At 46.5% G+C, this 242,809-nt stretch overlaps 2 protein-coding genes across 2 annotated transcripts; both read right to left on the bottom strand.

The window, feature by feature from the left end:
- Positions 1 to 2,055: 2,055 nt before the first annotated feature.
- On the bottom strand, positions 2,056 to 16,978 carry ASPHD2 (aspartate beta-hydroxylase domain containing 2). The gene is given in 5 exon segments (XM_047761187.1): positions 2,056 to 5,722; positions 6,309 to 6,422; positions 12,168 to 12,982; positions 12,984 to 13,262; positions 16,799 to 16,978. Coding segments are annotated over 4 exon segments (1,107 nt in total). The 5' UTR covers positions 13,052 to 13,262; positions 16,799 to 16,978; the 3' UTR covers positions 2,056 to 5,612.
- Positions 16,979 to 47,917: 30,939 nt separating this feature from the next.
- SEZ6L (seizure related 6 homolog like) lies at positions 47,918 to 242,534 on the bottom strand. The gene is made up of 17 exons (XM_047762107.1): positions 242,279 to 242,534; positions 124,847 to 125,614; positions 123,479 to 123,612; positions 121,036 to 121,228; positions 118,703 to 118,888; positions 114,732 to 114,897; positions 110,958 to 111,124; positions 110,371 to 110,565; positions 108,164 to 108,302; positions 85,729 to 85,925; positions 78,801 to 78,995; positions 75,234 to 75,425; positions 58,903 to 59,097; positions 55,810 to 55,842; positions 53,892 to 54,006; positions 51,600 to 51,702; positions 47,918 to 49,257 (listed from the first exon to the last, which is right to left on the bottom strand). The coding sequence occupies exons 1-17, from the start codon at positions 242,370 to 242,372 to the stop codon at positions 49,228 to 49,230; spliced, it is 3,102 nt and encodes a 1,033-aa protein (XP_047618063.1). The 5' UTR covers positions 242,373 to 242,534; the 3' UTR covers positions 47,918 to 49,227.
- Between the last annotated feature and the right edge of the window lie 275 nt (positions 242,535 to 242,809).

Raw genomic sequence — 242,809 nt, 5'->3', positions numbered from 1 at the left:
GTGCAGTGCCCTGGAGCACAGGCAGGGAGTGAGGGCAGCTGGGGTTGCACAAGGGCCTTGCAGGCTTGCCGAGGCACCTGGCTAAAGGAAGTTTTTAAACAGGGGGAGTGACTCCATTGGGTTCATCACTGGCTCCTGGATGGGTGAGCAGCACGGCAGGAGCAGAAACCATCAGGAGGCTGGAGTTGTCTGGGTGGGAGGGGTTAGTGGCCCAGAGCAGGGAGGCAACAAGGCAACAAGATGATGGAGAGAATCAGGCACATTTGAGGAATACTTGGGAGACGGGAGGAGCCTGCACTTTGGATGGGTCGAGGGACATGCCTGCTTCATGACGGGCACTTGTCCTCAGGTGGCGAGATGGGGGGAGATTCCTACTCTGAAGGAGCCCGAGGAGTGAGCAGACAACCAACGGCTCTCAAACCTCCAGCAACATCAAAGTCTGCCACCCCCGCCCCCCACAAGCCTGGCCCACCCCTTCCCTGTGGGCTTGTCCTGGGGAAAGAGCGGCAGGAGGGGAGGTCAGGGGGTAAGACCCACACTAGCACAGGAAAAAACACCCTGGATCTTTTCTCAACATGTTCACTGAATTTGGGAAGCTTAAGGTGAAGATTCTCAGGGCTTCAAGGCTAAAAAAGGACACTTTCTCTGTTTATTTTAAAAGTCTGAACCTGAAGCCAGCTGTATTTCTCTGGAGAACAAAACCCAGAGTGGCTTTTGAATGCAGTCAAGAGCCAAGAAGAGGCCATTTCACGATGGCCCGAGTGTGCTCAGGTCCCAGCTGAGTGGCGGGTCCCAGCTGAGTGGCGGGTCCCAGCTGAGTGGCGGCCCTTCTCTGCCCTGCCTCCCCCGCTCAGCGGGGCTGAGTGCTCCCAGGAAGTGGGTGGGGCGGGGAGGACGAGCCGAGCCATCTCCCGCCTCCATCTCCCATGGGCTGGTGAAGAGGCATGGGGTGTGTTCTTACTCTCCAAACAGCCCCCGCTGGTTCCTGTGGCAGCAGGAGCACAAGGCTTTGGCATCAAGAGACCTGGGTTCAAACCCCCAGCTCTAATAAGACTTAGTGTTGTGGAAATGGGGCCAAGTTAATGTATTTCTCTGAACCTGAACCTGCAGTGGTGAAAGTGTGAGTCCTGACCACTAGACCACCAGAGAACAGCCCTCAGTGTCTTTAAAACAGAGGGGAAAGTCAAGGTATGTGAAAGTGTGCATGCTATGGATCCAGAGAAAGTGGGGTTCGGTGTGTGTGTCCTGAGAAGGCAAATGGCCTTTCCGTGGAGAGAGACTTGAATGCATGACCAGAGTTCAAAAGCCTGGGGATGCTGAGCTGCGAGCTGGGACACCTGGCTTCTATTTCCAGCTTGTCCTCCAGCCGGCACAACGACCTTGATCATGTCCACTGCCCTCTGAGCTCTGAGTCTAGCTTTTCTCCTGTTAAGCGTGCATAATTCTCCCTGCCCCCGCCCCATGAGGCCACAAATATTATAACAATTTATGCGAACAATCTCCCAGAGGGCGCAGTGCTCTCTGCACTTGAGGGGGAAACACACACACCTTGAATCTGGGTGGCTAATGTGGCAGAAGTGGGAAATATGGGGAAGGGTAGGTAATCCAAAGTTAGGACCAACGTGTGTGCCTGGGAAGGAGGCGGAAAGTCAGTCAATCTGTGTGTGTTGCCTCCTGCAGCCTAATGCTACAATCTGTTTGAGTATTTTCCCTGCCATCTGTCAGCAGCTCTAAAATACATGGCCTTATTCTGTCCTGTTCCCTGTGTCTACATCTGGTTAGCAAGATTCAGCTGGGGATGTACATGTCATGGGGAGGCTGCTGGCAGCAGGGCACCATGGTCCTTAAAAACAGCATTTTGTACTTAGCCTTCTTTTCTCATATTTACACATCTAAAGCCTGTAAGGGGCACTTCCCACCCAAACACAACCTGACGTAACACCACCTTATTCAAACTTAAGCCTATAACAGGAGGCATTAGGCCCTTTTATAGATGAAGCTCATGGAGTGGATTTGGACATTGGGTAGCAACGAACAGAAACCACAACTCAAACCTGAGTTCAAAGGGAGTTTATTGGCTCATGTAACGCAAAAGTCCAGAGGTAGGGCTGGTTCCAGGCAAAGCTATATTCAGGATTCAGATGATCTCCACAGGATGAGACAAGTTTCACTCTCAAGCTTTCTTTACACTGGATCCCCAACCTCCATCCTATGAAAAGTAGCCTCTTTTTGTCAACAGTCCCAGAAAAGAACTTGCCCAACTCTGACCCAACCTCTGAGTACTCAGGAGTTTGGAAGGCTCTGATTGGTCAGGCATGGGTCATATGCCCAGCTCTGACCCCAACCCCTGAGTACCCAGGAATCTGGAAGGCTCTGATTGGTCAGGTGTGGGTCATGTGCCCAGCCTGGCAGCTGGAGTTGGGTCAGGTCCTGGAAGATCCAAGGACTGAAGTGGGAATGTTATGGTCTTGGAGGAGGCTCATCAAAGTACAGGTGGAGGAGAGTTAAAAGCACAGACAACGGTTAGGTGCCTGCCCACTGTTACACAGGGACCCAGCCTCTAACCTCCAGCTGGCTGGTTTCAAAGGCCTGCCCACTGTTATGCAGGGGCACAGTCCAGCCTCTAAGCTCCAGCTGGTTGGTTTCAAAGGCTTTACCACTCTTGCAACTCAGGGCCAGCTACACCCCCAGCCCCAGCTACACATTATAGAGTCAGGCCAGGAAACAAGGTGAAACAAATACCAAGACCTGGGCAAAGAAATGAGATGCCTTGGGAGCGGATCATGGGTATCAGCATTTCTCAGAAGCTCCCCAGGTGATTGCAAGTGTGCAGCCAAAGTCTAGAACCAAGAGGTGCGGGCTGCCCTTCCCCTCCCCCACCACATGCTACAGGGTACTAGATGCTACAAGTATGGCCACTGTCACTAAAGGAGGGCTCAGAATCCAGACAAGTTAGCTGATTTCGGGGGATGATGAGCAGGTGCCTGGGAGACCTGGGATGTGAAACTGAGTAACAGTCTGGCCTTGTAGCTGAGGCAGGCTGTTTGTGGGGGGAAGGCAGGGCTTCCCATTTGCAGCTGGGAGGGCATGCCGGCTCCCGTCTCTCACCCTGGGCGTCCTCAGCTGCAACTTGGAAATTACTTTAGCAGTTGCCTAGCTGGCAATGCACACTTCAGGAGAGTGAGAACTGTCACGGCCCTGCGTGCCTGGTGTTCCTCCCTCCTGCTTGCTGTGGCGGCCCTGCCACAGCTTCAGGCTGGAGTGCACTTGCTACAAAAACACCCAACAGCCAGGCAGCCCCTGGGGCTCCAGGCCACCAGAGTCCCCATCCCCCTTCTAAGATAAGGGGAAATTCCAAATGCAGCTGTTGAGGGCCCTGCTCCCCTCCCCCCCCCCAACCCCCGAGGTTAGATACAGACAACTGAAAGAAGCCTTGGCTCCCTGGCCACGCCTATGACTGCTCCAGTGTGTCCATCCCTTTCTTTCTCACCGGACCATCCTCCTCACCTGTTTCTCTACAACTGCTTAGAACCACTGCTATGTCGGGAAGGGAACCAACATCGCTGCTTCGCATGCCAGGTGCTGTCTCCACCGTAAAGGAGACCGAGGCTGCCGGAGGCTCCACGACTTGCCCAAGCTCACATCAGAGTGAGTGACCACATTCCTGGCCCTGAGTCTGAATCCTTGGCTTTTCCGAAGCACAGTCCTTGTTCTGTGCCCAGAGTGACATCTGCAGTTCCTGCACATTCCATGGATCTGCTCCCTCCCCCCCAACACACACGCCCATTACTTAGAACCACGTTTTGATTCATTCACAGACAAGATGACATTTCAGGGCCCCCCTGTCTCTGTGACATGATCCGGAAACCAAGAGCCTCACACGCAGCCCCTCTCGGAGCTTCTGCCCCAGTCAAGTCTCCTCTCCACCAGACCACGGGAGCACTTCACTCTGGGTTTCAGCGAGATTTTTTATTTACCTCCTGGTCCCCAGCCGCGTCACATGAGCACAGGCAGCCAGGTAACTGGGTGGGCTGTTGGCTTCGTAAACGTAGAGCAGTCGGGATGTATAGAAATCATGCACCTCAGTGATTCTTTAACAAGAAACGTAACGAGTAAAAAGACTTCAGGTGTGTTTGAAATTTCTGCCCTTTCCTGCATTCTAATCCCTGAAAAATATGTGTAGAAATTTTACTCAAATGTAGACACGCTTTCTTTGCACACTCGCTAGTAACTACCTAGTACGTTTCAGATCATGTTTACTTCTGATGGTTGTTCCTCCCAGAAGCTGCTGGTTTCTGTTCGGATAGGAACATTGGACCTGGACACGTGACAAGCGGTATGTTCCGTACCGCTCCATGGCTTTATGAACCTGACTCTGCCATAATTCATTATTCAAAAAAGGCATCTCTAGTATGGCCGGAGGCGACTCCACACACTGGCTACATGGGGCCTCGTCCTTCACAGAAGACCACAGAGCCAGCGCTGAGACCATGCTGGGTCTACAGGTTCCCCCAGCGTTCTCACGCGCACACACTGGCTTAGGTGGCCCTCACCCGGCACACACCCTTGTGCAGTGACAGAGACCCAGGACTGACTCTGCCATGCTCTCCAAGCCCAGCGTTGAACACATATGTACAGACAAATAAACCAAAAATCATAGGCAACAGAACTTCAAAGCAAAACAGACACTTTGGTTGGATCTACGATTCCAGTTTTGCCAGAGAAAAGGCTTTCCCAGAACGTCGCTAGCCGACTGAGGGCTTATCCCACCTCAGGGCCCATCAGCCAGCCTGGTGGTCTGAACACTCATCGCCGTGGACTCCAAACAGCTCAAACAGGGAATTCTCCAGGCCCGGTTTGGCAGTAGGGCTTCTGTAGGCAGTGAGGTAAGCGTATCGCACATTCTGCGGCTGATCCATGGGAGCCCCAGCCTCAGCTTTGTGGGAAAGCAACATTCACAGGAAAGCTTCCAGTCCCACCAGCCTGATGCGCTCTGTCATCAGGGACCTGATGGGGCCTGGGGTGAGGTGAGCGACAGTGGGTCTGGCCCACCCTGACGGGCGCCCTGCCAAGGAACCTGGCAGGGATGGTGACCGCAGACGCCTCCCTGAAGGGGCCCCCCCAAGTGACGGTGACATCAGCAGAGGCCAAGTTCTCCAGCTCTCTGGTTTGCAGTTTTTTGTTTTTTGTTTCTTTTAAGATGGCCACAAGAAGATTTATGCTATTACATTCAGACAAGTAACCATTTGGCGACTCTATTTCAGAGCACTGACAAAACCAGGTAGCAGCGTGACACAGACAACAGGGACACCGAGCCTCTGGTCACAGAGCAAAGTAATGCACTACTAGGCAGAAAGGAATTGCAGAAGCAAATGACTGGAAGGGAAAAAAAAAAATCTAAGGAAAAACAAGCTGAAATTTTCCCATTTTCAAGAACCAAAGGAAAGAGGGATCCAACGTGAGCTTAAAAAAAAAAAAAAAATCCCAAGTAAGAGCTTTCTGCTGAGGCAGGTTTCTGAGCAGAAATGGTAACCCGGGCAGGGCTGGGCCGCACCCCAGTCTGCCCAGCTGACCCACAGCCACTCTCGCCGACTCCAGCACGGGCAATGTTCTCATCGTCCCGGAGCAAAGATGAAATCCAGGGCCTGCCGTTCGGCCGCGGCGACGTTTGGATGCCACAAATCCACCATGAAAACCACCCGCGGGCCATCCTCCGCTGAACCTGGGGGAGGGCGGCGAGAGAAGAGAGGTTCAAACCGCCAGGAGCCAAGACCCACACAGAGCTGACCCCTCACAGCCAGCCCCCTCCTGCCCCTTGGCACAGATCGCAAGATCGCCTCCTCTCTCCTCAACAATGTTATCAGAAGGTTCCAGAAGGTTCTGGCCAGAGGGCATGAAAGGAAATAGGTAGAGGAAGCGGAGGGAGAGGTGAAAAAGTGGTAGGTAGAGCACGGAGGATTTTTAGGGCAGGAAAACTCTTCCATATGATCCTGTCACAGCAGGTACACGACACACACGTTTGTCCAAACCCGTAGAATGTATACCACAGCAAGAGCGAAGCCTCATGTAAACTACGGACCTTAGTTGATAAGAATGCGTCAAAGTTGGCTCATCCGCTAGAACAAATGTACCACAGAAGGCCAGGTGTTATTAAAAGGGGAAATTGTGTGGGGGGGGGAGGACACGTCAAGGGGCAGACTCTGTACATTCTGCTCAATTTTTCTGGAGACCAGAGACCGCTCTAAAAAGTAACGTTTGTGTATATATATTTCTTTCAAGAGACGGCCACGGAGCAGGCGGCCACTCACCTTCGTGGAACGCAGTGTGCAGGAAGGAGTCGTCGAACAGGAGACAGCGGCCTTCTGCCCAGCACTGGGGCTCCCCGCCCACCACCAGCTCACAGCCACCTGGGGTTTTCAGACCTGGGGTCGGGGGAAAGGAGAGAAAAGAGAATGAAGGCAGGCAGGGTCAGAGACGTTGCAAATCAGGGGTGACTGGCTTTGGAGAGAGCTCTCAACTTTCCAAACCCTGACCTTCCACCTCACCCCTTGGGAGCCACGTTTTGAGGGGGCGAGGCTCCACAGGACAGATCCAGGCTGTGCACTGGGATCCTCACGGTGCTCCCTGGAAAAGCTCATTCCTCCACTGGCTTACTCTGTTCTGGGCCAGGGACTCCTCCGATCCTCCGATTAAAGCCCCAACCGAGGCTTGCACTACACGTTCGGACTCCTGAAGCCCAGCCACGGGACCCCCGGAAATTGAGAGAGGCAGGTTCAGAACCCTACCTGCCTAACTAACAGTCAAGGGCTGTTGAGCTGAGATTAAAGATGCAGAGACCCAGTGCCTGCTTCCTGGGCACTTTAAATCCATGTGAGGCCCAAGAAGGGCATGTTCACAGTCTTAAGTTTCCAGCCTCCTTCTGGGAAACTGGACACATCCCTAAGGAAACAGCTACCTGAGTAGGGAGCCATATATTCATGATGCAAGTGGGGGCTCCTGAACATAACCCAGAAAGGAGGTCTGGATGAAATACTGCCATACATGCACTCTCATGCCCCCATCTCCCATCCCAGGGACAGAAGGAATGCTTGTCCCCTGGCACCACCAGGCCATCTATAAATGAAGGCACCAGCGTAGCTGTCTAACCAGTTCAGAAGAGGTTCGTCAGCACTGACCCGGGAGGAAATGGAACCCTGGAAGAGGGACGGCGATGGTAGCGTTCTCATCGGTCTTCAGCGATTCACTCTGATGACCATGACCCTGGGCCGCCAGTAGGCATCCCCCTATGATGTAATGTCCTTTTTGACACACATGAAACAGTTTTTCTCTAACAGCCAGAGTATTTAAGGCACTTTTTTTTCCCTTTTTTCGCTTTTTTTCCTTTTTAGGGCCGCATCCACAGCATAAGGAAGTTCCCAGGCTAGGGGTCGATTCGGAACTACAGGTCCGGCCTACACCACAGCCACGGCAATGCTGGATCCCTAACCCACTGAGCGAGTTCAGGGATGGAACCTGCATCCTCATGGATCCTAGTCACGTTTGTCAACCACTGAGCCACAAAGAGAATTCCCTAAGGCACACTTTGAACCAGAAATGGATGGCTCCAGGAAGTGCGTCTTGAGTTAGAATTCAAAGAGGCCATGTGGAGGAGTGGGTAGGACTCAGGACTTGAGGTCAGACGACTGCCCCTGACCTTACATGCTGTGGACTTTGAGCAAGTCACTCAACCTCTCTGAGCCATAGCCTCCTTGTCTGTAAAGAGAGGCCATGAGCATAGCTGGCTTCCTGGCTGTGAGACCACTGTCCTTCCTACAATAACTGAAGACTTACCTCTGAGCAGGTTTGTATTAAATAAACACTTTACAGACATCATTTCACATGCTTTCCAGATGGAGAAACTGAACTTTAGAGAAGTTAAATGACCAGCTGGAAGTTGCTATTCAGTCCTGCAGGAACTGAGATTTGAACCCAAATCTGTCTGACTCCACAGAACAGGCTCTTACTACACTGGACAATGTGATATAAATGCTTGTTGTTATATCGGTAGTATGATACTAAAGGACTGTCAATTTTTCTGGAGCTAATATGTTTCAACTATCAAGAGTCAAAGCACTGTCAGCTGACACTGTCCATTCTGCCTCTAGAACCATGATCTCTCCCCCTCCTGTTAACAACTGCCAGGGTCAGGTAGAGGGAGGTTAGTGCTGTAAACGGGTTCAGCCTGCAGCTCACTGGCCTGTACAGAGAGCCCACAGGCCACATCTTTCCACACGTGCCCTCACTGTTGGTTCAGGTGGAGAAGGTCTTCCAGAATAGGTAGTTCTCTGCAGGGACAGTTCACCCCAGGGTTTCCAAAAGAAGCTTCCCTTCCTCTGGGCCACGAGATGAATCACTGCCGCGCACTGTGATCCAACAGAAACAAGGCCTGACTTGCTGGCTTCCCAGGCCGCCGCTTATTCTCCACCGCCTTCCCTTCACTGGGCTCCAGCCTTCCCGTGGCCACCACCCCTGCCCATTGCCGCAAACCAGCCTGGCTGGCAGAAACGATCAGCACTCCTCCAAACAGAATTCAGCCAGCTTAGGGCAGGCTGCTTTGGCCCCACTACCCACTGAAAGCAAGACAGGTAGAGAAAGGGCTCTGCCCACTGGCAGCGGCCTTGCTTCAGACAGCTGGCAGGTGGCATTCAGGGTGGGAAGGCAGGCCTGAGCTGACCCTTTTGCACCACCCAGCCAGGCAGCCGAGAAATCCAACAATATACTCACGAAAGGAAAATGAGAGCCTAATTGTGCTGATTTAGCAAGAATTTGAATACACTCATCTTTCCATCTACCCTTCCCTGAGGTTAGCCTTTCAGACGGGCATCTGCCTCCCCTCTAACAACTGGCTAGCTAGTTTCAGAGGTTGTTCCACAGAGGTTTGTGGCAGTGGGTGGTGACATCACAGCCCTGGCCATGATGCTGGGTGAAGGCTGAGCCAGAGCCATCCTGTGGTCCCGCAGCGAGTGGGGGCTAAGCGATGCCACCTCTGGAGTTAGCTCAGAGCAGTTCTGGCAAACATGTGCCATCCTGAGAGACCAACGTCAGAAGAGCAGTGGCTGGGGCTCTGGTTTTACAGAGGGAGGATGTCCCCGGTCACAACTCAGTCAGAGGGCAGAAAAGGAGGCTGGACTGGCATTTCAAGGGCACGGTTCTGGAACCGCAGGTGCCTCCCCACGTTGGCCAGGTAACATCAGAGTTGTGGCCACCAGCATATGGCAGGCCCTCCCTGCCTCTGACCTCATCCTCCAGACTCCCCTTCTGTCAACACACAAGGTCACATGCGTCTCACATGCCTATTTCCTTTGTGGGTGGAGACATCTGGGCACACAGAGGAGAGAAGGAAATGGGGCAAACCCAGCCCTGGCACTGTCCCTAGTCACCGGGACAGCCCCATGATGGTGGGACACCTTCCAACACCTCCTGCTGTCCAGGGTGACACAGATGACCCAGATTTTCTGGTGGCAAATAACCCTCTGGGCTGGGAGGGGAATGACAGGTCATAAAGAGGCCTGAGCAGGGCATGTTTTACACACACACACACACGGGGCTGCAGATATACAACAGCTATTAACACCCCGAAGGGAGATCCTGGGTGTTCTTACCACCAGCCCTTCCTACTCCACACACCTGCCCAGAATTCTACCACATCAGCCTCCAATGCCCTTCCCTACCTATCGTTATAAAGCTTTTAAAAAGCCCACAAGGAAAACCTTTAAAAAGAACAGCAATGGTCCCTGTCGCCCACAGCCTTGATTCCTCGGCCTGGCAAGGGGCCCTCTGCAGCTTGCTCAGTTCCCACCAGTGGTTCCCCAGGGATTCCAGGCATAGCACCCCAGTCCTGGAGGAAGGCTTCCCCTCTGCTCCACCCTGGAGGTACCAGGGTTCCCTCCGGGTCAGATCCACCCCCACAGAGCAGTCCACCGCAGCCCCCCGCAGCCTTTGAGCTCAGAGTGTGCCCCGGTGACTCGCACAGAGATTTTATTGGCCACGATCATCACTTAGACAGACATCTCAACTCTTAGATTAACCAGAGCCCCCTCTGGCAGACTGCATGAGCTGCCAAGAACTTTACACATAGTCCATACTTCTCACCTTCCAAGCAGCCCCTAGGCAGCTATAGCACCCATTTTAGAGTGTCTCAGAGCCTGCCCAAGGTCACTGGGCCAATGGCACTAAGCCAACACCTGAGTCCAGGTGTGTTTGCGTCCAGAGTCTGTTCATATTCCACTGTTTCCTGGAGACAGAGATTACGCTTATGGGTCATTTTTCACACTGCCCAACACAGGGTTGAATCATAAAAGCTATTAGCTATCATTTTCTGAATGGCACATGCCAGGCACCATGTCTAGTAGCCATGGAAGACATTACTTTGTTTAAGCCTCTCTCCTGCATCATTTCCTCATTTTACAGATGTGGAAACTGATACCCAGAGAGAAAAGGTTACTGCCCAAAGGTTCATGGCTGGCCATAAAGCCAGGCCACCTCCTCCAGAGCCCCTACCTTGTCCTGCTTTTTTTTTGTTGTTGTTGTTGTTATTGTTGTTGTTGTTGCTATTTCTTGGGCCGCTCCCGCGGCATATGGAGGTTCCCAGGCTAGGGGTCGAATCGGAGCTGTAGCCACCGGCCTACACCAGAGCCACAGCAACGCAGGATCCGAGCCGCGTCTGCAACCTACACCACAGCTCACGGCAACGCCGGATCGTTAACCCACTGAGCAAGGGCAGGGACCGAACCCGCAACCTCATGGTTCCTAGTCGGATTCGTTAACCACTGCGCCACGACGAGAACTCCCCTTGTCCTGCTTTTGCTCACAGAATCAAACCGCTTGAGTCAAGTTCCTTTGTCTCATAAGGCCCTCTGTCCAATCCCTACCACAGAGAGAACAGGAACAGCAGAAGGCTCTGGGTGTCCAGCTCAGGTCCCCCTGAGCTGCCTTTGCCAAGCGTAGCCATGAACCTCTTGGCCACTCTACTGGGGCTCCTGAGTGTGTTTCTCCTCCCTCTGTTCCAAAGCTGGGCAGCCACCCTGCAAACTTCCAAAGCTGGACCTTGGGAAGCTCTCAGCAGCTCCTCTGGCCTGGGATGCTAACCAGTGATGCTGCTGCCCTAGTAACCAACAAGTTATCATGACTCACTAGGAAGGAGGCATCCTGGAGAACTAATATCCCTCTTTACTGAATTGTTTTCCAGCCTACTTTTATCTAAAAACTCTCTATCAGGCTCTGCAGGAACAAATGCTTTACAACACACTTTATCTTACCAGATTCTCAACGCAACTCCGAAAAGGTAATCTTTTTACCTCCGCTCTCCAAATGAGGCAATTGAGGCCCAGAGAGGTGAAGTGACTTCCCCAGAGTAACACAGCCAGCTCATGGTGGGGCCAGGACGCAAATACAGGCGGTGTGCCTCCAGGTGCTGTTCTCAAAACCACTGCTACACACACTACACATATTATCAACTTCCCCAGAAGCCAAATCAACTTCACACCAAGCATCACTTCCTTGTTGGTGATTCAGAAGGGAGGTCTCTTTCAGCCTCCTAGACGTCATGAACCTCAGTAACTATCCCAACAGTCTTTGGCTCTAGAGCCACTCTGTCTGATAGGGAGCCGCCTGACATAGGCGGCTATTTAAACTTGGATTAAGGTAAAAATCAAACTGCTTAGCTGCATCAGCCACGTTTCAAGCACTCAACAGTTCCACGGGGTTGGTGGCTGTCATACTACAGTGCAGATGGAGACCCACCACAGCAGAGAGTTCCTTTGGGCCAAGCTTCTGTCACAAATTAGGTTTACACTGATCAAGTCAAAAAAGAAATGAGCTTATTTTTTAATTTTTTTTTTTTTAAGCTGTGCCCACAGCCTGCGGAAGTTCCCAGGCCAGGGACTGAACCGAGCCACAGCAGGAACCCAAGCCTCAGCAGTGATAACACTGGATCCTTAATTGCTAGGCTACCAGGGAATCCCAGAAGATATGAGTTTACATGTGACTCATCAATTTTTGGTCCAAGGATAGTGAAGCATGTGAAAAAGCACAATCTGGGCCACCATTCGTGGTATCTAGACTCCCATCCGTTAGACGGGCGCTACTTGGAACAGCGCGTGCCTGGAGACCCCGCCCCTGCGACATACCTAAATGGCATCGGATGCGGATGTTGGTGGGTCCGTAGTGCTCCGTTATCACGGTGCCGGGGCTCAGCACAGAGATGCACGCGTTCCCAAAAACATTGTTCCCAATACAGGTCCGAAGGCTTCCCAGCAAGCGGTACGTCCGTGGGCACTTCCTGCAGTTCCGGGGGACGCAAACCCCCTGATTGACCAAGTAAAAGGTGACCCACTCCCCACTGGGGGTGCTGTTCATTTTCCATCCCTGCGGGAGGCTGCAGTTTGAGAAGGCTTTGTACAGGGTCTCAAACTCGCACAGGATGGTCTGGAAGTTGCGCTCCAGCAGCTCCACGTCGTGCTTCTGTGCATCCCGGGAGAAGTAGGGCGTGGTGGGGAGGTCGGGGAGGAAGAAGACCTCGGGCTTCTGGATGGAGGGCCGGCTGTTGAGGTAGCGGCCCTGCTCGCGGATGCCCTTGTGGATGCGGCCCATGCCAGACCAGGAATAGCGCTTGGCATACTCCTGCAGGTTGTGGTAGAGCTTCTGGTTGAGGCCCCCATTGTGGCTGCAACGCACGCACTCGGGGGACTGGCAGTACACGAAGCCATTCTGCAGCCCATTGGCATCAGGGCCCTGCATCAGGGCGTTGACCGAGACGTAGGGCCGGGGCTGTTCCCTGCCCACGTGGTAACAGTACCACACGAACAGGACCAGCAGGCAGGCCACAGTGACCACAGCCGTGGTGTCGCAGTCCCGCACAGACTGGATGCCGGTGGCGATGCAGTCCCTCAGGCCATCCAGTGACCAGCCCCAGGCCACCAGCCACTCGAGCGACATCTTGGGGGGAGCTGTTGGGGGTCCGAAGCCGGGTCAGCCAGTCAGTCTTTTGTGGTCCCCAGGGCATCCACACCATGCAGGTCAGCGTGGGGGACGAGGGGTGGCTGGGGCGGGGGGGGGCATGGCTGCCACTGTTCCTCAGATCCCGGCAAGGGCAGCATTGACAGACGACTGTACCCACCCCTCCACTCCTGGTTAAAGTCACTGAGGACAGGGGCGAAGGAGCAGCTTTAGGTCACGTTAGCAAGGAGGGCTGGTCACTATGAAATGTTTCAGGCAGTCCAGACCTGGGGTGGAAAAAAAAAATAAACTGGCATAAATTTTTACAGCTGGACAAGTCCTCAACTAAAATGCAAAGCCCCAGATCATTCTGTAAGGGCCTTGTTGGAAGGGGACACACTTTTCAACCCCATTCCCCAAAAGGCCAGGAGTGCTATTTAATCTGCACCAAGTATCATTCGATCATGACAGTAGTCCCATCTGCTTTGTGTCATCCTTAGGAGGTGCTATTATTCCCACTGTACCAATGAGGAAACTGAGGCTCTGAGAGGTTCTATAACCCACCCTAGTTCATGCAGCTGGGGCAGGGACACAGACACCGCTTTGAAGCAATGTCTATCCAATCTGCTATACTCTTTCACAGTCAGTATGTAATAAAGGCTTATTCTCCTTCAACCTCTGTACCTTTCAGTAAAGAGAAATCTGGACTCAAAAGAATCTTACAAATGGCGAAGGAACTTGAAACTGCATGTTCTCCATTTTACTTTCTCTTTTCATAGCACTCCATCACTCTTATTTAATCTCTCTTGCCCTTCTGACATAGGTCAGGCTTAAATCAAGCTGGGAAAGGAAGTGGGCTTCCTGGGGTCACATCTATGGCAGACACCGGACATTTTCTGTCTACTCGCTTGGGAGACTAACCTACTGGCCTCACCCACGGGGTTATGAAAATGAAATGATGGCTAGAATGAAAATAGAAAAACAGACAGGAGGGCTTTGCCACATATCTCACTGATGGTTTCAGGCCAGTGTCAGGCACGCTGATTATCCTAATACCCAAAAGATGACTGGAGCCCAGCTGTCTTGCTGCCTGCATCTATAAAACCCTGGCTGTGTTTCCCAGCTGAATCTTTGTCCATTCTGCTCTTTCTAATCCAATGAGAACAGCCAAGTCTGTGGTCTGCTACAGGCGTAATACAGTCCCTCTCTTCAAGGAGCAGAATAATTCAGAAATCTTGTGTTGTATTCTACCCTCTCTCTTCTCTCTCAGGAATACAAGAAGGCACTAAACAAATCAGGAAAGCTGTACCTTCCCCTTTCTCCAGGGATTAAATTTGGCCTGAACATTCCTACAACATGGCAGAGAGTTTTAAGAACCCAACAGGGTAGGTTACTGCTGTAAGCCTCAGTTTCCTCATCTATAAGATGGGGGTAACACTCCTCTCACCGGATGAAGGGGAATGACTGGATGGCACTTATGATGTGCTGTCACATCATTCAGTGTGTGCTGGTGACCGCAGTGGCATCCTATCTCCACGTGCCAGCCAACCAAAGCTGGGGCATCAGGAAAAGTTATCTCAGGACTGAGAATTCCAACAGCCAAAGGTAAACTCTGGACACTCCTGTGGCTCCATATTGCAAGGGATTTTTTTTTCCCCAAAAGGCTTGCAAAGCTATTAAAATGAAGGGAAACCTTCGGTGCTCCATAACTCCCTACTTACATCTTCCCAGCTTAGGTTGAATAAAGAATGGCTTGACTATAATATTTAGTAAGTCAAAAACACACATGCTGAATATTCATGGATTTTTTTATGTTTCTAGGAAAGATACAAGACTGAGAAGGTTAGAAGCTAATTTTTTTCCTCACACGTTCTCCATTTCTTCACAGATTCAGGAAGAGGGGAAAAGGCTGGGCCCCACTGGATGGAAACAGACCCTCCACCCCCACTCTGTGGCCCTGGTTCTCTCCTGGCTCTACCAGAACTGGCAGCTGTTTCCTCTTGACAGAAAGAGAAGAAAAATGGTGTTTTGTTTGCAAGCCTCCTCCCAAACAGAACCCCAGGTTCTTGAAATTCAGTGTGAAACTATCATCTGCGTGATAACAAGTATTTTTACTAAAAGGATTTCCCCCATCACTGAGCTAAAGCCCTAATTGGAACTCTTCAACTGAGTCTCTCAGGAGGGGAGGTTTTCTTTCAATGTTCTAAGAGTGAGATGATGATAATTTAACAAACACCTGTTAAGTGTTAGTTTCCATCAGCCCTGCTTAAAGTTTAAGTCAATCAAAATGAAGACATGGAGGACCAGGTAGAAGATGAGGGAATCTTTCCACCGGACACCCCGCCCCCCTCACGTGAGGAAGCCTCATTCTGTACAATGCCAGCCATGAAGGCTAGCTAGGCTGAGCTATAAACAAAAGGGAGCAGGACATCCTGATGCCTTGAACCCCAGCTTTGAACTCTGCTCACAAGAACACAAACAGCACTGAGAGCTCAAGGAAAGGCTTTTCCTACCTGTCATTTACTTTTTGCCAAACCATGCTTGGCAGGTGCCTGAGCTCAGAGGTGGATTAACAAGCTCACAGCTGAAATGTGACACTAAATTAAACCTTTCCCTTTGCAGGGTGATTGGCAGTTTATCAAATGCCAGTTCAAACATCTGACCCTCATAGAGCCTCGTGAGGAGCCCCCCTTCCAGCTGGGAGGGCATGAATTCTCCGCCACCCCTACCGCATCTCAGTGACCACAGTAACTTCCAGCTCCCTTTACACATCTGCTCCGTTTTGTCCTCATTAGGGATGGGGACACCTCCATGTAGTTCTGCACTTTAATAGTACGCAACTCCAGATTTTAAGAGACAGCTGGCTCTGGGGAATAAGGTCTGAATTCATGGCCACTGTTTGGTGAGCAAGTCCAATCAAACATAACTTCTGAACGCGTGGGGGACAGACTCATCACTCTAACCTAGTTAATCCAGTTCACGTTACCAGTCCAGGAGGCTGCCCAGCGCTAAAGAGCTTCTGGTCACTCTTAGGGTACTACTTGCCAGGCCACCCTAGAAGCCCCCCAGGGAGCAAAGGCAAGGGAGTGTGACGCCACGTGAGGCCACCCAGGAGCCTGAGAGCTGCCCTGGGGCCAGCCCTCCACTGCGGGGAACCGGAGACCTTTCCTCCTCACTTTCTTGGCAAGGTTTTTCAGTATCCACCCACTCAGGAGAGTGGGGGGAAGGGGGAGGGCACAGGGTGGTTGACACAGATGGTGACCGCCGGGAGGTGGCGGGGGGGGGGGGGGGGGGGGGGGGATGGGACGATAGAAAGGTGAGCTGTGACTGGAAAAGTGGGCAATCAGGGAAGGGAAGGAGATTTATGGTGATAACTCATGGGACAGGCGAGGAGGGTCAGCACGGGAAATAGGGGAAGTGGGTGATGCACAGAGATGGGGGGGATGAGAGCAAAGGAAGGGACTAAGGAGGTGGTCACCGAGGAGCAGAGTGGTAAGAGTAGGTGGTGTTAACGCGGTGGAGAGGGTCGCGATGGGGCAAGGGGAGGAGGTGGGTGATGCCTGACCCGGGCCGCGACTGCCCGCGGCGGCGGCGGCACTCAGCACGCAGCGCGCGCTGGGCGGCTGGGGCCCCTCGGGCCCCTCGGCCCGCTCGGCGGAGAGCTGAGCATCCTCAGCAGCCGCGCCGCCGGGCGTAGGGACCGCGGGCCTGCAGCCGCCCGGCCCCCGCCTCCTCCTCCTCCTCCTCCTCCTCCTCCTCCTCACGCGGGGTCGGCCCGGCCGCGCCGCCCTCCCGCCCCGCAGCCCCGGGAGACAACACTTACCTGTGCCCAGGCTTGCGGGCGGCGGGGACCGCCGCTCGGGCCGGGGCGACGCTGCCGCCCGAGGGCGCGGACGCCCCCTGCCCGCACCGCGGAGCCACCGCCTGGCCGCTGCCCGGCCCACGCCGCCGGAGCCCGAGCCGGAGTCGAGCCGGTCCCCCGCGGGTGCCGACGCCGCGCTGCGCTCCGTGGGGCCGCGGGGACCACAACTCCCACAATGCCGCGCGCCGCTGGGCGGTGCGGGGAGGGGGCGCGGGAGGGGAGGGGCCGGCGCCGGGCGGCCCGCAGGGCGGGGCCGAGACCCCCAGAGACCAGCGGCGCTCTTCCTCCGCCGGAAGACCAGGGGCTGGGGTCCCATCACTCGCGCGCGTGGCTTTTGCGGCGCGGCCTTGGCAGGGAGCTGGGAGACTCACTGCCCGCCCAGTCCGAGGGCGCGCGCAGGCAGGCGGGCGTTAATTCATCCGCTCCTGGTTCTTCCTCCCTCGGTCTCTCTGTTATGTTTCCTCCTTTCCTTCTCTTTCACTTTCCTTCCCTCTTCTTTCCTGCCTCACTTCATCTTGCCTTGACACCCTTCTTTCCTTTATTGATTCATCATACACTTATAAGGCCTCCTGGGAACTTGGAAGGAAACCACACATCAAACTGGGTCCTTGTCTCATGGGAAATTCATTCGTTTGATACAAATGATTATCAGGCACCCTCTCTGGGTCTGGCTTCGTGCTCTGCGGCGAGCAGTTCAGACAGGACCCCGGCCTGCAGGGAATCAGCGGTAAGCCAGTAGACAAAGTGAAAGTAATCACAGGTACAAATCTATAATCAATCACCTGCCAGGCAGAGTTGTACCAAGAGAAGTACAGGACAGGTCAAGAGTAACAGGGGTGCCCGATGCGCAAGTGTAGGCAGGCCCCAGGGAGCAACTGATGTTTGAGCTAAGGCCTGTGGGAGACAAGCTAACAGGGTCCAAGGGTCCTGTTAAGGGCTCCAGAGGAATGACGCATGGGTGGTTTCTGGGAACTCCGTTCTGTCCCAGAATGTACTTGTGGCCTTGTAGCTGTCCCAGAACCCACCTGGTCTATGTCCCAGAACACGCCTCTACCATATCGCAGAACCGACCTCACCCCCACCCCCCTCCCAGGATCCACCTCACCTTTGTTCTGGAACCTTCCCATAAACTGTCCCAGAATCCCACCTTACTGTGTCTCAGAACCTACCTCTACCAAGTCCCAGAATCAACCTCATCTCTGTCCCAGAACCCATCATTATTGCAGCTCAGAATTCACATGTACTGTGGCCCAGATTCTACCTTTACCATGTCTTAAAATCCACTCCATCCCTGTCATCTCTCCTCTCAAGCCCAAAAGAGGAAGAACTTTTTTCCCCCTCTTTTATTCTTCTAAAATAAACCAAAATGCATACATCAGGAAACCATAAAACACATCCAGATTTGCTCCAAGTGTGGGTAATCGACAGAGGCATCAGATTTAGAAACATTAAACATGTTGTATCTTTTCCCTGCCAGCCTCAGAATGGTTGAGCCTGGGTAGGGTGGAGGAGATGGGGGGGGGGGGCATTTGGTACACCTCACATTCAGAGAGTTGCTCAAATTTAGATTTCTCCAAAGGCACTTGTATATTCAGTTACTGCATCACACTGACAGGGATGAAAAAGAAAAATATTTCCTCATACAGTTGTAAATGTGTGTTCCCTTGCTAGACCATACCATCTGTAGTACATTATGAATTAATATTGTCTATAAATCTCATAATTATCTTTGACCAGTGCAATTGTGTCATTCTGTATTTGTTAAGAGCATTTATTTGTTCATGAGTAATATTATCACACCCACATTTTGTTAACCCTGCTTGCCATTCCTTCCTCTGGGAGACCCTGGGAGGTGAATTCCCCCCCGGAAAAGGGTATCCAGGCCTTCCAGAGGGGGCTTTTGGGTGAAAGCTCCAGAAATTGTCACTGCGCTAATGGAGGAGTTGAGATAAGGGCCAAGTGCATATAAATTGCCTGTCTTCAGCTTGGCTGCCACCCGCATCCTCCTCCTCTCCCTGTCTTCTCTAGGGCAGTCGTTCCCGACCCACTCTGAGGCTGTACAACCTATCATTATGCCATCTCATACACTTGTGGGGTCCACCCAACTCCCTCCTCCTACAGATGGAGTCACTTGGGGTCCAGGGAGAAAAGATGCCTTGCTCAATCAAGGTCACAGCCAGTCACGCAAGGAATGTAGACCCTGGAGAAAATACTTGATTAGTGCATGAAAAAAAACTGGTATGGTCGCTTAATAGGGCACTTCGGTAGTATCTGTTAAAACAACAACAAAGATGTACACACTAAGATCTAACCATTGTACTCTTCTATATGTACCCTAGATAAATTGTAGGGTAGATAAAGTAATAGTTATGTTTTTGTGTTATATAATATGGGGCAGCTATTAGGAAGGAAGAGCTAGATGTATATATAGCAATATAAAGTTCCTAAGCAAATAACAGAACAAAAAAAAACAGAATTATACTTGCAGTATAATTTTATTTACATAATACACACTTATACAACACAAAACATTACTCTGTGGTTTCTGTGGATATATCCATGTATTTATGTTAAAGCAGAAGAAAAGCACTAAAAGAATACCCTAGTCTAGTCACTTTCTCTCTCTCTCTCTTTTTTCTTTTTAGGGCTGCACTTGCAGCGTATGGAAGTTCCCAGGCTGGGGTCAAATTTGAGTTACAGCTGCTGGCCATAGCCACAGCCACAACAACATGGGGTCTGAGCCACGTCTGCAGCCTCCACCATGGCTGATGGCAACACTGGATCCCCCACCCAGTGAGAGTCAGATTCCACTGTGTCACAACAGGAACTGGCCCTAGTCTCCTTTTTAAAACTTCAAATATTACAATGTTTATAAATAATATTTGTAAACATTACAATGTTTCTAAAGACTGTCCCTCAGAGGAAGCAAATTCAGGGGCCCCCTGGAGAAGGAATGAGAAGTGAATACAGTGGACAAAAGGAATGCCAGCATTTTCTGTAATGTTTTTAATTTCATTTAATATTTTCAAAAGGATTCAAATGCTCCTGGAACAAAAAGCACAAAGATCAAATGACTTATTAGGACTATCACTTCTCTTGTTCTTCAACCACCCAGTTCCATTTTGTTGAGAAAGTCATTATAATCAATTTCTTATCAATTTTTCCAGGAAAATGCTATGCACTTGCAAATGTACAGAAGTATATTAACTTTTAAGAAAGACAAGATGGAGTTCCCATTGTGACTCAGGAGGTTAAGAATCCAACTAGTAACCATGAGGATGCAGGTTCAATCCCTGGCCTAACTCAGTGGGTAAAGGATCTGGCATTGCCATCAGCTATAGTATAAGTTGCAGACTCGGCTTGGATCTGGTGTTTCTGTGGCTGTGGTGTAGGCTGGCAGCTGCAGCTCTGATTTGACCCCTAGCCTGGGAACTTCCATATGCCACAGGGTGGCCATAAAAAAAGCAAAGAAACAAAAAGAAAGAAAGAAAGAAAAAAACAAGACAAGGACATTCACTCTACTCCTACCCAACATTGTACTGAGACATCTCACCAGTACAGTCAGGCAAGAAAAAGAAATAGGCATTTGGAAGATCAATTAAAAAAAAAAAACTATTCATAGTAGGAACAAAACTGTAGAGAACTCAGGAATTAATTCAACTAAAATGGGGAAGATGAAAAAAAGTGAAATAAAAATATTGAAGGACACAGAATAAATTGTGAGGAATGAAAATTTATCAAAAACTCACGGATACAGAAGTGACAACATCATAAAAATGTCAGTTTCCCTGAATGATCTATAACATTTCAATCAATCTTTATGAAAATCCCCATGTTTTTTGTGCAACAGGATAAATTGAGCATAAAATTTATGGAGAAAAGCAAAGGACCCAGAAAGCTCAAGACAAAATGAAATTACCTAATAGAAAACAAGCAAAGGATTTGAGCAAGCAAGTCACACAAGAGGAAACACAAATGGCCGATAAACACCTGGGAAGATGCCATGCCTATTGCTCATCATGCACACAAAAAATAAAACCACAATGAGACACTATATTGCTTTCACATGTTGGCAAAAATTAAAAGGCCAGTTGGCGCCAAGTGTTGGTGAGGCTGTGGAGTAACAGGGGCTCTTGTACGCTGCTGTACAAGAGTGTAAATTTGCACAACCACTTTGGCCCTCTTCCGTAAAGTTTGAAGGGGTGCACACACCCCAATCCTGCAATTCCACTTCCTGGTATATGCTCTAGGGCATTGATTTGCAAACTGAGGATTCCACTGATGATTGTAGAACTGATAGAGTGAGTTACAATTACGATTTAAAACAGTGCAAGAGAACACATTACAGTCAAAATTACGAGTGTTTCTGAAAGGGTCATAAGCATACTCTGTGTTTGTGTGTGTGGGTGTTGCATGGGTCCCAGTGTAAAATGCATTTCTGACAGTGGGTGACCGTCAGGTGAGTTTAAAGCCTTTGCCCTAGAGAAGTTTTCAAAGCGGGACACATACAAGTATGTACATTGCAACATTTAGTGAGAAATTGGAGGCCACAAACATTCAGCAAGAGGAAAATGCACACATAAATTCATAGAAAGGAATATGATACAGTAGTTAAATTGCTTGAGACAGAGCTCAATGTTTCAACATGGATAAATCTCCAAAATATAATGTTGAGTTGGAAAAAGAAAGTGCAGATTGGTATGTATAGTTTAATATTGATATAAAATGTGAACGCATGCAAACAATAAAATTTACTCTCTAGGGAATACATACACACATATGGTATTATATGTTTTACATATGCACGCATATATATACATACATATATTTATTCAGGAAAAAATGTGTATATTAATATGTGTATTGATAGTAAGTTCTTGCATGGGGAAAATTAATGCAAATTCAGGACAGTGCTTATTTCCGGGGAGGGAGTATGGAGGAGAGGGGAATGGGATTGGAGAAGGGCACCTGTGAGGTGGGACTACAGCAATATTTTGCATATTTTGTTCCTTTACAAAAACCAAAGCAACAAAGCCAAATGTTAGGATTTGATAAAAATGAGTGGTAGATTCATACATGTTTTCCTATTATTCTCTATGAATGTTTGAAATATAAATGATAAGGAGGCAATTTGATCAAGTAAAAGGAACTTTGTCTTTAAATGTTTGGGTTGCAAGTTTCCACGATGAATTGAGCCATGTGGAGATTTTCAGGACAGCTGTTTCACCTGTGTAACAATTTTGAAGTTCCTAGTGGCCCTGGTAGAGGTGACAAGAGAACGGGGCTGAGGGGAGTGAGGTGACAGGCACACACTCAGGGTCTCTTAGTTGCTTCCCTCTGGGTAGCTGGCTTTGCATTAGCTTTATAGATTGGCCTTCTGTATTGGGGCATAAAAGAGCCCAAGACTAAAATAATCTTATAAGCCACTGCCCTAGGTGACCCCAAATGAAAGCAGGTGCTCTGGGCAATGGCAGAATAAGCCTGAGTCAGAAGTCCTAGGGAATGAGTTTGCATCTCTCTCCAAATGGCTTTATCACACTGGATGGCACACTTGGGTTGGTTAGCATATACAGATGAATAATTCTATTTGTCCAGAAAGCAGAGCCACACTTCCACGTTATCAAATGCTTAATGGGTTCCAGAACAAATCTTGATCACCTTGAGCTGACCCAGTAAAGTGCTGCTAACATCTATTTTGAGTCTGCACAGACCATGGACTTCTTGCTTATAGTGCAAAGAGACAGAACCAGATGTGAGCCTGCTGCTTGTGGATAGCTTGCTTTAGACACTGGAGTAAGCGAATGCATTAGAACTTCTTCCCAAAGCCATCACCTGTTTCCGCCACTGTCTTCCACTGGGTCACCCCACACTTGATCTGGCTCACTGCCTTCATCTGGACCACTCCAGTCATTCCACAGTCTCTAGAAGCTTTGGAATAGCTTGGGCTAGGCATGGAAGGTAGTCAGGAGAACCTATCAGTCTCTGTGTTGGCAAAACAGACATTAGAAGCATGACCGGGTTCATAAAACTTTTTTTTCTTGCTTTTTAGGGCACCCACAGCATATGGAAGTTCCCAGACTAGGGGTCAAATCGAAACTATAAGCTACAGCTGCCGGTCTATGCCACAGCCACAATAACCCTGGATCCTTAACCCACTGAGAAGGGCCAGGGATCAAACCCGCATCCTCATGGATACTAGTCGGATTGGTTTCTGCTATGCCACAATGAGAACTCCCAGGTTCATAAACTCTTTAAGAGAATCAGCCTCTACCAAACCGGGAATAGACTTCAACTCCTAAATGCACTAGATTGATTTTGACAGCATGCTTCATTTCCCACCTTGAAGAGCCATTCTTGGTGGTCACAGACTGTGACCGATATAGGCTTCCATTTTTTGCACCCAGTGGGAGTTGATGTTAAAATTATTTAGCAAGCGGTATGCCATGGCACTGACCATCAGAAAGGATGCAGACAATAAAAAACAGGCACGGCCATATCAGTGCCAACGGATCCCCATCAGCCTCAGACCAAGTGTTGTAGAAGTCTCCATGGAATTCAGACAGGCTGCCTCTGAGCTCAGGAGCAGACGTATCTTACAGCTCCCAGCTAGAACGGAGAAGCTTCTTCTCATTCTAAACCCACTTTTTCTACATTCCCAACAGAGGGAAGCTGTACTCTTGTCAGCTACTTTTAAACTCCGAGAAATCACCTGACAAGACTATTTATTCAACACAGAATTGTTGAACATTTACTCTGTGCTATGCCCACTGAACACAGGGCAGTGATTGAATACTGGCAGCCTCTGCATTAAATCCCACACGAAGATCCCTGTGGCCTGCATAGAGCTTTTAAAAATTTGTCAGCCTTGGAGTTCTCACTATGGCACAGTGGGTTAAGAATCTTGCTGCAGAAGCTTGGGTCAATGCAGAGGCGTGGGTTCGATCCCAGACTGGCGCAGTGGGTTAAAGGATCCAGTGTTGCCGCACCTGTGGCATAGGTCGCAGCTATGGCCCAGATTCAGTCCCTGGCTTGGGAACTTCCATAAGCCACCAGAGCAGCCATTAAAAAAAATTGTCAGCCTTAAGGCAGAAGACCTAAATAGACATTTCTCCAAAGAAGACGTAGAGGTGGCCAACAGGCACATGAAAAGATGCTCAACGTTGCTCACTATTAGAGAAATTCAAATCAAAACCACAACAAGGTATTACCACACACCAGTCAGAATGGCCATCATCAAAGAGTAAATAATGTTGGAGAAGGTGTGGAACTAAGGGAACCCTCCTACACTGTTGGTGGGAATGTAAATTGGTGTGGCCACTACAGAGAATAGGATGGAGGCTCCTTCGAAAACTAAAACTAGAGTTACAACATGATCCAGCAATCCCACTCCTGGGTGTATATATGGAGAAAACACTAATTTAAAAAAATACATATGCCCCAATGTTTGTTGCAGCATGATTTACAACAGTCAAGACATGGAAGCAACCTAAATGCCCAGTGACAGAGAAATGGATAAAGATGTGGTATACATACATATATAATGGAATATTACTCAGCCATCAAAGGAATGCAATAATGTCATTTGCAGCAATGTGGATGGACCTAGAGATTATCATACTAAGTGAAGCAAGACAGTAAAAGACAAAAAGCATATGATATCACATATATGTGGAATCTAAAACTATGATACACTCATAGACATCGAAAGCAAACTTATGGTTACCAAAGGGAAAAAGGAGGGGAAGGATAAATTAGGAATCTGGGATTAGCAGATAAATACTACTCTACATAAAAATAGATAAACTGTATAACACAGGGACCTGTATTCAATATCCTGTAATAACCTATAATGAAAAAGAATCTGAAAAAGAACAGATATATAATGGAATCACTTTGCCACACGCCTGAAACTAACATACCATTGTAAATCAACCAGACTTCAATTTTGTAAAATAATTGTCAAACTTAAAAAATTGGGAGACACCACATACAAATCTGGATTTCCAGCTTCTCTTTAAAAATGGTAATTTCTGGCCACGCTGGGCCAGATTTCTGCAAAACAGCAAACTGGCTGGTAGGAGGTGTGCCACAGTCACCACCCACAGTCTACTGCTCCCCAACCAAGGATGAGTGTCACTTGCCCCCATCACTGACTGTACTGTGTGTGCATTTTTATAGTAAGAACTATGCCTCTGCTTTCATGTCTCTGTCAAAAGTGAGAAAGCAAAAGCCAGACCAAGAGAGCTGAATGATCTTTATTAGCCTTGGCCACTTCTCTTGTTTATGCTACCTGACATGTTCTGTAGACACTTGAGTTCGTAGCTCCCGGAACAGAACAATGCAAAAAAAAAAAAAAAAGAATGTCTGCTTCTGGGAACTTGCAAGAGTTGAGGATTAAACTTGACAACCTCAGGACCTGGAAACAGGCAGAGGGGAGGAAGGAACAGTGAGTGCAAAAGCTTACAGTGTGAACCATCTTGGCCTGTTTAAGAAATGGCAGGAAGCCCATGAGGCGGGGGAGGGCAGAGGGAGTGTCGGGAGAGGCATCTGGACAGCGGGCTTGGGCCTTTTAAGCCTTGGAAAGGAGCTTGAGCTTGGGGTTTATTCTAAGTGGCCTGGCACGGCTTGACACCCACAAAGGCTCTTCAACAAGGCTCAGCTGTTGATAGTCCTTGGCGATAGGGGTGGGTTAGAGTGGCAGCAACAGCTTAGAAGAGAGGTGGGTAAAGTTGGCTTTGACCTCAATGACTGGTATCACTCAGATGCCCAGAAGTGGGGAGAGGGCACCCTCCCACTGGGTCACTAGAGGAGGGTTTAATAAAGGGAGTGGGAAGGGCTTAAGGAGACCTCAGGGATTGTGCAGTACCCAGAGCTAGTAACAGTGGGGGCTGTTATCAGCTTAGGCCGGAAAAGAGCGGGGAGAGTGGTTACCAGCATGTGGAAATGATATTATTTATTTTAGTTATTTATTTTTGTCTTTTTTAGGGCCTTAGGGTGGCATATGGAAGTTCCCAGGCTAGGGGTGGAATCGGAGCTACAGCTGCCAGCCTACGCCACAGCCAGAGCAATGCAGGATTCAAGCCACGTCTTTAACCTAGGCAACCTAAGTTAAGGACCAGACTGGTATCCATGAAGATGTGGGCTTAATCCCTGGCCTTGCTCAGTGGGTTAAGGATCCAGTGTTGCTGGAAGCTTTGGAATAGGTTGCAGATGTGCCTTGGATCTGGCATTGCTGTTGCTGTGGCTGTGGTATAGGCTGGAAGTTGCAGCTCTAGTTCAACCACTAGCCTAGGCTGCAGCCCTAAAAAACAAAAAATAAAAAAATAAAAATAAAAGAGAAAAATCTCATCCCTCTGTGGTTGAGGGGCCAGACTCAGATGCAGCATCTATCACCCAACATCTCCAACTAACTTTGGGGCAGAATAACCTCCTGGTTTCCGGAAGCCCAGGGACCCAAGCAAGGGACGGCTTCAGGATCTGGTTTTGAAGATAAGCTATTCAGATGTGGACTCGGATCTGCCAAGAGGGAGCAAGAGGCACCTTCGATTAGTTAGGACTCCCTCGAGAGGTGTCCCTGATCTGCTGTTACTGGAATTTGCAACTCCTGTAAAAAGCTGCCCGGGGCATGACTCACCGAGTTGATGTCCAAACCACTGCCTCCAAGGCTCTCCACTCCATCCTGTCCCTCTTCTTTCCTCCCTCTTTCTGCAGCTGCAACCCGAGAGGCCTTTGCTCCCTCCAGGGAGGGGCCCTGGGACCTGGCGCCAGCTTCCTTGCCTGGCCAGCTGCCTTTGCACACTGCAGGTGGCCAGAATTTCCTGGATCCCCAGGGGAAAAGGAGCGTGTTGGAAGAGACCATGCAGTAGAAGTCTCCTCATCACAGGTCACATTCCTAGAGGGAGGAGGTGAGCGCTGCCGAGCTGCAACCTGAAATTACCTGGATCACTGTTAGAAGCTCCTTCTCAGGAAATGAAACTCAGGACAGCTCCACTGAGCTCAGGCATTTTTGTATTCATTTCTTATTAACTAATTTGGTCCTCATGCAGCTGGGAATTTGCAAGAGCCTGCACCAGATGCATTAGGGTTCAGTCTCAGGTTTTTTTGCTTTCGTTTTTGCAAGCTTCTTTTTTTGCTGTCTTTTGGCCTGCATTTCCCCCTTGCTTCCACCTGTCTAAGGTAGCAATTTATCAGCCCTGCCAGATTCTATCTAGCTGATTTGGTGGGGGTGTGGGAGGGTGGTTGGGTCACGAAGTGATTGTTATCAACTCAGCCTGCTGGTTGACACCTATGCCCTACCTAAAACTGAAGGGCTGGGTACTCAAGACTTTGAGCCTTGAGCTGGCAGAGCTGGCATGATTTCTCCGAACCTGAGATGCACTGTTGAGAATTTTTCCCTTTCCAAACTCACATTTCACTTGGTGGAAGATAGGAGGAGATTTATTTTTATTTATTTTTGGATGTACCTGTGGCTTGTAGAAATTCCCAGGCCAGGGATCGAACCCGAGCCACAGCAGTGACGATACCATATCCTTCACCCACTGAGCCATAGGCAAACTCTGCAACAGGTTTTGGGCTCAGACCCAGGTTTGAAGCCCATTTCCATCCATCACTACCAGTGTGGCCTTAGACACAGGTTACCTAAGCTCTCTCAGCCCCAGTTATCCACCTGTCAAAATGGGCATCATACCAACCTCATAGTATTGCAGTGAGAAGTCAATGGAATGAGATGAATCACTTACACAATCTGCTTTAGAAGGGGTCAAAAATATCAGTGTCCTCTGGTTCCCAGCCTCCTCATTCGAACATTTTAACCTTTTTCATCCAGGCTGCTGACCTCAGGATTTTGCTTAACCATGAGAGGTGCTGGTGTGATCATGACGTTTAGTGATGTTCACAGGCTCGACTACTCCTTGGAGCTCCAAGGTCATAGGGCCCTTGCCGAGCCTTCTGCAGGTTGTGTCCTACAGAGTTCATGTCTAAAGCACCATGAAGTTGGAGATTTGGAGCAATGAACTGGAAGTGCTGGGGGTTGGTGGGTGGAGGGTCATGGAGTACTTGGGGGATCAGGAGGGGCTATGAAAAACTGTGGGGCTGCTGAGAATGGCGAGGACCCAAATGAAGCAACCCTATGAGGCTGGGCAGCGGGTATGGGAGAGCTTTGCCTGGCACACCAGAAGCCCTCAGTATTGGTGAATGAATGAATCTGAGGATGAGGAAGAACTCTGGGAATGTGCAAACCAGCCCACAGCCTTAGGGCACTTAGGAGTGGGTTTCTGCTCAAATGCCTCTTATTGGAGAGGACCTCCGTGACCTCTGATGTACAGTAGCACTTGACCTGGCTTCTTGAGCCACTGTCCTGCCTGGCTCCCCCGTAGTGCTTATCACCAGACTGCATGGTTATGGTACATTCATTTCTTTGTTATCTGGCTCCTTCGGTCAGATATAACCTCCAGAAGGGCAGGGACTTGAACTCTTTTGTTCTCTCCTGAACCTCTGGGACTCAGAACACAGCTTAGCACTCAGCAGAGACTCAGTCCACATATATGAACATATATGAATTGAATACATGAGAGCGATTACAGGGATAGCTGGGGGATTCGAGGACCCAGGAGAAAGATTTGCTGTGGTTCTCAAACTTAGGATGCTGCAGGACCACCTGGGGCTGGGTTAAAATGCAAATTGTCTGGCCCCACTCCTGACCAGCTGAATCAGTCTCTGGCCAGAGGTGTGTGTGGGGGCACTTGAGGGTCTGTATTTACCAGCTGCTCAGGCGGTTCTGGTGCAGATGTTTTGTTTGTTTTTTAGGGCCGCATCCCCAGCATATGTAAGTTCCCAGGCTAGGGATCCGATTGGAGCTACAGCTATCAGCCTGTACCACAGCCACAGCAGCCTGGGATCCAAGCCGCATCTGTGACCTACACCACAGCTCATGGCAACACTGGATCCTTAACCCACTAAGTGAGGCCAGGGATGGAACCTGAGTCCTCATGGATACTAGTCGGGTTTGTAACCCACTGATGGGAACTCCGTTGCAGATGTTTTAAGGACCAAACTGAGAAACACTGGCCTTGCCTCAGAAGCATCTGGTTTCCTCCAATCACTCTCCATCCTTGGAACAGCCTTCCCTTCACTTAGCTCCCTCCAATCACTCTCCATCCTGGAACAGCCTTCCCTTCACTTTGTAAAATCCAAGCCCTTGACTGACCGAATAACTCTTCACATCTGCATGTATCACCTCAGTAAAAGCTCACCCAGAGTAACATGATGAAAAAGAAGAGAGAACTTTCTCCAAACTGCTCCATCCCAAGATGATGCTCATGGGCCCCCCAGACACGTCTCCCTAAGGATTCCACTTGCTGGCATGCTATGAAAATACAAAATTTTTACCCTCAGCCATTTACTGTTCAGTACTTAATAGCCTCTTGTCTCTATTTCTAAATGAACTTCCGTATTTGAACTGCCCACATTAGAGAGTGCCTGCAGAGGACCAGGATTGCAACTTTTATTTTCCATCTTTCCCTTAGTTCCAGCTACCCGTCCTTAACGTCCTTAACTCCATTAACGTCCTTAACTCACTGACCAATGAACAACCACAGCTGGGCACTGCACAGATGCTAGAAACGTGAAAATGAGGATGAGGGCAATGGCAGTAACAGCCTCCAAGTGTCTTCCTTCTAGAAGACTGATGACTTGGTAAAAGGAAAGAGGAATTTTCCTGTTACATAAGTTCCACTTTTTCTTCCCTACTCTTTGTTTTTCACACGTATATATTATATTTATATATAATTATATATAACTATATTTGATATATAATTTATATTTGATATATTTATAATTATATGTAATTATATTTGATATATATTTGATATTTATATCTATAAATTTAAATATACATCAAATATATATATTTATAATTTGTACATGATATATATGATTTATATATGATATATAATATATAAATACATAAAATATTTTCTTTATAATTATATAATATAAATATATATAACATACACATATATAAACATATGTATGAAATATATTTTTTCTCTTTGGCTTTCTTTCCTGCCCACTAACATGATCTGTCCCTAAAGGAATTTATTCATTTAGCCTCAAGAAGTATGTGCCCCCAGCATGAATATTCAGGTGAACATGGAGAAATGGGGCTTTGTGGAGACATTAAAGGGGAAGCTAATACTTTCACCTCTGCTGACTCACCTTACATTGAAAGCACAAATTGCCAGGACAGATGGCTTTTGCCCTCTAAATTGGCGGAAATGTTATTTTACTCCTGTGCCCATTGCTCATGATAAAAGCAGTAGCGAAAAAAGTTAAAGACCCACCATGCCTGGCTGGTTGTCAGCTGTTGCTAGTGGTGGTGATGTGTGTGCGTTGCAGCAAACAGGCTGCACTCCAGGCCAGAAATTAAACCTGCACCACAGAAGTAATCCATGCCACAGCAGTGACAACACCAGATCCTTTTCCCACTGAGCCACACGGTAACTCCTTCACCTTCTATGAAAATGCTCTGACACACTCTCAGTCCTTCTTCCCAGCCCCAAGCCAAAAAATCCTCCTGTTTTGACAACTTCCCCTTGCTGGCCCCACCGTTCTCCCAGAGCCCTTGTTTTGAATTGCAGAAGCCAAGGGCTTGCTGCATCCAGTTGACTCCACCTCCACCGTCTCTCCCACAAGCATCTCTCTCCTATTCTCTCAGCTACCAAAGCAATTCCAATCTGCATGCTTCCCCAGTCAGTACCCCCTCCCCCCATTCATCCCACACATTACTGACAGTTTAAGCTTTCTAAAGCAAATCCCTGGTTTCAGAGGCTTCCTAATGACCCACTGAAAAGATTCATTGGCTTGGTCATCAAGACCTTCCAAGAGAGCCCCAACCTACCTGACCATGCTTATCTCCTCTCCTCTGGTATCCAGGTGTTTTTGCAGGCTGCCTCTGTTCACAAGGGCTTCCCTTGGGCATCCTGTCTGCTCAGCTTGTTTGCTTTTTCAGGCTTCATGAAGTGACCACCATGGGGCTATTCAGTTTAGCAAATCCTGCGTGCTCCAGGCACAGTGCTGGGTGTGGGGGATTACAGAAATAGATAGAGCCTGGCCTGGCTCTCAGTGGACTCACCTGTCTGGTAAGGTCTAGTCAGGAAGAGGGGTGGGGGCCATTAATAAAGCTAAGGGTTTCAATAATTCAGATTTCTGTGGAAGTATGGCGAAGGGGTACCTGACTCGGACCTGGTTTGTGGGGCAGGGATGGTGGGCAGGTAGGGAAGCTGATGTGGAGGAAGTGATATGTGGGCTTGTTAGGTGAAGTTGGGAGCCCAGTGCATGTGCCAAAGAAGGAGATGAAACAAGTACGAGGGGCTGTGGAGAAGCACAGCCAGGGGCTCCATTACATTGGCTATCTGTGCACAGACTATACAGAAATCCTGGGCCTCAGACCCATTCACTAAAGAGAGGAAGAGAGGGGAATTTTTTTCCAGTCTTTTTTTGGGGGGGCCGCACACCAGTTCTGAGCCATGTCTGCATCCAACACACAGCTCATGGCAATGCCAGATCCTTAACCCACTGAGCAGGGCCAGGGATCGAACCTGCATCCTCATGGATACTGTAGGAATCTTAACTCGCTGAGCCACAACGGGAGAGGAATTTTTCTCCTGGCTCTTGATGCTCACTGGTCAAAATTTATCCCATGGGGCCCTGCGTCCCCACACTCACCCAGGCCTTTGGGAAGCTGCAGGGGAGGTCAGGTCCAGATCATCCTACCTGGAGCTGCCTCCAAGCCTAGATGTGATGGGAGGAGCAGAGTCTCCATAAGTCTGGTGTGCTTGTGGAGCTGGATGCCAGAGCTGCCACGGCTCCCACCATGGCAAGCACAGTGGAGGCTATACCTGATCCCAGGCTCACTCCAGTGGAGGCAGGGAAGCCACAGTGGGGGCAGTGGAGGCTTTGGCTGTGGTGAGGGAGGCTGAGCTCTCCCAAAAAGCAGAGCATCAGTTGTGAGTGGTACAACCCTTTCAACCTTCTCAGATATACTTACGCCGTCCCACAATATCTGGTCACCAGACTATAATATCCGGCTTCAATTTTTGGAAAAACAAAGCTACTATGTGGAGGGTATATTTGAAGAGGTCAAGTTTGGGAGCTTAGAGATTAGCTAGGAGGCTACGGCAATTGCCTTAGCAGGAGATGACAATCTCAACCATTATAGTGGTGGTGGTGCTGGACAGGAGGAAAATGAATGTGGTAGATATTTGAGAGAGAAAATAAACAAGATTTGGTGGTTGATGGATATGGAGATGCTATTGATCACATCATGTCCCCCAATTGGAGATGGGGGTCTTTGGGAGGCAGTTAGATTTGGATGAGGTCATGAGGGTGGGGCCCTTGTGATGGGATTAATGCCCTTATAGGAAGAGACATCAGAGAACTCTCTCATGCATGTGCTCTGTCTCTACCTCTCTGTGCCATGTGAGAACTGAGCAAGAAGGTAGCCACCTGTAAGTCAGGAAGAGAACTCTCACCAGAGCCGGACCAAGCCTCCACTCTCTGATCTGAAACCTCCAGACTTCAGAACCAACAGAAAATGAATTTCTGTCGCTTAAGCCACCCAGTCTATGGTACTTTGTTATGGCAGCCTGAGCTGACTGATGCATGGCGGTTGAAGGAGAAGAAGGAATCAAAGTTGATTCCAAGGTTCCCACCTTGGGTCACTAGAAGGGAAGATGGCAATTCAACATGTGGACTGGAGAAGGCTGGAGCTTTTCACTATTTGAATCATGGGAAAAACCAAGAGACCATGGCTACGGTTTTTGAATGGCCCAAACAAAACCCCAAGGCCAGAAAAGGAGGATGTAGTTGACACATTTTTATACCATAACAGAGAAATTGCAAAAATTCTGATTTGTCTATTTTTGGATTCTATTTCTTTTTCTTTCTTTTTGTCTTTTGTCTTTTTAGGGCCACACTCGTGGCATATGGAGGTTTCCAGGCTAGGGTTTGAATCAGAGCTGTAGCCGCCGGCCTATAACAGAGCCACAGCAACTCAGGATCCGAGCTGCACATGCGACCTACACCACAGCCCCCGGCAACACTGGGATCCTTAACCCACTGAGCGAGGACAGGGATTGAACCCGCAACCTCATGGTTCCTAGTCAGATTCATTTCTGCTGCGCCAAGACAGGAACTCTGGATGCTCTTTCTTAAAAAAGTAATTAGGAGTTTCCACTGTGGTGCAACAGGATCAACAGTGTCTCTGCAGTGGCAGGGACGAGAGTTTGATCCCAGGCCCAGTGCAGTGGGTTAAGCATCCAGCATTGCTGCAGCTGTGGCGTAGGTCACAGCTCCAGCTAGAATTCGATCCCTGGTCGGGGAACTCCATAAGCCACAGGGTGGCCAACAAAAAAATTTAATTAAATATCTTCTTGAGGAGTTTAAAAGAAAATCTCACCTTCTGGTATGCCAATCTGACAACAGTTAAAGGAAGCTATTATCTTTCATTTCACGTTCCCGCCTTACAGAGTGGATTGAAAAAATAGGTATATAATCATCCGAGTTGCAGAGCTCTTTTTTAGCTCAGAGAGTAGGAGGTAGATTGGCATGCAAGAGGTTCATTTAGCAAGTGTATTCAGAGTCATGTTGCTGCATAAGCCTGTCAAGATTTAAACCCTGTGAACAGCAGATAGGCTCGTGTCCATAACAAAGCCATGTCTGAAGTCAGGGGCCTGTGGGTCAGTGGTGCTTCTTCACCCAATATCTCCCTGGACCTGATTTTGAAAAGGACAGCACCGCGACCGGATGTTGGGATCTAGACATGGTGCCAAGCCGTTTTTAATTATCATTTATCTTCCTTTGTCTTCTTTGCCAAGTTGCACTATTGTTTCTCTTTCAAATCAGGTCTTAGAAAAATATATCACAGGGACAGTTTTGGACATCTTGACTCGAAATTTCCAGCAGCTCTTTCAGTAAGTGCTTTTTTGTTTCCATGGAAACCAGCAATGTTTTGAAGAGGCGGTGACAGGTTCAGCACACACCAGCTACCGCGGGGAATGAGTGTCAGTCTAGCTGTTAAAGTCAATGGCAAAATGACCACCTTCTGAGGCTTTCTCTGACATGGCCAACTTGACCTTTTAAAGAAAGAAACTGAATGATGACAATGAAGTGATCCCCCACCTCCACCCCCGCAGCAGTCCGGGTCTCTATTCTGTTCCTCTCAGCATCACCAAGTCTTTCTGACTTGCCTTCAGCACTCCCACTTTGAAGCCACCAGCAGAGCAGATGCGGTGACTGCTGTCTGTGAAACATGTGTGATCACAGTGCGTAAGCGAGGCTCTGGCCAGGGGACATGACTTGCTCATTGGCTGGCATTTCCTTCCTTGTGGAATTCATTCCCAGGAACCCTAGCACGTCTTGCTGGGAACTTTCAGGTTGGGTTAGTTGCTTTAAGAATTCATGGCTTTTACATATTTGCATAGAGGCTAGAGAAGGGCATGTATTTTTCACAGACCCTGGGATTCTGCTGGATTTGGGGAGACAGTCCTAATAGGTGTGTGACTTACCTGCCCAAGTCCAATTACAGGTGAGCTTCTGTCAGCAGAAGAGCTGGTAACCTTCCTCTCCAGCTTCCCAATGAGCTAGGTATGGAACGTGTTTAAGAGAAGAAAGAGTGAACCTATCTATGAAGCAAAACAGACTCACAGAGAACAGACTTGTGGTTGCCAAGGGGGAGGGCACTGGGGGAGGGATGGAGTGGCATGTTGGGGGTAGCAGATGTAAGCTATTATACACAGAATGGATGAACAACAAGGTCCTGCTGTACAGCACAGGGAACTGTATTCAATAGCCTATGATAAACCACAAAGGAGGGGAGTCCCCGTCATGGCTCAGGGGAAACAAATCTGACTGGCATCCATGAGAACGCAGGTTCAATTCCTGGCCTCGCTCAGTGGGTCAAGGATCTGGTGTTGCCGTGAGCTGTGGTGTAGGCCAGCAGCTATAGCTCAGATTTGACCCCTAGCCTGGGCACCTCCATGTGCCACAGGTGTGGCCCTAAAAAGAAAAAAAAAAAACTTAAAGGAAAAGAATATGAAAAAGACTGTATAACTGAATCCTTTGCCCTGTAGCTGAAGTGAACACAACATTGCAAATCAACTATACTTCAGTTAAAAAAAAAAAAAAAAAGAAAGAAATCCTCCATGAGATTCAGCAAACACTTCACCACTCTCACAGCTGCAAAAGGAGAAACTATATTTTGCTCTGGGTTTTACCAGCCACTGAAGAAAGACCTCTGTTTGCCTTGTCATATAGGTTTGTCTTAGAATCCTCGGGAGATGCCATGTATCCTTATGGCCTTACCATTTCCCTGCACCTGTGTTCCTTGCCCTGTAGGTTTTCTCCGGGGAGCCCCATCTGTTGGTACAGGTGACAGGCGGGCAGTTTCAGGGACTCAGCACCCTCTGAGAGCAGCCGTCACCCAATGACAGATGGGGATGAAGGACACTTAGTCCCTGTTCTCTGGCTGCCTGGAATGGAGGCTGGGGTGTGTGTCCCCACTGACCCCCAGGGCTCCCAGAACAGAGCTGCATTAGGCAAAGTATGCATTTATTTACTGCATTTCTTACTGACCACCTCTCTCTTCCTGACTCATTTCCCTACCTATCTGTGGGTAGTTCCTAGGAGGGCTTTTTTTTTTTTTTCTTTTTCAGCCACACATGTGGCATAAGGAAATTCCTGGCCTGAGATCAAATCCCAGCCAGAGCAGCGACCTATGCCACAGCTATGGCAATGCCAGATCCTTAACCTGCTGTGCCACAGCAGGAACTCCTGGGAGGGCCTTTTACGTATTTATTTTTCTTTTCCCACCAAGTTAACAGTGAGACGAAATTCATATCATAACATAAAATTAACCACTTTTTTTGTTTTTCTGTTTTTTTGTTTTTTAGGGCTGTACCTTCAGCATATGGAAGTTCCCAGGCTAGGGGTCGAATTGAAGCTACAGCTGCTGGCCTACACCACAGCCATAGCAACACAGGATCTGAGCTATGTCTATGACCTACAACGCCAGATCCATAACCCACTGAGAGAGGCCAAGGATTGAACCGGCATCCTCATGGATATTAGTTGGATTCGTTTCCACTGAGCCACGAGGGTAACTCCCAAAATTAACCACTTTAAAGTGAGTGATTCAGGAGTTCCCACTGTGGCACAGTGGGTTAAGAACCCAACTGCAGTAGCTTGGGTCAGCTGCGGAGGCATGGATTTAGACCCTGGCTTGATGCAGTGAGTTAAAGATCTGGTGTTGCCACAGCTATTGTGTAGGCCACAGTTGCAGCTTGGGTTCAGTACCTGGCCAGGGACCTTCCACATGCTGTGGGTGCGGCCATAAAAAAAACAAAGTGAGTGATTCATTGGCATTTAGTACATTCACAGTCTTGTGCAACCCCACCTCTACCTAATTCCAAATCATTCTCATGAGTGCAAAAGAAAACCCACACCCATTAAACTGTGACTCCCCTCCTCTCACCCCCTGCATTCGGTTTCTATGTATTCATCTATTCTGGATATCTCACAGAATAGAATCATACAATATATGACTTTTTTCACTTAGAATAATATTTTTGAGGTTTATTTACTTTGTAGTGTGTGTCGGTACTTCGTTCCTTTTTACTGTGAACAATATTCCATTGTAGGGATGCACCCAATTTTGTTTCCTCATTTGTCTGTGAAGAGACATTTGGGTTGTTTCCACCTGTTAGGCTGTTGTAAATAGTGCTGCTGTGAACATCCATGTACGAATGTGGGTTTGGGTCCCTGGTTTCAATTCACCTGGGCCTATACTACCAGGAAGTGCATTTGCTGTATCTTATCTAAATCACTGTCTAACTTCTTGAAATACTTTGACAGTGGTTACACAGGGGTTCCAATTTCCCCATATCCTCACCAACACTTACTACTCTCTGTTCTTTAAAACTTGGTCTATCCTAGAGGGTGTGAAATAACTTGCTAAATACCTTTTTCAAGTAAATACTTTTTTCAAGTCCCCCAAACATGGAAAAGTTAAAAAAGAACACAGAACACCTGGGTACCCTCTACTTGGCTTCAACAATTTGGATTTGCTCTTGCCTAAGTAGTTCCCGGTGGTCTCATTTAACCTGTCCTTCCATTTTGGGTATTTTCTGTAAACTGGGAATTTTGTCTAGAGGCCTGAATAGGTACAGGTGAAACATTTCAACTTAACCTTTTTTTTGGTCACATGCGCAGTATACAGAAGTTCCTGGACCAGGGATAGAACCGCGCCAAGGCAGTAACTAGAGCCACGGCAGTGACAACGCTGGATGCTTAACCCACTGAGCCACCCGAATATTATTAGCATTTTAAATAATAATAGCAGACAGGAGTACTGAGCGTGTAGTAGGAGATCTGTTGTTTCACACACGTATTCTTACCGAATTCCGGAATGACTCTGAGCAGAGGAGGCAGCAGTTGTTTCTGCCTGCCGGGAATCCACAGCCATCTCTCCGGGGAGGTGGGGGGGCAGTGACACTTTGATTTTCCTCTCAGAAACTGTCATTCCTCTGTCGCTCCCTTTGCTTAGGTGATGCTGACTCCAACCAGTTAACACCAGAGATGAGCCTACGGCTTCCCAACCAGGGTTGCAGTGATTGGCCGGTGAGAGACACGTGATGCACTTGGGCCAATGAGAGCTACTGCAGTTTGCGGACTAGAAAGCTTGTCTTTGACGTGTAGGACCCACAGTTCTTTCATACAGACTTGAGAAAGTACTGCTAAGTATTTATGAAGGGGCATCACTTGAAGATATGCCTTGATTTCAGAAATGTTCAAATATGAAAAGGAAAAATGTCTTAGATTGCTGGCCATCTCTCACCCTCCCTGGAGCAAAGGCTGTCTAAAGAATGGGGCTGTGTTTCCTGCAGATAGTTGCTCTTTCCTCTTCTCTAGGCCCAGCTGCATTGGGCAGTTGCTGGCTGAAACTCTGGATGTTCAGGAAACAGATCCGGTCTCCTCCAACACTTGCTGGAAATGCCCTATTCTCACTCATCCATCTTCCCTGACAACCAGGGCCTTTTGGGTCCCCCAATTTACAGAAACTGGATGGACTCCATTCCAGAGATGGGGGTGGGGGTAGTTCTAGAAGCAGCTACCCAGTTCCCAGATGTGGGTCTGAGATGGCTGAGACATTCTTGTGGGGGCTGTGGGGGTAGTCAGTGCACTGGGAAGGAGGTCTCAGGAACCACCATCCCCCAAAGATCTCCAGGCACTAGGATCAGAAATCAGTGGTCTGAAGGGTGACCACTTAGCTGTGTGACATTGGCAAGTTACCCAGTCTCTCTGATCTCAGCTTCCTTATCTATACTGGTTTGTCATTTACAATGTGGCTGGGATGATTAAGTAGGATCCTCTCTATAGAGCCCCTCATGATGCCAGACATATTGTGAGTGCTTACCGCTCGCTGCTGTCACTCTGCCCAAGGTTAGCCAGACCTTATGTGTCCACCCAACCTTGACCTCAGGGATGTCTGCCTCTCCTGCTGGGTTCTTAACACTGCCCCATGATCCTTTCCCAGCCTGGTTCCTCCTTCCCTTCTCCCCCACGCTTGTCACGCTCTTAAACTCACAGCTAAATTGTGACAAAAGAGGGATTTGTGGCAAATGGCTCAGCAGGATTAAGAAGCAACTGCTGGGCACATCTGCTGCACAGGTTGACACACTCCAGAGAACAAAACTGTCATCAGCTCACTTGTAGCGTCTATGGTGGGGGTGAGGGTGGGGGGCAACGCCCACCAGGACCTCCAGGGGTCTCCACACCCTCCCACTGTGTCTTTCAAAATCACAAGCTTAGGAGTGAGGGTTTTATAAGTGTTCTTTTTGTTGGAATCTCAAAAGTCAAAAGATATTTTTAACAGAGGTGGACACAGGAAAAATCCAGCCATGGTTGTGAGGCCGGTTTCCAGGCAGCCCAAGATGTGCGCAGCCTGACAATCGGGTCCCTGAGAGAGGAGCTGGTGATGTGGGGTGGGGGGGGGGCGGTGGGAGCGGGGTACACACAGAGACCAAGAGAGATACCGAGACAGAGAAAAATGGAGAGACGGATACAAAGAGAGAAACAGAGATAGAGGCAGAGGGAAACAGATAACAGTGAAACAGGGAGACAGACGATGCGAAAAGAGACAGAAAAACAGAAAGAAAAGCAGAGAGACAGAGAGACGAAGGGTGAAAGAATCAGAAGGAGAGAGAGAGGACAAAAAAGAGGAGCGAAAAGGATATTTGTTAACTTCAAGAGAAAGAAAAGGGAAAGCCAAGAAAACCGAGGGGAAAAAAAGGGGAGGGGGGACCTGATGAGAGAAAGAGACAAAGATGAGAAAAAGGAAACAGGTGAGAAAGGCTGAGAGGAGCAGAGAAAGGAGGCAGTGAGGGGGTGGCAGGGATCAGCTTAGCCAGAGAGGCCCTTTCCCCATTTTTCTTTCCTGTATTTTTCCTCCCTCAGAAGGAGGGCCAAGTTAGCAAAAATCTTATGGCCGTGGAAGCTGCCAACCCCAGCCTAGTATCCAGGCTAAGTTAGAGGTTTATGGATTGGTTCCATACAAGCTTTCTTCCCCGACCAGGTTCCGCCCCAGAGTAAACCCCTGTCCTAGGCGCTCACTGCTTTCCCACAGGACATGACTTTGGCAGACCCCACCTTCCTTTGGGAATGCCTACAGCTGGAACCAGGCACATAACTTGCAAAATGAAAATAAAGGGCCCCTTGTTCAAAAATTATTAAGAATGTTAAGAGACTGATAGTCGGGCATGAAACCAAGGATGGAGGTCTTCCAAGCAAGTGAGTGGGGGAGGCTGGACCCCAGGTCCTCTGGGAATGGCAGGACTCTTCCAGTGCATGTCTATTCCACTTCTGCATGGGACAGGAGACAGGAAGAGAGGCTCAGTAGGTGGGGAAGGAGGATCTGCTTCACGACTTGTGGTGAGCAGGGAGATTAGAGGGATGGAAAGGGGCGTGGACTTCAAACAGTAGGGGCTGTTCCACATCATCGAACGTGGGGTTAGGAGCAGTGGGTAGGAAGCATAGCCTGCCTGTGCCTTAGGGACACGGGAATGAGAAGAGTTGTAAATTTCAGCCTCTTATGTGCACTTAAAGCTGCAGGTGCAAGGAATTACAAGTGTGTCAGCAACACACCATGTCAGGCTCCCGTGCAGTGAGCACTGCCTGGTGGATGTGCCAAGTCCTCTGGAGCAGGGCTGGGAGTGGGAGTGCAGACCTTGAGTCAAGATGCCACTATATGACTTGGTCACTTTGCTGTACAGCAGAAATTGGCACAACATTGTAAATCAATCATATATTTTTTTAAATGTGGGGAAAAAAGAAAGGAGGGACTGTGGGGGAAGGGAATTGAGGAGGCAGAGTGAGTAGATATCCATGGTAGAGAAGAGATCAGGGTTGGAAGCGTCTCCCTCCAGGCAGGATCCCGCAGTACCACAGGCTAGAGCCCGACTGATAAGAAAAGAGGGATTCTAGGACTGCCAGCAAAGCCTTTCGGATAAATAGGCACAATGGTTCCCTCCTGATTGTCCTTCACATTCTTTTTAGCTTTTGACACAACACAGTCTGCTGCAGTAAACAACCTTGTACAAAAATCCTCATCCTGGTGCCTTGTATTTCTGTGGGATAAGTGGAATAAATTATGATGCAGCATGCCATGGGCTGTAACTCAGCTTTAGAAAAAATGAGTTGGAGCTTTGTGGAATGACTTGGTGTCATGTCTGGATACATATGTCCTCCCTCCCTCCCTCTCTCTCAATCTATCAAGGGATGAAAAATACTTTTTTTTAGGAAAACTAAATCTCTCCTATGTGTTTTAAGGACAAAGGGAATGGTGTGGAAGGATGTGTACCACATAGCGAATACTAATATTTTAAGGATGTGGGACTAGAGGGCTTGAGAAAGGTTATTAGCTTGCTTACTAGTCCAGCGGGTTGTTTGAATTGTTGTAATCAGCCTGGACTATTTTTATACATGTAGAAATTTCACATGCAACCCAAGAGAGATGTAAAGAGGCAAATAAATAGGTTGCATTTGGAACAACCTCAAAATAAGAAACTCAACCCTTTCTGATAGCTCTGCCATCTAAGAAGGTTGAGGACCAAGGAAGGTCCTGCAGGTTGGGGATTAGAAAAATGAAAAGGCATATCTTGCTTTTATAGGAGAGAGGAGTAGGGTTGGTACATAAAATGTCCCATTATATTTGTATTTCGCATAAAGGATGGATACATTTTAGCACAAGTGTATCCCAAATACTGCACTTTCCTACTGGCCCAGGTTGGGTCACATGAACATCTCTGAACTAATCATGGAAATTCTCATTGGCCAGAGGGTACTCAAGTGCCCAGAGTCAGACCTTATAAGATTTATATGTTGTTGTTTTTAATCTAATTTTCTTTCTTTCTTTTTTGTCTTTTTGCCATTTCTGGGGCTGCTCCCGTGGCATATGGAGGTTCCCAGGCTAGGAGTCGAATCGGAGCTGTAGCCACCAGCCTACGCCAGAGCCACAGCAACGCAGGATACGAGCCACGTCTGCAACCTACACCACAGCTCACGGCAACGCCGGATCCTTAACCCACTGAGCAAGGGCAGGCACCGAACCCGCAACCTCATGGTTCCTAGTCGGATTCGTTAACCACTGCGCCACGACGGGAACTCAATCTAATTTTCAAATTTAACTGTTTTTTTTTTTTTTTGTCTTTTGTCTTTTTAGGGCTGCACCCACAGCATATGGAGGCTCCCAGGTTAGGGGTCTAATCGGAGCTATAGCTGCCAGCCTACACTACAGCCACAGCAACGCAGGATCCGAGCCCCGTCTGTGACCTACACCACAGCTCAAGGCAATGCTGGATCCTTAACCCATTGAATGAGGCCAGGGATCAAACCCGCAACCTCATGGTTCCTAGTCAGATTGGTTTCCTCTGCGCCATGATGGGAACTCCTGAGTGTCCTATGTTTTTATTTTCTAAATTTGGCAACTCTATGTGGAAAGCATTAAGATGTCTGGGCAGGGGTAGGTGGTGATTGAGTGGTGGGGGGGCAGCTCTGTAAGTGGGAGAGCAATGGCATTTGGGGAGGGAGAAGGATTAGAATAGGTCCCCAGGAATGTGAGACTCTTGGGGATAGAATTGGGGACAGAGAATTTTAAAGAAATTTCTGGAGAGCTCGTTGTGGCGTAGTGGTTAATGAATCTGATTAGGAACCATGAGGTTGTGGGTTCAATCCCTGCCCTTGCTCAGTGGGTTAAGGATCCGGCATTGCCATGAGCTATGGTGTAGGTTGCATACGCGGCTCAGATCCCGAGTTGCTGTGGCTGTGGTGTAGGCTGGTGGCTACAGCTCAGATTAGACCCCTAGCCTGGGAACATCTATATACCACAGGAGTAGCCCTAGGAAAAAAAAAACAAAACAAAAAAAACAAAGAAAGAAATTTCCTTGGGGGGAATGCCTTGTGATATGACTGTCACCCAGTTTCCTTGAGAGACCAGCAGTCAGAGTTACATTCTTTTGTCTTTTGTGCAGTTAGAGTGGTTGAAGGTGACACTATAGAAGCCCTGGGTCCAAGATGAGCCCATTTTTTTTACCTGTTAACACCTTCTGCCTGGTTTGTTTCATAGGCAAGGAGGAGGTACCAATGGCATGAGTTTCTCTTTCTCTGTCGAGTCAAGGGCAGCCCACTAATCCTCCAAACTGAAAACTGTTGTATCGGAAAAAATCCACTGCATCAGATGACTTTGTCCAAAGAGAGTAACTGTTGTGAGGCAGTGAAGTGTGACTGTTTCTTTAGCATAAGATCTTTGACTAAAGCCATGCTGAGGGTGCCATCTGGTGGCTGAAAGAGACCAGCACGCTCCCACCCCTAGCCATACCTTGGGCTTCTCTGTTGGTTGATATTTATTTCTTCACAAATGTTTAAGAATGCCTATATGTGCCAGGCAACAATAGAGCAAGCAGTAGTATTTTTTTAAAGTTTTTTTTTCTTTTAGGGCCATACCCATATGGCCAGGAGTCGAACCTTCGTCCTCATGGACACCAGTCAGATTCATTTCAGCTGAGCAACGATGGGAACTCGAACAAACGGTAGGATTAATAGCATTGTTTTATAACAGTCATTTCTTGGTTGGGTGCAAATAAAAACTTATACTGGAAATGGAAGGAAATAACAAGCAGGTCTTTAAACTTATAAGGCATGAAATTCAGGTTGAAGCTCCTTTTTCTATCTTATGCCACTTTTTAGGGCAGAGGGTTAGTCAATCTTGGACAGAGTCATAATCGTGGAGAGAGTAAGGAGGGGGAACAGAGGGGGAAGGAGGGAGGGAGGGCGAGAAACTTGGAATGGGAGGTTGTGGGGGCACAAGAGCTGAAAGGTTGATAGAACTTTCCAGAAAGTGACATTCATACCTTATCTTTGTTTTTAGATTCCCCTTTGGCGAAATGTTTTCTCTGTTTATACCATTGCTGAACGAACGGAACCTTACACTGTATTTATGCATTATTACGCTTGCGTCAGGTAGGATGATGCTGGCGCCATCAGAGGTCCAGGGTTTTCTATTCACTTGAGGTCCAGTCTTAGTGTCTTTCTTTTGTCCTCATGCTGGACTCTTCCATTGCAAGATGGACACTCAAGTTCATGAAACATCCTGACTGGGTTCAGATGGGAGGGAAGGTGGAAAGGGGGCTGGTGCTGTAGCAGCTGTGTCTGTCCCTTTTTATCAGGAGAGCACTTTCCTAGAGCAACCCTCCCTCTCCCCCAATGCACCACGCACGCACATACGCCCGACTTCAGCTAGTGCTCATTGACCCGGGTCAGAGGATCAACTCTAACACCAAGGGAAGCTGGGGAAGTGGGTAACAGGATTGTCATGATTGAAACTGACCGTGACCCACGATTTGAAGATGGGTTCATTGCTGCCCTGAACAAAATTGGGGTTCTGTTAGCAGAGAGAAGAAAAACAGATAGGGGATGAGGTACCTTTCAGTGTCTGCCCCAACACTCTATCACATTTTGGACAATTAGGGACTTTTCCTCCCTTGTTTATGGAGGGATATAGAAGCTCTGTTTTGGGGAGCCTCACAGTGCTGTAGGGAGACCTCTCCTCCCTGCCCTCAATAAGCTGCTAATTGTTGATCAAGTCAAGGTTCAAACCCAGAGTTCCAGCTCTTACCCCCTGCTGAACCCAGCACTCAGGGCGTCCTTGGGGTACAAGCCTGCTTTGGTGCCCTGGGAGGGGCAGCACTGCTCAGGCTGGCCTTCAGGCCTTCCTGCCCTGGACATCGACCAGGAGTCAGACCTCCTGGGTCCCATTCCCTCATGGACGAGCTGTGCGGACTTGGGCAAATGACTTAGCCTCTCTCAGCCTCAGACACCACATTATTTCACAAGAATAAATGAGATATGAAAGTGCATCAAAGAGCTAGGAAATCTAAACCTATTCTAGAAGAAAAAGTGTACTTAACATGCAGAAAAGAAAATAAAATCAACTAGCAAGCAGCCAACAAACTCCAGCTACTGTTACTATTACTGTGGCTATATTGGTGATTATTACCGTATTTACCCTGACAGATGGCTCTGTGGTCTCTGCTTTATGGCCCTCTCTCCTGGCCCTGGGCTGTCCATTCCGCTCAGTTTGTCTGAGGCACATCTTCTAGTGCAGGTGAATTCAAGGAAAGGTCCCAAGGGCGGCACTGTCTCTCCACCGTTGCCGTTCTAAACTTGTAGGCAGCCAGGCCTGGGAAACAGAAGCTTGATTTCTGAAGACATCCCGGGCAAACTCCACTTTTCCGTCCTCTGTCTTCACCCACTCTGACCTTCCTCGGTTCCAGAACTGAAGAGTGACATGCCCAGAAGAATTCAGCCCCACCCCGATCAGCAGGCACCCCCACACCCATGGATGCACCTTCTGGGGGTTACTTTTCCGAGGCCCCACCCCCCTGGCTTTATACTGGAAGATGATTGGATAGCTGTAGGGAAGCAGCACTGAGAGGCTGCCCCCCACCCCTCCCCCCACCCCCTTCTCCATTTGTTGTGAGCTGTCCCTGAGATAAAGGTATAACTTGGAGCTCCCTTCCCCCTAATCCTTGAGAATTACCTAAACTTTGGATGGGATTCCCTATGTGGTCGCCAGAGGGGGCGTTAAACATAGAGTCCAGTCCTGTCCCTTCCCAGCCTGCCTGAGGGAGTGTCTGCCGAGCTCCTGTCAAGCAACCCCCTCTCTCCAACCTCCAGCCACACTGGCTGTCCCTCAAAGGGGACAAACTCCCATCGTCGTCCTCCCTTTGCCCGAAGCTTCCCCAGCATCCCTGTAGGGCTCTATTCATCCTGTAGGTCTTAGCTTAAAATCACCTCCTTGACTGTTTAGTCCCCATCACAACCGCACCTGGCTCATTCTGGCACTTGTAACTCTTGCTATGTGCCATTGCTTGAAGTCACCTATCAGGATTTTTCTTCTGGGTGCCACCAAGAGGATTGCTTTGTCAAACGGAGACAGGTTTGTGATGGGTAATTTTATGTGTCAATTGGACTGAGCTGCAGACGCTCAGAGAGCTGGGTGTGTCCAAAGAGATTAGAATTTGAATTGGGAGAATGAATAAAGAAGATCAACCTCCCTGAGGCAGGTGGGTGTCTTCCCATCTCCTGGGGGCCTGAAGAAAACAAAAGGCAGAGGATTGGAGAAAAGGCTGTCTGCTGGAACTGGCGTGTTCATCCGTTTCTGCCCTCCAATTCCCTGCTGTGTCCTGGCTGGAGGTGTGTCTCTGAATGGCAGTGGATATAGCTTGTCGCAAACCTTCCCCCAACTCCAATTCCTGAGTTGGCAGTCCTGACTGGACAAAGTATCAGTCGGTGGTGTTACCCCAACTATACCCCAGGAAATTGGAAACATCTGGCTCAGTGCCATCCTGGAGCACTGGTAACAAAACCCCTGTAGATCTGACTCTTTTTCATTTGTTTTATTACCATCAATATATACAAAGTGGAAAATGACTTAATTTCATAATTTTAGCTTAGAAAGTTTATTTTGCATTTTATTCTGTTTGGGCATAAAATGGAAATGAAAACTTCCCAGGAGAAATCCTACCTTTGGGGGTTCTGAACGAGCCCATGAAACCTGACCTCAGATGACCCAGTCACCACTTGAGAGCACAGGAAAGTCATACCTTTTGGACTGACCCCAAAGAAAGGTCCTTTTTTTTTTTTTTGCCCAAGTCTCACGTTCAGCCTAAATCTACCCACATATTTGCCAAGTCCCTTCTGCTTATGTAACCATCCCGATTACATAGCCGCTTTGCTTCCTGCTGGGTTGTTTGGCAGTTGGCAAAGCTCTCAGCCTGAAGTTCCCTAGGCTCTCCGAGGAGCTGGCCACAAAGATCATTTTTAAAGCAAGTCTATGGAACTAAGTAAAGACTGCCATCAAGTAGCAGCCAGAATACTCATGTTGGATAAATAATTCTACCCCTGACCCCCTCTGAAAAGCAGAAGGATGCGCTCCAAGCTAGAGAGTTGAGTGTGTGCATTTTTAAAGCACAGGGTGGTAGCTGGCAGATACAGCTTATACGAATTAGCATGTAATACACATCATCACATGCATCCTTTGAAGCTCAGAATCTCTGTAAACGTATTTCCTCAATGTTTTAAAAACAATGAGTAACCTATAGGAAGGCGCAGTCCACTCTCGAGTTTCTCAAGATTGTATCCTCTTCAAAAATATTTAATCCCAGTGGGTTTTAACACTGATCTTATAAAAACAGATGGGTATGAGCTGAAATGAGATGCTTGGTAAATTTTTGGCACTATCATTATTATGTGTTTTACCTTTACATATTACAAAGACACATTCAGATATTTTAAAAAGAAAAATAGACACCAACCTGTCTTTTCAACCACACTGTACATTGTCAAGCTTGCACGACCATCTTTAGGCTAAAACAAACTTTGAAAACATGGTTACAGGTGCTGTACTACTAAGACAGAACTAAGACATTGGTATCCTGAAAAAAAAAGAAATCAACCCCTTTCTACCCCTCCAACAGCCAATAACAATTCCTGGGCTATGGGTCTGGCCAGGTTAGGGAACAGGGTTAGAATATTTTGTCAGTCTTTATGAAAGGCAAATGTTTAGTGTTCACATAACCGTAGTATGTTCTAAAATTAAATTATCATTAATAGAGTTTTTCATTCCTGATGACCCAGGGTTAGGGTTAGAATAAGCATCAAATAGAAATAAAAGCAAAGATTGGATTCTGCCTTAAAAAAAAAAAGTTTGCATTATTTGCATGGCTGGTCTTTCTCCAAACATGACATTGCTCACTAATTGTCTGGAACATTTCTCCTTTTTTTTTTTTTTTTTCCTTCTTTCTTTCAAAAAATGGAGTGGGCTTTGGGCAGCTGGAAAGCAGCCTTTTATGATCTCTTGCTGTGCATTCACAAATGAGTGCTTGAAAGAGCACGTGTTCAGGGCTCTTTTCTGGCAGAAGGAAAATATCTGGGCCTCAGATCCCACAAGATTAAGGTCCATGCTCCTGGCTGGGAGGAGAGTGTGTGCGTGTGTACAAAGCCCACTGCTGTCTCTGTTCCAGATGCTTCCTAAGAGAGCTCCCCAGACGTGGACTCCCAGCCATTCTCCCAAAGGCAGGGCAGCCAGAAAGGTTTTTTGTTGTTTGAAAAATCAGCTGATTGAAAACAATTCTAGAGAGCATGGGAAGGCACCCAAGAGGGCCCCCAAACCACTGGGCCAGTTTGCCTCTTCGACCTCTGGGCTGTCACTAGGGAGATGAATCAGCCTCGCACATGCTAGTCCATCCCTGCATCCTCACCCCCGCACCTGAATTTAGAAGATAATCTTCCAGATCATCACACAACCCACCAGTCCCACTGGGCTGGGGCTAAATGACCCTGATAAAAGACAAGGATGCTTGGAGTTCTCTGGAGGCTCAGCTGATTATAGATCTGGAGCTGTCAATACTGTGGCTTGGGTCACTGCTGTGGAGTGGGTTCGATCCCTGGCCCTGGCCCAGGAACTTCTGCATGCCACAGACATGGCAAAACAAAACAAAACAAAACAAAAACCAACAAGGATGCTCTTGAGAGTCACAAGATGCTATGAATTCCTTTCTGGCCAGAAATCCCGCCTTCTCTTCTCATTGGAGTTTGAGTTGTGTGAGTGGGTGCTGGTCATGGCTTTAAACCTCCTATGCCTGTTCCCCGGCACCTCCATGATTAAGCATTCATACCACCACCCAATATCTAAGCAGAGCTTCAGAGAATAGAAAAGTAGTTTCTTCTTTTAGGACCCACCTTCCCTCCAAAATATGTGATTGCAGGTATGTTCTGAAGGTGCCCCCTTTTAAAGGGACAGTGCACTTGAGGCTCCCGTATTTTGAGGGCTCTGGCATTCCAGGGAAACAGAGCTCAGCCCTGGATTTATCCCCTGTAACCCAAAGGCTTTTAACCATATGGGTGATGATGCTCATGCCTCCAAAGCCCATGGATCTACGATCACGGCTCAAGGGTGGCCTTGCTGAACACAGTGATCCACTCGGCACCTGGAGCACAAATGACCAGCTCTTTCATTGCTGAAAGAGTGTCACAGAAAAGAACATTTTATTAACTCGATTCCCTTACCCAGCATTCTCCCTCATCCGGTTCTTCACTGAAACTCTCACATCTCTCTTCTCTGAAAATTTGCCTTTGTCACTTGTCACCATTTTAGAAAGAAAACACTTTCTTAATTTGCCAGCATCCAGCGAGGCCAGGGTGGTGAAAGAGAAGGTTTCTGTAACACCCCTGCAGCTTTCAGGGGGACTGCAGGGGGGTGGGGAGGGGATAGGGCAAGACCTTCCAGAAGCTCGGAAAATTAGAAGGGAGGACACAGCTTGGTTTGGGAGCAGAGGTGTTTAAGTATCCATGCTAAATTCCAACCTAATCTTGGGACTCAGACTTGGACAAAGAACTCCATGAGCATGGATCTCGAAGATGCATGCAATCTGATGCAGCCATAGCAGGGCACTGCTGATGGGAGAAACAGCCTTTGGTTGTGTTTTTTATCTTCCCTCTGCTGCTGTGTTTGCTATTTTACTGATCCTCCACCCGCCTTCAGAGTGAGGCTGTGCCACGAGTTTGGCTGCAGCGGCAGTACATCTAACCACACCTATTTTTGATTTTAAATATAATAAATACAGCGAAGAAAACAGTAAATCATCAATAAAGTGTCCAAAGAAAAGACAGCTGACACGCTGGGGTTTTCCATCAAATGCCACGTAGTCTCTGGATGAAGTTCTCGAGGAGGTTGTAGTTGAGTTCATATGTGAAAGTTCCCATCTCAAGCGCAGCCTTCTCTAGATGGAAACCTCATATTCTCTGGTTTCCTGTGTGAGAGAGAGAGAAGCACAAATCTGATGACCCCTTGTGTGGCAGAGTGATTCATGATGGTTCTGGATCTTTACCCCTCTCTGTACCTAAGACACAGATTGGAATGTGACCTTGTAGTGCTCTTTACTCTGACCTTGAATTGCTTTAGCCCAGTGAGTTATGGAAAAATGGGATAGCAGGGAGGCTTGAAAAGGGCATGTGTGTTTCTGCTTGGGCCCTGCCCTCAGGCTATCATCATGAACAGAGCATGCCTTGATGGCCCTCAGCACCAGCAAGAGGATGAAGGGTGTGGACAGCAGAGCTGAGCCACCAGCCAACAATTAGCTAGTTTCAGATGTGTGAGTGAATACTAACATACCAGGACTACCACCCAGCTGAAATTCGCTGAAAACCTTGTCCTGGGGGCTGGTGAGCCAATGACTCTTTGTGGCTTTGAGTGACTAAGTTTTGGGATTGTTTGTTACTCAGTGTTATCATAGTGCTAGGTGACTGATACATATGCTAACACATATTAATAAGGTCTGGTTTCTAAAGTGCTATTTTTCATCAGCTTGACCTTCTTTTAGGATTCAGAAACAAGCTATACAGAATGTATAAATAACATATGACCTTGTCTTTCCAGTGCCATATCCAAAATGACTATGACATGTAGGCAGCAACCAGTTCAACTTCTCCAACATTCATAGAGTGTTTGTAATATACTCCAGGCCCGCAGGGCAGAGGAACAGGGAAACAGAAGTCTATGGCAGATGACAGTGTGGTGGGCAGACTGCAAGGTGGGCCTCATGATCCCTACCCTCCTGGTGTTCGGTTCTTGTCTGATCCCTTCCCCATAACAGTGGCAGGACCTCTGATTTGCTTCTAACCAACTGAATACAGCAAAGGTGCTAGGATGTCACTTCCATGTTTACATTATGTAGGATCATGACTTCTGTCTTGCTGGGAGACTCTCTCCCTCTCTCTTGCTGACTCTGAAAAAGCAAGCTGGCATGTCATGAGCTGTTCTCTGGGGATGGACAGACACATGGAAAGGAAGGGAGCTTGACAGCCTGCAAAAAACTGAGCCCCTGGATCCAACAACCTGCCAGGAACTGGATGCCACTGATGGCCATGTGGGCTTGGACATGAGATGAGCCTCAGATGAGAATGCAGCCCTGATTGACCCTGTGATGGTAGCCTCTAAGTCCTGGACAGGACACCCTCAGACGCTATGCCCAGACGCCTGACTTAAAGAATCTATGATAAGTGTGTGTCCCTGTAGTCTCCTAAATTTACCATATTATTGTTACATATCAACTGAAAACCCACCCAGGAGGTCAGAGTAAGGAGGAGTGAGGGAAGGTTAGCGGGGACAAGGAACACGTCAAGTTTAGGCCCCCCAGTATTGGGAGAGGATTGTATTATCATTCACAGTGAATGTGAAGGTTTGCGGTTTTGCAAAGGCACAACCAGCCTTCTGGCTCTTCACACGTGCCTCTGGGCCTCTACATGTAATCTTCCGTCTTCCTGGCATCTTCTTTACCTTGTATGTCTCAGCGTTCTCAAAGATGCCTTCTCCCGCCCCCTCCAAGTGTCCTCTGTCACACACTCAGAGCACTCTGTTCTTAAAAATGGCCCTTAAAAATCCTGGTTTGTTGCCATCAAGATCTTCAAGGGCATAGTTGGTTGTTTGAGGGTCAAGGGGAGGCAGGGGAGTATCATGATGAATGGAATCAGGTCGAGTTTGCATCCTGGCTCTTGGCTGTGTGTTCTGGCTGTATGCAACCTTGACCAACTCCTTCTTCCTCTCCTTGAACCTCAACGTCCTCATCAGTCAACCCGAAATAACTGGAGAACCTATCAAAAACAGTTGCGAGGATTCAAGTAGACTGTGCATTTAAGGTGCCTGGTCCATATCGCCTATATGGGCCAGAGTCTCCTCTGCAAGACTATAAACGCAGCAATGGAAGCACTGTGTCTGTTCAGCTCAGCTGTGTCCCTAGGACCCAACACAGATGTGGAGAATAATGCACATCGCCATTCACGAAGGAGTGGGGTTCAGGAAGACGTGTGGGAATACTAACGACAGCCCCCAGGCCACTGGTGGGCTCTGACCCATCTCAGCTGTCCCTCCATGGGTCTCTGGAGCAGCCCTTTCTTTCTGGGACCCTTCTGCTAAGAACCCATAGAGTGATAGGCTTGTTACCAGCTCACAAAAAGCCCTGGGTTCTCCAGCAGTTATCTCACTGCCTTTCTGGCAGCGGCGTGGCGAGCAGGAGGAAGTGAAACCTTTGGTTTCGATGTGTTCCAGCTCAGAGCAGACAAAGAGGGAAGTGGCAGGGAAAAGAGGCCCCCTTACCCCTGTCTCATAGATGGGGTTGTCGAACTCGGTTTCCACGGTGATCTGGCTGTAGGGGTGGGAGTAGACCAGGGGCAGGCGGAGGCTGGAGTAGTAGCGACATCTGGTGGAGAGATGGTTGAGGGAAGAGACGTTATTTTCCTGGACTAGGAGATGCCCCTACCACCACGAAGGGGCACAGTTGGCATCACTTCCTGAGCACCAGCACCTCCCCGAGTGACAAGGTGCGTGTGTAGAAACAGCCTCTTGCAGGTGAGAATACAAGTGGGGTGAAAGTGGAAATCATCACTGCTCCCAGCCTCTAACCCCCTCGGGGAGCCCCAAAGCCCTGTTCCTCCCCTTCCTGGGGAGGGGGTGGGGCTTAATGTATTTTCGCCTGTACACTGTTACCAGTTCCTCTTTAAGGCAGAGGGGGAAGAAAAGGGAGTTCCTGTTGTGGCTTAGTGGTTTAAGACCTGACTAACATCCATGAGGATGTGGGTTCAATCCCTGGCCTCACTTGGTGGGTTAGGATCTGGCGTTGCCCCAAGCTGCAGTGAAGGTCGCTGATGTGGTTCAGATCCCACATGGCTGGCTGTGGCTATGGCATAGGCTGGCAGCTGTAGCTCTGATTCGACACCTAGCCTGGGAACTTCCATATGTTGTGGGTTTGGCCCTAAAAAACAACAACAAAAGGCAAAGTGCAACAGCAATGATGATGAGCATTTATTAAGTATATCCTGTGTTGCCTCCAAGCAGCCCTCCCTGGGTATCTATTTGGAGCTGGTCTCTGTTCCCACACCCTCTTTCCTTTATTGTGTTTATCAGAGTGTGTTACAATTTATTTATTTCTCCTTTCCCCCTTCCAGACTGTGAGCTTCACACGGCAGGGACCATCTATATAGGCAAATGCCTGCCTCAGGGCCTTTGCATATGCTGCTTCTCTACTGGGAATCCTCCTCTCCCAGATATCTGCATAATTTACTGGTTACTTTTGAGTTCTTACTCAAATGTCATTTCTTGGTGGGGCCTCCTCTACCTCCCCCATTTATTTTTATTTTATTTTACTTTATTTTAGTCACAGGAATGCCAGATCTGAGCCATGCCTGCAACCTACATCACAGCTCACAGCAACACCGGATCCTTAACCCACTGAGAGAGGCCAGGGATGGAATCTGCAACCTCATGGTTCCTAGTCGGATTCGTTTCTGCTGCGCCATCATGGGAACTCTTACTTCCTCTGTTTAAAAAACAACCACTGGGGAGTTTCCATCATGGCGCAGTGGAAACGAATCTGACTAGGAACCATGAGGTTGTGGGTTTGATCCCTGGCCTCGCTCAGTGGCTTAAGGATGTGGTGAAGGTTGCAGATGCGGCTCGGATCTGGCATTGCTGTGGTGTCGGCCGGCGGCTACAGCTCCAATTAGACCCCTAGCCTGGGACCCTCCATATGCCATGGGTGCGGCCCTAAAAGTACAAAAAGACAAAAAAAAAAGACAAAAAAAAAGCAACCACTGCTCACTGCCCAGATCCCTTTTTCTCTCTTCCAAGCTTTCTTTTTCTTCCCGCATTTATCACTTTCTATTGTACTACTTACTTTTTCTTTTCTTTTTTTCTTTTCTTTTCTTTTTTTTTTGCCACACTGACAGCATGTGGAAGTTCCTGGGCCAGGGATTATAGCAGTGACCTGAGCCATCATAGTGAAAATGCCAGATCCTTAACTGCTAGGCCACCAGGGAACTCCCTACTTACTTTTATTGTATAATGTATTGTCTGTCTTTCCTCATAGAACCTCATTAAAACCATTTGTTTTGTTTACAATGATGGTCTTAGAGCCCAGAAAATAGCCCAGCGCATAGCAGGTGCTCAATAATTGTGAAATTGAATGAATTGGTGAATATAATATCCTAGCCATGGCTGAATACCTTCCTCATTAAAGATAGGTTCTAAGATCCCCAACACCTGGGGTGATGACATTAGATGGCCAATACATATTTTTTGAATAAGAGAATGAATGAATGACAGGATAGATGAGTCCATGTGCCTGGCAATAGGAAATGTCTCCCTCCCCCTAAACCCCCGTTCCACGAGATCTGGGACAGTGTCTGCGTGATCTGCTACAGAGGGCTGATCTAAAGATTTCCCCCAGAGTTGAACTGAATCACGCCATCCCTACAACCACACCAATGCCATTGTCCCCAAAGCTATGGGCAGAGACCCCGAGGCTCAGAGACGGGACACGCGCTGTCTCCTAGCGTGCTGGTGGTTCAGTGGATGGCAGCCCCCACCCCCACCCACAGCCCTGCCCTGTACCTGGTGATGTAAATGTAGGCGCCTCCCAGAAGTAAGGAGATGATGAGGACCGGGATGAAGATGGCCAGCGCCATGTTTCCCCCTTCCAGAGATGTCTCGGCTGCCGCTTCTGCTACTAAACACACAGCCAGTGAGGGCACCTGGCTGCCAGGCGAGCCCCTGCCCTCCCAGGCCTGCACCCACCCAGAGAGCTGATGCCACTGAGCCATGGCCACTGGAGAACCCTCTCCAGAAGGGAGGAGAGGCAGAGACGAGAGGAGACGATGCTGGCTCTTTGCAACAGAGCCCAGACCCTCCCTTGGCTGGGGGGGGGGGTCAAGATGCTACCAAGAATGACACTCTTTTAACCCATGTTCTTGGGGGGGATGGTTACCAGTTGAAATATGGTTAAAATTCAGTTCAAGGGACGATTTGGAGAAAATCCCAAACGTGCTCACTGGAACAGCAGACTGGCTAGACATTCCATGGAAAAGAGGGAGCTTGTTGTGTCTAGACTGGCAGGTCCTTCCCAGAGCTGCTTAATCAGACTCTCCAGCAGAGGGCGCTGGGCAGCCAGGTCAGTTCTCAGCGCCGCACAGTGTGATACCTTGGAGGCCATGGGCTGCACACTCTCAGGTAACCCCACCTGGCGCTTCCTGCTACCTCCCAATGGTGTATGGAAATCACATGAACTGTGATGATTACTGTGGAGGTGGGAGGTGGGGATGGGGGCGTTTTCCCAGCGAGGCTTGAAGGAAGACCCCACATCCCTTCTGGACACGTGGCCTCTATCCCTTTGCATTCTCCAAGGCCACGTCTAACAGAGCCTGGCTGTACGCCCATCTATAATCCATTAGCCACCACTCTTTGGGTCTGAAAAATCAATCCTAATATCCATGATAAAAGCGTGAGCACAGAGCTTTACTCTGGTCTCATCCTTTCTGAGCAACCCAGGCCTTTGAGAGTTTCTCATGGTTCATCGGTCAGCAGAGCAGAAGGAAGGGCCCAAAGCAAAGGAAGGACCTGAAGAGAGCCTAGCATCATAAATGCCTTTCCAGGGGAGTGACTAAGATGTTCCCCCCTCCACCCCCACATATATTGAACCCTAGCTCTGTCTGCTTGGATTAAAATGTCATCTGCTGCAAAAAAGACCAAAGACATGTAATTCCCATCTCCCCAGCTTCTGGGTGAACTACTTATTGTCAGAAAGATAAGTGGCTCCAAAAGAATTTTTAAAAATGTCAAATTTGTCAAAACCCTATTTTTTAAAAGAATGAAACAAAATAATTTTTTTCCTTATTTTTTTTTAAGCAAAGTGAGTAGTTTTGTACTACACTGAATGAAGGTTATATTGAATGCAGAACATTTTATGTATGAGAGGGGTTGAAAAGGGAAGGAACCACAAGAACAAAATCTTGGGTCCCCTTTAGCATCTGTTCCACATTAATAAATCTCACTTGGTAATTTCTAGCAAAAGAACAGAAAGCAAGGGGAGGGGATCCAGGGCCAGCTATGCTGGGGAAGAGAAGACAGAGGGGAAAACAGACCACTGAGCATCCCCTGGGGAGGACCGTTCCTCCCCAAACCAGGAAGATGCGAGCATGGAAGCTGAGCATCTTTGGACTTAGTTCCTCAAATAGCACCACGTGGCTGAAAATGCTACAAGAGGGCTATGCCTTTCTCAGGCACATGTTGTTCTCAGATGTTTTGACCTTGTCCTTATGAAAAACTGGCACCAGATCTCTTTTGGGTCATAAGTTGCCAATTCAAAGATTTTTTTTTTCTTTATGATAACATTTATTTTAAAATTAACTCCAGCAGTGGGAAGGCCGAATTTTTGCTTATTTTTTTTTAAGCACCTGGATAAGGATATTGAAAGACCTGCCCTTGCTCTCTGCTCTCAGCTTGGCTTATTAGATTTTTCCATCGTGGGACTCACCTTCTAAAGCGTGTTCAAAGCTGTCCTGATTAACTGAAAGAGAAGCCAGAAGCATTGGTCAATGTCGGGTGAATGCACCCTGTCTGCATGAAATGAAACCCCCAGAATGTCTGTGTCATGCTTTTAAAAACCTTGGGCTACCGGAATTAGTGCAAATGCCTGAGTTCCTGCCTAAGTTCCTGAGAGAAGATGAGATAGATACCAAAGAAACAGGGCAATAATTACTGCATATTCACCAATAGTCAGATACTGTGTGTGGAGAGCTTTATGTATATTTCATTTGCACATGGAACGCTCATGACATTCTCATGAGGTAGATGCTAGTACCGTCCCCATTTAACAGATGAGCAAACACAGGTTCAGAGAAACCAAGTAACTGGAACTCTCTGGAGTTCATTCACTTCCCCACCTTCTCTGGACAACTTCTTGCAAGTTCAGGATAACAGGGGCTGGCATCTTCGTGCTTTGGTCTCAAACTCATCCAGATAGCTGAACACAAGAACATACCCACATGGACAGGGTTCAAGGATGCCAAGCCCCAGAGTGAAGGGCTTTGATGAAAAGACTATAGGATAAGGTCATGGGAAGGGGTGGCCCCCAAAGGCCCAGCTGTCGTCATGTCCTAATCCAGAGACTTCCTAAACAGTGCCTTGGTCAAAGTGACTCGCTGACTGTCGTCATTGCCATGTGATGGTAAACACATCAGTCTTACTAAAAACTAGCTTACTAACTATCTGAGTACAGACAGCTCTGGACCCAGGCCATTAAGAAAAAGGGCAGATGTTCTCCATTCAAGGCGTGAATTGGACCTTGACTGTCTGTCTGGGAGGGCACGAGCTCCCGTGGAATGTTAGAAATGGGAGGAAATGTTGAACCTCTGATTGTGATCAGTGGGCCCTCGGTGACAGGTGCTAAAATGCAGCTTCCTGGGCCCTTTCCTGGATCTGCCAGGGAGGCATCTTTGGGGGTGGACACCTGCAGCTCTCGCCAACTCCCCAATAATTCTGGTGCTGCTGAACCAGCCACCGACTCTCCTTTAGAAACCCTGATCTGAACTCACCCAGTTATTTCATACTAGGGGAAACCAAGGTCAGAGACCACTGCCTCAAATGGGCCTCAAATTCAAAGTGCATGTGATCAACCCAGAGCCTGTTAAAAATGCTTATTCTAGGAGTCCTACCCCCACTGATTCTGATTTTATAGATATGGGACTAATGAACGGCCTGGGTGATTCAGATGCTCGGGTGACTGGTAGGTGGGAGGCTCATGGCAGCCTGCTGAAGAAGAGGCAGGGAAATTATAATTAGGAGAGGGAGTTCCCATTGTGGCTTAGTGGGTTAAGAACCTGATGTAGTGTCCATGAGGATGCGGGTTCCATCCCTGACCTCACTTGGTGTTAAGGATCCAGTGTGAGTGCAAGCTGTGGTGTAGGTTGCAGATGTGGCTCGGATCTGGCGTTGCTGTGGTTGTGGCATAGGCTGGCAGCTGGAGCTCCAATTCAACCCCTGGCCTGGGAATTTCCATATGCCACAGAGGCGTCTGTAAAAAGGAAAAAACAATTAGGAGAAGTGGGTTCAAATCCTAGCTTTGTCTCGTACCAGCTGTGTGGTTTTGGGAAAGTCACTGAGCTTCTCTGAGCCTCTTTGTCCAATATGTGTGAAACAGGTAAGCTGACTCACCTATCTCAGAGTATAGTCATGAAGCTTCAATGAAGTGACTCAGGGACTATGTTTTTTATATAGGTAAAATTCACATAACACAAAAGTAACCATTTTCATATTCAATGTACAATTCAGCAACCTTTAGTACATCCACCAGTTGTGCCACTGCTACCTCTCTCCAGTTCTAAAACATTTTCCTCATCTCAGAAGGAAACTCTGTATCAGTAACTCCTTCCTTTCCCTAGCCCCTGGGAAGTCTTGAGTCCCGTCTCTATGGATCCACCTATTCTGGGTATTACATTCAAATGGAATCATACAATATGTGACCTTTTGTGTCTGGCTTCTTCTACTGAGCATAGCCTTTTCAAGGGTCATCCATGTCATAGCAGGGTTTAGTACTTCATGTCTTTCTATGGCTGAACCACATTCCCTTGTATGAATATACCACATTCTGCTTATCCATTTCATCATTGATAGACATTTGGGTTATTTCCATCTTTTGTGAATAATGCTGCCATGAACATTCATGTACAAGCATTGGTTTGAATCCCTGTTTTTCAGTTTTCAATTACTTTGTGCCTATACCTAGGAGTAGAAATTCTGGCCGGGAAAGTATTTTTAAGCCCTAATGCTGAACTTCATGAATAGGAGGCATCTGGGGATCCCTTGAAATTATGGGTTGCAAGGATAAACATAAACACTGCACATTTCTGTTCTCCCTGGTGAGAGAATTCAGAGCTTCCTGCCTGATTCCCAAAAGGGTATTATTACCATAAAAGGTTAAATCCACTCGAACATATTGAGGCTATGATTATGAATTTCACACTTCCAAGACATAGACAAATGGATCCAAGTCTCGCCAGGTGTGTAATAACTTAATTTCAACGATAACTATTTCACTGATTCTGAAATACATTTTCCCCCTTTTTACATCTCTGAGATGGAGCGGGGCCAGTGTGTTACAATCAACGGGGTGTTAAAATTGCTGCCACCAGGTGGCGCTCACGATGCCCGTGCATGCACAAACTTCCCCATCCTCTGCCTTGGAGGATGGGTGGGAGCAGCTCGGGACCACGCCCCAGGGGCCACAGGGGAACAGCTGTGGAACCAAGTGGTTGGGGGAAGGGGTACAGGAGACAGGAAACGTTTAAGCCCACGCTCTCCAAGCGGGAGTCAAAAGATTTTTTTATGATAAAAATCTAAGCCCTCGTAGTAAGTAAAAACAAAGATGCTAAGCCAGGAGAAGGCACAGTGTCATAGTTTAATTGGCAGCTATTTCCTCCTTTCTCAGCGGTGCAGGAAAGAGTGGTGGCATCTTAGACCTAGTGCAACACAGGAGCTCGCCTTTTTAGAGCAGATTTAGAATTGCTGCAAGTCAGTCCTGACTTCTCTGTATCCCTTAGTCCCTGAGGAATTGGGTCCGTTTCCTTACCTTTACAGACGGGCAGTGGCCCGTTCCAGTGGGATGGCTGTCCCAGGATGCAGCGGATGGTCACTTCGCCCATGAGCTCGAAGCCCTCATAGCACATGAAGGTGAGGGACTCTCCTGGCAGGTAGAGCCGCTTGTATAGGATTTGGTACCCGTTTTCAGGTAACCCTGGGTTGTCACATGCCAGGGACTCCTCCGCTGAAATGCAAGCCAAAAAGAGCTCTGATGAGATGATGCACATCTCTGCAGACTCCTCAGAGCCTGTGCAATCTGAGGCCAGTCTCTCTGGCATCATTTCTCAGTGCTCCTGCCTCACATTGAACTGTTTCCAGCACCTCAAACTCACCTTTCCCTCTCCTGCCTCTGGGCATGGGGTACACATGGGTACAGTAGAATGTCCTGTGCTGTGGCATCTGGGTTAAAATCTGGGTTCTGCTACTTACTAGCTGTGTGACATCCAGCAAGAGCCACGACCTCTCTGAGCCTCAGTTTCCTCATCAGTAAAATGGGAGTAAGAGCAGTACCTACCTCCTAGGCACTTGGAAGATTAAATAAGATAATGTGTGCAAATGCAGGTACTCAGTAAATGATGGGCAGCAGTGTTGCTAAATTATGAACTATTCTTCTTGCCTCTTACCTTATACCTCACCTGCCCACCCAGTCTGGGTAAGTTTTACCTTTTGATACTCAGTCCTTATGTCTCCTCCGCCAGGAAACCTTTCCTGATGCCCCCACCCCTAACCGAGTCATTAATCTTTTTGGTTCTTCCTCCACCACAGCATCGCATATACTGTATTGTATTTAATTATTTAGTATCAGTTTCCCTCACGGGAGATGAGCCTCTTATGGCATACTGGAAGCCCAGGGCCTAGTATACAGTAGGAACATCATAAATGACCCCAAATACACAGTAGGAGCACCATAAATGACACCCAGTAGCTTAAGACTTATTGCCGAGTTGAACCTGCTGCCTTAACCCATTCCAGGGCCAGTGGGTGATCTAGTTCCTTTTCAGCACCTGGATGAAATGGATGGACAATAAAACTGCTTTGCACACAATACTACACATCCTATAACATTAAAAAAATTATAGTCTCCCAAGGCTACAGAAATAAAAACAAAAATAAACCAATGGGACCTAATCAAGCTGACAAGCTTTTGCACAGCAAAGGAAACCATAAGAAAACCAAAAAGACAACCTACAGAATGGGAGAAAATAGTTTCAAACGATGCAACTGACAAGGGCTTAATTTCTAAAATATACAAACAACTTATACAACTCAACAGAAAAAAAAAAAAAAACAACAACTCAATTGAAAAATGGGCAGAAGACCTGAATAGACATTTCTCCAAAGAGGATACACAGATAGCCAACAGGCACATGAAAAAATGCTCAACATCACAAATTATTAGAGAACTGCCAATCAAAATTACAATGAGGTACCACCTCACACCGGTCAGAATGGCCATCATTAATAAGTCCACAAATAACAAATGCTGGAGAGGGTGTGGAGAAAAGGGAACCCTCTTGCACTGTTGCTGGGAATGTAAACTGGTACAACACTATGGAAAACAGTATGGAGGTACCTCAGAAAACTAAATATAGAACTACCATATGATCCAGCAATCCCACTCCTGGGTATATATCCAGACAAAGCTTTCACTGAAAAAGACACATGCACCCATCCCTATGCTCATAGCAGCATTATTCACACTAGCCAAGCCATGGAAACAACCTAAATGTCCATCGACAGATGAATGGATTAAGAAAATGTGATATATATAAACACAATGGAATACTACTCAGCCATAAAAAGAACCAAATAGGGAGTACCCATTGTGGCACAGTGGTGAACGAATCCGACTAGGAACCATTAGGTTGTGGGTTCGATCCCTGGCCTTGCTCAGTGGGGTCAAGGATCTGGCGTTGCCGTGAGCTGTGGTGTATGTCACAGACGCGGCTTGGATCCCGCGTTGCTGTGGCTCTGGCATAGGCTGGCAGCTACAGCTCTGATTAGACCCCTAGCCTGGGAACTTCCATATGTCATGGAAAGTGGCCTTAGAAAAGGCAAAAAGACAAAAAAAAAAAAAGAAAAAAATAATGCCGTTTGCAGCAACATGGATGGAATTAGAGACTCTCATACTAAGTGAAGTCAAAAAAAGAAAGACAAATACCATATGATACCATTTATACCTGGAATCTAATATATAGCACAAATTAACCTATCTACAGAAAAGAAACAAATTCATGGACTTGGAGAACAGATTTGTGGTTGCCAAGGGGGAAGCGGAGGGAGTGGTATAGACTGGGGGTCTGGGGTTAATAGATGGAAGCTATTGCATTGGGAGTGGATAAGCAATGAGATCTTGCTCTGTAGGACAGGGAACTATACCTAGCCACTTATGATGGAACATGATGGAGAATAATGTGAGAAAAAGAATGTATATATATGTATGGGTGGGTCACTTTGTTGTACAGCAGAAATTGACAGCACATTGTAAATCAACTACAATAAAAATTTAAAAATTGTATTATTAAAAAATGTAAACTGTGGTAACATCTACACAGTATAAAATTTACCATCTTGGAGTTCCCGTCATGGCTCAGTGTTTAACGAATCTGACTAGGAACCATAACATTATGGGTTTGATCCCTGGCCTTGCTCAGTGAATTAAGGATCTGGCATTGCTGTGAGCTGTGGTGTAGGTCGCAGATGAGGCTCGGATCTGGTGTTGCTGGGGCTCTGATGTAGGCCGGCGGCTACAGCTCTGATTAGACCCCTAGCCTGGGAACTTCCATATGCCCTAGAAAAGACCAAAAAAAAATTGTTTTTTTTACCCATCTTAACCATTTTAACTGTACAGTTCAGTAGTGTTAAGTACCTTCCCACTGTTGTGCAATCCATTTCCAAAATTCTTTTCATCTTCCCCAAGTGGAAACTCTGTACCACAAAACACTAACTTCCCATCCCTCTTCCTAACCAACCCTTGGCAACCGTCATCCTGCTTTCTGTCTCTATGAATGTGACTATTCTAGGAACCTCATAGAAGTGGAATCATACAGGATTTGTCCTTCTGTGTCTGGGTTATTTCACTTTAACATGTCCTCAAGGTTCACTCATGTTATAGCAGGGGTCAGAATTTCCTCCCCCTTTTTTTAAGGCTGAACCATATTCCATTGTATGGATAGACCACATTTTGTGTCTTCATTCATCCACTGACTGACACTTGAATTGCTTCGCCCTTTGGCTCTGATGAGTAATGCTGCTACCAACATGGATGTGCAATACCTCTTTGAGACCCGGCTTCAATTCTTTGGGTACATACCCGGAAGTGCAATTTTTGAGGAACCTCCATACCATTTTCTGCAGCGGCAGCACAATTTTACATACTCACAGAGAACAAGAGTTTCTTTTTTTATTTTTATTTTTTGCTTTTCGGGGCTTCACCCACGGCACATGGAGGTTTCCAGGCTAGGGGTCGAATGGGACCTACAGCTGCCGGCCTATGCCACAGCCACAACAATTCCGGATCTGAGCTGCGTCTGCGACTGACACCACAGCTCACAGCAATGCCGGATCCTTAACCCACTGAGCGAGGCCAGGGATTGAACCCACAACCTCTTGGTTCCTAATCGGATTCATTTCTGCTGAGTCACAATGGGAACTCTGTGAACAAGGGTTTCAATTTCTCCACACCCAACCTAAAACACTTTTTTTTTTTTCTGGATCTTGCTTTGCTGTATGAAGACCCAAGTCTTTACCTATCACAGCTGCACCTGCCATCAGCGTTTCAGAGAAACAAGCTTCTGTCAATAGCTTACAATACTTGATTAGTGAAACTCTCGGAAGAAATGACATGCTGTCTTTTTCACCTGAAGGATTCCTGTAATATATGAGTGATTCTTACAACTTACTTGTGTAATTCCCCAGCTTGTCATCATCCCAACTCTGCAGATCCTCAGTTCAGAACACGGAACAGGTGGGTCTTTTATTATTTCCTACCAGATGATTCAGATGCACAGGAAAAGAAGCAGGGTCTCCTGGCTGGGCTTTGTCCATCTGCATCTTGCCTCCTCTGGTGGTTTTACATTTTACATTGAACTGGTCACACTTGGCCAGATGGGTTACACCATTTTACCCCTTTGCACGTTGCTCATGCTGATACTACTGTCTGAAATGCCCTTCCTCTTCCTGTCAGAGGAGAGTACAGAGGAAAGATGTGGCCCTTAATCTTCATCTGCTGGCATCAGGGGTCTTTGCAGCTCTTTATGGCAGGACCCATGACTCACTTTAATTAATTAATTAATTAATTAATTAATTAATTTTTGTCTTTTTAGGGCTGCACCTGCGGCATATGGAGGTTCTCAGGCTAGGGGTTGAATCAGAGCTGCAGCTGCTGGCCTACACCACAGACACAGCAACATGGGATCCGAGCCGCATCTGTGACCTACACCACAGCTCACGGCAATGCCGGATCCTTAACCCACTGAGCGAGGCCAGGGATTGAACCTGTGTCCTCATGGATGCTAGTCAGATTCGTTTCCACTGAGCCACGATGGGAACTCCCCATGACTCACTTTTAAATGATAAAGTTCAGCGAAGATGAAGGGATTGTCACCTTTGTAAGGATGTCACACCAGACTGTGATTCTGTCTTGGCAGCAGACATTCTTACTGCCTTTGGAGGAAAGACTGGCCATGCTGGGAGCTGCCCTATGGAGAGGCCCATGTCGCAAGGAACTGAGGGTGACCTCTGGCCAACAGCCTGCAAGGAACTGAGACATCAACCAAACATGCTCAGAAGTGGCGCCTTCCCCTGTTGAATCTTCACATGAGACCCCAGCCCCAGGGTCTCTCTTGTGAGAGGTTCTGAACCAGAGGACCCAGTTAAGCTGTTCCCAGGCTCCTGACTCATAGAAACTGTAAAATAATACACACATGCTGTTTTAAGCATCTTATTTTGCAAGATGGATCTTAAGAATCCCCCCAAGGATCCAGATCTGCCCCCAACAGCATGAATTCCCCTGTCATTGGAAGCTATCTATAACCTTCACAGACTTCCATCCTGGCCTCAGAATCTTTTACAGCACTGTTTGATTCTCACCTTGGCCACTGTCTCCCAGTTTGGAATCTCATCTAGTGTTCATGCCAGGAATTCCAGTGCCCAGCACAATGCCTGGCCCACAGGAAGCATTCATTCATTTATTGGGTTAACAAATGTTCATTAAGCACCTATTATGTGCCAATATGTAGGCAGCACTGAGGACACAGAGGTGAATAAAACAGATATAACTCCTGGCCTCATGGAGCTTGTGGGTAGGAGGCACAGTGTATAATAGAAGTTCCCATCTAGACTCTGTGAGTTTGACCTACATGTGGGCTCTACTTAATCTGTCCAAAGCAGGGTATTTCTGGCTTCTTTGGAAACCTTGGAAGATGGAGCAATACTGGGTTCACAAAGCTACACAGCAATAATTATGACATGGCACTCAAACACTCAAGTCACATGGGGTTGAGTAGAAGCTGTCCCCCTTAGATATGTAATGTGTTCCCCAGTTGATCACAATCCCTACCACTCTCTATTATCCTACACATAGTATCTGCCTGACATTTAGAAAGGCATTTAACTAGATCACCCCTTCAATGAACACATGGATGAATGGCTATGTTTTTGTGACAGTAATCACCACTAATGAAGAATCTGGGCTTTGATTTCTTTGACTGGGTGGTTGGGTAGGGACTTTCCTAGAAGGTTCTTAAGGTCCCTGGGGCTCCAACCTCTTGAGGAGGAAAGACTTTTAATCTTTGTATTTTAACAGCAGTCTTCAGCAGGGGTTAAGAACTGTTTTCTTCCCATGCCTGCAATCCAGGCAGCTCAGAAGCCAGCTTGTGGAAGGGACTTGCTGGGTCCCTTTGCAGCTGGGAGTGCATCTTGTATGACAGTGTGGATATGTCTTGGCAGGCATGAGTACTTGTATTCGGAAAACACTAAATGAGTGTTTACTGCACGCCAGGCAATGCACCCAGTAGTGGGGCCCGAAGGCGAATCAGACAACTTTCCTGCCCTCTGGAGACCTGGTCTTGAGGCTTTCAGTGGGTGGGAAAATAAATGTAAATAGACATGTTAACAAAAACTGGAAAGAACACCTCCACCCCTCTAACAAACAAACAAACAAAAACAAAAACAAAACAAAGACAAAAAAACCCCAAAGCAGTTGCTGTCAGAGAGAAAAATGCAGAAGAGTAAGGCACACCTGGAGGAGACCCCTAATCAGCTGGGGGGAGGGCTACAGAACCTCTGAGGGAAGGAGGCGGAGGTATTGACTAGAGTTCCCTTTAGTGCAGATGCCCAGAAACGAGGCACCAGATGGTTCTGCTGATGCCTGACCAAAGCTCATCCTTACACTAATCCAAGGTCATCCCTATGCTTGAAGTTCACGCACGGCCGCTTCAGAGCACCCTGGACACATAGCCAATGTTTCTGTGTCTGGGCTCCAATCAAACCATGATCCCCTCCGTCAACTAATCGTGGGAAACTTTAAAGACAGCACTGTATTATGTGTCCATGGAAGACACCTAGATAGATCGGTAAGATATTCATGAACCTTGCAGAGTGTGACTGGGGTATGAGCTGTAGGAAGGGAAATTTTTCCTTTTCCTTTTTAGAGTCTTAAATAACATAGTGATGTATCATTTGAAAAACAGGCAGGGGATGCATTACTTTCACTTTTGAAATTTATTTCATTTTTGGGGCCATGCCAGTGGCATGCAAAAGTTCCCCGGGCAGGGATTAAACCTGCGCCACAGCAGCAACCTGAGCCACAGCAGTGACAATGCAGGATCCTTTATCCACCAAGCCACCAGGAACTCCTGCATCACTCTTCTAATAAACACAAAGAGCTTCACGATCAAAACCCTACACTCATGTTCTAATGACTCTTTTGAAAACACGCTGAAATTTGGTCTTCGGCTTGGCTGGGCTTTGACTCACTGCTGTATCTTCAGCAGCCTGGGACACAGCAGGTGCCCAAAATGTTTCTGGAAAGAATTTACATCAATTCAGTTAAAAGAAGATTACAGAATAGAAGTGCTTGGACTCAAGGGCTTGATGGCCCGGGATTTGGATCCTAGTTACGTACCCCTGAGGGTACGAGATTTGACCCCTGTGAGCCTCAACTTCCTCATCTGTGAAATGGGATATCTTACTGGATGAGCACATGCACGTGAGGTACCCAGCAGAGAGTGAACATACAATGAACAGCGGTTATTTTTATGGTCTTGACAATTTTGGTCTTCCTTTTTTTTTTTTTTTTCCTTTTTTGCTTTTTAGGGCCGTACCCACGGCATATAGAAGTTCCCAGGCTAGGGGTCGAATCAGAGCTGTAGCTGCCGGCCTACACCACAGCCACAGCAACACAGGATCCAAGCCACATCTTTGACTTACACCACAGCTCATGGCAATGTCGGATCCCCAACCCACTGAGCGAGGCCAGGGACCCAACCTGCATCCTCATAGATACTGGTTGGATTCGTTTTCGCTGTGCCACAATGGGAACTCCCAACAATTTTGGTCATATTTTCATCCCAACTGTACTATTGTTCACTTAAGCATTAAACAATTTTTTTTTCTACAGACTTATTTTCCCCTTTAAACAGTGCTATATAATTTAGGCTCACCCTGAACAGTAATATTCCTATAGTCACAGGTTTCAAATATCAGTTTTAATTTTTAAAATATCCTTAACAAAACATTGAAAAGTTAATCTGGGTGCCATCCAAAGCCACACTGGTACCACCAATGGTGTATAACAATACTCTGTGGGAAATGTAGCCCTATGCAGTGCACTTTACAGTTTATAACTCCCAGAGTCTTGAATTCACTCTTTGGGAGTATAAAAAATTTTTAGGTCCAGCAGACATCTGCTCTGTCCCTATGTTCCAGGAGCTGGTATAGAATGGGGCGCTAGAGAAGCAGGGTTCCTGTTTTCCCAGGACTCAAGTCTAGTCTGAGAGAGGAATGGTTATCAGGTAATTGTGACCCAGTGCTCAGTAACAGCTATGATAGGAGAAGCACAGAGCAGAAACCTCACTGACCTGGCAGAGGTGGGAAGGTCCGGGAAGGTTTCTAGAGGAAACCTGGAAATGCAGTGCTTTACTGGGAGAGAATGAGGACTCAGGCCCTGGGTAAATGCTAATCTGACTCCTCTGCTTCTCACCCTCCTAGGAGGAGGGGAAATAAGTGATCCTTAAGAGAAGATAATCTTAAGAGAAGATAGGTGTTCCCTTGTGGTGCAGCAGATTAAGGATCCAGCATTGTCACTGCCACGGCTTGGGTTGCTGTTATGGCGTGGGTTTGATCCCTGGCCAGGGAACTTCCGCATGCCTTGGACAAGGTCAGAACAAAACAAAACAAACAAACCTTAAGAGGAGACCAAGGAGTTCCCTTCGTGGCTCAGCAGTTAATGAACCCAACTAGGATCCATGAGGATGCAGGTTTGATCCGTGATCTTGCTCAGTGGGTTGGTGATCTGGTGTTGCTGTGAGCTGTGCTATAGGTCATCAGATGCGGCTCGGATCCCGCATTGTGGTGTGTGGCTGTGGCGTAGGGCGGCAGCTACAGCTCTGATTCGACCCCTGGCCTGGGAACCTGAAAAGAAAAAAAAAAAAAAAAAGTCTTTTACCTGCAGTGTAACAAAGTGGCCAGCAGGTGGCAGTCACAACCCAGAAGGATTTCCCCATATACTTCCCCTGGATTTTTCTTTCATAAATTAGAAGATTAACAAGTACAATAAATATTTATTGAGCACCTTCTGTTTGCCAGGCACTGTTCTGTTCTTGGCCCTGGAATACAATGGCGAGCAAGATAGACATGGTCCCTGCCTTCATGTAACTTAACATTCACGTAACCCACAAATATTTCCTGTCTCAGGCACTATCCTGGCCCTGGGGGGGATAGAAAGTTAAAAATTTAGGACAAATTCTTACATCTGGAGGTAAAGGAAGATACTGACAGCAGGTCTAGCAAGAAAAGGGGGATTATCTCACCTGGATTCAGACTAGCATCACCCTATTCAGTGAGTTGGCTCCGCCCTCAAGCCCCCCCCCCTTTTTTTAGGGCGGCACCCACAGCATATGGAAGTTCCTCGGCTAGGGATCAAATGGGAGGTGTAGCTGCTGGCCTATACCACAGCCACAGCAACTCAGGGATTAGAGTCAGGTTTGTGACCTACACCACAGCTTTTGGCAATGCTGGATCCTTAACCCACTGGGATGGAACCAGAGTCCTCAGAGATCTTAGTTGGATTTGTTACCACTAAACTACAATGGGAACGCCACCCTAAGGTATTTTAACTTTACTAATCCCTCAAAGTTTTCTTTTTAAAGTTCCCCAGGTGATTTCAGCCAGCAAAGAAGCCATACTGATGGGCAACAGGCACATGAAAAGATGTTCAACCTCACTAGTTATTAGAGAAATGCAAATCAAAACTACAATGGAGTATCACCTCACACCAGTGAGAATGGCCATTATCAAAAGGTCTACAAACAATAAACGCTGGAGGAGGCATCGAGAAAAGGGAGCCCTCCTACACTGTTTGTGGGAATGTAAATTGATGCAGCTGCTACAGAGAACAGTATCGGGGTTACTTTAAAAACTAAAAGTAGAGTTACATATAATCCAGCAATCCCACTCCTGGACACATATCTGTAGAAAACTCTAATTTGAAAGGATACATGCACCCCAGTGTTCACAGCAGCACCATTCACAATAGCCAAGACATGGAAGCAACCTAAATGCCCATCGACAGAGAAAGGGGTGGCATATATACATATACAATGGAATATTACTCAGCCATAAAAAGAATGAAATAATGCCATTTGCAACAACATGGATGGACCCAGAGATTATCTATCATATTAAGTGAAGCCAGTGATACACAGAAAGACAAATATCATATGATATCACTTGTATGTGGAATCTAAAAAGGTGATGCAAACAGAAATAGACTCTTAAAGTCCAGGCAGAACTCTAGGGCTAAAGGGTTTAGGGCTCAGAACTGCTGCTCTGGTGTCTTGGCATGGTTGATAAATTAATTAATCATTTTCTTAATTAATTTCCAAAATACTCAAATACCTATTGTGTACCAGATGATTTACAACCGTTATTTCTAATCCCCCTCCTTAAAGATGTAACAGTTCTGACTGGAATAGCCAAGATTTACTGAGTGCATCCTATAAGCCAGGCACTATTTGGGGTTTTTATATCTACAAGCTCATTTAATTATTGTAACAGTCCCAAGACCCAGACATTGTTATGACTGTTCCTATTTAATATCTGACAAGTGAAGCACAGAGCTGCTGGGTATCCCGCTGGGCAATCTGTCAAGCTAGTTAGTGGCAGAGATAGGATTCAAATGTAAATGGTCCAAGTCTGCTGGCAATCACCACATTTACACCCATTTTACAGATGAGGAGACTGAGGCTGGGGGGGAAGGTCTCTCATGAAAGGTCCGACAAGAAGAGAGTGGCTGAGCTGTGAGTTGATTCTCTGGCTTTAAAGTCTGTCCAATTCAATTGGGACCCATCTGTCTGGAAGAGTCTGGGAATTCCCTGTGGGATTCTGCCCCTGGCAGAAACCAGCAGTCTTCAAAGGCATCTGTGTTTACCATCAACTCTCAGAAGATGGCAGGAATGTGATGTGGAAAGTGACTTGAATTTGAAACTGGAAGCCTGTATCTGCTGTGCGACCTTGGGTGAATCGCCTTATGTCTCTGGGCTTCATTTTTTTTCCTGCCTATTAAGTAAATGGACTGGACTAAGACCTTATTCTTAGCTGGGATATGGCTGGGCAATGAAATTCTCGCTCCGAGGATGTACCCACACTTTGAAATGAGATTGTCTAAGGTAGGTTTTCTCAACCTAGAGGTTACTGACATTCTGGGCTGGGTAATTCTTTGCGACGCTGCTGTCCTGTGCCTCATAGGATATTGGGCAGCATCCCTGGCCTCTGCCCACTAGAGGCCAGCAGCACTCCCCTCCCTACGCTATGACAAGCAAAAATGTCTCTGGAAATTGTCATTGACAATTGTCCCTGGGGGAGCAAATTCACCCCTGGTTGAGAATCACTTGTCTAAGGTTTAAGCCATTCTGATCGCAACCCATGTGACTTCATCCCGTTCTCTCCAGGAATTCAAGTGAGTTGGATTGATGGTCTTAGAAACATAAGCACAAACCTACTCCCCACCCCCTTTAAGTATAGGGGAAAATGTACATTTTTGGAGCACATTTGAGCAAGACACAATCAGGTTCCTTGGTTATTGCTATGAATGGTTTGTAATATACTCTACAAGTAGTGAAACATTGAAACTGAGTGGTAATTAGAAACTAATTTTTTTTCTTGGCTGTGCCCATGGCATGTGGAAGGTGTTGGGCCAGGGATTGAACTCGCAACACAGCAGTGACAGCACCAGATTTTAACCTGCTGGGCCACCAGGGAACTTCCTATTAATCAATGTTAACTGAGCACTTATGCCAGATACATTGTTTTGAACATCTATATTTGTGGTTGGCATGATCACCCTGTTTGATGAGGGCACCAGCTTCAGCTTATTCAAAAAAACTTCCCCTGGGAGCTGAGATTGCTAGGAAGATGAAACTTTGGGGGTTAGTCAGGCTTGGGCTTGAATCCTGGGTTCTCCCTTCTCTGCTGTGTGACCTCAGGAAATCTGCTCACTCTCTCTGGGCTCTTCTTTGCCTGCCTTTAGGTAGACTCCTAAACCATTCGTGTAGTTTTGTGAGGGCTAATGTTGGGGAAGGGCTGGGCACAGCCAAAGTGTCCATCAAATTGGGGCTGTTTCCTCAGTTCAACAGAGGAAAAATCTTAAAAGCTGTTTTACGTCCAACAACTTTGTCCTTGCTGCCAAGGTACGAGATCCGCCTTAGTCCAGGCACCTTACTGCTGGAATCTGGCCACTCTCCTGCCTCCTGTGTCATCTCCTACCGACCTCACCTGCCTGGCACGATGCTGGCAGGATCCAAGCCAGGCTCCTCTCCAGGCGTCTGGGAGGAGGGTGGTGTGTCTCCTGACACCCAGTTTGACTTGGGAACTCATTAGCCTGGGTGTCAGGAATGCCTTCTCACCAGAGCTGCAATCAGATCTCAGGGAGAGGTGGGCCTGGGGGGTGGGAGGTTGCTTCGTGGGAGCCCAGCGGCAGCTGCCACAGCCCAGAGGGTCTTTGGAGGCTGTGCTTCATTAGTGAGGTGCTTTTTCTTTCTTTTTAAACATATCTCCACCTTTCAGTATTTTTAAAGCAGCTTCTATTTTTAGCTTTTCATCTCTGGGTCTCAGCAGCTTGAATTACTCAAGATGCTTCTGATCACCTTCACCGTCATGGGAGGGAAAGGAACTGCCTTTGCTTCTCGGGCTGCTGTAAAGGAAGTGCCACGAACCAAGGGGATTAGGGCCACAGTCAGGCCTTGCCTCACAGCTCTGGAGGCTAGAAGCCTTGAGCAAGGAGGCAGCAGGGCCCTCATTCCCTGGAAACATCCAGAAGGAAGATTCCTCTGTCTCCCCCCAGTTTCCCGTGGTCGTTGGCAATTTTGGGTGCCCCTGACTTGCAGGTACAACACTCCCATCACACGGCATCTCCCAATGGGTCCAGATTTCCCTCTTCCTTTGGTTGTAAGGACACCAGTCACCAACTCAGCGCCCACCTTCATCCAACGTGACCGCACCTTAACTTGATTATATCTGCAAAGACCCTATTTCCAAAAAAAAGCTCACATTTACAAGTACTGGGGGTAGGACTTCAGCGTAGCTTTTGGGGGGAACACAATTCAGGCCACAAGAGGAACCAACCAGTCAGTGTGAACTCAGCCCAAAGGTCTGGGGACCGGGAAGGGAATGTGGTTGTGGTTAAGGGGTTAGGACTGTCGGCTTTAGGTCCACTGGGACAGCCCTGCATGCATTGGTGTCCTGCCATCCACGGTGAAATGATGGTGGAGGCAAGGCTGGTGGAAGGGATGCTGGCCTTGGAGATCCGAGTCATCAATCTGAATCCAAGCTCTTCCCTGGAGAAGTTTTATGACTGCAATCATATTTCCCTTTGAGTCTCAGTTTCCTTTACACAGCACCCCCAAGAGCACACAATTATATAAGTGCATGAGAATGCACATATATATACACACTTATATATATACATACATATACACACATATATCCAAGTCTGGTTAGTAATGTGTTTTAAATATGTTAACTATTGTTATCTATATATCCTCTGAGCTTTGGTTTCCTTAATGTATAGGCACATATATGTACATACTGTATATAAAGATACATATACATTCACAGATATGTGTAATGGGCTTAGCAAAATGTCTTACATAGTCAATAGATAACAACTACCATTGCTACCTATAAAATGGGGGCAGTGGTGTTTTATCTCAAAGGTTATCCTCAATAGCATTTTACCTGCCAGATCGATTCAGCTCTTAAATTCTAGGACTCAGGCTAAACACAGGGCTGCATGGTCCAAGATTCCCTGTTATTTGTGCAAATAATAAAGCCTCTCCTTTTCAGTGCAGAGATTTTTATTTTGATGAGCTCCCACTTGTCTACATTTGCTTTTGTTGCCTGTGGTTTTGGTGTCATATCCGTGAAATCACTGCCAAGATCAATGTCATGAAGCTTTCTCCCCTATGTATTCTTCTAGAATTTTTACAGTTTCAGGTCTTCCGTTTAAGCCTTTAATCCTTTGCTTTTGAGTCGATTTTTGTGTATGGTATCAGAAAAGGATCCTGTTTCAAAGAAAACAACTGGCAAGAGAAATCTCCAATTTATTGAATGGGAGAACATACTTGCAAACCATATATCTGATAAGGGGTTTACTTCCAAAACTGATAACTCCTATAATTCTGTAACCAAAGATCAAATAACCCAATTAAAAAAATGGGCAAAGGACCTGAATAGACATTTCTCCAAAGAAGACATACAAATGGCCGGCAGGCCCTTAAAGATACTCAGTGTCACTAGTCACCGAGGAAATAAATGCAAATCAAAACCACAATGAGATATCCCCAACCTGTTAGGGTGGCTATTATCCAAAAAGCAAAACACAACCAGAGCTGGTGAAGATGAGAAGAGGGAAACCTTGGTGGGAATGTAAAATGGTGCAGTTGCTGTGGAGACCAGCGTGAACGTTCCTCAAACAGTTAAAAGTAGGACAACTAGATGATCCGCAATCCCACTTCTAGCTCTTTACCCCAAAGAACTGAAACCAGGATCTTAAAGAGATATTAGCACTCCCACGTTCACTGCAGCACTATTCACAACAGCCAAGAAGTGGAGACGAATGTCACTGATGGATGAAAGGATGTAGAAAACGTGTATATACACACAACAGAATGTCACTCCACTTTAAAAAAGAAGGAAATTCCGCCACAGATGACAACATGGATGGACCTTGAGGATATTATTATGAGCGAAATAAGCCAGTCACAGAAGAACAATTACGCTATGATTCCACTTATAGGTGGCTCTAAAATAGTCAAATTCATAGAACCAGAGAGTGAGTTTGAATTTGACCGTGCTCTGCTCTCTGCCAAAAGCAACAGATGTCGTTTTATTTTCTTGCCAGTAATGAAAGAATTAATGCACGTGACATGCTTGGAATGGTGCCTGGCATACAGTAAGTGCTCATTAAGTAAGGCATACCTCATTTTATTGCGATTTGCTTTATTGAGCTTGGCAGATATTGCAATTTTTAAAAAATACAAATTGAAGGGTTATAGCAACTCTGCATTTGTCAGATGATGGTTAGCATTTTTAGCAATAAAATATTTTAAAATTAAGGTATGTCCATTGTTTTTGTTTGATGTCATGCTATCACTCACTTAATAGGATGAACTATAATAGGGTATACCACAGTACAGGGTAAACATGACTTTCATATGCACTGCTTTACTGCAATATTTGCTTTATTGCAGTGGTCTGGAACTGAACCAGCAATATCTCCAAAGGCTGCCTGTATCTGCTTATCCAAAGGAAGAGGACAAGGATTTTCTTGCTTTCCAGTTGTCTTCCAACAGTGATTTGCTTTTTGTCCACCTAAATTGCAGGGCTGCTTGTTTGTGTGGCCATGAAAAGTCCACGAAGCCTGTTTTGATACTTGTGAGAAGTGATAAAACACGGCTACCACAGGAAAGAGCCACGTCCTTAAATTACACTCTGTTCATCACATCAGATGCAGATGAGTTTACAAAAACCACATAATCTACATCTCTCTCTCTCTTTTTTTTTTTGGGGGGGGGGTCTAAAGTTAAACTCTTGATTCCCCAACACTATCAAAACCTGCATTTGTTAGATGATGGTCAGCATTTTTAGCAATGCTCTGGGACACCGGCTGGCTGCACCCCTAAGGGAGCCGTTTCAAAACACATTCACATAAAACAGCAGTGCTGCTGACATCTCTGAGCCCCAGATATTATGTGAGGCTCTGTTCCTTCTGCAGAGCCTCACGTGCCCCTTAAGCAATGGTTCTAGACCCTGAGGGCACATCGGAATCCCTGGGGAGCTTTTGAAACTCCTCCACTGCTGTTCAGGCTACAGCCCAGACCAATTGCAACCAGCTCTCCAGGGAGTTTTAAAATGTCCTAGCTGATTTCTAAGCACCAGTGAGGCTGAGCCCCCACACTCCTGCCCGGTAGGAATGTATAGTCACTCCTCCATTCTTAGAGTCACCTTGGGAGCTGTTTTGGAGTTTCTACGGTAGAAACCTCCTCAAAAGTATTTTTTTGTAACCAAATGTTTACTTTGATGGCTCCAAGAGGAGGTCAAAGAGAGTTTAAATCCACCCTGTTACCCTGTGGACCGCTTAGGGTTTTTGGTGGGGGTGCTGTGCTTGAGGTGGGATCTCAGTTCCCAGACTAGGAACTGAACTTGGGCTGCAGTGGTGAAAGCGCAAGGGTCCCAACCACTGGACCCCCAGGGAACTCCTATCAATTTTAAGCAGTTAGAGTCAGGCAGGTATGGTTTTGCCTTTGGCTGGCCTCCTTCTTAACTCGCTGTGTGAGCTGGGGCCGCGATTTCACCTCTCTGAGCCTAGTATCCTCTTTGTAAGATGGTGACAGTCATGCCATGCTCATAAGGCCACTTGAAGCAGCAGAGGGTAAATGTGGTAAAGGACTGTGCAGAGGACCTGATAAACTTACCGTAAATATTATAGTAGCTACACCCTCAAGCTGTTAGCTATTGTGACAGTGATAATAACAAAAGCCCTCCACCCTGAATAAGAGAAAGCCAACCCACCAGGAGCTCAAGTCTATAAAGAGGACTCACAAACGCAGTGGGGCAGGCGAGATGTCCAGATGGGTGTGCCGGTTTCGCGGCTGTAGCAGGTCAGGAGCGAGCTGCCTTCCAGCACGAAGCCCGGGTTGCAGGTGTACTGGATGGTGGTGCCCACCAGCAGCACGGGGTCCGAAATCAGGCGGGTTGAGTGGTCCACTTCGCCGGGGTCGGTGCAGTACATAACTGCGCGGGATGAAATCAGACCGGTGGGCATTAGGGCCTGACGACCATCGGTTTGCTGAGAACTACAGAATAATCCAGAACATTTCCTTACTTAGTTCTTTTCCCCGATTGAAAGCCAATGCATGTGGCTGGAGAACAGGCCAGGACAAAACAGACGTGAATTTAATTTCACTTTTAGGAATTTGCCCAAAGAAACATTCACATCAGGGTCCAAAGACCCATATGCAAGGCTACACACTGCACAATTATTTGCAACAGTTTAAAAAAAAAAAAAACCTCACAAATCCTTTAACAGAGGATGAGTTAACAATCATGGAACAACCAGGAGTTCCTGTTGTGGCTCAGCAGGTTAAGGACCCAATACTGTCTCCACAAAGACGTGGGTTTGATCCCTGGCCTCGCTCAGTGGGTTAATATCCAAGGTTGCCACAAGTTGCAGCATAAGTCGCAGACACAGCTCAGATCTGGTGTTGCTGTGGCTGTGGTGTAGGCCAGCAGCTGAAGCTCTGATTCGACCCCTAGCCTGGGAACTTCCACATGCCACAGGTGTGACCCTAAAAAGAGGAGTTTCCATTGTGGTGCAGCGGAAATGAATTTGACTAGTAACCCTGAGGTTATGGGTTTGATCCCTGGCCTCGCTCAGTGGGTTAAGGATCTGGCGTTGCTGTGAGCTGTGGTGTAGGCCCGTGGCTACAGCTCTGATTCAAGCCCTAGCCTGGGAACCTACATATGCTGAAGGTATGGCCCTAAAAAGCAAAAAATAAATAAATAAATAAGTAAAAGAAAGAAAGAGAAAAAAGAAGAAAAAACCCCATAGAACAACCATTCCTTGAAATCTTGATCAACTACCAAAGAGAAAAAAGTGAGGAGCCCATCATGGCTTCTTTGTGGGGTCTGACGATAGTAAAACAAGCATCTATTACCTTTTAATTAAAAAAATCAATATGATCAAAGGAAATCATAAACCAATGAAAAAGGAAGGGAGTCTGGAAAAGAGAGAAACAATTGAGTTTTAAACTGACAACTGTCACATAAAATTTTGCAGTGTTACTCATGATACACCATTGCTAATATTTACATGGAAAGGAAACATTCTGAGACTCAACGAAGCTTGTTTCTCATTGTGTTGCAAAAAAATGATAAAAAAAAAAAGGAATGACATTGAGTGTGTCTGAGTTGAACAAAAGGCTGTTGTGAGGTGTTTCTAGAAACTGATGCCTATTATGGTAAAATATCTATACCTACATGTATATCTGTGTGTCTACATTCACGGCACAGACACACTTACATGTGTATCTGTGTAACAGACACATACTTACATATGCAATTGGACCAATAACAGAATAAACTTTTGAGAGTGGTTCCATGGCCAGAGAGCAGATCATAAAAGATTTTCACATTTTACCTCATTATGCTATGACTACTTGATTACGGTAGGTATTTGTTTCTTGTGCAATTTTAAGATATGGTTATACACATCTTTCAGTGTTAAGCGTGGAGCTGAACTGGAAGTTGCCTGATGGCCTAGTGGCTAAGGCTCTGGTATTGTCACAGCTACCATGCAGGTTCCAACCCCAGCCTGGGACTTTCTACATGCCTTGGGTGAGGGGAAAAAACAAAAAAGAGTGGAGATGAACCTATGAAAGGTGGTAACAGCGTGCAGGGATTTCTAGGTGGGACCCTGTTGTTCTAGGAGGTCCTTCTGCCCTGATTTCAGGAGAAAAGAAAGCAAGTGAGGCACGTTGGTGAGTCTGTGTCTTGACGGGAGGGTGAGTGAGGCACCCAGGATTGGAAGATAAACATGCAAGTGCAGAAGGGGCCCAGTAGTACTATTTATTTGCTCCTCTTTGGGCCTTTTCTTGGCAAAAATGAGGCATGTGAGGGGACTTTCCCATGGAAAGCTAGTTTATTTTTTGATTACCGTACAAAATGTTTACATGTTTTTTAAAAAGTGATAATGTAGGAGTTTCCGCTGTGGCTCAGCAGGTTATGAAGTCGACTAGTATCCATGAGGATGTGGTTCGATCCCTGACCTCGCTCAGCGTGTTAAGGATCTGGCGTTGCCATGAGCTGCGGTATAGGTCACAGATGTGGCTCGGATCCCATGTTGCTGTGGCTGTGGCATAGGCTGGTAGCTGAGGCTTTGATTCTACCCCTAGCCTGGGAACCTCCATATGCCACAGGTGCGGCCCTAAAAAGCAAAAAAATGATGATGTAAATTGTATTAATGAGTTTGGGATGGGTCTTTATTTATTTATTTTTTGGCCATGCCCGTGGCATGCAGAAGTTCCTGGGCCAGGGATCGAACCTGAGCCACAGAAGAGACAACATTGAATCCTTAACTGCTAGGCCACCAGGGAACTCCCAGGATGGGGCACTCTAATTGCCACCACTTGGCACTTCTTGCTGTCCCACTTTTATTTTCTGTCATGATATAAACACATATCCACGTTCTGCCTTCTGCTGCAGAACAAACAGATGTGTTTGTGTAGCTGGTTTTGTGAATCTTTTGTAAGTTCTTTCATGTTTCCCACAATTGTACTTAATTTGCCTTGATGTTGGGATGTACAGGAATTGTACGTAACCCCCCACACTTCCCTTCCGATACCCTCTTTCTCAGCTCACACTTAATATTTCTTATCATGCAATCAGTGATTTAGGTCAGCTGACCAGATCTACCAAAGTGTCACCAAGGATCCAAGGGGTCCCAGCAAGAAGGTTACAGATGAGAGCTTTCTGTAGGAGGTGGGAAGCAAATGGCTGCGGGGAGAGGCCACCTCCAAATTTAGCTTCCACTCCACTTTGCTACTAAGACGTCAGTGCAGAAACCAGAGGCACTTCCTTCCACTACCCCTCTTTATGATGCTAGACTCAGCTATCATCAGACTTGGCTGGCCTGCCCTTCTGAGGAGAGCAGGCAGGAGGGACTGGGAGATGGGGCTGGATGCTGTCTGCATGAAATCAGCTACCTTCCATAGGCACCATCAGCTACCCACCATCAAACTAGGGCTTCAACGGCCAACCTAGCTTTGTTTTGCTTGGCAGCTGCAGGTATTTTAAAGACTTGAATCTGAATGATGTTTTTACCCAGGCTATATATATTCTGGTTTATACAGTCCACACCACTACCTAATGTCTCACACTCAGCCTGTTTGACTCACATTATCTGCCAGGATTCTGAAAGCACCCGAATCTGAGATCCCTGCCCTTGGGCTACAAAATGACAATTGTAAGCAGCACCAGTGTGTTGGTAGAGTCAGAGAAGGGGTCAGATTCTACATGAAGACGCTCCATTGCCTCTACACAAAAAATACTCCATGGGAGGGACTTACCATCCAATGACCTAGAAGGGTAAAAACACAAGGCTATTCTTACTTTTCTCACAAAATGGGGGGTCGCTGCTCCAGCTGAGGTCCCACTGGCAGGTGAGAGTGTCACTCCCCACGATGTCATAGCCGGGGTCACACTGGTAGGTGATTCTGGCTCCCCTCACAAGCTCCGTATGAGAAGTGGTTTTCCAGCCATTCTGGATCTCAGGCAAATCTGAGCAGGAGTCGTTCCTTGACACCTCTTTAAAACAAAACATCATCCTTAGATGGGCAGTTGGCCTCGGTGTTTGGCGATTCTTTTAGGAATGTCAGAGGAAAGAGCAAATAGAAAAAAAAAAAAAAAAGCCTCTGGAAAGAAGCAGCACAATTTCTGAAATCCCTTAATCTGCAAGCGTTCTTCTACAGCAAGACTGTACAATGACTTCTTCTCATTTTGGATGTGGAGTCTCTGGCCCCAGTCAAGCCTTCAGATAACTGCAGCCCCAGTTGGCATCTTGACTACAACTTCATGAGAGATCCCAAGTCAGAACTAGCCAGCACTAACTCCTGAATTACTGACTCACAGAAGTGGGGAGACAGTATATGCTGACTGCTAATTTTTGGGGGGAGGTCATTACAGGGGTAGCGGGAAATAGATTGCTACAACATTCAGCTTCATCCTAAGAATGCTCATAAGTCACAAAACAAAAAGGCAACCCACAGAATGGGAGAAAATATTTGCAAATGAAGCAACTGACAAGGGATTAATCTCCAAAATATACAAACACATCCTGCAGTTCAATATCAAAAAAACCAAACAACCAGAGTTCCTGTCATGGCTCAAGGGTTAACGAATCTGACTAGGAACCATGAGGTTGCAGGTTCAGTCCCTGGCCTTGCTCAGTGGGTTAAGGATCTGGCATTGCGGTAAGCTGTGGTGTAGATCGCAGACATGGCTCCGATCCTGCATTGCTGTGGCTCTGGTGTAGGCTGATGGCTACAGCTCCGGTTAGACCCCTAGCCTGGGAACCTCCATATGCCATGGGTGTGGCCCTGAAAAGACAAAAAGACAAAAAAAAAAAACCAAATCAATAAAAAATGGGCAGAAGATCTAAATAGGCTTTTCTCCAAAGAAGACATATAGATGGCCAGTGGGCACATGAAAAGATGCTAAACATCACTAATTATTAGAGCAATGCAAGTCAAAACTACTATGAGGTACCATCTTACACCAGCCAGAATGGCCATCATCAAAAAGTCTACAAAATAAATGCTGGAGAGGGTGTGGAGAAAAGGGAACCTTCCTATACAGTTGGTGGGAATGTAAACTGGTATAATCACGACGGAAAACAGTAAGGAGGTGCCTCTAAAAACGAAAAATACAACTACCATATGATCCAACAATCCCACTCCTGGGCATCTATCCAGAGAAGACCATAATATGAAAAGATACAGGTACCCCCATGTTCATTGCAGCACTATTTACAATAGTCAAGACATGGAAGCAACCTAAAGGTCCATCAACAGAGGAGCAGATAAAGAAGATGTGATACATACACACAATGGAATACTACTCAGGCATAAAAAAGAATGAAATAATTTTTTTTGCAGCCACATGGATGGGCCTAGAAACTATCATACTAAGTGATTCGCTATCAGATAGATATATGTGGAATCTATAAAAGAAGGATACAAATGAACTTTTTTGCAGAACAGAAACAGACTCACAGATTTTGAAAAGCTTATGGTTCCCAAAGGGGACAGGTGTGTGTGTGGTGGAGGGTGGGAGGAATGAACTGAAGGTTTGGGATTGGCATATGTATACTGAGGTTATGGAACCCGCTAAAGGGGACCTGCGGTAGGGCACAGAGAACTCTACCCAGTATTCTGTGATAATCTAGGTGGGAAAGGAATCAGAGAGAAGGGATATGTATATATGTATGACTGGTTCACTTTGTTGTACAGCAGAAATTATCACAACTTTGCAAATTAACTACACTGCAATAAAAGTTAAAAAAAGGATGTCCATAAATCTATGAGTTTGGTGGATTAGGCATATATATTTTTTGTAACTCACATTAAGAGAAATGCTTAACTATTAAAAGAGAAATAGGGAGTTCCAGTTGTGGTGCAGTGGAAACGAACCGAATTAGTATTCATGAGGATGCAGGTTCAATCCCTGTCCTTGCTCAGTGGGTCAGAGATCTGGCATTGCTGTGAGCTGTGGTGTAAGTTGCAGATGCAGCTTGGATCCTGTGTGGCTGTGGCCGGCAGCTACAGCTCTGATTTGACCCCTAGCCTGGGAACTTCCATATATCGTGGTGAGGCTCTAAAAAAAAAAAAAAAAAAAAAAAAAAAAAGAAAGAAATAATTATTGGTTGCATTCTTCAAGTCATATTGCATCAGTGAACATTAACTCTCCAGAAAATGCTACACCCAGCTTATCATCACAGGGTCCTCTCGACTAATTCTGTTTTCTGTTTTCCTTCTGCAAACCTTTGTTACGAAGGTAGCAATCCAAAGCCCATTACTATTGTTCTCGCTTCAAAGTGCCCACTGCACAGATTTTGAGAAGAGAGCTAATTACACCATATAATTAATTTGCAGCTCTTATGTGCTTCTGGGGAAAGCAAAGCACCTCCACTGTCTGCAGGAAAGTCATTCTGAGAAACCAGCAATGGCTTTTCCCGGGATTTTATCATGATTTTATTTGGGGAAGGGAGATCTCCTGGGTGTCTGCGAGAAGAAGGGGAGCGGGAAATGGCTTCTAGAATTGCTTGGTGGGGAACAGGAGCCTCTATTTTTAGGCCTGTGAAAAATTGGCAGAGCCCTGGACTGGGGACACAGCTGCAAATGTTTAAACTCTGGATGAAAGAGGAGAAATGGGGGCAAATGCTGGATCTGTGGTCTGCTTTGTACCAAATGCTTTGAGACCGAAAAAAAGGTTTGCTGGTCTGACTTTCCAGGGGGAGTTGAGATTGCTACACATTTCTGTGGGACCTCCTGTCTCCTTTGTGGTGTTCATCACCCTTGCCATGACTCAGGGGTTGTCAGCATGCAGCAGAGTTTTCACTCAAATCTTGGCCCCACTGCTTACTAACTGGGTGGCTGTGGCTAAGCCACTTAACCTCTGTTCTCTAGTTCCCAGACTCCACCCCCAGAGACCCTGATTCAGGAATCTGCATGTTCACCAAGCACACCAGGCAGAGGTTCTGGAATTATCTTTTCCTATGAACCCTTGTTAACTTCGCTCAGAATGAGAAAACTAGCCTAGGAGTCAGCAAACTTGCCTTATCTTCCTTATTTTAGAAGCTGTGGGACTCTAGTCACATCAATAAATGGCTCTGAGCCTCACTGACCTCAATCACAGAGTGGAGACAAGAACCATGATTTTGTCTATTCTTAGGGGAAAGGTAACAACAAATTAATGTGCAATTGATGACTGAGCTGAGTTATATGGATTCATTGCTTTGTTTGACTAAGGTGCTGTGAGTGTCTACTATGTGTCAGGCACCAGTATGTAGGGATCTGAAGTCGTGGTTCCATTCTCATGGTCAAGATGAGCACCATGGTCCAACTTTGGGGCAAAAGAAATATCCACATGCACTGAATACATGCCATGACTTCCCAGTCTTACGTTCATGGCAAGCATCACTAATCAAACATAGCAATCTCTTTCCTTGAATCAGGCTGCAATCTCCCAATCTTTCTCAACACAACACTCCAGGGGGCCACCACCATTTGACTGGAGTTGACCTACAATATGGAGCTTATTTAGTATCCTGGGATTAGAGGAATAAACATACAAATAAACATTGCTTACTCATATCTGCTTTTTAATTCCCTTCTCTCCCATGCACTTGGCCATAGACAACAGCAAAACACAGGAAACCAGTGAGGAGAGTGGGTCTTTGCTTCTGTCTGTGCAGAGGAGAATTATGGGAAATCAGAACCACATAGGCCTAGAGTGTTCCTGTGGAAGGTTCTGAAAGCAGCCCGGGAAGATAAGCCTCAGCCAGCTTCCAGAGCTGGGGTCAGGTCTTGATGTCAATCCAGGAGCTTCAGAATTCTTGAGATGACAACAGAAACCCATAACTCTTCCACCTGATTCCTCTACTGGATGGGAGTTGAATCTATGTCTGGTTAAATCCAGACCCAGGGTAACAAATGCCTCTCTTGTGCCCATGAAGACATCACTAATCAATCATGGCCTTCTTTTCCACCGTCTTCAGGCACAGCCTCCTCTAAAGTCAGCATGGTCTTCACCATAGGTAGTCACAGGCAACTGCTTGACATCAACATTAAATACAGAGGCCTACTTCCTTTCTCAGTGAAATTAACTATGTGATTTCTTTAACGGAAATAAAAAAGTTGAACTGTTCTTTTTGTGTTACCTATATTAGCCAGTCTGGGTACTCCCAGGGAACTAACTCTGAAATCCCATGGCATCAGCATAAGATCCTGATATTGTCTGTTAATCAGACCGCCTCTCCCATTTTTGCTACCTGGCTCAAGGGCAGGGAGAGAATTCCATTCATTCCTGTATCCTGATGCCTAGCATGGGGCCTGGCGCATCAGTTTTTGAGCCACATTCTCTGGGAAATGGAGATAATGCGTTTGAAAGATGAAATAGAATAATATATGTAAGAGTGCTTGCCAGCTTCAAATTGTCACATGAATCTAAGTTTCAGCTTCAATTACCAAGAGTACCTCCTCTTCAAGATGTTGCCAAACTGAACACTGGCCAGGCTTTCTGGTCAACCTTGGGCAGCCTTGGATAGAGTCAGATTTCTGTCATCAAGCTGAATGCAGCTTTGGAAGATGGACGCAGGCATCAGAGGAGACAAAGGAGCAACACTATGACCTCATATTCCAGGAGGGAGGAAGACAAGGAGGAAAAGTCCAAGGAGACAGATGGAAGCCAAGTCACCAGAAACTCTCCCTCCAAAGGCAGGTGACTCTGGAGGGCACCTCACCTGAACAGCTTCTGCCCAGGGCACCACCCAATAAAGAACGCATGGAGAGTGGCAGCAATAACACTCAGAAAATACTGAGCATCACAATCAAGGGTAAAAAGGCCCCTGAGAAACATAAAAAAGAAGATCAACACTTTTGATCGCCTCTCTGAGAGGTGCCCACAGAGCAGGCAGGCTTAGCAAGTGTCTACCAGCTGTAAATTAAAAAAAAAAAAAAGCAAGGGACTCATTTCTACATACATGAGGCTCCTTGAGACAGCCGAAGGTCGGGGAAGTAGCTTGTATTTCAGAGGCAAGAGGAGGTGCAGAGAGAACATGTTGTATTAGCTAGAGATGGGCACACTTCTTTGGGAAGGAAAAACCAAAGACATGGACTCCTGCTCAAGCCAGAAGGTCTTTGGTGGCTGGGGTGGGGAATCAATCCTTCTTTTTCCCTGTCCCATCTTAGAAGTCAAGATGTCTACCTCCTCCCTGGGAGGGGCAAGCCAGTCCCCTAACTGCTGGTTGAATCTCGACCCTTGAAATCTCCAGGAGGCAAATGCCCACCACCTTGGATGCCTTAAAAAGTTAGGTCCTGACCCCCAGTTTGCGTCTCCCAGATTCTCTGCTGTTGCCAAAAATATGGGGAGTGGAGAAACCCTTAGAGGTGTGAGCAAGTCCCTTACCCTTGCTGGTCCAGGGCTGCTTCTGCTGTGACACCACAGGGCTGGATCAAAGGCTCTGTTAGTTCAAGTCCCTCCCAGGGCTGGGATTGGTGGGACTTCACAGTGTTCTGGTCCCCTGACTGCTCAGGATGATGGTGGCCTGGACTAGGGTGGTGGCCGCAGAAAGGTGGAGAGAAGTGTCTGAATTTGAGATACACTGTGGAAGTGGAGTTGAGAGGATGGGTTGGATACATGGGCAAGGAAAGAGGATGCGTCTTGAGAAACCAGGAGAGTGTTGGCTCCACCTCCTGGGATGGGCAGACAGCAGGAGAAGCAGCTGGGTGGTGGCCAGGGTGGGGAGGCACAGAAATAGTTCTGTTTCTGGCCATGCTCAATTTGAGATGCCAATTTGACATAAAAGAGGGTAGCTGGCAGGGAGTTGGATGGATCTGGAGTTCACAGGAGAGGTCAAGGTTGGAGGTACAAATTAGCAGTCAATGGAATAAAGATAAATATTGTTTAAAACCGTGGGACTGGATGAGAAGACATGGACAGAGAAGAGGAACTGGTCCAGGATGTAGCTTGGGACCCCCCAGGGATAAGCGATTGAGCAGAGAAGAGTGATGAAGCAGGGAACGAATAAGAGGGAATTACAGGGTGGACAGTGAGGAGGGAAGGGTGTGGGTGAGTGAAACAAAAAGAAGAGGATATTGGATGCTCAAGTGTGAACTTAGTTTGAACTTTATGGCAGGTTTGTTTGTTTTTTGTTTTTTGTTTTTTGTTTTTTGTTTTTAAGATGAGGGGGAGAGAAAAAACTTGGAAGCCACATTGAGCATCAAGAAAGACATCTCTCGCATCTACAGGTCCTAAAGTACGGGAGGTGGGAGAGAAAGGGCTGCTTTGGTTGGATGGGGCTGCAGGGGAAGAAGCATCCTTAAGGGAGAGTAAAGCTTCGGTTCAGGCGAGATGGTGTAGATAATGCTTTGAGAAGCTGCAAATAGAGGAGCATGTGTGGACTATATAAAATCCCAGGTAACTGCAAATGAAGAAACGGGGAATCTTAAAGTTATGAGACATTATCTACTAAGTCCTGATATCAACTGGAGAAGGGATCAACATTCCCATTTTACAGAGGATAAAAAGGAAGCTCAGAGAGGTTGACTTAAGGTCACAAATTCATCGATGACAGTGCTAGGACTTAAACCCTGGTCCTTTGGACTAGAGAGCCCAGCCTCTTAAAAAAAACACCTACATATATTTACTGTGCCAATACATTAAAAAGCCCCTGTAGCAACAACACTGTCCAAAAGTCATGGAAGAAATTCCTTAACTTGCATCTAAACCCAAAGAAAAAGCAACTGTCTAGAACACTTACCTATATAGTTTATGATGAAACCTTGGCCCTTCCCAAAGATGAGGCCAGCAGGGTCCGAGTGGAACTGGATGGTGAGGTCCGGCGTGGATGAGTACAGCTTCTGGGGGCCGCTGTTTCCAAGGTACTGTCCCAAGATGTGGGGCATGACCTCGTCACCGTCGTAGACGGTGAGGATGTCACTGTTGCTCAGGTTCAAGCTTGAAGGGCAGAGAGAAGAGGAGGGGTCTTGTGAAACAAAGTTACAGGTATTCAACAAGCCTTTGATTTCTTTCTTCAGGCAACCTACTCTTTCTTTTCTTTTTAAAAGTCTTTTTAGGGCCATGCCCATGGCATATGGAAGTTCCCAGGCTAGTGGTTAAATTGGAGCTTCAGCTGCCAGCCTACACCACAGCCACAGCAACACGGGGTCTGAGCCGCATCCATGACCCACACTGCAGCTTGTGGTAATGGTGGATCCTTTAACCCACTGAGCGAGGCCAGGGATTGAACATGCATCCTCATGGATACTAGTCAGATTGTCAACCCATTAAGCCACAACAGGAACTCCAACCCGCTCTTTCTTGAGACATACCATGGGTCAGGCCCCAGGCTAGGAACTGGGGACAAGGTTGGCATAGACTGGAGATGAGAAAAGGACGTGCTGGTCTTTCCTCCAAGCACAGCACACAGATCTGTGGGTGGGCTGGGCTTCTGAAGACTCATTCATGAAGGGTCTTCCCTGCGTGGAGCTCACTGCAGCCAAGTGCTGCACTGTCAGTAGAACTGCCTTCAATACCCTTGTCATGAACAACCTTTTCCCGGGTGAAACTAAGTGCTGGGTCACCTGCTGGGGGCGTGACATGGGTCTTCCATCCCTCTTTGGTACAGAACAAGTTGCTTCCTAATGAAAACTTGCATTATCATATAAGGTGCAACGTTCCTTCCATTTATTAGGCAGCAAATGCCTCAAAATCAACCAGGTCATCTCTTATGTTTAGTGGGTGGGGCAGAGAGTGGGATTGAGGCACCTTATTCATGAAATATGCTTAAACCTGCGATCACTCTTCACAGCATTACACGATGACACATTTTAAAAGACTCAATTGCCAGGGAGTCCCTTGACACCAAATATTTGGACAGTGATGGACAGTTAATAATCTAGAAAGCATTTCAATATGCCACAGAAACATGTGCTGTGTTAGGTGTGCTGATGTAAGGAATGTCAGATAATTCAGCGCTGGCTGAGTCAATCATGGGCAGATAGTAACTCATGCGTCTTTCCTTCTTTTCTCCTTCTCTCCTTCTTTCTTTCTTTCTTCTCTCTCATGCCTTTTTCCTTTGTGTCTCCTCCCTCATATTTTCAGGCACCTACTATGTGCCAGGCACTGTGCTGTGCTCAGAGGACATGAGGTCTGTTTCAACTAGAAAGCCAGGGAGTGTGGTAGGAGTTATAATCAAGGTAAGTGCAGAGAAGGGTGTCTAATGCAGCTTAAGGGCATCATGGAGGCCTCCTTGGAGGAGGTGATGCATGCTTCGGATCCTCAAGAAAGAGTGGGGGACCACAAGGGAGATAAACAGGAAGTAGAGAGAAGGCAGTGGCAGAGGGAGGGAGGGAGAGGGGTCATGGCTTCGGAAGGAATGCGCCTTGTGGTCAGTGTGCCCCTGTTTGGGTATAGACATCGGAGCAGGAACTGGACCATGAAGGGCTTAGAGAGCCAAGTTTAGGTTATTTGGATATCATGCTGCTGGGGATGAAAGACCATAAGGATTTTAAACAGGAGCATCCTGACCGACTGAGCCGTTCCCTGCCAGAGGAGAGGTGTTCCAGGAAATGGCCCTGAGTGAAGTTCCCGGGACTGATACAGAATGATGATAGCATCCACCCCCACCTCCTGCAGCCTCCCCCCTCCCCAGCTTCATCCAATGCCCAAGGGCGGTGTTCACTGCCACCCTGGGAGGGGGGAGAAGATGTAACCACTATTGTTGGTGCTTCAAGTAGTAAGAACAAAACATCAGAAGCCTAAGGCACACTGCTGAAGGTCTGTTCCAGAGGGCAAGGGATATATTTTATTCACCACAGTATCTTCCACAGCGTCTCTCACAATTCCTCATGTCAAGTTGTCCAAAAGGGGGGCTTAGGGAGATTTTAATTGCTCCCAATTAAGCTCCATCAGCTTCTCCTGCATCACCCCAAAACCTCCTCTCCTGACACTGTGCACTTGCTTTGCGCGCATGGCTTCAAGGTGAAGCTCCTAGATGCTGCCTACCCAAGGCCAGCTTCCAGCTAGGTTACAGCCTCTAAACCCCCATGACACTGACATTCTGGAGTTTCCATCTTCTCTTGCCACAGTAGGTGCTCAGTAAATGCTTTGGTATGAAAGAGCCTGCCAGAGAGTCTCTTTGAAAACAGAAATGGGGGGGGGGGTTGATGACAGTTCTTAAACCATGGTAGGGAAGAGCCTCGTAACTCTAAGTACCATGAAAATATCAATGGCTCATGAAAGTGCTGTATTAGGCTGGGGAGAAACATGGTAGATGGCAGATATTTATTCCTTAAGCCGACTTCACAGCCCATCCGTTGGTAACAGTAGGTTCCAGGCAGTGCACAACTTGGCTTTTTTCTACCATTCATTTCAATGATTTCAATGCAATAGAAGGCTCCTGAAGGGTGCAAAGAGCTTTCATTTTAAAACCCTAGAACAACTCTCTGTTCTTTCTAAAATAGGAAGGAACAGTGCATGGGAAAGAACACACAGTCTTAAAAATCAGAAAGCTCTGGTTTGATTCTTATTTTGACACGTTCATGGAGGGTATGTGCTTTTTCTGAAGTACCCTATCTGTGAATTGGGCTTAATTATTTACAGACTATGTCATGGGTTTTCAGAGTGAGGTGAGGCATGCAGAAGACTGGGGATCAGATTCCAGGTTTGCAGATAGTACCTGAGCCAGTCTGGCCAAGTCATTTGAATGTTATGTCATGTTTTAATGTCATTATGGGTATCATCCTCATCTCCATGCCCATCACCACCATCACCACCATCCTCATCCTCATCATCACAATCATCATCATCACCATCAACACCATCCCCATCCTCACCGTCATCTCCATCCCCAACGTCCCCATCATCATCCATGTCCTCATCATCCTCATCTCCATGCCCATCACCACCATCCTCATCCTCACCATCATCCCTAACCCCACCATCATCATTATCACCAATACCCCATCCCCAAACCCATCCCATCACCCCAGCACTGCCACCGTCATCAGTTTCTTTCTGGATTGCCATTTACACCAAATGACATCAGATGATTTATGTCAGTGATTCTCAACTAGAGGTGGTTTTGCGCCTTGGAGACATTTGGCAATGTCTAGAGACACAGTTGTCTAGCCCAACTAGGGGGGCTGCCAATGGTGAGGAGATGTCAGGGGAACTGTTAAACATTTTACAGTGTATGAGATAGCCTCCCCCTACAACAAAAAAAAAATTTGGATCATAATTATCTGGTCCAAAATGTCAATAGTGCTAAGGCTGAGAAACCCTTACTTAATGTCAATGAATTTTGTAGAGTGTGCAACAAAACGATTAAATGTACCTTCTCCTGTTGTCCTGGAATTTCAGACAAAGTCCCCTAAGCTAAGACTAAGCCAACACTGAGTATTCCTACTTTCTAAATGGATATACATGGCCACTGATTAAGATTGGGTTCTCCAGAATCAGAGCTTGAGCAAGGATGTGAGTGTCTTTTGGGTCTGGCTTATCTGGTAGGTCATCCCAGGCAGCATTAGGGAAGTGACACAGGAGGAAGGGAAGGAGTCAAATGCGTGGTGCATCAATGGTCCAGTTCCACTGTGGGCATTAGGCTCCATCTGCAGGAACTATGAGACAGGGTACAGAACACACCTTGAGGGGAAAGGGAGCTGGGGTATTTGTCCTCCAACTCCCATCCCTCATTGGGTGAGAGCTGCAACTTTAGCCCTTCTGACTTGCATGCCTGGTGTCAGAGAAGGCCTTTAGGAAAAGAGCGCTGCAGTCTGGAGCCATGGTAGGTACATAGTGGCAAGTGCTGTAGGGCTTGGATATGACACCAGTGGTATCTGTGGTCACCATCTATGCAGCTCTTCCAATCTGAGCCCTTCCCCCACCTCTAGCTTACAGAGTGCAAAGAATTCATTGGGCCATCAAAGAGGCTTGAAGGAATGACTGCCTGAAGGGGCAGGTCACCGAGGGAGGGGAACCATGGGGAAGGGCGGTGTATCATTCTAATCAGTGAAGAGGGCTTCAAAGAAACTCTTGGTAGCTTGGCAGGTGTTTTTCTGGGGGGTGGGATGTGAAACAGTGACTACATTTGATGCTCACCAGGAAGAGTAATGATTAAAATTGGCCTGCAGCTGCCTGCCTATCTGGGTGCAGAGCGAAGAGAGCAAGGGGGGTACTGATGAGTGAGTATGCTCATCCCTGATGAGAATGGGGATGTTCCGAGGTCTAGATGTGAACCCTGATGAAGGCAGCCACCGTCCATCTCCTTAAAAGTGTTCCCACTCTGAACTGGAGATGGGACCCAGCCAAGGGGAAGGTCAAGAGCAGCCAGGCTTGGCACACTCTGCCCACATCAAGTATGCCCCAAGAGAGAGGACCTCATGGATTTTCGACACCTTCCATAACGTAACAGTGCAGTCACATCAGGTTGTCCTATGAGAAAAAAGCAGCCCACAAGGCCCTTTCTCATTATGGAATTCCCAGCCTGAGAAGCACTGCTGAGGGAGGGGTGAGGTTTTAAAATGGATAAAGTTTTCAGCTGTATGATTATCAGATTGAACTGCACTTGTTACAAAGAGAAGATCCATGAAAACGAAGCTTTCACCCCAAGAAGCCAAAAATGGAGGTGGTTCGTGAAGGGGAGGTGAGGGAAAGAATAAAGTTACTCTCTGCTGTGGCCTTCTGGATCCTTTTTTTTTTTTTTTTTTTTTTTGAGAGACTGGTTCCAGTGATATATACAAAGGCTTGTAGTTAATTTTCTCCCCAATCCAAAGACAAGCCTGCGTTGTGGCTGGCCCACCCCGCTGTGTGTAATACACCATTACACCAAGGGCAGCCCGGGTCCCTGCTGCTGGGCCATCCTCAGCACTGAGAGGAAAATGCAGAGACTTAATGGCCCAGAGATTGGCCCTGGGGCAGAGCATGGCTTTCTGCTGAGGACAGAAGAGAGACGTCAGCCAAATACAACCTGTGGAGGTGCCAAGAAATCAGGATGGTGGTTTGACTCCAGAACAAACAGGAGATGGGGAGGTGCCAGCGAGTGAGGGGCTTTGATGAAACTGGAATTGGGTGTAGGAGGTCCTCTGGAGGGAGAATTCTTCGGGAAGACAGAGCTCCCCAAAGCCAGCCCCTGCCTGCGCCAGCCCTTCTTGGATGCCGTAGGGAAAGGCTTTCCTTGGGCACAGAAGACCCCAGCCTGTGTCTCCTTCTAGGTAACAAGCTGCCCCTTTTCCCTCTGTCTATACTACTGGCTCTTCTCTATCTTTCCTCTGGACTGTTGGCAGCACATCATGGCCCACTGACTCCATCCTTCTCTGGCCTCAATCCCTCTTCCATCAGGTGAATCCTTCTAAAACACAAACCCAGACTCTCCCCTCAACAGATCTAGAGACGAGCAAACATGGTGGTCTGTCCATATGATGGAATATTATTCAGTCATGAACAGGCATGAAGTACCGACACAGGCTACCACATGGATGAACCTTACAGACTTTACCTGAGTGAAAAAAACCCACTCACAAAAGGCCACATATTGTATGATTCCACATCTAAGAAACATCCAAACAAGTAAATCCACAGAGACAGAATGCAACTTGATGATTGCCAAGGGCCAGGGAGCTGCAAGGGGAGGAGTGGAGAGCAATTGGCTAATAGATATGGGTCTGTTTTGGGGATGATGCAAATATTTTGGAAATAGTTATGGGGGGATGTTGCACAACATTATGAATGTACTAAATACCACTGAATTGTGTATGATAAAATGGTGTATGTTATGTGAATTTCACTTCCATGAAAAAAAAAAGACTCCAGTTCCTCTTAAAGTGCAAGCTTTTGATCCCAATGGTAAGGCTCTGTGCATCTGTTTTTTTTGCTCCCTCCCCTCCCCACAGCCTCACCTCTCCAACCAATGTTCCAACCCAAATATTTCACACTCCAGCCAGACTGAATTACTTGCCAATGTTGCCAAAGAATTGCACACATCTGGGACTTTCTACATGCTGTTCCCTGGGCCCTGAATCCTTCCTTAGCCTCCCCGCTCTAGACCTGGGTAACCCCTTACCCCCCATCTTTTAGTCTCATTCTCCAGAGATGGATTCACTCACATGTGGAGTACCCACCACCCCCTAGTGTCTGGGCTGGGAGCCCCTCTGCTCACTCCTATGAGCTCAGCACTCGCACCCCAATGGTCTGGGTCTGTCTGGGCAGGGTGGGGGGAGACTGGAGGCTCGCTGAGCAGCCAGCCTGCTCATGACTGTGTCCCCAGGTCTCGGCAGGGTGCTGAGTGTGCGCTGGGGGACTCAGCACCAGCCCTGGGTGGATAACTGCCTCTCAGGCTCAGCTCCCACCCAAGGTGGCTGGTGGTTCTGATCCCATCTCTGCCTGGGACTCCGACCCCCAAATGGACTCTCACCTGTGCCAGCTCTGGGGACTGGACTCCTCTGGTCTCAGCTGCTCTTAGCACTTGCTCCAGGGGTTAATTTGAAAGCCCGAAATGATGGGAGCTGCCCTATGTGATATTAGCCCCACCTGCCTCCTGGACACTTCTTGTCTGTGCCCTCCATTCTTCTTAGATATGCAGGTCACCAGAATCAAGCCTGATACCACGATGCCCCTACATACCTGATGGGTCACTCCAATGCCAACCCATGACCTTGACCAGCTGGGTTCTAGCTTCCTCCCCTCCCCCATCTTGGTCCTGCTCCAGGAACATCCTGAGCCCTGTCTGGTGGCTGACCGGCCATTTGCACAGCAGCATTGGTTCTACTTCCAGCATCCTCTTTCAACCTTCCGCCCCCCACTGTGTCAGGGCCATAAAAATGCTGGTCCCATGCTGCTTTGGGAGAAAAGATCTCCCAAAGTCTCATTTAGCTTTCAAATAACACTGCCTACTGAATATTAACAACCCCACAACAATCCTATAAACCAAGACATTCTGCTACTCCCATGTTACAGGTAAGGAAACTGAGGCTCAGCCAGGAGAAGATACCTGCCTAACGTTAGGGAGGAATCAGACTCAGGACTTAAACCTAAGTCTGTCTGAGCCAAAGCCTGAAATATGAGCCACTATTTCATACGATGTCCCATGAAGTCACCCAGACGTGTCTCCAAAAAGTGTGTCCAGGTTCAGTTTTATTTCAGAAAATGTGAATTAAAAATTACAAATAAAATCCGTAGGATGAGGAAGCCCTGTTTCATTGCCCTGCCCCCTCCCCAACCTGACATGGCTTATGATGTCATTGCTAGAGTTCATTTGATTAGAATCATGATTTCCAAGTTTTTTTTCCTCCAAAGATATTTCTTCTCTCTATAGACTCTCTGTTGTAAATAATATTTTGTCTCCTAAACATTTTGCATTTCTTGGTAACAAATTTCATTCATTTTGTTGCTGTTATCCATCCTGGTATATCCATCCTGTATGTGATAAAATCTGTGTAAAACTGTAAAATTGGTTACTTAGTCTGGGTGGCTTTATTTTAGTGGAATGAGATTTCTATTATGGTTTTCTAAGTATTTAAGAAGAGTCTGGGGGGAGTTCCCATTGTGGCTCAGTGGGTTACAAACCCGAGTAGTATCCATGGGGATGCAGGTCCTGTCCCCGGCCTTGCTCAGTGGGTTAAGGATCTGGCATTGCCATGAGCTGTGGTGTAGGTCACAGACGTGGCTCAGATCTGGCGTTGCTGCAGCTGTGGCGTAGACCAGCAGCTACAGCTCCAATTCGACCCTGAGCCTGGGAATTTCCATACGCTGTGGTGCAGCCCTAAAAAAAGAATCCCCCCCCCAAAAAAAGAGTCTGGGAAGGATGCATAAGAAACTGGTACAGTGTTTGCCTCGAGGAAGGGGGTTGTTTGCTGGGAAAGGATGGAAAACTTGACTTTCACAGTAGACCCTGTTGTACCTTTGGATTTTGAATCATGTGACTGTATTACCTTTTCAAAATAGATAAAAAACAGCCCTAGGGACCCTCATTATGGCTTTCACTAGGGTCTAGAGAGCCAAAGAGGTGAGGCTGGAATACAAATTTGAATCTGACACACATCAGCAAATCCTTCTCTGGTAAAGTAATTTTTCTTTTGGTCAGCAGAGGGCAATGTACATCAAAGCAAGGTACAGGCTGCTTTTCCCCTGCAGGCCCCCCCCCCCACCCCCCGCCGATCCTTACCCCAACCAACCCGGACCTTGGATGTGGAGAGAGGGAGAGAGGTGAGTTTTGAAGTTGTTGAGCTGAGGTTAATATTCTACAGAAGGCATAGAAAGAAATGGCGTCAGCTACCTTGCTTTTCTCTATTCCTTTCCAAACAAACATCTGACCCTTGCTTAGAAATCTTGCCTTTAAAAGTCCTTCTGGAGTACCCTTCACAAGACAATTTTGTTGGGTAGACAAACATTTGAAAACGTCTAATGGCTACACAGTTATTTAAATGTGAATTAGAAAAATATATAAATGTGTGGTTTGCACATCAAACTTCTAATTTCATGGACATTATTTTGCTTAGAGTTAGCCAAGTGAAAAAGGCAGGCCAATTTAGATGCAGTTTAAGTGGGAAAATAAAAAGCAGCTGGTAAATAGAATTGGACTGTGGAAATAGTGAAAAATAGCCCACAGAAAAAAATCTCAGTTTCTCAGCCTTCTGGGACTTCAGTGAGGTCCACAGGTGGCCCCCGGCTCACCTCTGCTGCCTCAAACATCTCTGGATATACCAGGCCCTCTGTAGCCCCTAGACCTGCCTTAGCCAGGCTGGTCCCCTATAATCTGGAATGCCTCTCGTCTCCTCTCTGCCTGACAGCATTTTATAGGTTCTTCTGTGCTCCCTATACTTCTACAGCTATATAATAACGAGCCAAGGCTTTCAGAAGGCTTCCTCAGTGCCAGGAGCTGTTGTGAGCAATTTACACGCACCATTTCATTTCATCCTCAGATGAACCTGCTAAGCACGTCTCATCTCACCCATTTCACAGAGAAGCAAACCAAGGCACCCGGAGCTGAAGAACCATGCTGAAGCTCAAACCTGGTCATAGAGGAGAGCGAGTCCACGCCTATGTAGGAGGAAGGCAAAATCCGTAGCAATGAACCACGGAACTCGACTGGCCCATGTCAGCTTCCATGCAGGGCAGCACGCTTACTGAAGGCACCTGTTCTTTAACCACTTTCCACTCACAACCTCATCATCCCTGGAGGCCAGCTTAAAGCTTGGCACAGGTGAAATAAATGTCATTTCCATGGATGAATTATAGTGAATGTATCTCTATTTTTTCCAGATGAGCAAACTGAGGCTCAGAGGGATTAAATGACTTTCCCAAAAAAGCACCATCTTGCAAGAATGGCAGGACCTACACGGGATGGTGGAGATGGTGAGGAAATGTACCGTAGGGTTTAAATAAGGGAAAAAAGAGAAGCAGAATGCATAAATGCAGTTGTAAGTGCAATAAAAATCCTATAAAATACTCACATTTCTCCTGAAGGCCTTAAAAATAGACCTGTATTTTAGACCTGTATTGGAATGCCTTTGTAGCCATTTTCCCATCCCATACTCTCGACTACATGGTGAGGTGGTCCGAGAAAATGCCACTAATCCCATTTCACGGAGGAGTAAACTGAGCCCAGAAGGCCCAGATCCCAAGGCCTCTGCTCCTTCATGAAGCCGCATGGCCAGCTCCAGGTGCTCCTCGGCACCGTGGAATTGCTGAGGGACCTTTTGGCCCAGTGCTAATTTGGTTTCAATTTAACTCAATCAAATGGCAGTCAGGACAAGAAACCATGTCACCTCCAGGGAGGACAGAAAAAAACCAATCTCTTCGGCTCCCTAAAAGAACCCATTAAGGCATAAAAAAAGGACAGTTTTCTCATTTCCTTCGTCGTCCTTCTCTCTTTTCTTCCTCCCTCCTCTACCAGCTCCTTGCCCAGCGCTCATCTGTGTCCAGCTTACACCCAGTCCAGGCTGCCCATGAGACTCTCTGGGGAGCTTAAGTCCCCCCATATGATGTCCAGGCTGCAGCCCGGTGCAATCAGACTCTCAGCATTTCTGGGGGTGGGTCCTGGGCATCAGTGTCACTGAAATTCCCCAGGAGGTGGTGCCAGCTGCAGGACTTTGCCCTAGACGAGACCCAGTCTCCTTTCTTTTCTCCTTTTCCTCTACTTTTCTCTCCACCCCACCCCCCGCCCCCAACCAGTTCTCCTCTTATCCCCAAAGAGAAAGAGGAGAAGGAGAGCCATCCCTGGACATGCCTTTCCTCTGGGACCACCCCATGGGCCCAGCTGCCACGATCCCTAGACTGGGCCATCTCAGAATATGGTGGGCAAAGCTTCAGCAAGGCCAAGAACAAGACCATTTCACACCCAGCATGGCAAACCCAACAGCTCCTGGCTGCTTTGCCAGGGAAGTGGAGAGAAATCTGTCCCCAGCCACCCTCTCCATCTTGAGAGGTCATGCTCAGAGAAAGAACTCAGGGTTCAGACCTTATGTATGCTGGTTTCTAGCTAGGTGACCTTGAGAAAGCAGCTTAACCTCTCTGATCCTCGGTGTCCTCAGCTAAAAAGTGGGGATAATTTAGATGAGAGCTGCAAATGACATGTAGGTGCCAGGAATCTAAAGAACAGAGCATCTTATCTTTGAGAAAATAGTTACAATGTACAACATAGCCTGCTAAGGGGAGAGTGGGTGTGGAGTTGAGAGACCTCACTGGAAGGCACCCCCTCTGCCCATTCTCTGCTCTGTGACTGTGGACAAGTCACTTGCCCAGCCTGGGCCTCAGTTTCCCCAGATGAAAATCTCAGAATCCGCAAATTGTAAAAAAAGCTAACAGTGGCTGTGGCTTCCTTCTGCTTTATGCTTTCCTTCCGCTCAGAAGCCCAGACCCCAAACCCTCATTCGACAGCAGATTAAGGCATGGATATGGGAATTCTGGAACTCGGACACAGGCTGATGGAGCTGGGGGGTCCAGACCTAAGGGTCTGGGGCCCTTCCCTGACTTTCCTGTGGGGAGAGGTGTCCACATATCTCCCTCTTTCTGGAAGTGTGTTTTCCCAAACTTAGACAATCAGTGGGTGGGACCAGAGGCCTTCATCATCTTAGGACCTCTAGGTTGGGGTCAAAGAGCTGAACTAGAGAGAGTAAAATTTTTTTTTTTTTTGTCTTTTTGCCTTTTCTAGGGCCGCTCCAGCGGCATATGGAGATTCCCAGGCTAGGGGTCTAATTGGAGGTGTAGCCACCAGCCTACACCAGAGCCACAGCAACGTGGGATCCTTAACCCACTGAGCAAGGCCAGGGACTGAACCTGCAACCTCATGGTTCCTAGTCAGATTCGTTAACCACTGTGCCACGATGGGAACTCCGAGAGTAAAATTAAGCATAATTAAATTAGTGCTCAATTAAGGGTGGATGGGGGTTTGTTATGTGTATGTGTGATGTGCCTGGTGTGTATGCGGAGTGTGATGTGTGTGGTGTGTGTATAGTGTGTGTGTGTTGTGCATGGGGTGTGGGATGTGTGTGGATGGTGTGGTGTGTATATGGTATGTGTGTGACATGAGCGGTATTTATGTGTGTGTGACGTGTGATGTGTATGGTGCGCAGTGTGTGATCTGTGTGTGTGCCTGAGCATGCATGTGCACATGCCCACGTACACACATGCAGAAGGAGGTGGGCCCAGGACTCTGCATTCCTGGAGGAAGATGTTCCTGAACTGTCGCCAGCAGGAGCTGCCAGCTGCCGGCTGTGTGTTTCATGTCACTCTGAATCCCCATCATGACGTGCACCCTGAAGGCATCACCTTGCACAGCCTGGTGTGGCTTGTCTGAGTTGCCAAGATGCTCCCTGTGCAACCCAGCGCGGGCTCTGCACATGACCTGTACTTCAGGAAAACATGAACTTTCTTGAACCTGGAGGCCTCACCCGAGCTCTCCCCAGAGGGAGGCGTGCAGTGGGCAGGCAGGGCTCCCCGGGGCCAGCTCAGGATCATGGTCACGGCCACGGCCTCCACCCCACCTGGCCACCTAATTCCTCCCTCCACCTTCTGCCTCTGGCCAGGTGCACTGCCTACACCACAGGTCTGACATGCCACTGGCCCGTTCAGAATCTCAAGGGAGGCTGGCTGCCATCAGGATGATGTGGTTCCACTGTGTGAGGCAGGGCTGGGAGGTGATGGGGAAGGTGGGCACAGTGTCAGCCAGCCAGGTCTGAAGCCTGGCACCCCCATGTCCATAGGCAGCCATTGAGCCACCCAAGCATTCGTGTCCTCAGCTGTGACACAGGAACATCACTGTGTAAGCTCATTGGCTGTTGAGAGAATTACATACATTGACAGAAGTGAGGCATGCAGAAGAGAGCCATGACTAATTGTGATTTCTGGCCTCAGATGACCTTGTACAGGGCCAGCTGCTTGGCAGACCCCCAGTGAGCATTTGCCAAAGAGTAAGGGCCGGGGCCACTGGATATCAGGGGCACGTGAGATACGCAGCCACGGCTCCCAAGAGGTCAGATCTAACTGCATCTGAATGCCTTGGGCTCCTGGGAGTGCATGAGCCAGGCAGTGTCCCAGCTCGAGACGAGGGGCAGTCCCCCTCTCCCGACTGCAGACATGGAGGCTGGGAAGAGCCTGGCCTGGCTGAAGGGCAGAAAACAGGAGCAATCTGGGGGATACCTGCCCTAGAGCTTGTGTTTCCAACTGACCATGAAAATCCCTTGCAAATTGGGAAGTGTGTGTGCATGTGTGTGTGTGTGTATGTGTGTACAATGCAGCTCAGTCTGTGCACATGTCACAGGTCATGGAAGGAATTCATCATCATTGTCATAGCTGCAAATTAAATGTGTGCACTGATTAGGTCCTTGACACATGTTCCATCCTCTCAGGAGCTTGACGAGGTAGGTACCACATTATTCTCCTCCCTTTGAAGACAGGAAATAGGTTCAGAGCAGTGAAGTGCCTTATTGAAGGTCACAAAGCCAATAAGTAGAAAAGTTGGGACCAGAACTCAAGTATACTAGCACAGGCAAAGGCCTTTTCTTCTTCCTGGAAAAACTCAGGATCTGTCTGTCATGCTTCCCACATGTTGGAAGCACCAGGTAGAGAAGAAAACATTTTCTGAGGCTTCTTTATGCCAGGCACCAAGCCCTGGGTAGAAATCCTGTCTCTTTCACTTTCTAGCTGTGGGATAGGAGGCAAATGACTTCCCCTCTCTGAGCCTCTGTTTCCTCATCTGTAAAATGGGGATGATGATGGCCACCTGCTAGGGTCAGCTGTGCAGAGGTGCTCTGGACTGGGACTAGGAGACTTGAGTTCTGACCCTGACTCTTCACTGGCAGTAGTAGCTTGAATGCAAAAAGGATTTCAAGGCTTTTCCCCCTCTGTGTACATATCCTTGGTAGTGAAGCTTCCAAGCATCTGCCCTCAAGAGCAGGACTCTGTTTCTCTACTCCTTGAACCTGGTCAGACCTTGCTGTGTGACTCACCATAGAGCATGGCAGATGATGCCCAGCCAGTTCATAGTCTAGGCTCCTCAAGAGGCCTTAAATATGTCTGCCCATGATCTTGCAACCCTGGCCAGTTGCCATGGGAAGCAGCCAGAGCTGGCTGTTGGAGGACAAGAGATACATGGAGTAGAGGTGAACCACCCCAGGCTAGGCCTGCCTAGACCAGCTGACTGACAGCCAACCCACCCTAAACATGTTAAGAAAGGCCAGCCATAATCCACAGAACCGCACACCCAACCCACAGCTGCCCACAGACACAGGCCTGGGCCAGCTGAGCCCAGAAGAACCACCCTGCTGACCTCTAGACACATGAGAAATGAAACTAGCTTGCTGTTTTATGCTTTTGTGTTTGGGGTACTTTGTTACGCAGCAGTAGCTGACTGATAGAGTGGTCTTGGGACAATCTTTTCCCATCTCCAGGCCACAGTTTTCTCACCTGCAACAGGTTGGAATTTGGACTCTATGAACCGTGCTCTTCCTACTCAGATTCCATAGAACTTTTGGCTCTGGGGAAACCCCAGCTACATCCACTAATGGAATGGAAGGCTTTCATTTCTATTGCGGCCATTTCTCTTGTGATTTCTGCTGGTATCTGGAAATCAGTGCTGCTGGAGCCAGTGCTGCCTTCAACTCTTAACTCTCCCTTCTCGCCTGGCTCTCAAGCTGAGTTCTTACTGCCCAGAGCAGTTATATCTCTGCTTGATGGAAGGAAGTGCCTCTGGTCAAGGCACTTAATTTTTAGGGCTTGGAATTAACTTAGCACAGAACAGATTGGCAGCAGTTGAAGAGAAATATTCCATGGCTATCAATCATATGGTTACTCGGGTTTGTTATTAGGTCCTTTAATTCCTGGTTAGAGGACAGTGCTGGGGCCCATAAACAGGGAGGGATTTGGGTCTGTGCCCCATAGTGGAGCCAAGAAAGGCAATCTGGAGCTTGGATGAAACTTTGTTCTTCCAGAAACATATGCATATTTGCAGTAGGTGTCCAGAAAACGGGAAGAGGCCTCAATTTCTCCTTCTGTAAGATGGGGCAAGGGACTTCTCCTTGTGAAGCATCTCACTACCAGTTATGGTGTGGTTATAACACTGGGTTTGGTCCCAGAGACCTAGGTTCAAGTCCTGACTTGGCTTCCTTTCAGCTGTGTGACCTGGGGCAAGTGACTCCCCCTCTCTGAGCCTCAGTCTCCCCATCTGTAAAATGGGGGTAAATCACAATGTTATCACCTAGGTTTCTTAGGGAGCATTAAATGACTTACTTAACATGGAGAAAGTACTTAGTGGCTGGCATAGAGTAAGCACTCAGTGATTGTTAGACATTGATTTTGACCATGATGATGACGATGATGAATGATGACATCATCATCTATGAAATCATTCATGCCAAGTGTTTAGCCTAAAATCTAGCCTGTAGCAGGGGTGATTATTTGTCTATTTTGTGCCAGAAACCTTGCCAAGAACTTGATAGGTTGTTTAATTAATGTATACACTCACCATCTCTCTCTCTCTTTTATTCTACAGATATTTATTGAGCACTTACTATATGCCAGGCCCTAGGGATAAAGAAAATGAAATGTCCCATTATGAGGCAGGGGTCACTACCTTTGGTCACCTGCTTGAGGCTGCAGAGCCAGGGAGCAGCAGAGGCAGGCTTTAAAGACAACTCTTTTTGATCTCACCCCTGTGCTCAGCTCTTGCAGCCACACTCAGGTGGTCTGACTGGTCCTAACTCTGACTTGCTGTGTGATGCCAGGCAAGTTACCTCTCCTCTCTGGGCCCCTGCCAGCACATCCATTCTAAGATGTCTTCTCCAACAATTCCTTATTTTTTTTCCCCTCCTTTCTGTTTTTTAAATTGTGAGACAGCAAGAGTGAGAGAGAAGAGAGATTTAAGAAATCCTTAAGGATTTAAAAGGTTCATACTTGGTTGTGATTGAGGGTAAGAGGCAATTTCCTGGTGGAGCTGGGAGGTAAGTGGTGGCTTAGGGACTAGGCATTTGGGGTGTGAAGAAGGTTTAACCTGGGGGCTCCTGACTTATTTCAAGATTATGCAACCACTGCTTCTTACCTGCAATAATAACAGTGCCAGGCAGATGGTTCTAATTGAGGCTGCAATTCAGGACACCCGCTGGGTGTCTACTGGTCACTTAAGCCACTGCAAGTCCTTTGCTCACAAGGGCCCTCGGAGAATGCCCTTCCCCCATTACAGTTTGACCCAGTGACACTCTTCAAAATCCTGCTTGGATGTCACCCTCTCTGTGACACTTTTAGAACCTGCAGAGATAAACCCAGTGCCCCACTATCCCCCCGGCCACAGCACTCAGCCTGCATCTCGCCAGGTTGTCTGTTTATGGCCCTACTTCCCTCCCTGATCTTGGAGTTGCCAGAGGCCTGGGAGTCTCCTTGCCTTATCATTGAGACGCAGAGCTGGGCCCCCCAAAGGCTGTTCAAGTCCATGAAAGCGGAGGCTATGGTCTGTGCACAAACCCTAACTCTGTCCTTCATTAGCTGTGTGGCCAGAGGAAGCTGCTTCACCTCTCTGGGCTGTCATTTACAAATCCATAGAGTGGTGATGATAACGGCTGCCTCACGAGGATTCCTGGCCATTGTCGTTTTCATTTATGAAGTGCCAACTACGTGCCAGACCCCACATGATATGCTTTGCATATGTTATCTCTAAATTTGGGTAATTACGCCCCTATAATTATCACTACTCACATTAGCTCTAATCCATCTAATTATTATCTCTATGTAATAATGTTCATGTTCATTATTGCTCACAGATATAAACCATGCAGCTCAGGGTTTAGCTCACAGTAGGTTCTTCATAAAGGAATACTAATTAGAATTGTTATCCTAATGCCCACGGCATCAAAAGACGTGCCCAGCGGATAAAGGGGAGAAAGTTCTCCTCTCATCAGGCACATGTGCCATGGTCTCATGGCTTAGCGAACACTGCCCAGCACCTACTGTGGGCCACCTACCCACCTCAGTCCATGGTGCCAACTCCTCCCCCCTCGCTGATGTGATAAATAACAATTGCAAACATTTAGGCCACGTGAGGGACCCCAAGGACGAAATTATTTTTACTATTAAACCCAAATTGGTTTACTAAAACTGTCAGCGGAAACCAAGCAAGATAAATTAAACCCAGCAGCTCCTGGGCCTCACGTATTCCTCGCTGGTGAGATGCTATTTTCATTCCCTCTGTGGGAGGAAAGGGGTGCCAAGTCCAGATGCCACTCTGCCAAACGTGTGCCCAAGTTTGCTGGAGAGAGAATCTTGGGCTGGTGGCCTGAGGGCTCAGCTTCCTTCCACAAAGCTTTAGTCCCATTAACTGCTCAAAACTCTTCACCTGCTACCCAGTCTGGGCAAGTCCAGGCTCCCTCATGTGGCCTCCGGGGCTCTGCCCGACTCCCTGCCTCCTCACGGATACAGCGACTCTTGCATCTCTGAGCTCCTCTGACATGCAGGGCTTCCTCCAGCTCCGCTTGCAGATTGATGAAGACCCCAGACCCTGGAGACATCACGAGCAGGGTTCAAATCTCTGCAGTTCCCAGCTGTGTGATCTGAGTCACTCTTCTACCTCTATGGCCTCTGTTTACCCATCAGTAAAATGGGGATAATCTGAGGGCCCACTGCCTGTGCCTGCAGTGAAGGTGCCTGGGATGTGAATTTTCAGGATGCACGAAGTACTCCGCATATATTCCATGTTATGGACAAATAAGAAAACAGTTGTATTTTCCTGCTTCTGGACCTTAGTACATGCTGTTCCTTTTGGCTGAAACACTGTTCTTTCCATCATTACCCATTTTCCATCTGTACCCCAGTCTCAGCTAAGCATACACCAGGGCTTCTCTACTTCCGCACTATGGACATTGTGGGTCGGCTAATTCTTTGCGGAGGGGGCTGTGCTGTGCATTGCAGGATGGCCAGCAGCACCCTTGGGCTCTTTCCACTAGAAGCCAGTAGCACCCATGCCCCCAGCTGTGACAACAGGAAATGCCTTCAGACATTGCTAAGTGTCCAGACATTGCAAAATTGCCCCTGGTTGAGAAGTGCTCACTTAGAAAGGTTACTTTCTCAGGAAAGCTTTTCCTTCCTGTCCCTCTAGTTTAGATAAGGGTGTTAGGGACATTTCAGCGGAGGCGCTATAGGAGCTGAGACCTGCAGGGAGCTAGTGGGTGAGCTATGCAGATATTCAGGGCTGAGCATCTTGGGGCGGGGTGGAGGGGGGGTGTCAGGAGACAGAGAGAGCCAGTGCAAAAGCCCTGAGGCATGTTTACAGAACAGCAAGGAGGCCAGTGTGGCCAAAAGGAAAGAGCCAGGAGGAGAATGGAAAGAAGGGCAGCAGGAGCGGTAACCTGGGCCAGATCAGACAAGGCTTTTGTAAGAGCTTTGGCTTTAACCCTGAATAGAATGAGGAACTGAACAGAATGAACAACATTAGGTTTGGAGCATGATGTGATCACTCAGGGTACTGGGTTAAAAACAGCCCCCCCTGGGGGCAAAACAGGAGCAGGGAGATTGGTGAGGACAAGACAGTGGCAGTTTAGACCACTGTGGTGGCAGTGGGGGTGTGAGAGGTGCCTGCACTCTGGGCAGATTTTGCCTCTTGTGTAGAACCAACAGGATGCATACTGAGGACTTGGGGACAGGGGGTAGGAGAAAGGGAAGTGAGCTGGTTGTTAAATGTCTAGGCATTTGGTGAGCCTGTTGGCATTGTGCTGGTTGCTTGATATTGGCCACAGCAGGAGTATCTGCATGGAAATTGGCAAAGGCTGCAAAACCGGGTGCTGCTCCCCATCCCACTTGCTAAGAAAAGCCACTGCTGAACCTTGATCAGCACCTAACTGCTCTGGAACAACTCCACATCTTTTGGGTCTGAGCAGCTGGCAGGATGGATGACTCTTTACCAAGATGGGGAAGATTTGCAGAAAGGTTTGGAAAAGGAGACTCAAGCGTTCAACTTTGGGGACACTTCATTGATGTCACTTAGACATCCAAGTAAGAGGTAAGAAATCAGATGGCTATAAGTTGAATATAATAGCTCTCCCTTCCTCCTAGGATGACTCTAAGGGGCAAATTAATTAACGTTTGGAAAGAACCTTGCAAACATGAAGTACTCAATGATGCAAATGGCTTTCTTCATCACCTTCATGAGAAAGTATCCTCAAGTCTGAATCTAGGATCCAGTAGATGCTTTTCTGGAGGGGGGGGCACTTTAAAAAATTGGATTTAAATGATGTTATGTAGGGATGTAGTTCCTAATTCATCACAGCTCCCTCTCCTCATGTTTTATTTCACACCAGCCTCAATTCTCATTTTATGTTACTTGCCTGGCCCTGCTGGAGTCAGCATTTGCACCCTCTCTGTTCAAGGCAACCCATCACTTTGCAGAGGAGAAATGTGAAGCCCAGAGAGGCCAGGTGACCAGTCCAGCGTTGCTCAAGGATTACTGCCAGGGAACAATGGAGGGAAGCCAGGGGTCCTCCCTCCCAGCCAACACTCACATTTATGGTTGCCAGGACAACTGGAAGAAAGTCTGTCCCCTGCAAGGGTTCCTTTACTGATGCTAATGCTGGTAGGGCCTGGCTTTGGGAAGGATTTCTGCTTTAACTGTTCCAGGTTCCTGGATTGGCTGCCCCACTGCATGCTTTGCAGTGGAAATAAAACCCCATCCGGTGTCAAGCTGAAGGTTAATTGAATATTTGATGCCTAAAGGGGATGAAAGCAGCGTTTCCACATTCCTGTTTCCTTCTCCAGCCCTCTGACACCAAGGGGAGATGTGGGCCAATCTTGGTGAAGCAAAATCGCCCATAAGGGATGCATGCCATAAGGAGAGGATGGCTGAGCCATGCAGAAGGAAGGGGACTACAGACTGTGGCTTGGGGTGTGGAGCTGGGAGACCTGCCACAAGAGAAGCCAGGATATCAGGAGCTGATTTCCTCTTCACTTGGCTGAAGACTGAGGGGGTTTGCCAGGAACTTCTGGTGGTGGGGTATTCATCAACCGGGACCATAAATTTATATTTATTATGAAGGCAATGGGGAGCCACAGAAGGCTTCCTAGAGGAAGCACTTTTAGAATGGATCCTACTACCAGAAAACTACTAGAGCTCATTAAAGAATTTGGTCAAGTAGCAGGATACAAAATTAATATACGGAAATCTGTTTGCATTTCTATACACTAATAAAACATCAGAAAGAGAAATTAAGGAAACAATTCCATTTACCATGGCATCAAAAAGAATAAAATATCTATGAATAGATCCACCTAAAGAGGCAAAAGACCTGTACTCTGAAAACTATAAGATACTGATGAAAGAAACTGAAGGTGGCACAAAGAGATGGAAAGAAATACCATGTCATTGGGTTGGAAGAATCAATATTGTTAAAATGACCATATTACCTAAGGCAATCTAAAGATTTGGTGCAATACTCATCAAAACACAAATGGTATTTTCATGGAACTAGAATAAAATATTTTAAAATTCATATGGAAATATAAAAGACCCCAAATAACCAAACAATCTTGAGAAAGAATAATGGAGCTGGGGGAATCAGGCTCCCTAACTTCAGACTATACTATAAAGCTACAGTCATCAAAATGATATGGTATTAGCACAAAACCAGACACATAAATCAATGAAATAGGATAGAAAGCCCATAAATAAACTCACACATTTACAGTCAATTACTCTATGACAAAGGAGGCATGCATATATAATGGAGAAAAGATAATCTCTTCAATAAGCAGTGCTGGGAAAACTGGACAGCTACATGCAGAAGAATGAAATTAGAAATTCTCTAACACCATATAAAAAATAAACTCAAAATGGATTAAAGACTTAAATGTAAGACTGGATACTAGAATGGAGTTTCCTAGTTGAAGCTTCAGCTCAGAGGACCCCAGGACTTCCCTCTGTAACCCTACCCAACCTCCATGCTCCAGCCACATTAAACTTCTTTTAAGTCACTAAGTGGACTGCCTTCTCTCTCATTTCCACATGCTGTTCACACCATCTGGACACTCTTCCTTTACCTTCAACACATGCCTACCCTCTTTCACCCCAGCTTGGAAGTCACTTCCTCCTGAAGCCCTCTATGATTTCACTCAGGCTACTTCAGCTGCCTGCCGTCCTCATAACTGTTGTTATCATACTACATATAGTTTCTTGTTCTCATCTACTAGACAGTGAGGGTGGCGACTGTTACACTTCTCTCACAACTGTACCTCTAGTGCCTAGCCTAGTGCCCACACACAGTAGGTGCACAGCTTTTTTCCACATCCAGAGAACAGCCAATCCACTCTCTTCCAATATAAGCCTTACTGATGAGGGCCTTTTCAGTGCCTAAAACTGTGCTTGACTCATAGTACTCACAAAATATATCTTGAATGAATAAGTGCTTTGTTCCAGACTTCTAAAAGTCTGAGAGATAAGAATGAGAGAAAGGGTGTGAATTCTCATGAAGCAGTGAGGGAGGCAATGGGCAAGGTATGCTTAAAGCATGCTTCCAGTAGCCATGAGATGCCAATGTTCCAGGAACCTCGTTACAGATGAGAAAAACCAAGGGTTGGAGAAAAGCCCAGAGTCACATAGCTGTAGGTGGAGGGGATGGAATTCTGACCCAGGCTGACCCAACCCCAAGACCATAAAGGGCAACTGTGCAAGGTCTGCCAATACATGATTCAGGATAGCTTCTGAGGACACTTTCAGTGCCTCCAAGGGTCAGCTTCAAAGGCAGTCACTCATAATCTTATAAACAACTTCCCTCTTGCAAGGCTCCTCTACAGAGCCAGGGTGGTCCAGCAAGTAGATTTCTACTCCAGGACTGAGGGGAGAGCTGACTCTCAGGGGCTTTGGCTGCATCTAGAGAGGCTCCTCTGAACTTGGCATCTCCCCACTGTCCTGGCCACATGTCTGGGTCTGCAGGAAAGCCCTTTCTTCTATTTTTCTAGCACCACTGCCTGACTGTGTTCCCTTCTCCTGATCCCTGGGGAGTCAGAGAGGAAAAGTTCTGGATGGAAGATCTAATAGGCATCCCTAGTGAGTATCAGAAATACCCCCACTGCCAGGTAAGTCTGTTCATCACAGCATTTCTTCATTAAGCAACATTCCCTCAGCATCTACTGTGTGTCAGGCTCTGTGTTACACCCTGGAATAGAGATAAACCAGACCAGGTCCTGACCACAAGGACCTTCTGATCTGGTTGAGAGAGACAGAGAGGAAAATAAGCCACTGCAGTGCAGAGTGTACCTGTTATCTTCTATTCTTTTCTCCTCCTACTGACCATTCTGGCTATTCAGTCCTTTGAAAATTCTGTGCTCACTCTTGCCACAGGGCCTTTACACATTCTGTTCCTTTTGGATGAATTAACATGAAACCATCCTTTAGTTCTGAGCTTTATCAGATCCCCAGGAAAGGCTTTTCTGACCCTCTTCTTTACATCAAATCCCCATTATGGGATCTCATAGCACCAGGCCTCTTTCCTTACATCACTTATCAAAGTTACAGTATACAATTACTGATACTGCTCCCTATCCCTGAGGAGAGGGACTATTTCTGGGTGTGTATGATGTTGTTGTCTCCTGCCATTGGGACCCCAATTCTTTGCACAGTCCCTGACACACAGTAAATGCTTAATTAATATTGTCTGAAAGAATAAAGCAGGAGAAATTTCTTCCCCAGTCTGGCTGGACTTAGGGGTCCACCCATCATAAACACTCACAATTGGATATCTAAGAAGATCCGTTTCTCCTCCCCTACGTGGATCTTCCAGATACAATCTTCACCTTCCACGTAGGGCTCTGGCCAGTTTGGGGACAGTACTACCCCAGCCACAGCAGAGAGCTCCCCACCACACATGGCTGTAAAAGACACAGACAGACAGACATACCCACATTATTCATAGAGAAGCAGATATGACATTGCAGTTGAGAGTGTGGGCTATGAAGTCAGACAGTCCACACATGTGTAGAATGATTAAATTAGGACAGGCCACCTGCCTCCTTCAGCTGAAGGTTGGCCGAGGTGGGGCAAAGACATTACATTGGGGGTTTGCATTCACAGATTCAACCAAGTGTGAGTCAAAATACTTGAAAAAAAATTCCAGGGGTTCCTGTCGTGGCACAGTGGAAACAAATCTGACTACGAACCATGAACTTGGGGTTTCGATCCCTGGCCTCGCTCAGTGGGTTAAGGATCCAGTGCTTCTGTGAGCTGTGATGTAGGTCACAGATGTGGCTCAGATCTTGCATTGCTGTGGCTGTGGCGAAGGCTGGCAGCTGTAGCTCTGATTAGACCCCTAGCCTGGGAACCTCCATATGCCACGGGTACGGCCATAAAAAGCACACATACACACACACACACACACATTCCAGAAAGCTTCCAAAAGCAAAACTTGAACTTGCTACTCACTATTCATGTAGTGCTTACATTGTATTTACAACTATTCACATATTAACACTGTATTTACACTGTATTTTGAACATTCCCACAGCATCCCCATCGTATTTACAACTATTTACATAGTATTTACATTGGATTAGGGATTATAAGTAATCTAGAGATGACATAAAGTATATAAGAGGATGTGCATAGGTTGTATGAAAACACTATGCCATTTTACATAAGCGACTTGAACATCCTTGAATTTTGGTGTGGTGTTGGGGAGGTCCTGGAACCAGATTCCAAGGGATGGCAGTAGTTCTCTCAGGACCAAGGATAGCGCTCAATGTTTCAAGTGATTCCTCAACAGTCCTCCCCTTGAACCCGGTGAGCAGTGACTGAGAGATGGTACATTCAAGTCACGTGGCCCTGGGTTTGGGTCTTGCCTCTGCGGCCAACAGGCTCTGTGATAAGGCAGAGGCTCTGTGATAAGTCCTCCCTTCGTACTTCAGGGAGAAATACCAGTGCTGACCTCACAGGGTTTTCCTGAGGCTTAACTGAGCTCATGGATGTCAAATTCAGTACAGTGCCTGGCACAAGGTAAGCATTCAGTAATTCTTATTTAATGGTCCTGTGAAAGCCCTGGCTCTGAACCGGAAGCAGAGACGTGGCTGCACCTGGCTCCTGGCCCTTTAAATTTCACTCTGTGTTTACCACTTTGGAAAGTTCTCAATGTGGCAGAGGCCAGAGCACCAATAAATTCCGCTCTGTTAAACCAGCACATTTAATACCGGGATCAATCCCTCACCAGGGCAAGGCTATGATTTCACGCCAACTGCCATCTGGGCAGCGGCTGCCAGGAGTGAGAGCTCTCTTCATTACTCCTCATTCCCCATAAGAGTCCAGGCTGGGGGCAGTTCAGTGGCCTTGAATATGGAGAAATGGAGAGGGCAGGGCGCTGGGAGCCCATGTAGATGAGGGTTCCACACAGTCAACATTGTGCAGAGGGGCTCAGAGCACAGGTATCTGAGACTAGAGAGACCTGAGGTCCATTCCTGCCTCTGCCAATTACCCTCAGCGTGTTCTCAGGCAGGTCACTTCACAGCTTCCATTTCTTCATCTGTAAATGGGGTCAATAACAATATGCACTTCACAGGGTTATAGTGAGGATTAAATCGAATAATGTACAGACAGAGTGCCTGCAAGACAGCTTTTGCAGTCCTGTTGACAATTATGATTATCATGATCATCACTATTATTCATTATACTCAGGGCTGCCATGTGTTGTTGGGTGGGTTGCGCACTGCACAAGAGTGTGTAGCACCTGTAGGAGCCGAAATTCATGCAACAACCTGCTCACCAAGATGTGCGCAATGGGGCCTTGTGCCTGGATTTTCCATTTTGTGATTTTCTCAAGGACCAGCAGCAAATCCAACCCAAAGGAGAGTGAGCCCTGGAAAGGGTTCTAATCCTAAAATTGGTATATAAGCTGGGCCTCTTCATCTGAAGGGCTGGAGGGCCCTGGGAGAAGGGCTGTGACCCACTCACCTCTGCACAGGGGCTCAGTGTCATTCCAGTAGGGGTCCCGCATGTTGATGCACTCGATGATGGCTGGGCCCTGCTCCAGAGAGTGGCCGGGGTCACAGGTGAACTCCACGATGGTCCCGATGTTATAGGTAGGGTCAGACGTGGTGAAGTTCCCATTCTGAATGTAGGGCTCATAGCAATGACCTTTCTCAAAGGCTGGGGTGGGGACACAAAAGAGGGTAGCTGCTCAAATGAGTCAGGGGCCACTCATAGGGCTGTGCCTTAGAAGCAGGGGCCCCTCTCGCGGCTCAGGGAATCCCCAAGGAAAATGGGTACCAGACCCCATGTTCCAGTTCCAGCTGACCTGCTGAGGGCCCCTGGGCCATGCATTTGGCTTCTCTCGTCTCCCTATTTTCGTATCTAAAGTGGGAACAAGAACCTCTGCTTTCCCAACACCACAGAGGTGGCCGGTGGAAGTCCAAAGGGCCATCTAGACACTGCCTCTTCCCCATCCTTAGCAGGTCAGGCTTCCACCTCCCAGGGCCAGCCTCTGCCCTGCTCCCACACTGCCCACTCCATGAGACGGGGTGGCCCCCCGGGATCCTCACCCTCAAACCGGATGTTAAAGGCTGAGACTGCCCGCGCCTGGTCAGACATGAATTCGATGCGGATAGTGTGGCCATCACTCAGCAGGCCCTCGAAGGGGACGCTCTCGGTTTGCAGGGAGTCATAGAGAAGAGCGGACTTGTTGGTCAGCCCACTGTAGACCATCATCCTGGCAGTGGGAAAGGAGACAAGGGCCACAGAGGTCTTGGGTCACTGACACGCAGCCGTGGGAGGTGTGTGCCTGGGGCACCCTCTCTGGAGCCCCCGCATTCCCAGACGCACATCCCGATGTCACCCCATACTCGCCCACAAGCTCTGCTCCATCTTTGGGACTTTGTTTCCCTGTCTGCACAATGCTTGTCCTAGATTCATGGACAGATTCTGAGCTCATAGGAAGAGTGATGTGTGTGACATAATGACCAGACTAATTAATTGATACTAATTATTATTACTAATTGAGAAGTTAGGGTGATTGGATCAACCTCATTCCTGAAACACTGTTATATACGATCATACAGAGTCTTGACTTCAACTTCTGAGCTGTGTGACTTTGGGCAAGAACACATCAACTCACTGAGCCTGTTTCCTCATCTGTAAAATGAGTACAAACACACCTCCAGCAGGGTGTGGGGACTGGAGACCATGGGTATAAAGTGCCCAGGACAGGGCAAATCAAATTACCAAGCATTGGACCCTACCAGGCTCTGTCCCTGATTCTTATCTCCAAAGAGTACTGAGTGTGGAGTCAGAAGTCCTGATTTCCAGGTGCCAATTCCCCACCCACTGAGGTCACACAAGTCACAACATATCTTGGGCCTCAGTTTTCACAAGTGTGAAAAGAGGGTTTATAATGGATTTCCTACTTATCTCACAGGGGCTTTGAGAATATGACAGGATAAAGTGCCCTGAAAAATGAAAGGTATTAGGAAAAATGCTGGTACTCATTTTCGTTCATTATTAGAACCCGGTGACATGACTTTTTGCCAGCCTTGGTATTTTTAAAGAAGTTATGCAAAAATGGGAAAGAAAGTGTACAAATAGGCTAACTTACTTTTATGGAGTCATAAACAGGCATTTTAAATTCTTTTATTTTTACTGTGACCCATAAAAAGGGTTTATATTATGTTGCCCAGATGAATTTACAATGTTACCAAAATGCATAAATGTTGGAGCCAGTTTGCTCATTTTGTCATGTGTCCACTGTTGGCTGGGGTGAGGAGGGGGCCAGGGTAGAGGCCAAGGGCCATCCCAAGAGTGGGGAGAGGTCTCTTCCCAACCCTCTGATCCCACTGACTTTGTTCTATCTTAGAGGCTGTGCCTCAGGACTCCTCTTTTAGAGAACCAGAGACTTTGTCGCAAAGGGTTGCTCTGGAGGAACCCCCAAGACCTCAAAATCCCTACAATCAATCTTCCAAAAATGGCAATTTTCTAGCTATATTCTCTAGAATGTCTGAACTAGTAATTAGTTTTACCTCAAATTTATAATAGCCTGGTCAAAATGGGTGTGGAAAATGCCAGGTTAAATAAAAATTAAACATTTTTTCCCCTTGAAGGACTGGTCAGTGCTTTTGCCAGCCAATGTGTATTAGTAGCTTCGTAGACAGAAATGGAGCATACAGTGTCTCCTAAACGTGTCTGACCAGAGACCCCACCTTTTACACTGCATATTATGGGACTGGAGCTTAGAATGACTTCATTTTTTTTGAGGGGGGGGCATGGAAATCATCTTAAATTCTTTCTCCATGTCTCTCCTCTACTCAAAATCCTTCCCAGCTCTCTATAGCTTACAGAAGCAGCCTAGCACACAAAGCTCTTGGGGGCAAATATGACCCCAATTTAACTCTAAATCTTTGCTCACCCCTGACTCCTATTCTCCTTGCTTGGGATACTCCACCCACCCACCATATTTTTGGGTTCCTGGATTAAATTTCTTGCCAAGATTTAGATTAAGGTTCCATTTCTTATGTGGAGGCTTATTTAGCTCTAAGCTCTTGCAACGGTGGTATTTTAGCTGTTCTTCCTCAATAAAGTTCACAGACAGATAAAGTTAATTTCTCTTTTCTTCTTAGCACAGCAAGTGTCTTCACAGGGTTTGTGTGTATGTGTGAGGGGTATGTGTGCATGCTGACCTTTAACCTTGATGAACTCCTCCAAACTTTGTTCCCTGTGGACACACATGAGAACTGGTTTTCCCTGGTGGCTGTCAACCCCTTTCAGAAACCCTTGCAGGGCTCCACAGAAACTACTAGGGAAACTACTGTATCCATGTGTCTGTTAGTCTCATTTATCAGGATTTCATAAACTTTGAGAAAATACTCATTTGGGTTAATTTTTTTCTCTCTTGGCACACTCTCATCATCTGGTATAAATGTAAACTTGGTTTATTCCCAGAACAATTCAGATGAGGCAGACCAGAGGTCTAAGTGTCAGGAAGAGTCCATCACTGAGGGTACCCAGCTCCTGCTTCCCAATTAGTCTCCAGGGGGAAAGACTGGGCCTCTGTTTCTTGTCGGGTCCCTGAGGTCATTCTGATGCTGCCAAGAAACCATGTTCTGAAGCTCCTGTGATTTATTGATAGGAGCTGTTTGGAATAAAGTGACTACGTGGAGGGAAGTGGACCCCAGAGTTGGGTAAATTCCTCAGTTGTCTGGCATTTTCTCTCAGAATCCTTTCCTAGAGGGTAAGGGCCTAGGTTTGCAGCTTCAAAGAAGCCAGGACACTGTAATTCTAAGATCAGAGTTCTACAGTGCTGGCATTCTGGCCCTACCCATACCTCGTGAGCACTCGTTACTCACATATTTTCTGCTGGCTTTGGGTCTCTGAGGATCAGCCAGCTTCAAGAGCCCAAGGGGTGGCAAACAATGTAGGGGAGTCTGTGTCCAGGAGCACCTCTCATCCAGTGATGGAGGGGGTGGATAAATACCCCAGCTTCCTTTCCCTCCCATAGGAACACTCAGAGTCATGCTCACCACAGCTTCCTGGAGGCCCCCAGTAGACAGAGGCCAGTTGCCTCTGCAGTCACCTGCCTATTAACACGTACTGTATCTAGCCCCTTCCCATCTCTGCTCACTTTCCTCATGCTTTCTAGCATCAGTTCCCGAATAAACCACTTTCTTTCACATCCTTGTCAGCAGGTCTGTTTCTAAGGGAACCCACCCTAAGTCAGCAGGTATAAATGGCTAAGGTTCTAGTTTTCTAGAACATTCCAGAGTGTTCTAGAATAAGTTCTCAAATGATTGTTCTCAGATTCTGGATTCTGTGCACATTATTTAGCATCTACAGACATGCTCTTGGTTAGATGTTGTCTTGTATCTTCTCAAGTGCCCTCATGTGCAGAAATCTGGTTTTTCCATTTCAGCTTCCTATCATACCAGGAACTAATGCCCCCTACTCCCTTCCTGTTCTCCTTGGAGCCTAAAACATGACTAGGCACAGAGCAGGTGCTCAATAAACATCCCATCCTTGTTCAACTGCGAAGAGGGATGAGCAGGAGAAAGGATGAGGCTGTGCAGTGTGGGGGAACTGGATCCCCTTCTCACCTCTGCCCTACCCTGCTGTGTGACTGTGTATGTCCCTTTCCCTCTGTATGCCCTAGTTTCCTTTTGTGTAAATGGAAGAGATTGAAGCTGATGGTCTCCAACATCCTTGCCACCCTCCCTGGCTCTTCCTTTCTTGACTTCCACGAGTCAACGTTTTTTAGCCACTTCAAGACTCCAAATCCCTATTCTACTACTCTGGGAGGGAATGAGGCTGGCTGGGGACACTCAGAGGTTTACCTGTCCTTCTCGTGCAGCGACAGCCTCTCAAAGTGCAGATGCAGCTTCTGGCCCTCTGGGGCCTCAATTGTCCACACACAGAACTGGCTCCCACTGGCATTTCCAGAGTGACTTGGAGAGAGGACGCGGCCAATGGTGGCGTTGTGCACAGCCCCTCCACACGGGGCTAGGGGCAGGGAGTAGGGGTAGGTGGGCGATGAGGGGAGAGCAGAGAGAGAGAGACAGAGAGAGAGGGAGGAAGTGAGTGCTTCATCCTTCCCTGGTCGTCCCCACGCCTTCGTGGGAGGAAACAATCTCGGAAGAGAGGAGTAACAGGAAATGCCTGTCCTCCTGAGATGGGTTCATCCTATTTGGTAGGAGATCTAATTCCACGACTGGAACTGTTGCCACATGCAGTCCACGGGTAGGGGAAGAAATGTCTGCGATTTAAGGATTCTCTCATGGTGCTGCCCATGCCCTGATTCTTAATTACAAAACGGTAATCAGGAAGGACATAAAGAGGCAGTTCACAAAAGAAGAAATATACTTTTAGTACTTAGTAAGCACTAAACTGTTCAGCCTCACTGATAATAAAGGAAATGCAAACCAAAACTGTATTCTCTATTCATCCACCTAATTGGTCAAGATAAAGAGCAGCAATAAACAGGAGATGATACAGGTGATGGGAAATGATACACTCTCATTCAGGACCAGTTAGAATGCAAACTGCTATGACCTTTCAGGAGGGCAATTTGGTGAGGAATCGAGAAAATATGTCCAAATGCTTTGGCCTAGTAATTAAGGTTCTGGGAATTCACCTTAAGATTTAGGGTGTTTCACAAAAATGTATGAATGGGAATGTTCACTAGGCATCTGGATTGCTAGATTGCTTCTAAGAGCAAAAAATGAGAATGAACATGAATGTCCACTTATAGATGCTTGGTGAAATAAACACATTTCATTCATATATATAAACTATGTCCTCGAAGAATACTTGAGAATATAGGAAAATTAAATTATCACTATACTTTAAGTGGGGAAAAAAGAGTTAGAAAATGGTCCACCATAACTATTTCAATGAGCTATATGCAAGGATCAGTTGAGACCAAGAATATAAAAGTGATTTGCTATAATCTTCAACACTTTTAAGTTTCCTGGAAATTTTTTTCCAGCAGAGTCATATATTACTTTTATCATAAAGATCTAATAAATATTAGGAAGTGATTTGTGAAATGGGAAGAGTTATAGAAATGTGGGGAAGGAGTCTTATTCTTAGCAGCTATTTGATGCTCATTAAACGTTTGTTGAATGACTGCATGACTGATAAGGACTTGGATAGATGAGAAAGGCAGATAGCCCCCTTCTCTGCTCTGGCCTCTACTGTGACCTGCAGCACAGACATTGCCAAGAAGTCTTGCACTTCTTTTGGAATCATGAACAGAATAGCAGATAGCTTTCTTTCTGGCCTGCCTTCCTTCTGATGCGGCAATCCTGCATCATGGGAACCATTACCTCCCCCCGACCCCACTTCTACCCCATTTTAACCAGCCAGTGCCACTTAGCTGCTGTGAATCTAGGACAAGTTGCTAAAGCTCTCTGAACCTCTAGGTCACTATAAAATGTTAACAATAATTCTACCCTCCAAGAAACGGCTTGGAGACATCCTCGGCACAAAGTAGGTACTCAAAATGTAGCCAGCATCACTACCCTATAGCTCAGGAGCTGAGGTGATGGAGGACGCTGTCCCTGGTGGGGGGCCCTAGCCATCTGTCGTCCGCGAGCTGCTGCTCCTCTACGAGCTGCTGCTCCTTTGCCTCCTCTCTGCCCCCCTTTCCTTGCCTTATTAAGCCAACTGATGACTCTGTTTGGCTTCAATTTGCCAGCCATGGCTCCCCATCCATCTTGCTTAACAAAAATTGAGGCTTAATTCTTCTCTGATTTCATACATAGATAAAAATTAATGCGAGGGAGGCATGGAGACCAACTGCCCTACAGTTTGGATTTTTTCTTTGTTTAAAAAAAAAAAGGAAAATTCTAAAGGGCCTTGGGGGAACAATACTGCAACAATTAAATCTCAGAATTTATCATCGGCTCTCATTTGCATTTTGAATTCCGTTGACTATGAATGCCTGGAGGGTGGGAATGACATCTTTTTATATCCAGTATTCTCCTCTTCATGGCTCACGGCCTAGCACACAGTAGGTGCTCAGTAAATATGGGCAGCCTAGAGTCTTCTGGCTGTGGTCAGGAGTTTTAAGAATCAAACAGGGTTTTGATCTCTTGATAACTGATGATGGTCAAGGTTGTGACCAGTGGAGCAGGGACAGTGTGGTACATATAGCCCAGAACTTCTCAATCTATAATGGGCATATAAAACACAAAAGGAACATGTTAAATGTAGATTTTGATTTGCTAGGTTTTGTATAGGGCTCAGGATTGTGTATTTTTAAAAATCTCATAGGTAGGCCGACTGCACTTCTGCCTGGGTGTGAGGGAAAGGGCTCAGGAGAAAAGGATTCTGGACTCGATTCAACTTCTCTCTGGTGATTCTGAGGAAGAAACCTCACCTCCATGAACCTCAGTTTCCTCATCTATAGAATGAGGTGATGGTTCCAACCACGTAGGATTGCCATGTGGATTTACTAGAGCCCCGGCACACTGACTGGACTCAGAGTATCATAGCTGTCACATCAAAAGCACAAGCAGTAAACAAACAAAATACATGAGTTAGACTTGGTCAAAATTTAAAAAATTTTTGCAGCAAAGGACACTATCAAGAAGTAAAAAGATGGTGTTCCCTGGTGGCCTAGTGGTTGGGGACTCTGCATTGTCACTGCTGTGGCTTGGGTTGCTGCTATGGCTTGGGTTTGAACCCTGGCCTGGGAACTCCCACATGCCATGAGCATGGGGAAAAAAAAAAAGGAAAAAGAAAAGAAAAAGAGAACCCGTTGAGTAGGAGAAAACATCTGCAAATCATATATCTGATAAGGGCCTAGTATCTAAAATATATAAAGAACTCTTACAGCTCAAGAAAAAGACAAATACCCAAATTTTAAAATGGGCAAAGGACTTCAATAGACATTTCTTCTAGAAGATGTACAAATGGCCAACCAACATTCTGAAAAGATACACAAAATCATTAACCATTAGGAAAATGAAAATCAAAACCACAGTAGGAGACTTTCACACCCACTAAGATGGCCATAGTAATAAAAAGAAGAAAATAACAGTGCTGGTGAGAATGTGGAGAAACTGGTACTTTCATCCATGAAAGGCGGGAGAGGAAAATGGTACAGCCACTGTGGAAAATCGTTTGACAGTTCCTTCCAAAGTTAAATATGGAAGTACCATATGACTCAGCAATTCCACTTCTGGGTGTATGTATATCCAAGAGAAATGAAAACATGTCCACACTAAAACTTGTACCCAAACATTCATAGCAGTATTATTCCCAGTGCCCCCAAAATGGAAATGACTCAAATGTCCATCAACGAACAGATAAAATGTGGTCTCTCTATATAATGGAACATTATTCAACCATAAAAGAAGGAAGGCCTGATACATGCTACAACACGGATGAACCTTGAAAACATGATGCTACGTGAAAGAAGCCAGACGCAAAAGATCACATATTGTAGGATTCCACTTATATGAAATGTCCAGAATAGGCTTTAGAGACACGACATACACTGATGGTTGCCAGGGGCTGGAGGCAGGGAAAGGTGAGGAGTGATTGCTGATGGGTACACGGTGTCCTTTTGGGGGTGATGAAGATGGTGGTGAAGGTTGCACAGATTGTGAATGTACCAAATGTCACTAATGGTCAGTTTTATGTCACGTGTATTTTACCTTATAACAAAACTTTAAATGGCAGCACCCATCTGCATTTGGAGCAGTCTCCTCCCCTGAAGTCAATCATAACACCTAGGGGGTTGGGCTCGTCCCTCCTAGCACACACATCTGTGATTGGTCTGGCTGAGGCTGGCACGTACCTGAGCAGATGGGCTCCTGGCTGCTCCAATGGGGCTTGGAGGCATTGATGCACGTCAGCGTCTTGGCACCCTGGAGCTCATAGCCCAGGTGGCAGTGGAAGTGGGCCACCCCGCCAGAGTGCAGGTCCATCACTGTGACATCTCCATAGTCCGGCCGGCGGGGAAAGTTGCAACTCAGCATGAAGGCTGGGAAGAAACGCAGAGGCAGACGGTCATCTTGTGGGAAGAACGTGACTCACATCCTGGGAGCCAATTTGGGCCGAGGAGAAAAGACGAGGCCCCTGGGGACTCTGGAGCACTGGGGGAGGGTATTTTTGTGACTTGAGTTGATCACGTGGTGCTGAGGCTGCCAGATTAGCACTTTTTTTCTAGGCTCAAAGCTCCCCATCCTGCCTAACCAGAGACAGCAGGTTTGAGGTGAAAAATGTATTCCCATCCCTCACTGGAGCCTCTGTTCACGTGGACACAGAAAGGCTTCCTCGAGCACAGGAGGGATGGGATCACCCAGGTAGGTCAGTCGCACCTGCGTGAATATCTCTTAGGTGACTGTTTAAAACTCGGGCTCTTGGACCAGAGTTAGAATAATGAGTTCTTCAGGAAATGCCGAGGTTATGAAAGCTTGGAGACAACTGACCTAGGAGGTAAGGGCTGGGCTCTGGAGGGAGACCAATGTGAGCTTATTATTATTATTTTTCCTTCTTTCTTTTCTTTTTTTTTCCCTCCTGTGGCATATGGAAGTTCTCCAGTTAAAGGTTGAATTGGAGCTGTGGCTTCACCCTATGCCACAGTTTACAGATCCTTAACCCACTAAGCCAAGGCCAGGGATGGAACCCGTATCCTCCCAGAGACAACATTGGGTCCTCCACCCACTGAGCCACAATGGGAACTCTGCAGTGTTCTTATTCTATCACTTAGAAACTGTGTGACCTTGAGAAAGTGACAGAGCACATTGAACTTCACCTTTCTCCTCTTTTTGGAGGAGTTGATGATGTTCCCTACCTCATGGGGGGAGGTACGAATTAAATGGGAAATACTGAAAAAGAGCCAGTCTCCTTAGCCCAATGTCTGGTGCACAGTGCTCACTTAGGGGTGGTGGAAGGGCGTGTGTGGTCACATTTTGAGCTCAAGTCTCATTTCATGAGATGATGCTGAATCCATCCTGGCTCCACCCCCAAACTGTGGTCTGATCTTTCCTGCCGTCTAGGCTGTCTGCGTTTCCAGGACTCATTAGAAGGACAAAATTCAAGTTCATGGCTCAACAAGCTATTTTTCCAACAAAGACAACAGAGGATAGCCAGCATATTGAGTAGGTGTGATGAAATGGACACTTCTTTATACTCTCAGCCATCTGTTTCAGAAATATTCAAGGGCAAATTTTTAAATGAATTGTTTTTCCAGAGGCTTGGTCAATGCAATGCAAACCTGGATGGCTTTCAACACCTTGAGTGTGGCTAAGGGCTCCTGTCCCTGTCCCTGTCCCTGTCCCATAAGTGGCAAGTAATGGGGTGGGGGAGGGGGAGTTCCTGGTAAGGGAAGTAACCCAAGGTCACGGGAACCACTGAGGAGGTGGGAAAAATGGGATGACATTCAAGGAGAGGGAGAAGGGAGAGAGAAGGAGGGGTGGGAATGAAGAGAAGGAGAGGAGGAAAGAAAGAAGAAGCAAGAAAAGAGGGAGGAGAAGAGATGAGAAAGGTGAACAGAAAGCAAAAGAGAGGAGACTTGAAACAGACAAAAAGGGAAGAAAGAAACAGAGGAGAAGAAAAAAGTGAGAGGGATGCTGGTGGGGTCCCAGAAGCCCATGGACTCTCACGGGACTCCTGTGTAAGATCCAGGAGCCATGAACTTGAATGGGAAGAAGGGGCTTGCTTGTTCTTCATTAACCTTTAACTGAACGGTGGTATTTTCTTCCATCATGAAGATACAACACACTGCAACAGAGTCAGAACCTGTGACTTTGTCACCAAGAGAAATCACTGATATTTTCATATAGAAATGAATATCTTGACATATTTCTTATGCTCCTCAATCCTCTGAAATTATAGCAATTATCAGAGCCACTGAGAAATATTATTTAATGTGTAAATAAAGAAGCACATCGATTATGCTATCATAGATGAAAACAATATTTTGACAACTGCTATTCAACAGGACTGGCTTCCTTTTGAATTGTATGTCTTTCACTTTGTGTTCTTAAAAACATGAATCTAAGGCGGGCTCCAGAGATGGTACCAAACTGCCAGAGGGATGACAGGCACTGAAAGGGTGAGAATCCTTGGCTGCAGATGGAACCTGAGGCAAAACCTGCATCTGCAACAGCCTTGGCTGGCTCCTACCCTGGTAGTGCAGCTGGAAGGTCCCAAGGCCGTCGTCCTGGAAGGTCCGGAAGTAGACAGAGATGCTGTTGGTGGGGCTTCGGATTACCTGCCCCTCTACCAGGAGCGTGTGGTTGGCCAGGATGGTCAGGGAGGAGCCATCCACTCCACGGATGGAAAGCAGTTCTCCCTCGGAAAGGTTCACGCTCTTTACCTGTAGACGGGCAGGGGCAGACAGAATCTGAGCTGTGTTTGAGATGGGGCCCTCCCTGGCAGGCTCTGAGGCTGCCAACACAGCACCCCCCCAGCTGGCCCTGAGCCCCAAGCCCCAGCCCTGGGAACATCTGGAGCCCTGGGAACACCCCAAAAGGCTGAGGGGACAGAGTAGAACCAAGCTACAGGGTGGAGTCACTGCAAACATCTGTGAGCCCCCTGAGCTGGGTCCCTCCAGAGCCCAGATAGATTCTCCTGGAGCTGGCAGGTGGACAGGGCTTTGATCAGCTTGTGCTTGAAGCTCAATCTCCAGGGAGACAGAAGAAGGCATTTCAGCAGAAGGTAAGCTCCAGGGAGGTAGGAAAAGTTCCATGCTGCTCAGAGTCTCTAGTGCCTAAAATAGTGCCTGGCACATAATAGGTGCTCAATAAATATTTATAGAATATCCTGCCCTTCTGCATAAACTGCTGAAGGAGTTGGGGGGGTGGATCCTCATCTCTATAGGGCTTTCTAAGGCCCCTATTCTTATCTTCCCAAATGATAGCTTTAATGGCAGAGCCTCCTCAAAGAACTGTGTACTTTATTTGCCGAGTCCACTTTCCAGGCTTAGGAATGAAAGAAGGGAGATACTTATAGGCAAGGACACCAAACAAATGGTGTAAGGGCTGGGGTAGGGACTTTAGTCAGTCCCCAGTGCCCAATTTGAATATTTCTGCTTCTCCTTAGCAGGGCCTGGAACCCCAGACCCTGTGCCTCTTATCTAAGCAAGGCGAGATGCCCCACAAGCCTTTCTTCTTTTAGGCCTTACATCTTATTCTTTTTTCTCTTTTGGCAACTCCAACTCATCTGCCAAAACCCCACTAAAATTGCCCTCCTTTGTGAGACCTACCCTGACTGCCAAAGAGCTTGCCTGCCCTTCCATTGTGATGCTACAATATCCACTCTGAACATCTACCAGAGACTTTTTCAAGTGGCACTTCAATGTCTTCCATGTGTGTATATCTCAATCACAAAACAGTGAACTCCCTTGAGGCAGGCACTGGATCAGTTTTGCCTATCACCTGTCCCCCAGTGCTGTGATAGGTACATAGTAGGTGCTTGGTGAAGGAATTCTACTATGCCTAAAAAAGTTCCACATAGTATTAGACATAGAGGGGGTCTCTGAGTGGAGGAAAGTGTTCATTAAGTGACCAAATCAGATAGACTGAAACTTTCCTCCAGTTTAATTCCATGAAAGTAGCAAGGTACCTACTATGTGTCACGTGCTGGGCTAAGACCTGGGGGCTGTAGCGACCACAAGTTCTGCTGTTTGGCTTACCTTTTATCCTCCCAATACAATCAGAAAACCTTCCTAAAGGAAACTTCTGGTTAGATCATACAACTGACTCTGCTTAAAAACTTTTAGTGGTTCTTTAGTGCCCACTAGAAAAAGGTACATGTCTAGCCCTCTAACCTTGGCCTGGAAGGGCCTGCCACCATGTGGTTCTGGCCTCCACTTCTGGCTTCACTTTTGTCCTTTCCTCAATGAACTGGACAGTTTGTGATTCCCTGGCATGATGCCTAGGTTCATATCAAAAAGGACTTCTGAAGATGGGGTGGTCGGGTGGGGATGGTCCAGAACTAGGGTGGGGATAACTGGTAATATGCATTGAGCACCCTCTCTCTCCTAGGCTCTGGCTGAATGCTCTCTGTGCACTGCTGTATTTATCCTTCTCTGAGGCTCTGTAAAGTAGCTTTCCTTTCCATTTTACCAACAGGAAAAACGAGGCTCAGAAAGGTGAAGTCTTTTGCCCAAAGTCATGCAGCATTTACTGGTAGAGCTGGGACTTAAAGCTCAGATGTTTGAACACTATGCTACCCTGCTTTTCCATTCTTAGTTTGCAGCCAAAAGTTTATGAGTCAAATGAACCAGGTGGGACTTCCATGAGTGAGTGTGAGTGTGTATGTGTGTGTGTGTGTGTGTGTGTGTGTGTGTATGTTTTGATAAGGAGGATAGCAGAGGACTTTCCTTCTGGGTGTAATGCCTCACAATTTATCAACACATCCCCTTCCCTTCATGTGTGCTAAGCTATTTCACCTGTGCACTGGGTTGAGAACTCCTATTCCATCTAAGCCCAGCTCAAATTGCCCCAGTTAGGCCAAAGGGAGAACCAAACTGGTTAGGATGATAGCAATGAGTCTGACTGAGACAATCCTTCAGACAATTCCTGCTGGAAGAGGCAGTCACTGGAGGGCACCTTTTTGGTATTACCTGGAGCTCCACCCCATAGCCAGTGTAGACTGTCACGTTGTATGTGCATTCCAGGAAGTTGTTGAGGGGCAGTGGTGGGTAATCATTGGAGTCGATGTACCCTTCAGGATCAGAGAAACTCACACTGCAGAGAGCTGGAGGAAAGCACTGTAATTAGGACATGGAACACAGCTCAGATGTCATCTCTCAGACAGGCAGTGGGCTGGAACAGGGCCTCTGGGGGCACCTGTGCTCTCCTGTCCCCACTCCTCTCACTGCTGTCTTTAGCTCCAGAATCAACATGAAAATCAAATAGTAACAGCTGACATGGATGTTGACCTACTACCTGCTGCTAGGCGTCTCATCGGTCTACGGGGTGACCCCATTCATCCTCAGGGGGACTGGTATTTTATTCTCATCTTAGAGATAAGTAAAGCAAAGCTCAGAGAGGGAGCACATCTGGGCCAAGCTCACACAGACAGCAGGAGTCAAACCCAGAGCTCATGCTCTTCAACAAGTAGCCACATTGGATTTGTCCAAAATTGATGCACGATTGACAGCTGATGTCTCTCTTCTGTGTTTGAAGATGGTAAAAAGAGAAAGAAGAAAGACTGGAACACAGAAGTGCATGCTATCAAATTCACATAATGATAAAAGCGAAAGCATCACATTTTTTTTTTTTTTTTGATGGCTGTGCCAGAACATATAGAAGTTCCCAGGCCAGGGATAAAACTCACGCCACAGCAGTGACTCAAGCCACAGCAGTGGCAACACCGTAGCTTTAACCTGCTGAGCCACCAGGGAACTCCAAAGTAAAAGTACCTTGAAAGGCTGGGGATTTTAAGGCAGGCAAAGGATTCCGTTTCAAGATGAAAAAAATTTTTTTTTTTTTTTTTTGGTCTTTTTGCCATTTCTAGGGCTGCTCCAGCGGCATATGGAGGTTCCCAGGCTAGGGGTCGAATCGGAGCTGTAGCCACCAGCCTATGCCAGAGCCACAGCAACACTGGATCTGAGCCACGTCTGCCATCTACACCACAGCTCACGGCAACGCCGGATCGTTAACCTACTGAGCAAGGGCAGGGAACGAACCTGCAACCTCATGGTTCCTAGTTGGATTCATTAACCACTGAGCCACGACAGGAACTCCCAAGATGAAAGATTTCAAGCTACATGGCCTTGGGCAGGTTGCCTCACATCTTAGGGTCTCTGATGTCTCATCTTTAAAATGGGGATATTAATTTTGAGCCACAGGGTAACGCTCATAGTCTGTGCTTCAAAGATGGTAACTGAGGGTGGGGCTGGACCTCCCTGGGCCCTCCCTTCATGCCAGTGTACTGGGAGGGCCTCAGCCTGGTTGCCAGAGGGCTGTGGGAGCTGGGGGTTGCATACCTGGGGCCTGCTCGGTGGTGATGACTGTGGTGGTAATGATGGTGGAAGTTGTGGTTTCCTGGCTCTCCTCTGAGGCCGACCCGGTCAGCTCGTTCTCACCTTTGTCCATCAGGGTCATGGGGCTGGCATCCTCGTGGGGAGCGTCCGGGGCCTCCTCGGCCATGGCGGGCTCCCCGGGATCCGGGCCCTGGGGGAGCGTGTGGGCCACCAGCGGCTGCGAGGTGAAGGGGGCAATCTGCAGGGGTGCGGGAGTCGTGGGGACTGAACCTTCCTTCCGTTCCAGCCAGAGGGGCTCCTCCGAAGACAGTGACAGTGGGCGGGTCTCCTCCCCTGCAGAGGCCACTGGGTCCTGGTCTCCTTGGGGGCGAGGCTTCTCCGTGGCGGAGGAGAGGAGACCCAGGCCTGGGGATGCTGGCTGGGACCCCGCTCTCTGGACAGCTGCAGAGGTGGCCTTTGGCCTCAGCTGCTTCCTGGCGGAGTTCACCTGCTTGAGTGAAGGCAGCTTTTTCCTGGAGGGGAAGGCGTGCCTGCTACCCGGCTCCTCCTGAAGCGGAAGCAGCGTGGATGTGGCTGCAGGGTTTTGAGGCACAGAGGGGACTGTTCCCTCTGACTCGGGTTCACTGAACTCCTCCTCCGACTGCACTGGATTCAGAGGGGCAGTGGTCACTCTTTCTTCAGGGGTCTCTTTGCTCAGATTGCTGCTCTCCAGGGCTCCCGAGGGTAGAAGGTAGGTACCTGAAGGGCCAGCATCTCCTTCCAGGGGCACATCTTAGAAAGAGAAGAGACACCAATTAGCTTGGGGCAGGGAGGCTTTAGGTCCTCCATCTGTTAGATTCTGAGGGAGGCCCTCCTAAAGAGGTACCCAAGACTTGCCAGGATGCTGGCACAGCCTGATCAACTGATGCAGGGGCTACCTCCTTTCCTCCTTTCCCTCTCTCCCTTCTTTCCTTTCCTGACCATGGAGACTAAGGTTGATCATGCCAAGCATTAGAGTTACAGAAACCGAGATAACAAGAATCTCACAGTCCAGTTATATATGTTCTGGGAAAGGGATAAGAAAGTACAAGTAATCATATCCGATGTGATAAATGCTCAGAAAGAGAGAAGTCTCAAGTGCTAAGAGAACAGAGAGGACAGGCCCCTAACCCAGTCCGTGGGGCAGAATCACTATGCACAGTTGGACAGGTTGCTGACTGCACAAGGCCATCTCACTAAGAGGATGAAGAGGCTTTAACCAACCCATAGTCTCTTCTCCCAGCTGAGTGCCCTGATTCAGGGCTATATTGTCCTGGGATTGGGGAGTTTGCTCATTTTTTTTTGTTGTTGTTTGTTTTTTTTCTGGGGGGGTACACCTGTGGCATATGGAGGTTCCTAAGCTAGGGGTCTAATCAGAGCTACAGCTGCCAGCCTATGCCACAGCCACAGCAATGCCAGATCCTTAACCCACTGAGCGAGGCCAGGGATCGAACCTGCAACCTCATGGTTCCCAGTCGGACTTGTTTAAGCTGTGCCACGACGGGAACTCCACTGGGGGTTTTTGTTTGTTTGTTTGTTTTTTACTAAATAATATAAAAGTGACCTTGTGAGAGACCTAGGAAGATTTGAGGATCCAGAATCCTGAGGCAGGTTCAGAACAGAGGGACATGAGAAGACCATAGGGGCCTGGCTGAAGGGAGTGCGAGGGAGGAATGCGAGAGAACAGGGGGCAGAGGTGGAGGGTGATTAGAGAGAAAGCTGGTGAGGTAGGGAGTTCAGGATCCAGCTCTGGTGGGCCTTGTATATCCTGCTGACTCCTTGTGATTTATTTTTATCTCGAAAGCAAAATCACCTAATCATTTCAAATAATGGCTGGCCCAGGCAGCTGTTTGGCAGAATCAGGACTGAAATCAGCTTCATTCACCTATATGAGGCCCAGTTCTGGCAACTGCAAGCTGGTAAAGGGCTTTACCTCTCTGGGCCTCAGTTTTCTCAGCTGTAAAATGGGGCTATGGTCCCTGTTTCCTAAGGTAATTGTTCAAGAGGTTGATGTATGGAAAGCCTACATACATGTATGCACATATGGGTCCCTTGCCCCCAGTGAGGGCCTCGTATGTGCCCACTGCCCTCATCGTTTTTATTATCATCATTGAAACTGCGCCCTCAGCAGGAAGCTGGCGCAGTCAGAGCACTCCTGATGATGAGCTCAAGACAGAGAGGAATTACGTCCTGGGGATAAAGGCACTCGGATTGATAGCACTCCTTGTCAATTTTCCACAGAAAGACACTCACTCAGCCACAGTCATGGGGCCCTTCAGCACTGTCATTTAAACTTATTTCCACAGCAGTTGGAAAGGCTCATTTACTTTCATGGAGTCGGTGGCAGTGGCTTAATCCATATAGACTGCAACTGTTTGAAACTGGCATCAACAAATGCTCCTGTTGTGTACCATTCATTACCAGCCAGGGTGCTTTCTAGGCCAATAGCACCACTGGGGCAGAAGCGGGCATTGGGGAGGAGAGGGTGTGTGCATGATCTAAGGACAGACCAAGGACATTCTGGTGCCAGGCAGGGTTCTTGGTCCAAAGTGGGAAGCATCAAGGTTTTGGAGTTAGACTTGGGTTGAAATCCTGCCTTTGACAGTTACTAGCAGTTATCTGAGCAGGTACATTAAGCCTCTTTTGGGTAATAAAGATGCTCTGTCTGCTTCATAGGATCAGATCAAATGTGGGTCTGCTCGAAAGCTATGACTGTTATGGTCACCATCACTTTTATCAAATGATTGATGCTGACCATCTTTATAGACTATCAAGTGAGGAGGTGAGGGTTCAGGATACCTGGCCCCCACGACCCAGCTGTGGTTCAATGCATACAACTTGGATGCAACCAAGATGGTGGTCCTATCTTGGCTACCGCACCCCAGCATAGCTGGGTGGGTTTCCTCTTCTCTCTGTGTCAAATGGGCAGCCAGCTAAGGATCCTTCCAGCTCTGATACTTCCAGCCTGTTGGTAATCTTGCTAAAAAGGGCCACATGACAGCCTTGGTCCTGACACTGGCTTGTGAGTTCGGTTGGGTCCTTGTGTCTATGTTAGTTCCAACCAGTTTTTTCACAGAATTGTCACCTTGATCACAAGGGGCCACAGGAGAAAGAGGAAGGGAGTGGGAGATAGAGCTACTGAGAAAACAAGTTGCGTCAGAGGTGATAACCCCAGCTTGAATCGGCCTCTCCCTCCATCACCCTTCTCTCTGAACCCTTGCTCTGTTTGTGTTTCTGCTGGGTGGGCTGTGTTTTTCTCCCTAACCCCCAATGCGTACCTTGTTATATACAAATTTTGGGTCTCCCCTGCCACACCCATCACAAATGAATCTCCTCCTGGCCTATTGAGATCCAACACAGCCAATAAAAGCAGAAGGAAATGCAAGAGAAAGGACCCTGTAATCAGCTTCCCCCCCCCCCAATCACTGGTCCCACCTCTGGGGTCCTTAGGTTAATACCAGGGTCCATCACAGCAGCTATAAAGCATTTTAGGAAGTAAGTACACTGAACACCTGACTCCCCAGAAGAGTTGCCTATCCACCGTGTAAATTCACCTCCCTGACTCCAGTGCCCCTTACTCCCCAGAGCTCACATACCCTGGGGTCTTGCTGGCTGGCTCCAAACTTAAGGCCATGTTCAAGACAGCTGAGTGCATATCTGCGGTCTGCAATGCAATGCAATGCAGCCTGTGAGACCCGGCTGTTGTCCTCAGCTGGGATGCTGGCCAGATGAGTGTCATGTGAAACCAGGTCCTAGTGGGAATTAGTAAAAACTGGATTTCATGGCCCAAGGGATCCAGAGACTTAACTTGCTTGAATAGGCTGGATTTTCCTGGGGCTCCAAAGACCACCAGGTTAAATTAACTCCTCTTAGAACACTTAACTTTTTCAATCATCGTAGTCACATTTGGCTGATTCTCCCTTTGTTGTGTGCACTCGGTGCCCCGCTTGGATGCTCTTGATCGAATAATGAGTGAAAGTGTTGGGTGCTGACTCTTCCTTCTGGTTGACCCTCCTCACAAGGGAGTCAATACTTTAGGACATAGTCCCTGCCTTCAAGAAGTTAGGAAGGCAGATGTCCAATGATAACCCCAAACTTGTATCAAATAGAAGAGACAGAGTTTAATTACATCCTGATGTTGCTTTCCTCGTTGGAGACAGAATAGAATCACATCAAAGGCAACAGAGCATTTGTTCTGCCATCTAAGCTGGGGCAGCGGTTGGGGGGACCTTTCTCTCGCTCTTTTTTGTAACATTGATGGGAAGATGGAAGATTAGACTGGGAAGCATCCCATTAAAGTTGAAAAAGCACATGTTCTGAAGCTATGAAGCTGAAGATTTGTATCTTAAATGCCCAGCGGCAGCAGAAGGGCTACAAATGGCCTGGATTCCAAGCAACAGCATGTCGTCATGAAGGCACAAAGGGAAAGAATGAGAAGAGGAGGAAACAGAAGCTGGATAATGCTTCTGCTATAATGTTTCGTGGAAAGAGTGAGATATAAAATTCTAGGGTTCAGTTGCAAATGACTAGACCTACACAACCAACCCAAACAATTTGCAAGGCAGAGTCATTTTTTTGACTTGGAGGAATGGCCCCCAAGTGGTGATCCTGGCTGCCTCTGGGTGGTGAGGCTTTTGGTGGTATGTTTTCTTCCTTCAACGTTCTGGCATTTTCTAAAATGGACATAATAAGTATCAGTACTTTCTTAAGTGAAAAATTATGAAAAGAGCAAGGTTAAATGCTGCCTCAAACACTGTGTGATGGAGAGGAGGAGGGAAAAGAGACACACATTTGTGATCACAAAGGTGCTTCATTCACTGAGTGACCAAATCCCTTTGGGACTATTCATGGTGAGAACTTTAGGAGGTATGGATGGCACATGGATCAATGGATATCTTTTTGCTAAATGGCAGTACAAAAATGTTAGTCACTCTTCCCATCATGAATATTAATACCTGATTAAGGGGTGGTTTCTTGTACCTTCATCCTCCCCAATAAGGACTTGCCCAGCCTGCCTTGGTTGGTTTGCTTGGCCCCAACAGGGACCAAGCCAAAAATGAAATGTCACCTCTTATTGACAGAAAGTCTCCTAGAGTTCCTGGTTACAAAATGCTCAGAGGAAGGACTTGAGATCCAGAGAGGGAACATGGGCTGCCCAGGGTCGCACAGCATGTTAGCATTAGTAACAAAAAAAGGCTATTTGAGGCTTGGAAAAAAACACAGCAAAGCACATCAAACAAAAGCAGAAATGAACCCATGAACATTTGGACCACTCTGAGGAATGTCGGTCAATCCCATGCCTTCTGCATCTGGGCAGGATAATTCTATGCTGGAAAGCAAAGGACTGTCCTGTTCATTGCAGAATGCTGGACAGCATCCCTGGCCTCCACTCCCTAGAGACCAGTAGTAACCTCCCCTCACCCACAGCATGACAATCAAAAGGATTCCAGACATTGTCAGATATTCCTTGGTGGGAGGACCAAAATTGCCTCTAATTAGTGGCCACTGGTACTGCCCCCAGAACTGAATAGACCTTCCTTCCCATTCCAGGAGTAACCTGCTTTGTTTTGCTTATCTCATTGAATTTTAGAATGGAATTTTAGCATAACCCCCATTTTACACATAAGGACATTGAAATGAGTGAGTGTTGCACTTCTTTCTCTCACTTGCATTTGGTCATTCATTCATTTGTTCATTCAGTGAGCACCTACTATGTGCCAGACATCGTAACAGGTGCAGGCACCTGAAGTCCACCTTGGATAGCAAAATAGCCCGAGCTGATGAATATAACTCATTCCTTCAACCAGAGAGGACCCAGCTCACCAGCTCACTTACTTCTGTGGGAATGAGGGCCCTTGGGACTTTGAGGAGACTCTCTGGGGCAGAAAGGGCAGAGATGGGGGTGGGTTTAGGGGGATAATAGGGGTTTTGTCTAGTGGCTCAGTTGCAGCCCTCGCCCAGTGCCCTGGTTAGCAAAACTGACATTCAGAGGATGATTTACATGCTGCAAAGTGCATTTCCAGCTGTAATCTCATTCCAACCCTCAAATATTTCTGTGAGATTGGCATTTTTTTTTTCTGTTTTATAAATGGAAAAAAAAAATCAAGGCTCAGAAGGAGGAAGTGACTTGTCCAAGATCATAGAGCAGATTGGGGTAGGACTAGAAACATTTTACAGATAAAATGTCCTTATCTGTAAAATGTTCCCGTGCCCGTTCCTCTTTCCTACACCTGCAAATATTCCCCCCCCGCATAAAAATGCAAGAATACAGCCCTGCCTTGCCTCTGCCCTACCCACCAGTCTTGCCTTCCAAAGGGAACTTGTGTTAATAGAATCTGGTTTAATCTCCAAATAAAATGTACTGATATAAAAACAATAAGGTATTTTTACCTTGTAAGGTGTGACAACACATAAGGGTGTGGGGTTGGAGTCAGAATTGCTTGGGTTCCAGATTCAGCCTGCTGCTAACTGCCTACAAAACCCTGGACAGTTCCTTTCCTTCTCTAGGCCTCCCTGTTCTCATCTGTAAGATGGGATCATACCAGCCTTATTGCTCAGGGCTGTTAGAGAGTAAGATGAAACCACGTGTGTATAGCACAGCTTGCATAGTGGCTGTCAGCCTTCAGGAGCACTATTGTCACTTTTTTTTCCTGTTGATATGAATATTAACAGAGTTATGACACTGTATATATTGCTCTGTCACTTACTAAGAAATGAGTTTTGAAATATTTCAGTCATTCAAAAAAAGTTAAAGACTAAGGAAACAAATGCCCATGTGCATAAGCCTTTAGTGTAAGAAACAGAACACAAACAAGTACAGTCAAAGCCCCTGTTTTTTCCTCCTTAACACACACTTCTTCTTCTCTACCTGCTGGGAGTAACTACTGTCTTGAATTTGGCCTTCGGCATTCTCATTTATTATGTGCATTATGTATATTTTTACTATTATTATTATTCATTGTGTGCACTTATTTATTACACATGTCAGTATCTCTGAATATATGTCATTGTGCAAACTTTACATATAAACACTTCCACAACCTGCTCCTGTCTTTTCTTTCCTTGCCTTTTCTTTTATTCAATACTTTAAGACATTCATCTGTGTTGCAAATTATTGCCTTTGGAATGGATAAGCAATGAGATCCTGCTGTATAGCACTGGGAACTATATCTAGTCACTTTTGATGGAGCATGATGGAGGATAATGTGAGAAAAAGAATGTGTATATGTATGTGTGACTGGGTTACCTTGCTGTACAATAGAAAATTGACAGAACACTGTATACCAGCTATGATGGAAAAAATAAAAACCATTTAAAAAAAATACAATAGAGAACCCAGTATAAATTCAGACACCTGTGATCAATTAATTTTCAAAAAGGAGGCAAGAATATAAAACAAAAAAAAGACAGTCTTTTCAGCAAATGATACTAGGAAAACTGGACAACCATATGAAAATCAATGAAACTGGAACACACCCCCACACCATGCACAAAAATAAACTCAACATGGCTTAAAGACTTAAACATAAGATAAGATGCCATCAAAACCCCTAGAAGAAAACATAGGCAAAACAGTCTCTGACATCAACCTTACAAATGTAAGTCTCCCAAGGCAACACAAATAAAAGCAAAAATAAACCAATGGGACCTAATCAAATTGACAAGCTTTTGCACAGCAAAGGAAACCATAAAAAAACCAAAAAGATAACTTATAGAATGGGAGAAAATATTTTCAAATGATGCAACTGACAAGGGCTTAATACCTAAAATATACAAACAACTTATACAGCTCAACAGCAAAACAGCCAACAACCCAATGGAAAAATGGGTGAAAGACCTGAATAGACATTTCTCCAGAGAAGATATACAGATGGCCAACAAGCACATGAAAAAATGCTCAACATCACTGATTATAAGAGAAATGCAAATCAAAACTATGAGATAGCACTTCACACCAGTCAGAATGGCCATCATTAATAAGTCCACAAATAATAAATGCTGGAGAGGGTGTGGAGAAAAGGGAACCCTCCTACACTGCTGGTAGGAATGTAAAGTGGTACAACCACTATGGAAAACAGTAATGGAGGTACCTTAGAAAACTATATATAGAACTACCATATGACCCAGCAATCCTACTCTTGGGTATATATCCAGACAAAACTTTCCTTGAAAAAGACGCATGCACCCGTATGTTCACTACAGCACTATTCACAATAGCCAAGACATGGAAACAACCCAAATGTCTGTCAACAGATATTGGATTAGGAAGATGTGGTATATATACACAATGGAATACTACTCAGCCATAAAAAAGAACAAAATAATGCCATTTGCAGCAACATGGATGGAACTAGAGACCCTCATACTAAGTGAGAGCAGAAAGAGAAAGACAAATACCATATGCTATCACTTATATCTGGAATCTAATAAATGGCACAAATGAACCTTCCCACAGAAAAGAAAATCATGGACTTGGAGAACAGACTCGTGGTTGCCTAGGGGGAGGGGCAGGGAGTGGGATGGACTGGGAATTTGGGGTCAATAGATGCAAACTATTGCCTTTGGAATGGATAAGCAATGAGATCTGCTGTATAGCACTGGGAACTATATCTAGTCATTTATGATGGAGCATGATAATGTGAGATATAGTTATGTATATATGTATGTGTGACTGGGTCACCTTGCTGTACAGTAGAAAATTGACAGAACACTGTAAACCAGCTATGACAGAAAAAATAAAAATCATTTAAAAAAAGACATTCACCTGTGTTGATAAGTGTAGTGATTACCAATTCATTTTCACTGTATAGTATTCCATCACGCTAGCATTATACCACCCATTTTTCACTTAAAATCTATCATGGATATCTTTTTGTCAGCACCTATGTGACCATTTCATTCTTTCTGAATGACTACTTTAAAACAGACACTAATGTTACTGAACCAGACTCAACTGATTACTACCTAGGTTGTTGCCATTCTCAACCCTGTCTTCTCATATAACACTGCAATAAATACATATTTTTGGTGAACATGTCCAGGTAATTCTTCAGGAGCTTGTCTTAGAAGTTGCATTGCTCATACAAAAGACTTATATATTTAAAATTTTGATTGACACTGAAAAAGTACCTTCTAGAATAACCTGAACCTGTTTGTTTACACTGCCACCTACTCTACTCAAGAGTGCTGCTGCCCTCCAGTTCCATCTATGCTTAATTTCTGTTGACTTTTAACTCAACCATCTGAATTGGAATCTGGGGCAGTTGGGTCCAGGCACAGTGGGCTTCTAGAACAACCCCTGTCCCACCAGGTGATTCTGAGGTGCTCTCTCACTTTCTCTAGTTTATTCTGAAGCTGTGCCCAAAGTTTGGTCCCTACCCTTTACCTGTCCACCACGCTTTTACTCTAGAGTGTCCAGGAAGCCCGTTTTAGGCACTTTGAGAGTCCACCCCACCAGCAGACTATATGTCACAGATCAGGCTGGGGATCGGTGGTAAGTGAGGACTAGGAAGAGAGTATGGATGTAAAGGTTTGAGAGCAAGTTAGGGTCCATCTAAACAGCAGTAGATTTCTAGGTAGATGAGCTACTTGGTCATGTCCCCATTAATGGTCCTGATACCCACCTGGATGGTACAAAGTGTTCACAGTATTGTTTGTATTAGCAAAAATCTGGAAACAATTTACCTGTCCATTTATAGGGTGGACTAGTTAAATGATTGTAGAAACACACACAGAACACATGCAGGGTTCAAAGGGATGAGATAAAGTCACTTATGAATGACATGGTAAGTAACCTGGCAAGAACGTTCAGAATTACATCTCCCTTTTGACTCAACAAGTCCACTTCTGGGCATTTACCCTGCAGAGAGATGTCTGCCCTTGTGCAAAATGACCAGGGAACTCCCCTGTGTGCTAAGTTCTGATATACTCTATATCTTCTCTAAAAGCTAAGTGAATGTAGTGTGGAGTGCAAAGTAAAATTATATAAACTTTATTTTATTCACTGGTATATATCCTCCATCATGTCTTTCATGTAGAAGACACCCAGTAACTACTGAATTCATCCAAGAAGGGAGGCAGTGGAGAGGGAAGAGTGAGGAAGGTAGGGAGGGATGGGGAGAAGAAAGCGAAGTTGGGGTAGGCAATGCATCTTGCAAAGCTCAGCATACAGTAGGCATCTGATGAAGGTATCAGATGAAGAAGAGAAAGGGTGTTTTGGGGGCATTTAGCAAGTGTTTAGGAGATGATGAAGTTCCCTTAAAATCCAGAAACTCCAGAAACTCCAGAATTCTGAATGTGGCCATGCATGGGTGGGGAGGAGCAGGGTGTGGACATTACTAACACAAGACCAAGTGCCCTGGCCTCATCATGGTAAAAGCTACCATGGTCCAGTTTTCAACCTTCTCATAGATCCACTGTTCTAACCTCCTTCCTTTTCAACCAGTTTTCTCTTCAGGACTGAAATGGACAGATTGCTATTCCATGTCCTCCCTCCACCTGGAGATGAGTTAACTGGCAGGGAAATGAGTGCCAGGAAAGAGGGATGAGGCTTGGATCATTGACTGACTATTCATGACTCAATGCCTCCATGGTGGGGGCATTGAGTATCCCTCAATACGAATCGGCATGATCTAGATCATCAAGCCATCCTCTTCCCCCAGCTCAGAGATTCATCACTGCAAAAAAGTCCTGTAAGGAGATTACTTCCAGAGGCACTGAGCAGTTGCAGACAGAGCATAAGAAACCTCCAGGGAGGCCAGACCCCATGGGCAGCCAAGGCACCAGCATTCCATCCAACACAGTCAAGTGGGGAGTTGGATGAGCTGAGCATTTCATTTTTACAAGGCACCAAAGAACCACTCTCACCAAGAAAGAAGCAAAGACGGCAGGTTGTATCTTAAAAAGATATTTTTAAGATTTGCCATTGTGGCTAAGTGGTTAACGAATCCAGCTAGTATCCATGAGGATGCAAGTTTGATCCCTGGCCTTGCTCAGTAGGTTAAGGATCCGCCGTTGCTCTGGCTGCGGTGTAGGCTGGCAGCTGCAGCTTCAATTTGAGCCCTAGCCTGGGAACTTCCATATGCTGCGGGTGTGGCCCTAAAAAGACAAAAAGAAAAAAAAATAGAGAGAGATGTTTTTAGACATCATCTATTTCCCATAACATGGTAATGAAAACCCTGCTTCTCTTCTAGACTTTGCTCTGTAACTCCAGCCCATTCCACCCAGAGCAGCCAGAGGGACCTTTCTAAACCCCTCCCACTAGCTAGTGGTTACTCCTGGATTTTCTGTCCTTCCCTTAATGCCTAACACTACAGAAAAGATACTCCTGGATTTTCTCACTTTGCCTTAACTCCCGCCAAAACGCTAAGCCACAGCATTCATCACATTTGTCTGGCGTCTTTCCTGCTCTCCCTTCCTAGGAGTAAACTTCCCCAGGGCAGCAATCATGGTCTGCCCTATTCATCACTGTTACCCTAGAACCTGCTTCATGACCATGAGCCTGACACATAGTAGGGCCCTCATAAATATCTGTTTAATGAGTCATGGTTATGCCGGCAGCACTGCAGAGAACAAGGCTGGAGGTCTTAGATCAAGCCCATCTCTTCGAGTGAGGGATTACAGGCCAGCAGGCAGTTAACACTGCAGGCTACCTTACCGGGGCGTCCTTAGTAAACAAAGAGACTTTGGTTTAGGGGATTGTGGGTGGAGAGTTGTTCCAGGTGAAGGCACATACTTGCTCGTTCTAATTACAAAACACAATACATCACGAGCCCAAGCAGAGAACATGAAGGGAGCCCCTTCCCATCAATCACACAGTTTGCTTTAGCAGTGGGAGGGCACATGGAAACCCAACTGGTGAATCTGCTTGTTGATCTCTTCATTTTCCTGGCACGGCCCGACTTGCCAGAGTCATATGGACAGAGGGGAGATTTGGGTGTGATATTCATATGACCCAAAAGAGGATACTAACTGCATCTGTGAGCAGACACCTCCTTGGGCCCACTCCCCCATTTCTGCTGCAGAAACCCAGGGGGCTTTAGGGGACTTGCGGCAGGTGTTAAAAGAACAAGCTTGTACAGGCAAGAAAAGGCTCAGTGTTTGGGCTACAAGAGTAATTATCCGATAATTGTCCTCTGCGAGAGTCAGCTTCTCCCTCACAAATGGGCCGCCTTTGTAATTCATGTTGGGTTCAGAAAGCCTTGAACGTTCTTTTATGTCCAGTTATGTCTCATCAGAGTGATGGCCGGCGGTGCATCTATCTTCTCCGTGAATGAGCCCAGAGAGCTGCTGGCACAGGGGTGTGATCCTGCCTTTGTATCCTTAACAATCTGATTAACTGTGGCTAACATCAATGCCAGCTGATTAGCATTTAAACACTCCTTTCCTTTCCCACCTCCATCCCCCCAGCCCCCACTCCATTCACATCTCATGGTGCAACTTTGTGATTTCTTGCCCTGTGCGAGGAAGGGGGAGAGGAACACAGTGTGATTTATTTGTGTACATGAAATGCAGTGAGTCACTGAGGGAAGGCTGGGAGACAGACACACAAGACAGCACAGAGACGAAACTCATGGTGGGAAATCTATCTAGATTCAATTACCTACATTCTTGCATAGACAGATATAATACCTGGGAATGGATCCAGGTGGTCTGTGAGTGAGTTTAAAAGACATCATGAGTGAGCTCACCATTTCTCTTCACCTGTTTGCTCAGAAGCACAGACAAGAATAAAAAATAGATCACCCATTCTAGGATGCTTCTAAGACGTTCTCAAAGTGGAGAATATCCAGAGAATAGTGAGACCTGGTTTCCGGCACTGGTTTTACCACCAATTTGCTAGATACCTTAGGCGAATTCCATCTTTCAAGGCCTTGGTTTTTCGCTTTGTAAAGTTAAGACTTCGTGTAGCATGTGCGTGTGCGCGCATGTGCGCGCGCGCACACACACACACACACACACACACACACAATGAAATACTACTCAGCCATTAAAAAAATGAAATAATGCCACTTGCAGCAACATGGATGGACCTAGACATTATCAGACTAAGGGAAGTCAGTCAGAAAGAGAAAGAGAAATACCATATGATATCACTTATACATGAGGTCTAGAATATGATACAAATGAATTTATCTACAAAACAGAAACAGACTCATAGACCTAGAGAACAGACTTGTGGTTGCCAATGGGTGGGTGAGGGAGGGATGGATTGGGAGTTTGGGATTAGCAGATGCAAACTATTACATACAGGATGGATAAAAAACAGTAGGGCTATATAGCTCATGGAACTATATCCAACATCTTGTAATAAACCATAATAGAAAAGAATATGCAAAAGAATATATATTTGTATAACTGAATCACTTTGCTGTACAGCCGAAATTAACACAACATTGTTAATCAACTATATTTTGACTAAATGAATTTTTAAAAAAGACAGTCATCTTTGCCTGGTCAATCTTAAAGAAATAAAATTTGGGGGATGGGGAGCAGTAATGTGTCAAACTGAGTTTTATAACTGTGAGGCTTACTATGTTTCATTAAAGAGCTGAGGGCAGGCCTCTCTTCCAACAGAACATGGACAGCAATGCTGGGGACAAACAAAACATTTTCATGGCTTGACCTGCAGCACTGAAATGCTTTTCTTCCCTTTTCCTGAAATTAGCTATTGTTATCTCCATTTTAATGAGGAGGAAATGTGCGTTGCTGGCAAAGAGCTAGGATTTGAGCTGGGGCTGTCTGGCCCCCAAACCATACCTATATTTGTTTCATTTCTCTCCTCCAAGATAACCCCTGATCCTGGCCTGGCTGCTTCCAGAGTGGATGCCAAGTGCTACCTACTACAACAAATTAGGATCTGCTCTAGCTAAGAGGTCCCCAGAGACAGAGTAGGACGTTACTGTGCCTCAAGGGTAGCAGACCCTGGTTGCTCTTTCTGAGGCCTGAACTACAGAGAAAAGTGGGAGAACAGCTTCTACAAAGGCAGAACCTAAAGGGGTGGGGGAGCTGGTCTAGAATCCCCATTTCACAGGTGGGCAAACTGAGGCCTGTGATACAAAGGACAAAGCTCTGGATTAGCAAAGTCAGGGTGCCTTGTTAACTCTCCTTATGCCCCATTCTCATCTCTGGGCCTCCATTTTATCCTAAGTTTAATGGAATCATCTTCAAATAAAACCTTAAGAGGAATGAGAATGAGTAACTGTGCAGTGAAGGATTAACTCAGCAGGTCTGGGTTGTCCACACTTCGGACATTCCAAAAAAAGGTTTGGCCCTTGCTCCTAACTCCTGGGGTATCACCTTTAAGTCCTTGGAATATCCTGTCTGATAAGAGCATCTTTGTTTAGTTGGGGGCATTGGGCCCCACTATATACTCTCCTGGACTCTGCCCTATGTGCCTTTTCCCTGTGCTGATTCCAGTCTGTATCCTTTCACTGTAATCAACCAAAACTCTGGACATGATGGCTTTTTTGAGTGTCATGAGTCCTTCTAGCAAATTACTAAACCCGAGAGTCATCCTGGGAACCACAGAACTGCCATAATCAGCCAAAAATGGGTTGAATCAGGAGTAGGGGTTGGAGTCGGAGAGCTGCCCCCTAAACTTTTTCCTTGTTCAAGCCACCTTTGATGATGGTAATGATCATGGCAGTGGTGGTGGTCGAGATGGAAGCTAATGGTGATAAATACTTGCTACATGCCAGGGCCTTTAGTTCATGCTTCTACCTGGATTATGTCATTTCCTTGTCTCGACACCCCTAGAGGCAGGTAATATAATTACCCCCCTTTTATAGATGAGAAAACAAATACAAAGAGGTGTGGTTTACTTTCTGAAAGCAACACAACTAGAGTTGGTGGGGTTGCAATCTGACCATAATGTGTAAAGCACTTGGAAGGATAGTCTCTCACACCTCTTTCAGATCTGATGTCCTAAAAGATAGGTGATTCTAAGGGAAAATTTATCTTTTGGGGCCATGGCTCAAAATTCTGTGGCTCAGAGTAAGAAATAGTTTCTACTTATCTCTCACTTCTCCCCGGCTCTCTTTCAGGTGACTTTGTTCATGCTAGGTCCATACCTGCTACTTTCTAAGTCAACTTCAAGGGGGACTTGGGCCAGAAATAGGAGAAGCCATTCTATTCTATTCTACCCCATCCTATGCCACTCCATCCCTCCTATCACAGCCATACCATCTATTCCATCCTACTCCATCTCAGTCCACCCCATCTTATTCATCCTGTCCCATTCCATCCCATCCCATGTATTGTGCACACACTGTGGGATGCATAACACATCGTTTCTACCCTCAGCCTCACACAGGTCAAGGTTCTCACCAGGCAGATGAGCTCAGTGCATCCTGGGGAGTAGTTGGCAGCATCTAATGCCAAGCCTCAGGCTCCTCCATTCTCTAACTCCTGGGCCTTGATGTCTGCCTCTTGGAGTCCAGCCAGCCTCTGCCCAGAGCCTAATGAGCTCTTGCAGCCAACAAGAACAATGCCTCGGGTGTGCATGGGCCCGAGGCTGAGGCGGCGCACAGAGCCTCCCTTCACTCCCAGGCCTGCCCGGTGGGCAGGTGGTGGGTGTGGGGCTTGAGGGAAGCACTAGAGGGGGCGGATTTGATGGTCCTCAGAGTGGCCATTGTCAGCCCCTGAGCCTGGCAGAGACTACACAGAGTGCCTCAGTGCCCTGACACCCACCTGGCCCCCTTCACAGGCACTGTGCCCACACATACTGGCACTGGGCCATCTCTCTGGGGTGGGGGAAGGATGTCTTTTATTCACTCAGCAGCCAACTCTGCCAAGGTTGGCTCAGCGCATGTGGGGCTTGTGATTCAGAGAAAGAGACAGACGCAGAAAGATGAAGAAGGAAAGATGCCAGTCTTTTTAATGAACAATAGCTGCAGCTTCATTCATGGTACCACTACTAATTTTTATGTAGTGACAATAATACCTGCCACTTTTTGACCTTTATAATGTGCTAAGTGTTTTACATGTACTCTATCATTTAATCCTCAGCACTATTCTGTGATAAAGGGACTGCTTGCTTCCCCATTTTGGCAATGGAAAACTGAGTCTCAGAGAGGGAAATTCACTCACCCAAGAACACACGGGGAGAGGGTGGTAGAGCAGAAATTCAACCAAGTATATTTGACATATGAGCCCTTTAACTTCTAGGTCTCTTCCATTTCAGGTCCTGTTTAAAGCATTCTAGATATATTATCTTATATACTTTTTACAGTTAACAATCTGTTCATTCATCCATACCCTCATATAGTCATTCAACAAACCCACCAAGATCCCACTGGGTGCCAGGCATTGTGCTCAGAGATGTGGGAGGTATACAAGAATACAAGATGTTGGAAGCAGCCTCTCTTCACAGAGTGAGCAGAAAGAAAAGGAGGGGAGCTAACTCCAGAACCCCTGCTTTTCCTTCCAAGGCACCCACACCAGAATGAGCTTATGGGACCAGGAGCAAAGGGTACCCTAAGATTTGTCCTTGACCTCTGCCTGGACAGTCTGGGTTTTCCACTTGACCTAAGAATAACCAGAGGGAGACTCACCAAGTGAGTGTTGGGTGAGAACTCAACTTGCTGAGAACCCTTGTGCCTGAAACCCAAAGTGAGGATGGTCATGTAGACCACATTTAGGGTCTCTTGGTCCCAAACACACTTTTTCATACTTATCAGGAGTTTTACTTGAAGTGGAACCTATGCATTGAAAGGTCTACTCAATGAATTTTCTCAATCTGGACACACCTGCATAGCTAGCAACTGGATCAGGAAGCAAAACACTATACCAGCACGTACTGTATCTTCTGGTCATACCCCTGCTTCCTTAAGGTAACCCCAACTTTGCCTTCTATTGTGGAGGATTAGTCTTGGCTGTTTATGAAGTCATTGGGTAATTATGCAACATGTTCTCTTTTACATTTGACTTTTTCGCTCATTGTATTTGTGAGATTTATTCACATTGTTGCATGCAGTGGTAGTTCACTCCCTTTTTATTGCTGTGTAGTATTCCATTTTGTGAATATACCATACATTGTCCATTCTACTGATGATGGACATTTGAGTTGCTTCCAGCTCTTGGCTATTATGAATAGTACAACTATAAACATTGTATTACATCTTTTTTTGGTGCACATGCAATCCCATTACTGCTGGGTATATTCCCAATGGAGTGCTGGTTGCACAGTAGGGCATGTTTGTCTTCCACAGATACTGCCAAATATTTATTCCAAATCTTCCAATTTGGATGAAAAAATTATCCAGCTGCTTTCCTACAATGCAGTAACCAGTGGACCAACAGAAACCTAATGTTGTTTATAGAAATACTACTAATAGTAATGACTATTTTTATTGCTAGTCTGTTGTTCCCATCCTTCAAGGCCTTGGAAACAAAAGAACATACTAAGCACCAAATAAGTGATTTGGATAAAAACACGACACAAGAGCACATCCAAAGAGGCCAACTGAACATTATTCCAATACCAATTTCCATTTTCCAAGGGTTGGCTGGCCACGCTTCCTTCTCATTTTGGTGTCTGGATCATTACTGAATATCTCATTACATCCTCGGATAGGGATTGCTTCTTGCAGCTCCCTCTTTAACTAAGCATTAAATGAATCCAGGTGGCTGGGCTTGTCTGGGATTAGGTTTCAAGATGGTTGCCTACAGGGGTGCAGGAAGGTGGGGGGCAGGGGATCCAGGTATGGGGAGGAGCCACAAGCATCCAGGAGATGCCAGGGAGGGCTTCTCCATGAGAGCCAGCCTCAGGCAACCAGGCTTTAAGCTGGACACAATGCACCACCTGCATACCAACTCGATGCCTTCCTGGAGGAAGAAGAGATGAAGGAGGGGTACAAAGATGAAATTAAGCAATTCTGCAATGGTCCAGAATTTAAAGCTCTGAGTGGTCTGAATCCACATCTTTCCTTTAGGGCACTGTGGAGACATCCACACCTGCTGTTTGGCACACTTGCCTCTTATTTTCTTGCTTCCACCAAGAGCACTTAACTGACACATATAAGCTCGCATGCACGTCACAATCATCAGCACCAACATCTGTTTCCAAAAATCTCTGCTAATTCTGCTGTTACAGCTTAAGCCTCTTGCTTTTGCTACTGTTGTGTGCATGTTTTTTTAAGAGATGCAAAGGAATCCGTATTTTTTAACTGGGGAAATTGAGCCCAGAGAGGGAAAGTGACCTATTGAGTGTTACCCAGGAAGTAATGAAGATGACAATAAGAACATCTCAGTAATAATAATCAAGCCCTTATTATGTGCCAAGAACTGGGATCAACATCCCATCATGTATCATCTTATTTTACCCTTCTGGGTCAAGTCTTGTATTTTGTCCATTTTAATAAGGAAACCAAGGCTCAGAAAAATGAAATTATTGTCCTGAAGCTTCTGATGCAGGTTTAGCACTGGCCCCAGGTCCATCCAATTCCAGGGCAAGTATCTTTAACCACTTCTTGTGTTCTTGGCTTTCTGACACCTTCCCTGGGCTCTTCTTCCTGTCAGCTTTCTCCTCCTTGGATGGCCTCTCCCTTCATGCACTAGGCTTGTAACACAAGAATGACAACTCATTGGCCACCACTGAAATGACACTGGTGGGCGAGATAATACAATATTGATCTTCCCACAGTAGGCTCTGTTCCTTGCAGCTGAGTGGAAGGGAGATTAATGCAGGGCCCTGGCGGATAGCAAACAGCATTTTTAAGGCAGCTTCTGTGACAAGCAGGATAACATGCTTTATTAGCCTCATGACAAGACAATGTTTTACCATAATTTTTGATCAGAGACTGAGTGATGTGAGTATCAAAACATGTTTGGGAGGCGGTCACGCTGCATAAGTAGCAAATGAAAAATGAAGTCAGGCTGGTAGTTGGGAGATGGGGTTAACCTCTGTTTTCCAAAGGGACACTGAAGATACAATAAATGCTCTGATCTCCAAACTAGGAGGCTGGGTTCTAATGCTGACCCTGGGACATGGTGGCCATACCTCCCCACACTCCAAGTTTATGCTTTCATTAAAGTTCCCGATCCTCTGCCAGAAAGCCTTGGGTATTGCCTTTCCTTAGACCAGTGTTTCTCCAAAGACTACTTACGCCAGAATCTTCTGGGCTGATTTTTAAAAATGCAGTTTCCTAGGTTCATCTCAGACCCAATACATTTTTGAGAGAGGAGGACACAGAAGGAAAAGGAGTCTGTGTTTTTACCAAGGACCCCAAACAAGCCATATGCTCATTGGTGTTTAAGAATCATTGCCTTTGGGAATTCTGGGCATAGAGAAATTACATCCCATAGTAAGCCCATAACCACATCATCATGCCATTAAAATTGCATTGAGGGGGAGTTCCCATCGTGGCGCAGTGGTTAACGAATCCAACTAGGAACCATGAGGTTGCGGGTTCGGTCCCTGCCCTTGCTCAGTGGGTTAACGATCCGGCGTTGCCATGAGCTGTGGTGTAGGTTGCAGATGGGGCTCGGATCCCGCATTGCTGTGGCTCTGGCGTAGGCCGGTGGCTACAGCTCCGATTCAACCCCTAGCCTGGGAACCTCCATATGCCGCGGGAGCGGCCCAAGAAATAGCAACAACAACAACAACAACAACAAAAGACAAAAAAAAATTGCATTGAGCTGCATTGCAGTCAATCATCAAATCTTTTTGTAGCACTTTATCATGTATGCTGCACAGCCACATCCATTGCCCTATTTGGTCCTGTAGAACAATCGTAGTGGGAGAGAAATTATCCTTCCCATTTTATAGAGGAAGAAACTGAGGCTTGGGGATGTAAAGGGCTGTGCCAAAACCCTCCCTTCCAGGATGTACAGCAGTCAGCATCAATACCCTAACCCTCCTTTCAACACATCTTGCTCTCTGGGACTTGCCTCTAGGCAGTTGGTTCTCAGCTGGGGGTGATTATACCCCTCCCTCAAGGTGACATTTATCAATGTCTGGAGACGTTTTTGGTTGTCATGACTGGGAGTGGGGTGCCACTGGCATTGAGTAGGTAGGGGCCAGAGATGCTGCTCAACATCTCACAGTGCACATGATGCACTTCCTCCTGCCCCCCCCCCAAGCCATCCAGCCCAAAAGTCCATAGTGCTGAGGTGGAAAACGCTGGCTTATGCACCCTACTTTAGCCCACCCAGGTTTTATTCTATGTTCCCTGCGAAGCTTCTGGAGAGTTTAGGCTCTGGAGCCCTATTTGCTAAAGGGAGCGTGCACCGCACAAAAGAAAAAGTAAACTCTGGGACATCAGTTTAGGAAGCTAACTTAATCATTGCATGACCCTGGTCGTGCCATCCCCTCCCCACTGAGCCTCAGTTTCCTCTTAGGTAGGACAGGGGTGGAGTGATTAATCTAAACCAGACTCCTTCTATTGCTTTCAACCTGTCCTGTGATCTAATTATGTCTAATTTTCTGTTAATGCTGGGTGACCTCTTTTGGAAGGCGAGACAAGATCAGAGAGGCTGGCCTTTGTGAAAGGCAACGTTATTGTGCATTTTGGCTCGTCCATCTTCCCGCCTCATCAGCCAGATTTGCTCCACGTTAAAAAGAAACTCCCTAGGCAGGGGATGCTTTGGAAGGAAACTGGATTGGAATTTAATTGATGGCCTGGGCGACATGCCACAGCCATTAAATTACCCTGAAAAGCCAGTCCATTGTTCTATATAGAAGCAACGTGGCTTTGTTTGGATAATGCCATGTGTGTGAATTCAGTTTCCTCCCCACTGGACCCACTGTGAGCAGAAGCCTCTCTTTGATGCCAATGAGCCAGATGCAGGCCAGCACCCCTGATAAAACTTCACTCACATCCTGGATAGGAGGGTCTTAAATTCGGCAGAGTCTCCAAAGCTAATGTCTCCCCCTTATTCTCGCCAGGCACCTTCTCTGCAGTCCTGGTGGTCCCCCTTTGATCTGATGACACCACCCCTGCCTCAAAGCCCCTCCATGGATCCCTTTCATTGATGTCGGCCTTCCCCAGATTTACTCTTCTTGGGGCCATTGAAATGTGTGCCACAGAAGTGTAGCTTGGAGGTGCTTTCTCCTCCTCTTGGACAATTACAATACTCACTTTCATGGTAAAAGCTCTGGTACGTCCTACAGCAAATAGAAAATGTGTCCAGCTTGATTTAAACCATGTTTCCCAAATCATTTGCATATGAATTCTCCTCCCGTTCTCCCTTTGTCCACCTCTCTCTGTTTATGTCTTGGAAAATAGGCTTCCACAGAATTCCAGTTTGGGAAGTACTGGTCTATAGAGAAGTACAAAAGGCTCTTCACAGAATGGTTCTTGACTACATGACCAGCCTTACATCTTATCTTACAGCACATACCCTATGGACATTTCAAACGCCTTGATATTTTCCAAAACCCATGTTTTGGAAGGACAGGCAGTAAAACACAGTGGTTACAACCAAGCCCGGAGTCAATGAATCGCTAAAGTCACTGAATCATATTTTTGACATTTCCTAGCAGGGTGAGCTTAGAAAGTTAATATTCATGGCTTCAGTTTCCCTACCTATGAAATGGGTATAAGAGCACCACCTCCTAGGGTACTTGTGAGAATTAAATGAGCAGATGTATTTTAAAAAGCTTAGAACATAATAGACTCTTAATAAATGTTAGCTCTTGATTTAATGACAGATAGTCCCCAACTTACGATGGTTCGACTTGGGATTTTTCTACTTTACAATGGTGCAAAAGTGATACACATTCAATAGAGACCATTCTTTGAAGGTTGAACTTGGACCTTTTCCCAGGCTAACAAAATGTGGCCCAATTCTCTCTTGTGATGCTGGGCAGGGCAGCCACCTTAGCTCCCAGTCAGTCACACAATCACAAGGATATACAACCAATGCACTTACAACCATTCAGTACCCATACAACCATCTGGTTTTCACTTTCAGTGCATCATTCAATAACTTAGGTGAGATAGTCAACATTTTATCATAAAACAGGCTCTGTGTTAAATGATTTCGCCCAACTGTAGGCTAATGTAGGTGTTCTGAGCACAGTTAAGGTAGGCTAAGCTATGATGTTTGGTAGATTGGGGTATTATATATGTTTAAATGTATGATATTTACAATGTACGATAGGTTTATTGGGATATAACCCCAGAGTAAGTTGAGGAAGCTCTGTATACTAGTATGATTTACACATTATTCCCTCTGTTGGAAATACCTCCCCATTTCTTGGCCATCTGGTAAACCTCTACTAATCCTAAATGTCTTGGCCCTGACATCATCTCTCTGAAAAGCCTTCTTCACATCCTTTTGGAAGAGACAGGGGCCTTTGCCCTGTCTCCTGTAGCACCTAGCCTGTCTGCTTGTCTGCCTCCCTCCTTCCTCCCTCCCTTTCTTTCTTCCTCCCTCCCTTCCCCCTCCTTTCCTTCCTTCATTTAATTTAATTGAGTCCCTTCTCTATGCCTGCCATTCTCAGCACTGGGGACACAATGGAAATAGGACTGATTTGGTCTCTTACCTCCTGGAGATGAAAGTCTAGAAGGAAAGACAGATGTGAAACAAAGAATGACACAGAAAATTAACTGCAACCAGCATGAGAGCTACGGGGGAACACTTCCTAGGGCCCTGGTTTCTATTCTTGCTTTTAGTATGCTGCATTTTAATGATGTGTTTTCAAGCACATCTTCCCCACCAGACAGGGAGCTCCTTCAGGGAGCCTGGAGTGTGGAAGGTGCACCTGAACTGTTTACTGAATAGAAGAAGGGCCATAGAGCAACAGAGTTGGGAATGACCCTCATTCTTCTGTCCCCCCTGACCAAACATATCTGCTAGTTACTGGGACATCTACCACTTGGAATACCATAAACCCAGTCCCCTAGGAGGAGAAGAGCAAATGACCTGGTTTATTCTATTTGAAGAACTCAGAGTTCCTAGTGCCCTGGTTGCCTCTCAGAGCTCCACTTTTATTTCTTAAAGAAAAATAATAAACCGGGTTAGTGCTGAAGAAGATGAATAGGAACCGAGACAGGCTAACCGGCAGTCTGTGGTCTGCCACTCTCCAAGGTGCTATCCTTGTCAGTTCCAGAGAGAGGGAGAGAGAAAAGACAGGATTCTTCAAATAGCTCTTCTCTTTTTTGGGGAATATGTAATCGTCTCAATTAAAACACAGACCAGAATATTTAATGGCACAGAAATTGATTTTGATGCTATTTAAATAATTTCCCTCTAGAGAAAACGGGTATTACGTGGCCTAATTTGATGGAAGCACTCATTTCCTTCCTAGCTTAGAACTAGCATACAGTACATGAGGTTCTGTCCGCACAAAGTGGATCTGAACTCCTGTCCAGCTCAGAGGACTTTTCCAGGGGACTGGAAGGGAAAGGACCCTAAAGCTCAGGTCAACCAGAGAGGTGCACAGGGTGCAAATTTAAAAAACTTGCCCCAACTACAGTATTCTTAGCTCCCCACCCCCTCCCCAGTGTGTTTCCATGGGGAGGATTTTCTGGAGGGTGGGACTTTTAGTCCTGTAGCACTGCCTATGGTGTCATTCAGAGTGGGGGTTGAGGTCAGTGATGCATGGTCCTGTACGACTCCTCCACCCTTAAAAACACATCCCGTGCCCTATAGGATATTCATACATCAGTTTTCCCTAAATTGCCTTTCTTGGGAGAGGATATGAGAAAGGAAATGGACCTGCATCTTCTGCTTACCAGACACTGTGCTAGGCATACACAGCTCCTCCATGCAAGTTCCACCTAAGAAACTATTCCTGGGGAAGGGAAACCCACGGGCTGAAAGCAGAGGTAGGCAAACTATGGTCCATGAGCCAAATCCAGCTCACCATCTGTTATTGTAAATAGTTTTATTGGAACACAGCAATGTTTTTCTTTTACATATAGTCTATGGCTGCTTTTATGCTGCTACGGCAGAGTTGAATAATTGTCTCAGAGACTGGATGGCCAGCAAAGCCTAAAATATTTACTATCTGGCTCTTTATAGGAAAAGTTTGCCAACCACTGGTTTGAAGTGAGAACATATGAAATTGTGAGTTTGGTCATGAAAAGAAAGACAAGGTAAAATATCAGTAATTTCATGTGGTTCAATCTAATGCTCCGTTTTGGAGTTAAACCCCATAGGTTGCCCAGCTTGTCTTAATCATCTTTCTCACTTGTATTTGTATAGTAAACAGAACTAAAGCTCAGAGAGGTTAAGTGACTTGCCTGAGGTCACACAGCTGGAAAGTGACAAAATCAGGACATAAACTCAGGAGCCCAACTCCAAGATAACTACTCTTTCTGCTCCCTGTGGCTCCTCCTGAGGAGCTCTGCTAAAATCTAAGCTCTGTTGCCAAACTTTCTGCCCTCGAAGTCACCAAATATTAACATCCTCTTCTGCAGTGCTTGTTCACACAAATGCAGCCTCAGAGTCTGCCAAGAATCCAGAACTGGGATGACCCTGAGTTTATTCTTTGTGTTACTAGCAGTAAATTTTGTGATTGGAATCCTTGATCTGAGAGATGCCAAACATCATCTCAGCTGTCCATGATGAAGGGTTTAGAGTTATTGCAAGAGCAATGGCGGGGGTGGGGTGTTAAACACAGGGGTGGGGGTAGAGGTGACATAACTGGATTTGCAAAGATCACTTTACTTTCTGGCTGGATCTTGGAGAGGGGGCAGGGGTGAAAGCAAAGAGACCAATCCAGGTGAAAGATGAGCTTGGCTAGCAGTGGCAACTGAAAGGTGAAATAAATTTAAGATAGATCTGCCTAGAGTCAAGAGGTCTTGGGATTGGAATGGGTATAAAGTGGGGGGTATGGATTGAAAGAGGGAAAGGTGGCAAGGATGAAGCCTATGCTTGTGCTTGAGCAAACAAGTGGAGAGGAAGACTTTCCTAAGAAAGGAAATGCTGAGCGAGGACTAGTATTGGGAGGAAGATCAGACTTGTTCTGCGGTCACTGCAGAAAGGGGAACTTGTTTACTTGGTTGTTGGAAGAATAAATGAGATAATGTAGTCAGTGTTCCTTAAGTTCACGGTTGAAGAGAGTGAAAGGATATTTAACAAAGGCACATGACAGGATGGGGATAATGGCTTCTGGAGTCAGAGAGATCTAGGTTCAAATCCAGGGTGTGGCACTTATTCACCAAGTGACTTTGGATGCTTTATGTTATTTCCCTGATTCTTGGTTCCCCGCTCTGGTGACATGGAGACATGGATGTGTAGGCACCGTGCTAACTGATTGACACGCCTATCTCCATCGGCCCTCACACATTCCCTGGGCAGGAAGGGGCTACTGGTAGCAGACTTCTATTAATAGATGAAGACAATGAGGCTCAGAGAGAATGCACCTGCCCCAAGTTACACAGAAAGAAGTAGAGCTGGACTTGGAATCCAGCCTGAGGGCTCTACAGTGATTATGGTATCTAGGTAATAACATCTAATGTCCACCCCCTTGTGGTTGTGAGAATGAGACAAAGGACTAATGTGGTGTCTGGCACCCAGAAGACCACAGGTAGCATGGGAGTGCTAAGTGGTATCGCGTTTAGGGGAACGAGGGGTAAGTGCTCTGGAAGGCTTCCTGGAGGTGGCAGCATTAGATCTGAGACAGAAATATTGTCAGTCAAGCAGAGAAAGTCTATAGGAAGAAGGTAAGATGCTTGTGGAAGCTCTAAAATACAAGGTTAGTCATTTTGTAGGTTGAAAAGAAACCAAAGTTCTTCAACTTGTACTCAAACCATTCCCCCTTTTGATTGCTTTGAGATTCTAGTGACCTCAAGTTGGTCTCTCTTTAGAGACTGAGCTTTCTCATGATAAATAATTTGGGCTTCATTCTGGGTTCTTGACAGGCCCCCATCAAACTCTTCATGTGTTGGTCTTCCTTGTCTCTAACTGGCAACCTTTCTCAGAGTTTAGGCTCTTTGCTTAAACATCACCTCTGCAGCATTTTAGACTAGGTCAGTCACCATTCCATGCTCCCTGAGCTCCTATGCTTCTAATTACTTGTTCAACATCTGTCTTCCTCCTAGGAAAGAAGCCTGAGAGTGGAAATAGTACCTACTTTTTTTTTTTTTTTTTTTACAAAAGTAGTACCAGCAGCAGCTCTGAGTCAAGCATGCATAGAAAGCTAAATACTTGAAAAAACGAATGGATAAGTGTGTACACCCCATCCTGGTTCCTTGCCACATCTGGATTAATATCTCTCCTTTCCTTTCCCCAGGGATTTCTATAGATTGCCATGAGATGATGTGTGGCTGAGTCTCATATATACCGCAATGATCCAGAAGTCTCATATTGATCTTCTCATTCAGAAGGGACATGGATTCCCTTTTTTTTTAAAAAATGTCCCCCATTCTACCCCTGGCCACTAGATTACTATTCCTGAAATTCCTCTTCATCCTAGTAAAACCCAGCTCCTTCCCCTTGGAGTTAAGAGAAAACCTGGAGTTCATGGCTCAGGGGAAAGGAATCTGACCAGCATCCATGAGGACATAGGTTTGATTCCTGGCCCTTGCTCAGTGGGTTAAGGATCTGGCATTGCCGGGAGCTGTGTTGTAGGCTGGCAGCTATAGCACCAATATGACCCTAGCATGGGAACCTCTATATGCCATGGGTGTGGCCCTAAAAAGACAGACAGACAGGCAGAAAGATAGCGAAAAAGAAAAAAGGAAAAAAAAAAAAAAGAAAACCCAAATATTCTCCTGAGGCTTTCAAGACCCTGCAGGGCTGGGCCAAACGAACCTCCCCAATCTTATCTCCTTCTAACTCCTGATCATTAAGGCTCACTCTTCCCACCCCTGGAACACTTACATGTTTGAAATCCTGTGGTTTCCTTTGCTGCTTCTCCTTGACCAACCCCATCTCTTTCTCAAAGCCACCCCCAATCACCCCAGTCCAAACCGACTTCTCTGAAATAAGTGTATCCATTCTGTCTGAACCACTCTTTTTTGTTATATTATCTGTGTCTACCCCACCACCTCAACTATATTCTTTGAAAGAAGAGGAGGCCTTGTCTTGGCCAACTTTGTATTTTTATAGCACCTAGTGCCATATGCTTAGTGGGCACATGCTACTAACCTCCTATGTGTAACATTCATTCTACCTGTAGCTTCTTGTTCAATGCCTGTATTCTCCATTAGATTGTAAATTTCATGAGTGCAGGAACATGATTCATCCTCATACCCCCTGCTTCCCGATCCCTTGCAGATTTATCAATAAATGTTTGTTAGATGAATACACCAAAGACATGCCTCATGCTGATGTGTATCCTTGCCCTGTATATATTTTATTGCATAATTAGATACCTAAGGACAACAAATCAGCAGACTGGGGGTGGGGAGTTCCTTACTCAAGTTCTTGAGCTGGGGGAAGGGGGAGAGATCATTTTGTATTTGTTCAAAACATAATCAAACCTTCATAAAATTAGGTATGCCTGGAAGTGCATAAGCCATGGCTCAGTTTTCTTCCCCCTCAATAGCACAGAGATGAGAAAATTTTCTCAAGAAGTTGAGCGAAACTCTGAGCCCTGAGAGAGAGATGGCTGACATGATCTACACTCCAGGATTAGAAGGCACTGGATGTACCTTGAGGACACCGATGTTTCAGAACAATGGACAGCAACCCCCCCCCCCACTGTCTCCCCTAACTCCTGAATGGTTCCTACAGTGGATAGCAACTTGAAAGGACTGTGCCCTTAAGAGCTCCTACCTCTGTGTTAAGACACTTCAAGGGGTCTCTCCAAGTCCAGACTCCTCTTTACCCTCCTGATCAATTTTCCTGCCATGCTCTCTCCTGCTGTTTCATTCTTTGAACTCAGTTTTTGCCTCTTCCCCGTGGATCTGTGCTTTTGCTCTTCCTTGGTAGGCTTTGCTGGCTGAGTTAGGAAGGAGAGCCAGTGAGAGCAGAGGAGTCTTGCAGCTGTGATGCCAGGGATTCCTCATCCTTACCTGCATCTCAAGTTGCCTTTCAAGGCTAAACTCTTTTTGAACATCAACACTGTAGACATAGAAAATCCTCCCCCTCCCCACCCCCAGCTCTTCAAGTCTGTCAAGGATAGAGGGAAATAATAACCATGATCTTGCCTTTCTTGGTGCCAGCCCATTTCATCTTCATAATCTAACCCTAATCTTAACCCAATGCTCTTTTTTTCTCTCACTTGGGATGACAATACAATTTTCTGCTCCCTTCAGCAATTGTGGGAGTCCTAATAGAAACCAGGATTCTGGAAGTCTTCCATTTCTGCTCCCTCCACATCCAGTCAATCACAATGTCTTGTGATTGTTCAATCTTTCAACTTTACCGCATCCTCCATCCCCACCTGACCATGCTTACTGGTCCAAGCTACCATCATCTCGTGCCTGGATGATTATGAGAGGCTCCTCACTGGTTGTCCTCATCTCAGTTTCTCCCTCCAAAAGATCCTCCTTTCATGGTGATTTTTATAAAATTCAAATAAAACCATAGTCCTCCTCTGCTTAAAATCTGCTCAAAATATGGTTTGGCTCCTTCAAACATTGTGTATAAGACCCTTCAACTCCAGTCCAAGCCTGCGTTTACAGCATCAACGTCCCCCAGGTCCCTACTCCAGATCCTTTTTAATTCAACTATCCAATGATACAGAATTAAATATAAATTTCTAGATACACTAGTAAAAGCACAGTGGTTAGGAATATAGGTCCAACAGTCAGACTGCCTGGGCTTGGATCCAGTTTCACAATTTCCTAGCTGTACGTCATGTCCTTGTACTCAAGTTTCATCATTTAAAAATAGGAAAAAACAACAACAACAACAACAACAACCCCACAGTAGTGCCTACCTCAGAAGGCTGTTGTAGCATGAATGAGATAATTTGAACAAAGGACTTAACATAGCACCTTTTAAAATATTATCGCACATTCTGTGTTATCTGTGTCTTGGTTCATGCTGGCACTTCTGCCTTCTCTTCACTTGGTTAATTGCTAACTCCTCCTCTTGGAATCTCAATTTAGGGAGCACTTCTTCCAGGAAGCCTTTCTGGATTCTTGGGCTGGGTTAATGACTCCCCGATCCCTGCCCATTTTTCAGAATGTCCTGTAACTCTCTGTGTACCCGACACATGAGTTAAGGGCTGCATTTTCCTTTTCTCTATTCTCAGTGCCTGGCACATACTTAGGTAGCATCTGTTGAATGGATGGACATATAAGAATCTTACTCTCCTACGAGCTGAGCCTGCATTTCAAAGGTAGAGGCTGCAAATTCTCTCCCGGTCCCCCCTTCCATGGCTCTCCACCCAGAGCTGGGCAGAGTGGATGCTCACACAAGACTTTTTAACTCCGATTGAATTGGAAATGACAGACTCATTCTAGGAGTCCTCGCATGGCCATCTTGATGGAGGGAGAAGGTGACTGGCTGGCAGGAGCATGCCGATAAAGCGGGCCAGAGTTGGTATAAGCCATTTACTCTGAAAGAACTAAAGCTAATCTTTCACAAGCAGTCTGGTCGGATTCTCGTTTCTAATACAGATGCTATCGGGGTCTTAGATGTGATAAACTCTCTCGGGTTTCTATAAGACTCTGAATGCTGGCTGGAGTTAAATGCCTGTTCTCCTCTGAGTTCCAGCGACTCCCTCCAGATCAGCGAGCTGCAGAAACACTTGACTGCAGGGGAAAACAGAGATGCAGGTGGGAGTAACAGAGATGGGGGCTCCTCTACATCCCCTCCTCCCTCTCCCTGTGGCTGCCCCTCCTCAGTCTTCAAATCTCAGCATAAACATCACCTCCTCAGAAGGGCCTTCACTAGCCCCCTTCTTTATAATTTTACTGGTGCCCTGTTTACTGTGAGTCCCACAAGGGCAAGAATCATCTCCGTCTCATCTTCCATTATATCTAAAGGTCGACCATTACATCCTTTGTGCAAGCACTGCACTTTGCACAAAGTAAACTTTCAATAAATATTTATGGAACAGATTAACAGATAAGAATTAGGGGTGCTTGGGAGGCTCCAGGAAATCATTTCCATTCTTTGGCTTTTTTCCTCTCCCATAAAGCAAGAATTAAATGGGATTTGGTAGGGTTCCTTCCAAGTCCAATGTCTAAGAGCTCAGGAATGAGATTAGGAGGAATGCATCTCACATTGGACACCTCTCTTCTAAAGCTAGAGCCTTGCTAGGTGCATTCACCTCGACTGGGATTTCTCAACCTGGGAAATATTTATATTTGGGCTGGATAATTCTTTGAGGGTGGGGTTGTCCAGTGCATTGCAGGATGTTTAGCAGAATCCCTGGCCTCAACCCACTAGATGCCAGTAGTGGTTCCCAACCTAAGTTGTGACCTCCATAAATGTCACTGGTCATGGCCATAGGTCCTTTGCAGAGCAAGGTTGCTCTGTAGCTCCATTGAGAACCCCTGGCCTAGACCAGCGAGGCCTTAAAATCATGCTCAAGAGTCTGGACTTTTTCCTCCTTCACATTAACACGAGCCTTCCCTGCCCCTGGAGCATGTTTCCCCTTGGAGGAGCTTATGCTCCTTCCATGGCAGTGGACCCCAGACTTGAATGGGCATCGGGATTCTGGGGGAGAATTGCAAATACCTACAGTCTGGATCCCACCTGCAGAGTCTCTGATGCACCAGGTCTGGGGAGGGGTCAGAGATTTTGCAGCTCTAACAAGGTCTCAGATGATGTGGATGCTGCTGGTCCAGGGACAAGATCATGAAAACCGGTACCCTAGGGCAGTGGTTCCCAGCCCTGGCAGTACACGAGAGCCACCTGAGGAGCTTTTACCAACCTCTATGCCCAAGCTACACCCCAGCCCACCACAACAAGCATCTTTAAGGTGGCACCGAGACATTTGTGTTTCTTAAAGATCTCAGGTGATTCCAGTTTCTAATCTCTGATTGCAGACATGCCAAAGACCTTCTGCTCTATGGCACAGAGTGAGCCATAAGCAGCTCTCCCATGTTTTCTACATTCTATTCATTCAAAAGGAGCCCTTGGACCATGCTGGCCATGCGGGAAATGCTGGAATGGAAGAAGCCTGCATTCTCTTCATATGTTGGTCCCCTCCTTGCTAAACTGATCCCTTATCCACTTCATTGATGCACTTGTCAGCTCAGCTCCTTGTCCTCATGTACCTTTGTTACTTTTTTCCTGTACCCCTCCTTTTCATCCCGTAATATCCACCTCCCGGTGTCTGCCTCTCACTCCTCACTTAGCCTCTTATTCATTTCCCTTCTCTCCAACCCGTTTGTGTATTCTCTTCCCACTTTAAAATTTTAAAAAATTTTATGACTGCACTGGCAGAGTATGGAAGTTCCCAGGCCAGGGAATGAATCCAAGTTGCAGTTGTGACCTACGCTGCAGCTGCAACAATACTGGATCCCTTTAATATGGCAGGCCAGGGATTGAATCTGCACCTCTGTAGTGATAAGAGCCGCTACAGTTGGGTTCTTAACCCACTGTGCCACAGTGGGAACTCCTCCCATTTTTATTTTCTCTCACTTATTTTCCTGTACTGCCTCATGAGCAGGGAGGGAGAAGACGGATGACTAAGACAAGAGACCTTTGCACATGGAACCCTCTATCTTCCATCCTTCCCCTCCCCCACCCTGCCAATCCTACTTGAGGTCTCAGAGTCACCATCACTTCCTTAATCTCCCAGACCTGCTCAAACCCCTCTCATGAGCTCTTACACTCCGGCAACTCCCACAGATGTCATTTTACAATGGTTTTTAAATGACGTGATCACTGTCACTTGACTCCATGAGGGCAGGGGCCTGCCTATTTTTGCTCTCCTTGGATTCCAATGTCTATCCCAGTGCCCACCTCTGTGCTGAAGGAGTGCTGCCTGCGTCCTGGGACACCTGCCACAGTCACCCTCCCCTGTCTGCCCTTGGTGAGGTCCTCTGTGCTGGCCATTGCTGGACATGGAAGTGGCAGTCCCAGGACTCTTTCCCCAGCAATTGTGGGCCCAAATGAATTGTGAAACTAGCTGGGAAAGATAGGCAAACCTAATCTTCACAATCCTGGCCAACATCATCCTTGGTGGTCAATAGCGATTGTTCAAGCAGGTCTCAGTGGCTGTATTTCAACCTTGAAATCGTAAGCTGTCTGACATTTACACATCAGAGCAATTTTAGGTCTCTCTCCAGGCCTTCTAGGCCTCTCCAGGTGGGCAAGCAGGGAGGGATTAGCACAGACTTCCTAAAGCATTAACCAGACCCCCTGTAGGAGCAAAGGGCAAGTTTATAGATGCTGATGCCTGGGCCTGAGCTGGATATTGCCCTACGAAGGTTTATATACCTAGGCCAGGGGAAAACAGGCTGTGGGAGAGAATTCCAAGGTGTTCTTTAGAAGTGGTGGGCACAGAACACCCCAAGCTGGTTCCAATAAGAGGTCTCTTAGCCAAAGCAAATTAACTGTTGAAACTGGAAGCTCTGACTTTCTCAACAGCAATGAGCTTGGAGGACCAGGTAATAGTTTGGAGGGCAAGAAACTGCCCTCACATCTGTGAGGACACTCACCCACTGACAAAGAGCCTGGTAGGATGTCCCCCTCCCTCGGCAGCTGTGCCTGTCTTGGCTTCGCTGGGGTTGTATTCCACACCTCCCTCCATGTGACCCCTGACACTGACCCTCCTTCCCAAAGCCCCCTCCCCACATGGGAAAGAGACTCACTTCTTCCTACCTGACTGCTAGCTGGGAGGGAAGGTCCACGGGGAAGCCACAAGCTCAGCACTCTGCTTGGTGCTTCATCAAGTGTGTTGATCTTTGGTGGTTGGGGGGAGGCCCCCTCCCTTCTTTTTTCAATGCCACCTTTAGCTAACAAGCAACTTGATGCATACAACTTCTGCTACCATAGAATCCATTTCTAAGCACAAATTCCCCTGGAATGAAATTCTCTGGTCAAAGGGCATGAAGATTTTCACATATCTAGCTGAACGCAACTGCCACACTGCTTTCCTAAGGGGGCTTTCAAATTACAAAATAGCCGAGCTTACCAATGTTACGGTAACCTTGCCAGCACCCAGCCTTACCAGTTTAAACGTTTTAAGCTAATTTAGTCAGTGTAATGGTCCCTCAAGGTCACTATCAGGTGCACTTACTTGACCTCTATGAAGGATGAACATTTCCCATGAGCTTTCTGCTCGTGGTTCATGTTGGGGAATTATTTAATTATGCCCTCTGTGTTTTGTGATTTAGGTTTTTAAAAGTACAATTTTGAATTAATTATATTAGTAACCTGTGTTTATCCAATCTTTTATTTTTCATTATCACCCATCCCAGCAGGCTTTTAAGATAATTTTTCCATGAAAATTTAATTCTGCAGCTAGAGTATATATCTCTTTATATACTCTATACAGATCGGTGCTTTATACATACCCAGGAATTCAAGAACTAATTTTAGTCTCTTGGGGGCAATATCGCCCTCATTAAGAATGTATGCAACAAACTAAATTCAACTAAATAGTTCAACGAAGTAATAATGAACTAATGATCTCAAACTAAATAATAATTCAGCGAAAGACATAAACTAAATTCAACAAACATTTCCTGGGTGCCTATTATATACCGGCAATGAGTTAGTAGTACATAACACTGTGGATTCAAAAAAACAAAGAAGGCTAGGGCTCTAATATCTTCTCTTCTGCCATTTTTAATGCAAATAGATGAGGATGTTGAGAAATGGCACTGTCAGCGGGAGGTGGGAGGTAGACCCTGAGGAAGGATCTGGGGACAATCAAGACAAGCAACAAGCAATAGCAGCAGCAATGACAATAGAGCAGGTGAAAGGTTTGTTAGCCGTTGACTTTCACATAGGAGCAGAAGCTGGATCAAGGATTACATTGGCGATGTCCTCCTGGTTCATAAGGATGGGCAGCGGGCTGGCAAAGGGGGGCCCAGCAGCAGAAGGACCTGGTTCAAAGCCCAGTGTATAATGTACATGCCATGTGACTCTGAACCAGACATATTACCTCAGATTCCAACTCTGTAAAATGAGGGAAACTAATAAGACCCACCCCTCCAGGCAGGTGTGAGGGTCAAATGAAATAACACTCCCTATACTCTTAGCAGTGTCTGGCCCAGAGTTAGGGCTCAAGGACTGTTTGCTATCCTTATTAATATCACTGTGTTAATTTCAAGAACGTTGCCTGCAGGCCATCAGATACAGGGGGGTAAAGAATGGTCCTGCTAAAAGGTCTTTCAAGGGTCTCAGGTGACATTCAGGTGTGAAATCGCAAATATATACATAAGTCACTAAAAATTCAATTCCAGGATTCGTTTCTCCCCAACCCTTTCCTTTTTTCTTATTCTCTAGGCTGGTGTTTCTTAAATGTCAACGGGTGTACTCGCGTTGCCCAGGAATCATGCAAAAATGCAGATTCCGATGCAGTAGGTCTGGGATGGAGGTCCAAGATTCTGCATTTCTAACTAGCTCCCAGGGGATGTACTGCTGCTGGTCTGCACAGCACCCTTGGGGGAATGCTGCCCAGTGGGTTTCAATGAGGGTGGGTGGTCTCAGGTCACGTCTTAACACGGGGGTGGTTTAGATGAAAGAGGTGAGCTCAGGACTCTGAAGGTCTCCAGGAGATGGATGGGGAGGGGGAGTGAAGAGAATACCCTCAACCATGCCAGTGCATGAGCCGCCGTATATAGACCTATCCCTTTGCTCCAACAGACAAGATCTGAATCTCCACAAACACCACTGAGTCCCGTAATGACAGCACCTCTGCAGGGGGCACAAACTATGGCCACTTTTCAGTCTCAATCTCTATCTAGTATCTACCCAGCAGCCCTGAGATAAGCCAGCAGCTGTCAATTCCCATTTTTAAATATTTATTTATTTATTTTCCCACTGTACAGCATGGGGGCCAAGTTACACTTACATGTATACATTTTTTTTCCACCCTTTGTTCTGTTACAATATAAGTATCTAGACATAGTTCTCAATGCAGGATCTCATTGTAAATCCATTCCAAGTTGTATCCGATAACCCCAAGCTTCCGATCCCTCCCACTCCCTCCCTCTCCCCCCCCCGGGGAAGCCACAAGTCTATTCTCCAAGTCCATGATTTTCTTTTCGGTGGAAATGTTCATTTGTGCTGTATATTAGATTCCAGTTATAAGTGATATCATATGGTATTTGTCTTTCTCTTTCTGACTTATTTCACTCAGGATGAGATTCTCTAGTTCCATCCATGTTGCTGCAAATGGCATTATGTCATTCTTTTTAATGGCTGAATAGTATTCCATTGTGTATATATACCACATCTTCCTAATCCAATCATCTGCCGATGGACATTTAGGTTGTTTCCATATTTTGGCTATTGTGAATAGTGCTGCAATGAACATGCAGGTGCATGTGTCTCTTTTAAGTAAAGTTTTGTCTGGATACATGCCCAAGAGTGGGATTGCGGGGTCATATGGAAGTTCCATGTATAGATTTCTAAGGTATCACCAAACTGTTCTCCATAGTGGCTGTACCAGTTTACACTCCCACCAGCAGTGCAGGAGGGTTCTCTTGTCTCCACAGCCCCTCCAGCACTTGTTATTTGTGGACTTATTAATGATGGCCATTCTGATCGGTGTGAGGTGGTATCTCATGGTAGTTTTGATTGCATTTCTCTTATAATCAGTGATGTTGAGCATTTTTTCATGTGTTTGTTGGCCATCTGTATATCTTCCTTGGAGAACAGTCTATTCAGGTCTTTTGGCCATTTTTCCATTGGGCGATTGGCTTTTTTGCTGTTGAGTTGTATAAGTTGCTTGTTTCCCATTTTACACAGGAGGAAACTGAGACATGAAAAGGCTAAACATGTGGACCTGAACTCTAGCTGTTAGATGAGGCAGAGATGGGATTTGAATGCAGAGCTAACTCCAAGCCTCCACTCCACCCCTTGACCCAAACATTCACCCGCACAATGCCTGACTCCCTCCCAGGCTCTGGGGAAGCCTCTGGGCACGTGGTGTAAATGAGAAGTGCATGGACTATCCACTAGTGGGACAGTCTCGGAGCAGCTTCTGCCACTGGGCTGTTTGTACCAAGCTTGGAGAAGGATCCATCATGTGGGGTTCTTGGCCTCAAAACCAAATTCCCTTTCTACTTTCACGTGAAACAGGGTCAGTGTTTCAAACACCATCAGCGGAAACTTGGGTTTTCAACTCTAAAAACCCCACCCTCCACCCCAAGTATCCCATCTCCTTGCTAGAAGCAGGAGGCAAGGTGCTTCCTCAGAGGTGCCTGAGACCCATGAGGCCAGAGTCAGAATCCCACACCCTAGGTCCTGGCTCAAGTGCCTGATGGCTGTGCAGCCTGGAGTAAATTATTTTGCCTCTCTGCACCTCATTTTCACCTGTGAAAAAGAGGTAATTATAATAATCTCAATACCACTAGTAGTTCCTACCTATTACATACTTATGTGCCTGGCACTGTGTTTCCTTAGTTAATAGGAATTGTGACTCTACGAGGTAGGAAATTTACTTGTTCCCATTTTATAAACCAGGGAGTCAGTATAGTGACATTGAGTCTGAGGGGCTTTCTGGGGATTTGGTGTGACAATGTGTACCAAGCACCTGGCGCACAGTGTGTAACCTGGTGGTCGTCAGGGCTTCTGTCCAACTACCACACTGTCACCCTGTCCATCCCCTGCAATCCTGCAAACACATAGTGACTTCTTTGTCCAGGCTGGCAGTCTCTGATGGAGGGCAGACAGACCTCTGCCTTCTTGATCAGAGTTGGGTGACCAGACATCATCTCTGGGAGACCATTTATGTACCTAGTTCTTTCTAAGAGCTTTGCTTGGGTCATCTCATAGAACCAACCTCGCCACATGCCAGCTGGCGCTGTCTTGTCCCGCTTTTACAGGAACCCAGTGCCTAGAAAGGGCATATTCATTTCTTGGTGCTGCTGTGACAAATTACCACCAAGTGGGGAATATAAATTGGTACAACCACTATGGAAAACAGTGTGGAGGTGCCTCAGAACTTAATATAGAACTATCATATGACCCAGCAATCTCACTCCTGGGCATATATCTGGAAAAAGCTATAATCAAAAAGATACATGTACCTCTATGTTCACTGCTGCAATATTCACAATAGCCAAGATATGGAAACAACCTAAATGCCCATCAACAGATGAATGGATGAAGAAGATGTGGTACATATACATATAGAGTGGAATATCAGCCATAAAACAAATGAAATAATGCCATTTTCAGCAACATGGATGCAACTAGAGATCATCATACTAAATGAAGTCAGAAAGAGACAGACAAATACCACATGATATCACTTACATGTAGAATCTAAAATACGGCACAAATGAGCTTATGTATAAAACAGAAACAGACTCACAGGCATGAAGAATAGAACTGTGATTGCCAAGGGGGAAAGAGGAGGGAGTGGGATGGACTGGGAGTCTGGGGTTAGTAGATGCAAACTATTACATTTAGAATGGATAAGTAATAAGGTCCTGCTGGATGGCACAGGGAACTATATCCAGTCTCTTAGGATAGATCATGATATGAGAAAAAGAATGTATATATATATATATATATATATATATATATATATATATATATATATATATAACTGGCTCACTCTGCTGTACAGCAGAAATTGGTACAATACTGTAAATCAATTACACTGTAATAAAAAATTTTTTTTGTCTTTTGTCTTTTTAGGGCTGCACTCGAGGCATATGGAGGTTCCCAGGCTAGAGGTCCAATTGGAGCTGTAGCTGCTGGCCCACGCCACAGCCACAGCAACCTGTGATCTGAGCCACGTCTGCAACCTACACTGCAGCTCACAGCTGGATCCCTAACCCACTGAGGAAGGCCAGGGATCGAACCTGTGTCCTCATGGATATTAGTCAGGTTTGTTAACCATTGAGCCATGACAAGAACTCCAACACTTTAATAAATTTTTTTTAATTTAAAAAATTACCAACTGGGTGGTTTACAAATAATAGAAATTTGTCCTATTGCAGATCTGGAGGCCAGCAGTCCAAAATCAAGGTGCCTGCAGAGCCATAAACCCTCTGAAGAATCCAGAAGAGATTCCTTCCCTGCCTCCATCAGCTTCTGGAAGCTCCCAGTAACCCTTGGCCTCTCTTGGCTTGTGGCTGCATTGCTCCAGTCTCTGCCTCCTTCTCTCTCTCTCTCTCTCTCTTTTTTTTTTTTTTGCTTTTTAGGGCCACACCTGTGGCATTATTGAGGTTCCCAGGCTAGGAGTCAAATTGGAGCTACAGCTGCCGGCCTACGCCACAGCCACAGCAGTGTGGGATCCGAGCCACGTCTGCAACCTACACCACAGCTCATGGCAACACTGGATCCTTATCCCACTGAATGAGGCCAGGGATCGAACATGCATCCTTATGGATCCTAGTCGGGTTTGTTAACCACTGAGCCACAAAGGGAACTCCCTTTGTCTCCTTCTTCACTGGGTCTTTTTCCCTGAGTTTACCTCCTCTGTGTCTTCCTGTGGCCTTCTTGTAAAGACATGTGTGTTAGGGCCACCTTAATCCAATATGACCTCAACTCAACCACTTACATCTCCCAAGACCCAAATATCCAAGTATCATCCAAGCAAGGTCCCATGCTGAGATTCCAGGTAGACATGAACTTGGAGGGGGTGTCATAATCCCAAGAGAGGGTGACTTGTCTACGGAACTGGCAGAAATCAGACTCAAACTCAGGTTCTATAAAGCCCAGGTCTCTTCTTTCAGCTTTCCCACAAATAACACAATTGGGACCCATGTACCCTACAGATGCCCCTCATTTACTTGGGCCTTGAGCACACTTGAGCCAGGAAAAAAAAAAAAAAAAGCCTGGACAAAAAGAGCAAAGCCAGTCATTTCACACCAGGGGATGAGACTCTGGGCTCTTCCCACAGCTCTGACAGAGCTCTCTCTGCCTCTCCACTCAGACGATGCAGAGCAACACAGTCCGGATGCTCATAAATCCCTCCCAAGTTGGCAAGGCATTCATACACACAGCTCCCGGTGAATAGCCTCCTGACAATTCACATGGGTGGCATGGTCACCCCCATTTGTCTGATGGGAAAACTGAGACCTAGAGGGTGTCATCAGGAAATGCATTAGAAAACGGGCTGGGAGTCCCAACGTGTTATGCGAAGGATGGGGGTGATTAATAACCAATTAAGAGCAGCAACAATGATGCCAATAGCCGCTGCCCGTTACAGATGCAGTTCTGTGCAATAAACACTTTCGGGCCTGGTGTTAAGCACTCCACAAATATTATTTCATTTAATTCAATTAACGACAACCCAGGAGAAATGCGGTGAGTTAATTGACTCTGTTGTGAGGAGGAGGGCCAGCAGGTCTGAAACTCTGACGCTCCGGCATCTTAGAAACATGTATTTTTTTTCTTTCTTATTGGGCATTGGTGAGTAAAAGGGAAGAAAGACTAGGACCAGAGGGAAACTAATTGGCTTTTCCACTGAGAGGATATGCTTTTACTTTCCTCTTCAGATTAATGGTTTAAAAAGCAACATGCCCACTCCTCCTCCTCCCCTCCCTTCCAACGAATGTGTCATCTATGTGCCACTGGGTGAGGGTTAGGAATACAGAGAGAATGACACCTGGACTATGAATGCGCTTTTCTTCTCTGGGAGGTGGGGGGCGGGGAGTGTCTGAATTCAGGATTCTCAATTGAATTTAGAGTCATCTAGTTTGGAAATGGACACACAACCCAGATCTAGCGTGGGAATTCAGGGACAGGAGATTTGGGTCAATTATTAAGACTCAGATAAGTGAACATTTAAGGATGAACCTGCCTAATTACTCTCAAAAACCACAAGCAATCCTGTCTTGATATATGCATGATATAATATTTAATTTCCATGGGCTCTTTCACATAACTATATCTCAGAATGGGGAAGATATCTGCTTTCGACTATTTATAGGGCTCATGATCTTTGCCCTTTTCAGCAGGGACCAACAGAATAGGGGTGATAATAGCAGTACTAACACCAGCAATCATGCACTAATACGATAATGGTAACAGCAGCTGTAGGAACAACAACAATAATAATCAGGCTAAAGAGCTTGTAGTGCATACGAAAGGGGCCGGTATCTCCGTATGGCATAAGGACAGGAGAAGGGAAGTGACTCCCTTAAGGTGACACTTCAAGCAGTGGCCAGCCTGAGAGGAGGACCTGGTGTCTGGACCCCCAGGTGAGCATTTTTCAATAATGATGCCAGAGAAAACAAGAACTGCTGGCATTTGGGGCTGCTTCCTCTGGGCCAGGCATTATGAAGGGAGCTTGGCAAGCAGTAATGCAAGTCATCACAAGAACCTGGAAAGGAGGTGCCATCAGCCCATTTTCTGGATGTCCTAAGTCCCCATGGTGTAGGAGGTAAGCCAAGGGGCAAGGACAAGCTTGGGAGAATCCCTGCCTGGAGGAGGGAAGAAGAACCTGCATAGGGGATACAGAGGCACTGTTTCAAGGGTTGCCTGGGAGCCTGTACCTCTGTTCCAGCAGAACTTTGCCTTGACTGTTTCTGCCTTTCATTTTCCAATCCCACCACAGCCCACTCTTTCTAAAGTCAGGCTTTCAGCTACCAGGAATGCTGGCTTCAAGGTCCTTGGTGATGGTTCCTGGGGAACTGCTGAGCTACCTTAGCTACAGCAAGCAAAGGTTGCCATGGAAACCCTTCATCCCTTCCCAGACCTGCAGCCTGTTCTTCCTCCCCCGACTCTCCAACTCTCCATCCCCCACCTCCCTGCCACAGAGGGGCAGGGTTGACCAGAAAGTCCAGATAAAGGCAAAGTACCCTGCAGGTCTTCCTTTGAGGCACACCTGCCTCCCCACCTCTGGCCTCCTTCTCATCCATCCTATAGGTGCTGCCCAAATGATTATCTCTTGTCAAGTTCAAATCATGTCATTGCCCTGCTTAAAACCTGCCATGGCATCCCAATGCCTGAAGGAGCAAGCACAAACTCTTTGTTATGATATTAAAAATTTCCCCCTTTTCATAGTATAGATGCACATGAGCATGAAAATTTCACCAGTCTGTGGGCTCCAAAAAGGACCAGGTCTGCTTGTTCATTGTTGCTTCCCTCATGCCTAGCACAGCTCCAGACTCACAGGAGGCACTCGGGAAGGAGAAAAAAAGGAAGAAGGAAGAATAGAAAATGAAAAAAATGCCCACTTCTCCTACCCTCAGCAGACCTTCTGCTTCAGGTGTCCATGAGACAATTCAAGTTCACCATCCTTCCTCAGAGTTCCTCCTCCAAGACCAGATAGGTCTTCATCACAACTATTTCTGCCAAAATCCTACATATTCTTGGAAGGCTCAGCTCAGCCACCACCTCCTCAGTAAGACTCCCCAGATGCTCCTTTTAGAACAAATGTCTATTCTAGAGCTCAGTGGAGTGAGCTGTGTGTACAAAGAACCTTCCCCTCTCCTCTGTACGTCCTCTGAGTTTAAGGAGGCTGTATTCTTCATCCCTGGGCCCCCAGTGCCTAGAACTTAGCACCACGTGGTGCTCAGGAAACAAATATGTTTGGATTTGTTTGCATCAGAAGCCATTGTGACCCTTCATCATTCCAGGGTTTCTTAGCTCATGGTAGGACAAGATTTACAGCTTCTACCCACACACCACTTGGATGATGAGTTGCTCTGCTGATTTTTCTTCTCTGGGGGTTTAATGGGTTAAACAGAATCACCAGACCAAGTCCTCTGATTATGCTCACCTCTTCTTTTAGTTGCCCTGCTACTGTCCTTAGCCCCTTTGCAATCTGTTCTCCATGCATCAGCTAGCGTGATCCTTATAAATCCTCAGCCACAGCATGGTTACTCCATGTCTCAAAGCCCTCCAATGGTTTCCCTTTCATCTGTGTAACACCTGAAGCCCTTGGTCTCTAAGATGATAGGCTGCCCTATCTGGCTGATCTTATCTCTGTCTCCTCACTCATTCAGCTCCAGCACCATGGCCTCCTTGCTGTCCTTTGCACATCCTGAGCATGGTCCTGCCTCAGGGCCTTTGCACTTGCCCTTCTCTCCATCTGAATGCTATTCCCTCAAGTGTCTGCATGGCCCATGCCTTCATTCATTCGAGCTCTCTGCTCAATGTCACCTCCTCACAAAGCCCTTCTCTGATCACTCATCACTTGAAATCCTCCTTACCCCTCCCCCCCTTTTTTTTTTGTCTTTTTGCCTTTTCCAGGGCCGCTTCCCGTGGCATATGGAAGTTCCCAGGCTAGGGGTCTAATTGGGGCTGGCCACCGGCCTACGCCAGAGCCACGCGGGATCTGAGCTGTGTCTGCGACCTACACCACAGCTCACAGCAACACCGGATCCTTAACCCACTGAGCAAGGCCAGGGATCGAACCCACAATCTCCTGGTTCCTAGTTGGATTCGTTAACCACTGCACCATAATGGGAACTCCCTCCTTACCCTTCTTAATGGTCTTCAAGTACAGGGTGGAACCCCCCACTCTCTGACACTCTCTGTATGCTTGTTTACCTTCTATTTCCTCAGAGTGGGTCCACTTGTCTCCACCAAAAAGATATGCTTGAGCCTTAACCCCTAGTATCCATGAATGTGCGATTATTTGGAGATGGGGGTCTTTGCAGACATCATAGGGTGGATCCTAATTCGATAAATGATGCTGTTATCAGAAGAGAGGAGATTGGACATAGACACAGGGATGAACGTGCCGTGAAGTGACAGAGGCAGAGTTTGGAGTGACATGTCTACAAGCCAGGGATGCCCAAGGGTTGCCAGAGACCACCAGAAACTAGGAGAGAAGCATGGAACGAATTCTCCCTCAGGGCCTCCAGAAGGAACCAACTTGTCAACACCTTGATTTTAGACATCTGGCCTCCAGAACTGTAAGCGAACACATTTCCGCTCTAAGCCCCCAGTCTGTGGCACTTGGTTACTGGTGTCCTGAGAACCTATACACTTCCTCACTAGAATGTCAACCGCATGAGAACAGGACCTCTATTTCTGTTCCTTGCCGCACTCCAGCTCCCAGACTGGTGCCTGGGCAGAGCAGGTGCTCTGTTTTTGTTTTTGTTTTTTCCCATGGCATGAGGAAATTCTGGGGCCAGGGATTGAAGTTATGCCACAGTAACTAGAGCCACAGCAGTGACAATGCTGGATCCTTAACCCACTGCACCACCAGGGAACTTCCTCTATCAGTATTCTTTCAGGGGATCAATGAATGAATCCACTTGGCAAGTCTTCATGAGAACCAATTGATAATCTCTGAAGAAGTTTCTGGTGAACCCAAGACTGCCCCAGCACCTCCTCCAAGGAGGGAGCAACCCCAGAGTAAGAGGAGTGATTCCTAAACCACTTTCATGGTTGCCTAAGCACTTTTAGCCTCACTGTAGCATGTGGCTCACACCAGTCAGCCAACAAGCTTAAGACATATTCATTATCAATATCTTGACTTTCCAAATGAGGAAGCAAAGGCTCGGAGAGGTAAAGAGGCTTGCCCAAGACCACCCAGCTAAAGAAGGGCTTGAGGCCAAGGAAGTCTATCTCCTATGGAATGAAACAGACCAGAGACCAGGAGGGTATTGGCTAAGGAGAGTCTTGGGAGGCAGTGTTGGGGTGTTTACCAAGTGCCTGCTGTATGCAGTGAGCTTCTGTGCTGGGCATAGGATGTGACCCTGAGGATTGAGACAGGCACTGTCTCAGCAGCCAGTTTGGGTGGCAAGCCTGAATGCCAGCTTCAGAGAGAGCTGTGTGATTTGGGCAAGTGATTCCCCCTGTCTGAGCCCTGATGACACACGTGAAGGCATCTGCATCCCTCTATCACTTCCCTCAAAAGTCAGTTTTCCACGAGCCTCTTAGGTATGATGGTTGTCCCAATATGCACTGAGTTCCTTAACACCTGATCAGTCACAGCATCTCACTTGTAATAACCTCAAGGAAGCCAAGTTTAGACCCGGGCAGTCCTGTTCCTTGTAAACAGAGAACACATGACTTTTGCCTGTGATGTTGGCAAATAGTAACACCCGCCAATGGCATGACGCAATGGGGCGCCTCTTAAAATAAGATGGGAGACTGAAAGCCCCAGGAGCTATTTTTAAGGGAGTTATGGAAGTGTTTGTTTTTAAAATATCATGAAATAGTTATTACCAAGCTTTTTATTTTTCTCTCCTCCCGCCTCCTTCCCAAACAGGTGCAGTAAGATTAGTGGTAATTTAAAAAGCAGGATTGCCTCTGTGTCAATTTCTTGCTAATGAGCAAAACACGCCATGTAATTGCTATGTATTGAAGGAGGCAACAATGCATTTTCGGCGGCTGTTTAATATGCCTGGGCTTGACTGAGCAGATGTTCTGAGACTCGCTTTCCAAGACAGAGGAGGCAAGCCTGGAACAAGAAGGTGATGCCTCCCTTTCTTTCTCTTCCATCCAGTGCTGAGCACCTTGGAGGGCAAGACAAACTCATGTGCATGTGATACAACCCAGGCTAGATTCTCAGAGGCAGAACTGTCAGGAGCTGGAAACAGGCTGAGGCAGCATGGGAGGGGGGCAGGAGTGCCCCACATTTGTTATCTGGGGAACCACCTTCTGGATCATCACAGGTATGATATTTTGTCTTGCAGCAAGCCAGGGATGCCCCCTGCTAGCTCTGTGATCATCGCATGTGACTTCAGCCTCTCCGAGTGTCATCCTTATCATATCCTGGATGGGGATCATAAAACCCTCATACATCTCGTGGGGATGAAATAAACGAATGAAGGAATGAACAGGCAGGTATGCCCATCTCTAAAAGTGCCCATGTGACTCACTCCCTCATGGGGGTGGGGAGGAGTTACACAGCAGGTCGCCCTCCCCTGTCTGCATTTGGCAAGGTCCTTTGTGCTGGGGAATCAGTGGGCATGGACATCAAACGTCGCATCTTCACTAGGCCTTCCCTCACCACCTCCCAGTTTCCTGAAGGCGAGCACTTATCATCTGTAATTTCCTCTCACTGACGGATTCCAAGTGCCTGAAACAGTGCCTGATGCAGCGTCAGAGCCCTACTTCTCTTGAATAAATGATGCACCTGGAATACCATAGTCTGGCACCCAGCACACAGCAGGAGCCTGTAAGTGACAGTAAATTATCATTTAAAATTACTTGGAGCAAAGTGTTCATGTTGCATTAAGCATCTGCTGTCTGCCAGGTACAGGACCAGAGGCTTTTGGATGACTTACCTTCCCAGTCTTCCCAACAACTAAGTAAGGCAGGTACTATTATTAACCCATTTGATGGAGCTCAGGGAGGTGAGGCAACATGCCTACATTCACACAGCTGTCGAGAGGCAGGGGCTGATTCCAGGACACCTTGGTCTGAATTCCAAGTCCCCATTTTCAGGGCCAGCCCTGTCTGTTCAGGGGTCTGAACACAGAAGGCCCTTGATGAATGGGATTTCCCTTCGATGAAAGAGGAGGGATTGTATGTTGGAGCCTTTGCAACAAGGAGTCAAACACGAGAGAAGGGGAGAACATGAGCAGAGGGAACAGCATGAACAAAGGCATGGAGGTCAACTGGATGCATTTCTCATGCATCTTACTCTGGGTCACACCCCGGAAGAGTTGCAAGGAGGGCTTTCCAAGGAGATCCACCCCTGCCATGGGAAGCAACAGCACCCAGGCAACACCAGAAAACAATAAGGAAGGAGTAAAATAAATTCCATGTGAGTTCCCATTGTGGCGCGGCAGAAACAAATCTGACTAGGACACATGAGGTTGCAGGTTCAATCCCTGACCTTGCTCAGTGGGTTAAGGATCTGGCATTGCCGTGAGCTGTGTGCAGGTCATGGACACTGCTCAGATCTGGCATTGCTGTGGCTGTGGTGTAGGCCGGCAACTGTAGCTCTGATTAGACCCCTAGCCTGGAAAACTCCACATGCCATGGGTGCGGCCCTAACAAGTAAAATTACATACATACATACATATATACATGTATTCCATGATTCAGTATTTGTAGCCCAAGAAGTCCCAGCTCCAGGCTGGTGGAGGGAACCCGACCTCCCTAAGTTAGGCCCAGGCTGAGCTGCAAGTGGGGGCCGAGGGGGCATGCTATTGGAGGTTGGAGAGGGAAGAGAATGACATTGAAATGAATGGCTTCCCGCTTAGGTCTGCATGCAGTGGCCAAGATCACGCCAGTAGGTTTTAGATGCATCTCCCCAGTTTGGAGAGTGACAGGAGTGAAGGTTTCATGACCCCAGGGGCTCAGGGCATCAGAACACCACAGTGGCCTCATGTTGGTAAGGTACCCAAGGAAGAGAAATTGCCTTTGGATCTGAGGAGGAGGCAGCTGGAAGGGCTGGGGGTGGGGGGCTTGGGACTGGGTCTCTTCTTGCAGCCATCCCCCTGAATAACTCTAAGGTCAAGGAAAGACTTGGGCTTTGAAGTCTTGGGTGCCTGGGTTCAAGTCTGGACCCCATGTCTCCCTAACCTCTTTCCTCCTCAACAAAGTAAGGGTTAACACAGTTCCTCCTCCTGGACCTGATGGATGAAACGATGCTTTGTCAACAGCATTAAAGAAATCTGGACATAGAACTTCCATATGACCCTGCAATCCCACTCTTGGGCATCTATCCGGACAAAACTCTACTTAAAAGAGACACGTGCACCCGCATGTTCATTGCAGCACTATTCACAATAGCCAAGACATGGAAACAACCCAAATGTCCATCGACAGATGATTGGATTCGGAAGATGTGGTACATATACACAATGGAATACTACTCAGCCATAAAAAAGAATGACATAATGCCATTTGCAGCAACATGGATGGAGCTAGAGAACCTCATACTGAGTGAAATGAGCCAGAAAGACAAAGACAAATACCATATGATATCACTTATAACTGGAATCTAATATCCAGCACAAATGAACATCTCCTCAGAAAAGAAAATCATGGACTTGGAGAAGAGACTTGTGGCTGCCTGATGGGAGGGGGAGGGAGTGGGAGGGATCGGGAGCTTGGGCTTATCAGACACAACTTAGAATAGATTTACAAGGAGATCCTGCTGAATAGCATTGAGAACTTTGGCTAGATACTCATGTTGCAACAGAAGAAAGGGTGGGGGAAAAATGTAATTGTAATGTATACATGTAAGGATAACCTGACCCCCTTGCTGTACAGTGGGAAAAAAAATAAATAAATAATTTAAAAAAAAAAAGATCAAAAAAAGAAATCTGGGTGGGGGAGTTCCCGTCGTGGCACAGTGGAAACGAATCTGACAAGGAACCATGAGGTTTCAGGTTCGATTCCTGGCCTCACTCAGTGGGTTAAGGATCTGGCGTTGCCGTGAGCTGTGGTGTAGGTTGCAGACACGGCTTGGATCTGGCATTGCTGGGGCTCTGGCGTAGGCCAGCAGCAACAGCTCTGATTAGACCCCTAGCCTGTGAACCTCCATATGCCTCGGATGCGGCCCTAAAAGGACAAAAGACAAAAAAAAAAGGAAAAAAGAAAAAAGAAAAAAGGAAATCTGAGTGGGGCAGATGTGCTCAGGAAGGCTTTGAACGAACATGCCAGTCACCCAGCAAGTTTTTGCCAACCACCTAAGATGAGCCAGACAGCCAGTGTGTGCTGGGGAGACAGGGCTAAAGCCATTGACAAGGGCTCGCCCTGCCCTGCCCCCCAGCTCAGTGCGTACTTTCTGTAATTCCTACTTGGCAGTTAAAATGATGTGTTCTAAAAATAGAACTGTGTGCTCTAGTTATCTGGAGAGGCAGGTAGCCTAGTGGTTTGCAGCGGGGTTTTGAGTCAGATGGGGCTGGTTTGACTCATGACTCCTTTCTGACCGCCTGGGCCTTCCGTCCAGCAACTCACCCCTCTCAGAGCTCCCGGCTCGCCGTCTGCACACCAAGGGTAAAAATAGGACCCATCTCACAGATGTGGGGCCTGGCTGACTGTCAGTGCCCAATAAACAGCCACCATTCCTATGTATATGGATATATTTTTGTTTTTGGCCACCCTGCGGCATATGAGGTTCCCACGCCAGGGATCAGATCTGAGCTGCAGTTGTGACCTAAGCTGAGACTGCGGCAACGCCGGATCCTTAACCCACTGTGCCAGGCCAGGGATTGAACCAGCATTCCAGTGCTCCCAAGACACTGCCAATCCTGTTGCACCACAGTGGGAACTCCCACCATCCCTATTTCTGCTCTGATGGTTGCTGCTGTCATGCCTGCACTTCCTCTATTCCCCCCTCTGTGACTGCCTCCTGGGAAGCAGGATCTGCATTTTACTCCCCTTTGGCATCTGCAAGTCATCAGAACAGTGCCCACCTCCTTGTAAGGTGCTAAGTTTCAAAGTAAATGGAGTGACTGAATGAATGCCATCTTATGGCAGGACCATCTTCATCAACACGTTCCCCCACTTTTCCATTCTTCCAGATGGAACTCCTGTTTTTAGCTCTTACCCTCCCATCTGTGTTACCTCCCTCAAGGGCTTCGCCCAATGGAAGCTCCCAGCAGGAGCTTATGAAATACCAGCCCACATGCCTGGGCATCATTCTGGGCTAAACCGTGTTAAGGAATCAACCTTGATATTGATAGCATGGGGCTCAGGGTCACACCTTAGCCACCTTGGCCCTCCTGCCCCTTTGAAGGGTGCCTGCCTCAAGTGATCGGGACGTGCTTTGCTCAAGTTCCCACCTCTATTCACCTACATACCGCCCTGGGTTATCAGGAAGACCCCAGCCCTTGGACCTCCTCCCAACCTCTTGGGCCCAACACCTCCTCCATCAAGGATAACCCTAGGCTGCCAGCCTGATGGTGGAAAATGAATATTCTGGTCACTTTGCACTTTCCAGATTGATGGGGGACAAAGGAACACTCGGGCCCCTCAACCAATCATCCAGGGCAGTCAGCTGTAACTAGGTACACACTTTAACAGCCAGCGTGCAAAACGGCACGCCCGCACTCTGCTGATTAAAAAAATTCCCAAATCATTATTCCCCATGGTCGCTGGCTTGGAGGCCTGGAAGCAGATGGGGCCCCATCAGTAGCCGCAAGGAGTTCATCAGTAATAGTCCCACCCCTACCCCACTCTATACTATGAAATGGGTTTTGTCTTCCACGGTGCTTTGGTGAAGTAATAAATCATTTGGTTTCCTGGTTTTATTAATCAAATAATAACACTTAACACTTGGCACTGTTTGCTTTGTGCCAAGCACTTTACATGGATTAACTCATTTCATCCTCAAAACAACCCTACAAAGTAGGTGCTATGCTGATACCCACTTTAAAGATGAGGAAACTGAGGGACAAGGGAAGGAAAATAGCAGTCCACCCAGCTGGCTCCCACTCTGATGTCTTTGGACACCTTCATGCAAACATTTATTGGGAGTTTCTCATTTGTGACGTGTTGCACCAGAATTTGGGGATAAGGGACCCAAGACCTGGTCCCTGCCCCCTTGGGGATGCTGCGGGGAGGGCAGACATATACAGGAAGACACAGCTGAAGGGAAGAGGATATCTCAGAGGCAAGTTGGTGCCGAAAGCCTTCACACTGTCCATTCCATTTGCTCCTCATGATAACCCCAGGAGGTAGGAACACAGTTATCCTTATTTGAGGGAACAGGGGCCCAGAGAGATGGATTCATGTCTCAAGGAAGTGGCTGGGCTGGGCTTCGAGGCCAGGTCTGTGTAACTCAGGGTCCCAATACCTAGAGGTCCCCAGGAGCACAGGTCTCAGGCTGCCTGAGGGTCAGTGGCAGCTTCTGGGAGGTGAGATGGTGAGTTGAGCCCTGGGTGAGACAGAAGATGAGAGCAAGCAGGAAAGGGTCTCTGGTGTAACCTGGATGTGAGAGGGGCTGGTATGTATGGGAGCTGGACTGTATGGGGGCTGGTGTGTAAGAGGCCTGGTATGTATGGGGGATGGTGAATATTGGGGGTTGGTGTGTATCAGGGCTGGTGTGTATTGGGGGCTGGTGCACACTGGGGGTCACTGCGTATGTGGGGCTGGTGTGTATGGGAGGCCGGTGTGTATGGGGGATGGTGAGTATGGGGGATGGTATACTTTGGGGGGTATTGTATATGAAGAGCCAGTGTGTAGGAGGGCCAATGTGTATGGGCTTCTGTGTGGCAGAAAAGGGGGGGGGGAAGCTGGAAGGGACATGGTGACAATGAGGTCCTAGGGGCTGGCAGTGCCCATTCCAAGAGGAGCCTCAGAGGTCAAAATTAGGATGTCATCCAGCAGGCAGAACATCTTAAGGGAGAACAACCTGACCTTTGAGGGAACCTGGAGGGCAGGGAAGATCTATGCCCAGGTGCACAGCACTGCTGTACCCACCCCCCCCAAGGGCCAGGTTTGACCTTTAAGCAGATTCAGGCTTAGTTTTGCCAAGTATAGAATCTTCCAAACCCTTGCCCTATTTCTCAGACCCTGCCCCATCACTCCTTTGCAAGATCATTAGGGTCTGGGGACCCCAGACTGGGAACCAGCAATTTAGTATCTATCTACCTTTTGGAAGAGCCCTTTTGAAATAAATGTCACAACTAGAGTTAAATCTATAAGTTCAAAAGGTTTGACCCCACCTCAAACCCATTCCCATTCCTAATATTTAATATTTCCCTTCCCAGACAGAGCAACCCAATATATAAACAAGTGGGTTTTTTTTTTTTTTTTTAAACTCTGTTTTGGAGAGTCACTGAAATGCCTGGGCAACAGTGGGGATATCATACATCATTCAGGCATGAGGAAGTTTCACCAACACCAAAGTTCTCAGGCAATTAGCAGATCGGCTTATCTGTTCAGCTCCAGAGCCCTAATGGGCTGGCAGCTGTGACTCTGCGGAGATGAGCTGCAAGCCGTACCCCAGTCTGTCTTCAAACTCCAAATGTGACTGGTGCCTCGGTGACAGGTCTAGAGGGACTGTTATCACTGGGAAACAGCTGGACGGGAAGGTGGCCTTTGTGGAGTGTGGTGGGGGTGAGATGGACACCGAGTTGTTGAAAGGTTGGGAGGAGACCTAAAGGTCTCCCTGAGAAGGGAGATCTATACCCAGGTGCACAGCACTGTTGTACTCCCCTGAAAGGGCCAGCTTTGCCCATCCTTGAGGGCTTTGCTTAACCCATTTTCTCAGTGTAGAATGCCTTCTCTCCCTTGCATCTGGCTAATTTCTATTTCTCTTTAACAGTCAGCACAGGAGTTCCCGTCGTGGCGCAGTGGTTAACGAATCCGACTAGGAACCATGAGGTTGCGGGTTCGATCCCTGCCCTTGCTCAGTGGGTTGATGATCCAGCATTGCCGTGAGCTGTGGTGTAGGTCGCAGATGCGGCTCAGATCCTGCGTTGCTGTGGCTCTGGCGTAGGCTGGCAGCTACAGCTCCGATTAGACCCCTAGCCTGGGAACCTCCATGTGCTGCGGGAGTGGCCCAAGAAATAGCAAAAAGACAAAAAAAAAAAAAAAGTCAGCACAGTGTTACCTCTTCCAAGGAGCCTTCCTGGATTACACCCCCACCATGCTCCCACAGTTTCTGTGCTCCCCCATCATAGCTATTGGTTTGACTCTCTTCCTCTCTGACCTAGCAAATCCCTGAGGACAGTGACCATGGCTATATCTTACCCATCCTGGTGTTCCTAAAGCCTACCAAATAGCTCGGCCCTGTGGGACATTTTCAGTAAATGTCTGTTGAAAGCACAAATAAAAACTTAAATGAATGAATGACTATGGAAATGCCATGACAGTGGTTCTCAGCCAAGTGGGATTTCGTCTCCAGGGGACATGTGGCAATGTCTATAGACTTTGTTTGTCCCGACTACTGGGGAGGCATGGTGAGGGGCCAGGGATGCTATTAAATAGCTTACAATGCACCAGACATGCCCCACCTGCCTTCTTTCCCCAAACAAAGAATTATCCAACCAAAATGCAATAGTGAGATGGAGAATCTCTGCTCTGTGTGTCAGGTCCTGCATCCACTGCTATAGGAAATAGGAGAGAAGGCACAAGCACAATCCCTGCTCCTACAAATTTATAATCTGGCAAAGCGCATAGGAGCAACATTTGAGAAACCACTAGAAAACAGAATAGGACAAAACATTTATCAAATACCCCCTAATATCACACACTATGGGTAGCTCTACTCTGTTGAACTCCTACTCAACCTTCAAAACCCAGCTTAAATAGCACCTCCTCCAGGTAGCCTTCCCTGATGCCCCAACCCAGGCTCAGTCTGCCCTTTCTGCTGCTGCAGTTTTCACTGCACCTTCCTGTAATTATTTGTATATGTGGCTGTCACCTCTCTGGCCTGAGGACAGGGTCCACGTTCTAAATGTCTTTATTTCTCTGGTTCCTAGAGAATTGTGAGTAGTTTACAAAATGTATTTAGGGAAATTAACATCAGAAACGGGACTCCAGAGTTACTGTCATGGCTCAGCAGAAACAAATCTGATTGTGAACCATAAGGATGCAGGTTCCATCCCTGGCCTCGCTCAGCGGGTTAAGGATCCAGCATTGTCATGAGCTGTGGTGTAGGTCACAGACGTGGCTCAGATCTCACGTTGCTGTGGCTGTGGCATAGGCTGGCAGCGGTAGTTGCAATTAGAGCCCTAGCCTGGGAACCTCCATATGCTGCAGGTGCAGCCCTGAAAAGAAAAGAAAAGAAAAGAAAAGAAAAGAAAAGAAAAGAAAAGAAAAGAAAAGAAAAAGAAAGAAAGAAAGAAAGAAAGAAAGAAAGAAAGAAAGAAAGAAAGAAAGAAAGAAAGAAAGAAAGAAAGAAAGAAAGAAAGAAAAGAAAAGAAAAGATAAGATATGGGACTCCTGCAGCCATCAAGCCAACAGTGGGGTTTCCCACCTTCTGGAACCTAGGGGAGGCCTGTGTAAGGACCACAACTGCTGAGATGCCCAAGGATGCAGGTGAGCTCCACAGCAGTCATGACCTGCCACAGAGGAGGAAGGCTGTTCTGGGCCGTCAGTACTTTGTCACTGACTCTGCTGCCAAGCCAGAGAGCAAGACGTCCTCTCAATGAGCCCATCAACTAACAAGCTATAAATTAAAAGGGAGGGGAAAAAAAGGTCTGCTAATTCTGACCCATTCTATTTTTTACTCGCAGCTGCTTGGGAGGGAATGCACTGTGACTTTCAGATGGAACATTTCTTTGGCTGAAGTTCCCCTCTCTCTGCCCGCCCCATCATTTCTCTCCTCCAAGGTCCAGCCTGATTGGAGTCCAGGGCTTTGGTATTGGAATTCTGGCTCTGCCATTTCTTAATTATTTTTCTCTGAATTTTACTTTCCTCACCTGTAGACTCCCAGTATCTGAGCAGTTCTGGGAAGAACTTTGGCCTTTGGGGCAAGAGGGTCTCCACTGCCCTCCACGCTAGAATCTCCCAAGTGCCTGCCAAGCATCCAAAACCACCTGGAGGATGCTTTTAGTTCCAAAGGGAGGCAGGACTTCTGATCCCTGGACAGGAACCTCCCCAGCCCAGCTCCCAATCCCCAACCCCTTGGCCCTCCATGTTCCTATCCAACCTTTAGAGAATGTTAGCACTATAATCTGTCCAAGATAAAAGGCTCTCAAACACCACAGAGCCATGCAACTCCCCTACACTGCACATGTGAGGAAACTGAGACTCAGACAGGGGAAGAGAGCTTTCCTGGGTCACATGGAGAGGGGAGCAGAGGCGTTGGGTCTCCAGGCCCCACTCACCATGCTGCATTTTCCCTTTCACAGTAATAACAATAGCATCTGCCATTTATTAGCTGCTTGCTAGTTACAGGCACTGGATTATCTTAACACCTTATGAGGGGGAAAAAACCTATTTAAAAAACCCATTAAAGGGGAAATTGATAAGTTGAACCTCATTAAAATCAAGAACTTCTGCTCTTTAATAGGCACTGTTAAAGCAGGATGATATACCCTGGCCCATCTATTAGAATGGCTAAGATAAAAAAAGACAGATAGTAGCAACTGTTGACAAGGACAGGAAGCACATGGAACCCTCATACATATGTGGTGGGATGTAAATTGGTACCACTTTGGAAAACGGAAAATTTCTTAAAAAGATAAACCTACACCTCTCATGACTAAGCAATTCCACTCCTAGGTGTTTATCTAAGAAAAATGAACACATATGTCCATACAAAGACCTGCACACATGTCCACAGCAACTCTATTCACAATAGCCCCAAACTAGAAATGACCTAACTATCCAAAAACAGGTGAATAAATAGACTGTAGATCATTCATACTATAGAATGCTGCTTGACAGGAAAAAGGGATGAGCTCTTGACACACATCATGATATCTCAAAAAGTTATACGGAGTGAAGGAAGCCAGATCAAAAAAACAGAGTACATATTACCTGATTCTGTCTATAGAAAACTCTAGAAAATGCAAACTAATATATAGTGACAGTGGTAGCCTGGGGAAGATGAGGGGAGTGGGAAGGATGAGAGGGAGGTTTTTTTTACAAAGGGCATAGAAATGTTTTTAGGAGGATGGATGTTTCATTATCTTGATTGTGGGGATGGTTTCATAGGAGTACATGTGTCTTGAAACTTATCAAATTGTACATTTTAAACAAGTGCAGTTTCATGAATGCCAGTTATATTTCAGTAAAGCTGGTTAAAAAGTTCTATGAGGAGTAAACCAATAGTGTTTTACTCCTGTTTTATGGAAGGATCATCTGAGGCTCAGAGAGGTTAGGTGACTCGTGTGGGATCACCCAGCTAGTAAGTGGTAGAGCTGGGACTCAAATCCAGGACGTGGTGACTAATAAATTCTCAATCACTAAGCCAGGCTGTCCCAGCTCCCAGGGTGTGGAATTATGTGTCATCCAGAGGGGGTGGTGGGAGAGAGGAAGTGGGAGGGGGGGAGAGGGAGGGAGGCAGAGAGGTGTTTTGGAATTCTTTTTTCTCCTCCCCACCAGCTTCCCCAAGCTACCACTGACTGATCTGCTTTCTGTCACTATGCATTAATTTGCATTTTCTACCATCTCATATAAATGGAATCATGTAGTGTGTAGTCTATTTTTTTGATCTGGCTTCTTTCACTGAGTATAAAGTTTTTGGTGATTCATCCACACTGTTGACAGAGGTGGGGGGTGCGCAGAGAGGAAGAGAGAAAAGGAGGGAGAGACAGAGACCCCAGGACAACAGGGCAGTCTGTTTCCCTAAACTCCCTACTCTCCCCACAGCCATCCCTGACACCATACAATAGTGCCCAAAGCACCCACCTCATAGTTGTCCCTCCTGCCTGAGCTGCCACCACTCTGTGGCTTCTCTGCTCTCTCCTGGCTGGTTAGCAGCAGAGGGGCTGTGCTTTCCAGGGTCTGGACTGACCAGTATCAAAGCCCATCTCCGCTGAGTTTCCCAGGGCACTTAGTGCACCAAGCCAATACCTCACCAGGACCACTTGTCCCCAGATGAAAGGCTCCCCTGGAGTCCCACCTCACCTCTCTCCACCTCCCCTCCCCAGCTCTACTCTGGCCAGCCTGTCTTTCCTCAGTGCCTCCCAGGCCAGGGAGGCTTCCCTGCTCCTCCTGGGTCCTAACATGTCAGTCTCTGCAGGTCAGTCAGAGGGGTCCTTAAAGTGTCAGATGGTGGCCTTGTGCCTCTGCCCCCCCGCCCATGTCCCTGTGTCCTCCAGCTGCACTGAGAATAAGATCAAACTCCTTCACTGGCTTCAGAGCTCCATGTGGACGGCTCCTCCCAGCTTTGTTCCCAAGCCTGGTCCTCCTTCCTGGAACCCTCTTCCCCCAGATCCCTGCATAGCCGGCTCCCCCCACTGCCCAAGTCTCAGCTCAAATGTCACCTCTAAGAGGAGCCCCAGATGAGCTTTGTACGACATCACATATACATCCAGCACTGACATTCACGATTACAACCCCCTTGCACAAGAGTGGTCACGATCTGAAATCACCCTGCTTATTTGTCATTTACTTGTTTGTCATCTGTATCCTGCATTTAGATCAGAGACTTGTTCCGTACTGAGCGCTCAATAAACACAAGTGCAACGAGGAAGGGATGTCTGATCTGGCATAGTCCCTCCAAGCTTGGAGGAAAGCTGTGTGACATTGGTCCAAGAACTGAACATCTCTGAGCCTCAGCTTCCTTATCTGTAAAATGGTTACAACAGACTTCCCTTCTGGGGCCAGCACAAGGCATGCTATTAACATATGATAGCCCCTTTTATTATTATTGTTTCTTCCTTGGACGTGAAGTGTTAGAAGCTGGACTTGGGAAGTTACTACAGGATCCTCTGATGCCTCCATCCCAGACAAACATCTACCTTCCACCTGCAAGGATGTGCTGGGGAGAAAAAAACCCCAGAAGAGGCTGCATTTGAAGAGAGGGCTCGAGGCAGCCCTGATGAGGAGACTCCATGAGAGAGAAGGAGCGGTTTCAGACAATACCTAATTTGTATTCTCCATGCGATGCAAAAGGACACTGCATCTCTAAAAAGGGAACAATCGAAGATTAGGGAAGATTGCTATGAGAGAAAACCTTGTTTAAATCTATTACTGAACAAAAATGGTCTGTGGGTTTTGAATGGGAAATTTGTGTTTCTGTTCCCATTTCAGATTAACCTGTGGCAGAGCGCCGCTGAGTCCACGAGGGGATGTGGAGGCCTGGGGTGTGGGTGGGGTGAAGGACAGCATCTAAGGGCTGATATTTATTTATTTAAAAAAATTATTATACTTGATATACAATGTTCTGTCAATTTCTGCTGTACAGCAAAGTGACTAAGGACTGATGTTTACATACCATTTCTAAAACCTCTGTGCTGAGAACTAACCTGTGGGATCCCTCTGAAGCCCCAGACCACTACCTGATGTGGCCATCCCCATGTTACAGATGGGAAGACTGAGGCTTACAGGATAGGCTGAGATTTGGACTCATGTCTCTGTTTCCAGAGTCTGAGTTCCTAGCACATTCACAGGTGTGTCTCTGTGTGTGACTTCATGAGTTTTAGGGCAGGAGAGACTTAGAGGTCAGTTGATAGGGCCACTTCCTTTCATAGATGGGGAAACTGAGGCTTGGCTGGGGTAAGGAATTTTCATGGGAACTTGCCTGGTTGATGCTAGGAGGATTTGAGGAATCTGATTGAATGAGCACTTAGTAGGTGCCAGGCACTGTGCTAGGGCTTCCCATTGATCTCTTCGTCCATCCCATGAGAAGGAAGGCACCATTTGACAGCTAAGGAAACCGAGGCTCAGAGAGGCTAAGTCATTGCTCGAGGTGACAGAGCAAGGAGGTGGCAGAGCAGGGAATTCAACCCCAGGTCTGTCCCAGTGCTTTATGAAATGATGTTTGGGGAACTTCTGACAGGTAGTCTTCCTCTCCAAATGGTGTTCACCATATCACCAAACTGGCTCACCAGGGTCTTCCATCTGCTGAGGGCTAAGGGCCAAGATGGGCTACGTGCTTAGTCATGGGAGGCTGGGAGCTTCCGCACCACGACAGCAGCAGAGCTCAGAAAGGTTTCTGTCTCTGCCAAGATGCGGAGGTGGGAGGCAGTGTGGGGTGATGGACGACCTGGCTCTGGAGCCATTAGCTTTGCAGCAACACCAAGGGGCAAAGAGAACCAATTTGGGCAACGAATCTCCTTCTAGGGCCACTCTTTAGAGGAGTAGAAACTGCACCCCTAGCGCAAATGCTCACTCAATAATGACTGCTGGTCAGAAAGAGGGGTCCCTTAGGACAAAAAAGCCCGAGTAGCTTCCCCAGGGCACTGAGAATAAAATGAACTCCCGTGGAATCTAAAAAAAAGAAATGAGCTTATTTACAAAACAGATATAAACTCATAGACAGAGAAAACAAAGTTATGGTTACCAGAGGGGAAAGAGATAAATCAGGAGTTTAGGATTAACACATACACACTAGTCTCTATAAAACAGGTAACCAATAAGGATGCACTGCATAGCACAGAGAACTATACTCAATTTTTTATTTTTCTTTTTAGGGCCTCATCCACAACGTATGGAAGTTCCCAGGCTAGGGGATGAATCAGAGCTGCAGCTGCCGGCCTACACCACAGCCACAGAAACTCTGGATCCGAGCTGCATCTGTGACCTATACCACAGCTCACGGTGACACCAGATCCTTAACTCAGTGAGGCCAGGGACTGAACCCGTGTCCTCACGGATATTAGTCAGGTTTGTTACAGCTGAGCCACAACGGGACCTCCTATACTTAATATTTTGTAGTAACCTATAAGGGAAAAGGATCTGAAAAAGAATCTATATATCTACATAGGTACAGATACATAGATATGCGTAACAGAATCACTTTGCTGTGCACCTGAAACTAACACAACATTTTATGGGCCCAGCACACTTCTGCTGCGCCACTCTGCTGGACCTTAACACAACATTTTAAATCCATTATACTTCAATCAATCAATCAACAATCAATTGATAGAAAAAAACTAAATCCTAGCCTGGACTGGGGGTGACTGGTCTGTCTCCCCCAGGTTCCTTGAACAACCCAAACTTGTCCCTAACTTAGGACTTCTATGTTCACAGCTCCCTTCCTGGGAACATTCTCTTCAGTTCTTTCCGGGGTCCCCTGCCTCCCTTTACTCAGGCCTCTGCTTTAAAAACTCTTTGAAACCTCATCTGGACGCTCTGGTCATTGCTCACCCGAGTCAGTCTCCATCTCACTTTTACCAAAGAATTTTCTTCATATCCCTGTTCCAGCTGCGTTTTCTCTTCCTCGAGCTGTATGTTTCATGTTTGTTATCTGACTTATTCCACTAGAAGGGCCACCAAGGTAGCTCTCTTGCCCACTTGCTCACACCTGTCATCCCAGCACTCAGCCCCAGGCCTGGCACAGAGGTGGTGTTTGAGAAATATCCATTGAATGAATGAATGACCTGCCCAAGCTCCCATGAGAGATGGTACAATCAGGGATGGCTGCATGGGGGAGACAACCTTTTCTGTCCCTTCTACCTTTATGATCGAGGAATAACCCTCCCAGGGTTACCTTTCTCTTCCCACAGTTTCCCCACTCTAAGTAGGGGACTGATGACACTATTCTCATGGGCCACCAGTTCAGAGTCTGGGATCTTTGAAATGGTAGGTTATTGTCTTAGTTAGTCATCCTTAGCACAGCAGCCTGTGAGCTGAGCTGGAGGACTGCCTATGCTGGGGGCACTGATGGCAGGGCCACTGCTCAGCCTGGCTCCTACATGGCACAAGTCTTCACAGCAGACCAGGGCTTTGAACATGGTTTGTCAGGGACTGTGCTTAGCAGATTATGACCAAAAGTGATACTGCATGTGTGATGAAAGATTCAAGGAAAGAGAGGGGGGCTTCATTCATCGAGAGTGTTTGGGCTTTCATTGGCTTCTAGAGCACCTGCAGGGCCTGACTTGCCTATCCTGGCAGAGCAGGGGGCACTGATTATCACCTGTACTTGGCTTTGTGCAGCCCCAGCCTGGTGGCAACAGAAGGGCTTCTTGGGCTCAGTGGTTCTCTGTCCTGGCAGCACATCTGAATCACCTGCAGAACCTCCCCAACCTCATTCCTCATTGCCCAAGAATCTGTCTCAATGGACCCAAAGCTTGGTGTTTTGTAAAAAGCCCCCCAAGCGACTGCTGAGGCATCACTGCAGTTGAGGACCCCTGGTGACCTACACTGGGGCAACTGAGTCAGGATTACCTGGAGGATGCTTGTTAAATCCCAGATTGCCAGGCATACCCCAGATCCACTGAATCAAAATCTCTGTGGGCAGCTGGTGACGTGTCCAACGTCTACATCTTTTTTTTTTCTTTTCAGGGCCGTACCTGTGGCATGCGGAAGTTCCCAGGCTAGGGGTCAAATCAGAGCTACACCACAGCTCATGGCAATGCCAGATCCTTAACCCACTGAGCAAGGCCAGGGATAGAACCCGAATCTTCATGGGTCCTAGTCAGGTTTGTTAACCACTGAGCCACAAAGGGAATGTCCAACAGTCTATATCTTCTCATAAGCAGTGTGAGTGGTATGCACATTCATTATTTTGATTGCTTTTTAAAAAGTTTCATCATAGTATAACTGACATCCAATAAACTAGAGATTTAAACTAGTAGTTTTTGATACATTTTGCTATACCTCCATTCATGAAACCATCACTGCAGTTGAGAAGAGTAGACCTACTCATTTCCCCCAAAAGCTTCTGCATCTGCACCTTCAACTTTGAACTTCTTGGCTTAGGAGATAACTTAGAGTAGGCAAGCACAGAGTTTGGCCTCTGAGAGAGTTGGTTTCCTCTTCTGGTGTTGCCATTTACCAGCCGTGGGACTCCAGGATAGCTGCCTCCCCTCACCAAGCCTCAATTTCTTCATTGTGATAGTCCTCAATTCACAATATTATTGGGAACATTGGAGGAGATGTCCGGGGAGTACCTTGCTGAAAATAAGCCCCGAGTCAGCACTGCATTCCTATTAGACCCACCATCACCTGTGCTACCATGGTGGGCTGAGAAGAGGGAGCAGAACTGGGAAGGAGAGAGAGATGCTTGGAAAGGATGAGGGATGCAAAGGGATTAGTTCTGTCTTCTCCATCGCATGCCCATTGCCTGGTGCCATGCTTGTGCCTATTTGGCTTTTGAGAGGAATGGATGAGTGACAAGAGATGTGCTCTCTAGCATGTACAAGATATTAGGGTGGGGGTGGGATATCCTAAACCTCTCTGACTCCGCCCCTACCTTTATTCACCTCTCCAGACCACACTCCCCATCTTTGGTTTGGGTCTTAAGCTTGCAGCCCGGCCCTCCGTCTCTCCAGACTCTGTCATTTTTCAGAGCATGGTTACTTTCCCAGGAACACCTACATCTATTTTCTAGCTCATTCGTTTCTCTTCAGAAGTTCATTTGTTCATGCTTTTGCTCATTTAGTCCATTGTTCAGGCAGGCACGAATTTGCATGTAATCATGTCTGCACCTCTGTGGGAGCATGTTATCCTAGCGCTCAGCCCCATGGTGGGAGTGCCAGTAAGAGCTTGTTAGCTAAATGAGCAGAGAGGAAGCAGGCTCCCCGTCCCCGTGCTGTGCCCAGGGACAACTTTATCAGTGCCTCTGATTCTTCCTTGTTCTCCACTCCTGCCAAGTCTGGGGTCTCTGCCCCTCCCACAGTCATCTGCACTGAGACTTCTCCACATGTTTGTGTAACTCTGCTCACCAACTAAGCAGTCAAATCCTGGAAGGCAGAGGCCACCCTGCAGCCCTTGGCCGATGTGTGCCTATCATGGAGCCTTGTATACAGTCAGCACTCAGACTGGCAGGCGGAGGTGACAGAGCCAATCACTCACTATCCTAACACCATCATCTCCCATTTACTGAGCTTCTGGTACTTTCTACACATCACCTTATTAGACCTGCCGATGAGGAGGATGTTATCCATTTGGTTTTATACTTGAGGAAATGGGGCCTCAGGGAGGTTATGCCATCAACAGCAGAGCAGAAAGCAGAGCCTAGATCTGTTTTCTTCAAGGACTCTGAGGACAGTGGTCCCTCCATCCATTCATTCAACAGATGTTGGCCGAGTGTATCCTATGTGCCAGGCTCCATGCTGGGAAGACGGGCAGAGCAGACAGTCACAGTTCATGTCTTTATGGAGCTTGTGTCAGAATCTTATGGAACAAGCTGCAAGTCCTATGGAATTAACTCAGCTACTACCAGTCACACAAAGCCCTAGCCCATGGCAATAGGAGGTCAGTGGTAAGTGGATCAGGGTTGACCCAGCCACCCCATACTGGCAACAAGGAACCCCAGCTCCTTCTCTTTCTGCTCTACCATCCTGTGTGGCTCCACTCTTCACAGCTGAGATGACAACGCAGCAGTCTTCACTGTGTTGTACTATAGTGAGGAAAAAAGGGCAAAGAGCACCCCAGATGAGTTTGTCCTCTTTTAAGAATCTTTCCCAGAAGTCTCAATGGCACCTTCTGCTTGCATATCATTGGCCAGGCAGTGTCACATGCAAGGAATTCTGGGAATTCAACATAGTACAGAAAGGCTAGAGAGGACTGGAATGGTTTGGGTGTTGGGTAAATCCACACACAGTTTCAGCCACAGAGCTCAGAGGGCGACAGATTTTTAATGGAATAATCACATAAAAATGAGGGCACAATTACTAAGATAAGGGTTCTGAAGGATTGGAATATGATTCTCTGAGTATACTCAAGTTTCTGATTTCAGAGGCAAAGGGCAAACCACCGTTACTTTGCAGAACTGATGCTTGAGCTAGAATTGGAAGGATGACTAGGTGAACTTGGTGAAAGTGGGAGGGAAACATGTTCCAGGCTGATGGAACAGCTTGTGCAGTGGTGAGAGGCGGGCAGGGACCCAGGCCCTGCTGGGGACAGTAGATTAAATTCATAAATTTGGTCTTGATTCTGAAAGCAATGGGGAGCTAGAGAAGGGTTTTAAAACAGGGAGGTGGCATTGGTAGATCCATGTTTTGCAAAGATGGATGTGGCAGCAGCGGGGAGAATGGATTGAAAGCCAGAAACCAGAAGACCAGCGAGGGACTGTTGCAGTGGCCAGGTGAGAGATGATGGCACCTAAGATTTGGGTGCAGGCAGCAGGGATGGAGAAAAAGTGAGCCACTTTGAGGAATATTTAGGAGGCAAAAGTAACATGACTTGGAAATGGACTGGACAAGGGGAGTGAGGGAGAGTGAGGAGTACTGAATGACTTCCAAGTTTTTGTCTGGCTCAAGCACACATACGGCGGCACCATTCACTAAGCTGGCAGATACTACAGAGAAGGCCAGGTCTATGGCACGAGGGAAACTGTAGGTTGAGGACTGCAAGTGAGTAAAGGGTGGCTGCTGTTTGGAATGAGAAGCCATCTTTTCTTTGCAAATCCTCACCTGGTTAGGCAGCCACCCTTGTGTCCCGTTTGTTCCTAAATGCAGCTGCTTCAGGGTTCTTGTTGAGTCCCATTTACTTACTCCCTGTCCAGATTGCAAATCACCAAGTGGGATGGAAACAATTTTCCTCAAGTGCATCTCTTATCCCTCTTGCTCCATAGGAGAGATGATCCATCACCCCAACATGGCTAAAAGCATTGTCTTATTGGGACTTTTCCTTCCTGGAGTCATCTACTTCCTTAGCCACGGGTGCTGGGCTAGAGCCACTGTCTATTTCTCCTTCTATGTGTTCAGCTTGTCCTTGAAAAGACCCCCCACCCTCCTTCTCAAAAATCAGCCAGCCCCAGCATCTAATGGTTTCTGACAGGCTGAGTGATCCTGCTGCTCGAAACCAGTAATGCAGGAGCAGGCACTGGCTTGGCAGTGGTTGTGATTCTTCATGTTATGTGGATGGCATCGATTAGGGGAAACAAGCCAATTTCTCTGACTGAATCAGCTTCCTGACCCAAGTGACAGTCTCGTCCTATGTTTGGTGTGACAAGCTATCTGCCCAACAAAGTTCCTGCTCACCTACAAAGCTAATCAGAAAACTAAAATTGCTTGAGTCTGGGATAAGTTGGAGCATCCTCTGATGCCCTGAGTTGTAAGATGGCTGGGACAAATCTTTTCCAGTAGCTTTAGAATCATCATCCCAGCACAAACTCTTCGAATCACTGATTTTTCCCCTTTATTTAGAATAGTTTATCGGTTTCAGTAACTTCTTTTTAGATCCCAAAGTAAAACACGATCCTTGCAGAACTTTTGTAGTACAGATAATGGCATATCTAAAACAGAGTTCTTAATGTGAGTCCCACCAATTTGCAGATGACTGCAGACTCAGGCCATTGCAGTTCTAACTCTCTGAATTGAGGGGTGATTTGTTATGCAGCATTATCATAGCAATAGCTGACTGATACAGGTATTGACATTCATCTGGTTACTTAAACTCTAATCTAAGGGAGGCATCCTTGATTGCCTTCTTTTGCCCTTACTCTCCACACCCAACCCATCAGCACATCTTGCCAACTTGTCCTTCAAAACATACCTTGAATCTGTGTGCTCTCTCCATCACCACTGCCGCTACTTTAATCCTATGTCAAAGCTTCCTAAACTCTTATCCAGATGACAGTGATAACTTCCAACTGGTTTCCCACTTCACCCTTCTTCAGACTATCCTCCAGTCAGTGGCCAGAGTGAGTTTTAAACAATTATATTAAATCATGCTTTGCTCTAAACCCAACAGAGACTTTCCATTGCACTCAGGAAAAACCTCAAAGTCTCTGCCATGGCTTAGAAGGCACTAGATGATCTAATTCTCCCTGCCTATCTCCTATTTCCATTCCTCTGCCACTACCCTGGCTTATAGAGAACAGAGCTAGGCTAGGACCTGCCATCCTGACTCCTGGTGCAGTTCTCCTTCTGCTCTGTAGAGTGCCCTCTTGTTGGGGTAACAAGTGTCCCCAGATCTCCCTAACTCCTTGGTTGCAGAATTGTCAATTTAGAAATGCCAGAGAGAGCCAGGAAAAGTCAAGTTCTTCATTTCCCCTCCCACCTTAGTTTCTGCCTTCAAAGTTCCCTCATGACTTACAGTCCCCTAGTAACAGCAACCAGTGTTATTAGGGATTTTCCATCTGGACTCAGGATGGTGCATAATTCGGCTTTTTTCCTTCTTGAGTCATTCTACTCAATGATGATAACCCACTGGGTCTGCCGCTGATCCCTCGGTGCTTAATAACAAGGCCACTTTAATCATAATTAATTCCAATACTGAATGTATTTTCATTAAAAGCAGGAATGACAGGTCAGATTTAGTGAGCTATAAATGATCAGACCCAGACAGCACCAGCTTTGCTTTACGAATGCTGAGTATTCTCCAAACTCTCAATTTTCCACCTTCTCCCTATCCTGAGAACTTAATTATACCAACAATGATGATGACAACAATGATTATTACTGTCAACATTTATTGAGGGTTTTCTATGTACCAAACACTATACTCAGCACTTTACAGGCATTATCTGAATTAAAACTCACAATCATATTTCCATGTGGATTCTATTGTTATTCCCATGCTATAGGTGAGAAAACTGAGGCCCAGAGAAATAAAGGGGTTGTCTCAAGGTCACAGAGCTAATAAACAGCAGATCCAGAATTCAAACTTGGTCTGACTATTCCTAATCCCTAAGCAACACTTCCTCCCATTGAAGGGGAGGCCAAGGAGCAGATTATTCTATGTCACAAGTTATGCTTGAAATTCAACTTGTGAAATTCAATTTACTCTACAGTGTAATTAAAAATAGATTGTGTTTGACGCAAAAGAATGTAGTGGCTTCTGTTGCAAAATCTTGGTTCGTGGACATTTCATCTATAAGGCAAGAGGCAGTACTTGAAATATGAGTAATTTTGGATTCTGACAGACCTGAAGTTGAAGTCTAACTTCCCAGGAGCTGCATGATCTCTGCCAGGAGACTTCATTCATGGATAACCTACTTTCTCTCTTTTTCCACCCACCTCATCTCCCAGCACCCTAATGTCCCCATACCGTGGACAGAAGATGCAACACCCAAGGGAAGCGTCTAATGCCTATTGCATCTGGGGTGAGCTACCAGGCCTAGTGGTTATACTGCCTCCTAGTGATGGAGAAGTAAGAGCTTCACATCTTACGATCAGGGTTTCTCAGCCTCTGCATGATTGACATTTTGGACCAGGTAGTTCTTTGGGAAGCTGTCCTGAGCATTATGGGATATTCAGCAGCATCCCTGGCCTCTTCCCACTAGATGCCAGTGGTCCCTCACCAGTTGGGACAACAACAACAACCAAAAATGCCTCCACACACTGCTGGAAGGCAAAATTGCCCCCACTTGAGAACCACTGCTAAGGATAAAATCCTAACAGCAACAACATGTCATGTCAGTGTTATTATGGATTCCTATTGAGTTCCAGTATGTAGTATATTCCATTTACATGAGTGAAAGATATATTTTTTCATATTAGGCCATTTTAAAATCATTTTCACCACAAGTCTGATGAAAGGGCTCCACTCAATTTCCCCTGTAACATTGGAATTTTTCCTATACACCAGCAGGTTTGTTTCTCAGCAAAAATGATGGTTTCTCTCTAAAATTCACAGCTTCCTGCTCTAGAATGACAGGCATGATAATACCTAGCCCTCAAGAATGCTGGAAGGTTCTATTTCAAGTGCCTGGTATACAGTAAGGGTTCAATAAATGCTAATTTCCTTCTTCCCCTTGAACCAGCAAGGATTCCTTCCAGAGGAAGAGGTAAGCAGTGCAATGGAGGAAAGCTGGCAGGGCGATAAGACTGGGGCCCTTGGTTTCTGTTCTGCTGTGCTCACCCTTTCTGGGCCTCACTTTCCCTAGTCTGTAAAGTGAGGAATTTGGACTAGAAACTCTTAAAGGCCCCCAAGCTCTGGAATCTAGGTTTCATTGAGGTTGAGCATGGTAGTAGTTCCCTAACTAATCATGCACTAGAATCATCTAAGGAACTGGTTAAAATGCAAAAGCCCAAGGTGTTACACTAAGAGATTCTGATTTAGTGAGTCTGAGATGGATCCCAGGAATCTTCATTCTTAACCAGGTCCCAAACTCACCCCCAGGTGATTTTGAGGAAAGGAGTTCAGGTCCTGTGCTCCAGGAAATACTATCCTTACCTACTGATAACCTGAGAGGATTAGAGGCCCCGTGAGCTTGTCAAGGATATACACTGAATTTTCATTCTTTTCTGCAATAAGTTCATTTCTGAAAAGTTGACTTGGATAAAATTATTGGCAAATTGAATCTGACTTAATAAAGATCTTAAGAAACGAAACTTCCTGGACTTGGGTCAAAGTGGGTATTAAACAACAAGCATTCTGGACACCTAGTCCTATGCTAGGGCGTGTGTGTGTGTGTGTGTGTGTGTGTGAGAGAGAGAGAGAGAGAGACACCTGGGGAGCAGAGATGGTAGTTGTCTCTTAAAACCTCACAGTGTTGTTGGGTAGAAGAGATGTTCGCAGATCCAAAAATAAGACTGGATCACTCTGCCCTGAGTCTCATGGGAAGCTTGGGCATGCTTTCTCATGGGCAGTCTTCCTAACACTTCTATGGGGCAGTGATAGTGTCTCTATTTCACATCTGGGACAACAGAGCCTCTGGAAGTTCCAGGAAATTTCTGTCATTTTGTTGGGAAGTGGCAGAGCCCAAACTCCCCCAGCCAGTCTCCCTCCTACAGCCCCGTGATTTAACCATGCCCAATCAAGTGCTACGTTGGCTACAATCAGGGAAGTGAGATTGTGTAACCAAGATGTTAACTGGCAATTAGACAACAGGAACACACCAGCTGAGTAAAAGGACCAGTCTCTGTGGGCTAGAACAGGCAGCAGAGGTATGATTTAATTGGGCCTTGAAGGCTGTGTGGACAATCAGATGGTCAAGGGCAGGGGGTGAGCTGGGGGGTGTGAATTGCAGTTCATTCTGTATTTGTTCAACATTCACAAACTCTTCCAAAGGAAGCTCGCATATTCCTCCCTCTCTCCATTCCTACTCCTTTTTTCTGTCCATTCTTGTCTTTCCTCTCTTTCTTATTTCATCCATTCATCCATCCAGCCTCCTCCCTTCCATCATCCAGCCTCCCTCCCTTCTTACATTTATCTATCCATCTATCCAACCTCCCTTCCTTTCATCCATCTATCCATCCTCCTATCCATCCATCATCCAGCCTCCTTTCCTTCCGTCCATTTATCCATCCACCTATCCAGCCAGCCAGCCAGCCAGCCTCTCTTCCCTTTTTCTATCCATCCATACATCCACCCATCCAGTCATCAATCTATCATTCTAACATTTATTGTGTGATATAAGCCAGAAATTCCCCTTCTCTCTCTCTTTCCTCCTCTCCTTCCCTCCCTTCTTTATCCCTTTTATTTCAACACATGTTCCCTGAGCACTTACTGGGTGCCAGACTCCATGCCGAGCCCTGGGGGTACAACAGTCCCTGCACTGGAAGGGCTCACAATCCACGGAGAGAGAGAGGCCGAGGACTGTGAGGCTACACAGCAATTCTGCACACGCTGCACATGGTGGCTTCTCGGGGATGGATTCCAGGTTGAGAAAGGGGCCTGTGCAGTGCCTGTCCTGTGATCTCCCCTGGCAGTAAGCTCTGGTTCACCCAAGACAGCTGGTAGGGTGGAAAGAGTGGGAGGCTCACAGCCTAGTGCTGGGAGTGCTCCTGGCCCTTAGTTTCTCATCTGTATAGTGGAGACACACAGCTGTGGTGTCTGCCTCAAAGGGATGTAGGGATTGAGGAGGACAGGTCAGTTAAGGTTCATTACTATTACTGTCTCTGACTTAGAATTCTATGCAGATGTCAGCTCCACTAGCAGGGGAGGTCGCTTGCCCTATTCACCATGGTAGCCCCTGCATACCTGGTGCATAGCACAGGCTCAGCAAATGTTTGTTGAATGAATGAGAGATGATTTCTATTTGGCCAATGTGACATCCCAGAAAGGTGGAGCCACCTGCCCAAGTCCCACAGCAAGTAGGTGGTAAAGCCAGGGATTCTCATGAGAGCTGTCAGACACCAGCATTCATGCGCTTCCCACTTCCTGTGAGGCTTAATTCTACCATCAAAGCTCACTGGTATTGCTAGCCCAGCCTCCTCACCACCTATCTGGTGCTCTGGCAGACAGACACTGTTCTCATTATTATAATTGCTGTCACTGGGCACTGCACGTCCCTCTTCACTGCCAAGGCCAAATCGGCCCTATCCCCACAGCCAGAAGTTTTAATAAGTCCCTCCTGGGCTTCTGTTTCATTATTTTTATTGGTTTTTCTCATGGCATGAGATTAAGAAAAATGCCTTTGAAAAGTGGCGAATTTCCTGGCTGACGTAGGTTCCCTGGGCTCAGAAGATGGATTCATAAAAGAAAGGTTCTTGACACTGGAGACAAGGGTTCACATGGAGAACAAAGCAGCAAGTCACTTGCTCAATGACAAGTTCTAATTTCTTAATCCTTTCAAATGGTCCATATATAGAACAGATTTTTTTTTTTTTTAAAAGGCACACAGGACTCAGTCAATCTTGTTTATGAGTTCCACTGTGATGCTATTCACATCCTACCTGTCTCCTACTGTCGTTTGCCAGGAGTGAGGAAACTTGCCTTTTTTCTGTATCTTCTATGAAAAATTGGGAACCCTCCCAAGATTTATTTCATGTAAATGTTATAACCACCTGTGAGGAAGGGGAAGGACCCCTATTCTACCAGCTGAGGGAACCGGGGCTTAGAAAGGTCAGGTGCTCATTGGTGTCAGAACCAGAACTCAAACACAGGACTTTCCAATATGATAGCGTGCTGCTTTCCTCATGACATGTGAGAACTCCGGCTGTGGCCTCTTTGCTTTGACCTCACTGGCCTCGGGTGGCTCCTCCCACCACAGGCTGTGGCCAGGGGATCGTCTTTGACGAAGTAACTAGGCAAAGCCCACTGCTCTTCATGGGGCCTTGACACTTATGTCACCTCTTTGAGCCTCAGATGCCACATCTGTGAAAAGGGGATGTTACTAGTCCTTCAGAGGGCTTGGGCCGGAGTTGAGAAGGGACAACGAAATGCTATTTATCAAGTGCTGAGCACTGCCTGAAACATACCTGCCATTGATACAGGGGAGACCTTGGTTCTCTTTCCTCCTGCTTGATGGTTATTTATACACCTGCACCTGTCTCCCTACTCAACTGCATGTTCATGTCTAATGCACCTCTGCCCCTCAGCACCCAGGAGACTGACCTAGGCACTATTTGCAGAAGAATCCAGCCTCTGTGTTCATTTCTTGTTGGCACCAGCCTTGGGAGGACTCCCGAGTCCAGAATTCATGGCATCTTATGAGAAAAGCCAGGCTCCTCACCTTTCATGGCAGTAGGGGGCAAAGGCATTTTAGAAGCTGTTCTATGGCAAGTCTACATGGAAATCCTTTGGTGGGAGGTCGGGGTCGGGGGGAGGGAAGAGATTTCCCATAGAAGCATGAAAACCACATTTGCTAGGCCCACTTAGGTCCTTAGGGGCCCATCTCGGACAAGCCCTAGAGGCTTGTCATCTGTTTTACAGATTGAGACAGTGAGGCCCAGATGAGGGAGAGGACAGGCTCGTGGCCACACAGATGGGAATTGGTTGGGTGGGGATTTAGGGGCTGATTATACAATTAAATAACCACATCATTAACATGGAATTACAAATAAATGAATACCCCAGAGGAAGAGAGAGCTCTCTGTGGAGGTGACATGCTGAGATGTAAAGGAGAAGTAGAAGGCCAAAAGCAGGGAGGAGCACATGAAGAGAATGTTCAAGGATGAGAGAACAGCATGTGCGAAGGGCCTGTGGTGGGAGGAGCCACCCAAGGCCAGTGAGGCCAAAGAAAAGAAAGTGAAGGGAACATATTAGCAATGCAGATGTTGCTGTAAACGGGCTGGATGGTGCATGTTTTGAAGTCCTGGGGAGAAGTTCAGGTTTGGGTTTAAGGAGGGTTGTGAGCAGTAGGCTGATGTGATCAGGTTGGATTTTAAACAGCCCTGAGGTGCTGGGGAGGGGGAGGATGGAGAATTTTTGAACCTCAGCCCTGTTGCTTACCAGCAGTGTGACCCTGGGTGAGTGCAAGTCATTACGCCATTTCACAAGGCTGCTGAGCAGGATAAATGAGGTACTAATAAACAAGTCACTGTACTCATCATTAGTCAAAAGCACTAAGAGTCAAGAGTCCTGGGTTCAAATCCTGATTCTGCCCCTCTGTCCCTCTGGCAGGGACAGGAGAGCCCAGGGGTTAAGAGTTCTGGTTTTGACACTAGATACCTGGGGTCTAGGCCAAACTCTGCCACTGACCTCCTAGTTGTGTGTCCTTGAGCAAGTGACCTTTCCTCTCTAAGCCTCAGTTTTCCCGTGTGCAAACTGGGGACAATGGGTACTGCCTTACTGGTTGTATGAATGTAATGAAAATGAATGGCACTGTGTCTGATAAGTTATGGGCACCATTACTATTATTCTTGTGGTCAAGTTCTATCTGCATTTAGGGCAATGCCTCTACCTCCCAGATAATTTTTTGGAACGTTAAACTAAACATTCAACACCTTCGGCGATAGGCCGGCTGTGACGGGGTAGAGTGATTTCTTGGGAAAAATCCAAAGACTGATGTAGAAATGGAAAGATTGAGGTAGCCAAAAGAATAGGATTCCAGCCCCTCCATCAACTGACCATGTGGCCTTGGCAAGGTCCTGGCTCTCCCTGGTTCTGTTTGTTCCTCTCTGGGTATTGCTCTTGAGAAGAACTGTCCCTTTAACTTGCTGGGTGATCAGAATGCTCTACGTTGGGGGCAGGGATAAAGGAGGATGGGAATCACTCAAATCCAATTTCCGTGGCTTCACCAAGTGCTCCTGTCACTTGATAAGGAAACGCAGCACCTCAGCTTTGCTGGTGTCAGGGAGAAGTCGGGATGGTTCAGTGCCTTGCAAAGCTCACTCACGGCATCAAGCCTTTCACTTGGCTCTGTAGATAAGGCCCAGTTAATCAGACAAGATGCTCTCCACCCTTCTTCAGATCCCTGCTCCCTGGCGGCCACCCAAAGGCCCTTCTTTCCAGAGGTGAACACATTTGAAATGATCCCTGACGCAGCACTGGAATTGAAAGCTTGATCCAGAGCCCAATACCGGCTGTTGGGGCATTAACATTCAGGCCGTGAAATGAAGGCCTGAGGAACCCTTGTTATCCATTCATTCACTTCTTCATGGGGTTTCTCCCTACCTCTCCCAGCTTTGTACTCTGGTTTCTTTCTGGATAGAATCTCTCCTTCCCTTCCTTTCTTTCATCGTCCTGGGTCTCCTCTAGGGGGAAATTTTCCTTTGAGAACACGAGGAATTGCCTCTGCCCTTTTGGTTTGCCAATCCAAGATGGTGGGAGCAGTCCATCAAGAAAGTTCTCCAGGCAAAGGAAAAAAAAGGCGGGGCCTTACCAAGAGAAGGCAAAACTCTATCTTAGGCCAAAATGGACCACACAATGATCTCATTCAACATTCTAATTAAAAAAATAACATTAAAAAATTACAACACATATTTACACACATATCATTCAGTTCTAACCCAATACCACTTTGTGTAAAAATGGAGGAAGTTTGGTTCTGAGAAACATGTCTTGGGAAGCACTTTGCTCTCCTTTTCAAAGAAGCCACTTCTTTGGTTCAATAAACACTTACTTAGAGCCTGCGTAATTCAGACCTCATAACTCACTTACATGCCAGGCACTTTAACTACATCATCTCACCGTCTCCCAGGCCACCCCATGAAGTAGGTATTACTGTATTTCACTTATCCTCGGGTCCACACTGATGTACATTTTAACATCTGAGATGAGACACATCATTGAAATCTGGATACATGGTGTATCATAGTCCCATTGGCAGCATTTTAAAATTCATTAGTGGCCCATAGAGATTAGGTGTCTTACAGCCAGTGCTATCTTAAAGGTTGATGAAATATGAAGTAGTGGAAGAAATGGAGGCTCAGATAGTGAAGCCACAGAGCCAGCAAGTGACAAAGCCAGGATGAAAGCTTACATCCTCTTCCTGTATGGCCCTAGGCCCTCAGCCACTGTCTGCATTATATCCCAACTCTGTATCTATTCCTGAGATCCTGAGGTCTGCAGATCCTGCCTAGATTTTTAGAACGAGTCCTGGCTGGCTGGTTAGATTTGTGAAAATCTAGCAAAATAACCTTGTAGATGACCTATGCTAAAGCCTTCCTCTTCCAAATGATCAGCCAAATAAGCAGTAAAATATGGAGAGAAAAGTGGGACTAGGATCCAAACTCATGACCTGAAGGCATGTGATTTTGTTCATCAGTGTTAAAGGTTCGACTTCCAACCAGGCCCTGTCTTTCCTCCAAATCATGATTCTGTGCTCTACTTTTCTCTCCTCTCTGTCTCTTTCTAACTGCAGGCTGCCCACTCTTCTTCCCCCCCTTCCAAATCTGGGCCAACTGGCTCCAAATTTCTTTTGTTGAGGCTTGTGAAAAGCAAGGTGTGAGTGTTCACACCTTTCCTCTGGGCAAGCTGCTTCCTCCCTGAAATTCCATCTGAGCTCCAGCCAGCAAATTCGCCTCTATCATCCGTCACCTGGTATTCTTGCTTTGTATAGTCTGAGCTCCTTCAGGACTTGAAAGATGTTTCTCTCCCTCTGAGTATCCATCACAGAATTCATAACCTAGAATCCTGGGTCCTAAAGCATATCTGGGCAAACGAGTCTAGAGGTGAATAGCTGAGAAAAGCAAACATTTATTGCCTCTGTCACCTGTGCCAGGCCCTGAACTAAGTACATTGTGTGCATCATTTAATTCACAGAACAGCTCTGTGGGGCAGGCTCTCTCATCTATTCCATTTTTCAGTTGAGGAAACTGGCCTCAGAGAGGCAAAGTGACCTGCCCAAGGACACACAGCTAGGTTTCAAATAAAAGTCTACTCCAAAGCCCCACCCACCAGACTTTACATCGTCCCTCTCCTTCAATGCTTTTGGAGGTCACCAACCCCCAAAGTCATCTGTTTCTCTTGCAGTTTCTTTTTTTGGTCCTTGCAATACTGCTGTGAGTATAACTGAATTCCAAGCAAACTGTGGGCAGAGAACGGCATACTGCAGCCTCTGCACTGCCTCTGGGCCTCACAGCACACTGGACTTGTCACACGGGCCCAATCCATGCTATTGCCAAGTTATTCAATTCCCCTCTAGTTTAGGAAATTTCACTGAGTCCAGCTGTGTTCTGGGGCTAGGGAGAGAAAGGGAAGTCGAGGCTCTGCTCTCTAGGAAGGAAAAAAAAAAGGGTAAATAGGAGTTATTAACCTGGGATGCAGGGGAAGGCTTTGGGGGATGTGGTCTGTGAACCCACTAAATTATATGCCCAAGGGTGTAGGATGCAGGCATACGGGGGTGCATGCATGTGGGAGTGACACAGTTTCCACCTCCTTTTAGTTGGTTACTATCCTCTAAACATAAGAATCATGCGTGAGGAGTTCCCGTCGTGGCGCAGTGGTTAACGAATCTGACTAGGAACCATGAGGTTGCGGGTTTGGTCCCTGCCCTTGCTCAGTGGGTTAACGATCCGGCGTTGCCGTGAGCTGTGGTGTAGGTTGCAGATGCGGCTCGGACCCCGCGTTGCTGTGGCTCTGGCGTAGGCCGGTGGCTACAGCTCCCGATTAGACCCCTAGCCTGGGAACCTCCATATGCCGCGGGAGCGGCCCAAGAAATAGCAACAACAACAACAACAACAAAAAAGACAAAAAGACAAAAAAAAAAGAATCATGCGTGTTATGACTGTTCTCATGAGGTTCAAGATGAAGTGGAAAGCAGCATTGTTTCTGCTCTGCAGACAGGAAAGCTGACACCCGGCATGGTAAAGAGACATGTCCAAGGCCATCCAGCCCATGCCGACAGCTAGGAACGGAGTCTTTTTCCTTGCATCCTTCTCCTTGCTTCATTGTTTTAGGTGTCTACGGTTCTCATTCAGAACTGCAATCAGCCAGTGATAAGTGAAAGATGAGTTCCCCATGATGAAACAGCTATTTTGCTTTAAAAACAAACTGGGGAGTGGGGAGGGTCAAGAAGAAGGTTATGTGGACAAATTTGGCCTCACCTCAGCCACACAATTGACTGCAAGTCAATCTAACCACTGGTGGGAGGGGCTTAAGGCCCTTCAGCCCACCCCCACCCTAGGATTTAGGACACAGCCCTCTGGATGCTCAAATAGCTGACACTGGACTTTGGTTCTGATAACAGGGTTTCTGCCTCTGTCCCAGTCTCAGCCCACACCTTGTCAATACTGCTTGGTCTTGCCAATCCCTGTCCCAAGGACCAGAGTGCTGACCCAAGGCTTCCCACTATAATCCCACCCTGCCACTTGGCTGCCATCGGCAATCTTACTTTCCAGGCATTGTTTTCTGCCTTTCCTCTCAGGTCGAGCTGCCACTATACCCCACCTGCCACCTCTCTCTCTCCAGGGGCACCAGCTGCTTCAAAGCCCCTTATCTTCCCAGGCTGTGCCTGATTGTATCTCCTTCAGAGCCTCAGTTTCCTCACCTCTAAAAGCAGTGCTGCAACCATGATTTTCCCAACTGGTTTTTAACTACAGACTTCATTATTTCATTGAGAACATATCATGAATTGTAGCCTAGAAAGATGATAAGAATGAGGTTGACTAGCTGACTCCATGGGGCTACAAAACCTTTAAATTTTTCTTAGGAGAAAGTCCAGGGCCCATACCATGATCTGAAAGGCCCTGCACAGCCTGAGACCTCCCATTTCCTGCTTCTAATTCCTTACATGATTCACGTTCCCTCCAGTGCAGGCTCTTGAATCTGCCGTCTGTTCTCTGAAGCATTCTCTACCTGCTCCCTGTCACCTCGTTAGTTTCCATTTGTCCTTTGAATTTGATCACTTAACCAGGACGCCCTTCCCAGACACCAAGCCCAGGTTGGACTCTCCGACCCATGAATGCGTATGGCACCATGACCTTCCCCTGCTCCTTTCTGTCTGACTTTCTTTGTGAGGTACGGATTCTGTCCATTTTTGCTCACCATTGTCTGCCTGTCACAAAATAGCTTTTGATAAATCTTTGATAAATGCCCGAACACCAAGGAAGGCTCAGAAGCCCCCTGGGCCGACCATCAACTTCCCCAGTGTCCACTGGATCCTGATGAAAAACCCCTGAACCCAATCACTTGTATTTTTTGAGCCTAAACCTTTCTAGAACTATGCTTGCTGTTCTAGTGCATGCAAAATGAAATGGCAGGATGGGCAGGTAGGCAGAGCGGGTCTTCCTTCCTTTAGACTTCACCTTCTAGGCTCAGGATCTAGGGAAGGAGGGGCGTTGGGTTACAGCCCTGTCCCTCGCCTTGTTTGAGCATGGCACTGCTCTTCAGTGAAATGGCAAAGAGTTTGGCCAACACCACTAACAGCCCAATCTCATTCCAACAGACTTCATCAACTAAATAAATGCCTTGGCAGGACTGAAAGTTGACTGAAGCAAAACCTCTTGAATGAAAAAAAAAAACAAAATCTTGAACTAAGTCTTTCATGGGGTGGAAATTTCCATTACAACAGTACAGATCTGGCTGGCTTCTGTAGTTCTCTCCTCCAAGCAATGGAGAAACCCAGAGCTATGGAGACTATGGGGGAGACCAGAGCTTGGGGGACAGCAAAGCTTAGGGGCAGGATTGGTAAGGTCAGATGCCTATGAAAATTGAGACAAAATGCAAATGAGTGAGGTGAACAGTTGGGACCACAACATTTGAGGGAAAAACCCATGCCAAATTAAGGGGCAAATCCTGCTATTCGTGGGAAAGGAAAGTGGGTCCTGTGTTGTTAACTCTTCCGATTTTTCCAGGGATGTCTGAACTTGGGTTTTCTTGCAAATATCTTCCATTTTAAATTTTGGAATAATTCATTTGAGATGTAAACTATTTTCAGGCCAAACCTAAAAATGCATGTGGGTTAGTTTTGGCCTGTAGACTCTCTCTTCTGATTAGAAGCTTGGAAAAAAGTCCAACTTCCTTTGCCACCCCAGGAGTCCTTTGGACTGGAATCAGAAAACCATGGTGAGAAAGGGGATGGAAAAAGAGGAAATGTTCGAGCGTGGTGGGCTGGTGCAGGAGTGTATGGGCACCCACTCTCCCAGGCAAGACACAAAAGAAACTGCCTCCAGGGAAGCTGACTAGACCATCATGGCGTGTCACTGACATTGGAATTACATTAAATTATCACCACATGAGTGCCTTCCGCTGTTGTTGTTTGTGTTCCAAAATGTCCCGGTGAATTCTAAAAGGAGCGCTATGTTCTCTTAAAGGAAAGAAAAGAAAAAAAAAAAAACAAACCTGATGTTCTGTCCTTTATCAGAACCCACTCAGGAAAATGAGTGCTCTGAATGGGGGCCCTCCCTTCTCCCCTCTGGGGGAGAGAAGGAAACAGGGAGAACTGCCTAAGGCTTTTGATTAGTTCACAGAAAAGTATTTTTTCTTTTCTTTTATTATTGCTTTGGCTTGAAATTGGCCTGATAGATATCAGATGAGAATCAATAGAAAGATGCGGTGTGTACACCGGCATAGAGGGCAGGGGAAGGGGAATGACCGTATTTACAGAGAGGCTTTCCAGGTGGCAGGACTGTGTGATGCTCCCATTTCTCACCTTGATTCACGAACGAATATTATCTTTTGCCTACATAGGTGTGTGGTACCTGCAACTTCACAGGATGTATTTTTCCACTGACTGACTTCCCTCCCTCCCTCTCTTCCTTCCTTCCTTCCATCCTTTCCTTTCTTTTTTCCTTCTCCTCCCTCCTCCTCTTCCTCCATCCATCCCTTTATTCAGTAAACATTTACTAAGCATTTTTTCCCTCTCCAGCACTGTGATAGGCAGAATGGATAAGATACACCTAATTCAGTCACATCAGATGCATATTTAACTGGCTTGAATCCATCTACACAAGCTCAGACAAAGAGAAAAAGAAAGTTAATAATCTGGGCATTTTGGCTTAACATCCTACAAGATGAATATTGACCAAGCAATAGGTTATGAACATCTACGAGTCAGTCCCTCTCTTCTCACATCTCTCAAAGTGTGAGCATCTTGCAAAAAGGGAGTGGTTTTAGATCCCAATGTAAGATGAGTATGGTGGAGGATTCTGGGTTTTCACTAAAATTTATTTCCTTTTCCTCCAGGGCACAAAGTTAGCCTCTATATCCCAGCCTTCCTTACATTTAAGTACCGAATGAGTCCTGCCTATGGTTGTGTCATTTCCTGACCCAACCCATTAAAAACCTCTAAGTCATCCTTCATATTATTCTTCCCTTCTAGATGGATGCTGAGGACCCATCAAAGAACTCAAGGTCCAAGGCTCTTAGTAGAGTCCCAAGAGAGAAGAAATGTACATATTTGAATGTCTATGAGCAAGGCTGCCTGTTGACTTGGAATTGCTTCAATATACATTTTATGAGCAAGAGATAAACTTTCAAGGCTCTACATGTGTAATTTTGGTGTTTATTTGTTATTGCATCTTGCATTACTTAACCTAATTAGTATATTGGCTCTTTCACCAAATGAGGAATTGATAATCTGCTGCAAGGCTGGATTAAAATCTGGCCATACTGGATGGACAGGGAGGTGTGTGGTTCTCCACTGTGGTTTCATGCTATGTGATTTCTTTACCTTATGAGCAGACTTTAGAGTCTCAACCATGGATCTAAGGTGTGTCTTCTCTATGTGGAGCATCACCTGGGGGAGGGCATAGACAAGGTGATTCAAACTGAAGCATTGATTTGGTCAACTGAAGAAGTAAACACTTCACCTCTCACTGTCCCAACAATTATAACCTAAAACAATTTCAGTCACCTGGGCCATTTCTGCACAAGTAGATGTTTATCTGGCCTTCACTGACGAAGTGATTAGAGCAAGGAATACCCAGCAATTCTTTCAGAAACCCACTCAGTCCTGTTCTGGGCCAGCCTGGAACTCAATTCACCCAAATTTCCAGCCCATGTGGTTTTATTACTCATCTTTAAATAGAGACAGAAATACTAATTTCAAAGATCGTGGGTTTCATAGACACAGACACACACACACACACAGCCTGCTACTGTGCCTAGTGCACCATTCCCTTCTTTAAATCAGATCCCAAGAATGTGTCTTCAGAGATCAAAGACTAGAAGCCTTTAACAAACGTAAAAAAATGATGATGGCAGACAATGACCCTCCCTCAGATAATAGCTATAAGCCCTGGAGCCAACGGGAGGTGAAAATAGGAAGGCTTGCAAGAGGGTCAAAACTTGGAAGAAGTAAAATAAATGACAGGTTCAATTATTTGTTTTTGCGGCTTTTAGCTTCAGAACAGGCTGAAGTCAGTGCCACTTGGGCAAGCCTAAACTCCAAGGAAAACTCAGAGTCTAAGGAGGAACAGAGGGAGAAAAAAATAAAGAGAAAAAAAAACCTAACAAAAATAGGGAAATGGGGGAGTTCCCGTCGTGGTGCAGTGGTTAACGAATCTGACTAGGAACCATGAGGTTGCAGGTTCAATCCCTGCCCTTGCTCAGTGGGTTAAGGATCCGGCATTGCCGTGAGCTGTGGTGTAGGTTGCAGACGCGGCTCGGATCCTGTGTTGCTGTGGCTCTGGCGTAGGCCAGGGGCTACAGCTCCGATTGGACTCCTAGCCTGGGAACCTCCATATGCCGCAGGAGCGGCCCAAGAAATGGCAAAAAGACAAAAAAAAAAATAGGGAAATGGAAGACTTAAATTCACCCATGACAATACATACATTATATGCTAATATGATGATAGGTGCTATTTACTGCGGACCTACTGTGTGCCACGTAACTTACCTGCATTATTTGATCTGATCCTAATAACAACTTTGTGACAGAAATGTTCAATTTCACAGTGATGAAGGAATCAAGGACTAGAAAGCTTAAATGTATTGCCTAAGGTGATAAAGTTAATTATTGATAGAACCAAGATTTTAGGTCTGACTGCAAAGCTTACAATAATTCTATAGCATTCTGCCTGTAGGGTGGTTATCAGTACTGTGGTGTCAGAGCAAGAAAAATGGAGAGCTACACTGCTTCCCCCTTCCCACTATTTCATAAAAATTATAGTGGGTTTAGGTGACTTGGAAAAAACAACAGGAAAAGAGCAGCATAAGAGAAAAATACCTGTCCCAACATTTACCCTCAGCAAGAGGGACCTCATATGCCAACCCTTCATGGAGCTAATATTGAAGTTTATGCTTTTTGCTTTGAACAAAATTTTAGATGTATTAGGGAGGAAATAAGGGTTGTCAGGGTCAAAAAAACATTGGATTCATTTCATAGACACCTTTTAGAATAAATTGTCTCTGGAGTTTTCAAAATAAATTACTGTGGCTTCACCAGGCATAGGAGATAAGCTCTAAGTCCAATGCTTCAATGCCATTTTCAATTTCCTGTTCACAAAGAGATGGCTCAGTTTCTCTGAGTTCTTCTACCTTTCTCTGATAGTTTGGATTAAACCCTGTTTCTCTGGTTAGGTGACAGCACCTCAAAGGGGGGCTGCTTCCTATTCCCTGGAATATTCTGATCATCCTCACTTACCATAAAGACAATGCAATGTGGATGGCTAGACCACCCTGTGGTCCTGACACAGACAATATTCAGCCTATCCTTTCTGAGCTTTTGAGTTTTCATACGTTATTTGTGGCTGCTTAGTGTTAGACAGCTCTAGATTTGAATCATGACTCTTTATCTTCTTAGCTATGTAGCCTTGGACAAGTGACTATACCTTTCTGGGTTTTTGTTTCCTCATTTTAAAAGTGCAGATGAAAATAACAGTATATATTGTATAGGACTTTTGGAAGGTTAGGCAAGATCATGTACATAAAAGACAAAAAGTGGCTGCCATACAGGAAGCACTTAAGTAAATGTTTAAAAACTTATATGTTAGCAGAACTCTTGGGCCATAGAGGTAGGGGTTGAGGGAGAGGGAGATAGTTTGTAAATTTTCTCAGGGGAGGGACAATTTGGGGTTGGGTTCTAAAGGGTGGAAAGAGTAGTTTTCTAAGTGGGTTGGGTGGAGTGATTATTACAGATAGGAGTGACAGCATTTGAAAAGGCTTATGTGGTGGAACACTGGCTGGAGTGGTAGGAATAAAGCTGGAAACTTCTGTTATGATGAAGATAGGAGGGGTCATATTTGTGCAGTGAAGGTTCTGAGCACTCATTCTATAGGAAAGGCTATGGAGATACTGAAGGCAGAGAGTGACACACCACAGGCTCTTTAGGGGGAAAAAAATCACTCCAGCAGGAGGGTGGAAGCTGCATGCCAGAGGCATAGAGTGGGGCTTGAAGAATTTTGAAAGGTCTGGCATGAGGGTTTCCATGAGCAAGGATGGTGACCTGAACAGGGCAGTGGCCGTGGGGAGTTGAGAAGAAAAGGATAGAGTCTCAAATCTCTCCAGAGACTCCTAACCAGTCAGTGAAAAATGCTTGAAAAGAAGGCAGCCTTGATTCATTCTCTTGAAGAGGAAGCGATTCTGCTAAATTGATTTTTGAAAGGACACTCAGGAGAATTAAAATTAATTCAAGAAGAAAGCAATTTGGTTGGAGTTGGGGTTCTTAAACGTCAATGGGATCGGTTTGGAGGAGTCGTTAAAATACTAATTCCAGGGCTCCTCCCCTAGAGGTTCTGATGCAGAGGGTCTAGGATGGGGAACCAGAAACCACATTTTTAGTAGGTGGCTCAGGTGATTCTGAGGGAGGGGATCCAGAACTCCTGCTTTGAAAAACAGTGGTTTGGGGAAAGAAGGGTGATAGGCAGGGTGCAGTTAGGAAGCCATGCAAGACTGAACTGAAGCAAGGGCTTTGTGGCATAAGCAATCAGGGAACACTTCAGCAGCAAAGTCCTGTGTGAGCTGAATCTTAAAGGGGGAGAGGAAGAACAGGGGACACATTCCAGGTGAGAAATTCAGCACAGGTAATGACAGGTGCCTATTAACAAGCAGTGAGAAGACCATCCTGGCAGATGTTCAGTCATTGAAGATAACCTTGAAGGGCAAAAGGAAACCAGACTTGAATGCTAGGTAAGCAGTGGTGGTAGACAGCTTTATGTCAGTGGGAGTTGCCAACAATAGTCATATATTCCTTTTATTGTTGCTGTTGTTGTTTTGTTTGTTTTTAGGGCCATACCTGCAGCATATGGAAGTTCCCAGGCTAGGCGTCAAGTCGGAGCTGTAGCTGCCAACCTACACCACAGCCACAGCAATGCCAGATCTGAGCCAAGTCTGTGACCTACACTACAGCTGACAGTAGTGCTGGATCCTTAACCTACTGAGCAAGGCCAGGGATCAAATCCACATCCTCATGGATACTAGTCCAGCCACATATTCTTGAAGAAGGAGAGGCAGTTAAATCCACACAATCAGTGGAGTTCCATCTCTCTGTAAATCTGACACTGAGACTGCTCTGCCAATTACATCAATGGAAAGGAATAATGAGGAGGCAAACAGGGAAAAAGGGAATCAGGTCTGGTGGTTCAGCCATCTCCTGGTTACATGATACAGATCTGCTTACTTAGCAAGTTCAGCAGGTTGCTGGTTGCCACATGTCACATTGGCTTGAAGTGGGGTCTTTCATGAGAAAGAGAGAAAGAGATGGACACAGAATCTTAGCCCGGATCACAGAACCTTAGGAGCAGGACTCAGAACCTTGATCTGGATTTCTGTAAAGCTTCTTGAGAAAGTTATTAGAAGGTCCAGAAAATGGATCCAGAAGGTAAGATCCTGGAAGAACAGCTCATCACTGACGCTGTCTCTGGCAAACCTGATGAGCTCCAACCTGCCTGGAGCCTTCTCATATATCATTCTCTCTAGAAGAACACTCTTCCACCCTCCACCTAGTAAACTGTTTCCCATCCTCTCCTCTCAGTAGAAAGATACTTCCTCAAGGACATGTTCCCAACTTGCAGACTGGACTAGCTACCCTCCAAGCAACAGACCCAGATGGTTAAGAACATAGGCTCTGGAGCCAGCCTATCTGGATTTTGGTTATGCCACTCAGCAGCTGTGTGACCTTGGGAAAACTCCTTAACCTCTCAGAACCACAGTTTCCTCATGTTTATGGTAGAGGTGATATTCTTGTTTTGTTTTGTTTTGTTTTGTCTTTTTGCCTTTTCTAGGGCTGCTCCCGCAGCATATGGAGGTTCCAAGGCTAGGGGTCGAATCGGAGCTGTAGCTGCCGGCCTACGCCAGAGCCACAGCAACTCGGGATCCGAGCCACGTCTGCAACCTACACCACAGCTCACGGCAACGCCGGATCCTTAACCCACTGAGCAAGGGCAGGGATCAAACCCGCAACCCCATGGTTCTTAGATTCGTTAACCACTGAGCCACGGTGGGAACTCTGGTGGGGGTGATATTAATAGCCTATGTGGCATAACTTAATGTGATTGTTAATTGAGTTAGTGCATGTAAAGTGTGTAGAAGCGTGGCTAGCACATAGCACATTCGATATTTGTGGTGTGGCTATTATTTTTGAGCCCTCTCAACACTTTTTCAGACATTGTGTTAGTGTCACAATGGTAGTAATGATTATGTGTGTGATCATCTATGTCCTGGCTGACTCCCCATATAGACTAAAGACCCAAAGAGGGACTGTGTCTGTTTGTGTCTTGCTGTGATTCCAATTCCTGCACATAGTAAATACTCAGAAATATATGTTGGATGAGTGTATCCAGTCAAACCTCCATGCTTTAGATGAAACAGCAATGAGATATAGGGATGGAAAGTACTTCCACAAGACCACAGAGGGAGTGGGTAATAGGACGGTTCTAGAATTCAAGTGTTTTCTTAGAATTTGTTTGTTTGTTTTTTGCTTTTTAGGACCACACCTGTGGCATATGGAGGTTCCCAGGCTAGGGGTCAAATTGGAGCTATAGCTGCTGGCCTACACCACAGCCACAACAATGCAGGATTGGAGCTGCATCTGCAATCTACATAACAGCTCATGGCAATGCCAGATTCTTAACACAGTGAGTGAGGTCAGGGATTGAACCAGCAACCTCATGGTTCCTAGTTAGATTTGTTTCCACTGCACCACGATGGGAACTCCTGTCTTAAAATTTGGAACCTTTGGGGAGGCACTTTGGAACTATTTTAAATTTCTTCACTCAGAGTCTGGAAGTATACATCATTCTTGCCTCATAATCATAATCCCTTCTTGCCAAAAATCATAAAGAGAAGTTGAAATATCATTTTATGTGCTCTCTACTTCTGTCCCCTTCAGCTCCTGGGATCTACATCATGCAGGACTTGTCAAGAAAGCCCAGTCTGGTGTCTCCCTGGGGGCAGGGCAGGCAGGATGTTGAGCTGGCTCAAGTCTTTAGTGAAACACACCTGGGTTCCAGTCCTGACTAGCTGTGGGGCCCTGGTTGAGGCCTCATACCTCCTGGGACCTGAGTTTCCCCATCACAGCATGAAGGTACTAAAGAGTCCTAGCCTAGAGTTGTGGAGAGGTTTAAATGGTAAAATGCTACCTGGCATACAATATGGGCTGAGGAAGTGTTCCTGTGGTTATTACACCCTTATTTTACACAGGGAAACTAAACCCAGGGGAGGAAGAGATGTGACAAAAGACAAAAACAAGTGATTTGACACATCCATTCAAGAGGCTTGTACCAGCACCCTCTATATGCCTCCTGCTTATCAGAGAGAGGAAAGAAATGGCCTTCACCTCAAGGTGCTCAGAGACTAGTGGGAGGGAAAGAGAGAGAGAAGCTATTAACACAAGCATCATTTCTGCTTTCCACAAAGGGAAATCTCTGGGACTAAGGGAGCATAAAGGTCTCACCTAACTGAATCTGGGAGGGGGGTTCCCCAGGGAAAGTATCACAGAGATGTAGGGACAGGCCACCCAGGTAAAGGTACAAGATGAGAAAGGGCATTCCAGGCAAAGGTGCAGGTCATGGAGCTAAGAGAGATCAAGTTGTGCCTGCCAGCTTCGTTTATTCCTCAACAAATGCCTGTGGGACAAGCTTGTGGGCCCACAGTGTTCCAGGTCCTAGAGAGTGAACTTGACACTGACACCTTGACCATTCATACAATCACAAGGGCAGAGGCTCCAAGGTGCAGGCACAGATTGACAGCTAAGCTGCTTCTCACCAGGGCAACTTTAGGAATTGCTCCACCAGGGGAGCAGTAGTTATCATCTGTCCTCAGCCGCTTGACTAGAGAAACAAAAGTGGTCTATAAAGAAACCTTACTAGAGACTTAAAAATTAAATAGTGCTGTAGAAGTATTACAATTAAGGAAAACAGCTGCAGCCCTGTGCTAATTTTTAAATTATTTCTATTAAACATTAGATCATTATGATTAATGATTCCTTGCACATGAACTAGATAATATGGTGAGCAAAGAATATTCTAATTCATCCAGGAGCTGATGGTTCTCCCAAAGGTCTGCTCTATTTTTGTGTGACTGTGATTGAAGAGCAGATCTGCCCTTCTGCCCACATCATCATTAAATGCTCCCTCTCTTCCACCACTAACCTCCATCAGAAAAAAAGTAAGACATTAAACTGATGATTTGTTTACTGGGAGAAGAATACCAGAGTTAACCCCTGTCACCTCCCTGCCCCGCTACCTCAGGATTCTGTGTCTGACAGCCTAGAGTGTTTGGCGGAGGAGACTGGGCAGCCTTCTCATCTAGCAATCTCAAAGGCTAGGGACATTTCTGAGATAGTCCATGCCTCCTTCAATGTGCCAGTGTGAATTTGTGGAAACCCACAAGGACCTTTGTGTCTGCTCAGCTATACCATTCTCTAGCTAAGGAGGTCAGGTTAATGATGTTTCCATTTGCTTATTGGGATCATTGAGCAATAGATTCTGCTTTTACATGAATCAGACATTTAACCACTTGTTTAAAGGGATCCATGAGCATATAGACACAGGTAGGAGAGAAGACAGAAAACAGACCCCTCAGGTAAGGAGAAAAAGGAACCCTCTCACACTGTTGGTGGGAATATAAATTGGTGCAGCCACTATGGAGAATAGTACGGAGGTTCCTTCAAAAACTAAAAATAGAACTACCATATGATCCAGCAATCCCATTACTGGGCATATATCTGGAGTAAACCATAACTTTAAAAGATACATGCACTCCAATGTTCACTGCAGCCCTACTCACAATAGCCAAGATATAGAATCAACCCTAAAGCCCACCCACTGATAAATGGATAAAGAAAATGTGAGATATATATATATATATATATATATATTATAACATATATTACATAAGACAGAATATTAATCAGCATAAAAAAGAATGAAATAATGCCATTTGTAGCAACATGAATGCACCAGAGATTGTCAGAAAGAGAAAAACTTCATATGATATCTCATATGTGGAATCTAAAAAAAAATGATATGAATAAACTTACATTCAAAACAGAAATAGATTTACAAGCATAGAAAAAAAAAAACTTATGGTTACCAAGGGGGAAAGGGCAGAGGAGAGATAAATTAGGAGTTTGGGATTTAACATATACACATTACTATATATAAAACAGATAACCAACAAGGACCTATTGTATAGCACAGGGAACTATATTCAACATTTTGTAAAAACCTATAAGGGAAAAGAATCTGAAAAAGAATACATATAACTGAATCATTTTGCTGTACACCAGAAACCAACACAACATTGTAAATCAACTATACTTTAATTAAAATGAAAGAAAAGGGACCCCTCAGCTTTTGTCTTCTTTTCAGAACATGATAATAATAATAACAGCAACAACAATAATAGCAGTTCTAATTTATTGGGTTTCTACTCTGGGACAGGGCTGTGAAAATGCTTTGGATGCATCATCTCATTTACCCCCTGCCAACAATCATATATGCAGATACTGTTAGCCTCATTTTTTTTTTTAGGGCCGCACCTGTGGCATATGGAATTTCCCAGGCTAGGGGTTGAATTGGAGCTGTAGCCGCCGGCTTTAAGCCACAGCCACAGCAATGCCAAATCTGAGTCTCAGCCTGGGGCAATACTGGATTCTTTACCCAGTGAGCGAGGCCAGGGATTGAACTCCCCTCCTCACAGAGACAACGTCAGGTCCTTAACATGCTGAGCCACAACAGGAACTTCCATTCTCATTTTCAAGATACTGTTATTCCCATTTTCAAGATGAGGAAAGTGAGACTCAGAGAAATGGAGGTCGTTGCCACAAACAGTGGCAGCTTGGTCTTCAAATGCAAGTAGTCACTGCCACAGCCTGTGCTTTTTAACATCACACTCCACGATCACCTCCAGAGATATTTTAATCTATTATGCTAATCTTTTCTGAGTGCCCACTGTATGTCAGGCACTCTGCCAAAGGCTCAGGCTCAGAATTAAATCAAACACCCTCTCATCTCTAGAAGAGCTGAGAGGTCAGCAGGGAGAAAAGACGAGTCTGCCATGGAGTGAAACCCAGATGAGACAGGAAGAAAAGGACAAGGAGCCATAGGCTTCAAGAAGGAGGGTTCTGGACTTGTTGGGGGCCAGAGGAGGCCTGGAAGGATTTGAATAGGGCTCAGAGTCTGGGTGGGATTCTGACTGGCAGATGGTGGGGGAGGAAAGTTGGGCTGAGGCTCCAGCTTCAAAAAAGGCCAAGAGGTGGGGAAGGTGTTTGGGAGACAGAGAGCCATCCAGTATGGTTCAAGCAGAGAGCAGTTGTAAGAATGAGGGGAGATATGCTACCCAGGGCTGCAGGGTGGAAGTTGGCAAGGGAGGTCTAGCTCCTGGCTGCTGTCCAAGGAGAGAGGTACCTTGCTAAGATCACAGAGCTGGTTGGGGCCCACCTGCCTCCAAAGCTGTCAGACCAGTCTCTTCCTAAGGGAGAAAAGGCTTGAGATAGGAAGGTGAGTATCTCTATCTGCTGATGGGGAGGGGGGCAGGGGTCCCCTCCAGGCTCAGGGCATGGACCCTGACCTGGAGACCAGCTGCCCCACCTCCTACACCAGCCAATCTCTGGAAAACCTGACAAAGGCACAGAATCAGTTTAATCATGGGCTGGACACGATCAGAGAGGCCTTTAAAATGACAAACCCAGCAGCTGGCTGGAGGCTGGGAAGGATGAGGGCACCCAGGCATCAGGGGATGAGCTGGCTTTCAAAGTCCTATGAATTGAGCCCAGGTGCTGAGCTGTGCCCATTGCACCATACTGCCTTTATCACCTCTTTCCATTCCTTCTCCAAGAACAGAACACTGCAGCGGTCCAGACATGGTGAAATCTTAGATAAGGAAGGTGATGCTGGGAAAGCAGTGGCCAGTGGGGACTCCACAAGCCCTGACCACTGACCCGTGTTGCGACCAAAGAAAGAGGGAAGACCCCCTCTCTCCGCTTAGCCTTTGAGTCCCATAAAGGCAGAGGCTGTCTGTCTAGCATCAACCATAGAGCCTGGCAAAGAGCTAAAAAATTATTGAAAAGAAGGATCACATGCATAAACACACATACTCATATACATGCAAACACATACACATGCACATACATACATGCATACATATACATACAAACATATATGCAAACACACACATCCAAAGTCATCAGATGGTCTGAGGCAGGGAGAAGATAGGAGAATCAGAAAGTCTTAGGAACCAGCTCCATTTCCATCTCACTTGCTACCAGTGTGATCTTAGCTAAGGAATGTAACCACTGAGTTTTAGTTCCTCATCTGTGAAATGGAAATAACAACAGCACCAAGGTCAGAGGGCTGTTGCGAATTTCAAGGAGCCCAGCCAGAGAAAGTGGTTGGCCTGGGAATAGGTTTAGGATAAGCACAGGTTAAAGGTGGTAACATACAAGAAGTGTCAGCTCAAAGGGCAGCAGGAAGTGCCCTGAAGATGCCAGTTCACTTTCCTTCTCTCTGAGTGTTTAGTTAAGTTTAAAACCCTTGGGGGTTGAAACTACAGCAACTTCCACAGTGGCAGGCTCTAAGAGGACTCTACCCATTTGCTGAGTACAAATTAGCAGAAAGGGATTCACCAAAATGTTAAAAAGCCGCATTGATGGTATGAAATTAATCCCTGCCTCGGGCTGTGGATGTACCTCTCTTCGCTTAAGTTTGCCGCATAAATATGTTTTGGAAACATCCAGAGGTAATGGGATTGCACATAAGACGATCAATTAAATTAACCTTTCCCCAAAAGCATCAGGTAGACAATCAAACCAAGGTAATTAAAAGAGATTGCTTCTGCCTCTCTCTTAAGATATCATTTTGTTCAAAGTAGCTACTGATGTCATCAAACTGTGGCTTTCCCCTCAGCTGAACAGACACAAGTTAAATCAGTTCCCAGATCTCCCCTCCCTCCCAGGCTGTCTGTTCTGGGCAGAGTAGATTTGAGATTAGCACAGAAGGTGAGCACTAGTTGGATGCTGGGAGATGAGCACAATCCCCTGCAGCCCTACCACCACCACCAGCATCAGGCCCCAGGCAACTTGGGCCCTGGGTATGGTTCTCTGTCTACATTTTAAAAAATCACAGTGATTGGTGCAAAAGGTTGATTGGCAATGGGTTGGTTTTCTCCATTGCTAATCTGCAAGTGCCTTGGGCCAGTTTTTCCACTGTCTCAGAACCCATTTTCTCATTTCTCAATGGTGAAACAACTCTGATTTTAAGGACCTGTCCAGAGCTGATAATTTCTAACTTATCTTCAATAGTCAAGACTTGCTATGAAATTTCCAATGACCCCATCATCACCCTGTTGTCTTTCCAGGTTCTTGAGCATAACTCCCCTAGGGCTTGGGAAGCTGAGACTGCTGGTTTCCCCAAACAGACTTTCTCTCCTCTCTCACTGATGTACAAATCTCCACAGGTTAGCTGGAGACATGGCCATCTGGGACATGCGATGATTCTCAGACCCTCTCAGAATTGGGTCTGGCCATGTGGCTATGTTCCAGTCAATGGGAAGTAAATGCCCTTGGAAAGAAGTGACAGCCATTCCTTCTTTACCCTTTCCCATTGGCTGGAAGGTGTGTATAAGGACAGGAGGTGGAACAGCTGCCTCTGAAGATGTGAAGGAAGCTCCATGTGGAAGGTGCCAGAGCAATGATTTGGAAGAAGCCTAGGGTTCCTAGAGATTCCAGATCTGTCTTGTTAGCTCTGGACAATGATAAAGAAACAGAATTCTGTCTTGGTTCAGCCACAAGTACATTTTGATCTCTCTGACACAGCAGTGGACCCACTATTATTAATGACTAAGACACAACCTGCAGAGGTAAGCCTTGCTTCTACCTAACAATAAGGTTGTGGAAATGTGTGAATAAATGGAATCATTGGGCCTTCAATCACACTTTCGATGTATCTGGAGAAGCAGTGTGTTGGGAGAGTCAAGAGCAGGATTTTGGAGCTAGAGCTGAGGCTCAACTCTATTGCTGTTTGTGTGGCTTTGGGAAAGTTACTTAGCTAGTCTGTCCGCATCCATTTTCTTCATTTACAAAGCGGAGGTGATTGTACTCATCTCACAAGATTTTTGTGAAGATTAACTGAGATGCTGAAGCCAAAGTCCTTAGCATGTGCCTGGCATGGCAGAAAAGCACTCCATATACATTCTATGGAATTATCCGGGAAGTGAAAGAATAGAAGTCCCAAAATCCACCAGCACAGATTCTGGCTCCTTTGATCTGGAGAGGAGTCTTGGTATCCATCCATGGATTTCGAAGCTTTCCCACTTTCTTGAGTTGTTGAGAACCATTGAATTAAAGGAATCAAGGGGGAGGGCTTTTTATAAATCAATTCCTGATTCGCCTGTCAAGCAAATTCAGCCACACCTTCAAGATGAGCTGTCCTTACCTGGTGATCCTTTCCTATTTTTATTTTCTTTATCCCCTCTGTTAACTCTGTATACATGTGTGCTCCTGCCATCACTGTCCACACCATGAGCTTCCAGAGGGACCTCTGAGTCTAAGGTATAATCTTGGGTTGATTCTAGTGTTAACTAGTACCTATGTTAGTTACCTACATTCTCCCTATGGGCTTTCTGGAGTACTTTCATATATATCATCCCACTAGATCATGGCCATAGCCCTGCAAAGCATTTAAGACTGGTCTTACCATCATCATCATCTTCTTCAAGTTCACCATCTCCAATTTATAGATGAGAAAACTGAGGCTCAGAGTGGTTAATCGATTTCCACAATGGGAGCTCAGATGTGAACTAAGTTATGTCTGATTTCAAAGCTTGTGATCCACTCCTGAACCCCTCTGCTTCTCTAAATACTGCGTTGTGATTATTGAGTCATTTCTTCATTATTCATGAGCTAATGAAACCAGTAGCTCCTCCCTATTTGCCCAAATCCAGCTGTAAGCTTGCTGAAAACTTCAGGAAATCCAATGCTGCAAAAGCCCTTTGGAGAATCCACAAAGGAGGCTGGACCATGTGAGAGTTCCCCAGGAATTCCACACAAGGAAACTGCACAGACTGCCTCTTTACCCCTCCCTCCAAATCCATCCCTTATTGGGTGAAGGTATTCTCTTTGGTCAGAGCAGCTTGAAAGCCACGGCAAGGCCACTCATCTCTAACTCACTCAAGTCAATGGCAGATCAGAAACATCAAGGTGAAAAGGCCCTGTCATCCAGAAAGGCTGTGTTCCATTTGAAAAAAAAAAAAAAGTTTCTCTTACATATTATATAACTCCAGGGAGGCAGTTGCCTAGCAACTGAGCCCAGTTGGCTGGGCTGGGAGTAGTTATTAACTCTTCCAGCAGTCAATCGACACTGTCGAGTCTTCCTGGAAGGCCACCAGCCACCCTATTTCCATTACAGAAAGCTCATGACATTCACCCATCTCCATACCAGGAGCCCCTCCTGATCCTCTTGTCACCAGAATTGCATAGATGACAGCATGCACCTTACCAAGTGAGACCAGCCTCAGGCTTTCCACAGCCCATGGAGAGAACTCATTGAGAACCCATTTGGCCATTTTAGTTACATGCGATGGAACACTTGGCAGGGAATAGAAGCTAAATGCACACATCGCTCCATCAGCGTATATAATTACATGTTCATCAGGAATTTAAGGAGCACCTACTATGTGTCAGACCCAGCCTTAGGCACCAGGGATTGGCAGTCATCAAGAGAATTAATGCCCCACCCTCACTAACCTACATGCTAGCTGGGGAGATAGAGGTGCCTATGAAAAGAAAGAATGAAACAAGATAATTCTGTTTATCACACATGCTTTGCAGGAAATAAAATTAGGAGATGTAGTAGAAAGAGGAGGAGTGGATGACCTGAGTGCAGGGGCGGGTATATTTATATCTACAGCTATCTGTGTGCACCCACCTAAATATCCAGTGCAGACGATGAGTCCACATGCTGGACCCTCTGTGCAGCTACTGACAGTTATCTCCACTTCAATGGCAGTGTTGCAAGAGCCCCAGAGCTGATCTTGCTCAGTCTTGGAAAAATCCTTCCCATCCCTGTAAACCCTGACCCAGCCAGTCACCCAACCAGTATGGCCTTGATTTCAAACCAGACCTTGCACTTGCCACCTCTCTGCATCTCCATAGCTTCCTGCCACCCAAGTGCCATTTTGCTGCACTGGCCAATTCTAACAGCTTCCCCACTGATCTCCCCTTACAGTTCATTCTCCACCCAACAGCCAAAGCCAGATTTCCAAAATGGAACTCAGACCCCCTCACCCACTCCTCTGCTTAATACCTCTCAGTGGCTTGCCTCCTACTGTTCTTAGATTGGGCCAAACACTTACTGCAAAGCCCTGTGTGTTCCAGATCCCAGCTGCTTCTCTTGACCCACTTCTGACCAGGCCTGCCCTCTTTCCATGCTCCAGCCACAGTGGCCTGGGTTCTGACTCAAACAGGACAAGCATATTATCTCCTCAGGGCCTTTGCACATGTTGTTTCCTTTGCTCTGGCCTGAAAAACCCCTGCTCATCCATGGGATCTTTTTTTTTTTTTTTTCTTTTTAGGGCCCCACCCATGGCATATGGAAGTTTCCAGGCTAGGGTTGGAGTCGGAGCTGCAGCTGCTGGCCTACACCACAGCCACAGCAACATGGAATCCAAGTCACATCTGCGACCTACAGCACAGCTCGAGGCAACGTCAGATCCTTAACCCACTGAGAGAGGCTAGGGATTGAACCCGCATCCTTACAGATACCAGTCAGGTTTGTAATCCTCTGAGCCACAACAGGAACCCTCCATCTATCAGATCTTAGTTTAAAGGTTATCTCCTCAGGGAGGCCCTCCCTGACTACCTGATTCCCAGATCCCAGCACCTTTGTCGATGCCTTTACAACTCTTTTATTCCTATTTGTAAAATGTGTGTATAAACATATATGTGTGTGTGTGTGTGTGTATGTGTGTGTATATATATATAAATAAAACCTTTATATATATATATAAAACTTGGTTATTGTTTTTCTCCTCTTATAGCCTAAGCTTCATGAGGGCAGAGACTATATCTATTTCTTTGCAACTCTATCACCCACACCTATCCCAGGGCCTGGTTTAGATAGTTCTACTTTCTAAATGAATGAATACATAAAACATAATAAAATAGCTGGAGTTTAGAGTGCTTACTGCATCTCAAGCACAGTGTCAAACACTTAACATAGGATCTCATTTAACCTTCATGATAACCCAGTGAGGAAGGTGTCACTACCCCTGTGAGCAGTTTTGGCAGAGAGCGCTCTTTGCAGGAAGCCCCTTTTGACTGGTCACTAACCTTACCAGGCACTCCCAGGCTCTACTTGTCTCTGGCCCTAGCACACCTTTCAAATCTTTGGACCACACAATACTTGCCCAATTTGTTGGTTCTTTCCAGAGACAAAAGAAATAGACATGAAGAACAAGTAATCGCAGATGACCGGATTTCTCCCCCAGCTTCCCCTTCAGTTATATTGTGAACAAATACACTGAGTGAAGAAGATAGCATCTAAGGAAAATCACAAGAAGTCAACAAGCCTGCCCACAAGCCTGCACACACTGGGGGAGGGCAATGACCCTGACCCCATATCTCAAGGATGAACTGAAATTACTTCCTTTTTTTCCCCTTTAAAAACTTTCATGGCTGAGCAGAATCTTTAGAAATGGTTTTGGGGGGTGTGGAGTCCTCCATCTCCCCACATTGCCTGCATTGTGATTAAAACCAATAGAAACTTTCTACCAACATCTCTCTCTCTCTTAAGTATTGACTTTTGAGCGATGAGCAGATAGATCTGATTCAGTAACTGTGTGGGGGGGTATACAAATACATAACTTGCTTATTGTTTTCCTTCTCATACAGACCAAGCTTCACGAGGGCAGAGATCACATCTGTTTGTTTGCAGCTATGTCACCAGCATCTGTCCCAGAGCACGTGTATAGAGACAATGTTTAGATATTTCTATTTTCTAAATGAACAAATAAACAGGAGATAACAAAATAGCTAGGATTTACTGAGTGCTTACTACATCCTGAGCACAGTGCCAAACACTTAACAAAGGATCCTGTTTAATCGTCACGATAACTCAATGTGTGTGTGTGTGTGTGTGTGTGTGGATATTCCCATTTTAGAAATGAGTAAACTGAGATTCAGAGAGACAGGTGCTTATAAGACCAAAGTCACACAGCAAGGCAGTGCCCTGGCTGAAATTAGAACTAAGCTTACTCTAACCCCCAAAGCTGGGCTTTTTGATCACTACAGAATTCCTAACACCTCGAGGAGTTGTATAATACTTTTCTCACCCCTCCCTACTTTACTGTATAAGGACTATTTCACCCCTAGGCAGCAGGCATAACAAAGATAACTTCAGAGTTTATGATGGTACTTCTCATGAGCTCAGTCTGGCTGGTGTGGCAAAGTCAGGCAAAGCCCAGTTATTGGAACAACCAGAGCAGAGCAGACAAAGGGTGAATCAAAATAACTCCCTACATCGAGTCACTCCTGATTGTGCCCGGGAGGCTTTGTAGGACATTTGAGATGCTCTACAGCATGAAGCATCACCCTATTGCTTTATGTCCGGCTCAAATCTTTATAAAAAGAGTATGTCAGTGGAGAGAGCTGGCCCTAAATAATTCTGGAGGCCAAGGGAACTTGGTTTGGATTAAGATAAGATAATGCAAACAGCATTGTTGGATGTTCTGAGCACTCAATCAAGATCCTGACATGCATTTGTATCCATGAAGTCCTTCTAGGTGGGAACTCTTCCCATCCCTATTTTATAAGTGAGAAGACTGAGAGATATAGTCATTTGCTCCAGGTTACACAGCTTGTAAGTGATGGATCTGGGATTCTAAATGAAGTAGGTAAAGAAAGATCCAGAGTCCTCTTTCCTACACCATTAGGAATACCCCCATCCCATGACCCCCAACCCTTTTCTAAGAAGCTACTGCATTGCTCAAAATACCGTATGATATCACTTATATGTGGAATCTAAAATATGGCACTAATGAACCAATCTACAAAACAGAAACAGACTCACGGACATGGAGAATAGACTTGTGGTTGCCAAGGGGGAGGAGGGATGGAGTGGGATGGACTAGGAGTTTGGGGTTGATAGATGCAAACTACTGCATTTAGAATAGATAAGCAGTGAGGTCCTACTGTGCAGCACAAGTAACTATAGCCAATTTCTTGTAATAGAACATGATGAAAGATAATATGAGGAAAAGAATCTGTATGAGTATATATATATATATATATGGGACTGGGTCACTTTGCTGTATAGCAGAAATTGACACAATATTGTAAATTAATTATACTTTACTTAAAAAAATTCAAATTAAAAAAGAAGCTACTGCATTGCCCAGTGGTTGATTTATAGGCAGATTCCCACATATCATGAAATGACCAGGATGAAACAGTTATTGTGGATCGGACAGCTGATATGTAGTCCAAGCTTGCCAACTAGTGAGAGTAAGGTAAGGCTTTCTGAATTCAGGAGTGGGGACAGACAATCACAAATACATTTAATCCACATCTCTCTTGCTTCAGGATGTACTAGTTATAACAAAGATCTGCAGGGATAATCATCTTAGACAATACTATCTTCTTCTGTAAAGGATAGGAGGGTCAACAGAATGAGTTAGCCTCTATAATATCACCATGCCCTTGAAAAAATACCTGCTTTCCCCATCTGTGACATAGGAATTGTGGGAATAGGGTCTAGTTGCATGTAAGGTTGCTTTCAGTCCCAAAGTTCTTGCCTCTAACCTTTGAGTTTGCTTTTATTTGAGTTAGCTTTTCTTTGAGTTAGCAATGCCATTCTCTCTCCCATCTTTGCTAAGTTTTACTCATCCTCTGAGACTCAGCTCAGATATCACGTCCTCCAGGAAGCCTTCCCTAAACCCTTTATCTCTGTTGTCAGATGCATCACAGGACTTCTATGGCTTATTTCCATCATAGGACACATTGTTATTTGTCAAAATTATCTGCTGATATGTCCAACCTCCCCACCAGCCTCTGAGTCTCTCGGAGGCAAGGATTCTGTCCTAGACAACTTCTTCCCTTCAACAACCAGCACAGTCCCTGACACTCTAGAGACACCCAGCATGGGTGCACTGCACACACAGCACCATGATTTCCAGCATGGTTATTATTCCTGGAAGTATCTGACCCAAAAAGCCACAGGGAATTGAGCGAAATTGAATGCCATGGCAAGTCTAAACATCCCAGAGACTCAAGAAGCATACAGAAACGCAAGAGAAAATGGCTTTTCAAAACAGTAACAAAAGGAAGAAAATTCACATTGGGCTGTTAACATAGGCTTTGTTGGCATGGTGGGTGGGTTTTCTCTACACCTCTCCCCAATGTTGAAAAATGTCATATAAAGAAAAAAAAATCAAACTGTAAACACAGGATCTTTTTAAAATTAATGCATTTCCCACTATTTTAGGACAATGTAACACAACAGGACAGATGAAAAGCATCAAGCCAGGGTCAGCTCCTGGCCTTAACACAAACTTACTTTGTGATCTTGCCCAAGTTATCATTCCTCTCTGAGCCCGACATGCTTCATCTTTAAATAAGGGAGCCGGACCAGCGTATTTCACCAAGCGTTCCAATTCATATGCATTCCTCAGGCATCAATCCATGTTTTTCTCACATGAATTTTCTTGTGACAAATTAAGGGTCTTTTTTTCCCAGGGGAATTCTCTCAATTTTTTTCTGTGTTCAAAGGCACGCAAACAGCTCACAATTCCCCGCTGCTGTAAGAGCAATTTGCCTTCATTATCCTAAACCTTTCAGCATTTCTCGAAACTCTTTTTATACGGAAAAAATGTTCCTGATGTGATCACAGGAGATAAATCTGCGATTTCACATTTCAAAATTGTAATCAAAATGCTCCCGACTAGAGTAGGTACTCATTACAATTTATGACAAGTGCTTAAAACTGCCTTTATCTTCCTCTTTCATCTGTCCAGAATTATTGTTTCTATTTAGGGAAGGAATGCCTAAAGGCGTGGAGGGTGAATGTTATGAAATCTCTTTGGTGTGGTGTTTATGTTTCATGTTGTTTCCTTCACGAATCATGTTATCTTGGGTTGACCAGATAGCTCATTTGTATGATCTCCTTCCTTTCATTCAACTAGGAATGAAAAAAGATAGGAGGGATAACAAAAGACTTGGGAAATAAACCTATTTAACTCATTAAGGCCTGAGGCCTACAAGCTTTTTAAGAGCCCATGAAAATGTCTGGGAGCTAAAAACAATATACTGGCTCCAAAATAAAAAAAGAAAACCGTACAAGCAAAATTAATAAAGGTTCAAATTAAATGGCTCTATAACATAAAGTTATATAAACCTTAGTATTTTCTTTTTAAATTTAGTGCTCATAAAGTCTCATTCTATTTAAAAAGAGGTGACAGGTTATAAAGTCTCATTTCGCAAGAATTCCTGAGTATGCTTAATGATTTTTCAAGAAATTACAGGTAAACATAAGTTGAAAAGTTACTGTGGTTAACAAAATAACTCCAAAAGCATAACTTTAATATTTCCTTTAAAAATGTTATAATAAAAACACATTTAATTTATACAGTATGATGTGAGTTTGGGGCTCCAAAATAAGTCTGCTTAGGACAAACTAATGTCTTAAAATGGCCTTGCATAGGATGAGTTGATGAATGGACAGGATGACAGACAGATGAAAGAGTGAATGGATGGATGCATGGATAGAAAGATGAATGGATGGATTAATCAATAGGTGAGTGGATGAAAAGATGATTGGATGCATGGACAGATGTATATAAGGATAGATGGACAGGTGGGTATATAGATGGAAGGATAAATGGATGGACTGGTGAATCTGTAGATAGGGATGGATAGGTGGATGGACAGGTGTGTGGATGATAAGACAGGTGGGTGGATGAACAGATAGCTGGATGGATGAAGTTACTTGCCCAATATCTCTTGGTGAGTTAGTGAATAAGCCCTGATTCCTCACTTTCAAGCTGTTATTAAAGCCATTTGAATCCAGTCACACTCTTTAAGCACAAGGACTGGAAGAGCCTCAGGAGACCATTTATACAACTTGCTCATTTTACAGATGAGAAAAACTGAGGGTCAGAGAAAAGAAGAGACTCAGCTAAAGGCACATTTTCTTTATTCTCATCTAACAGGAAGTTGCTTAAATGTTGGCCTCTTGGAAAGACCTGAAACCTATTTCTCAGGCACACTGCATACTTATAAGATAGTATTTCATAACTGATGACAACTTGCAGCTAAACTGACAGGTCTCTGTCTTGCCAAGCCCCAGGATCTTTCCTACACACTTGGCCTGCTATCTCCTGACAAAGGCAGATTGGTGAATGGCCTTGTTGTGTCTGGGTCCAAACTACTTTGTAGACTCTTCTCAGGAGAAACATTTCTGCTTAACTCATACCTATGTCATCTTATTCTTAACACATACTGAGTCCTTCAGGTATCAAATGAAACATGGTAGGAAAAAAAAGCTCTTGGTCCCTAACACAGTGGACTTCTCTATGGCTTTTCTCTTGATGACGGCATTTTGATTGTCCTCCAGGAAGCCCCCTCCTTGCTCTCAATCCCCGTCTTAAAAGATGAGCACAGAAACCAAGTCTGACCATATAGAACATATACTAACCTCTCTATAATCCTGTGAAATAGGACTAATATAAATCTCTTTTAAAGATGAGGCAACAGAGGCATGGAGAGGTTATATAACTTGCCTGAGGTTGTAGAGCTGATAAGTGGCAGAGATGTGATTTGAACCCAGGTGGCCTGATTTCAAGGCAGCGTGCTTAAGCCTGCAGTATCTTTCATTTTCATATTTAGTGCATGAAATATCCTCCCCCTCAATACCTGCTGATGGCCTTTATTACAGATGCTGAAAAATACATACATTTGCTCCCATTAGGTGCTTAGTTAACAACTTTGAAGTGACTTCTTCCCTGGGTGAGTTGGACAAAATGATCTCATGTAACTTTATATATATGACAACTTGCTCTTCTGCAACTTTACATCCTGGTAGCCTCAGTCAAGTGGAAGCTACTAAGAATTAGCACTGAGTGAAAAAGTGAAAGCCTGCATTAAAAAAAAAAAAAGCTGCAAAGGATGGACTCTAAAGCTGGTGGAAGTTATCCACAGAAGAAATCCCCACTCAGATTTTGCACACTATTTTCACATGCATGCTATCTGCCTTAGTTCAAAGCAATTTAGAAACTGGTGATCTGGGAGGAAGTCAGTGTAGCATTGCGGAGTCATTCACTCATGACTTAGGCTGACCTAGAAGAAAACCCCAGCTATGAAACTGACAAACTGAGCTTGCTTTTCTGAGCCTCAGTTTCCTCAGGTGCAAGACGATGGCAATAACAGTATCTATCTCACACCATTGCTATAAGAAGGAAATTAAATGGTTGGTGTAATGTATTCAGAACATAGTAGGTCCTTGATAAATTATATCCATTATGATTGATCAATGATAAGTTTTTCATGCCTTCTCAGGCTTTATTTCCTTATTTCCAAACTATGGATTATAATAAAAGTCCTCCTGGGACATTTCCCAAGGTTGTTGGAGAGATAACAGAAATAAAAATGTTTTTTAAGTGGTCAAATACTGCTTAATTGTAAGGCAGTATTACAGTTAGTACTTTTTGAGCAGTAGGAATTGTACTATTGTTAATACTTACTATAATTAATCATCATCATGACTACTGCTGTTATTATTACTGCTGCTACTATAAAAGGATATTAGTATTTAGTATTAATATTAGTATTTAGGTTCCTGCAATATTTCATGATAATTTCCTGGATTAAGAGTGACCACACTTGGAATGAACACCCAGAATTGTGACCTCTCTATCAAACCTGAACCAAGAGCACCTCTTTTGTACCTGAAATGAATTCAACAAGGGTCCCTTGACACAAGGAGAGACAGACATAAACGGAGTATAGAGTGATGAGAACCTGACATAGCAGCTGCCAAGCACATGCTAAGTGCACAATAAATTCTATATCATGAATAAACAGGAGAGAGGTAAATTAAAGATGGTGGCCAAGACTGTACCACTCCCTCTATCAAGCATGGGGTCTATTTCCCTTCCCCTTGAATCTGAGCTGGACTTGTGACCAATAGAATGCAAAGTGCAACTTCTAAAAATAGGCTTCTGCAAGATCTTCAGCTTTTGCTCCTGGAACACTCCCTCTTAGGATCCAGCTGCCATACTGGGTGAAGCCCATGTCACATGGACAGGTCATGTGAGAGAAAAACAGATGCTCCGATGAGAAGAAGCTTAAGTTGCCCCACATATGGATGAGCCCATTGGACCTTCCAGACCAGTCAAGCTGCCCCATGACCGTGGCTCTGCCCAACACTGTATGGACCAGAAGAATCTCCAGACGGAGCCCTGTCAAACCACTGAATCATCTGAGATAACAGATGGTTGCTATTGTAAGCCACTAAGTTTTGAAGGTGATTTGTTATGCAGCAATAGCTAACTGAAACAAAGTCGAGATGTTCTTAACTCAGCTTCAAGGGACAGAGCTGGCTCCCTAGAAGAAATAGCATATGAGGTCATATGGGTTTTGTGGGTTACATGGGTGAGAAAGGGTCCCAGCTCTCACGCACAAGTCAACCCTCTTCTCTACGTGATCCTTTTGAGTCCAAGGTGGATAAGTGATAAGAACCAGAATTTCAAAATCTTTTCTCACCCAAATAATTGCTTCTCCTCTTTAGGGATCAGCCCCACTTCCCCGGCTCTAAATCAAAATGACAGAGCCTCCAAATTGGTTCAGGTGCTCATGCATTTATAAAAATGGCTTTTGCTGGAAAAGGCTTGGTATGTCTAATTTCTGCCCCAAGCACATTTTAATAGTGAAGCTATATTATAAATGTCGTTTAATTTACTCTGCAATGTCAGACCTACATTAAACCTAGAGCCAGTGGTACTACATATAAGATCTTTTTTGGAACAGTCTGATCAGGTTTTTGGAGGAGGGGAGAGGTAGATTTGTCATTTGTCCAAAATTATTTTCTTTTCTTCTCTCTGCTGACTTTTCTGTGTTCTGGCCACTGCAGGGAAGACAAAGAAAGCCTTACAAAGCACCAGGCCAGGTTTGAGAGGCAAGTCTGTGGACTGGTTGGAGGTTTGAAACATAGCTGAAGAGTCAAGGGCTGGGACTCCTGGGACCTCTGAGTAGGCTCAGAGCATAGGCCTCCCTTCCATTGTGCTTGGAGAGACTGTAAAAGGACGCATGGGCTGGGCTCAATGGAATTCAAATGGGAGGCAGGAGACAGGAGAACCTGTGTTGTAGTAGAGGATAGGTCAAATTCCCTCAAGTCTTGTCTGCAAGGGCTTCCTAAATAACCCCCCTCCACTTCATCAACAGCTTTCCAGACCAGATGGGGCCACTCCCTGGCATCCAGTGGCTTCTAAGCACAAGAGAAAAAAACAAAAACCCAGTACCTCCCACCAGCCCTTCCTGCCCTGTAGGATCTGGCCCAACCACCTCTTCACGCCACTGCACCCGCTTTCTTCTCTGTTCTCAATACTCTGGCCACGATGGCTTTTTGTTAGTTCTTTCAATGCCCCAAACTCCGGGGACTCGCCCTGGCCAAGCCCAGGGTTGAATCCCAGGTGCCAACACATCTCTGGCTCAGTGTGTCCCTGCAAGTGCAGGAGCAGGAGAGAGGGCTGATGGCAGTGACGACTCGTGTCAGGGAGGTTGGCCCCGTGCTTGGCAAACCTGGGCCAGGTGCACAGGGAGCTGGGGCGATCAACCACATACTCCACGGGGCATGTTTATTCATCTCATTAAAAGAGTTAGCTAGAGTTCCAGGAAGAGAGGAGCAGGAGGCTGGGACCACCCCTGGGGAGGGGACAGAGTGAGGAGACCCCCACCTCCACCCATATACCACAGAGAGGCAACAGATTCTCTTGAAGTCACTCAGACACAAATATAAACCTTGGGTCTGGGCCTTTCTAGAGCAGGGTGACCTTGAGCAAGTCACTGACCCTCTCTAAGCCTCAGTGGCTACTGCTGTAAAATGAGGATAAAAGTCTCAAACCCGCTCTGATGGGGCTTAAATTAGTTAACAGGAGTAAAGGGCTCGGTGTGGGCCTGGCATATAAATGGTAAGCATAGTTATCACGAACAAAGGGATCATAAAAGGTCATGATTTAGGGGTCAAAGAGCCTAGGCACACATCACTGATGCATCTGAAATCTCCAGATACAGTGGGTAGAGCTTCTGAGGCAGAAGGCAGGGGTGTAGCCCAAGGCTTTGTGTCTTTGGAAGCTCCCCATGGGATTAGCAGATGCAAACTATTATATGCAGGATGGATAAACAACAAGGTCCTAGTGTATAGCACAGGCAACTATATTCAATATCCTGGGATAAATCATAATGGAAAATATAAAAAAGAATGTATCTATATATACACATATATGTGTATGTGTGTGTGTGTGTATATATATATGTATAACTGAATCACTTTGCTGTAAAGAAATTATCACAACATTGTAAATCAACTCTACTTCAATAAAATTTTTAAAAAAGAAAAAGAGATCTCCCCATGGGATTTTTTTTTTTTTTTTTTTTTTTTTGCTATTTCTTTGGGCCGCTCCCGCGGCATATGGAGTTTCCCAGGCTAGGGGTCGAATTGGAGCTGTAGCCCCTGGCCTACGCCAGAGCCACAGCAACGAGGGATCTGAGCCGCGTCTGCAACCCACACCACAGCTCACGGCAACGCCGGATCGTTAACCCACAGAGCAAGGGCAGGGACCGAACCCGCAACCTCATGGTTCCTAGTCGGATTCGTTAACCACTGCGCCACGACGGGAACTCCTCCCCATGGGATTTTTAACTCCATTCTGGAAACTACTGATTCAGGCCAGGCCATTAAATTTAGAGATAGAAAAATGGAGGCCCAGAGAGGGACAGTGATGGGTCCAAGATATCTCTCTCTCACACACACACACGCCAGGAAGGGCTCCTGAATGTGGATCTCTGACTCCTGGTTGGGTGGTCTTTCTGATAATCCATGCCAAGAAATTATGTTAGGTCAGACCAAGGTGTTGCTCTGGCTAAGCCCCCATGGGCAGTGTAAGGGATCCCCACTCAGTTCAGTTCAGGGGTTATAAATGCTCCCAGGGTCCCTGGCTCACTTTTAAAGTGTACAGCACCCTGAGAGCATATCTGAGGTTCTTTGGAAACTCTTTATCTCATTTATTATCACACCCAGACAAGCTTTTCTCTCCTGCTGCAGGGCTGGGCCATCATTTTCACCCATTATGCAAATGTTGAGTGATGGCTGCAGCCCACCCAGCATAGGGACAGTTAATGAATATTCAGTGGGTAAATGAATGTATAATTGTGCCGAATCAGTGAATAAATGAAAGATCACAGAGAGTAAGTTCCTTGAGGGCTGGTGGCACTGTTGGTTTTTGTTTCAGGGCCTGGAGGAAAGCCTGCACAGTAGACACTCATTAAAGTTTGCTGTTTGAGGCAGAATCAGTGAATTTCTCGCACCCTAGTGGGAAAGACAGCTGCATAAACAAAAACCAAGAATAGTACAGGCTTGGAGTTCCCACAGTGGCTCAGTGGGTTAAGAATTTGACATAGCGGCCATGAGGATGCAGGTTCAATCCCTGGCTTCACTCAGTAGGTTAAGCATCCAGCATTGCTGCAAGCTTCGGTGTAGGTCACAGATGTGGCTTGCATCTGGCATTGCTGTGGCTGTGGCATAGGCCAGCAGCTGCAGCAGCTCTGATTCGACCCCTAGCCTAGGGGGGTCGTATATGCCACAGATGCAGCCATAAAAAGAAAAAAAAAAAAGAAGAACACAGGCTTACTATAGCAGCAGTGCCAGCCTGAGCCCTGGGGGCTGGCAGAGGGAGGGGAGAAAGGGGAGGCATCAGAGAAGGGACTGCAGAAGTGGGTACAGGGTACTGGTGGAGAGTGGGGAGGGCGGGAGCCAATGAAGACAGTCTAACTCAAGTTAATTCTGGGCCTTGCTCCAATCACAGAAAAGAGGCCAGAGAAGCAGAAAAGCAAGTTATAAACAAACACGAATAGTAAGGGGCCATGGTGTGAAAATTCCAAGTCTATTCGCCCAAACAGAGGCTTGTTCTACAAAGCAATGGGCCAGTCCTCTTCCAAAACGTCAATGTCAGGAAAAACCAAGGCCAAGGAACCATTCCTCATCTGAAAAATAGGACTAATTTTCAATATTATTAGCCCCTCAAAGTTGTTTGTGACCATCTAATACAATAATGGTTACCTTCTGCCACCTACATACAAATAAATGACTCTTTTTATTACTGCTTGGAATAAAACTACTCCAGGGCCTGAAAGAAGTAATTTGTTTTTGGCCAAACCTCATTAACTCATTGTCCAAGTTTATGCTTTATGGAAATAATGGGCATATAATTTACGTCTATACACATTCAGATACATCTACAGAATTCCCTGAAATTCAGGGTGTATTTTCCTACATGCAGAAGAGAACCCAGCACCAAGATATCTTTGCCATAAGGGAAGATAGTAACACCGCTCTCAGCAGATGCTGTGGGAGCCCTTCTGTCTGGGTCTATGAAGCCCAGGATGGTTACTGAAGGTTCTCTTAAAGTGGCCCACTTCTTTGGCCCATTAAAGGGCATCAGCTAATTTTTTTTTTTTCTAGAAATAAGAGTGGGTGCAATGCATTTTAGAGTCATACCTTAGAAGGGTTAGCTGTTAAGTTCCTGGAGGGCAAGGATAGGTTTTACTCATCTCTGTATCTCCAATACACACCAAGTACCTGGTACAGAGTAGAAGGTGTTGAAGGAAGAGAAAGCAGGTCTTGAATGAATGAATGAATACATGAATCCAAACCCACCACTGTTTAGCCATCTAAGCCTCAGCTTCCTTATCTATAACCAAGTGGCTGTAAGGGTCACCTTGGAAGTTCTGCTAATAATTAAGCAAAATCCAATGAATGACGGCACAGGAGGGATTTCAGGCCATTATAGGAGTTTATTTCCTTCTCAGTCTTTCCAGAGGCCTACTTTCTTTGGAAACAGGGAAGGGAGAGACAGACAGATAAGAAGCAGACCTTGCCAGCTGGAAGCCCTGGCAGCAAAAGGGTTCACATAGGATCAGGCTATGCCCAAGTGGTTCCTCAGCTGGGGTTTTGTTTATCTGAGATGAACTCTGCTCATAAAACACTGGCCTGGATCCCTCCATCCTGCTTAGAACCTCGATTTCATTGTATTTTATTTTTTAAGTTTTTTAAAGCATAGTTGATTTACAATGTTGTGTCAATTGCTGCTGTAAGGCAAAGTGACCTAGACATACATATATATACACATTCCTTTTTTTAATATTATCTTCCATCATGGTCTATCCCAAGAGATGGGATAGAGTCCCTATGCTATACAGAAGGACCTCATTGCTTATCCATTCTAAATGCAATAGTTTGCATCTACTAACCCCAAACTCCCCACCCATCTCATTCCCACCCCACCCCTTTTGACAACCACAAGTCTATTCTCCATGTCTGTGAGTCTGTTTCTGTTCTGTAAATAGGTTCGTTTGTGCCATATTTTAGATTCCACATATAAGTGATATCATATGGTATCTGTCCTTTCTCTTTCTGACTTACTTCACTTGGTATGAGAATCTCTAGTTGCATCCACATTGCTACAAATGGCATTATTTCAGAACCTCAATTTTATTACACAAGATAATAAAATATCTTATAAATAAAGTAGTTGCTATAAAGTCAATACACCCCTGTGAATTCCCACAGAACGTTTTATCTGTGGGGTTCATGCAACTGTGAATTCTGTTCCCACTGGTTATGAGGTGTCGAGTCCCTCTTTCTCCAGGGAGACTCCCCTGGGGAGGTCATTCATTCATTCGTTCATAGCTGCATCTAGACTGAGTACCTAATTTGTGCTGGGGGCACTGTGCTAAGCTCTTGATGGAAAATTCTTTATTTCAATTAAATGAAAAAGGTACAGTTATTTTCTCTGCTCATCCCTTTTCCACAAAGCACAGACAGCCTGCCAAGGTTATGAAGCTAGAAAGTGATGAAGCTGGGTTTCAGACTCTGGCCTCTGTGACCCCAAACTTCAAGCTCTTGGCCACTGTCCCACACTCAATGAGCACCTGCTGAATGCCTGACGTGCCATGCTCTGGGCCAGATGTTGGTGACACAGACTGAAGGAGTCCTTAGTCTGTGAAGAAGACAACCATGCGTCAGCACGCATGCTGACAATACGCATCTCCTGCACACAAATTAAGAATGATTACACTTCAGTATTCCTTCAACCAACAACTCTGCATTTATGGAGCTTCTGTTTTCTGTCCTGCTGAGAGGTGGGGACTGATAGAGAAACACAATATAGTCCCTGCCGTGGAGGACCTCCTCATCCAGAAGGGGAGAAAAGCTTTCCAAAGCTTGCATCTGTTGGGAGTGATTAATGATGATGCTCATCTATTTGTTCATGCAGCCCATAACTGGACATCTGGTATGTGTTAGGATGAGTTTAGGTCCTGAGCTCGAAATCACTCCATGTGGGTACCCAGGGTACCCATCCTTCTGACTTTTCCGTGTCATCAACTATAGGTCTAGACACATGTGTAATTAATTAATGATGATGATATATTTTATTATATATTATGTAGATATGTCTCTATAATATTGAGTCCCTACTATGTGTACCAACCACTATTCTACAAGTTCTGCAGGATTAACTCATGGCTCATCACTACAATGCTATGATATGGGTCCATCTGCCATGCTCATTTCACAGCTGAGGAAATTGAGGCTTAGAAAGGTTAAATAACTTGCCTAAACTTACACACTGGATTAACAAGAGAGCTCCGAGGCTTTCTTTAAAAACAACTGCAACAAAATGTTGTTTCTAACCCCAATGCAAGTAAAAGTATGCAAATTAGCCCCAGCACATCCTTTTTTATTCATGCCATAAATTAGGCAAATTTCCCTTCCAAAGCCCTGTAAAATGAGGCCTGATTCCACATATTTTGCATTAATTTCCAAGGTGGCTGGCCCCAAATTAGCTTTACAACTCAGTAAACCTGCTTTAAAAAGGGGCACCAGAGGTAGAGGCCTGAACAGAAATCTTTAGGGAATGAGAAGTGGAAGGAGTCCTGGCCCTTTCCCTATGCAAATCGCCTTATAGTTTAGTGGTGAACTTCCCATATCCAGGGCTGCCACATACAGTTGCACAGGCTGTGCACTGTATAACTTCAGGGAGTCCTTTCACATACACTGCAGTATGACTAGCCCCTTCTGCATGTGTGCAGGGAAGTGGGTATGCATTGCATTCTTACAGTCCATTCTGTGGAGGGAGGCAGAGGAAGCAGTATATTCTCATTTTGCAAGAGAAACTGAAGCTTGAGTTGATGACATGACTCCCTCCAGTATCACACAGCACGTAAACAGCAGAGTTGGGATCCACATTCAGGCCGATCTTAGTCCTAGCCCAGGGATGAGTTTACCACTCTCAGAAAGTTCACTCTGAATACATTCTTTTAAACACCTCTTCCCTGTTTCCATATTATTAAAGCTTTGGAGAGATCACAACCTTACATAATTAAAACCATGCAGAGACCCACATGTTTGAAAAGCTCATCCTGTTTTCCCACTGGCCTCCACTGCTGCTTTTAAAAGCATCTGTGTCATTCTAGAAGAACTTTTCATAAGGATGGGGAGGGCTCTCAGAACCCTACCTTGAAGCTTCTCTTCACTTTCCACCATAGCCTGAATTTCAAAGAGAATGGATCACCTTGAGATGCCTAAATACACCCGTTAATGAGGTCTATACTGGTCTCATAAACTTCTGCCCCAAACTGTTTTTTCCTAAGGTTACCCAAATGAAGATGGTGTATCTCCTACAAATGTATTTTCTATGCCCACCCCCAAATCTGAGGCATTAATGGCTGAAGAATGCACATCTTTCTCGCCTCCTCCCTTCTTTCCTTCCTTCCCTCACTCATCCACTCAGCAAAACAGCTGAGAATAGAGAGATAATAAGAGTCGACCCCTAGCCCCAAGGGTCTCAGGAGGGAGGGAGACGAATCAACACACTTAGAACACATTGTGATTCTCCCCAGCTCTCCTGGATGTGTTTATCAGCGAGGCCACAGCCTGATGAATATGGATGTACTGGCCAAAGAGTTCCAGAGCCACATCCTCGCAATTAGAAGGGTTGAAGAAGCAACTATCAAGGCCAGCAGAGCAAGTGTGTAAAATGTCATTAGCAGTGATTACTCAACCCAAAGTATAGACCTGAATGGCCCCATCTTATGCCCCGTGCATGCTTATCACACCAGCCACAGAAGATTTGATCAAACACAGACAGCCAACCTATCATCTGAGCAGGACGAGCCATATTCCTCTTAGGAACATGAACCAGAAAACACGAAGAGGCTGAGTGCTAGGAGGTATGTCTGGATGGCCATATCGAGAGCAGTACTGTCTAAGAGATCTTTCTGTTGTGACGGAAACAGTCTCTCTCCATGCCATCCAATATGGCAGCCACTAGCCACACATGGCAACTGAGTACTTGGAATGTGGCTAGTGGGACTGAGGCACTCAAATTCTAATTTGATTCAATGTTAATTAATTCAAGTCTAAAATTCAATAGGCATATATGACTAGTAGCTACCACAGGAGGCAGTACACCTGCAGAGTTTGAGCTGGAAAAGCCACAATAGACCACGTGTAAGTGGAGGGGGCAAGGGAGACATAGGATGAGTGAGCAGAAGGGGGCAGGCAGTGGAGAGGGAGCCAGAGGCAAGAAATGCAGAGAGAGAAGCAGATGTCATGAAAGAGAAATGGAGGGAGTAGCCAGTCCCTCGAACACCTTTGGCCCAATATTGGAGGGATCTTTTAAGCAAGCCTTCTTATTCTTGAGCTATCCTGAGCAGGTCCTTGTGCTGCATATCCCAAAGAAATCATGGCTCCTCTCTGGGAAGCCAGCACGGATCTGGGAACTGAAGAATCAGCTCAGAGTAACAGCAACAGCAACCACATTGTCATTGTCATCATCATCATCCCCCTGCCCCCCAATCATCTCAGGGTGATATGACTTGTCTAAGATCACACAGGTTGGCACTGATACCTCTCTGATTTGAGTCTATATTCTTTATTATGCCACACTGCCTTGCCTAGTGGGGCTCCTGATCCTGGGCCAATGCTTCATTTAGGCATCCTGAACTCATGAATTTATGATGCTAAGCTTTGGTACATGCTGGGAACCGATGAGGCCAGACAAGGAAATAGTCACACAGTGGCTCACACCCATCCTTCTTTTCTCTATAACTTGTCCCCTCCAGACCCCATGTATCAGACTGTATCCAACCACCTCGCTCTTGCCTCCAGCCCCTGGCTCAGCCCTGGTAACCTACTTGCCCTGACCACATCATCTATGTCTCACACGACCCTTCCCTGGCTCTCTACCCCCCAACCCCTGCTGGGTTTCTCGATTATCCACTCTCTACAACCCACGATGAGAGCAAGGAAGCCTGGGAGGTGACACCTGGCCTGGGACCTGCACCTCCCTGAACCTCCATGGTTTACTCTTGCTTGCCTGACTCGAGCCATCTGCTTGGATGGCACCAGTCCCAGGTGCAAGCTGGTCCACTGGTGCCTCGGAGATTCAGGTGCCAAGTCAGCAGAGGAGGGAGCTATGGCTTGATTTCAGCTTCTGCCGAAGCTCCTTTTATCCAGCCACCTAATATAAATATCCAATTGGGGTCATGTATGCCATTGGTTTAATAGAGACCCATGCCCTTAAGGCTTTCATTGTCACCTCTCTTTGGGTCCAAGAACATGCACTTGAGGAGGGCTGGGATTCTATTGCTCTTAAAAGAGGGGAGAAGTCATTTTAGAATGGGAGAAGATAGCAGTCAGGGTTCAGGCCCAGGTTCTGCCCCTCCCTTGCAGTGGGACCTTGGGAAAGTCAGTCCCTTCTTATCTTTGAATCTCTTTCCTCAATAAAATGAAAACATCAGGGAGAGGACTGAGGCAGATCGGAGAACTTCTACAATCTGATGAATATTACAGACCTAGGAAGGGGACCTTGGTAACTTTCTTGCAGAGCATCTTAACACCAAGCCCCCCCAACCCCACCCCTCCCCCGAAATACTATGATCCCTGGGAAGTGGGCAAAGAATGGACCATCACCACCAAGCAGGGCCCAGTGCCAGCTCAGAGTGACAAAGCAGCTTGTCCAAGGTCACGCATCTAACAAAAAGCAACAGATTTAAACTCAGGTTGTTCTGACTCTAAAGCCTTGGTTTTTAAATTCACGTTGCTAGTCTTGCCCAGTTTTCAGTTGGGCATTTTGCTCTTTTTGCAGCTGCCAGAGACCCAAGAAAAGGCAGATTCTACAACAACCAGTGTTGTGTCCAGAAAGTTCCTAATTTGAAATGAGCTAAGCCACAGGGTAAATAACTGCAATGGATATTCCCTTTGGAAAGAAAGATGCCTTGAGCAAGCACTCACTGAATGGTCCATCTTGTGGCTCTGGGTCTGCACAAAGGTAGTTTTTTCTCTTTACAAAACTTCTCTCCTTTCTCACTTTCTAATTTCTCTTTCTCCTTTTCCTTTTTGTACAATTCTTCAGTGATTTCACATCTATCATCTCATTGATTTTCCTCTTGGCAATCCTATGAGGTGGATGCTATGATTGGTCCCATTTTTTTCAGATAAGGAACCAACACTCATAGAGGCTGCCTAAGACCACACAGATGTAGGAGAGAAAGTTGGGAATTAAATTCCGACCCCAGGACTCTACCACCTCATCACTGAGATTATGATGAAAGGTAATTTAACAGAGTAAGTGCACTTACGCTGGGTTAGAGTCAGGGTGAGAGGGATATGGATGAGTAAGATTCAGCGTAGGTTTTTGAAAAGTTCATTGTCTAGTTGGAGGGAGGCATTAGAGTGCACAAGTTACCCATAATAGGGGAATAGAACATGTTGAGGGGAGAAGCAGAAGATCAGTCATAACTGGAATAAAGATAAAAGAGGAAGGAGCAAGTCTTATAGAAAAATCCAACTAGGGACTGGGTTTTGAAGGATGAATAGAAGTTCATGAGGTGAATAACACTAGCAATAATAGCAACTTTTTATTAAGTGTTTGCTATGGGCTACACTATCTATACACACTGACTATTCTTAACAATCTTACAAGGGAGACATAATCCTCCCACTTTATATATCAGGCCAGAATAGGCTCAGAACGCTAAAGCAAAGAGCTCAAGATCATGCTGCTAAACCAGCCAGCTGAGAATTTAATTTGGTCCTCTCTGAACTCCTTCAGCTTTACAACCTCCTAGGATGACAGTCCAGGTTGAAGGATCAGCATAAATAAGGCAGGAAGGATGCCTCACCCAGATGCCATCAGCATGGGTTTGGAAGGTTGGGAACTGTTTCTCCCCCTTGTGATCTGCCTTGAGAACTTGGCATTTGCCACTGGGTGAGGAAACACCTCCCCTTCCAGAAGTCAATCACACTGCCTTGAATTCTGGGTTTGCATCTGCTCTTCACCCGGCCTTTCCTATGTGATAACTATATTCTTGTACCCTAGTATCCAGAACAAACCTGAGCTTTGGAATCCAACAGTCTTAGGTTTGAATCCTGACTCCATCATTCATGGCCATGGCACCTATGCTTTTCCAAGCCTCAGTCTCCTAACATCTAGTGAGTGACATCATCTGATAGGGTTGAGCGAAAATCAAATGAGTGAATAGAGAGTACTCTGGGGACAGCCCTCTGGTGCAGAGTAGCCCTCACTTAATAGCAAAGAGCAGTGTAACATTTTGTCATTCTGACAACAAGACCACACAGAAACACATGGGAATGTTTGGGGTCTTCAGCCTTCTGAGCCAGCACTAACCTCCCTGAAGCTTGATATTCTGGCAGACATAGAGCATCTTGTGTCTCATCCCAGCCCTGTGAGGACAGCTTTGTGTATGGGGTAGTGGTTATTGTGATCCATTTTACAGATGGAAAAACTGAGGCTCATGGCTAGGAGATGGTGGAGCTTAGATGCTGAACTTGGGGGCTTACAGAAGTCAATCTTCTATACTGTGAATTCTCCATGAATGGTCAAGTGGTCTGGGAACATGAGCAATTACAAACAAACAGCCACACTCTCAAAACCAACCAGTGAACTCGCTATAATTGCTCACCCTCTTCCATGAGGTCTCCTTTCCCTGCCTGGAAAGAATAACTCCTATGCTTTTTTCTTTTTCTTTTTTTTTTTTGAGAGCTATTAAGAGCTTGAGAAAATCCTAGTTGATTTTGGTTTCAGTCTTGTCAGTCTTTGGAATTGGGTGAGCTAGAGTTTGGACCTGCCTGGCCTGGTTACATGCTAATAATGAAGGCACCGTCTGCACACATTTCATTTGGAAATACAGCAGGACCCAGCTTGGAAGGCACTATGCCCAGTGGTCAAGTTCACAAATTCAACAGCCAGACTACCTGGATTCCAGGCCTACCTCTGCAACTTCCTAGCTGACAACTGTGAGCCTCCTGAATTGATAGCAGCCTCACTAAGCCTTGATTTCCTCATCCATAAAATGGAGAGAAATTGTGAAGACTAAATAAAATAACCCATGTGAAGGCTGGACCTATATTAAGTACTCATTAGAGATAGTGATTATGAATCAATTGCCTACTCATTAATTGGAGCCTATTTTACTTTATGATTCACTTCAATTTAACCAGTTTTACTTGGGTGCTTATGAGATGCCAGGAATGCTCGTCGGCACACCTGACAAATATTTACTGGCCCCGCTCTTGTGTCCATAGAATCTACACCTGAGGTTGGGGAAAGGTAGAAGTAAGAGGCAGTAGTGGGGCGTGGTGTTAAAGGATTCTGGCCCAGGCTTGGGTTTGATGCCTGCCTGCAACCACTTCTTGGCTTTGTGACTTTTGATGTACTGCTTAACCTCTCTGTACCTCTACTTCACAGATGATAAAAGAAAGACAATAACTACAAATATCTCCTGGGGCTGCTGTGAGAGTGCGCTGAACAAATCTATATAAACCACTTACCACGAAGCTTGGAATGAAATCAACACTCAACAAATGCTATTTTCATCATGAAGACACAGTGCCAGCCATGATATAGTAAATTATATCTCATGGGCCCACTGACCTCATCCCCATTCATCTTCTTTTTACCCTCCCCTAAAAGCAGCCCTGTTCCCTTCCCCCAACTCCACCTTCACCACCACCAAAGGGTTTCTTCCGAGGAACCACAGTAACCCAAGGATTATACAAATAGGCAAATCCTGTAAAGCAGTATTTACCCAGGGCTCTGAGCTGCCTGTCGCCTGTGCTCCGCATCTGGGCCTGGCTGTCTTTGCAGAGGATTCCACCGGTGTCACCACAACCTCTAGTGGACAACAGTGAACACCGCGGCTGACAAGCCTTTGTTCCAGCTCTCATCTCCTTGGCCCCGCTAAGTCCAGGGGACCGCAAAGAAGAAGGGTGGGTCCCAGGATTTTTCTATCTTTCTCACATGTGAGCTTGCGTGTGTACATGCGTGCCCGCCTTCCCCGCCCACTCGCTCCTGTTTTCCCAATTCCACAGGTGTGTGATGTCCTCCAAAAGTGAGGCCTTCTTCAGGACCTTGACTGCCCCATCTTGGAACTCTCCCCTGTGGCTGCTGGTACCTGTCACATTCCTTGAGGACCAGCTCAGGTGCTACCAATTTAAGGAAGCCTTCATTGACTATCTCTGGCCAGAATTAAACACACCCACCTATGAGATCCTTACACCCTGATCTTTCCCTCCCAAAGCACAGATCACACGGTGTGGATGTGGGTGATTTATCTGCAGATCTTTCTCACAAGTCTGCCATTACTGGGATAGGGGCCTCATCATATTATTCTGGGTCTCCAGCACCCAACACGGGGGCCCATTGCATGCTTAGAAAGTGCTCGGTAAATGCTAAATGAATGAATGAAAGATAACTGTCTTTCAGGAGACTCTCTTCTTAGGTCTTCCTTCTAACCACTAGCCCGCCATCCTCTGTCTCCAGTACAATGAACTCTGCCTCCAGGTGGTAATATTGAGGTTCCAAGAGATACAGTATGAGAGTTTGAAAAGAAAGAGAGTCTGCGCCAGACGATGAAAATGTTTCACCTGAGGCCTATTCGTCACCCTACCTCCAATCCTTCTGCTTTGGCCCAAATTATCTGGATATATTTATGCCAACATTTCCTTCACACCAACTTCAAGGATCTACCTTCCAGGCACTGCCTAGTAGGAGCAATTTGCTCTTGGAAAGTAGGGAAGAAAAGGGAGTAAACCTGAGTATCTATTATGTGCCAGATGCTTTACGAATGTTTTGCAATCACTGCAACCATCCTTCCAGGCTGAGACCATTAATCCACACCCCACCCCCATTCCAGAGGTGGTGAAACGGAGGCTCAGAAAAGATCGTCCTGCCGAAGGTCACACATTCATAAACAATGGCGCTGGACCTGACCCAGGTCGGATTCCAAAGTCACATACTTCTTTTCTGGAACCCTATAAATATAGTTCCAGTGCCTGGCTAGTCAGACTCCTCAGAAAAGCCTTGCCATGGCCTCTTTGGTGTTTTGCAATTTGGGTCTATGTAGGAAACCTCAAATTGGTATAAAACGGGCAGTTGGAATCTATTTTAGTGACTTTCTTGGCGTATTCTTGCTCCCTCTTTTCACCTTTCCCTCCCTCTTTTTCACGGCATATGTCAAACATCATCAAATAACTTCTCACTTAGAAATAGGAGAGCTCTGTTCTGCTGACCTTTGGCATTGCACACACTTGGTGGTTCCAAAGGTCAGGACTCAGCTCTTCTGCCCACAATCACCAACTGTAGCTTGAGCGCCCCTAGTGGATATCTGCGCCAATGGCATGTTGCAGAAATTGAGGACCATGTAAGAGGGAGGACCAGTACATTGAGCCCTTTGGAATAGCTTTTTGAATATCAGGAATGAACGCATAAGCGTGACTAGAAAACAAGTCATTCTGATCGGGAAATACCCTTCTGCCTTGTAAGAGGGAGGAAAAGAATAGAACATTATTTTCAGAATGTCCACCTGAGCCATGTGAAGTCAAGAATCCATCGGACTTCAATAAGGTGGCCCTTGCAGGGGCGACTAAAACGCCACAGACAAAAAAAAGCCAGTCCATAATGAAAACAGTCTCTAAGTGAGTCTAACAACAATACATTAGAGACTGGAAGAAGCGGCAAATTTGAGTCTTATTAAGCAACATTGAGTTTATTAATTCAAAGAAAAAGAAATTACACACGGGCTCTGCAGTCTTAGCACGTAGCTACAATTATTCCCTACGTGCACATCTTAGACAATAAGAAGCCTCTTCAAAAACAAGTTATACTTTATTTGTATTCATGCCTTACAGCAAAATGGTCCAGAGAATCACGTGACCCGCATAAGAATTTAGCAACAAGTTTCTTTCAAGTACTGTATTTACAAATCTCCTCACTGTACCGCAAATGGACCGGCTTGCAACAATGAATTAGATGAAGGGTTCTCCAACTGACATTAGTGGGAAGTTGGGCTCCACATTAAAAACAGAATGTATTGCGGAATGATTTCCAAAAGCTCATTGGCTCCCTTCACTCCCTTCTTATGACTCTTGAGTCTCAGAGTCAGAACCACACCGTTATCAATGAGGCTTCTCAAGTAGTACATCGGTTGACTTTAATTTCGTGGTGACCTGAAGTTAATTAAAAATATATGCTGGCTAGCTAAAGAGTTCAGCAGTTGGAAAAATAGCATGTGTTAAAAATTAAAACACGCACACACGTTTTGTGTTTGAAGCCAGGGAAGGAAGCAGGATATGAAATCCTTGTCTTGGATGACAATTCAATATTTGCCATTAAGACATTTTTCCTAGAGGGTGGTATACTGGAGAGTGCAAATCTCAGAGGTAGAATCACTTTAGAAAAGCCAGCAAACCACTGGGTAGATTCAGCTTCTTTTTGTATGTTTTAGTCACAACACATTCAAAAGGGGGCTGAGGGAGGGAGATCTGGACTCTGTTCAAGGCCACCAAGCCATTGTTGGAATAGACAGCTAATTAAGAAAGGGCATGCTGTGGTGGAAACAATTTATTTAAGTCAGTTCTTTACCCCCAATCTTTCCCAGAGAAATTATCCAGACCTGGTGTAAATTGTGAATATTACTGCCTCATAAAAGGGTGGGGGGTCTTTAATGATACGGTTTGTTAAACAAAAGGTGATGAATTATTTCCTTCTCTCTTCACTCCAGGCTCCACATTTAAAGGGAAGGGGGTGGGGGAATCAAATGCCTGAAGAGGGCACTCCAGGTGGTGGGGAAGAGTTGAAGGGATGGGCACCCAGAACCAGGGCCCACGAGCGCTGTCCGAGGCCTTTGGTGCTGAAAGCAGGTATGGATGAGGGTCCAGAACTCTCCAGGGAGAAGGGGCACTGCTTGCGCCTACTTTGAGGTCAAGATGGTCCAAATCAGAGACAGGGCTCCAGATGGATAGAGTGTGAGCCCTCCAGCTTATTTTCAGCCTGGGCAAACCCTGCAACTGCCTGCTTTATCCCATGTGAGAAGCGACTTACTGGGAACTCAAGCTGTACCTTTTCGAAAGGAGAGGTCAGGTGGTCCACCCACGCTTCCCTCCACTCTTGGGTCTCCTAGGGGCCTGATCAAACCCTCGAACCTCTTGGGGTTAGCTTTGGATGAGTTAACACCTCTCTCTATCTCAACCCCCCACCCACCTACCCACACGCGACAACTTTTCCTGGGGGACCTCAGCGGGGTGAGGAGAAAGGGTGCGTCTCCAGGTCTGGGAAGAAGGAGTCTCCATCCTCAGCTCAACTTGGGCCCCTCCCCCCTTTACCAAGCCGCGAGCACGTGTGGGGTTAAACTAGCACCCCCACACCCTCATCTCCCCATCCCCCCCCCCGCAAAATTCATAACAGTGTTAGGAGACGCCAGGCAGTCAAAGGAAGAAAAAAGCGGGGTGTCCGCTCAGGTTGCCGCCTGTGACCTAACATCGCCTCTCCCTCCCCCGCTAAGTTCTGAGAACCCTGAGCCCCCTCCAACGGCCTCCAGGCGAAAGCCACACCCAAGTTTAGCTTCCAAACACTTGGCTGGGATTGTCCGGGGACCAGGTCCCTCCGAGCAACCTGAGGCAAAAAAAAAAAGGCTAGGGACTGGGAGGGCGCGGCGCTGTGACGACCCCCAGACGCACTGTTTGAGTCTAGTCCATAGTTGCAGGGCGGGTCAGCTGCCCCCCTTCTCGTCCTCTCCCCGAAAGGTTGAGAATTATCTGGCACCCAGCCCCGGGTGCGGTTGCAGAGAGCTCCGGGAATCTGGGATTTGGAGGCAACCCCACTCCAAGGAGAGTCTCTGGGGCTGCAAAGGGGAGTCAGCCCCAGAACCGGGAAGGCAGAAAGGAAACCCGCAGCCGAGGCGAGAAAGAGCCCGAGTCCTTCAGACACATCCCCGCCTCCACACTCCCATCAGCCCGGGCCAAGGGGACAAGGTTCCTAGTCCTGAATTTGGGCAGCCGCCCCCGGCAGACCTTGACTTAGTCCTCCGGCTCAGCCAGGACCCCCAGCCGCCCCGCACTCGTGGCAACTTTGCCCCCTCTTCCGCCCCGCCCCTCCGGGCGCTTACCTCCTGCTGGAGCTGCCGCGGGGCTTCCCAGGAGCAGAGCGAGGAACAGCGCGATCCCGCCGAGTCCCGCGGCGGGCGGCCGGGCCGCGGGCATCGCGGCTGCGGGGGGCGCGGAGCCGCGGGCTGCGGGGCGGGCGGACGGCACGGGAGCCGGGGATGGAGGGAGGCAGCAAGCGAGGAAGGGAAGGTGGGAGCCAGGGAGGGGGCCGTGGGCCGGGGCAGCCGCTGGAGCTCCCTGGGCGGACGTGCGCTCAGCCCGGCGAACGCTCTGGCCGTGCTGCGCCGGGCGCGGGCGGCGAGTGAGGAGGAGCTGGCGAGCGAGCGAACGAGCGTGGAACGAGCGGGAGGAGGGAGGGGGCTGGGGCCGAGTCTTTGCCGAGCAAGTGCGGGGAGGAAGGGAGGGGGCGGGCGGACAGCTAGCGAGAGGGGCCGGCCGCGCCCCAGGTGCCAGCCTCCTCCTCTGGCTGCCGGCCCGTCGGCCCTGCAAAGTTTAACGCCAATTCCCCTTGCGTCCTGTGGGCTGAAGCGTTT

Source organism: Phacochoerus africanus, chromosome 15, assembly GCF_016906955.1.
Source record: "Phacochoerus africanus isolate WHEZ1 chromosome 15, ROS_Pafr_v1, whole genome shotgun sequence".
In the NCBI taxonomy this organism is placed as follows: domain Eukaryota; kingdom Metazoa; phylum Chordata; class Mammalia; order Artiodactyla; family Suidae; genus Phacochoerus; species Phacochoerus africanus.
This window is presented reverse-complemented; position numbering and strand designations above follow the sequence as displayed.

Bases quoted from the DNA above. Each gene is read 5' to 3' on its own strand.
- SEZ6L (XM_047762107.1), bottom strand. From the start codon at position 242,372: ATGCCCGCGGCCCGGCCGCCCGCCGCGGGACTCGGCGGGATCGCGCTG. The intron at 121,229-123,478 runs GTAATACCAAAA...GCCCGTCTACAG, and splicing joins GCTATGGGGTGGAGCTCCAG to GTAAAGAGCGTGAACCTTTC. The intron at 118,889-121,035 runs GTAGGAGCCAGC...GTTTCTTCCCAG, and splicing joins CTTCCAGCTGCACTACCAGG to CCTTCATGCTGAGTTGCAAC.